The following is a 288,358-nucleotide window of genomic DNA, read 5'->3' as shown; positions in this document are numbered from 1 at the left end:
AAAAGAACAAGTTTACAGGTGGGAAAGGGCTGGGTTTTTGGTTATCTGTAAAAGCTGTGGTGGTGTTCTTGCTTTTTCCCTCTGGGTTGGGATTCAGGGTTGTAGAACCCCCTCCCCCCAATGTACACTAGGAGGCCTCAGGGGACCATTTCTAAGGTGATGTGGGGGGGGTCACCCATGCAGTAGGGGGAACTGCTCTGAAGCTGCCAGAAGACCTAGGATTATTCAGACACCAGGGAGGGGGACCTGCTTTAGGGAGGAGATGAGTGAGCATGAGTTGGGGATGATTTATATGTGCCCATGCTATCTAATTCAAAGGTAGAGAGGGATCTGAAGCACTTATGGCAAAGTGTTATTAGAATCGGGTGATGGCTTCTGTATTGTTCTCTCTGTTTTCTGCAACTTTGAAATATTTTAGCATAAAATACCCTAAAAGTGGAAAACACAAGAGAAGGGTGGCCTTTTGGAGCCCTTGCACCCCACATTTCCTCAGTGTGACTCAGAGCCAAATGCAGCAAGTCGAGGGGCCTGGTGGGCTCAGGAGTTTCCAAGGAACAAAACAGTTCCAATTAGGCCATGGTGGTATAGACTACAGGGGGCTGAACTCCTTTAGCAGAGTGTTAGCCAGGAGCAGAACAGTCCCAGAAAAGCCCAGGCTTTTCCCAGTTCCTGGAAGCACTCACCAGACTCAGTTCTTTCCCTGCTGCTATTTTAATGCAATACACACTAAGAACAGCTTACAAAGAGACATGGTGTCATAATATGAGATAAATTACCTGAGGTAAAGGACGAGGCCATGTACTGTAAGGGACTCTTTCCAAAGGTGGGGTGACTGTTGTTGTGGTGCTATTATAACTTAGTAGCTATCATGCTAAAGCCTTGAGTTCTGCAACATCTCCTCTTCTTCTGACCCAGCCTCCCTATCCCTCTACTCAGTACTCTCATCCCCCACCCTGATGACTGCCACTCAGTTGTGGCCCAACAGCCACCCTTTTTGAAATGTATGAAACCTGCACAATAATTACTCTCCATCAACACAGTCCTATCCCAAAAGTGGCTGAGAAACAAGCATTACTGTTCCAAGGCACAGGAGTACTACCTCCTATGGCTAAGTAATGTGGTAACCCCCCTCCCCAACACCACCTTCTCCCAACAACCCCACAAAAAAGAGGCAAACTGTAAACCACAGGAGATGCTGGTGTGGAAAAGGACAATAAATATTGTGAATCCAAAGGAATCAAGTGTGCTGCATTTATTTTAAACCTGGTGACTGAGAAACTGGGTAAATAGGGGCATGTGGCAGCAGAGGGGTCTTGATTACTGTTCATTGGTGTGTGTGGATCCTGTGGTCTCAGTTTCTGAGTTTCTGGTATTCTTCCCTACAGAGGTAAAGCAGAGTGACAATTGGGCCCTTGGGAGTTCTGTGGGAAGTGAGGCCTGGCTTGTGGTTCTCTGGGTCCAGCAGGAAGGGGAGGTTGTGCTGGCTTGGCTGTAAACACTGAGAGAGGCGGAGGCTGGCTCTGAGCTCTTACCCAAAGGACTTGGTGAAACATGCTCAGGCTCTCTGGATCTGGTTCTTCCAAGACCCTTGGGGGCCAGCAGGCTCTCTGGGCCAGCCTGTGTCATTGAATGCATTCTCCATGATGTTGGCAAAATACAGGAAGGGTACTGTGTCTTCAGCTGAGCCCGCCCTGTTATGGAAAATAGAGAAAAATCATTCTGGCCAGCACTGACACTCATTCTTCTTTCAAGTGTTTGTTGAAGGCCTACTATGTGCACACAAGTTTCAATTTTTGGCACTGGGGATACAACAGTGAACTCTAGAGACCTAGATCCTGGCCCTCCTGGAGCTGATGATCTGTGATGCTGGAGGGAAATCAGACTTACCAGGTCTGGACTCAGCAGTAGCAGGCTGCCAGGGAGGTTCATGTTTTCTGTGAGTGTGATGTGCATGTTGTGTGTGAAGGGCGTTGTTGTCAGAGGCCAGCAGAGCTCTTCATTTCTGCTTGGTGTAGGGAGGCTAAGGGCCTATGCCTTTCTTGAAACTCCATCCCACCTCCTTGGCCCGGATTCCCACCATCCCATCCTGTAGATGAGTACACTGTGTCCAAGCATTCTCTGACACTCCTTCAAGTACTGAGATGTCTCATTGACTAATATGATTGTTTCCCTCTCCTCTCCCTCACTCTCCCTTAAACCCACTCTAACCAGGCATCCAGCTTCCCCACTCTAACATAGATGGTTAAATGACTAATTGAAAGTGATGGTTCCCAATTTTCAAATTACTCTATTATGAATATGTAAGACTTAAGGGAAGTCTGATTTGTGCATTATTTTAAGTTCTAATGAAATTCAAACCCAGGTCACTGTCGATTATACTTTCTCCCCACCAGCTCCCTCCTGATATCCAGAAACTCAGTTTCTAGACAGGAAGGCTCTGCCAAATTTCTGAAACTGCCCCTGAATTCACAATGAGCAGAGCCCCAGCTTTGCTGGGGATGCATAGTCAAACTCGAGGTTTCTCTTCCACGTGTTAGTGAAAGCCAAGGTAGGATAATTGAAAGAAGCACAGATATAGAAATTTGTGTCTCACAGAAACCCAAGACCTTTGTCTGTAATTTTTGAGAGTCAGGCTTCTCCATCAAGGCTCAAGCTCAACTCTTGGAACCCCTCCCAAGGTCCTGACCTTGATGATGTGTCCAGGGCTCCAAACAGGTTTTCCAGAACACTGCAGTGGGTCTTAAGACTGTGACATCTGAGCCCCCATGGCGCTGTTCCAGGAAGCATCAGTTTCCCCAGCCTGCTTCTAGTTTTGGTCTGTGGAAGCAGGAAGGAGGAGACTTTGGAGCTGCACAGTAGGGTAAGTATATTATAGTTGGTTAATCCTAGGTAAATTGACTCTCCAAAGAATCTGCACCAATTCACCCAACATCAGTGTGTGATACCAACATGACATCATTAATTTTTTAAATGTTTGTCCATTTGCAATTTGAAAAATGTAATTTCGCTATTTTATCTCCATTGTTGCCTGTGCTGTTGAGCTCCTATTCCTTTATATTGGCCATTTGTAGTGCTGTAAATGGCCTGTTCAATTTGTTGCTAACCTTTCTATTGCTATTTTTTTTTTGTGGATGTATGTTTCTTGAGTTGTTTCATCAGAGTTCTCTTTATATCCTAAATATGATTCTTTAATCTGTTCTAACTGAAAAACATATTTGCTCCCAGCATCTCACTTCCCTTTTCATTTTATTTCTTCTGTCTTCTCATATGACTGCTTTTCATTTGGGGTGTATATACTGGCTGCTTTATTTAGTTCCCACCACAGCCTTGCAAGGTTGTAATATTTGCCCCAATTTTCAAACTGGGAATACAAGACTTTGAGAAGGTGCAATGATTTACCCCCAGATGCTAATTGGAGATCCTAACCTTTGCGTGTGCAAGAATCAGAAGCCAAGTAATGAGTTGGGCTCATGGTAGGCTGTTAGCTAACACTAAGGCCCCTTCACACCTGCCTCCTGCCAGGCATAAAGGGAATAAAGTATGTAGCAAAACTAGCTCCTGTTTACCCACCAAGGAGTGTGCCTACTTTAACCCCCACAACAAGGTCTTGCAGAAGAATGAGACATGATATTGGGTCTGCTGGACAGAACACTGTAATGAGGGTAAGGAGATCTGAAGGCCAGACCCAGACCCGTCACTGACTGTGACCTTGGCCAAGTAACTGACTCCCTCCTGGCCTCTTCTCTAAAATCAAAGCAATAGTTCTGATCCTCACTTCATGAGTTTGGGTGAAGGGGAATTCTTAGGCCCCAGCTGGGTTGTAAAAGAAGAAGATGTGCTATTCCTCCAGCAGTCATTTTGGCAGCCGATAGTCCTCCTCATTGCAAGCTCTCAGTTATTGCTAGTGTCTTCGTGATTTTCATGCAAATGGATGCTGGGCCAGGTCTGGAGGACAAATGACATCCAAAGCCCACCCCCAATGTGCCTGACCTCAAGGAAACAGCTGAGTGTTGGCTCTGGGCCCAGTTCAACACCTGTTGTTGTGGAAGGGGCATCCCACTTAATCCTCAAAGCCCTTCTGTGAGGCAGAAACTATTATTCCTATGAGCGTCTGTACTCATCCCCCCAAAAAGTGTAACAACATCAGTCCTCAACCCCTTGAGAATGCTTTGGAGAGTAATGAGGTAAATCTGACAGCACTGGGAGACATTAGGGAGCATGAAGCATGATACAAATCCAACTGATTAATGATCCAGTCAACTGCAGAAAGAACAACAACAACAACAGAGCTGTTTCTGGTCCATATGAGATAAATGGTAACTGTTATTACTATTCATTATTAAATGCCCACTGCTGATAATATGCCTGGCAGAGTTACAAATGCCAACTCCCAAAATCATGGCCCCTGTCCTCCAGGGAAATATGGCAAGTCACCGTTACTGGGCGCCAGGTTTTGCCTGGCACTCCTCTACATGTTTTATCCCATTTAGTTCTCATGGCAAATAGAGAACATAAGGATTATGATTTCTAGGTTTAGCTCCTGCCTCTAGGAAGAGATAGGTCATATTTCCCTCATCACCCCCAGAGGACACCTGTGAGTAAGTAACCCAAGGTCAACGCTTTGCAACCCATGCTCTGCGGTGTGTGCTGTGAATGGTTTATGGGTGTCCCTGAAACGTATATGGTCTTATCAGCTCTTGAGTGGCCAATGAGGGCCTAAGGCAGCCTCTTCTGTTCATATCAATGTTTCATACAAGTATTACTCCAATTTCCAATTGGTTAAGAATCACCAATATCAAGTTCCACCTTCACACACCATACACATCATCGTTATGTGCATTATCTTGTGTATAAAATAAACAAACAAACAAACAAACAAACAAATAAATAAAACAGAAGATGTATCCACTCCCCAAGTGGTGTAGAATTCATTTTTATTTCCGTTGTCATTGAGAGTATATTTAATGTAGCTGCTCACCAACCCATCTGCTCTATGAATTTCAGCAGAGTCCAAGTCCAGACCTGACGTCCTCAGCCTCCCATGAATCCTACTTCTCCATCTGTAATCCCTATCTTGGTGAATGGCAACCGCAGGCCACCAGTCACTCAAGCTGGAAACCTGAGTGTCATCCTTGGCTCCTCTTTGCCCTCCCCTGCCCTGGCCCACCTCCATAAGACCCATAGGACAGTGCTATCCTACCTTTCCTATGTGAAACATCCCTCAAACCATGCCCTTTGCCTCCACCACCTCTTCCACTAATTTTTAACACACATTTTAAAACCCACAAGTGAGAGGGCGTTCTGTCTGCCTGTCTTGTGTCTGTGACTGACACTAGGAGTGCCTGAAGATGGCCAGGGTTGAACAAAATTAGCTGACAGGGTCATGGATATAAGCAAAGCCCACGTTGGCCCCCACTGGTGAGATCTCAGTACATTTCCTCACACTGTAGTCACAGAAAAACCGAGTCCCTCTTTATAATTGGTGCAGGGAGGATGGTCTCCCAAGAGTGGAACTGGTCTTCACAAGTGTGCTCTCCCTTGAGATGGCTAAAATAGTGAGCTTCCCACCCTGGGAAGTGGAGGGCCCCATGCTGGAAGCCCTGGTGAGATACAGCTTTCCCCATACAGTAAGAAAACAGAAGATTAATGTGATTTGTTAAGGACCCCTATGACGTTTGCTCACTCATTATTCTGTGCCTGAAAGGCCCACCATTAGACTCCATCTTTTGCATGAGACCAGTGGTTTTCACACTGTGCTAGGAAGCTCCCCAGAGGTCTGCAGAATTGCCTCAGGAGATCATAAGGAGTAGTGGGTGAAGGGTACATCAGATGTAGTTCTTTTTTCCCACTGAGTTACCACCATCATTTTATTAGAGGAAATAATTCCCCTGTGGTGTGTGGTATTGGGTGAGATTGGACAGTGAGTAGTGGTGCAACTGTCTCTAGGCAACCGTGTCACCCAAGAATATTGACCCCCTTAATGTTTTAGCTCTTCTGGGTATGGGACTTCAAGTACAGAATCCCCATCCTTAAGGGAATGAGCTGACACACAGTAGGTCAGGATCCCATGGCTCCTAGCTTGGGACAGTGGTGCTTGGGCTGCACTGCTGTAGTGGAAGGGCTCTTGCCTTGCATTGACCAGGGATTGGGTCTTGGCTCTGGATCCCTTGCTGGTGATGTGACCTCAGAATTCAGCTCACACCACTCCCCTTGTTTGGGATGATTGGAGAATAAAACAAATAACGTGTAAAGCCCCTGTAACACAGCAGGGTGTGTAATGTTTGGCAGAGCTGAGGACAAACGTTGCCACCTTCCTAAGGCTGCTCAGAATTCACTGGGATAAAGCACTAGAGAGAATGAGGGTAGATGAGGCAAAAAACAGGCTTAATCTCTTGCTCACTTGCACACTCCAATGGCCATCTGTTCACCATAAGAGCCGGGAGATCCTGATGATCCCATCCCCTCTCCTGAGGAACTGTCCACTTTCCTCCCCTACCTGAGCCATCTGCTTGGGTTCAGGAATTGTGACATGGTATAGTTAGGGGCGGGGGTAAGGCAGGAGTACGCAATGAAGGAGAACTCAGAACTTGGGTTCAGTCATATTTTAGAAGCAAAGATGGAAAACTGATGACCCACACCTTCCTTTACTGCCGAACTCTCTGTCTCTTTCCACATGTAATTGCCTTTGTGTGCTCTGACTCTTCATCTGAATATTCAAGGGGTAATGGGGCCCCTCTTAAAATTTACAAGTTGACTTGTTCCTAGTCATAGCAGACAGGAGGCATATTTGAGGTTTTGCAGCTGATTCTGAGCCCTCCATAGCCAGAGCAGAATCAGAAGGCTTAAGGATGTGCACAGCTAGGAGAACATGACTTGCTGAAAACCCAGGTAATCACTTCTACAAGTGCCGAGCCCACAGAGGAGGAAGGACTTGCTCAAGGTCAGCCGGAGAGATCATGGTCCCCCAAACAGGAAGAATAGGGATGTTAATGGGGAGGCATAAGGAGAATATCTTGTGAGTCTGGGGATGGCAGAGGAAAGTACCTTTTGCTGTGAGGCTGTGGAACCCAAAAGCCTGTACAAAGTAGGAGACAGGGAAGGCCACGTGGCTCATCAAAACTAAGAGACGCTGAGGTGGGTGATGGTAACCGAGGTTATATCAACAGCAGAGGTACTTCTTTCAAGAGATGATGTGTCTGGGTGATGGTCAGTCAGCATCTGGTGGGTAGTGGGTAGGTGGCTCTGGACCTGGGGTGGGGCCTTGAAAAATAAAATTCTCAGATTTGGGAATCCGTAGACAAGGTGGGCTTGTGCTGAGGATGAGGAACAGAAGTGAGGGCTCCTTGTTGACAGGTCCTGCTTTGTTAAATGCTATCTCTGCTGCTTGGGCTTCGAGTGGCTGCCAAGTTGTGCCCTATGTTTATCCACCAGATTTTATAGTAATATTTCTTGTTTCCACAAATATTCATATCCTAAACACACACGCACATGCACGCGCACATGCAGAGGTGCATTGTGCACATGCATGCATAGACTCTCCCTGACAATCCCCGTCATGTCCGGTGACTGATGTGACAGCCGCTATGAAGGAATGAATGCCCAACAGTCTCTCCAGCCCTTAAGAGTTGGAGTTCCTCCCCCTTTTTGGAAAGGACAGATCCAGGATGTGGAGAAGCAGTGATATGGAGCTGAGCATCCGCACTGAATTAGGGGCCAGGTTAGGAGAACAGAGGCATTGTAGGAAGATGGGTGGTTCCTAGGCCATCAGGAATGGCTGCTGAGACACCAGACCTAAAGCAAACCTGTCACACTAAGTCAACATCTTCCTCTGTTCTGTACCTATGGGTCCCACCTTGGCTACCCATCAGGGATGTAGGAAAAGGGCTATGAAAGGGCTGTGGGACTCCCAAATGTTGTTTTGTACCTGAACCCTACCCCACCTGAGCTTCATTAATGTTTAAAGACATTGGACCTCTGATCAACTAAAGGACAATTAGTTCACACAGCACACCCTGTACAAGTACTTTTTTCTCTCCTGGATTTGTACAGGTGACTATGTGAGTCAGGGGAAAAGAATATTTTGGTGTTCCTGTGTGCTAGTTAGGTTTTTTGATATTAAAGAGCACATCCTATATCTTTGTCTGTTGGACTTGTGATTCTAGGTGTTGCAATATCTAACAGGGCTTCTACATGTTGTTGGGTTAGAGGGACAAATATGCTCCAATCACTCTGACAGACTTACTCTTCTGACATTATGTTGCAGTACATAACAAGGCCACCATGGGAAGGGGAAAAAAACACTCATCATGAACATGAACAATCCATAGTTAGGGAAGAGGTTGCCTGTTGAAGAGGCTCAGTCTTGTGCCTGAGTCAGGGGTCTTGGGAGTTGACTATATGTATACGGGTCTAAGAGTTTTTCTTAGGATACAAAGATTCTTTTTGCATGTGTCCCTCCCCCTCTCCTTTATATCAGCACTGCCCGGTTATTCTCAGATATGAAGAGTGTGTGTGGTGTTGGGTCATCCTTGCAGTCATTTCCCTCATCAGGGTCACTGCTTTCCACTGTGAAAAGTTCACTCTTTATTGGCTGAACTCTGTTGCAATGGTGACTGAGAAACTAGCAGAACTGCCCCAAGAAGGAGGGTGTATAGCCTATAGAGCCAAGTAAGATGCTAGCTCCCTCCCTCTGCCACCCTCCCACCACAACTGATAACCCCTAGTTCACCTGAGGCTGGCATCAGCATTGCAAGTTACATTGTTGAAAAGTTGAAGCAGAAACACTCAAGTGTTCCAGCATTTATTTCAGGGCCAGTGACCAAAAAACTGGGGAAAGCAAGGGCATGTGGCAGCTGAGGGGGCTCCATCACCATTCATGGGTCTGCCTGTGGCCCCTGTGAACTCAGTTTCCAAGTGTCTGGTATCCTCCCCTACAAAGGCAAAGAAGAATGGCAACTGGACCCTTGGTAACTCTGGGGAAGTGAGGCCAGGCCTGGGGGCTCTCTGGGTCAAGTAGAAGGGGTGGTGTGCTGGCTTGGCTGTGAGCAGTGAGAGGCAGAGGCTGGCTCTGAGCTCTCACCTGAAGGACCTGGTGAAATGTGCCAGGACTCTCTGGAACCAGCTCCTCCAAGATCCTTGGGGACCAGCAGGCTCTCTGGGTGAGCTTGTGCCATTGGGTGGGTTCTCTGCGGTGTCAAACAAAAAACCAAATTCCTTGGTGTCTTTCACATTCTGAAAAACAAACAGAGCAAGAGTAGATAGCCTCATCCTAGTGGTCCCCATGTTCCCTGACATTCATTAACTCATTTAGTAAGTATTGTGTGCATCCTTGGCCCTATTCCAGGTGTTAGGGATAGAGCTGGGACTGCTGTAGCCCACACTCCAGCCCCCTGGGGCTGACATCCCATGGTAAGAGGGAAAGCAGACTCACCAGGTCAGGAGGTGGAAGGAAAGGAGTGAAGATCATGCTTCCAGGAGAGTGTGATGTGCCAGAAGTGATGGACAGGACTTCCTTGAAGAGACCAGCTGAACTCCTCACTCTGCTTCATGCAAACAGGCTAAGGGCCTGGCCCCTCCACGCCCCTCTAGCCCCTCTGGCCCTGTCCTGTCCTTCCTCCCTCCCACAGCTGAGTGCACTGTGCTCAAGCAGTGGATACATTTCTGGCATGTGACATCCCCTCTGTTCCTGAGTCTTTACTCCCACCCCTCCTGAGTCTTTTTCTTTTTCTTATTTTCTCTGAACTTCCCAGCAGGCTCAAGCCAGGTTTCTACTTGCTGACCGAAAAATCAGAGGTGTTCAGGCAGATGGTGAGTTGTCATTTGGTGGGGATGCCATAGACAGGAGTGTTCATTTGGGCCTTCCCTACATGGGAGAGATTCATAAGATTACGTACATCAAAGCTCTGGGGAGGTGTATGGGTCCAAACGAGTTATCAAAGCAAGGAGGGTGAGCTAGGTGATGGCATCCATAGTCCAATCAACAGCAGAGCTTTTCCTCTCAGAGGGTTATGTGAGATGCCATGGCTGTGAATCAGCATCTGATGGGTAATGGACAGGTGGTTTGAGGCCTAGAGAGCTTGGAAAATGTGAGGGACGGGGGTGGGGGGGGCTGCTATGCTGGGCCAAGTTGAAAGCAGAATAATTAAGGTAAGAGCTCATCGTTGCCTACCTCTGCCATATGAAATTTCATCTTTGACACTTGGGTTACAAGTGAAGCTGTGTAGTTATGCCCCCTTTTTACCACTAAGAACTATGAGAGTCTGTGCCACTGAATTCAGGGGAACTCCCTTGCAAACAGTACCTGGATGGGAAAGAGGAATGAGGTGGGCTCAGAATCTTTTATTTGGTTTTTGAGAAATAGCATTGTTTAGGAAAGCATCTCTTACATAGCTGTGAGGATACAGGGCTAATCTTCTCTGGGAGCCTATCAATGGGCCATGACCTGGGGTCATAGAAATGAATGAAGCTGGGTTGCTACTTCAAGCCACTCTGTGGGAGAGAAGCCAAGAAAAGGATGATTACAGTAGAGAACAATGGAAGTAACTTTACATGGCTATGGGAGGAACAAGAAGTGACAACCATCCAGCCTTGGGAATTAGAATAGAGTCTTCGAGATTTCCCAGAGGAGGCATGCCTAAAATGAGTGAGGGAAAAAGTTGACCAGGAAATAGAGAAAGAGGAGTGCTTCGCAAGCAGGATCCCAGGGCAATAAAGTGAGTTTTTGTAACTGCAAAATCAGTAGACCCTGTTCTGGGGATTAAGTAGAAGTCAAGGTCAGTCATGAGGAGTATAAAATTGTGCCACACAGAGGTACTGAACCCTGGGGTTTCAGAAGCAAAAGGTGTGTGTGTGTGTGTGTGTGTGTGTGTGTGTGTGTGTGTGTGTGTGTATTTAGATTTGACAACAGTCCATTGATTATTTTTCCTTTGTGATTCATACTTTTTGAATGAATGTTCTACCTAAGATACCTTTGCCTAACTTCACGACACACAAAATTTTCTCTCATGTTGTCTTGCAGATCTTCAATTTTACAATTTGCACTTAGATCTATGATTTATTTTGAGTTAATTTCTTTTTTTTTTAATTTTCTTTAACGTTTATTTATTTTTGAGACAGAGAGAGACAGAGCATGAACTGGGGAGGGTCAGAGAGAGGGAGACACAGAATCTGAAACAGGCTCCAGGCTCTGAGCTGTCAGCACAGAGCCCGACGCGGGGCTTGAACTCATGGACCGCGAGATCATGACCTGAGCCGAAGTCGGCGGCTTAACCGACTGAGCCACCCAGGCGCCCCTGAGTTAATTTCTGCATATAGCATGAGGTACTGAAGTTTGCTTGTGCTTTCTTTTTCCATATGGAGATACACTTTTCCCAGCAGCATTACTTAATTATTTGATAAATTAATCATCCTAGAACCTTTGTCACACATCAACTTACCATATATAGTTAAGTCTATTTCTGGGCTTTCTATTTTATCCTTTCATCCATATGTCTATTTTTATGATGATACCACACTGTCATGGTTACCATGCCTTTATATTAAGTCAGGGAATTTGGTAGTGTAAGTCCTCCATCTCTGTTCTTTTCCAAATGGCCTTGGCTATTTTATGTCCTTTGCATTTCCATATGAGTTTTAGAAATTGCTTTTCATTTTGATTATGATTATGACAAATCCCTAGATGAATTACTAGAGAATTGTCATCTTAAAACTTTTTGAGTCTTCTGATCCATGAACATATCTCCATTTATTGAACACTTCTTTAATTTCTTTCAGCAATATTTTATAGGTATCTGTGTACCAGTCTTGCACAGGTTACACCAAAATTCTCAGTAGGTATTCTATTTATTTTACTGCTATCATAAGTGGCATTGAAGAAAATTTCTATCTCCAGGTATTTGTTTCTGGTATCTTGGAATAAAAAGGACTTTTTGTTATATTGACTTTCTGTCCTGCGACCTTATTAAATTGTTTCTTAGATCTGGGAGATGATTTCTGAGTTTCTTTCCCCCTAGATTACTATTTTCTCTATAGACAATCATGCTTTGTGAAAATAAAGACAGTTTTGACTTTCTTCCTTTTCTATCTGCTTGCCTTTTGTTTCTTTTTATCTCATCAAATAGAACCTCAAATGTAATGTCAAATTGACACAGTAAGAGTGGACATTCTGCAATATTTCTAAACTTATGGGAGAAGCATTCAGTCTTTCACCATCAAGTATGATGCCAACAGCAGGTTTTTTTGGTAGACTAACTTTATCAGGTTGAAGATGCTCCCTTATGCTCTTAAGTTACTAGATGTTTTTATTGTGATTGGATATTCTATATTATCAAATGATTGTTCTGTCATATTGTGATAATCATTAATTTTCTTTCATTCCCTTAGTATGGCAAAGCAGTGATGTAGTTTTTAAATGTTAAAATGACCTTGGGGGTGCCTGGGTGGCTCAGTCAGTTGAGCGTCCAACTCTTGATTTCTTTCAGCTCAGGTCATGATACCAAGGTCGTGGGATCAAGCCTCATTGGGCTTCACACACAGCATGGAGCCTACTTAAGATTCTCTCTCCCTTTGCCCCCTCCCCCACTTGGGTGCTTTCACTCTTTCTCAATAAAATAAAATAAAATAAAATAAAATAAAATAAAATAAAATAACCTTGTATTCCTAGGAAAAACTGTGCCTGGTCATGGATTATACCATTCAGATATCATTGGATTCAAATTTCTAAAATTTCATGAGTAAGTTTTACATCTATGTTCATCAGGGATACTGGTCTGTAGTGCTTTCTTTCCCTTGTAATGTCATTTTCCATTTTTATTTTTTATTTTTTTGTATAAAAGTAATGCTGCCCTCATGAAATGAACTGGCAAGTGTTCCTCCTGGATTTTCTGGAAAAGCTCTGTAGGACTGCTAGTATTTTTCTTTTCTTTTTTTTAAATGTGTGATACTGTTCACCAGCGAAGCTATCTAGGACTGAAGTTTTCTTTATGAAAAAAATCTTGAATTACAAATTCAATTTTCACATATTGGTGTATTTTCTAGTTTTTCTCCTGCTACTAATTTCTAGTTTCATTCCATTGTGATTGGGAAAAATGCTTTGCATGATTTCCATCTCTTGAAACTTATTAATACTTGTTTTGTTGACTAACATAAGGTTTCTGCTGGAGAATGTTCCAGATGTACTAGAGAAAAGTGTGTATGTTTTTGTTTGTTTTGGAATGGAGTTCTCTGTATGTTTGTTAGATACAATTGTTCTATAGGGTGGTCCAAGTCCTGCATTTCCTTTTTGATCTTCTGCGTGGTAGTTCTAACCATTACTAGAAGTGACTATTGAAGTCTCCTATCATTGTAGAGCTGACCATGTGTTCCTTCAATTCTGTGCATGTTTTCTTCATATATTTTGGAGTTCTGATATTTGGTGCAAATATGGTTATAATTATTATGTATTCCTGGTTCATTGACCCTTTTATCATTATAAAATGACCTTCCTTGTCTCTTTTGACAGTATAGCTCCTTTTATTTTAGTTACTATTTACAGGGAAAATCTTTACCCATCCTTTCACTTTCACCTTCTATGTGTCCTTGTACCTTAAGTGAGTTTCCAGTAGATAGCATTTAGTTGGATCATTTAAAAAAATCCATTCTGCCCATCTATGTCTTTTAGTTGGAGAGTTTAATGCATTTAATAACATTTAAAGTAAGTGCTAGTAGGGAAACACTTTTTTTCATTTCGTTATTTGTTTTCTGTATTCCTTATAGTTTGTCCCTTATTTCCTCCATTACTTTCTTCCTTATGTCTAGTTACTTTTTGTAGTTTCACATTTAGATTTCTTCTTGTTTTTCTGTGTGTACACTCAATAGATATTTTCTTTGTGCCTACTACAGGGATTGCATAAAACATCCTGAAGTATAACAATCTATCTTAAATTAATCCCAATTTAACTTCAATTGCACACAAACTCTAGCCCTTTACAGTTTAACCTCCATTTTTATATGATTGATTTTACAAATTTTATTTCATTTTTTTCAATATATGAAATTTATTGTCAAATTGGTTTCCATACAACATCCAGTGCTCATCCCAAAAGGTGCCCTCCTCAATACCCATCACCCACCCTCCCCTCCCTCCCACCCCCCATCAACCCTCAGCTTGTTCTCAGTTTTTAACAGTCTCTTATGCTTTGGTTCTCTCCCACTCTAACCTCTTTTTTTTTTTCCTTCCCCTCCTCATGGGTTTCTGTTAAGTTTCTCAGGATCCACATAAGAGTGAAAACATATGGTATCTGTCTTTCTCTGTATGGCTTATTTCACTTAGCATCATATTCTCCAGTTCCATCCATGTTGCTACAAAGGGCCATATTTCGTTCTTTCTCATTGCCATGTAGTACTCCATTGTGTATATAAACCACAATTTCTTTATCCATTCATCAGTTGATGGACATTTAGGCTCTTTCCATAATTTGGCTATTGTTGAGAGTGCTGCTATAAACATTGGGGTACAAGTGCCCCTATGCATCAGCACTCCTGTATCCCTTGGGTAAATTCCTAGCAGTGCTTTGCTGGGTCATAGGGTAGGTCTATTTTTAATTTTCTGAGGAACCTCCACACTGCTTTCCAGAGTGGCTGCACCAATTTGCATTCCCACCAACAGTGGAAGAGGGTTCCCATTTCTCCACATCCTCGCCAGCATCTATAGTCTCCTGATTTCCTCATTTTGGCCACTCTGACTGGCGTGAGGTGATATCTGAGTGTGGTTTTGATTTGTATTTCCCTGATGAGGAGCGACGTTGAGCATCTTTTCATGTGCCTGTTGGCCATCCGGATGTCTTCTTTAGAGAAGTGTCTATTCATGTTTTCTGCCCATTTCTTCACTGGGTTATTTGTTTTTCGGGTGTGGAGCTTGGTGAGCTCTTTATAGATTTTGGATACTAGCCCTTTGTCCGATATGGCATTTGCAAATATCTTTTCCCATTCCGTTGGTTGCCTTTTAGTTTTGTTGGTTGTTTCCTTTGCTGTGCAGAAGCTTTTTATCTTCATAAGGTCCCAGTAATTCATTTTTGCTTTTAATTCCCTTGCCTTTGGGGATGTGCCGAGTAAGAGATTGCTACGGCTGAGGTCAGGGAGGTCTTTTCCTGCTTTCTCCTCTAGGGTTTTGATGGTTTCCTGTCTCACATTCAGGTCCTTTATCCATTTTGAGTTTGTTTTTGTGAATGGTGTGAGAAAGTGGTCTAGTTTCAACCTTCTGCATGTTGCTGTCCAGTTCTCCCAGCACCATTTGTCAAAGAGACTGTCTTTTTTCCATTGGATGTTCTTTCCTGCTTTGTCAAAGATGAGTTGGCCATATGTTTGTGGGTCTAGTTCTGGGGTTTCTATTCTATTCCATTGGTCTATGTGTCTTTGTGCCAATACCATGTTGTCTTGATGATGACAGCTTTGTAGTAGAGGCTAAAGTCTGGGATTGTGACGCCTCCTGCTTTGGTCTTCTTCTTCAAAATTACTTTGGCTATTCGGGGCCTTTTGTGTTTCCATATGAATTCTAGGATTGCTTGTTCTAGTTTCTAGAAGAATGCTGGTGCAATTTTGATTGGGATTGCATTGAATGTGTAGATAGCTTTGGGTAGTATTGACATTTTGACAATATTTATTCTTCCAACCCACGAGCAGGGAATGTCTTTCCATTTCTTTATATCTTCTTCAATTACCTTCATAAGCTTTCTATAGTTTTCAGCATACAGATCTTTTACATCTTTGGTTAGATTTATTCCTAGGTATTTTATGCTTCTTGGTGCAATTGTGAATGGGATCAGTTTCTTTATTTGTCTTTCTGTTGCTTCATTGTTAGTGTATAAGAATGCAACTGATTTCTGTACATTGATTTTGTATCCTGCAACTTTGCTGAATTCATGTATCAGTTCTAGCAGACTTTTGGTGGAGTCTATCGGATTTTCCATGTATAATATCATGTCATCTGCAAAAAGCGAAAGCTTGACTTCATCCTTGCCAATTTTGATGCCTTTGATTTCCTTTTGTTGTCTGATTGCTGATGCTAGAACTTCCAGCACTATGTTAAACAACAGCGGTGAGAGTGGACATCCCTGTCGTGTTCCTGATCTCAGGGAAAAAGCTCTCAGTTTTTCTCCATTGAGGATGATGTTAGCTGTGGGCTTTTCATAAACGGCTTTGATGATGTTTAAGTATGTTCCTTCTTCCCGACTTTCTCAAGGGTTTTTATTAAGAAAGGGTGCTGGATTTTGTCAAAGGCCTTTTCTGGATCGATTGACAGGATCATATGGTTCCTCTCTTTTCTTTTATTAATGTGATGTATCACGTTGATTGATTTGCGAATGTTGAACCAGCCCTGCATCCCAGGAATGAATCCCACTTGATCATGGTGAATAATTCTTTTTATATGCTGTTGAATTCGATTTGCTAGTATCTTATTGAGAATTTTTGCATCCATATTCATCAGGGATATTGGCCTGTAGTTCTCTTTTTTTACTGGGTGTCTGTCTGGTTTAGGAATCAAAGGAATACTGGCTTCATAGAATGAGTCTGGAAGTTTTCCTTCCCTTTCTATTTCTTGGAATAGCTTGAGAAGGATAGGTATTATCTCTGCTTTAAACGTCTGGTAGAACTCCCCTGGGAAGCCATCTGGTCCTGGACTCTTATTTGTTGGGAGATTTTTGATAACCGATTCAATTTCTTCGCTGGTTATGGGTCTGTTCAAGCTTTCTATTTCCTCCTGATTGAGTTTTGGAAGCGTGTGGGTGTTTAGGAATTTGTCCATTTCTTCCAGGTTGTCCAATTTGTTGGCAAATAATTTTTCATAGTATTCACTGATAATTGTTTGTATCTCTGAGGGATTGGTTGTAATCATTCCATTTTCATTCATGATTTTATCTATTTGGGTCATCTCCCTTTTCTTTTTGAGAAGCCTGGCTAGAGGTTTGTCAATTTTGTTTATTTTTTCAAAAAACCAACTCTTGGTTTCGTTGATCTGCTCTACAGTTTTTTTAGATTCTATATTGTTTATTTCTGCTCTGATCTTTATTATTTCTCTTCTTCTGCTGGCTTTATGCTGTCTTTGCTCTTCTGCTTCTATTTCCTTTAGGTGTGGTGTTAGATTTTGTATTTGGGATTTTTCTTGTTTCTTGAGATAGGCCTGGATTGCAATGTATTTTCTTCTCAGTACTACCTTCACTGCATCCCAAAGCATTTGTGTTGTTGTATTTTCATTTTCATTTATTTCCATATATTTTTAAATTTCTTCTCTAATTGCCTGGTTGACACATTCATTCTTTTGTAGGGTGTTCTTTAACCTCCATGCTTTTGGAGGTTTTCCAGACTTTTTCCTGTGGTTGATTTCAAGCTTCATAGCATTGTGGTCTGAAAGTGTGCATGGTATGATCTCAATTCTTGTACACTTATGAAGGGCTGCTTGGTGACCCAGTATGTGATCTGTCTTGGAGAATGTTCCATGTGCACTCGAGAAGGTGCAATATTCTATTGCTTTGGGATGCAGAGTTAAATATATCTGTCAAGTCCATCTGATCCAATGTACCATTCACGGCCCTTGTTTCTTTATTGACCATGTGTCTAGATGATCTATCCATTTCTGTAAGTGGAGTATTAAAGTCCCCTGCAATTACCACATTCTTATCAATAAGGTTGCTTATGTTTATGAGTAATTGTTTTATATATTTGGGGGCTCCAGTATTCGGCGCATAGACATTTATAATTGTTAGCTCTTCCTGGTGTATAGACCCTGTAATTATTATATAATGCCCTTCTTCATCTCTTGTTACGGCCTTTAATTTAAAGTCTAGTTTGTCTGATATAAGTATGGCTACTCCAGCTTTCTTTTGGCTTCCAGTAGCGTGATAAATAGTTCTCCATCCCCTCACTCTCAATCTAAAGGTGTCCTCCGATCTAAAATGAGTCTCTTATAGACAGCAAATAGATGGGTCTTGTTTTTTTTTATCCATTCTGATACCCTATGTCTTTTGGTTGGTGCATTTAATCCATTTACGTTCAGTGTTATTATAGAAAGATACGGGTTTAGAGTCATTGTGATGTCTGTATGATTTATGCTTGTAGTGATGTCTCTGGTACTTTGTCTCACAGGATCCCCCTTAGGATCTCTTGTAGGGCTGGTTTAGTGGTGACAAATTCCTTCAGTTTTTGTTTGTTTGGGAAGACCTTTATCTCTCCTTCTATTCTAAATGACAGACTTGCTGGATAAAGGATTCTCGGCTGCATATTTTTCCTGTTCAGTACATTAAAGATCTCGTGCCAAGCCTTTCTGGCCTGCCAAGTTTCAAAAGAGAGATCAGTCACAAGTCTTATAGGTCTCCCTTTATATGTGAGGGCACGTTTATCCCTTGTTGCTTTCAGAATTTTCTCTTTATCCTTGTATTTTGTCAGTTTCACTATGATATGTCGTGCAGAAGATCGATTCAAATTACATCTGAAGGGAGTTCTCTGTGCCTCTTGGATTTCAATGTCTTTTTCCTTCCCCAGTTCAGGGAAGTTCTCAGCTATAATTTCTTCAAGTACCCCTTCAGCACCTTTCCCTCTCTCTTCCTCCTCTGGGATACCAATTATGCGTATATTATTTCTTTTTAGTGTATCACTTAGTTCTCTAATTTTCCCCTCATACTCCTGGATTTTTTTATCTCTCTTTTTCTCAGCTTCCTCTTTTTCCCTAACTTTATCTTCTAGTTCACCTATTCTCTCCTCTGTCTCTTTAATCCGAGCTGTCGTCGTTTCCATTTTGTTTTGCATTTCGTTTAAAGCGTTTTTCGGCTCCTCCTGACTACTCCTTAGTGCCTTGATCTCTGTAGCAAGAGATTCTCTGCTGTCCTCTATACTGTTTTCAAGCCCAGCGATTAATTTTATGACTATTATTCTAAATTCACTTTCTGTTATATTATTTAAATCCTTTTTGATCAGTTCATTAGCTGTTGTTATTTCCTGGAGATTCTTCTGAGGAGAATTCTTCCATTTGGTCATTTTGGATAGTCCCTGGAGTGGTGGGGACCTGCAGGGCACTTCCCCTGTGCTGTGGTGTATAACTGGAGTTGGTGGGCGGAGCCGCAGTCAGACCTGTTGTCTGCCCCCAGCCCACCCGCTGGGGCCACAGTCAGACTGGTGTGTGCCTTCTCTTCCCCTCTCCTAGGGGCGGGATTACTGTGGGGTGGCATGGCCCGTCTGGGCTACTTGCACACTGCCAGGCTTGTGGTGCTGGGGATCTGGCGTATTAGCTGGGGTGGGTAGGCAAGGTGCACGGGGGCAGGAGGGGCAGGCTTAGCTGGCTTCTCCTTAGGTGATCCACTTCAGGAGGGGCCCTGTGGCAGCGGGAGGGAGTCAGACCCGCTGCTGGAGGGGTGGCTCCACAGAAGCACAGAGTTGGGTGTTTGCGTGGAGCAAGCAATTTCCCTGGCAGGAACTGGTTCCCTTTGGGATTTTGGCTGGGGGATGGGGGAGGGAGATGGTGCTGGCGAGCGCCTTTGTTCCCCCGCCAAACTGAGCTCTGTTGTCCCGGGGCTCAGCAACTCTCCCTCCCTTTGTCCTCCAGCCTTCCCGCTTTCAGAGCAGAGCTGTTAACTTATGACCTCCCAGACGCTAAGTCGCGCTTGCTGTCGGAACACACTCCGTCCGGCCCCTCCGCTTTTGCAAGCCAGACTCGGGGGCTCTGCTTGGCCGGCGGGCCGCCCCTCTACCCCCGGCTCCCTCCCACCAGTCCGTGTAGCGCGCATCGCCTCGCCGCCCTTCCTACCCTCTTCCATGGGCCTCTCGTCTGCGCTTGGCTCCGGATACTCCGTTCTGCTAGTCTTCTGGTGGTTTTCTGGGTTAGTTAGGCAGGTGTAGGTGGAATCTAAGTGATCAGCAGGACACGCGGTGAGCCCAGCCTCACAAATTTTATATTTATATATTATGTACCTATTGACATGGGCTTATTATTTTTATGCATTTGTCGTTCATACTCTATAGAAAACAAAATAGAGTTACAAATGAAAATTACAATAACATACGTTTTTATGTGCCCATATATTTACCTTTACTGGATAATTTATATTATCATATGGCTTCAAATTACTGTCTAGAGTCCTTTAGTTTCCACTTGAAGGACTCCCTTTAACATATCTTGGATGGCAGGCCTAGTGGTAATGAACTCCATCAGCTTTTGTTTCTTTCAGAACGTCTTCTTTGTCATTTTGAGGAACAGTGTTACTGGATATAGTGTTCTTGGTTGACAGTGTTTTTCTTTCAGGACTTAAATATATCATCTCACTACCTTCTGGACTTCAAGGGTTCTGCTGAGAAATTTGCTAATAGTCTTCTTAGGGGTCCCTTATACATAATGAACCACTTTTCTCTTGCTCTTTTGAAGATTCTCTTTTTGTCCTTGGCTTTTGACAGGTTGATTACAATGTGTCTTGGGGTGGATGTCCTTGTGTTTATCTTGCTTGGATCCTTCAGTGTCTTGGATTTGAGTAGTTATGTCTTTCTTCAAATTTGGTATGTTTTCAGCCATTATCTCTGAATAATCTCTCTGCATGCTCCCTAACCCTTCTGGAACTTCTGTAATGCATATATTGTTCCACCTGGTGAAATACTAGAAGCCCCTTAGTCTTTCTTCAACTTGATTCATTCTTTTTCCCTTTTGCTCCTCAGACTCAGTAATTTCAAATCAACTCTGTTCAAGTTTATTGATTGTTTCTTCTGTCTATTTGAGTCTGCTGTTGAAAACCCTCTAGTGAATTTATCATTTTACCCATTGTATTTTCCATCCCTAGAATTTTTGTTTGGCACTTTAAAAACTAATTTATCTTTGTTGCTATTAGCCTTTCGTTCATATATCATCTTCATGATTTCCTTTAGTTCTTTATCTGTATTTTCCTTTAGCTCTTTGAACATATTTAAAAGAGTTCTTTTAAACTCTTGATCTAGTAGTTTTGATGCATGTGTTTCTTTAAGGACAGTACCTGGAGATTTCTATCTAACTATCTATCTGTCATCTATCTATCTATCTATCTATCCTCTTTTTAATGGACCTTATTTCCCTTCCATTTACCTTGCTCTTCTTCTATATTATATATATTGATTTGAGGCCTTTGTTCTTTTATAATATAAAAACTTAGTGCAATAAAATTTCCTCTAAGTGCCACTCTATATCTGCATCCCTCAAATTTTGTTTGTTATGCTGTGCTTTCATTTTCATTCCAATTAAAAATATTTTGTAATTTCCTTTGTGATATATTCTCCAGCCTATGGGTTATTAAAATATTTTCTGCTTAATTTACAAGTAATTTGGGATTTTTATACTATGTTTATGTTATTGCTTTCTCGTTTAATGCTGTTACAGCTCAGAAAACCTGCTCTGTATGATTTCAGCTCCTGTAAACTTCTTGAGACTTGTGTTAAGACCCAACACAGGCTCTGTCTTCATGGAATATACAACTTTGCCTCTGGTTATATCCTTTGGTATGATTTCTCTGATAATCATATACACACTCAGCTGTTTCTCAATTAGTATTTGTATGGTATACCCTTTTTTCACCTATTCATTTCTAATCTATTTGCATATTTGTATATAGTATACATCTAAATTTCTTCCAAACTGGAAACTGAACTCCTTCCAAACCGTTTTCTTCCAGTGTGTAGGTCCTTTAAATTTAGTGTAATTATCAATACATTTTTTTAAACCACAAACTTGATAGTAGCTTACTATTTGTCACATTTGTTCTCTGTTCTTTGTTCCTCGCATTTATGTTAGCTATAACTATTATATTTTACTACAGTGGCTACTCTTGGGCTTTCAGTATGCACCTTTAATGTATCATACTCTATCTTCAAATAATAGACACCATTTCACATACAATGAAATTTCCTCCTCCGGCATTTTGGAGCATCCTTTGCATATATTTTGCTTCTATGTAAGTTGTAAATGCCATTACCCTTTCATATTAATTTGTTATAAATAGACAATTATCTTTTATAATTTTTAATGACAAAATATTATATATATATATATATATATATATATATATATATGTGTGTGTGTGTGTGTGTGTTTTATTCCTTCATTCTTTTTGGCCAATCCAAGTTTCCATGTAGTATCATTTTACTTCTGACTGCAGAATTTCATTTAACTAACCTTTCTTTTCGTGAAGATGTGTTTATGATGATCCACTCAATATTATTTGGCTCTAAATAGCTTCAATTCCCCATTTTTAGAACAGTTTATCAAGATATAATTCACATACCATTCAATTAACTCATTTAAATTTTTCAATTCAATTTATTTGAGCATATTTAAGAGTTGTGCAGCCATCACTATAATAAACTTTAGAATATTAATAAATTTTAATAATGAACTTTAAAATGTAATAAGTTTTAATAATAAACTTTATAATATCTCACCAGTATGGCAAGAAGGGCACTTGCTGGGGCAGGAAGATTGAATGAGGTGGTCTGCAGGTGAATGCTGGGGCAGGACAAGTGGTACTAGCAAGATAGATGGAGAGTGTCAAACCCAGCTTTTGCAAGTGTATGGTTGTCTAGGCTGAAGGAGGGCAAGAAAAATGGTGCTCACCACCACTTCCATCCCAAAGAGAGCTCCTACAGATCCCTCTGCCTCCAGCACACATCCTAAAATTAGTCAATAAATCTCCTTCACATATAACCCAGGTATTTTTCAAACCGATGCTTCTGTGCTTTGTCTCATGCCAAGTGATATGGTATACTAACTCTTAAAGAGCACATACTTTGTTTCCCATAGCCATCCAGCTCTTCTCGAGGTAAGCCCCATTGATTTTTTATTTTTAAAGCCAGACTTTATGGGGAGTTGTCTTCTCAGGGCAGGTCCCAAGGGCCAGGGGTGCTCAATTTGGGGCTTGATCCCTTTACTCCTTTGCTCCTCCACTCTTCTGTACTTGTGATATCCTTCCCGTCTGGTGGTTTGGTTCCTGACTGCATCTCTGCCCTTCCTACTCTTTTCAATGTAAACTTCTCTTTATGACTTTAGTTGTGGAAGATCTGCTCTTCCAGTCTTCAGGTCATGTTCAGAGTGAGTTGCAATACATGTAGTTGTTGCCTCAGTGTGTCTGAAGGAGGTGGTGAACTCAGTTATCTTTCTGCTCCATCATCTTCCTGAGTGCTTTTCAGTACTTCATTTGTTTTTATGGCCAAATAACATTCCATTGTGTGGATATATCCCATTTTATGTATCCATTCATCAGTTGATGGGCATTTGGTTTGTTTCCACTTTGGGGGAATCTTATGCAAGCTTTTGTGTGGATATATATTTTAATTTTTCTCGGGTAAATACCCAGGACTGGAACTGCTTTGTTACATGATAACCCTGTGTTTAATATTTGAGGGAATGGCAGACACTTTTCCAAAGTGTATGCACCACTTTACATTCCAACCAGCAATGTTTGAGGGTTCACATTTTTCCACATCCTCAACAACAATGATTTTTCATCTTTTTTATTTTAGCTATTCTAGTGGGTGTAAAGTAGGTCCTCACTATGGTTTTAATTTGCATTTCCCTAAGGACGAATGTCATCAAGCCACTTTTCATGTGCTTATTGGCCACTTCTCTATCTTTTGGGGAAAATGACTATTCACATGTTTTCCTCATTTCTCAATGAGGTTATATATTTTATTATTGGTTTGTAAAACTAATTTATATCATCTGGATACAAATACTTTCCCCATTCTGCAAGTTCTCTTTTCACTTTCTTCATGGCATTATTTGCAGGAAATAGCGTTTTTAAAATCTGATGAACACTCTCCAGTTCCATCCACGTTGCTACAAAGGGTCATATTTCATTCTTTCTCATTGCCACATAGTACTCCATTGTGTATATAAACCACAATTTCTTTATACATTCATTAGGTGATGGACATTTAGGCTCTTTTCATAATTTGGCTATTGTTGAGAGTGCTGCTATAAACATTGGGTACAAGTGCCCCTATGCATCAGTACTCCTGTAATCCCTTGGGTCATAGGGTAGATATGCTAAGTGAAATAAGCCGTACAGAGAAAGACAGATACCATATGTTTTCACTCTTATGTGGATCCTGAGAAACTTAACAGAAACCCATGGGGGAGGGGAAGGAAAAAAAAAGAGGTTAAAGTAGGAGAGAACCAAAGCATAAGAGACTCTTAAAAACTGAGAACAAACTGAGGGTTGATGGGGGGTGGGAGGGAGGGGAGGGTGGGTGATGGGTATTGAGGAGGGTACCTTTTGGGATGAGCACTGGGTGTTGTATGGAAACCAATTTGACAATAAATTTCATATATTGAAAAAAAATAAAAAAATAAAGACTTCAAAAATAAATAAATAAATAAAATCTGATGAAGTTTATTATATCTCTTTTTAATGTGTACCTTGGCCTTTTGGTGTTGTGTATAAGAAAACGCTGCCTAAACCTATCATGAAAATTTACTGCTATGCTTTCTTCTTAGAGTTCTACACTTTTAGCTCGTATATTTAGGTCTGTGATCCATTTTGAATTAATTTTTGTATAGGGAGTAAAATAAGGATTGGGTCCAATTTCATTCTTTTGCTTGTGGATATCCAGTTCTCCTAGCAACATTTGTTGAAAACACTCCTTTTTACCCCATATAACTATCCTGCCACCTGTTTGAAAACCAACTGGCTGTAAGTGTGAAAATGTTTTGATGGACTTTCAATCCTATTCCATTAATCTATATAACAATCCTTATGCTAAACCCACACTGTCTTCATTGTTGGAGTTTCGTAGTAAGATTTGAAATTGGGAAGTGTGAGTCATCCAAGTTTAACCTTCTTTTTAAAGGTTTCTTTGGCTATTCTTGAATCCTTGAATTTCCATGAAAGTTTTGGGACCAGCTTACTTATTTTTGCAGAGAAGTCAGCTGGAATTTTGTTGGAGATTTCATTGAATCTGTAGATCAGTTTGGGGTGTGTGGCCAGGTTAAAATATTTACTTTCCCAGACAATGGGCAGGGCATGCCTTTTCTTTTCTTTTCTTTTCTTTTTTTCCTTTTTATAAATTGCAGTCAAATATGCATGGTGTAAAATTTAACATTTAACCATTTTTAGGCATACATCTTTGTTTCATTAAGCACAATCACATTGTTGTGCAACCATCAACATATTCATCTCCGGACCCTTTTCATTTCCCCCAGATGAAATTCTGTACCCATGAAACACTAACTCTCCATTCCCCTTCTCTTCCCACAATCCCTGTCAACCACCATTCTGCTTTTTATCTGCATGACATTCTGCCAATAACTGCTTTGTCTTTTCATGTTCATTCCACTTACATTTAATGTAATTAATGATATGGTATGATTTATGTCTGCCACTGTCATTTTTTTTCCTCATGTTTTCATGTTTCTCTCTCTCACCACTGAGGTACCACTTTGTGTTAAAAATATTTTCTCTCATACCGTTTTTATTGTTTACTACAATTTTGAATTATTTCTTAGTGGTTGCCTCACAAATTACAATTAAGATCTTAATTGAAAAAGAATCTAACTCAGATTAATACCAATTTAATTTCAATACTATGTAAAAACTTTGATCTTTATACCTCTGGACTCTCCAGCTCTTTTGTACTATTATTGTCATTTAAATTGCATCTTTATACCTTTAAAGTCCACCCAGATAGTTCCATAATTATTGCTCTATGCACTTGTGTTTTAAATCGGGTAAAGTCAGAAGAAAGTTACAAACAATAATATGTTTATGCTGTCTTTTATAAGTGCCAGCCTAGTTAACTTTAGTGATGCTCTCTATTTCTGCATGTGGATTTGAGTTACTCTCTAGTGTCTTTGGGGGATTTCCCCCTTAACATTTCTTGTAAGACAGGCCTGCTAGTGATAAATTCACTCAGTTTTTCCCTTACCTGAGAATGGCTTTATTTCACCATCATTTTTGAAGGCTAGTTTTGCTGGATAGAGAATTCTTGTCTGACAGTCTTTTTCTTTCAGCATTTTGACTTCCCACTATATTCTGTTCCCCATGGTTTCTGATGAGAAATCAGCTGTTAATCTTACTGGGGGTCCCTTGTATGTGATGAGCTGCTTTGTATGTCTGCTTTCAACCTTCTCTCATTGCTTTTGGTTTTCAGGAGTTTGATTAAGCTGTTTCTAGGTGCAGCTCTCCTTGAGTCTATCCTCCATGGAGTTTTCAATCATTTTGTTTCACTAGATTCATAATTTTAGTAAAATTTGGGAAGTATTGGGCCATTACTTACTTCTTTTTAAGTTTACTTTGAGAGAGAGAGAGAGAAAGAGAGGCAGAGAGAATCCCAAGAAGGCTCGTGCTGTCAGCGAAGGGCCCGATACTGCGCTCCATCTCACGAACTGTGAGATCATGACCTGAGCCGAAATCAAGAGTCAGACACTTAACCAACTGAGCCACCCATGTGCCCCATATTTTTCTAATAGTCTTTATTTCCCTTTATCTCCTCTTCTCTCCTCCAGGGACTCTCACTGTGCATAAGTGTTGTGCTTTATCACATCCTACAAGGTCTCTGAGGCTCTGTTCATTTTTCTTCATTACTTTTTCTTTCTTTTCCTCAGACTATACAATCTCAATTGGCTTTAACTTCCACGTTTGGTGATTCTTTTTAACCCCAAATGCAATTTCTGTTGAGCTGGTATCATGAATTTTTCATTGCAGTTATTATATTTTCAACTCCAGAATTTCTGTTTGATATTTTAAAAATGATTTCTATCTCTTTGTTGATATATCTGCTTAATAAATCATCATTCTCATACTTCCCTTTAATTCATAAGACACAGCTTCCATTAGATGTTTGAACATATTTACAATAACTGACTTAAAGTCTCTGTCTAGTAAATCCAATGTCTGGGTATCCCAGTGTATGTCCCATACTTTCCTGTTTCTTTGCACATCTGATAGGCTTTTATCAAAAGCTGGACATTTTAAGTAATATAACGTGGTGACTCTGGAATTCAGATTCTGCCTCTTCTCCAGGTTTCATTGTTGCTGTCTGTTGTTGGTATTTTTGTTGTCATTTGTTTTGTAACTTTTCTGAACTGCTTCTGTAAATTCTGTATCCTTTGTTGTACATGGCCACTGAATTCACTGCTCGGCTAGCTTAGTGGTTAACTAATGATTGGGCAGAGATTAAATGCTTGTAACTGTTAAAACACTCAGTCTTTTGGGGCGCCTGAGTGGCTCATTCAGTTAAGCATCCGACTTCATCTCAGGTCATGATCTCACGGCTTGTGAGTTTGAGCCCCACATTGGGCTCTGTGCTGACAGCTCAGAGCCTGGAACCTGCTTTGGATTCTGTGTCTCCCTCTCTCTCTGCCCCTCCCCTGCTCATGCTCTGAATTTTTCTGTCTCCAAAATAAATAAAAAACGTTAAAAATTTAAAAAAAGTCTTTGACATGTGAGTGACGTGTTTATGTTGGGCATGCCTTCCACACTCAGCCACGCAGGCTTTCATTTCTGCCTTCTCAGACCCTCAAATTAAACCTGAGTTGAGAGCTTAGAGACTTTTTGGATCTTTCTGGAGCATGCTGTGGTCTTAGGAATGTGTCTGGCCTTCCGGATTCATAGGGATAAGGTCACAGCTCTTTTTTTTTCAATTTGGGTTTAAATTCTAGTTAGTTAACATACAGTGCAACATTGGTTTCAGGAGTAGACTTCAGCGATTCGTCACTTACATCCAATACTCAGTGCTCATTATAACAAGTGCCCACCTTAATACCCATCACTCATCTAGCCCACCCCCACCCACCTCCCTCCATCAACGCTCAGTTTGTTCTCTAATTTAACAGTCTCTCATGGTTTGTTTCCCTCTGTCTTCCCCCCCCCCCCATGTTCATCTGTTTCATTTCTTAATTCCACATATGAGTGAAATCATATTATATTTGCCTTTATCTGAAAGGCACACCACATCTTCTTTATCCATTCATCAGTCGATGGACATTTGGGTTCTCTCCATAGCTTGGCTACTGTTGATAATGCTGCTATGAACATTGGGGTGCATATACCCCTTTGAATGTGGATTTTTGTATCCTTTGGGTAAATTCCTAGTAGTGCAATTGCTGGATTGTAGGATAGCTCTATTCTTAATTTTTTTTTTAATTTCTTAGTGTTTATTTATGTGTGTGTGTGTGTGTGTGTGTGTGAGAGAGAGAGAGAGAGAGAGAGCACGTGCAGGGGAGGGGCAGAGAGAGAGGGGGAAACACAGAACCTGAAGCAGGCTCCAGGCCCTGAGCTTTCAGCACAGAGCCCAACGTGGGACTTAAACTCACAAACCATGAGATCGTTGATCTGAGCCGAAGTTGGACGCTTAACCGACTGAACCACCCAAACGCCCCCTAATTTTAACTTTTTGAGGAAACTCCACACTGTTTTCCAGAGTGGTTGCACCAGATTGCATTCCCACCAACAGTGTAAGAGGGCTCCCCTTGTTTTGCATCCTCACCAACACCTGTTCTTTCCTGTGTGGTTAATTTTAGCCATTCTGACAGGTGTGAGGTGGTATCTTATCATGGTTTTGATATTTCCCTGATGATGAGTGATGTTGAGCATCTTTTCATGTGTCTGTTAGACATCAGGATGTTTTCTGTGGGAAAGTGGCTATTCATGTCTTCTCATTGCTTCACTGGATTATTTCTTGTTTGGGTGTTGAGTGTGCTAAGTTCTTCATAGATTTTGGATGCTAACCCTTTATCAGATATGTCATTTGCAAATATCTTCTCCCATTCTGTAGGCTGCCTTTTAGTTTTGTTGTTTCCTTCACTGTGCAGAAGCTTTTTATTTTGATGAAGTCCCAACCGTTCATTTTTGCTTTTGTTTCCCTTGCCTCTGGGAGATATGTCTAGTAGGAAGTTGCTGCAGCTGAGGTCAAAGAGGTTGCTGCCTGTGTTCTCCTCTAAGACTGATGGTTTTCTGTCTCACATTTAGGTTTTCCATCCATCTTGAGTTTATTTTTGTGTATGGTGTAAGAAAGTGGTCCAGTATCCTTGTTGAAGAAACTTTTTTTTCCATTGGATACTCTTTCCTGCTTTGTCAAAGATTAATTGAGATAATGTCACAACTTCTTAAAGTCCCTGTGAACATCTTACTGCTCAGTGTTTTTAAGGATTTGGTTTACCTATTGTATGCCCCCATGTGTTGTCTACTGCCTGAGGCAGCTGCAAGGTTAAACAATTGCCCCTACATGTTTTTGACAAGTGCCCCCAGGGAAAAGACATTTCAAATGGGCAAGCTCTGAATCAGTGCAAATACAGACAGCCATGCAAGTGGGGTCATCCAGAACCAACCATACAGGTCATATAATGACAATTCCCTGGAAGTGAAACTTTGCAGGAGGCCCATCTCCATTCTGCTCCCTGTGGCAGCTGCCAGGCTGCTGGTTTTCACTGAGACTGCAGGCCATCCATATTCAAGGCTACCATAGAAGCCTTGGATAGAGGAACATGGGAATAGGGCCAGTTGATATGCCACATAACTCACTCTTCCTACTGAGATTCATCTGTTTCTCTAGAATAAACATACCTGATGGTGTTGCATGCTTTTGGTGAATTTCCAGAGTTCTGAAAACATTGATTTTGAAAATTCTGCCAGTTTTCTCATGACTTTTAGGGAGGACAGAATTTTCAGAGGTTCTTCTGCCAGTTTTGGCTGGCTTCCAGTACAACCTTTCACTGTGCTTGTCTAACAGGGTGTTTGTGGCTGTGCTTGGCAGTTACATGTCTCTCAAGAGAGAACTTTTCTTGGTCACCGACCATGTGAAAAGGACCACAACAGGAGCTGTAGGAGCAAAGATGTATAAGACACCATCTTTCATCTCAAAGTTGTCACTCTTGAAAAACCATCAATTTAACTGGAACATTTCAAACACAATGATTGCCACACCTGCATCTGGTCACCAAATTATATCTTCAGTTCAATGGGAGTTATTTTTGGCCACCATGTCTTAAATAAAACCAGATTTTCACCTGGATATTTGGCAGCAAGCCTGGACTAATATCTCTGGTCACAGCTAACTTCATCCGTAATCCGTTCAGGAAGCTGAGAGACTCTAGTGAATGAAAATGTAGATGAGGGGCTGCAGAGATCTCCCATAGGAAGAGTTAGAAACAAAGATTTGTTTGAACAACTAATTATGGTTTTCATAATTCCATAGCACCAAGTTAGTATTTTCCACTGAAATAGCTTATGTTTATATTGATGCAGCCCACTGCCCTGCTGGTTATTGATAGGCTTCTGTTTAAAACGTAGAAGAGGCCCAAAAGACTACTCTTCACACCACAGTATGGAAATATAGCTCCACGTTTCTCCCTCTGAATCAGTCTCTGCATATTTAACAAATATCACTCAGTCATTGATCAAAGATTCCCAACAGTAACCTAAAATCTGAGTTTACATACAATGAATGTCTATTTATGTGAAACCCTTTGAACTGCAAGAGATGCCTGCTAACATACAGCCGGTGTGTTCAGGGCTTGATTACTCAAGGTATTCTGGGACCTTGGATAAAGATGCCTGTAAAGATGTCAAGAGCCCACAAATGACAATTGTATAAGATAGACAATTTTTATTTTTATTTTTTTAAATATGAAATTTATTGTCAAATTGGTTTCCATACAACACCCAGTGCTCATCCCAAAAGGTGCCCTCCTCAATACCCATCACCCACCCTCCCCCCCTCCCACCCCCCATCAACCCTCAGTTTGTTCTCAGTTATTAAGAGTCTCTTGACAGTTTTTAATTTGAAACTTGGTTCTAACCACTGCTTAGCTGGGCAAATTACTTAGTCTCTCTCAGCCTCAGATTTCCAATTTGCAAAACTGAGGGTAATAATGGGAGGAGGGCTTGTTAAATGTGACACTGTTTGTAGACATTTAGTGCACTGTCTGGCAAATAACTAATGCCCCCAAAATATTAGCTCTAATTACTATCGATAGGCCTCCGAAATGCCACAAATACACAAAAGCTATTATAGTAATCCAAATTAAGAGATTCAGAATCCACTTGCCTCATTTGGCCAACAATGAGTTCCTCCCTCCATGTGCTTGCACAGATGGATGATGGCCAGGAGAAGAGCCCCCTTTGTCCAGGATTCTCCCTGTTATGTTTTGTGATGCTGGGTAGCAACAAAATCAACTCGCCTAAAATTAATGAATTTACCAAGTGACAAATTTCCCACATCTACTGAATTTCCTAATTGTCATTTTAACAGCTTTTGTAGGAATACTCATATTTGGTTATTGAAGCTGAAATATGTTTCTGAATATTAACTCAATGAAGTGGATATACCTTAGAAATTGGGGAAAACATCCAAAGTTGAGGGACTGAGAAATTTCCCCATGAAACTATGATTCTGACCTAAAATTTGTGTTTTACCTACAATGGAACTGTTTTAATTATGCCTGATTTATCTGGGAGTCTTTTGAATGTTAATTCCTATCTCTTCAAAGCGCATGCAATTTGGGATATATTTTTCAAATACCTTATCAGGTAGATGTGTTTATTTTTTGCAAAACTTAGAGTTTCTGATCAAAGACAAACATATTGAATTCAAAAGCTATATTTAATTTTAATTTTCACTTAAAATTCAATTATTTTAAGTTGGATTAAAATTGAATTTAAATTTAATTTTAAATCCAAACACACGTGAAAAATCAGTACTTATAATTAAATTCATATAGATATTTATGCTTCTGGGAAGATAGAGTAGAGGTACATCTCCCTATTCTTACCACTACAATCTAAAAGCCTGGGCACCATGTATAAAATAAACATAGGACTCTGCAAAGTGGAGAAGAGAAGGCAGAACAATTAGGGATCTCAGAACCAAAGGAAGAACACAATGGTGAGTTCCCTTGGTTTTCTTTCTGTGCCATATATCCCAGACTTTGAGCTGAAGAAGGCAGCTACCCAGAAATGACAAAAGGCATAAGCAAACCAATGATGATGACAAGGATGACAATGAGAACAACAAAATGGCTGCAACAAAAGCCTGCTGTCTCCAGCATAAGGATCAGAAAAGTGGCAGCCTTGCAAGACAGAAAACCCTTTGACAATAACTGCTCCACTTCAGCCAAACACAACAGAACAAACTATGGCTTTGACCCCGCTCAAACCAGCAAAGGTCTAACGGGAAGCCTAGAATTCCATATTTGACTGGCAGAAACAGGGGCCACTCTGCCCCTCCTATGTTAGTGGAAATCAATCACGTGGAGATTCTGGAACTATACCTCCACCAGGCAGTAAGGAGACTTCCCTATCCCTGCTGAAATGATTTTAACACCCAGTGGTAAGGAGGCCACTCAATCCATGGACTAAAGAGAAAATGTTCCAGCACATCAAGAAATGAATTGAACTGAATAGAAATGATTACAAAACATATCAAAATATGTGGATGAGCTAAAGCATTGCTGAAATGGAAATTTACATCATTAAGCATTTACATTAAGTAAAAGGAAAAGCATCAAGTCAATAATCTAAGTTCTCACCTCAGGAAACTAGAAGAAGAGCAAAGCAAGCAGAAGGAAGGCAATGGTAAAGATTAAATCCAGTAGTCAATGAAATACAAAACAGAAAACAATAGAGAAAATCCATGAAACAAAAATCTGGTTCTTTGAAAAGATCCATAAAACTTACAAACCTCTAGCAAGAATGACAAAGTTAAGCTACAATGAAATCACTGCATTTGTACATATTTACTGAATGACATTAATAACTATATCCATGATGTTTTACATATAGTCTATTTTAGAAAGCTATGTATCCATGTTCTCAATATGTATCATACAGTGGAAAGAAGAATAAGAGAAACATCGGACTCTTGATTTAAAACAACAATGAGAATTGCTTTCCAGCATAATAGCTAGACTATGGTCCTTCATGACAGAAACTATTTTTTGTAATATCTCTTGTACTTAGCTCAAATTCTTTTCTAAGTGATAGAAAAGATTCCACAGCTCCGCACCATAAGTTCCATTCTTTAAGCTACAAATCATGTCCTTGCTAACTGGAAAGTCCTTGGAGATAAAATGTACCTAAGGTATTAATTGGCCAGGGTCTCGTGTCTCATGACTCAGGTAATGGTAAAAATAAGGTATTTGAAATTTTTTTTCAGATTTTGAATAAATTCCTCCTTCACATTGTTGGAAAGGTCTTGTATTATGTAGACTTGGTTGAAGATCTTCTTTTTGTAAATTCTAATATATGGTGTCACGATTTTCTAACATACATTCTGTAACTGAAATAAACAGTGTTTCTTATTTATATTTTTAAGCATGTGTCTACCTAAAAAGTTCGTGTGTGTGTGTGAGAGAGAGAGAGAGAGAGAAGGTGCACACAAAGGAGCCAAACTGTTTTATAGATGGCCAAATTTATAACTCAGCTTCTCTCAATTTTTAAAAAATCTTGTTCTTGTTGTTGTTAACTTCAGGCAATAAATTCTGTTGCTCTGTTTGGACTGTTAGAGAAATTTTTACCAAATTCATCTTAAATTTGTTTACATGTCTCTTAATATTTTCCACATTATTCTCCTTATATTTCTTTGAACACAACAGATGAGTGGCTTTTCATGTTCCTCTGCTGCTGCAAACACAACAGCAGCAACAGGGTGGGGGTGGGGAGATGGGATGTTCATCTTCACAGCAAAATGTACGTCAACAAAAGTAGAAAGGAATGACAGCAATAGAAAGTCATCATTTCTCAACCACAAAATAATAATCAAATCAGACAAGAACCAGGGACAAAAACTAAGGCCAAGAGGTGAAATTTTGTGGGGAAGGAACAGAATACCCACATGGTATCAAAATATCATGCTACAGACTTCTTATAAGTCACAGAAGAACAAAGGTACCTTTACGATGGAGTGATCTCTCCAACGATACCATAAGTGAGTGATCAAACTGAGTAATGCCAAGAGCAGCACCTATAGCTAGACAAACTGACCTTCATTCAGAGCGTTCAGATGTGACGTAAAGTGAACTACCCATCACCTATTTAATATTCTTGCCAAAAATGTTAAAAAGAAATCTAAATGAGTGGAAAATATCAAGCAAAACCGTATTGTGGACACATTTAAAGTAAACAGGTCTAGGCTCTTGGAAAATATTATCATGGAAGATCTAAGTTGAGGGACTGTTTGGGACCAGAAGATACTAAAGAGACATGACAACTGAATGCAGTGTATGATACTTGATTGAATTGTCGACCCTCAAAAGGATATATTTGAATACGGGCTGTGTATGGACTTAGATAATATTATCATGTCATTGTTAAATTTCTTCAACTTGACAACAGTAATATGGCTAGACAAGAGAATGTCCATTCTGAAGTAATTGGATGAAGCGTTTGGAACTTGAGTGGTTAAGCAAAAGAAAAAAAAAGGAGAGATAAAACAATGGGATAATATGAAATCTAGGTAAAAGAATGTTCACTCTTCAACTTTGTGCGTTTTGAAAATAGAAAGTTGAAGAAAATGGATTGTTCATATTTTAAAGCTATGTGGTGAAGTATTCTGCAATAAGGTAGGATGATTTCTGGTATTTTCTTGAAAATAATCTGGAAGAGAGGGAGGGGAGAAGGTCCATATGAAATGAAATTGGGTATGAGTTGTTAATGGTTGCAGTCCAGTAATGGTTTCCCTCACCATTCTGTCTTGTATATACAATGTTTCTCAAAGTGTGATTCCCCACCTGGCAGCATTTGCATAACCAGAGAACTTGTCAGAAAAGCAAACTCTGGGTTCCACCCCAGATATTTTAATATGAGACTATAGATGTAGAGCTGAGCATTCTGTTTTCACAAACCCTTTGGCTTGTTTGGAATCTGATGGTTGCAAGGTAGAGTTCCAGGAACACAGTTCTGCTGTAATGAACCTGGAGATTGTAAGTTTGTATACAAACCTGATTTGTGTATGTTTGAAATTCTCCACAGTACAATAGAAAAAAAAAGTAAAGAAAACAGGCATCACAGCTGTTTAGTGGCCAAGTTTTAAAAAGAATCAAGACAGATAACCCCAATGTTATACAGAAACTCCCAGAGGGTAGAAAAGAGAAACTATTCCCCAACTCAGTCTATGAGACTAGAAAACCCTGACCCTGATGGGGCACCTGGGTGGCTCCATTGGTTGAGTGTCGGACTATTAATTTCAGCTCAGGTTATGATCTCAGAGGTTCCTGAGTTCTAGCAGTGCTTTGGCCTACTCACTATTAGTGCGGAGCCAATTGGGGATTCTCTCTCTCTCTGTCACTCCCCCACTCACACATACACACATACACACACTCTCTCTCTCAATAAAAAAATAAGTAAAATTTAAAAAGAAAAAGAAAAACAGAAAACCTTGACGCTGGAACCAGCAAAGATCCTATGGGAAAGAGAAGCTTCAAGTTGATCTCACTCAGGAACAGAAGATGGAAAAATCCTAAGCAAAGCTTTAGCAAACTGAACCCACCAGTATCTACAAAAGATGATCCACCATAAAGAAGTTACATTTATCCTTGGAGAATGAAGCTGGATTCACATTTAAAAAATATAGGTCGAAGGGGGCATGAGAGAGGTTTTTGTATCGGTAATATATTCTGTTGCTTGCTCTAGGTGCTAACTGAATGTGTATGTTTAATTTTTCAAAACTTATTAAGATACACACTTATGGTTTTGTCCTCTTGTGATTATAAACTTCACTACAGATTTTGAAAAAAGCATCTGCAAATAACAGTCACTGTATTAACAGACTGTTAAACAGACTCTTGAACATTTCAATAGAGACAGAAAAGTAAAATTCGATATCGATTCATGTTTTAAGACAAACTTATGAAATTAGAAATATAAGGGAAGCTCCTTAAACCTATAAAGAGAAAGAAAGAAAGAAAGAAAGAAAGAAAGAAAGAGAAAGAAGGAAAGAGAAAAAAGAAAGAAGGAAGAGAAAAAGGAAGAATAAAAGAAAGGGAGAAAAAAAGAAGAAAGCAGGGAAGGAAGGAAGGAAAGAAGGGAGGACAGAAGAAAGGAGGTAGGGAGGAAGGAAGGAAAGAAAACAGTGGAACACAACGAATACATTTTAATATGGAAATGTTAACCCAAAGGGGTCCAATTTTGCCATGTCTGTTCCACTTGTAGTGGACGTCCTAGCCAGTCAGTAAGGGTTTAAGAAAACTGTAAATTGATTATTGTACTTCTCTTACTCAAAGATTCACAGAAACCTGCAGACGTCTAAAGACAAATTATTAGATATCACAGAGTTTAACACGGTGGCTGACCTTAAGGTCAATATAGTTTTTAAAAATCAAATGGATTTCTATAAATTAGATACAATTAGAAAATGTCATTTTAAACAGGTATCAAGTACAAGAGCAACAGTACTCTAGAGTATCTTGGGATATATGCCATAAAAGATGTACAAGATCTGAATGTAGAAAAGATAAACCTAAATAGTAAACTAAAATATTAAAACATTAAAGAAGACCCTCATAAATGGAGAGACATGCCGTGTTGGTGACTAGGAAGGCTGGGTGTCATAAATATAGGCAATTCTCCCCTAGCTGATCCATAGATTCAATGAAAATGCAACCCAAATGTGTTGCAAATGAATTTTCAAGGAACATGACATGTTGATTCTAATATTTATACTGGAAGGGCAAAAGGTGAAGAATACGAAAGATACGCCTGAAGATTATGAATAAGATGTGGGGACTTGCCCTACCACACATAGAGCAAGATGTCCTGTCAAGAGGTAAAAATTAAGATGGTGGAGTATTGGCACAGGAATAGACAAATTTATCTATGGAACAGACAGGGAGCTCAGAAGCCGAGACATGCAAAGGTGGACCAAAATGACTCCAGGCACATCCAAATGTTCCTCGGGGGTGCAGGATGCCCCCCTGATTGAGAATCCCTGACATAGGAATATGGATGAATCTTAAAAACACACGCTGGATTTTGTAAAAGTAAATTACAGAATACCAAGGACATGAGTTAAAACTGCACGCGCATGTAGTATGTCACATCCAAGGAGAGAAAAGTCTGGGAAACAAGGTTTGGGGGAACGCAAAGCTCCACCTCACTTCAGGAGTTACTCACTGGCGGGCTTGGTAAAGCCAGCACGCGGAGAGGTGGGAGGACGGTAAGGGGGCGGGGCTTTGGTGGGTGAGTTCCGGTAGAACTCGAAGCTCATTGGTCGCTGGCCACAGATGTGGGAGGAGCAAGGCAGCGCTGGAAGCTCATTGGCCTTTGTGCGAAGGGCGGGAAAGGGAGAGAGAAGTGGTCTTCCTTCCCACCTCCTGTCACTGCGGCTGGAGGCTGAGGTAACCACAGGCTGGCATCAGGAATACGACCCTCGTTCTCCACACATCTTCTTTCCTCCCTCCCTCCTGCTCTGGATCACCAACCCCTGCTCCTCTCCTCCACCTCAGTGGGGTCCCTCCGCCCGCTCCTGATGTCCAACTCAGTCACCCGCATCCCCACCCCCACCCCCAACCAACAACATCGGAACGCCTGGGGGAGGATCCCCTGCCTCAGACCCTTGACTCCTGGCCTCTGGAACCTGAGGCAGGGCATATGCCCCTGCCTTTGATTTTGATGTGGTAGTGGCAGCGAATGACTGGGCTGCCTTGAGACGAGGTAGTACACCCTGGGTTTGGGGGACAGGGAAGGTGTACCCAAGCATAACTGTTGAAGCGTGAAGAGGATCATGGGAGATTGTCAGGAGGTTGTGGAGGGAATACATGGGTTTGAATGAAAGCAGAGAGGGTGTGTTGGTGGAAGAAAACAATTAGTGCAGCGAGGAGTTGTCTGTTGACCAGATCAGGGTCTGGCATTCCATAGGGGGCCAACAAGGATCTAGTCAATGACTAATCGAAGGGATGAATAAAACATAATTATCGAAAGAGGGGCTTGGGATTCAGCAGCATAATATAATCTCATGGGGTGCAAAGGGGTGTCCGCTTAAAGGGGGAAAAAGAATAATTAAGATTACAGTGGGGTGCAGAAGAAGATCAGAATGGGGTGTGAGAGGAAATTCGAACATAGGATGTACATGAGACTAATAACAGAATTGAGTTCAGGAGCCATAGAGTCATGAGTAGGGAGTGAGTGAATGCGGGAGGTTAGGAAGACAACGGTGGAAGTGAATGCCAGGAAAAATAGGTATAGCAGAGTAGAGGATGACACATGAGAAGGGGAGGGCAGGAATTGTTGAAGGGGGCACAAGAGTGAATGTATATGCCTGAAAATGGGGTCTATGTAGAGTGAAGGTAGGCAAGGAGAATGATGATTGGATTGAAAGTTGACAGGAACCATGCCATGAGTTGCTTGGAACGAGGCTTTGCGTGAGTAGGGCCTCCTGGGCAGGAGGCTGTGTGAGCAAGAAGGGTGGGTGCGATCCAATTTCAGCGGTGAGCTGGATGAAGAAGAATCCAGGCACCTCAGGTGGGGATTTTGAAGGGCAGAGGAAGTATGCTGAGGGTAGGGGATCATGTGGCCATCCTGACATCCACTCCTGGCCCTAGAACCATGGATCCCAATGAAATGCCTGCTGTGCCCTGCTGCACCTCCGACTCCCCCACTGGCCTTGAGACCAGAGCCCCATGGGGGATCGAACTTGGCCCCAAAAGAACTGTAAGTTGCTGTGCCCGCTGCTACAACCATGGCCTCAATGACCAAACCAAGGACCAGGAGCACTCCTGCCCCTTCCAGGCTTGCGAATGTCACAAGTGTGCCTTCTTCTCGTGAGTATGGTGTCTGACAGTGGGGGTGGGGAGGGGGCCTCCTCTAAATGTGACTGACTGTAGACTGGCAATCCCCCACTTTAGGGATCCCTGCAGAGTCTTGCCTGCTGAGAGTGCCTTGAAGAGGGAGCAGGGGGCATGCCTAAAGAGGCACCTGACTCAAGGACTGATAACGAGTGGGGCCTCCCCTCCCAAAGCTCACAGCCATGTCCAGAAGTTGACCACTCAAGGAGGAGTCGTCAGTGAGTGTCTCTGGTCAGGGAGGGCGTCTTGGGTTTGGGTGTAGAGAGCACGAGCAGTTCTGCCACCAGTCCTACTACCCAGTTTCGATGTGGCCTTGGCAAGTTACTCCTCAGGGTTTTAGCTGCCCCACCTATAAGACTTTATCAATATGATCTACCAAGTGTTGGTGGGAAGGGGCAATCGGGGTGGGGGTGGAAATGGTTCTCGGTGAGGTGAGACCTCAGATTGGGGGTGAGGTAGAGTGGGGGTGAGGTAGAGTGGGGGTGGAGTGAGGTGGGATGGGTTCAGGGGGGAAAGGCTCATCTAAAGTGTCCCCAGCTTTCCACAGCTAGGAAGGAGAACATCATGTCCCAGCTTGAGGCCCACCCCTGTGCAACCCCCCCCCCCCGGGGAAGTTAGGAGAGTCTGAGGGCTGTGAGGAGGTTCCCATCTCAGCCACTGCCCAGACTCTTTTGTCTGTGTCCTGAAGACATGGGTTCCCTCTCTAACCCTATTGCAGCCTGCCATATGACTTTGGGGAAATAATACTCCTCCTTGGGTCTCAATTTCCCCAGTTGGAAAATAAAGAGCAGGAACTGGCTGGTCCTCAAGGTCTTCTCAGCTCTGACATTCTGGGCTACTATCCTCATCACACAACATACCCATGTCTCCTCTCCATGGGTGGCCTGGTGCTGACACTCCACCCTGTCCTCTCGGCTCCTGCAGGCGAGCACCCAAGGAGGTCTGCTGATTGGTCAGGTCCCAAAATCTTTGTCTCTGTCTTGGACTCCAGCAGCCTTGAAGATGCAACTCACAACTTCTCTTTCCAGGAAGACCCACAGGACCCCTGCCCTGTCCAGCATGTGCGTAGAGTGAGAAGGACCACGGAGCTAGTTGTATATTGTGTTATTGTATGCCTGGCCTTTGTGCTTGATGCCGTGGGTGATACAAGGAGGAAGTGGAGGTGGCGACCGATGAGGAGCCAGAAGGAGGGGGAGGGGAGGAGAAGGACAAGAAGTGGGAGGAGGAGGAGGTGGTGGTCCTGCTGAAAGGAGGGCCATGGTGGTCAGGGCCACAGAGCCCAGGGGAGAGTCCAGAGGCCCTTAGAGAAAGCTTCCTGGAGATGAGCCAGGCTGGTCCTTCAAGTTCCATGGGGACTGGGGAATATGGAGGTGAGAACCAGTCCCTGGACAGGACAGTAATCACACCTCTTCAGGTGCCTTGCAGATTAAAATGCAGACGCCTGTGATTTCCTACACCCGTCACTGTTGCCCCGAGAGTTTTGAAACTGCTGGCAGGAATGAGTGTCTTCAAGAAAGATATACAAGAAAGACATAGAAAGGAAAACAGGCCAAACAAGGGAAAGGACTTGCACAAGCCACAACGACTAATGGCCAGCAGGCACTCAGATTCCTACATCCAGATATTGCAAAATCCTGGCCCTGTTTGTCTACTGCCAGTATGTGTCTGCCAGAGGGTTTGATCCCCTGGCCTCTCCTTCCTTGTTTCTAGATGCTTAACTCTGGTCCTCCAGCCATGTGCCACCCTTGACCCTGTCCTCACTGCGGCCACAGATCCTGGAAAATAGTGGGGTCCAGGACCCTGGCAGGGGCCAAGCTTAGTGCATGGGAAGGGCAGATGGCCTCAGGGTGGGTGGGGCCTTCAGCGGAACCGGGGGCTGAAGGGACAATTGCAGGACGTAGGGAGGCGTGGGTTTTCAGTTCCCGTCCTCTCACACCCTTTCCATTGCAGGGTCCTGAGGCTTCTGACCAGGACTCAGTTTCTGCCTCCTCAGAGTGGCAGCGGAAGCTGGAAGCCGCTGAGGCTCTGCTGATGCTGAGAAACTCTTCTCAGGCATCTTCTGGCTCCATCTCCCTGCTCCAGCCCTGCGTGGCAGCAGGTAGCCTGGTCCTTGAAAGGAGAGCACAGCACGGGGTGGGGATGGTTGGGAAATGGGACGGCGCTGTGGTAAGTAGGGCCTATCTGGGAGTTCTGGTTTGGTGGGTTGAACCTCCTTGGGCCTGGGGAACCCAAGCTCCTCAGCCTGATGTCGGAGATGGCAGGTGATGGTTTCTCAGTGAATCGTCAGAACTCTGTGCTCATCAGGAAATGCCCAGTGCATTTGGTGTCAAGAAACAAGGAAACTGAGGCCCGGAGAGTGGCAGGGACTTGCCCTGGGGCATGCAGCATATCTCAAGTGGCACGCCCAGGTCTCCTCACTCCCATCCCAGAGCTTTCTAGTCTGACCCCTGCAATCTGTTGTGGTGGACAGGATATACACAGGTGATAAGAGCCTAGGCTGGAGGGAGATCTGCTCTCTGCCTCCAGTCTACATGTGGAGCCTGGATGCCTTCACTAGTTGTGTTTTGTGGCTAAATTTCAATGTTGAGCCTGGAGAGGAAGGATCAGAGGAGGTCTGAGGAGCGATAGAATCCTGGGAAGTTTGAGAGGGAAGGCTGGGCACTCCCAGACCAAAATGCTGGATGGGGTGTGGTGTGTGAGTGAAGCGGCAACCTTAGAGGAACTGCTGGAACAGAAAGGGATGAGGCTGGGGAGGCTACTGGCCACCCAGGTCTAGAATGCCAGGCCTAGGGGCTAGACCAGAAACTGTGGGTGGTGAGGAGCCTGGGAATGTCTGAGCTAGAGAGGAGTATATTCAATTATCCCGGGCTTACAAAAGAAAAAAAAAAAAAAGATATGTGGTGACTTTGATGGAGAGATTGGAGGAGGCAAGACCCAAGATGAACACATCAGCGAGGAAGAGTTCTGTGCTGTAGTCCAGGTGACAAAGCCTCGATTGGGTGGAACAAAAAAGAGGGGAGAGCCAGGAGGGGAAACGGATGTGACGTGGCTCTGATGCCTTCCTTTCTATCTGCAGCTCCTGCTGGAGATGGAGGACTCCAGCCTTCTAGCTCCTCTCTCCGACCCAGGCCAGCCAGCTCCATTTCTCTGCCTATTGGACATCTGGGGTGCATCTCCCTCTTGAGCTAGAAACCCAGAAGAGGAGGCCTCACCAGAGTACTTCCTATTCATGCATTTGCAAAATGTTTAAAGTCCAAAATGCTTAACATGTTTGTTTTTTTAACCTCTAGGTTCTTTCATAAGCTTTTCAGACTCTTTTTATGATACGGGACAATTCCTTGGCTGAGAGTGGATATTCTTGTACCACCATCCCTTAATGCCTAGATTCTGGGGCGTTTTTATGTCTCTTATGAAAACAGCGTCATGGGGTCTAAGCTGATCAGTCTCTAAATAGGGTTCTGTGGGAGGTCATATGTTTATATGCCAGAGTTTTCATTTGACTCGTGATTGCAAACATACCCATGCACTCATGCATGTATGCATGCTTGTCAAAATATAAGGGTGTTTTCATTTTGTGTCTAGGTTTGTGTGTGTGAACAAATAATAAATTCTCGTTGTTGTAAGGCACTGCGATATAGGAGTTGTTTGCTACCACAGTATAATGTAGACTCTCCTGACTCTAACAGACTTGTTCAGTTTACTTTTCTAAGTGAGAATCACCTTACTCGATAACTGGGCTTTCTTAGCATGACAAGACAAGAAAATGGTAGTGAAAAAAGGGGGAGATGGTGAGGGGGGTAAGCGTTTTACTCATTTAGCAAGGAAGTGCCTACCTTCTGCCTGGCATAGACTGCTTCCAGCTGTCCAGAGGGCCCCAAATTGGGTTGTCTTCAGGGTCAAGCAGGTCTTGCGAATGAGCAGAGCAGGACTGATAGGCTCTGGCCAACTGACAGCGCATGCTCTACCTTAGGGGCCAGCTGCCACCTGGCTCCAGCCAATTGTTGTCATGTAGGGATGTGGACTCTTCATTGCCACATCTCCTGATTTTTCAAGAGAACATGGAATTCTAGATTTCTATGTAAAATATCTCAATTTTAAAACATTGGCTCTGGTTTCCTGTACGTGGGCCAAAGAAAACATCCATTCAGGCCAACTATGGCCAAGTGAATGCCAGTTCGATTCTAGTCGAATGTGTATTTTACAGTGGGGGGCACTGAAGGCAACCAGGGCCAGAAGAATCAAAGAGGGGACATGAATTAGACCCAGAGCCTACTTTTGAAGGACCCATGAAATATGAGGAAGAATCATTATCATTGATTTTGTGCCCACTGTATGCTAAACACATAGAGCCTCACAGCAGCTCTCTGAGCTAAGCATTATTACCAGTCTTTTACCTATGAGGACACACACTATATGAGTACAAGTAACTTGCACAAGTGTTTTAGGGGAAATTTGTAGCCACAGATGGATGGAGGAAGACTCCCTTCTCTTTGCCAGGCCCTAAATTAGCTAATAATTTTATAAGTTTTAAAGACTAAATTCTATAAAGTAGCAATTACATTACCTGCATTATATTTAAAACAATCATAATACATACTCATCAATCTCTCATTACTTTTCCTACATCCTGATAGTATACCTATGTACATATACCATTGAGTGAAAGGTTCAAAACTTGAAGCAGCAGACATCCAGTGAGAAGAGTCTTCCAAAAATAGTTCTTTTGTTTCCTATTCAATGTAACAATATGTAGTAGTGGATCAGATCTTATGTGCGCTGAGATCATATCTCGGTCTTCTGCTGATGTTCCAAACAAAGAAGGACCTGGAGACCCCGCCCAGAAGACGGAAAGCTCCACTGGATATGCCCAGTCGCTGACTATTTCCCATTGTGTTTTCTCCCTCCTCCCATGCCTCCCTCATTTTTACCCAAGACGATTGATGGTGATGACTTCTGATAACTTATGCTTTCTTGTTTCAGGCCTTGAGAAGTCAGGCTTCTTATATTCCTTATCTCATGCCAGATAAACATGCAAGGCCACTCAGCACATAGGGCAAGACTGATGTCCATCTCATGCTTTCCTCCCTTCCCTGATTTGCTACTTAAATCAGTGATCCCGAGACCCCTTCTCGCCCAGTATTAGATAAACAAGGCCACACTGTCACAGAGGAAGGAAGCAGTGTTGCCTGGAAAAGGCCCAAAACCCTGCTATGCAGTTGTGTCCTAGGTGCACCACGGTCCCACAGCTGAGTTGGTAAAGGAGAAAGTGTATTTGGGGTCAAAGGTTGTAGCATGAGAAGAGGGAGGAAAAGAGAAATAAAGTGATGGAGATTGGGAGAAGGAGTCAGCCCCCCTTCCCTGTACCCTTTCACTTTTCTGAGTCCCACCTGCCCTTCTACACAGAGCCTCTTAGACCTGATATCCATGCATCCTCCCCCGCACCCCACAAATGCACGCGTGCAAGCACATGCGTGTACGTACACTGCCCTATGCCTTTTTTAAAAAGTCTCTTAACGGTGGCATATTATGGGCATCTTAGGGCTTTGTCACAAATATCAAATATCCAGCCTTTTTTTTTTTTTTTTTTTTTTTGTGAACCATCCTTAGTCATGTACTACTCCAGTTCACAGATTTAAAACATCACTTTGTAGGGTAGTGTACGTCAGATCTTGACTCTCATGTGTTTTACAACAGCACCAGTTGGATCTGAGGATATCCACCACATCTGCAGATCTGCAGCATCTGCAGAGTGCATCAGTTTCAACCAGTGGTATGCATGCAAATGTGTAACAACAGGCTCTCTGGGGAAGGGGGTGGGTTGGGGGAAATGCCCTGTGTTGTAGCATTTGCCAATTTCAAGCTACTGACCTCATGTCAATTAATGCAGAGTTGGGAAAGGATGCATTTCCACCATTCTGATGCAATAAATGTACATAACCTCAAGATGTAGGAAAAGTGATTAGAGACTGATGAGTTTTGAGTATGTATTATGATTGTTTGCAATATAATGCAGGTAATGTAATTGCTACCTTATAGAATTTAGTCTTTAAAACATCTGTGTTCAACAGCTGGCTCGCAAAATTCCCGAACAGTTAAGTTTGCTCTCATGTTCCAGTAAGAGCCCCCTCCAGCATTCCACTACTTTCAACCCTTGCCCAGAAAGACACCTCTCCCCAAAGCAGGTCACACAAACACTACAGGGCCATAAAGGCCTGATACCTCTGGTTTCTGAGCACGAACAGCTTAACGGGTAGGACAAGTATTAATTGATAATGAAAAAAATGGAATGATCTGGAGCAAATATTGAGCAATTTGTCAAAAGTGTTTGTGGGTGAACGTGCATTCCCAGAGACAGCCAACATTGGGTAGAAGTGAGAAGTGGGGACACCAGGGTAAGCAAAGCTCATGCAGGGAGTGTATTCAACAGATTCCTTAAAGGCTCAAGGAATGGGGCAACTGGTATTACCTGGCCATCAGATCTGTATCTCTCATCAGAGAGACAGACATTCAATACACTCCCTCCTCCTTAGATAAATGCTGTGTAATCTATACAAACTCCTCCACTTTGCCTTTTCTCATGTAGAAATATGGCCTTCATTGTTACGTATAGGACTATGTTATACAGCAGATCTCTAAAGCATACTCATCTTGAATAACTGTAATTTTATACCCATTAAACAACAGCTCTCCATGTCCCCCTTCCCCCCTCTCCAACCACCATTCTATTGTCTGTTTCCATAAGTTCGACTATATTAGACGCTTTGAATAAGAGGTGCTGTCCACGTAAAAATATGTCAAGAGGGTAAATCTCATGTTAAATTTTCTTTTTTTTTTTCATGTTAAATTTTCTTCTCACAAGAAAGCAAAATAAAAAACAAACCAAAACACAGTAATAAAAGGATACAGAAAAACTTCTGGAGGTGATGAATATGTTTATTACATTGATCGTGGAGACGGTTACACAGATGCCCAAACTCATGAGATTGTATACACTAATATGTAGTTTGGGCTTTTTTTTTTTTTTGGCATACAATTATATCCCAGTAAAGCTGAGACAACAATATCCTTGAGATCACTCCATAGTGCTCCATAGAGGCATCTCCCACTCCTTTCAACAGCTGCAGAGTATGCCATTGTGTGAACAGACCATGATTTAGTCAGCTAATCTATTGATGCACACCTTGGTTGTTGCTATTATGGCTATTACAAATACAGCCACAATGAATAGAATTGTAACATAATCTTTAGCAATGTTTCTCAATGTGTCTTTGAGGTTGATCCCCAGATGTACTACTATTGCTGAATAAAGGGTGAAAACACACGTAATCTTGCTCATTACTGTCACATTCCCTTTCATAAAGGCTGTGGCATAGCAACCAACAGCCAAAGCAATCCTCAATAAGGAGAGCAAAGCGGGAGATATCACACTTCCTTATTTCAAAGTAGATTGCAAAGCTATCGTAATCAAAACAATATGTTGCTGGCCCCAGAACAGACACATAGACCTATGGGACAGAATGGGGAGCCTGGATGTAAACTCACGCATATACAGTCAGCTAATATTTGACAAGGGAGTCAAGAATAGTCAAGGAGGAAAGACAGTCTCCTCAATAAATGGTGCTCCTCAATAAAGGAGACAGTCTCCTCAATAAAGTGAAACTTCACATGCAAAAGAATGAAATTGGACCCTTATCTTGCTCCATCTGCAAAAATTAACTCAAAACAGAACAAAAACTTTAGAGTATAAGACCTGAAATGGTAAAACTCCTGGAAGAGAACATAGGGAAAAATCTCCTTGACATTGGCCTTGACTATGATTTTATAGATGTGACACCCAAAGCACAAGCAACAAAAGCAACAATAAACAAGTGTATCTACATCGAACTAAAAAGCGTCTGCTCACAAACATCATTTGAGTGAAAAAAGCCAAGAAAGAAACAATATGTACTCTATAATTCCATTCATAAATTGTTAAAACTGTCAAAGTCAATATACAGTGATGGAAGTTGGCATAATGGCTCCTCAGGCAAGGGGCTGTACGATGTCCTACTTCTAAATATGTTTGTGGATGCATGGGTGCGTCATTTTGTGAATTCAGGTACACACTTTGATTTGTGTAATTTGTGTAGATAGGTTACACTTTACTAAGATGTACTTAAAATTTAGGAAAGAAACGTGTTGAAAAGGCTAAGTGGAAAAGACAAGAACAAAAGAGTAGTGGACAGTTAGGGTACACATGGGTATACAACATTTGGTATTTTAATGTGCAATATTCTAGTTGTTTCATATTGCATAATACACTAATAACTCCATGAGAACAAAAACTGTACCTCCTTCATTTTTACATCCCCTGAATGTCCATAATACTGTAAGTCAGAGTAGTTACCAAAAACTATATATTTAACAACAATTTTTGAATGTTCTATTCACAGCAAAATTCTCTGCAAGGAATATGATAAATGAACAAATAAATTTCTTCAATGAAAAGATAATAAAAAGTTTCAACACAACCACATGAATGATCAACAAAATGAAAAGGAAACCTACAGAATATTTGCTCAACCACATATCTGAGGAGTTAATGTCACAAATACTGAAGGAACTACTACAACTCAATATTAGAAATGCAAAAAATCCAAATAAAAAAAATGGTCAGATGGCCTGAATTTTTATCATTAGTTTCAACCATAATCTTATTGTGGTCAGAGGACTTCCTCTTTATGATTTAACTCCTGTTAAATTTGTGCATATTTTCTCTTGTGGCCCAATATCTGATCAATTTTTCTGTACGTTTTAACTCTGTGTGTGTGTGTGTACGTTTGTGTGTGTGTGTGAGTGTGGCATGGGTGCTACTATTAAAATTTCAAATGCATACTTCAGCTTTCAGCCTCTACCTCTCCATGCAAGGCCAAAGTCTTTCATCTCTGACTCTGTCTCACACAATACTGTGCTTTTATTCTTTAACTCCTTCATTTTACCAAGAAGTTCTTTAAAACTCTGAAGAATGCCAGGATAAACAAATTCTGCCATAGTCTCAGAAACTCCTCCAAGAAGGAAAAGGAAAGAAGGCTTATTGCTTAAGGGCTCCCAGTAAATAACTACCCCTAGTTTTTTTGCTCATTTGTTTTCAAAGTTGTCTTATTTACACAGATATACCTTGTGTACATTCTTACTGAAAATTTTAAAAAGATCAAATAATATTCCTACCCTGACCACCTTTTGCATGACAAGCCCTTTAGCTACGTTAGGCACAATTATCAGTTTGGTGTGTTTCCTTCAAGATTTTTGTCAACATATATTTAAAATTTTTTTTATTTACTATTTTTAATTCCAATATAGTTAACATGCAGTGTTATATTAGTTTCAGGTACACATTTCAACAATTCTGTACATTATTCAGTGCCCATTAAGAAAAATGTATGCTTATTCCCTATCACCTATTTCACCCATCACCCTATCCACCTCCCCTCTGGTAACTGTCTGTTTTCTCTCTCTCATTAAGAATCTAGTTTTACATGTGTCTGATTTATTTCCATTGCTCATTTGTTTTGTTTCTTAATTCCACATATGAACGAAATCATATGGCTTTTTTCCTTCTTTAACTGACTTATTTCACTTAGCATTATAGTCTTTAGCTCTATTCATGTCAATGCAAATGGCAAGATTTCATTCTTTTTATGGCTGAATAATATTCCATTACCTACACCCACACACACAATGGAATATTATATATATATATATGTACATATATGTGTGTGTGTGTGTATCACATCTTCTTTATCCTATTTCCCCTTTAATCTCACAGCTGGCATTCACCATTCTACTATGTCTATGAATTGAATCCAAGTAACTCATATAAGTGGATTTGGAAAATATTTGTCCTGTTTGACTGAATTATTCTACCTAATATCTTCAAGTTACAGTATGTATCAGGATTTCATTCTTTTGTTAAGGCCTAATAATATTCAATTGTATGTATATACCACATTTTGTTTATCCATTTCTTAGTCATCTGACACTTGAGTTGTTTCCACCTTCTCACGATTCCCACCTTCCAGCTTCTCACAATTATGAATAATGTTTCCTTGAACATGACTGTATAAATATCTCTTTGTGTCCTTGCATTTAGTTCTTTTAGGTATATATCCAGAAATAGAATTGCTGGATCATATGCTATATGTGTACTTTTTCAGCAACTGCCACACTGCTTTCCATGGTGGTTGTATCATTTTACATTCCCACCAACAATTCATAAGGTCCCAGTTTGTCTACATCCTCTCCAATGCTTATTTCTTTTTTGAATACCATAGCAATTCTAATGGGTGTGAAGTGGTGTCTTGCTGTGGTTTTCATTTGAATTTTCCTGATGATTACTGATTTTGTGCATCTTTCCATGTGCTTATTCGATATGTGTATATCTTCCTTAGAAAAATGTCTACTCAAATCTTTTGCCCATTTTTGCATTGGGTATTTATTTTTTGGTTGTTGATTTATAGGTGTTCTTTATATATTCTGGACATCAATCCCTTATCATATATGTGATTTCCAAATATTTTCCCCACAGCCCCCATGGGTAACTTTTTCACTGTATTGATAGTGTCCTTTGATGCATAAAAATAATATATTTTTTGTTTCAGTTAATGTCGTAGGATTTTTGTTTGCTTTTTTAAGTTATAATTTTTTATTTAGGATAATGTTAGGCAAGTAAAAATTTCAGGACACATCAAGAGATGGGCAGAGAGACAGAGAAAGAGAGGTCATGGTTAAAAAAGAAAAAGATTCATATTTTACTACCTTTAAAGGCTTTTTCCCCTAACATTTTGAACACAGGGCCAGCATTTTCATTTTACTGTGGACTCCACAAATTATATAAGCAGTCATTTTGGACAACCCTTCCAGGGACTCTGATGTTAAGGTCAGGACTGAGAGCCACAGGAGCAAATGACTTTTTTAAATGTTTTTTTTTTTTAGTGTAGTTAACACACAATGTTACATTATTTTCAGGTGTACAATGTAGTGATTCAGCTTCTCTATACAGTATATGCTGTGCTCCCCACAAGTGTAGTTACCTTCTGTCACCAGACAATGCTATTACAGTATCATTGGCTATATTCCCTATGCTGTGACTTTTTTCCCATGATTTATGCAGGCAAGTACTTCCTTTTAGACCCTTAACAATATTTACCCATTTTCTTTGATTTGTGTACTTCCTGTTAAGAAGTTACCTATAGGCCTAATTGTTGTCTCTTTGAAGTAGATGTACCTTTTCTCTTTCACCGCTTTTCAGATTTCTCTTTGTCTCTGATTTTATGTAGTACAATTATTGTATGTCTTAGCATGGCTTTCTTAGCCTATTGAGGCTTGCAGAGCTTCTTCAATCTATGGCTTGACCTCTTTGGTCAGTATTGGAAAATGCTCCTCCATTATTTTAAACACTACTTTTCTCTATTCTTTCCTTAAAGACACAGATAAATATGTTTGACCTTATACTTGAATCTTCTACCCTCTCTTCTCCATATGACATCATTTGTGTCTCCAAGCTTTATTCAAGGTACTGTATTTTACCTGTTGTTAATTTCACTGTTTGTATTTCTTTTTTAATGTTTATTTATTTTGAAAGAGAGAGAGAGAGAGAACAAGCAGGCAAGGGGAAGAGAGAGAGGGAGAAAGAATCTGAAGCAGGCTCCAGGCTCTTAGCTGTCTGCACAGAGCCCGGCACAGGGCTCAAACCCATGAACTGTGAGATCATAACCTGAGCTGAAGTCAATACTTAACTGATTGAGCCACCCTGGTGCCCCTCAATGTTTGTATTTCTAACATATTACATGTCATTCTGTTTTGTACATTTTAATCTGCTTTTCAATCAATCTTTTGATTTATGTGACATAATAAGAAATATATAGTTGGTCTTTATCCCTAGTTCCTGACACAGAGCACCTAAATCCCTTGGAATTTCCTGGGTGGTAGGTGTGCCTTTTGTTCTAATATGGCAACTCCTGGCAGGCCCCTAGACAGTAGCTTCAGAGTGGAAGCTGGTTTCCAGAAAGATCAAACCTTGGTAAGAAACCTGGAACTTTCATTTCCACACCCACCCCCCAACCTTGGAAGAAGGGAAAAGAGCTTGAGATTGAGTTACTAATTAATCATGCTTATGTGGTGAAACCTTCATAAAAACCCCTAGACAATGGAGTGCAGAAAGCTTCTGAGTTGGTGACCACATCCACATATTAGAAAGGTGGCATAGCCCAACTCCATGCGGAAAGAAGCTCCTGCATTTGGGACCCATCCAGATCATGTCCTATGTACCTCCTCATTCTGCTCTTCATTTGTATTTTTATATAATATCCTTTATAATAAATCAGGAAATGTAAGTGTAGTGTATTTCTGAGTTTGTGAGCCATTCTATAGAATTACCAGACCTGACACATAGCCAGTTGGTGAGAAGTTTGGGAGGCTTAAGACTTGTGACTGGCATCTGAAGTTGGAAACATTCTTGGGGGACTGAGGCATGAAGTCCGCACTGACTCAGGGTAGTAAGTATGAAAACTTAATTGAACTGTTGAAAACCCAATTTGTGTCTGCAGAAATCAGAGAACTGGTTGTTGGTGTTGTAAAACACCTCAGAATTACCTATGTTAATCCATTTCATGGTATCAGTTACTCCACTTCTGCATCATTTAATCCATTTCATGGTTCCAAAATTGTAACTAGCTCTTTTTCAAATTTTTGTGTCACTTTTATGTGTTTGTTTTCTGTCAATATTGTCATTCTTTCCTTTTATGTTCTTGGACATAGTAAGCATAACTCTTTGTGTGTGTGTGTGTGTGTGTGTGTGTGTGTGTGTGTGTTGTGTGTTGTGTGTTGTGTGTTTTAGGTGTGCATCCAAAAATTCCAACAGCAAGAACTTTTGTAGATCTATGGTCTGTTGTTTTCTCAATCTCATTCATTTTTTACTCTCTTCATATATTTCTTGGAGTGTATGTTTGATAGTTTCTTTGAAACATCATTCATAAATTTCACTCAACTTGTGGTTGATTTTAAATGCTTCCTCAGATGATTTTCTGTTGCTGCTTCCAGAAACTTACAGCATTAGCATTCTGCAGTTATATACACCTGATGTCAGAGAAAAGATTTTATGGACCACTGAGATTCCCTAATGCTGGTCCATAATCTTGAATGCACTGTTATTTCCTGTTCACTGTTAAACCTAGAGTGCAGCCTTTGTTAGTGTCCCTCACCAACACCATTACCCTTGGCAGGCTCTGGACTCTTATTTTGTCATACAAGCCTCATGAGGCTGTAAAGAGCACTGTTCAGCACTCAGCTTTTTATTCCCAATTTGTTAAATATCTAATATTTAATACCAGGCTCATAGCTGTCTGTTTAGATATCCTCAAGGATCGGGTTTGGTAATTTTTCACTATCTGGCTAGCTATTTGAGCCATCTAGAGACATGGTGGGTACCAATTTTCTATATTGTCTCTGTGGAAAAGATATTCTCAATTACCTAATCCACCATTTCTGGAGGAAAAAGGTCAACTCATTATTTTGACTTCATTTTGTTTGCTTGATTCCCCACCTGCAAAAACTGAGATCAAATTAAACAAACCCATGGGGATCATTGGGAAGATGGCAGTGTAGGAGGACGCTGGGCTCACTGTGTCCTGCTGATGACTTAGATTCCACCCACATCTGCCTAAATAGCCCAGAAAACCACCAGAAGACTAGCAGAACAGACTCTCCGGAACCAAGTGTAGACAAGAGGCCCACGGAAGAGGGTAGAAAGGGCAGAGAGGTGGTGTGCACTACACAGACTGGCGGGAGGGAGCTTGGGGGGGGCGGCTAGAGGGGCAGCCCACCCGGTGAGGCAGAGCCCCCGAGTCTTGCTTGAAAAGTGGAGGGGCCGGGTTGCATGAGTTCTGACATCCAGTGGGACCTAACATTTGTAATGTTATAAGTTAACAACTCTGCTCGGAGAGCAGGAGGGCGAGAGGACACTGGTAGGGGGAGGCATTGAGCCCTGGAAGACAGAGCTCAGCTCAGCGGGCAACAAAGGCGCTGGCCAGCGCCATCTCCCTCTCCCATTCCCCAGCCAAAATCCCAAAGGGAACCAGTTCCCGTCACCGAAACTGCTTGCACTGTGCAAACGCCCAAAGCTGTGCTTCTGTGGATCCAGCCCTTCGATGGCCCTGCCTCCCTCCCTCCCGGTGTTGCAGGGCCCCTCCCACAGGGGACCACTGACGGCAAAGCGAACTAAGCCTGCCCCTCTGGCGCCTGTGCACATTGCGAATCCACCCTGGGTAATACACCAGATCCCGTCGAAGCAGCACTACAAGCCTGGCAGTGTGCAAGTAGCCCAGACAGGTGCCAATTCTTCTCAAAAGAAACTCCAGGAAATAGCGACAGCTAACGAATTGATCAAAAATGATTTAAGCAATATAATGGAACAAGAATTTAGAATAATAGTCATAAAATTAATTGCTGGGCTTGAAAAAAACTATAGAGGACAGCAGAGACTCTATTGTTACAGAGATCAAGGGGCTAAGCAATAGTCAGGAGGAGCTAAAGAATGCTATAAATGAGGTACAAAATAAAATGGAGGCGACCACAGGTCTGCCTGAAGAGGCAGAGGAGACAATAGGTGAATTAGAAGATAAATTATGAAAAGAGGAAGCTGAGAAAAAGAGAGATAAAAAAAATCCAGGAGTATGAGGGGAGAATTAGAAAACTAAGTGATGCAATGAAACGGAACAATATCTGTATAATAGGAATTCCAGAAGAGGAAGAGAGAGAGAAAGGGGCTGAAGATGTACTTGGACAAATCATAGCTGAGAACTTCCCTGATCTGGGAAAGGAAAAGGCATTGGAATCCAAGAGGCACAGAGAACTCCCTTCAGATGTAACTTGAATCGATCTTCTGCACAACATAACATAGTGAAACTGGAAAAACACAAGGATAAAGAGAAAATTCTGAGAGCAGCTAGGAATAAACAAACTGTAACATATAAAGGGAGACTGATAAGACTTGTGCCAGACCTATCTACTGAAACTTGGCAGGCCAGAAAGGAATGGCAGGAAATCTTCAATGTGATGAACAGAAAAAAATATGCAGCTGAGAATCCTTTATCCAGTGGGCCTGTCATTCAGAATAGAAGGAGAGATAAAGGTTTTCCCAAACAAACAAAAAATGAAGGAATTAATCACCACTAAATCATCCCTACAAGAGTTCCTAAGGGGGATTCTGTGAGTGAAATGTTGCAAGGACCACAAAGTACTAGAGACATCACTACAAGCATGAAACTTACAGACATCACAATGACTCTAAACCCATATCTTTCAATAATATCACTGAATGTAATGGACTAAATGCTCCAACCAAAAGACATAAGGTATCAGAATGGATAAAAAAAGCAAGACCCATCTATTTGCTGTCTACAAAAGACTCATTTTAGACCTGAGGACACCTTCAGATTGAAAGTGAGGGGATGCAGAACTATGTATCATGCTACTGGAAGTCAAAAGAAAGCTGGAGTAGCCATACTTATATCAGACAAACTAGACTTTAAATTAAAGGCTTTAACAAGAGATGAAGAAGGGCATTGTATAATAATTACAGGGTCTATCCATCAGGAAGAGCTAACAATTATAAATGTCTATGTGCCGAATATGGGAGCCCCCAAAATACATAAAACAATCACAAACAAAAGTAACCTTGTTGATAAGAATGTGGTAATTTCAGGGGAATTTAATACCCCACTTACAACAATGGATAGATCATCTAGATACAGGATCAATAAAGAAACAAGGGCCATGAATGGTACATTGGATCAGATGGACTTGACAGATATATTTAACTCTGCATCCCAAAGCAATAGAATATTGCACCTTCTCGAGTGCACATGGAACATTCTCCAAGACAGATCACATACTGGGTCACCAAGCAGCCCTTCATAAGTGTACAAGAATTGAGATCATACCATGCACACTTTCAGACCACAATGTTATGAAGCTTGAAATCAACCACAGGAAAAAGTCTGGAAAACCTCCAAAAGCATGGAGGTTAAAGAACACCCTACAAAAGAATGAATGTGTCAACCAGGCAATTAGAGAAGAAATTTAAAAATATATGGAAATAAATGAAAATGAAAATACAACAACACAAACGCTTTGGGATGCAGTGAAGGTAGTACTGAGAAGAAAATACATTGCAATCCAGGCCTATCTCAAGAAACAAGAAAAATCCCAAATACAAAATCTAGCAGCACACCTAAAGGAAATAGAAGCAGAAGAGCAAAGACAGCCTAAACCCAGCAGAAGAAGAGAAATCATAAAGATCAGAGCAGAAATAAACAATATAGAATCTAAAAAAACTGTAGAGCAGATCAACGAAACCAAGAGTTGGTTTTTTGAAAAAATAAACAAAATTGATAAACCTCTAGCCAGGCTTCTCAAAAAGAAAAGGGAGATGACCCAAATAGATAAAATCATGAATGAAAATGGAATTATTACAACCAATCCCTCAGAAATACAAGCAATTATCAGGGAATACTATGAAAAATTATATGCCAACAAACTGGACAACCTGGACGAAATGGACAAATTCCTAAGCAACCATACACTTCCAAATCTCAAACAGGAAGAAATATAAAACTTTAACAGACCTATAACCAGCAAAGAATTTGAATCAGTTATCAAACATCTCTCAACAAATTAGATTCAAGGACCAGATTGCTTCCCTGGGGAATTCTACCAGACGTTTAAAACAGATATAATACCTATCCTTCTCAAGCTGTTCCAAAAAATAGAAAGGGAAGGAGAACTTCCAGACTCATTCTATGAAGCCAGCATTACTTTGATTCCTAAACCATTCAGAGATCCAGCAAAAAAAGAGAACTACAGGCCAATATCCCTGATGAATATGGATGCAAAATTTCTCAATAAGATACTAGCAAATCAAATTCAACAGCATATAAAAAGAATTATTCACCATGATCAAGTGGGATTCATTCCTGGGCTTCAGGGCTGGTTCAACATTCACAAATCAATCAATGTGATACATGACATTAATAAAAGAAAAGAACCATATGATCCTGTCAATGGATGCAGAAAAAGCATTTGACAAAATCAGCATACTTTCTTAATAAAAACACTCGAGAAAGTTGGGATAGAAGGAACACACTTAAACATCATAAAAGCCATTTATTAAAATACCACAGCTAACATCATCCTCAATCAGGAAAAACTGAGTTTTCCCCCTGAGATCAGGAACACGACAGGGATGTCCACTCTCACCGCTGTTGTTTAATATAGTGTTGCAAGTTCTAGCATCAGCAATCAGACAACAAAAGGAAATCAAAAAGCATCAAAATTGGCAAAGATGAAGTTAAGCTTTCACTTTTTGCAGATGACATGATATTATACATGGAAAACCCGACAGACTCCACCAAAAATCTGCTAGAACTGATACATGAATTCAGCAAAGTCGCAGGATTCAAAATCAATGTACAGAAATCAGTTGCATTCTTATACACTAATAATGAAGCAAGAGAAAGACAAATAAAGAAACTGATCCCATTCACAATTGCACCAAGAAGTATAAAATACCTAGGAATAAACCTAACCAAAGATGGAAAATATCTGTATGCTGAAAACTATAGAAAGCTTATGAAGGAAATTGAAGAAGATATAAAGAAATGGGAAAACATTCCCTGCTCATGGATTGGAAGAATAAATATTGTCAAAATGTCAATACTACCCAAAGCTATCTACACATTCAATGCAATCCCAATCAAAATTGTACCAGCATTCTTCTCAAAGCTAGAACAAGCAATCCTAAAATTTGTATGGAACCACAAAAGGCCCCAAATAACCAAAGTAATATTGAAGAAGAAGCCCAAACTGGGAGGCATCACAATCCCAGACTTTAGCCTCTACTACAAACTGTAATCATGAAGACAGCATGGTATTGGCACAAAAACAGACACATAGACCAATGGAATAGAATAAAAACCCCAGAATTAGACCCACAAAAGTATGGCCAAATAATCTTTGACAAAGCAGGAAAGAATATACAGTGGACAAGAAAACAGTCTCTTATCAAACGGTGCTGGGAGAATTGGACAGCAACATGCAGAAGGATGAAACGAGACCACTTTCTTACACCATTCACAAAAATAAACTCAAAATGGATAAAGGACCTGAATGTGAGACAGGAAACCATCAAAACCCTAGAGGAGAAAGCAGGCAAAAACCTCTCTGACCTCAGCCGCAGCAATTTCTTACTTGACACATCCTCAAAGGCAAGGGAATTAAAAGCAAAAATGAACTATTGGGACCTCATGAAGATAAAAATCTTCTGCACAGCAAAGGAAACAACCAACAAAACTAAAAGGCAAACAATGGAATGGGAAAAGATATTTGCAAATGACATATCGGACAAAGGGCTAGTATCCAAAATGTATAAAGAGCTCACCAAACTCCACACTCAAAAAACAAATAATCCAGTGAAGAAATGGGCAGAAAACATGAATAGACACACTTCTTTAAAGAAGATATCCAGATGGCCAAGAGGCACATGAAAAGATGCTCAACGTCGCTCCTCATCAGGGAAATACAAATCAAAACCACACTCAGATATCACCTCACGCCAGTCAGAGTGGCCAAAATGAACAAATCAGGAGACTATAGATGCTGGCGAGGATGTGGAGAAACGGGAACCCTCTTGCACTGTTGGTGGGAATGCAAACTGGTGCAGCCGCTCTGGAAAACAGTGTGGAGGTACCTCACGAAATTAAAAATAGATCTACCCTATGACCCAGCAATAACACTGCTGGGAATTTACCCAAGGGATACAGGAGTGCTGGTGCATAGGGGCACTTGTACCCCAATGTTTATAGCATCACTTTCAACAAGAGCCGAATTATGGAAAGAGCCTAATGTCCTTCAACTAATGAATGGATAAAGAAATTGTGGTTTACATACACAATGGAATACTACATGGCAATGAGAAAGAATGAACTATGGCCTTTTGTAGCAACGTGGATGGAACTAGAGAGTGTTATGCTAAGTGAAATAAGTCACACAGAGAAAGACAGATACCATGTATTTTCACTCTTATGTGGATCCTGAGAAACTTAACAGAAGACCATAGGGGAGGGGAAGGAAAAAAAAGTTAGAGAGGAAGGGAGCCAAACTAAAAGACTCTTAAGGACTGAGAATAAACTGAGGGTTGATGGGGTGTGGGAGGGAGGGGAAAGTGGGTGATGGGCATTGAGGAGGGCACCTGTTGGGATGAGCACTGGGTGTTGTATGGAAACTAATTTGACAATAAATTTCATATTAAAAAAATAAAAAATAAATAAACAACCCCCTGGGTTAGTAACACATTATTGCCTTTGATCTTCCAAGGTCTCTCCTTTATTTTATTCATTCAATGAGTCCCTTTTATTCATATTATCATGCTCCTATAACTGACGTGTAACAGTCTGAAAAGTTTCCTATTCAGTTTTCTTTGTATGTGTTGTCGTGAAATGTGCATTGTTGTTTGGAATGTGTATAGTTTAATCAATACAATGTTGTGTTACAAGACGAACCCAAGGTGGTCCACACCAAGATACATAATAATTAAAATGGTAAAAAGTATTGAGACAGAAAAAAAATTTAAAAGCAGCAAGAGGACACAGTTACATACAATGGAAATTCCATAGGGCTATAAGCTGATTTTTCAGCAGAACCTTTTCAAGCCACAAGGGAGTGGCATGATATACTCAAAGTGCTGAAGGAACAACACCTACAATGAAGAATGCCCTATCTGGCAAGGATATCATTCAGGATTGAAGAAGAGACGAAGAGTTTCCCAGACAAATGATAAAGGAGTTCATCATCATTAGACCAGCCTTACAAAAAAACATTTAAGAGACTTCTTTAAGTGGAGGGGCGCCTGGGTGGCTCAGTCGGTTAAGCGTCCGACTTCGGCTCAGGTCACGATCTCGCGGTCCGTGAGTTCGAGCCCCGCGTCAGGCTCTGTGCTGACAGCTCGGAGCCTGGAGCCTGTTTCCGATTCTGTGTCTCCCTCTCTCTCTGCCCCTCCCCTGTTCATGCTCTGTCTCTCTCTGGCTCAAAAACAAATCAACGTTAAAAATAAAAAATAAAAAAAAGAGGCTTCTTTAAGTGGAAAGACAAAGTAATAAGTAGATGTAAACAAATGATGAAAGGAAAAATTTTCAGGGGTAAAAGCAAACATATAGCAAAGATGGTAGAATAAACATTCAGAAAGTCAGTATGGAGGTTAAAACACAAAAGTAGTAAAATCAACTGTATCTCTAAAAATTAGCCAAGGGAGACACAAAATACAAAGATGCAAAACAATAAAATTTCCCAGCATCAGGACTGACCTTCAGCATTTCAAGTAGGGGATCCTGGTGTTAAAAAGGATAAAATAACCAGGGGTCATTACTGGACCTCTGACTCTACATTTTTCATAAGTGATGCCGTGACTACTTCCCAAACTGGTTACAAGTAAGATCAGGAGAGCTAGGTGCCCGGCCCAAGGTTACGAGGATAGTGAAGGGTTAAAGCTTTGACTTAAAAGTTGATCAGCTGACCCCTTTTCCAGTGGCCCTTCTCCTGGTGACTTTACCAGGATAGGACACCTCTGCTGGAATTGAAACTTTATTTGCTGAGTCTGAGAAGGAGTAAGTACCTGGAAGACAGAGGCTACATTTTCCTGTTGTAAAAAGCCAAAAGCAAAAACCTCTCCCCAGATAAGGACTAAGGGCTATCTATGCTTTCCAGATACCCTCTAGAAGTCATCTTTCTTAGGGGCTGGTTGGAGGTCTCCCTAAGGAGGTGGCAGGGTTAGGAGGGGTTGGGATGCCTGAGAAGCTTTTCCTAAAGAGCCCCTCTCCAGAGTCCTGTGAGGATGCCAAGGACGTCCCAGTGTAGAGACTCTATGTCCTGAGTGCCCCCTGCCCTTCAGGTCCGAGGGGAAGTCGTCCACAAAGATCACCATTTCTTCTGTCAAGCCCCTTAGTTCACAGGGTTCTCCATGCTTCAAACAAGACAGTGATATTTTTATTGTGCAGAAAACTGGGATTACCTTAACAGCAGCTGGATAAGAGGATAGGGGCTCAGAGAGATGGGATTCCAATTTCTTTGCTCTCCAGGTGTGGAAACTGAGGCCTGGAAGGGAAGAGGCTAAACACCTCTTCCTAGTGTGGGAGAACAAAGGTAATTGCAGTGAGACAACCAGTGAGGATTCTGTGGGACCAGGGCTGGCAAAGGGAGCACATCTCCCCTCTAAGCTGTAAAGATGCAGAAGCCAAGAGCCTATGCAAAGTGGAGAGGATGGTGGGTCCAAACTGTTCATCACAGCAAGGAGGGCCTGAGGTGGGTGATGGCAGCCAGAATCCAATGCAAAGGGCCTAGAAACAATGCCCATTCTGGTAGCAATGAACACAAGTACTGCCCATACTGTGATATCCCAATAATCATTTCCCAGTAAAAGTAGCCAAGGAAACTTGGAGAAATGATCGATTCCAGATTTGGAAGAAGAAAAGCACAAAATGAGCCTGGAACACTTTGTCATACCAGTAGGAAAAAAGCCACCAAAACTACCCGGACTGGGTCAAAAGGATATATCCACCTAACCAAAGATGAGATAATGTGAGCATCCGTCAAGATAATAACTCTAATGACCTGAAACACATTTATAGTCACACAATTACAAAAATAATTATGCACCAATGGGGAATGCTAGGAAATTAACCCATAATTTTGATAACTGACAAATAACATGGGAGACTGGGCATTTGTTTTACCAAAGTGTCCTTCAGGATGATCGAGATAGAATGATAGCAGAATATGAGAAATACACAACTTATAATGAATTTCATGGATCTAGTCAATGATCACCAACAACTGCTAATATCATAAAAGGAGTGACAGCCACACATTGTGGGCCTATGATGGGAGGAATCAATACCTTCCAATCATGGCAACTGGAAGGAGGCACACAAGTTCAGTCAGCCTAGTGACAGAATTTGCTCATCCAGGAAACTGAGTCAGCAGGCTCTGCTTCACCTATACATTGTTTCTCTCTTTTGTTGAGTGCCCCAATAGGCCAGAGGCACAGAGATAAGGAGTCTACCAGACAATTGACTGCCTTCTTCACTTGCCCCAACAGAGTCCACCATGCTGCCCTCATAGGCTCCCTCATCACTGTGCCTTCCATGTTACAGTTCCATCTTAGACCCCCTCATCTTGATCATGTGGCCGCATCATCACCATTTGGGACCCACAGGCCCGTGACCACCTGCCCACCCCCTTATCCCAGACCCACAGATCCCTAGATCTATACTCATTGCAGCTCAACCGCACTTGAAGGAAAGAGAACACAGTCCGGTTCCACAGCAATCTCAATATTCTCTGCTAATGTTTAAATTTACCCTTTCACACACCCATGTGCCTCAGTTTGGGTAAAGTATTTCAAAGAAGCAATTCATAGGAAATTCACAGATGAGGCAACATAAACAGCCAAAAAGTGTGAAAGCACATCCACCCCGACTGTTAATCAGGGAAATACCAAACAAAACAATAAAAAACCACCTTCACACTACAGAAAATTTGAAAGGGTAGAAGGAAAATGAAACCAAATGCAATTTCTGAGATATAAGAAGGAAAGAAGAGCAAATAAAATAATAAATATTATAGTCACTCTAAATAGATACAACTGTATAAAATAATAATAACAATGATAATATCTTAGGCTTTAAGTATAATTTAAATATACTATAAGATGCCATGAAATTAAGGAGGGAAATAAATAAAGATAAAATGTTTTAAGACCTTGTATTGTCCAAGAAGATGGTAAAAGTATGAAAGTCAGACTTTCATAAGTTGAGGAGGCACACGGTAATTTTTATGATAACCACTAAAAAATAGTGTTCATAATAACAAGCAAATACACAGGAAAAGTGGAATGTCAAAACAACACAATAATCAATCCAAAAGAAAGCAAGGATAGGATGGGGGGTGTGTGTGGTAGAAACAGGAAGAGGTGGAATAAATGGAAAATAGACAAATGAGACAGTACATACATGAAGTGTAAAAGGTAGTTAAAAAGAAAACGCAATCAGACTGGACAAGAAAAGGAAAATCAAATTATATGCGTGTCACAAGAGACACACTTCAAAACATAAGCATACACAGAAACTTTGCAATTAAAAGGATGTAAAATAACAGACACACCATGTTGGTTTAGCTCTATTGATACCAAGCAAAAAGAACTTTAAGCAAAATGCATTATTGTAGAAAAAAGACTTAGGAATGACACAATGTACCAGGAGGTTATAAAATTGGAACTGGTATATAAGGAGTAGCATAGTCAAAACTACATAAGGTAAAATCCTACAGAACTTCAATGAGAAATTCACAAATCTGCAATCATTGTGGCTGATGTTTTGACACTGCTCTCAGTAATTGATGAAAGACAAAAAAAGTCAATGAGGATATAGATGATTTGAGCAACTTGATTAGCAAACATGAAACAATGGGACTTTATAAGACATCACATCCACAAAATGTAGAATGTGCACCCATTACATATACGCACACACACACACAGATAACATTTAGAAAAATTGATCAGATATTGGGCCACAAAAGAAAATATGCACAAATTTCACAAGTTGAATCATATAGAGGAACTCCTTTGATGACAATACGATAATAGAGAAAAGTAATCATGAAAAATGCCTATTCAGGTACTTTGTTTCATTTTTTATTTGGATTGTTTGCTCTTTTACTTTTGAGTTGTAGTAGTTCCTAATTTTCTCATATTCTGTAGGTTTCCTTTTCATTTTGTTGATCATTCATGTGGTTGTGTGGAAACTTTTTATTATCTTTTCATTGAAGAAATTTATTTGTTCATTTATCATATTCCTTGCAGAGAATTTTGCTGTGAATAGAACATTCAAAAATTGTTGTTAAATATATAGTTTTTGGTAACTACTCTGACTTACAGTATTATGGACATTCAGGGGATGTAAAAATGAAGGAGGTACAGTTTTTGTTCTCATGGAGTTATTAGTGTATTATGCAATATGAAACAACTAGAATATTGCACATTAAAATACCAAATGTTGTATACCCATGTGTACCCTAACTGTCCACTACTCTTTTGTTCTTGTCTTTTCCACTTAGCCTTTTCAACACGTTTCTTTCCTAAATTTTAAGTACATCTTAGTAAAGTGTAACCTATCTACACAAATTACACAAATCAAAGTGTGTACCTGAATTCACAAAATGACGCACCCATGCATCCACAAACATATTTAGAAGTAGGACATCGTACAGCCCCTTGCCTGAGGAGCCATTATGCCAACTTCCATCACTGTATATTGACTTTGACAGTTTTAACAATTTATGAATGGAATTATAGAGTACATATTGTTTCTTTCTTGGCTTTTTTCACTCAAATGATGTTTGTGAGCAGACGCTTTTTAGTTCGATGTAGATACACTTGTTTATTGTTGCTTTTGTTGCTTGTGCTTTGGGTGTCACATCTATAAAATCATAGTCAAGGCCAATGTCAAGGAGATTTTTCCCTATGTTCTCTTCCAGGAGTTTTACCATTTCAGGTCTTATACTCTAAAGTTTTTGTTCTGTTTTGAGTTAATTTTTGCAGATGGAGCAAGATAAGGGTCCAATTTCATTCTTTTGCATGTGAAGTTTCACTTTATTGAGGAGACTGTCTCCTTTATTGAGGAGCACCATTTATTGAGGAGACTGTCTTTCCTCCTTGACTATTCTTGACTCCCTTGTCAAATATTAGCTGACTGTATATGCGTGAGTTTACATCCAGGCTCCCCATTCTGTCCCATAGGTCTATGTGTCTGTTCTGGGGCCAGCAACATATTGTTTTGATTACGATAGCTTTGCAATCTACTTTGAAATAAGGAAGTGTGATATCTCCCGCTTTGCTCTCCTTATTGAGGATTGCTTTGGCTGTTGGTTGCTATGCCACAGCCTTTATGAAAGGGAATGTGACAGTAATGAGCAAGATTACGTGTGTTTTCACCCTTTATTCAGCAATAGTAGTACATCTGGGGATCAACCTCAAAGACACATTGAGAAACATTGCTAAAGATTATGTTACAATTCTATTCATTGTGGCTGTATTTGTAATAGCCATAATAGCAACAACCAAGGTGTGCATCAATAGATTAGCTGACTAAATCATGGTCTGTTCACACAATGGCATACTCTGCAGCTGTTGAAAGGAGTGGGAGATGCCTCTATGGAGCACTATGGAGTGATCTCAAGGATATTGTTGTCTCAGCTTTACTGGGATATAATTGTATGCCAAAAAAAAAAAAAAAGCCCAAACTACATATTAGTGTATACAATCTCATGAGTTTGGGCATCTGTGTAACCGTCTCCACGATCAATGTAATAAACATATTCATCACCTCCAGAAGTTTTTCTGTATCCTTTTATTACTGTGTTTTGGTTTGTTTTTTATTTTGCTTTCTTGTGAGAAGAAAATTTAACATGAAAAAAAAAAAGAAAATTTAACATGAGATTTACCCTCTTGACATATTTTTACGTGGACAGCACCTCTTATTCAAAGCGTCTAATATAGTCGAACTTATGGAAACAGACAATAGAATGGTGGTTGGAGAGGGGGGAAGGGGGACATGGAGAGCTGTTGTTTAATGGGTATAAAATTACAGTTATTCAAGATGAGTATGCTTTAGAGATCTGCTGTATAACATAGTCCTATACGTAACAATGAAGGCCATATTTCTACATGAGAAAAGGCAAAGTGGAGGAGTTTGTATAGATTACACAGCATTTATCTAAGGAGGAGGGAGTGTATTGAATGTCTGTCTCTCTGATGAGAGATACAGATCTGATGGCCAGGTAATACCAGTTGCCCCATTCCTTGAGCCTTTAAGGAATCTGTTGAATACACTCCCTGCATGAGCTTTGCTTACCCTGGTGTCCCCACTTCTCACTTCTACCCAATGTTGGCTGTCTCTGGGAATGCACGTTCACCCACAAACACTTTTGACAAATTGCTCAATATTTGCTCCAGATCATTCCATTTTTTTCATTATCAATTAATACTTGTCCTACCCGTTAAGCTGTTCGTGCTCAGAAACCAGAGGTATCAGGCCTTTATGGCCCTGTAGTGTTTGTGTGACCTGCTTTGGGGAGAGGTGTCTTTCTGGGCAAGGGTTGAAAGTAGTGGAATGCTGGAGGGGGCTCTTACTGGAACATGAGAGCAAACTTAACTGTTCGGGAATTTTGCGAGCCAGCTGTTGAACACAGATGTTTTAAAGACTAAATTCTATAAGGTAGCAATTACATTACCTGCATTATATTGCAAACAATCATAATACATACTCAAAACTCATCAGTCTCTAATCACTTTTCCTACATCTTGAGGTTATGTACATTTATTGCATCAGAATGGTGGAAATGCATCCTTTCCCAACTCTGCATTAATTGACATGAGGTCAGTAGCTTGAAATTGGCAAATGCTACAACACAGGGCATTTCCCCCAACCCACCCCCTTCCCCAGAGAGCCTGTTGTTACACATTTGCATGCATACCACTGGTTGAAACTGATGCACTCTGCAGATGCTGCAGATCTGCAGATGTGGTGGATATCCTCAGATCCAACTGGTGCTGTTGTAAAACACATGAGAGTCAAGATCTGACGTACACTACCCTACAAAGTGATGTTTTAAATCTGTGAACTGGAGTAGTACATGACTAAGGATGGTTCACAAAAAAAAAAAAAAAAAAAAAAAGGCTGGATATTTGATATTTGTGACAAAGCCCTAAGATGCCCATAATATGCCACCGTTAAGAGACTTTTTAAAAAAGGCATAGGGCAGTGTACGTACACGCATGTGCTTGCACGCGTGCATTTGTGGGGTGCGGGGGAGGATGCATGGATATCAGGTCTAAGAGGCTCTGTGTAGAAGGGCAGGTGGGACTCAGAAAAGTGAAAGGGTACAGGGAAGGGGGGCTGACTCCTTCTCCCAATCTCCATCACTTTATTTCTCTTTTCCTCCCTCTTCTCATGCTACAACCTTTGACCCCAAATACACTTTCTCCTTTACCAACTCAGCTGTGGGACCGTGGTGCACCTAGGACACAACTGCATAGCAGGGTTTTGGGCCTTTTCCAGGCAACACTGCTTCCTTCCTCTGTGACAGTGTGGCCTTGTTTATCTAATACTGGGCGAGAAGGGGTCTCGGGATCACTGATTTAAGTAGCAAATCAGGGAAGGGAGGAAAGCATGAGATGGACATCAGTCTTGCCCTATGTGCTGAGTGGCCTTGCATGTTTATCTGGCATGAGATAAGGAATATAAGAAGCCTGACTTCTCAAGGCCTGAAACAAGAAAGCATAAGTTATCAGAAGTCATCACCATCAATCGTCTTGGGTAAAAATGAGGGAGGCATGGGAGGAGGGAGAAAACACAATGGGAAATAGTCAGCGACTGGGCATATCCAGTGGAGCTTTCCGTCTTCTGGGCGGGGTCTCCAGGTCCTTCTTTGTTTGGAACATCAGCAGAAGACCGAGATATGATCTCAGCGCACATAAGATCTGATCCACTACTACATATTGTTACATTGAATAGGAAACAAAAGAACTATTTTTGGAAGACTCTTCTCACTGGATGTCTGCTGCTTCAAGTTTTGAACCTTTCACTCAATGGTATATGTACATAGGTATACTATCAGGATGTAGGAAAAGTAATGAGAGATTGATGAGTATGTATTATGATTGTTTTAAATATAATGCAGGTAATGTAATTGCTACTTTATAGAATTTAGTCTTTAAAACTTATAAAATTATTAGCTAATTTAGGGCCTGGCAAAGAGAAGGGAGTCTTCCTCCATCCATCTGTGGCTACAAATTTCCCCTAAAACACTTGTGCAAGTTACTTGTACTCATATAGTGTGTGTCCTCATAGGTAAAAGACTGGTAATAATGCTTAGCTCAGAGAGCTGCTGTGAGGCTCTATGTGTTTAGCATACAGTGGGCACAAAATCAATGATAATGATTCTTCCTCATATTTCATGGGTCCTTCAAAAGTAGGCTCTGGGTCTAATTCATGTCCCCTCTTTGATTCTTCTGGCCCTGGTTGCCTTCAGTGCCCCCCACTGTAAAATACACATTCGACTAGAATCGAACTGGCATTCACTTGGCCATAGTTGGCCTGAATGGATGTTTTCTTTGGCCCACGTACAGGAAACCAGAGCCAATGTTTTAAAATTGAGATATTTTACATAGAAATCTAGAATTCCATGTTCTCTTGAAAAATCAGGAGATGTGGCAATGAAGAGTCCACATCCCTACATGACAACAATTGGCTGGAGCCAGGTGGCAGCTGGCCCCTAAGGTAGAGCATGCGCTGTCAGTTGGCCAGAGCCTATCAGTCCTGCTCTGCTCATTCGCAAGACCTGCTTGACCCTGAAGACAACCCAATTTGGGGCCCTCTGGACAGCTGGAAGCAGTCTATGCCAGGCAGAAGGTAGGCACTTCCTTGCTAAATGAGTAAAACGCTTACCCCCCTCACCATCTCCCCCTTTTTTCACTACCATTTTCTTGTCTTGTCATGCTAAGAAAGCCCAGTTATCGAGTAAGGTGATTCTCACTTAGAAAAGTAAACTGAACAAGTCTGTTAGAGTCAGGAGAGTCTACATTATACTGTGGTAGCAAACAACTCCTATATCGCAGTGCCTTACAACAACGAGAATTTATTATTTGTTCACACACACAAACCTAGACACAAAATGAAAACACCCTTATATTTTGACAAGCATGCATACATGCATGAGTGCATGGGTATGTTTGCAATCACGAGTCAAATGAAAACTCTGGCATATAAACATATGACCTCCCACAGAACCCTATTTAGAGACTGATCAGCTTAGACCCCATGACGCTGTTTTCATAAGAGACATAAAAACGCCCCAGAATCTAGGCATTAAGGGATGGTGGTACAAGAATATCCACTCTCAGCCAAGGAATTGTCCCGTATCATAAAAAGAGTCTGAAAAGCTTATGAAAGAACCTAGAGGTTAAAAAAACAAACATGTTAAGCATTTTGGACTTTAAACATTTTGCAAATGCATGAATAGGAAGTACTCTGGTGAGGCCTCCTCTTCTGGGTTTCTAGCTCAAGAGGGAGATGCACCCCAGATGTCCAATAGGCAGAGAAATGGAGCTGGCTGGCCTGGGTCGGAGAGAGGAGCTAGAAGGCTGGAGTCCTCCATCTCCAGCAGGAGCTGCAGATAGAAAGGAAGGCATCAGAGCCACGTCACATCCGTTTCCCCTCCTGGCTCTCCCCTCTTTTTTGTTCCACCCAATCGAGGCTTTGTCACCTGGACTACAGCACAGAACTCTTCCTCGCTGATGTGTTCATCTTGGGTCTTGCCTCCTCCAATCTCTCCATCAAAGTCACCACATATCTTTTTTTTTTTTTTCTTTTGTAAGCCCGGGATAATTGAATATACTCCTCTCTAGCTCAGACATTCCCAGGCTCCTCACCACCCACAGTTTCTGGTCTAGCCCCTAGGCCTGGCATTCTAGACCTGGGTGGCCAGTAGCCTCCCCAGCCTCATCCCTTTCTGTTCCAGCAGTTCCTCTAAGGTTGCCGCTTCACTCACACACCACACCCCATCCAGCATTTTGGTCTGGGAGTGCCCAGCCTTCCCTCTCAAACTTCCCAGGATTCTATCGCTCCTCAGACCTCCTCTGATCCTTCCTCTCCAGGCTCAACATTGAAATTTAGCCACAAAACACAACTAGTGAAGGCATCCAGGCTCCACATGTAGACTGGAGGCAGAGAGCAGATCTCCCTCCAGCCTAGGCTCTTATCACCTGTGTATATCCTGTCCACCACAACAGATTGCAGGGGTCAGACTAGAAAGCTCTGGGATGGGAGTGAGGAGACCTGGGCGTGCCACTTGAGATATGCTGCATGCCCCAGGGCAAGTCCCTGCCACTCTCCGGGCCTCAGTTTCCTTGTTTCTTGACACCAAATGCACTGGGCATTTCCTGATGAGCACAGAGTTCTGACGATTCACTGAGAAACCATCACCTGCCATCTCCGACATCAGGCTGAGGAGCTTGGGTTCCCCAGGCCCAAGGAGGTTCAACCCACCAAACCAGAACTCCCAGATAGGCCCTACTTACCACAGCGCCGTCCCATTTCCCAACCATCCCCACCCCGTGCTGTGCTCTCCTTTCAAGGACCAGGCTACCTGCTGCCACGCAGGGCTGGAGCAGGGAGATGGAGCCAGAAGATGCCTGAGAAGAGTTTCTCAGCATCAGCAGAGCCTCAGCGGCTTCCAGCTTCCGCTGCCACTCTGAGGAGGCAGAAACTGAGTCCTGGTCAGAAGCCTCAGGACCCTGCAATGGAAAGGGTGTGAGAGGACGGGAACTGAAAACCCACGCCTCCCTACGTCCTGCAATTGTCCCTTCAGCCCCCGGTTCCGCTGAAGGCCCCACCCACCCTGAGGCCATCTGCCCTTCCCATGCACTAAGCTTGGCCCCTGCCAGGGTCCTGGACCCCACTATTTTCCAGGATCTGTGGCCGCAGTGAGGACAGGGTCAAGGGTGGCACATGGCTGGAGGACCAGAGTTAAGCATCTAGAAACAAGGAAGGAGAGGCCAGGGGATCAAACCCTCTGGCAGACACATACTGGCAGTAGACAAACAGGGCCAGGATTTTGCAATATCTGGATGTAGGAATCTGAGTGCCTGCTGGCCATTAGTCGTTGTGGCTTGTGCAAGTCCTTTCCCTTGTTTGGCCTGTTTTCCTTTCTATGTCTTTCTTGTATATCTTTCTTGAAGACACTCATTCCTGCCAGCAGTTTCAAAACTCTCGGGGCAACAGTGACGGGTGTAGGAAATCACAGGCGTCTGCATTTTAATCTGCAAGGCACCTGAAGAGGTGTGATTACTGTCCTGTCCAGGGACTGGTTCTCACCTCCATATTCCCCAGTCCCCATGGAACTTGAAGGACCAGCCTGGCTCATCTCCAGGAAGCTTTCTCTAAGGGCCTCTGGACTCTCCCCTGGGCTCTGTGGCCCTGACCACCATGGCCCTCCTTTCAGCAGGACCACCACCTCCTCCTCCTCCCACTTCTTGTCCTTCTCCTCCCCTCCCCCTCCTTCTGGCTCCTCATCGGTCGCCACCTCCACTTCCTCCTTGTATCACCCACGGCATCAAGCACAAAGGCCAGGCATACAATAACACAATATACAACTAGCTCCGTGGTCCTTCTCACTCTACGCACATGCTGGACAGGGCAGGGGTCCTGTGGGTCTTCCTGGAAAGAGAAGTTGTGAGTTGCATCTTCAAGGCTGCTGGAGTCCAAGACAGAGACAAAGATTTTGGGACCTGACCAATCAGCAGACCTCCTTGGGTGCTCGCCTGCAGGAGCCGAGAGGACAGGGTGGAGTGTCAGCACCAGGCCACCCATGGAGAGGAGACATGGGTATGTTGTGTGATGAGGATAGTAGCCCAGAATGTCAGAGCTGAGAAGACCTTGAGGACCAGCCAGTTCCTGCTCTTTATTTTCCAACTGGGGAAATTGAGACCCAAGGAGGAGTATTATTTCCCCAAAGTCATATGGCAGGCTGCAATAGGGTTAGAGAGGGAACCCATGTCTTCAGGACACAGACAAAAGAGTCTGGGCAGTGGCTGAGATGGGAACCTCCTCACAGCCCTCAGACTCTCCTAACTTCCCCGGGGGGGGGGGGTTGCACAGGGGTGGGCCTCAAGCTGGGACATGATGTTCTCCTTCCTAGCTGTGGAAAGCTGGGGACACTTTAGATGAGCCTTTCCCCCTGAACCCATCCCACCTCACTCCACCCCCACTCTACCTCACCCCCACTCTACCTCACCCCCAATCTGAGGTCTCACCTCACCGAGAACCATTTCCACCCCCACCCCGATTGCCCCTTCCCACCAACACTTGGTAGATCATATTGATAAAGTCTTATAGGTGGGGCAGCTAAAACCCTGAGGAGTAACTTGCCAAGGCCACATCGAAACTGGGTAGTAGGACTGGTGGCAGAACTGCTCGTGCTCTCTACACCCAAACCCAAGACGCCCTCCCTGACCAGAGACACTCACTGACGACTCCTCCTTGAGTGGTCAACTTCTGGACATGGCTGTGAGCTTTGGGAGGGGAGGCCCCACTCGTTATCAGTCCTTGAGTCAGGTGCCTCTTTAGGCATGCCCCCTGCTCCCTCTTCAAGGCACTCTCAGCAGGCAAGACTCTGCAGGGATCCCTAAAGTGGGGGATTGCCAGTCTACAGTCAGTCACATTTAGAGGAGGCCCCCTCCCCACCCCCACTGTCAGACACCATACTCACGAGAAGAAGGCACACTTGTGACATTCGCAAGCCTGGAAGGGGCAGGAGTGCTCCTGGTCCTTGGTTTGGTCATTGAGGCCATGGTTGTAGCAGCGGGCACAGCAACTTACAGTTCTTTTGGGGCCAAGTTCGATCCCCCATGGGGCTCTGGTCTCAAGGCCAGTGGGGGAGTCGGAGGTGCAGCAGGGCACAGCAGGCATTTCATTGGGATCCATGGTTCTAGGGCCAGGAGTGGATGTCAGGATGGCCACATGATCCCCTACCCTCAGCATACTTCCTCTGCCCTTCAAAATCCCCACCTGAGGTGCCTGGATTCTTCTTCATCCAGCTCACCGCTGAAATTGGATCGCACCCACCCTTCTTGCTCACACAGCCTCCTGCCCAGGAGGCCCTACTCACGCAAAGCCTCGTTCCAAGCAACTCATGGCATGGTTCCTGTCAACTTTCAATCCAATCATCATTCTCCTTGCCTACCTTCACTCTACATAGACCCCATTTTCAGGCATATACATTCACTCTTGTGCCCCCTTCAACAATTCCTGCCCTCCCCTTCTCATGTGTCATCCTCTACTCTGCTATACCTATTTTTCCTGGCATTCACTTCCACCGTTGTCTTCCTAACCTCCCGCATTCACTCACTCCCTACTCATGACTCTATGGCTCCTGAACTCAATTCTGTTATTAGTCTCATGTACATCCTATGTTCGAATTTCCTCTCACACCCCATTCTGATCTTCTTCTGCACCCCACTGTAATCTTAATTATTCTTTTTCCCCCTTTAAGCGGACACCCCTTTGCACCCCATGAGATTATATTATGCTGCTGAATCCCAAGCCCCTCTTTCGATAATTATGTTTTATTCATCCCTTCGATTAGTCATTGACTAGATCCTTGTTGGCCCCCTATGGAATGCCAGACCCTGATCTGGTCAACAGACAACTCCTCGCTGCACTAATTGTTTTCTTCCACCAACACACCCTCTCTGCTTTCATTCAAACCCATGTATTCCCTCCACAACCTCCTGACAATCTCCCATGATCCTCTTCACGCTTCAACAGTTATGCTTGGGTACACCTTCCCTGTCCCCCAAACCCAGGGTGTACTACCTCGTCTCAAGGCAGCCCAGTCATTCGCTGCCACTACCACATCAAAATCAAAGGCAGGGGCATATGCCCTGCCTCAGGTTCCAGAGGCCAGGAGTCAAGGGTCTGAGGCAGGGGATCCTCCCCCAGGCGTTCCGATGTTGTTGGTTGGGGGTGGGGGTGGGGATGCGGGTGACTGAGTTGGACATCAGGAGCGGGCGGAGGGACCCCACTGAGGTGGAGGAGAGGAGCAGGGGTTGGTGATCCAGAGCAGGAGGGAGGGAGGAAAGAAGATGTGTGGAGAACGAGGGTCGTATTCCTGATGCCAGCCTGTGGTTACCTCAGCCTCCAGCCGCAGTGACAGGAGGTGGGAAGGAAGACCACTTCTCTCTCCCTTTCCCGCCCTTCGCACAAAGGCCAATGAGCTTCCAGCGCTGCCTTGCTCCTCCCACATCTGTGGCCAGCGACCAATGAGCTTCGAGTTCTACCGGAACTCACCCACCAAAGCCCCGCCCCCTTACCGTCCTCCCACCTCTCCGCGTGCTGGCTTTACCAAGCCCGCCAGTGAGTAACTCCTGAAGTGAGGTGGAGCTTTGCGTTCCCCCAAACCTTGTTTCCCAGACTTTTCTCTCCTTGGATGTGACATACTACATGCGCGTGCAGTTTTAACTCATGTCCTTGGTATTCTGTAATTTACTTTTACAAAATCCAGCGTGTGTTTTTAAGATTCATCCATATTCCTATGTCAGGGATTCTCAATCAGGGGGGCATCCTGCACCCCCGAGGAACATTTGGATGTGCCTGGAGTCATTTTGGTCCACCTTTGCATGTCTCGGCTTCTGAGCTCCCTGTCTGTTCCATAGATAAATTTGTCTATTCCTGTGCCAATACTCCACCATCTTAATTTTTACCTCTTGACAGGACATCTTGCTCTATGTGTGGTAGGGCAAGTCCCCACATCTTATTCATAATCTTCAGGCGTATCTTTCGTATTCTTCACCTTTTGCCCTTCCAGTATAAATATTAGAATCAACATGTCATGTTCCTTGAAAATTCATTTGCAACACATTTGGGTTGCATTTTCATTGAATCTATGGATCAGCTAGGGGAGAATTGCCTATATTTATGACACCCAGCCTTCCTAGTCACCAACACGGCATGTCTCTCCATTTATGAGGGTCTTCTTTAATGTTTTAATATTTTAGTTTACTATTTAGGTTTATCTTTTCTACATTCAGATCTTGTACATCTTTTATGGCATATATCCCAAGATACTCTAGAGTACTGTTGCTCTTGTACTTGATACCTGTTTAAAATGACATTTTCTAATTGTATCTAATTTATAGAAATCCATTTGATTTTTAAAAACTATATTGACCTTAAGGTCAGCCACCGTGTTAAACTCTGTGATATCTAATAATTTGTCTTTAGACGTCTGCAGGTTTCTGTGAATCTTTGAGTAAGAGAAGTACAATAATCAATTTACAGTTTTCTTAAACCCTTACTGACTGGCTAGGACGTCCACTACAAGTGGAACAGACATGGCAAAATTGGACCCCTTTGGGTTAACATTTCCATATTAAAATGTATTCGTTGTGTTCCACTGTTTTCTTTCCTTCCTTCCTCCCTACCTCCTTTCTTCTGTCCTCCCTTCTTTCCTTCCTTCCTTCCCTGCTTTCTTCTTTTTTTCTCCCTTTCTTTTATTCTTCCTTTTTCTCTTCCTTCTTTCTTTTTTCTCTTTCCTTCTTTCTCTTTCTTTCTTTCTTTCTTTCTTTCTTTCTTTCTTTCTCTTTATAGGTTTAAGGAGCTTCCCTTATATTTCTAATTTCATAAGTTTGTCTTAAAACATGAATCGATATCGAATTTTACTTTTCTGTCTCTATTGAAATGTTCAAGAGTCTGTTTAACAGTCTGTTAATACAGTGACTGTTATTTGCAGATGCTTTTTTCAAAATCTGTAGTGAAGTTTATAATCACAAGAGGACAAAACCATAAGTGTGTATCTTAATAAGTTTTGAAAAATTAAACATACACATTCAGTTAGCACCTAGAGCAAGCAACAGAATATATTACCGATACAAAAACCTCTCTCATGCCCCCTTCGACCTATATTTTTTTGAATGTGAATCCAGCTTCATTCTCCAAGGATAAATGTAACTTCTTTATGGTGGATCATCTTTTGTAGATACTGGTGGGTTCAGTTTGCTAAAGCTTTGCTTAGGATTTTTCCATCTTCTGTTCCTGAGTGAGATCAACTTGAAGCTTCTCTTTCCCATAGGATCTTTGCTGGTTCCAGCGTCAAGGTTTTCTAGTCTCAGACTCAGTTGGGGAATAGTTTCTCTTTTCTACCCTCTGGAAGTTTTTGTATAACATCGGGAGTATTTGCCTTGGGACTTTATTAAAACTTGGCTACTAGATAGCTGTGATGCCTGTTTCTCCATTTTTTCTTAAATTGTACTGTGAATATTTTCAAACATATACAAGTAGGGTTTGTATACAAACTTGCAATCTCTAGGTTCATTAGAACTGTGGTCCTGAACACTAGCTTGCAACTAAGTCAAAGGGCTTGTGAATACAGATTGCTGAATACTACACCTATAGTCTCAGATTTAAAATCAAGGATGGAACCCAGAGTTTGCTTTTTGACAAATTCCTTAGTGATGCAGAAACTGATGGTGGGGGAACCACACTTTGAGAAACACTGCTCAAGACAGAATAGTGAGGGAACTTCCAAATATCCATCACTGTACTGCAACCATTAACAAATCATTGCCAATTTCATTTCATATAGATCTTCTCCCTTCCCTCTCTTCTGGATTATTTTCAATACTACAAATCATCTTATTGCAGAATACACAACATAACTCAAAATATGAGCAATCCATTTTCATCAACTTTCTATTTTCAAAATGCACAACATTAAAAAGTGAACATTCTTTTACTTAGATTGCATATTATCCCATTGCTTTATCTCTCTTTTTTTTTCTTTTTGCATAAGCACTCAAATTCCAAACACTTCATCCAATTACTTCAGAATGGATCTCATAAAAATAGGATATTCTCCTGTCTAACCAGATTACTGTCATCATGTTGAAGAAACTTAACAATGACACAATATTATCTAAGTCCATATACAGTCTGTGTTCATATTTCCACCAATTATCCCAGGATATCCTTTTGAGGGTCACCAGTTCAATCAAGTATCATACAAATTACATTCGGTTGTCATGTCTCTTCTGTATCTTCTAGTCCCAAACAGTTCCTCAACTTAAATCTACCATGACAATGACATTTTCCAAGAGCCTAGGTACGTTTGCTTCCAATGTGTCCACAGTATGGTTTTGCCTGATATTTTCCTCTTATTTAGATTTCTGTTTAACATTTTTGGCAAGAATATTAAGTAGGTGATGAGTAGTTCACATCACATCACATCTGAAAGCTCCAAAGGTCAGTTTGTCGTGCTGTCGGTGCTACTTTTGGCATTACTCAGTTTGATCACTTATTTATGGTATCCTTGCACAGATCACTAAATTTAAAATGTACCTTTGTTCCTCTGTGACTTATAAGCAGTCCGTAGCATGATATTTTGATACCATGTGGGTATTCTGTTCCTTCCTCACAAAATTTCACCTCTGGGTTATTGTTCCTGGTTATTGTCTGATTTGATTACTATTTGGTGGTTGAAAAATGATGACTTTCTATTGCTGTCCTTTCTTTCTACTTTTATTGGCAGACATTTTGCTGTAAAGACGAATATCCCAATTCCTCACCACCCATCTGGTTGCTGGTGCTGCTGTTGTGTTTACAGCAGCAGAAAAAGATGAAAAGCAATTCATTGTGTTCAAATAAATATAAAGAGAATAACATGGACAACATTAAGAGATATATAAGCAAATTTAAGAGGAATTTGGTAAGAATTTCTCTAACAGTCCAAACAGAACGATAAAATCTATTGCCTGAAATTAACAGGAACAAAGTTTTTAACAATTATTAAGATAATCTGAGTTATAAATTTGGCCAGCTATAAAATGGCGTGGATCTCTTATGTTCTCTCTCTCTCTCTCTCTCTCTCTCTCTCTCTCACACACACACACACACACACACATTTCAGATAGACACATGCTTAAAATATATAAATAAAAAACACTTTATTTGTTACAGAACATATGAGAAAATTGTGACACCATATATTCCATTTTACAAAAAGCATATCTTCAACTCTCCATATGATACAAGACCTTTCCAACAATGTGAAAAAGGAATTGATTCAAACTCTGAACAATTTCAAATACCTTATTTTTACCATTACATGAGTCATGAGATATGAGACCCTGGCCAATTAATACTTTAGGTACATTTTGTCTCCATGGATTTTTCAATTTGCAAAAAAAAACTGATTTGTAGATGAAAAAATTGAACTAATGGCACAGATATCCTTGAATCCTTTCTATCACTTAGAAAAAAATTTGACCTAATTACAAGAGATAGTGCAAAAATAGTTTCTGTCATGAAGGACCACAATCTAGCTGTTATGCTGGAAAGCGAATCTCACCATTGTTTTAAATAAACTTCTCTTATTCTTCTTTCCACTGTATGATATATATTGAAAAAAATGGGTAATTAGGTTTCTAAAATAGACTATATGTAAAGTATCATGGATATAGATATTAATGTTTTCAGTAAATATGTGCAAATGCAGTGAATCACTGTAGGTTAATTTTGTCATTCTTGCTAGAGATTTGTAAGATTTATGGATCTTTTGAAAGAACTAGATTTTTGTTTCATTTTCTCTATTGTTTTCTGTTTTCAATTTTATTGATTACTGGACTTATTTATTTATGAGACATAATAAAACAAATATTTCTTATGTATGATATTGCTTATATGTGGAATATGAAAGCTGAACTTGTAGAAACATCAAATAGAATGGTGGTTACCAGTGCTGGGTGTTGGGGAAAATGGGGGATATTTGTCAAAGGATACAAACTTCCATTTTGAAAATGGATTCCTTCTGGGGATCTAATGCACAGCATTTGGATTATAGTTAACCATACTATATTATACACTTAAAAGTTGCCAAGTAAATCTTAAATATTCTCATTACAAAAAGGTATTTATAATTGTCTAAGGTGATGAAGGTGTTAGCTAACATGGTTGTAATAATATTGCAATATATAAATATATCAAATCAATATGTTGTACAACTTCAACTTATTCAATTTTCTATGTTAATTATATCTCAACAAAGCTTGGGGGGGAGAAATAAAATGTATCCAGATTGAAAAGAAATTAAAATGTCTTTATTCACAAACACAATGCTCATCTATGTAGAAAATCCAAAGGAGTCTAAAAAAAAAAAAGGCTAAAAGGGGAAATTAGCAAGATTGCAGAATACATGATCAAGATACAAAATATGGGGGGCCTGGGTGCCTAGGTCGGTTAAGCATCCGACTTTGGCTCAGGTCATGATCTCACAGATTTGAGCCCCTCATCGGGCTCTGTGCTAACACCTCAGAGCCTAGAGCCTGCTTTGGATTCTGTGTCTCCCTCTCTCTCTGCCTTTCCCCCTACTCATGCTCTATCTCTCCCTGTCTCAAAAATAAAACATTTATTTTTTTTTAAGATATAAAATATGAACTTTATGTCTATTAGCAATTAGAAACTGAATTTTTTTAGAAATGCTAAATACAGCTAAATCTCAAAAGATATGCAACATTTGTAGACCAAAAAGTATTCAAAAATGCACTGAGAAATTTAAGAAAATCTAAATAGAGAATGCACCTTGTTTGGAAGATTCAATATGTTAAAATGTCAATAATTTCTATATTGGTTTATAGATTTATCATAATCCCAATCAAATTCCAGGGGACTTTATTTTCATTGTGTTCAATACTTTAATTATTCTTAATTGTGACAAAAATATACATAACATAAATTTTAACATCTTAACCATTTCTAAAATTTATTGTTGTAAATACTGCACAAATATGTAAATATTCTAAAAATCATTGAGTCATATACTTTAAATGTGTGAATTTTGTGGTAAGTGAATTACAACGTGGCAAACCAGTTACATAAAAAATTTGAAATTAATTTTGTAGAAAATAAAATACATTAGAATGAATAAAATGAATGAATAAAATAAGCCATTTTTAATTACCAGTTCAAATAGATAGATGTCTCAAGAACTTGATTGAATAAAATAAGGCAAGAAAAATATACAGATTAGCAAGAAGAAAAGAGACAACCACAGATACTAGACATTAAAATAATTACGAGTATAGCATTTGTAACTCTTTCATGATCAATTTAAAAATCTAAGGAAATGGATGATTTCCTAAAAAAATAAATAGAATGACCAAAGTTGAAGTGGAGAACTTGAATAAATTACTATACAGATGATTGGAATATTAATTGGAGATCTATCACAAAAAAAGGCAGGAGGACCATAAGAATTCACAGTGGAATTTAACTTTCTTTTTTTTTTAATATATGAAATTTATTGTCAAATTGGTTTCCATACAACACCCAGTGCTCATCCAAAAAGGTGCCCTCCTCAATACCCATCACCCACCCTCCCCTCCCTCCCAACCCCCATCAACCCTCAGTTTGTTCTCAGTTTTTAACAGTCTCTTATGCTTTGCCTCTCTCCCAATCTAACCTCTTTTTTTTTTTACTTCCCCTCCCCCATGGGTTTCTGTTAAGTTTCTCAGGATCCACATAAGAGTGAAACCATATGGAATTTAACTTTCAAGAATAAGTAATCCTTATTGCGAACGACTGCAAATGGGTATGGAGTTACATTTGGGAATGATAGAAATGGAATGATGGGAATGATATTCTGGAATTAGATAGTGTTGATGGTTGCATAAAATTGTGAACACACTAACAATCACTTAATTTTACACTTTAAAGAATAGCTAAAATGTTGAATTTTATGTTATGTGAATTTTATCTTGATAAAAAAGAATAACAGGTAAACATCAATGTTATCTAAATTCTTCTAGCCATTAAAAACCATAGAAAGTCCTTCAATACCTTTCATAAAGCCACCATCATTTTATTACCTAATCCTGGTCAGGGGAGTATAAAACAGAAAACTAGAAACCAATCTCACTTATGAATAAAGATTTAAAATTCTGAAGACAATATTTGCAAATAGATTCAAGCAACGAATCCAAAGAAAAATACTCTTTAACCAAGTTGTGTTTATTCCAGAAGTGCAAGTGTAGGTCCATATCTGCTATTCTACCAACATAATCAACAATGTCCTATCAACATAAAAAATTTCAAGGAGAAAACCACAGTTTTATTAACAGGGACTAAAAATATACTTTATAAAATTTAGCAGCCATTACTAATAGGATTAAAAGAAAAGTATATATATAATGACTATTTGCACACAAATATCATTCAAAACACTAAAACTATTTAAATCAAAGTCAGGAAGTGGATAGGATGCATATTATCACCACTATTATTTAATATGATATTGGAAACCCCAGAAAATGCAGTAAGACAAGAAATTTAAATAAATGGTATAAATTTTGGAAAAAATAAAACTCACTTTTTTGAATATATGCTTATATACCTGGAAAGTTCATGGCCATATTAAAAATGTACTAGATTATGGGGATTGGCTACTAATAGATATGGAGTTTCTTTTGGGGGTGATAAAAATGTCCTAACATGGATTGTAGTGATGGCTGTACAACTTTGTTCAATGGTCGAAAAGCCACTCGATTTTGTATTTTAAATAGGTGTATTGCATGGTATGTGAATTTTTTTCTCAATAAAGCTGTTAAGACTTTACTATATTAAATGAAAAAATTTGATAAAGCATTTATTTTAAACTAAAAGGATAAAGATACAAAAATCAATAGCTTTCCTCTTCTAGCAACAAGCATTTAATAATAGAAATCAGAAAAAATATTTCATTCAAATAATGACAAAGCCTATAAAATGCTTAGGAATAAATTTAACAAGAAACACACATAACCTATATTAAGAAAACATAATCTAATTAAAGAATATAATCTCATTAAAGAAAGTAAAACCAGATATGATGTTGGGGCACACACACACACACACACACAAGCTATGGTTTAAAAGAGCAATTAGCATATAAAAGAGCTAGCACTAGAATTCTGCAAACAGTGGGGGAGCTGCTGGAACACCCTCTGCAGGGGGCAGGGAGGGACTGGCACCAGGGTTTAAGCTCCTGCTCCATCTTAACACTGTGGAGAGCAGAGCCCAGGTGCACCACCCCCCGCCCCCCCGCCCCCCCCCCCCCCCCCCCCGCCATCTTAACACTGTGGAGAGCAGAGCCCAGGTGCACCAGCTGGTCTATCATGTAAGTAAGTCCAGGTCTGTAGACCCACACCAGCCCCTGTTGCACAGCAGCACAGAAAAAAAAAAAAAAGCCATGGTTTAAAATAGCAATTATCATATAAAAGTCCCAGCCCAAGATTTCAGCCAAATAGCAGAGTTGTTGTAATGCTCATTGGGAGCAGACCAGTCTACACTACCCCCCCATCTTGAAGACATAGACCAATGCACAGTCCAAGCACCCTACCAACATGCTGACTTACTGAGGCTCAGGCCCCTAGGCTACATTATCCCCAGCCAGCCCAGCAGGGTGGCCACAGGGCAGCACACATGGGGACACCCCTGGTTAGTGCTCACTACATCTCTAACCTTTGTGCCAAAGTGACATAGGTGCAAAGCACTCTGGAACACTCTAGGCCTACTCTATTTTAGCTTCAGATAGATTGCTAGGGAACCCCCAGTGCAGAGTACCTTGGAACTTCTCAGCTGATGTCTTCTTCAGATCCAGGCACCCTGACATGGTGCCGCCTGAATGGAGCAACCCAGGAACCCAAGGCTCAGGTCTGCATTGGTTTTAGCTACCCTGCCAGGGCACCCCCTGCATGGTACAACCTAGAACAGATTCACCTGTACTTGCCTCAGCTCTAGCCAACTGGACAGGACCCCCCTTTTGCTGAGCACCTTGGAACACCCCAGCTTATACTCAATTCAGCTTCTGCTGCCCCACCAGGTTGCCCTCAATGTAGAGAGCCCCAAGACAACCCAGCCTGCAACCACTTCAGCTTCTGGTGTCTTGCCAGGGCACATTTTGTGCAGAGAGCCTAGAGAACACACTAGCCTATGTCCACCTTAGCTTTAGCTATTCTGCCAAAATGTTCCTTGAATGGAGTGCCCCAGGACCTCCTAACCTATACCCTACCCTACTAGGGTACCCTCTGTGTGAAGAGTCCTAGAACACCCTAGTTTACATTACTTCAGCTTTAGTGGTCTTGACAATGTACCTTCTCTGAGTAAAGCCCTGGGTCCTCAAGATTATACCCAGTTTAGTTTCAGCTATTCTGCCAGGGCACCCTCTGTGCAGAGAGCCCAGGGACATCATAGCCTGCACACTGCCACATGTCCAGCCACTCTGCCAGGGCACACCCCTCCCCTGCAAAGAACACACCAGGACATTCTGGCTTGCACACATTTCAGCTTCAGCTGTCTTGCCAAAGTGCCCTCTGCATGAAGAGCCCTGAGATGTCCCAGCCTGCACACTGTCTCAGCTCAACCCATGCTGCCAGGATACCCTCTGAGCAGAGAGCCCCAGGAAATCCCAGATAACACCCACTTCAGCTTCAGCTATCATGCCAAAGTCTCCTCTGCATGTAGAATCTTGGAACACCATGGCTTGCACACACTTTAGACTTACCTGTCTTGCCAGGGTACCCACTGCACGGAGAGCCCATGGAATACACTGGAATACACTGATATGCACCTACTTCAGCTATACCTATCCTGCCAGGATCTCTCACTGAATGGAGATCCCTGGGAACCCCACCTCACACCAACCACAGCTCCAGCAACCCGGCAAAAGCTACCAAGCACACATAATCTACATGGGGGACAACATTACAGAAGACCATTCCTTCAAGTTTAGGAAAAGCAGTTGTCCCACTAATTCATAAAAATAAACACAGAAAGTCAAGCAAAATTGGGAGACAGAGGAATATGGTCCAAAAGAAAGAACAACACAAAACCTCAGATAATGAACTAAATGAAGAGGTGAGGAGAGGAAGATGGCAGCACAGTAGGAGGATCCTAGGCTCACTGAGTCCCATGAACACAACTAAATGACTATCAAATCTTCCTAAACACCTTAGAAATCAACCTGAAGACTGACAACTTGAAGACAAACTCCACAACTAAAGGTACAGAAGAGGCCACATCAAAGAAGGTAGGAAGTATAGAGACATGATTGAGGGGAATAATGGATTGTGGATGCTGCAGAGGGGAGGGAGCCATGGTCATGGAATATGGCAAGAGAGAGTAGACCACACAGGGGATTGCACAAAGAGAACATTTCCCCCAAAGTCATTAGCTTGGAAAATGAGAGGGCTGAACTTTGTAAGTTCTTGCAACCAGCAGAGCTTAAAGCCTAGAGTTTAAAGGCCAGGAGGGTTGGCTGGGATGGAGCACTGAGGGTACTTCCCTGCTCCTGCAGAGAAGTTAGGTAAACAACCCAGGGGCACACAGGGTGGAAATAATGATTTGAAGAATGCCTGGGGCACACAGGTGGGAGATTCTTTCCTTTTCTCAGAGTGTTTCTCTGAGAGGCAGCAGTCATGGAGATACCTCACCTAGGACAAAGGAGCTGGCTGATGCCATCCACTCCCCCAACCCATTTGCATAAACACAGAGGCTGGAAACAGGACAGCTGGAAACAGGACAGCATTCACACTGGCTACCTAACTTGCTTACACCAAGCCCCACAGCTCTGTGCCCTGGTGGGACTGCCCTTCTCAATCAAGCTTGCATCAGTCTGAGTGTGACAGGCCCTTCACCCAGAAGACTGGCACAAATGCCTGCCCACACCATGTCTCTCCACCAGAATTCTGCAGGGCCTCAGTTCTCATGGAAGTATATCAGGTCACATTTAATAAGCAGACCAAAACACAATTAGTTAAAACTCATCACATTCTGGCCAAGCACCAAAGATTGCCAATAGCAGGCAAGGAGAGCCTCTGCAGATAACTGGCATGAAGGATAGCACAACCAAAACCCAACAGCAGAGTACATGCAGCACATACCAGAGACACTTCCTGAAGCACGAGGCCCTGGACACATGTCTTCTTCACAGAGCCATTATTCTCAGGAGAGGAAACATAACTGCTTTTTCTAGCACAAAAAAGAAGGCAGAGACTTAGACAAAATGCCAAGATGAAGGAATTTGTCCCAAATGAAAGAACAGATGAGGCCACAGCCAAAGATCTAACTGAAATACATATAAGTAACATGCCTCATCGAGGATGTAAAGTAACAATCATACACTCACTGGGCCTGAGAAAAGAATAAAAGACATCAGGGTGATCCTTAATACAAAGATAAAAACAGATAAAAAAGAATCAATCAGAAGTGAAGATTGCAATAAATGAGAATAGAAACAAGCTTGATGCAATAAGCACTAGGCTGGAAGAAGCAGAAGAACGAATTAGTGACCTAGAAGACAAAATAATGGAAATTAGTGAAGCTGAACAAAGGAGAGAAAGAATTATAGAAAACAAGAATAGACCTAGGGAACTCAGTGACTCCATCAAACGTAATAACATTCATATTATAGGAGTCCCAGAAGAAGAAGGGGGGGGAGGCAGAAATTTTATTTGAAGAAATAATAGCTAAAAACTTCCCTAATCTGAGGAAGGAAACAGAAATCCAAAACCAGGAAACACAGAGAAATCCCATCAAAATCACCAAAAGCAGGCCAACACCAAGACATATTATAGTTAAATTTGTACAATATAGTGATAAAGAAAAAATCTTAAAATCAGCAAGACAAAAGAAGCCCTTAACTTACAAGGGAAGACTCATGATAGTAACTGCATATCTGTCAAAAGAAACTTAGCAAGCCAGAAGAGATTGGTATGATATATTCAAAATGCTGCATGGGAAAAACCTGCAGTCAAGAATTCTGTACCCAGCAAAGCTGTCACTCAGAATAGAAGAAAACACAGTTTCCCAAACAAAAACTAAAAGAGTTCATAACCACTAAACCAGCCCTGCAAGAAATATTAAAGTGGACTCTGAGCTGAAAGGAAACACCAGAAGTGACAAAGAAAAAAAAGGAACAGAGAAAATCACCAGAAACAACAAAATAAGTGGCACTGAATATGTATCTATCAATAATTACTCTGAATATAAATGGACTGAATGCTCCAATCAAAACACATAAGGTGTCAGAATGGAGGGAATAAAAAACAAGATCCATCTATATTTTGCCTACAAGACACTCATTTTAGACCTAAAGAAACTACAGATTGAAAATGAGAGGATGGAGAAACATTTATCATGCAAATGGACATCGAATGAAAGCCAGAGTAGCCAGAGTTATATCAGACAAACTAGATTTGATTTTTTTATTTTTGTAAATGTTTGTTTATTTTTGAGAGTGTGTGAACAGGGGTTGGACAGAGAGAGGAGGACAGAGGATCCGAAGAGGGCTCTGCACTGACAACAGCAAGCCCAATGTGGGGCTCAAATTCATGAACCATGAGATCATGATCCTGACACAAAGTCAGAACCTCAACCAACTGAACCATTCAGGTACCCCCAGACCAACTAGATTTTAAACCAAAGACTGTAACAAGAGATGAAGAAGGACACTATATCATAATAAAGGGGACAATCCAGACAGAAGGTCTAACAATTGTAAATATTTATGCACCCAACATGAAATGCCCAAATATATAAAACAATTAATAACAAACATAAAGGAACTCATTGATAATAGTACAATAAAAGTAGGGGACTTTAACACTCCACTTACATTAATAGATCATCTAAACAGAAAATCAACAAGGAAACAATGGCTTTGAATAAAACACTGGATCAGATGGATTTAACATATATTCAGAACATTTCATCCTAAAACAACAAAATACACCATATTTCAAGTGTACATAGAACATTCTCCAGAATAGATCACTTATTAGGTCACAAATCAGGTCTCAACAAATACAAATATTGTCTGACCATAATGCTGTGAAACTTGAAATCAACCACAAGAAAAACATTTGGAAAGACCACCAATACATGGAGGTTCAACATCATGCTACTAAACAATGAATGCTACTAAACAGGAAATTAAAAAAGAAATAAAAAATAAACCATGGAAGCAAATTAAAAATGAGAACACAATGGTCCAAAGCCTTTGGGATGCAGAAAAAGCAGTCCTAAAAAGGGAAGTATATAGCAATACAGTCCTACATTAAGAAGCAAGAAAAGTCTCAAATAAACAACCAAATCTTACACCTAAAGGAGCTAAGAAAGAACAACAAGCAAAGCCTAATGCCAGCCAAAGGAGGGAAATAATAATAATGAGAACAAAAATAAATAATATAGAAACTAAACAAATAATAGAACATCAATGAAACCAGAGACTGGTTTCTTCAAAAAAATTAATAAAATTGATACCTCCCTAGCCAGACTTATCAAAAAGAAAAGGGAAAGGAACAAAATAAAATCACAAATGAGAGAGGAGAAATAACAATCAACACTACAGAAATGCAAACAATTATAAGAGAATATTATGAAAAAATATATTCCAAAAAATTAGACAATCTGAAAGAAATGGGTAAATTCCTAGAAACAAATAAACTATCAGAACTGAAACAGGAAGAAATAGAAAACTCGAACAGATAACCAGCAAAGAAATTGGATCAGTAACCAGAAAACTCCCAACAAACAAAAGTCCAGGGCCAGATGGCATCACAGGCAAATTCCACCAAACATTTAAAGAAGACTTAGTACTGGGGCACCTGGGTGGCTCAGTTGGTTGAGTGTCTGATTTCAGCTAAGCTCATGATCTTCTGGTTCATAAGTTCTAGCCCCACATCGAGCTCTCTGCTGTCAGTGCAGAGCCCACTTCAGATCCTCTGTCCCCCTTTATACACCTCCCCCGCTTGTACTCTCTCTCAAAAAAATAAATAAACATTTTTAAAAAGAAGAGTTAATACATATTCTTTTTAAACTATTCCAAAAAACAGAAAAGGAAAACTTCCAAACTCATTCTATGAGGCCAGCATTATCCTGATACCAAGACCAGATAAAGATGTCACTAACAAGGAAAACTATAGCCAATATCTCTGATGAACATGGATGCAAAACTTCTCAATAAAATACTAGCAAACTTAATCTAACAATACATTAAAAAAAATCAGTCATTACAATCAAGAGGGATTAATTCCTCAGTAGCAAGGGTGGTTCAAAATTCACAAATCAATCAATGTGATATACTAGATTAATAAAAGAAAGGATAAGAACCATATATGATCTTTGCAACAGATGCAGAGAAAGCACTGGATAAAGTATAACATCCATTCATCATAAAAACCCTCAACAAAGTAGGGTTGGAAGGAACAAAGCTCAACAAAGCTCAACATAATAAAGACCAAATATGAAAAACCCACAGCTAATATCATCCTGAAAGGGGCAAAACTAAGAGCTTTTCCTCTTTGATCAGGAAAAAGACAGGAATGTCCACTCTCGCCACTGTTTTTTTACTGTAGTGTTGGAAGTCCTAGCCACAGTAATCACACAACAAAAAGAATTAAAAGGCATCTAAATAAACTTTCACTATTTGCAGATGACCTGATACCCTATATAGAAAACCCAAAAGATTCCACCAAAAAATTGCTGAACTGATACATGAATTCAGTAAAGTTGCATTATGAAATATCAATGTATAGAAATCTGTTGCATTTCTGCAGACCAATGATGAAGAAGCAGAAAGAAAAATCAAGGAATAAATCCCATTTAAAGTTGCACCAAAAACAATAAGACATCTAGGAATAAACCTACCCAAAGAGGTAAGAGACCTGTACTCTGACAACTATAAAACTCTGATGAAAGAAATTGAAGATGACAGAAAGAAATGAAAATACATTCCATGATCATAGATTGGAAGATCAAATATTGTTAAAATTTCTATATTACTCAGGGTGCCTGGGTGGCTCAGCTGCCCATCTTTGGCTCAGGTCATGATCTCACAGTTTGTTAGTTTGAGCCCCTCATTGGGCTCTGTGCTGGCAGCTCAGAGCCTGGAGCCTGCTTCAGATTCTGTGTCTCCCTCTCTCTCTGCCCCTTCTCTGTTCACACTCTGTCTCTCTCTCTCAAAAATAAGATTAAAAATATTTTTTAAAAAAATTTTAAAAACTCTATATATCCCAAAACAACCTACACATTTCACGCAATCCCTATCAAAATACCAATAGTATTTTTCACAGAACTAGAACAAACAATCCTAAAATTTGTATGGAAACACAAAAGACCCTACCTGAATAGCCAAATCAACCTTGAAAAAGAAAAGAAAAGCTGCAGGCATCATCATTCCAGACATCAAGTTATAGTATGAAGTGGTAGTGATCAAAATAGTATGGTACTGGCACAAAAATAGACACATAGATCAATAGAACAGAATAGAAAACTCAGAAATAATTCCACAACTATATGGTCAATTAATTTTCCACAAAGGACAAAAAATATCCAATGGGAAAAACACATGGTGTTCAACAAATGGTGTCTTCACCATTTGTCTTCAAAAAATGGTGTTAGAAAAACTGGACAGCAACCTGCAAAAGAATGAAACTGGACCACTTTCTTACACCATACACAAAAACAAACCCCAAATGGATTAAAGACATAGATGTGAGACAGGAAACCATAAAAATCCTAGAAAAGAACACAGGCACTAACCCTATTGAGATGGGCCATAGCAACTTCTTCCTAGACATGTCTCCTGAGGCAAGGGAAACAAAAGGAAAGATAAACTATTGGTACTTCATCAAAATAAAAAGCTTCTGCACAGCAAAGGAAACAATTAGCAAAACTAAAAGGCAGCCTATGAAATGGGAGAAGGTATTTGCAATGGACATATCTCATAAAGGGCTAGTATCCAAAATATATAAAAGATCTTATCAAACTCAACACCCAAAAAACTAACAATCCAGTTAAGCAATGGGCAGAATACATGAATGGACATTTTCCCAAAGAAGACAGACAGATGGCCAACAGACACATGAAAAGATGCTCAACGTCACTCATCATCAAATCAAATCAAATCAAAACTACAATGAGATATCACCTCACACCTGTCAGAATGGCTAAAGTTAATAACACAAGAAGCAACAGGTGTTGGCAAGGATGTGGGGAAAGGGCAATCCTCTTACACTGTTGGTGGGAATGCCAATTGACGGGTGTAGCCACCCTGGAAAATAGTATGGAGCTTCCTCAAAAAGTTAAAACTAGAACTGCTCTATGACCCAGCAATTCCACTACTAGGTATTTACCCAAAGAACACAAGAATATAAATCAAAGGGACATGCATCCCCATGTTTGTAGCAGCATTATCTACAATAGCCAAGTTATGGAAAGAGCCCAAATATCCGTTGACTTATAAATGTATAAAGAAGATGTGGAAGAATATACATACAACGGAATATTACTCAGCCATGAAAAAGAATGGACTCTTACCATTTGTAACAATGTTGAGTTAAGGGCTAGAGAGTATTACGCTAAGTGAAATAAATCAGAGAAAGACAAATATCATATGATTTCACTCATATGTGGAATTTAAAAAAAAAACAAATGAGCAAAGTGAAGAAATAAGAGAGAGAGAGAGAGAGAGAAACCCAAAATAGACTCTTAACTATAGAGAACAAACTGATGGTTACTAGAGGGGAGGTGGGCCCAGGGTTGGAGTAAATAGGTGATGGGGATTAAAGAGTACACTTGGTGTGATGAGGACCAGGTATTGCATGGAAGTGTTGGCTCACTAATTTGTACACCTGAAACTAATATCACACTGTATGCTAACTAAAATTTAAATAAAATAATTTAAAAAGATAAATTAGTATTTTAGAAATTGTTTTTTGCAAAAATGCATGTGTATGTTGAATGTTCAGCATATGAAGTTTCCTCCTAGCTCTAATACTCCAATTCCAATTGTAAAGATAAACCAGGATATTTCTGCCTTGTAAAAACCAGAGCTTCAGAATACAGAAGGTAGCAAGGATTGAAAGTGGGAAATTCAGAACAGATACACCAAGGTGAGGTCAACATCAGTAGGAATTTCATGATTGTGGTATGTGACCTTGGGTAAATCACTTTTCCTTTCAGGGCTGATTTTGTTATCTTGATTTTTATTTATTTATTTATTTATTTATTTATTTATTTTTTAAATGTCTATTTTATTTTCAAGAAAGAGAGAGACTGTGGTTGATTTCAAGCTTCATAGCATTGTGGTCTGAAAGTGTGCATGGTATGATCTCAATTCTTGTACACTTATGAAGGGCTGCTTGGTGACCCAGTATATGATCTATCTTGGAGAATGTTCCATGTGCACTCGAGAAGAAAGTATATTCTGTTGCTTTGGGATGTAGAGTTCTAAATATATCTGTCAAGTCCATCTGATCCAATGTATCATTCAGGGCCCTTGTTTCTTTATTGACCATGTGTCTAGATGATCTATCCATTTCTGTAAGTGGGATGTTAAAGTCCCCTGCAATGACCACATTCTTATCAATAAGGTTGCTTATGTTTATGAGTAATTGTTTTATATATTTGGGGGCTCCAGTATTCGGCGCATAGACATTTATAATTGTTAGCTCTTCCTGATGGATAGACCCTGTAATTATTATATAATGCCCTTCTTCATCTCTTGTTACAGCCTTTAATTTAAAGTCTAGTTTGTCTGATATAAGTATGGCTACTCCAGCTTTCTTTTGACTTCCAGTAGCATGATAAAGAGTTCTCCATCCCCTCACTCTCAATCTAAAGGTGTCCTCAGATCTAAAATGAGTCTCTTGTAGACAGCAAATAGATGGGTCTTGTTTTTTTATCCATTCTGATACCCTATGTCTTTTGGTTGGCGCATTTAATCCATTTACATTCAGTGTTATTATAGAAAGATACGGGTTTAGAGTCATTGTGATGTCTGTATGTTTTATGCTTGTAGTGATGTCTCTGGTACTTTGTCTCACAGGATCCCCCTTAGGATCTCTTGTAGGGCTGGTTTCGTGGTGACAAATTCCTTCAGTTTTTGTTTGTTTGGGAAGACCTTTATCTCTCCTTCTATTCTAAATGACAGACTTGCTGGATAAAGGATTCTCGGCTGCATATTTTTTCTGTTTAGCACACTGAAGATATCGTGCCAAGCCTTTCTGGCCTGCCAAGTTTCAAAAGAGAGATCAGTCACGAGTCTTATAGGTCTCCCTTTATATGTGAGGGCACGTTTATCCCTTGCTGCTTTCAGAATTTTCTCTTTATCCTTGTATTTTGCCAGTTTCACTATGATATGTCATGCAGAAGATCGATTCAAGTTACGTCTGAAGGGAGTTCTCTGTGCCTCTTGGATTTCAATGCCTTTTTCCTTCCCCAGGTCAGGGAAGTTCTCAGCTATAATTTCTTCAAGTACCCCTTCAGCACCTTTCCCTCTCTCTTCCTCCTCTGGGATACCAATTATGCGTATATTATTTCTTTTTAGTGTATCACTTAGTTCTCTAATTTTCCCTCATACTCCTGGATTTTTTTATCTCTCTTTCTCTCAGCTTCCTCTCTTTCCATAACTTTATCTTCTAGTTCACCTATTCTCTCCTCTGCCTCTCCAATCCGAGCCATCGTCGTTTCCATTTTGTTTTGCATTTCGTTTAAAGCGTTTTTCAGCTCCTCGTGACTGTTCCTTAGTCCCTTGATCTCTGTGGCAAGAGATTCTCTGCTGTCCTCTATACTGTTTTCAAGCCCAGCGATTAATTTTATGACTATTATTCTGAATTCACTTTCTGTTATATTATTTAAATCCTTTTTGGTCAGTTCATTAGCTGTTGTTATTTCCTGGCGATTCTTCTGAGGGGAATTCTTCCGTTTGGTCATTTTGGATAGTCCCTGGAGTGGTGGGGACCTGCAGGGCACTTCCCCTGTGCTGTGGTGTATAACTGGAGTTGGTGGGCGGGCCGCAGTCCGACCTGATGTCTGCCCCCAGCCCACCGCTGGGGCCACAGTCAGACTGGTGTGTGCCTTCTCTTCCCCTCTCCTAGGGGCGGGATTCACTGTGGGGTGGCATGGCCCGTCTGGGCTACTTGCACACTGCCAGGCTTGTGTTGCTGGGGATCTGGCGTATTAGCTGGGGTGGGTAGGCAAGGTGCACGGGGGCAGGAGGGGCAGGCTTAGCTGGCTTCTCCTTAGGTGATCCACTTCAGGAGGGGCCCTGTGGCAGCGGGAGGGAGTCAGATCCGCTGCCGGAGGTTTGGCTCCGCAGAAGCACAGAGTTGGGTGTTTGCGCAGAGCGAGCAAGTTCCCTGGCAGGAACTGGTTCCCTTTGGGATTTTGGCTGGGGGATGGGCGGGGGAGATGGCGCTGGCGAGCGCCTTTGTTCCCCGCCACGCTGAGCTCTGCCGTCCGGGGGCTCAGCAACTCTCCCTCCCTTTGTCCTCCAGCCTTCCTGCTTTCCGAGCAGAGCTGTTAACTTCTGACCTCCCAGACGCTAAGTCGCGCTTGCTGTCGGAACACAGTCCCTCCGGCCCCTCCGCTTTTGCCTGCCAGACTCGGGGGCTCTGCTTGGCAGGCGAGCCGCCCCTCCGCCCCGGCTCCCTCCCGCCAGTCCGTGGAGCGCGCACCGCCTCGCCGCCCTTCCTACCCTCTTCCGTGGGCCTCTGGTCTGCGCTTGGCTCCGGAGACTCCGTTCTGCTAATCCTCTGGCGGTTTTCTGGGTTATTTAGGCAGGTGTAGGTGGAATCTAACTGATCATCAGGACGCGAGGTGAGCCCAGCGTCCTCCTACGCCGCCATCTTACCTCTCCAAGAAAGAGAGAGACTGAATAAGGAAGGGAGGAGCAGAGAGAGAGGGAGACAGATGAGTTGAAGCAGGCTCTGCACTGAGAGCACAGAGCCTGATGCAGGGCTTGAACCCACAAACCATAAGATAATGTCCTGAGCCAAAGTCGGACACTTAACCGACTGAGCCACTCAGATGCCCCAATTTTTGTATTTTGTTAAGTTTTCATTTCAATTGCAGTTATTTAAAATACAGCAATATTAGATTCAGCTGTACAATATAGTGATTCAATGCTTCCATACAACACTGGGTGCTCATCACAAGTGCACTCCCCAATCCCCAACACCTATTTAAACCATCCTCCCACCTATCTATTCTCTAGTGACAATTAGCTTCTTTTCTGTAGTTAAGAGGCTGTTTCATGGTTTGCCTCTCTCTGCTTTTTTATCCTTTATTCATTTGTTTTGTTTCTTAAATTCCATATATGAGTGAAATCATGTGGTATTTGTCTTTCTGTGACTGACTTATTTCACTTAGGATGATACTCTGTAGCCCCATTCATGTCATTGCAAATGGCAATATTTTGCACTTTTTTATTGCTGAATAATAATCCAGTGTGTGCGTGTGTGTGTGTGTGTGTGTGTGTGATCTTTTTTTTCTTGGATCTAGGGTTAGAGTTTGGCTTAGGGCCAGTGTTAGGGTTAGGGACAGGGTGAGGGTTAGGTTTAGGGTGAGAATGAGGGTATGTGCCTGGTACCCTGCAGTTCAGAGACCTCTCCAGAGAATAAAACGCTAGACTTCTGCTGAGGTGAGAATAGACATGGCAGCTATCTACTGAACTGAGGCAAGGAGGATATTTGGTCCTCTAAGTGCTCTTTAATTAGGTATCAATTGTTTCTTCTCACACCCATTTTTAGAAATGTCACCAATTCTTAAAGGTTTGGTATCTTCTCAAGAATGGAAACAGACTCTGAACTATAGAGAACAAAGTGATGGTTGCCAAGGGGGTGGTGGCTGGGGTATGGGTTGAATAGGTGATGGGAATTAAGGAGTGTACTTGCTATGATGAGCACCAGGTGTTGTGTAGGAGAGTTGAATCTCTACATTTTACACCTGAAACTACTATTACACTGTATGTTAACTAACTGGAATTCAAATAAAAAGTTAAAAAAAATAAATCAAATGGGGATAAGCAATATGCCTGATAAGGACTTTAAAGAAATTATGCTAAAAATGGGTTGGAGAAAACAATGGAACAACTCAGTGAAACCTTCAATAAAGAGACAGAAAATGTAATGAAGAACCAATCAGTGTTGAAGGATACAATAACTGAAATAAAAAATATACATTAGTGGGAATCAACAATAGATTATCAGATGCAGAAAAACAGAAATCTGGAAGACAGTGTAATGGAAAGCACATGAGCTGAACAACAACAAAATTTTTTTTAATGAGGATGGGTTAAGGGATCTCTTGCAAATGAAATGATACTATACATAGAAAACCCTAAAGACTTCACAAAACCATAAGAAATAATAAATTAATTCAGTAGAGTTGCAAGATGCAAAATTAATACCCCCAAATCAGTAGCATTTATATACACTAATAAGAAAGTAGCAGAAATGGGGCACCTGGGTGGCTCAGGTCGGTTAAGCATCCATCCAAATTCAGCTCAGGTCATGAACTCACCATTCATGAGTTTGAGCTTTGCTCTGAGCCTGGAGCCTGCTTCAGATTCTGTGTCTCCCTCTCTACCCTCCCCTCCCCTACTCACACTGTATCTCTCTCTCAAAAATAAATAAACATTAAAAAAATAAAAGAAAGTAGCAGAAAGAGAAATATAAACAATTAAAATTGCACCAAAAATAACAAAATACCTATGAATAAGCTTGAAAAACTATAAAAGACCAATACTATAAAAACAATGAAACATTGGTAAAAGAAATTTAACATGACACAGATGGAAAGATATTCCATGCTCATGAATTGGAAGAATAAAAAAATTCAAATGTCCACACTACCAAAACAATCTACAGATTCAAAGCAAGCCCTATCAAAATACCAACAACATTTTAACTGGAAAAAATAATACTAAAATGTGTATGACACCACAAAAGACCCCAAATAGCCAAATCAATCTTGAGAAAGAAAAAGCTGGAGGTATCACAATCCCAGATTTTAAGATATGCTACAAAGCTATAGTAATCAAAACAGTATGGTACTGGCACAAAAATAGACATATAGATCAGTACAACAGAATTGAGAGCCCGTAAATAAACCTATGCTCATATGGTCAATTAATTTCTGACAAAAAGCAAGAATATACAATTTGGGAAGAATAGTATCCTGTAGTGTTACCCTAGGGTTGTCCCCACTAACTATTGATGAGCACTGGAATGCTGCTGAATGGCCCATTCTCAAGTCAAGAGAGGGAGACAAGCACAATTATAATACAGGGTAATTATAAAATCTAGAAACAGATTTTTTTTAAATAAAGTCTTGGGGTGCCTGGGTGGCTCAGTCGGTTAGGCATCCAACTCTTGATTCCAGCTCAGGTCTTGATCTCACACTTCATGAGTGCACGACTTGCATCAGGCTCTACACTGACGGTGTGGAGCCTGCTGGGGATTCTCTCTCTCCCTCTCTCTCTCTTTCTCTGTTCCTCCCCCACTTGTGCACTCTCTCTCTTTCTCTCTCTCTCTCAAATAAATGAATAAACTAAATAAAATAAAATAAAAAGTATTTATTTGGGAATAATTTCAGGCTTACAGAAGAGTTGCAAAGTTAGTACAGAGAACTGTACTTCTCCATTTTCAGTTTCTTCTAATGTTGTCATTTTGCATCATAGTAGTATATTTATCATAACTAAGAATAGCAGCACTGGTACATTATTATTAACTAAATCCTATACTTTATTTGGATTTCACCAGTTTTTCTGTTAGTGAACTTTGTCCTAGGATCCAATCTGGTATTCACCCTTGTAGTTACTTGTCATGACTCCTTAGCCTCCTCTGATCTGTTGCAGTTTCTCTTTCCCTCTTATTTTTTCTGGAAACAGAATTTTTAAGGTATTGCAAATAATACATACAGTATGTTACATATTTGTATATTTTACAGATTTAACCACCTGATTTCCTTTGCTGAGAGAAGATAAAGGCACAGGTTTATTCAGTGAAAATCAGAAACACAATACATCTGAGGCAATGCATCAAACATGTATATGGATTGCTGCAGATGCTGCATTAATGCACTGTGTTCATAGCAATTTTGCACAGTGAATTGAACTATCCATTACCAATGGTGAATAAATATTAAACATATCATGCATTGTAATGTAAGTATTATGTGTAGTTGCCTATGTTTCTCTCTTTTTTTAAAGTTTTTATTTGGATTCCAGTTAGTTAACATACAGTGTAATACTACTTTCAGGTGTACAATATAGTGATTCAACACTTCCATACAACACCCAGAGCTCATCACAAGTGCACTCCTTTGTACCCATCACCTACTTAACCTATCCCCCCACTCACATCCCCTCTGGTAACCATCAGTTTGTTCTCTACCAAGAAGAGCCTGTTTCTTGGTTTGCTTCCTCTCTTTTCTCCCTTTGCTCATTGTTTTTTTTTCTAAAATTCCACATATGTGTGAAATCATATGTATATGTCTTTCTCTGATTGACTGACTTTGCTTAGCATAATACTCTCTAACTCCATCCACATCGAGGCAAATAGCAAGATTTCATTCTTTTTTATGGCTGAGTAATATTCCATTGTATGCATATACCATTGCTTCTTTATCCATTCATCAGTCAATGGATATTTGAGCTTTTCCATAATTTGACTATTGTTGATAATGCTGCTATAAACATCGGGGTGCATGGTTCCTTCAAATGAGTATTTTTGTATCCTTTGGGTATATACCTAGTAGCACAATTCCTGGAACATAGGGTAGATCTACTTTTAATTTTTTGAGGAAACCCCATACTCTTTTCCAGAGTGGTTGCACAAGTTTTGCAAGTTTTTCCTGTGTTGTTAATTTTAGTCATTTTGACAGGTATGAGGTGATATTTTATTGTAGTTTTGATTTGCATTTCCCTGATGATGAGTGATGTTGTCTATTGGCCATCTGTCTCTTTTTTCCCATATGAACATTTGTTTTTTTTCTTAAATTCCACATATGAGTGAAATCATATGATATTTGTCTTTCTCTGATTTATTTCACTTAGCATAATACTCTCTAGCCCTTAACTCAACATTGTTACAAATGGTAAGAGTCCATTCTTTTTCATGGCTGAGTAATATTCCGTTGTATGTATATTCTTCCACATCTTCTTTATACATTTATAAGTCAACGGATATTTGGGCTCTTTCCATAACTTGGCTATTGTAGATAATGCTGCTGCAAACATGGGGATGCATGTCCCTTTGATTTATTTTCTTGTGTTCTTTGGGTAAATACCTAGTAGTGGAATTGCTGGGTCATAGAGCAGTTCTAGTTTTAACTTTTTGAGGAAGCTCCATACTATTTTCCAGGGTGGCTACACCCGTCAATTGGCATTCCCACCAACAGTGTAAGAGGGTTGCCCTTTCCCCACATCCTTGCCAACACCTGTTGCTTCTTGTGTTATTAACTTTAGCCATTCTGACAGGTGTGAGGTGATATCTCATTGTAGTTTTGATTTGATTTGATTTGATGATGAGTGACGTTGAGCATCTTTTCATGTGTCTGTTGGCCATCTGTCTGTCTTCTTTGGGAAAATGTCCATTCATGTATTCTGCCCATTGCTTAACTGGATTGTTAGTTTTTTGGGTGTTGAGTTTGATAAGATCTTTTATATATTTTGGATACTAGCCCTTTATGAGATATGTCCATTGCAAATACCTTCTCCCATTTCATAGGCTGCCTTTTAGTTTTGCTAATTGTTTCCTTTGCTGTGCAGAAGCTTTTTATTTTGATGAAGTACCAATAGTTTATCTTTCCTTTTGTTTCCCTTGCCTCAGGAGACATGTCTAGGAAGAAGTTGCTATGGCCCATCTCAATAGGGTTAGTGCCTGTGTTCTTTTCTAGGATTTTTATGGTTTCCTGTCTCACATCTATGTCTTTAATCCATTTGGGGTTTGTTTTTGTGTATGGTGTAAGAAAGTGGTCCAGTTTCATTCTTTTGCAGGTTGCTGTCCAGTCTTTCTAGCACCATTTGTTGAAGAGACTGTGTTTTTCCCATTGGATATTCTTTCCTGCTTTGTCATATATTAATAGATCATACAGCCAAAAATTGGACAACAGAGAATAAAGGTAGTTGCCTATGTTTCTCAATTTTATTGCTACCCTGTACAAAGTAATAATTTGTAAGTTTAACATCATAATAATAAAAAATACAAAGTCTAGTTTTAAATTAAACAAGCTGAGTATAAGTTAATATGGACAAATAAATAAGCAAAAATAATCAGAAAATCCTGAAAAGAATAGTGGCAGGTAGCCTTACCAGATATTAAGACATTTTAAAGTTTCAATAATTTTTTAAAGGGTACTGGCACATAAATAGACATACATAAAAAGAATGAAAGCTTTATAAGTGGAAACAAACATTGAAATTTAGGATATGACAAAGATGGCATCTTAAATTGGTGAAAAAAGATGGACTATTCAACAAATAATTGGGACAATTGTATAGCCACCTGAAAAAAAACAGATCCATACTTCACACTGTTCATGAGGAAAAACTGCAAGTGAATCAATTATTTGAATGTAAAAAGTCAAATAATGAAAAAAACTAAAAAAACCACATGGAACTATGTCTTTATAACCTTGGACTTTTGGGGAAAGCCATTCTATGATTCAATATCCAAATGCCTTAGAAGATGCCTTAGCATTTGATAAAAGACCAACAACCCAACAAAAAAATGGGCAAAACTCATAAACAGACTGATAATAGAAAAGAAAATATAAATGACTAAAGATTTTTGTCCTCCCACATAATAATAAAAATACAAAATGTAACTATTACAATTTGTAACCACCCCAAAATTGATAACACATTCATTAGCAAGGCTGTGCGAAATTAGACACTCTCACACATTCCTGATGGTAATGCAAACTGATACCAACCCAATAAAGGGCATTTTTGCAACATCAGTTTAAATAAAAAATAAATTTTCCATTGAACCATCAATCCATATCCTGGGTATTTACTTTATGTATTTACCTGAACACATAAAATAATAAAATAAAATTAATTAAGTAAATAAAATAAAAGGGTACAAGGTTATTAATTTCAACTTTTTTACAATAGCAAAAGATTAAAAACAATCCATCTGTCAACAGGGTACTGATTAGATAAATTAAAGATACAATGGAATACTATGATATATAAAATGAGGAAGCTGTATTTGTGCTGATATGGAAAGATCTCCAAGATGTATTGCTAAGTGAAAACAAATCAAGGTGCCAAACAGAATGTATATAGTATGGGGGCGCCTGGGTGGCTCAGTCGGTTGAGCGGCCGACTTCGGCTCAGGTCATGATCTCGCGGTCCGTGAGTTCGAGCCCCGCGTCAGGCTCTGGGCTGACGGCTCAGAGCCTGGAGCCTGCTTCCGATTCTGTGTCTCCCTCTCTCTCTGCCCCTCCCCCGTTCATGCTCTGTCTCTCTCTGTCCCCAAAATAAATAAACGTTAAAAAAATTAAAAAAAAAAGAATGTATATAGTATGTTATACCTTGTAAGAAGTAAGTAAAATAATACCATATATTCATACTTACATACAGAAACTCTGGGAAAAAAATGCATTTGGGATTAACAGATTGGGGGGATAGGGTGAATGGGAAATATGGGAGAGGAATAGGAGCAAAACTTTCCACTATGCCTCTTTTATTGTTCTTTGGGTTTTCAACCACAAGAATGTATTACCTATTCAAAAAAAGTTAAACTAAAATTAAATATAAATCCAAGATTCCAAGCAACAATAAGAGAGGTTGTTCAATGAGTCAGCAAATCATGCTACAAAACTTGTCAAGTTTGGAAGAATAGAAATAATGAATTAACTTAGATATGTTAAAATATTTTAGAGTTAAGTGTACAAATTAAAAATTAAGGGCAACCAGCAAAAGAATATAAATAAATAATATAGTTTCTGAGACACCACAGGGAGCTAAAGGGAATATAGAAATCTTTATCAGTTGAAGAGAAAGAAAAAAAGGTTTTATAAAAAACATGGTAAGATGAAAATACAAAACAAATAGAAAACAAAATATGGCAATCATAATACATTTAAGTAGATTGACTTTATCAAACAAAAGGTAAATTTTCAGAATGAATAAGACATGCACAGCTATTTGTTGTTGCATTATTTATATAGGAAAAGACTGAAAATAACCCATATGTTCCATTAATAGAGGTCTGGTACATCTGCCAAATAAAGTACCATGCAACTTTGAAAAGGAATGAAGAATACCTCTATATACTCTAATGGAGTGATCTCCAGGACATATTGTTCATTTAAAGAAAAGCAAGGTGGAGAAAAGTGTTCATAATATGATACATAACCTACATAAGATGGGAAGTGATAGAAAAACATGTACATATTTGTTTATATAAGAGAGAAAGATAAACCATAAAATCTAAAAACTGGTTAGCTACAGGGAGTGAGAAAGAATAGTATAAAAAGGCAAGAATACAAACTAGTTTTTTTTTTAGTATACCTTTTTCTGTAGCTTTGACTTTGGAGCCATGTAACTGTATTCAACAGCTCTGAAATCATTTTTTAAAAAGGCATTCCCTAAAGATCAAAAGCAAAATCAAATAAATGAATCTGTATATCCAAAAGGTGACATAACACAGAAAGAGACTTTTAAAACATAGCAACATTTAATGTATATTCCTAACAGGATACATATTAAGGTAAAGGCAAAAATATCTGCAAAACCATCTTAAAATCATATTTTTGGTGGTATACTACCAAGCAAATGAGTGATTATGTTGTTAGTTTGAGAATCAGGATTTTTCTTATGGGAGAATGGAGATATAGATTGTTAAGTAAAAATCCTACAGTACTGAATTTGAACTGGGTTGATCACGATGCCCAGAGCCCAGATTTTGTTTTGAAATACAATTTCATACAAAAAGGAACCAAGATTCCTGGGACAAATGGCTGGTTTCTACGTGGGTCAGGAAACGTACAAGCAGAACTTCCAATACCTTGCATTCACAGGAAGCAAGAAGGATATCACAGGCTACTAGGGTTATATCAAAATGACACATGGGCAAGTGTGTAGAGACCAAAGATGGAACAATTTGAGCATGAGTAACAAGAATGTGTGACGGATTGAAATGCATCCAATGTTTACATCCAAATGTTTATAACAATACCTTAAAAGTGGCCACATATGAAGAAACAACTAGCGCTGGAAGGAGGTGGAGAAAAAGAAACCCTCTTGTATTGCTGGTAGGAATGCAAACTGGTACAGTCACTGTAGAAAACAGTATGGAGGTTTCTCAAAAAATTAAAAATAGAACTACCCTATGATCCAGTAATCACACTGCTGAGTATTTACCCAAAAAGTACAAAAACACCAACTGAAAGGGATATATGCAACCCTATGTTTATTGCAGCATTATTTACAATAGCCAAACTATGGAAGCAGCCCAAGTGTCCATCAATAGATGAATGGATAAAGAACAAGTGATACACACACACACACACACACACACACACACACACACATGAATATTATTCAGCCATAAAAAGAATTAAATCTTGCCATTTGCAAAAACATATATAGAGCTAGGGGTATAATGGTAAGTGAAATAAGTCAGAGAAAGACAAATGCCATATGACTCCCTCAAATGTGAAATTTAAGAAACAAAACAAATGAACAATGTAAAAAAAGAGAGAGAGAAACCAAGAAACAGACTTAACTATAGAGAACAAACTGATGATTACCAGAAGGGATGTGGGGGGAATGGATGAAATAGGGGGTGGGGATTAAAGAATAAACTTATCATGATGAAAAACTAAAATAAAATGATTTAAAATTTTTAAAAAAATTTATTGTTTATATGTAACCTAGTGTTTATTGCAGCATAATTTACAATAGCCAAGATATGGTAACAACCCAAGTGTCTTTGTTTTTAATTTTTAAATGGCCACATTTGAAAGATGATAGGGAACCAAAACATTATATTGAAAATCAGTAATTAAAGTCATGTATTCTGATTTTCCTATGCTAACTGTACCACTAGGTACCAAATAGTAGATGAAGAGAAATTTCTTTTTATAAAAAGAATTACAGAGATGGGAGCTAAGACGGCAGTGGAAGAGGACTTTGGGTTTATCTCATCCCTCGAACACAGCTAGATAATTATCAAATCATTCTGAATGCCCAAGAAATCAACATGAGGATTGACAGAACAAACCCCACAACTAGAGGAAGAGAAGAGGTCACATTGCGTAAGGTATGAAGTGTGGAGACATGGTTTGGGGGAGAAAGGGATCATGGGTGCTGCAGTAGGGAGGGATCCCTGTCATGGAGAAAGGTGAAAGAGAGAGGAGGTGGGGGGAGAGAGAGAGAGGAGAACACAGGGGAATGCACGAAGAGAACCCTTCCTGAAGGCCATTGGCTGGGAAAACAAGAGGGGCTGATTTTCTTGAGTTCTTGCAACCCACAGGATTTAAGGACTGGAAATTTTGGGGCACCTGGGTGGCTCACCCAGTTAAACATCTGACTTTGGCTCATGTCATGATCTCATGGTCCACGAGTTCAAGCCCCCTGCATCAGGCTCTGTGCTGACAGCTCAAAGCCTGGAGTCTGCCTCAGAATCTGTGTCTCCCTCTCTCTCCGTCCCTTCCTCACTAGTACTCTGTATCTCTTTCTTTCTCAAAAATAAATAAAAAATTTTTTAAATAAAAATAAAAAAATAAAGTTCAGTGGGCTTGGGTGAGATGGAGCCCTGAGGGCACTGCCCTGCTCCTAGAGAGAAGGCAGACACACAACCCAGGGGCAGCCAGCATGGAAACAGAGATCTGAGAGGTGTTTGGGGGCACACAGAAGGGAGATTATTCAACCTTCCCTTCCCGGAATGCATCACTGAAAGCCAGCATTCAGGTAGACCCCTCTCCCCTGGGGGTTTAGGGAGGAAGAAGCAGGCACCATTTCCCTCCCTTGCTCCTCAGCATAAACACAGAACCACCTGCAGAAGGAAGCTATCCCTGCCCAATCCCCTCATCGACACTTGCTGCCTAACCTGCTTGCTCCAAGTCCCACACCCCTGCTCTCTGGTACAACTGTGCTTCTCAGTCAATCTCGCCTCAATCCCAGTGCTGGTCGACAAGCACAGGCCACATCCCTAAAACCTGGAGGTTTAAAAATCAGAAGGCTTGGCTGGGATAGAGCCCAAAGAGCATATTGTTGCTCCTGGAGAGAAGGCAGGTAAACAACATGGAGGCAGACAGTGTGGAAACAGCAATCTGAAAAACACCTGGGGTATAGGGGGAAGAATATTTGCTCTTCCCAGAATGCTTCTCTGAGAGGCAGGGTGCATGGAGGTACCTCTCTGGGGACAAGGGAGCTGGCTGGCTGGACCCATTTCCCTTCCCTGACCCTCAGCATAAACACAGAGCCACCTGTAGTAAGCGGCACACCAACACTGGCTACCTGGCCTGCTTACACTAGGTCCCCACCCCTGCCTTTGGTGGGACTGCCCTTCTTGGTCAAGCTTGCATAAGTCCCAGCCCAGTGGGACCCTTCCCCAGAAGACCACCAGAAACCCATGCCCACACCACATCTCCCAACCATAGAGTTCTGCAAGGCTTCAATTCTACTGGAAGTAGTATCAGGTCTCATTTAACAAGCAAACCAGAGCACACATAGTTAAAACTCACCACATTCAGGCCAAGGACCAAAAACTGCCCACTGCAGGCAAGGAGAGCCTCAGTAGACAACTGGCCTGAGGGATACAGCAGCTAAAACACAATAGTAAAGCACATGCAGCACACAGCAGGGACACTGTCTGAACCACCAGGAACTAAACAGTATCTGTCCTCTTCTTCATAAAGCCATTAGTCTCAGGAGCAGAAACATAATGGGCTTTTCTAATACAGAGAAAAAGACAGAACTTAGGCAAAATATCAAGACAGCAGAATTCATCCCAAATGAAAGAACAAAATAAGGTTATGGCCAGAGGTCTAAGTGAAACAAATATAAATAACATGCCTGATGGAGAATTTAAAGCAACAATCATAAGGACACTAGCTGGGCTTGAGAAAAGAATGGAAGACTTCAGAGAATCCCTTGCTGCAGACACAAAAGAATTAAAAAAGAATCAGCCAGGAATAAAAAATAAAGTAACTGACATTGGAAACAGGCTTGATGCAATAAACATAAGGCTTGAAGACATCGAGGAAAGAATAAGCGATATAGAGGACAAAATAATTGAAAATAATGAACTGAACAAAAGAGAGAAAGAATTATGAACTCAAGAATAGACTTAGGGAACTCCATGACTCCATCAAACATAATAACATTCATATCATAAGAGTCCCAGAAGAAGAAAAGAGAAAAGGGAGCAGAATTTTTATTTGAGGAAATCATAGCTGAAAATTTTCCTAAACTGGGTAAATAAATAGACATTCAGATCCAGGAGGCACAGAGAACTCCCATCAAAAATCAACAAAAGAAGGCCAATACCACTATATATTGTAGTTAAATTTGTAAAATATACTGATAAAGAAAAAAATTTTAAAGCTGCAAGACAAAAGAAGTCCTTAACTTACAAGGGAGGACCCATAGGCTAGCTAGCAGCAGATCTCTCAAAAGCAGATCTATCAAAACCAGAATCGAGTGGCATAATGTATTCAATGTGGTGAGTTGGAAAAATCTGCAGCCAAAACTCTATCCAGCAAGGATATCATTCAGAATAGAGGAAGAGAAAGAATTTCCCAGGCAAACAAAAACAAAAGGAGCTCATGACCATTAAACCAGCCACACAAGAAATATTAAAGGAGACTCTGTGAGTGGAAAGAAAAGACCAAAAGTGACAAAGACATGAAAGGACGAGAGAAAATCTCCAGAAACAATGACAAAACAAGTAATAAAATGGCACTAAATACATATCTATCAATAATTACTCTGAATGTAAATAGACTAAATGCTCCAATCAAAAGACAAAAGGTGTCAGAATGGATAAAAAAAACAACAAAACCCATCTATATGCTGCCTATAAAAGACTCATTTTAGACCTAAAAACACCTACAGATTTAAACTAAGGGCATGGAGAACCATCTATCATGCTAATGGACATCAAAAGAAAACCAGAGTACCCAGATTTATATCAGACAAACTGGATTTTATTTTTTTATTTAAATTTTAGTTAGTTAACATACAGTGCAATATTAGTTTCAGGAATAGAATTCAGTGATTCACTACTTAACATTCAACAGCCAGTGCTAATCACAACTAGTGCCCTCCTTAATACCCATCACCCATCCCCTTCCATCAACCCTCATTTTGTTCTCTATCATTAAGAGTCTCTTGTGGTTTGTTTCCCTTCTCTTTCCCTCCTTCCCACATGTTCATCTGTTTAATTTTTTAAATTCCACATATGAGTGAAACCGTATGGTATTCGTCTTTCTGACTGACTCATTTCGCTTAGCATAATACATTCTAGCTCTATCCACATCATTGAAAATGTTAATATTTCATTCTTTATGATGGCTGAGTCAACGGACATTTGGGCTCTCTCCATACTTCAGCTATTGTTGATAATGTTGTTATAAACATTGGGGTGCATGTACCCTTTAATATTTGTATTTGTGTATCCTTTGGGCAAAAACCTAAGAGTTCAATTGCTGGATCATAGGGTAGTTCTATTTTAGTATTTTGAAGAACCTCCATACTGTTCTCCAGAGTGCACCAGTTTGTATTCCCACCAACAGTGCAAGAAGGTTCCCCTTTCTCCACCCTCACCAACACCTGATGTTTCTTGTGTTGTTAACTCTAGCCATTCTGGCAGGCGGAATAAGGTGGTATCTCTTCGTGGTTTTGATTTGTATTTCCCTGATGGTGAGTGATGTTGAACATCTTTTCATGTGTCTGTTAGCCATCTGTACGTTCTTTGGAAAAGTGTCTATTCATGTCTTTTGTCCATTTCTTAACTGGATTGTTTCTTGGGTGTTAAGTTTGATAGGTTCTTTATAGATTTTGAATATTAACCCTTTATCAGATATGTCATTTGTAAATATCTTCTCCCATTCTGTAGGTTGCCTTTTACTTTTGTTGATTGTTTCCTTTGCTGTGCAGAAGAGTTGTAGTGTTGGGAAAACTGGACAGCAGCACGTGGAAGAATGAAACCAGACCACATTCTTACACCATACACAAAAATAAATTCAAAATCGATGAAAGATCTAAATGTGAGACCAGAAACCATCAAAATCCTCAAGAAAACAGGCAGAAACCTCTGACCTCAGCCAGTGCAACTTCTTCCTAGACATGTCACTGAAGGCAAGGGAAACAAAAGCAAAGTGAGCTGTAGGGACTTCATCATACAAACTAGATTGTAAACCAAAGACTGTAAAAAGAGATGAAGAAGAGCATTATATCATATTTAAGGGGCCTATCCTTCAAGATGATTTAACAATTATAAATATTCATGCTCCCAAAGTGAAAGCACCCAAATACATAAATCAATTAAGAATAAACATAAAGAAACTCACTGATAATAATATAATAATAGTAGGGGACTTTAACACCCCACTTACATCAATGGACAGATCATCTAACCAGAAAATCAACAAGGAAACAATGGCTTTGAATGACACCCTGGACTGGATGGACTTGACAGATATATTCACAACATTTTTTCCTAAAGCAGAAGAATACACTTTCTTTTCAAGCACACATGGAAACTGAGAGCTTTTCCTCTATGGACATGAACAAAAGGGATGTCCCTTCTCACCATTACTATTTAACATAGTACTACAAGTTTTAGCTCAGCAATCACACAACAAAAAGAAAATAAATGGCGTCCAAATCAACAAGAATTCAAACTTTCAGTATTTGCAGATAACATGATACTCTATGTAGAAAACCTAAAAGACTACCAAAAAAAATGCTAGAACTAATACATGAATTCAGCAAAGTTTCAGGATATAAAATCAACATGCAGAAATCTATTGCATTTCTATACACCAATAATGAAGTAGTAGAAAAAGAAATCAAAGATTTAATCCCTTTTACAATTGCATGGAAAACAATAATATACCTAGGAATAAATCTAACCAAAGAGGTAAAAGATCTATATTCTGAAAATTATAGAAAACTTATGAAGGAATTTGAAGAAGACACAAAGAGATGGAAAATCATTCCATTCTCATGGATTGGAAGAACAAATATTGTGAAAATGCCTATATTACCAAAAGCAATCTACACATTTAATACAATCCCTACCAAAATACTATGAGCATTTTTCACAGAACTATAACAAACCATTCTAAAATTTGTATGGAACCACAAAAGACCCTGAATAGCCAAAGAAATCCTGAAAAACAAAAGCAAAGGTGAAGGCATCATGATTCTGGACATCAAGCTTTATTACAAAGCTGTAATCAAGACAGCATGGTATTGGCACAAAAACAGAAACATAGATCAATGAAACAGAATAGAAACCTCAGAAATTGACCCACAACTATTTTGTCAACTAATCTTCAACAAAGCAGGGAAGAATATCCAGTGGAAAAAAGACAGTGTCTTCAACAAATGGTGCTGGGGCAACTGGACAGTAACATGTAGAAGAATGAAAATGGACTACTTTCTTATACCATACAGAAAAAGAAATTCAATATGGATGAAAGACCTAAATTTAAGACAGGAAACCATCAAAGTCCTACAGGAGAACACAGACAGCAACATCTTTGACCTTGGCCACAGCAACTTCTTACTAGACATGTCACTGGAGGCAAGGGAAACAGAAGCTAACATAACTACTGGGATCTCATCAAGATAAAAAGCTTCTGCACAGCAAAGGAAACAATCAACAAACCTAAAAGGCAACCTACAGAATGGGAGAAGATATTTGCAAATGACATATCTAATAAAGGGTTAGTATCCAAAGTATTTAAAGAACTTATAAAATTCAACACCTAAGAAACAAATAACCTACTTAAGAAATGAGCAGAAGACATGAATAGACACTTTTCCAAAGAAGACATACAGATGGCTAACAGATGCATGAGAACATGCTCAATATCACTCATCATCAGGGAAATACAAATCAAAACTACCAGGAGATATCACCTCACACTTGTCGGAATGGCTAACATTAACAAAACAGGAAACAATAGGTGCTGGCGAGGATGCGGAGAAAGGAGAACTCTCTTACACTTTTGGTGGGAATGCCACTCTGGGAAATAGTGCAGAGCTTCCTCAAAAGTTAAAAATAGTTAGAAATATAACTACCCTATGATCCAGCAATTCTACTGCTAGGTATTTATTCAAAGAATACAAAATAACTCATTCACAGGGGAACATGCACCCTGATGTTCATAGCGTTATCTACAATAGCCAAATTATGAAAAGAGCCCAAATAACCATAGACTGATAAGTGGATAAAGATGTGGAATACATATATAATGGAATATTACTCAGCTATAAAAAATGAAATCTTGCCATTTGCAACAACGTGGATGGAGCTAGAATGTATTATGCTAAATGAAATGACTCGGTCAGAGAAGGACTAACAGCATATGATGTCACTCATATGTGGAATTTAAGAAACAAAACAAAAGATTATAGGGGGAAAAAGAGAGAGGCAAACCAAGAAACAGAGTCTTAACTATAGAGAACAAAAGAGGGGAGTGGTTTGGGGGATGGGTTAAACAGGATGGGGATTAAGTATTGCACTTGTTGTGATGAGCACTAGGTGTTGTATGGATGTGTTGCATCACTATCTTGTACACCTGAAACTAATATTACACTCTGATAACTAATTGGAATTTAAATAAAAACTAATGTAAAAATTAAACATAGGGCTATTCCTAAACACTTCTACAGATAACTGTGAAAAAGGATTTCAGCCAATAAATGGATATAGAATGATAGAATATCACTATTTTGCAACTTTAAATAAATTAATGGATCTAGCCATTGACAGACACCTAGACATCATATACCTCCTGGTGGGAGAACTCCATATGAGCTATCTAGCCAAGAAAATTGAACCTGAAACTGGTTAAGCCTCTAAAGGGAAGCAACAGTTTGTAGGAAATACAAAGTCAGAGAATATGTTATATAATGCCATGGCAGTGAAATCAGCAAAGTCAAACTTGGGTAACCCTACCAGGAAAACAACCAGATTTCCTCAATAAATTGCAAGGAAATAAAAGATAAGAGAGGAAACCTATGACTTAAAAGAGACAAGTTTTGTGAGTTATGTCAATCAAATGCAATGTATGGACCTTATTTGGATCTTGGTTCATTCTCTCTCTCTTTCTCTCTCTCTCTCTCTGTCACACACACACACACACACACACACACACATACACGAACACTTATGAAAGAGTTGGGAAATCTGAACAAAGAAGAAAATTTGATGATATAAAGGAATTGTGTTTTTAGGTGTGATAATGGTAATGTAATTGTATTTAATAAAACTTCCTTATTTTTTATAGGTACATACTACTTATGCACAAAACGTGCATAATATACATTGTTATTTTAACAAAATACTTTAAAAATGTGTCCATTTATTATGTTACAAAAGAATACAAAAATAAAATATAACCAATAAATAAAGCTAAGAGCTGGCTCTGGGAAAGACTAATAAAATAGACAAAGTTCTGAGCAGGTTCATCCTATAAAAAAAGAGAGAATGAACAAACAAAATACATCAGGCATTTAAAAAATGGCATAATTCAGATTAAGAGGAGACTTAAAAGTTATAAGCAGTTTTGCATAACTTTATACAAATAAATTTTGACCCCCAAGGGACATTTGGCAAGATCTGGAGCCTGGTTGTTACAACCTTAGGTGTAGGGAGGAGAGTACAACTAACATCTAGCTGGTAGAGGCCAAGAATTCTGCTAAACATCCTAGAATGCACAGCACACCCTCCACAACCAAGAATCATCAAAACCAAAATGTCAATAGTGCCAATATTGAGAAACCCTGACCTGGATTAAACTGGCAAGCTTGTAGGGAAACAATAATTATCAACACTGACCCAGGAAGAATTGAAAATCTGGGTAATGCAATAACCATAAGAGAAATTGAAATAGTTTTTGCAAATCTACCTATTCCCAAAAGACACCAGGTGAGAGAGTTCTACCAGGTGAGGTTCTACCAACATTTCAAGGAACACAACATTTTTATTTCATATAAAGAACTTTAGAGAACAAAGGAGTTAAGAAGGCAAAGCAGCATGAGACCCTGAGCTTATCTCCTCCCTGAAATGTGGCTAGATCAGCATCAAATCATTTTGAACACCTGGGAAATTGGTCTGAAGATTAATACAACAATCTGTATAATTTCATCTAGAGAACTTGGCAGGTACACGGTGTGGAGAGGTGAATTGGGGAATAGAAAAGATGTGAAGCCATGGAGGGTAGGGAGCTATTTGCCTCGAAAGAGGACAGAAGAGAAAGAGAAAGGGGGAGAGTGCAGAGCTTCAGGATCATGCAAGAAAAGCACTCCCTCTGAAAGTAGCTGGAGAGAAAGAGAGAGGGAAGGAGTGAAAATATTCAAAGGGGACTGGACAAAAAAATCTGTTCCCAAAACCACTGATGGGGAGAAAAAAGAAGGTTTCCATACCACCAGGATTCTATAAACAGTGGAGCTCAGTCTGAATGTTTGGAACTCAGTGTCTGGAAGTACTGTGGTGAGGAAGTAGGGCGAATCCCCGGGAGTAGGCAGCATAGTCTAAGGGGTCCGTGTGCCACACGGGAGAAGCATTTCCCCTGACTAGAATACATTTGGTACAAGCCATATGATGTCTCCAGGCAAAGTCCTGGTGGGCCCCAGAGAGCAGCCATGTTTAGTGATATTGGGAAAAAGACATCAGAGAGCAGCAAAGACTGGCACCAGCTGTGTGTTGTGATTTACCATAAACTCTGAACCTCTGCTGCTGTGCAATCACGTGAAACTTTTCTGGAACCAACCAGCACTAGACCATTGTTCAGAGAGACCCTCACCCCGAGAACTGGTGCAGATCCAAGCTGCAGGGGTCTCTGAAGTGTGGGGTTTTGAAATACAGGCCCATTTTAAATAAAACTCTCAGGGGTGGGGGGAGTGCCACCTGGCAGGCAGACAGCTTAGACATGGAAAGGGTAGAGGTGGGGAGCAGGCGGAGGCATAAGACAAAGGAGGGGTGTTTGATTGTGGGTTGGTGAGGGTGTGAAGTTCCTGTGATAGAGACTAGGGATCTGGGTGAAGTCATTTTCACCTTTAGGGGTGCACACACGCACTCAGATATAAGCTAAGCTAAGACCCTGTAAGCTAAGCATTGCTACCAAGTGGAGAATGGAGCAATTACACTGAGCCCTGCCCACCAAGCCCTCCAGGCACATCCCCCCAGAAGACCAGTACAAATCCCTTCCACCAGTGTATTAGTCTACAGACTATAGTGTGCTGCAAAGTTTCAGTTCTAGGGGAAACTGGATGTAACTTCATTTGGGTTTAATTCTGTTTCCTGGTTTATTTGTTTGTTCCCTTTGCTTTTGTTTTTGATTTGTTTTCTTTTTTTCTTTCCTGTTTTCTCTTTCTTGGATACATAAAGAGCATATTGTTCTTTTTTTGTTGTTTGTTTCTTTCTTTCCTTTATTATTTTTTAAATGCTTATTTTTGAAAGAGAGACAGACAGAGCATGAGCAGGGGAAGGACAGAGAGAGAGGGAGAAACAGATCCAAAGCAGGCTCCAGGCACTGAGCTGTCAGCACAGAGCCCGCCGCAGGGCTCAAACTCATGAACAGTGAAACCATGACCTGAACTGAAGTCAGACGCTTAACCGACTGAGCCACTCAGGTGCCCCTATTTATTTATCTTTTATGTTTAATTCTATTTTATACACTTTATTTTATTTTATTCTATTTTATTATTTAATTTTTTTATTTTTAAATTTTTTAAACTTGTTTTTTCCTTTCTCTTTCTTCTCTATCCTATCAATCTTCTCTCAACAAGCAGACTGAAACAAACCTAAGATCTAACTTCCTTTACTTGCTATTTTCTTTTGTTTTTAATTTTTTAATTTTAATTTTAATTTTATTAATTTTTTTCTTTCTCCAAAATGACAAGATGGAGAAATTCACCCCCAAAAGAAATAACAGGAAGAAATACTCGCCAGGGATTTAATCAACACAGATATAAGTAAGATGTCTGAACTAGAATTTATTTTTTTTTAATTTTTTTAAAGTTTATTTATTTTTGAGACAGAGAGAGACAGAGCATGAATGGGGGAAGGTCAGAGAGAGAAGGAGACACAGAATCTGAAACAGGCTTCAGGCTCTGAGCTGTCAGCACAGAGCTCGATGCGGGGCTCAAACTCATGGACCGTGAGACCATGACCTGAGCCGAAGTCAGATGTTCAACCAACTGAGCCACCCAAGTGCCTCAGATGTCTGAACTGGAATTTGAAACCATGATTATAAGACTACTAGCTGTGGTTGAAAAATGCATAAAAGACACCAGAGAATCCCTTTATGCAAATATAAAAGAACTAAAATCTAGTCAAGCTGAAATTAAAAATGCTATAACCAAGATGCAATCTCGAATGGATGCTGTGATGGTAAGGGTAGACAAAGCATACCTGTGAATCTGTATTCACTGACAAAGTGAATCTGTAATAAGGAAGATAAAATTATGGAAAATAATGAAGCAGAAAAAAGAGGGAAACAAAGGCAAAAGATCACAATACAAAACTTGGAGAATTCAGTGACATATTAAAAAGGAATAACATCCAAATCATAGGAGTCCCAGAATATGAAGAGAGAGAAAAGGGGGCAGAAGGCTGAGCAAATTATAGCAGAAAACTTTCCTAATATGGGGAAGGACAAAGACATAAAAATCCAAGAAGCAGAGAACTCCTATTAGAGTCAACAAAAACCATCAATGACCACTCTGGTTTCTCTTCAGATCGTATAAATCTTTCACCTTTTACAAAAACCATCAATCACCAAGGCATATGATAGTCAAATTCACAAAATACACAGACAAGGAAAGACTTATGAAAGCAGCAAGGGGGAAAAAAAAGTTTTTAACCTAAAAGGGAAAGCAGATCAGGTTCACAGCATATCTGTCCATAGAAACTTGGCAGGCCAGAAAGGAGTGGCAGGATATATTCAACTTGCTGAGTCAGAAAAATATGAAGCCAAGAATTCTTTATCCAGCAAGGCTGTCATTCAGAATAGGAGAGAAAAAGAGTTTCCCAGACAAACAAAAACTAGAGTTTGTGACCACTAAACCAGCTCTGCAATAAGTTCTAAGGGGGACTCTTTGAGAACAAAACAAAACAAAACAAAAACAACAAAGACTTAGAAAGAGCTGAAGAACATCACCAGAAACACCAACTCTACAGGCAATACAATGAGACTAAATTAATATCTTTCAATAATCAATCTAAATGTAAGTGGACTAAATGCTCCAATCAAAAGACATAGGGTATCAGGATGGATTAAAAAAAAAAAAACAAGACCCGTGTATATGCTGCCTAGAAGAGACTCATTTTAGACCTAATGACACCTGCTGATTGAAATTAAGAAGATGGAGAATCATCTTTCATGTTAAGGAACATCAAAAGAAATCTGGACTAGACATACTTATATCAGACAAACTAGATTTTAAAACAAAAAAATTAACAAGAGATAAAGAAGGGCATTATATCATAATTAAAAGGTCTATCCACCAAGAATATCTAGCAATTATAAATATTTATGCCCCCAAATTGAAACATCCAAATATATAAATCAATCATAAACGTAAAGAAACACGTTGATAACAATACCATAATAGTAGGGGACTTTAACATCCCACTTACCTCAATAGACAGATCATCTAAGCAGAACATCAACAAGGAAACAGTGGCTTTGAATGAAACCCTGGACCAGATGGACTTAACAGATATATGCAGAACATTAATCCTGAAGCAGCAGAACATACATTCTTCTCGAGTTCATATGGAACATTCTGCAGAATAGATCACATATCAGAATAGGTCACAAATCAGTCCTCAACAAGTACAAAAAGATCTATATCTTACCATGCATATTTTCAGACCACAACAGTATGAAACTTGAAATCAACCAGAAGAAAAAATTTGGAAAGACCATAAATACTTGAAGATTAAAGAACATACAACTAAAGAATGAATGGGTTAACCAAGAAATTAAAGGGAAAATTAAAAAGTACATGGAAGCCAGGGAAAATGAAAATGCGACAGTCCAAAATCTCTGGGATACAACAAAAGTAGTTATAAGAGGGAAGCATATAGCAATCCAGGCTTTTGTAAAGAAGGAAGAAATGTGTCAAATACACAACCCAACTTACACCTGAAGAATCTGGAAAAAATACCAAATAAATCACAAAAACAGCAGAAGAAGGGAACTAATAAAGATTAGAGCAGAAATCAATGATATCAAAATTTTAAAAAAAACAATGAAACTAGGAGTTGGTTCTCGGAAAGAATTAACAAAATTAATAAATCCCTAGCCAGATTGATCAAAAAGAGAAAGGAACAGACCCAAATAAATAAAATCAGAAATGAATCAGGAGATACCATAACTAACACCACAGAAATACAAACAAAAATAAGAAAATATTAAGAGCAATTATATGACAAAAATTCGGCAATCTAGAAGAAATGGACAAATTGCTAGAAACATATAAACTACCAAAACTAAAACAAGAAGAAATAGAAAATTTGAGCAGACCCATAACCAGTAAAGAAATTGAATCAGTAATCAAAAACCTCCCAAAAAACAATTCCAGGGCCAATAGCTTCCCAGGGGAACTCTACCAAACATTTAAAGAAGAGTTAAGGCCTATTCTTTTGAAGCTGTTCCAAAAAATAGAAATGGAAGGAAAACTTCCAAACTCATTCTAGATGCCAGCATTAACTTGATTCTAAAACCAGACAAAGACCCCACTAAAAAGGAGAACTACAGACCAATTCCCTGATGGACATGGATGCAAAAATTTTCAACAAGATACTAGCCAACCAGATCCAACAATACATTAAAAGAATTATTCACCACGACCAAGTAGGATTTATTCCTGGATGCAGAGGTGGTTCAATATCTGCAAATCCATCAATGTGAAACATCACATTAATATAAGAAAGGATAAGAACCAAATGATCCTCTCAATAGATGCAGAAAAATAAACATTTGACAAAATATAGCAACTTTCTTGATAAAAACCTTCAAGAAAGTAGGGATAGAAGTAACATACATCAATTAATTGCATTTTGGTACACCAATAATGAAGCAGAAGAAAGAGAAATCAAGGAATCGATCCCATTTATAATTGTACCAAAAACCATAAGTTATCTAGGAATAAACCTAAGCAAAGAGGTAAAAGATCTGCATGGTGTAAACTATAGAAAGCTTATTACAGAAATTAAAGAAGACACAAAGAAATGGAAAAACATTCCAGGCTCATGGATTGGAAGAGCAAATATTGTTAAAATTTCAATACTACTCAATGCAGTCTACACATTCAAAGTAATCCCTACCAAAATAACACCAGAATTCTTCATAGAGCTAGGTCAAACAATCCTAAAATTTGTACGGAACCAGAAAAGACCCCGAATAGCCAAAGTATTGTTGTAAATAAAAGGCATCACAATTCTGGACTTCAAGCTGTAATCATCAAGGCAGTATGGTAGTGGCACAAAACAGACACATAGATCAATGGAACAGAATAGAAAACCTAGAAATAGACCCACATATTTATGACCAACTAATCTTCAACAAAGCAGGAAAGAGTACCCAATGGAAAAAAGACAGTCTCTTCAGCAAATAGTTTTGGGAAAACTGGACAGCAACATGCAGAAGAATGAACCTGGACCACTTTCTTACACCAAACACAAAAATAAACTCAAAATGGATGAAAGACCTAAATGTAAGACAAGAAACCATCAAAATCCTAGAGGAGAAAACAGGCAACAACCTCTTTGACCTTGGCCACAGCAACTTCTTACTAGACACGTCTCCAGTGACAAGGGAAACAAAGGCGAACATCAACTATTGGGACCTCATAAAGGTAAAAACTCTGCACAGCAAAAGAAACAATCAAGAAAATTAAAAGGCAACCAATAGAATGGGAGAAGATATTTGCAAATGACATATCTGATAAATGGTTAGTATCCAAAATCTATAAAGAACTTATCAAACACCCAAAAAACAAATAATCCAGTGAAGAAATGGGCAAAAGACATGAACAGACATTTTTCCAAAGAAGATATCTAGATGGCTAACAGACACATGAAAAGATACTCAACATCACTCATCATCAGGGAAATACAAATCAAAATCACAATGAGATACTACTTCACACCTGTCAGAATGGCTAAAATCAACAACTCATGAAACAACATATGTTGGTGAGGATGCAGAAAAAGGGGAACACTTTAGCCCTGCTGGTGGGAATGCATACTGGCGTAGCCACTTGGAAAACAGTATGGAGGTTCCTCAAAAAATTAAAAATGGAGCTACCCTATGACTCAGCAATTGCACTACTAGGTATTTTTCCAAAGGGTAGAAAACTGCTGAATTCAAAGGGACACATGCACCCCAATGTTTATAATAGCACTATCAACAAAGCCAAATTGTGGAAAGAGCCCAAATGTCAATTAACTGATAAATGGATAAAGAAGATGTGGTATATATATATATATATATATATATATATATATATATATATACACACACACACACACACACCTTGGAATATTACTTGGCAATCAAAATGAATGAAATCTTGCCATTTGCAACAATATGGATGGACCTAGAGTATATTATGCTAAGTGAAATAAGTCAATCAAAGAGAGAAAAATATCATATGATTTCACTCATATGTGGAATTTAAGAAACAAAACAGATGAACACAGGGGAAGGGAAGGCAAAATAAGATAATAAGGGAGAGGCAAACCATAAGAGACCTTAAATATGAAGAACAAACTGAGGGTTGCTGGAGGGGTGTTGGGGGGGGATGGGCTAAATGGGTGATGAGCATTAAGGAGGGCACTTGTTGGGATGAGCATTGGGTGTTATACATAGGGGATGAATCACTGGAATCTACTCCTGCAATCATTATTACACTATATGTTAACTAACTTGGATTTAAATAAAATTTTTAAAAACTTCAGAGAATAGAAAAGAGCGGAAACTACCAAACTCATTTCACAAGCAAGCATAACCTTGGTACTGAAACCAAACAAGGACTCCATAAAAAATAATATTATAGGGGCACCTAGGTGGCTCAGTTGGTTAAGTGTCTGACTTCCACTCAGGTCATAATCTTGCCGTCTGTGAGTTCAAGCCCCATGTCAGGCTCTGGGCCAACAGCTCAGAGCTTGGAGCCTGCTTTGGATTCTGTGTCTCCCTCTCTCACTGCCCCTTCCCTGCTTGTGATCTGTCTCCCTCTCTCAAAAATAAAATAAAAACATAAAAAATATAAAAAAGAATACTATAGGCTAATATAATTTAAAATCAAAGATGCAAAAATCCTAAATAAAATATTAGTAAATTGAATGTAGTGCATATTAAAAGAATAGTCAATGGTGGGGCACCTGGGTGGCTCAGGCAGTTTAGTGTCCTACTCTTGATTTTGGCTCAGGTCATGATTTCACTGTGAGTTCAAGCCCCAACATGGGCTCTGCCCTGACACAGCAGAGCCTGCTTGGGGTTCTCTGTCTCCCTCTCCTTTCTCCTTGCCCATGCTGGCTCTCACTCACTCTCTCCCCCCTTCTCTGCCTCTCTCTTTCTCTCTCTCTCTCTCTCAAAAATAAATAAATAAACATGAAAAAGAATAGCCCATTCTGACCAAGTGTGCTTTATCTTAGCAATAAAAATATGGTTTGCCATAAGGAAACCTATTAATATAATTCACACACTAACAAAGTAAAGGAATAAACAAATGATTCTTTTCAAAACATGCAGGAATATCATTCAATAAATTCAACATTAATTCATAAAAATATTAATAATAAAGCATTAGGAAATCAACAAGAGAAAGAACTGAAGACATATTTAATGATGAAACATTAGAATTAGTGCATTAAAGTCAGGAACAAGAAATAATAACCAGTATCCCCACTGTAAGAGTTATAAAGATTTGAAAGGTAAAGACACAACTGTTACTACTTGCAAATGATATGCCTGTCCACTTAGAAAATCCAAAAACATCACCCTCAAACATCCAGTGAATTAACACAGTGGATAAAAGATAAATGTGCAAAAAAGTGGATGTCATAGACTCTAAGCCTAAAGTTATCTTTTGGCCAGCAAAAGAGTGGGACGCAGGATGCAAAGCGAGAGATGGCTAATGTCCAGGAAAAGACAAGAGCCCCAAATAAGGGTCCTTGCCCTGTATTTATTAAGATCAGAAGGCTTACAAACGTGATGGGTGTGCACAAAGAGACAAAGAAACTATGAACATTAACTTGGGGACATGAGGGAAAGGGGGGTTTTTGAAGATATACGGTGTTTGGGGTTTGGGTCAGTATAAAACAAAATCCTGGTGCCAGGCAGATGGGCATATGGTTGTTAACAGCAAACAGGAGGAGTCGTATCTGTTTAACTTAGCTAGCCTAGGGGATAAGGCAGGTAGGGGGAATAACCTCAGGGTTAACAAGGCACCTTTTCTTTTGTTAACCATTTCTGCTCTGGGATGCTTCACCTGCAGCGCAGTGGTCTATAACTCATTTTGCCTGTTTACCTAACTTGGTCCTTTCCTCCTGTGAAAGCAGCTTTTTGCTATAGTACTAAATTGAAGGGCATTTCTGCCCTGAACGCCTAATCTTGCTTACTTCATATACCTTTCTATTAGGTGCCTTTGTGCCCCTATGGTGCCTTTGCCCTTCCCTCTCTATTCTGTGGGCTCTGCAACCCTCACTATTCTGGGTTGCCTTTGCACCACCCTATTCTTGGGGTGCCAATTTTGTTTACCCAAACTTGGGTGTGAGCATCCTATGGCTTTTATTTCTTTATGCCTTGTTAACCCATTGGTGTAAGCCCAGGGAATTTCTAAGCTTACTCCCCACAAGTGGATAGAAGATAAACATTCAAAAAATATTTTCCTATACATAGTACTAATTAAAATATAATAGAGGGAAAAACTCTTATCTTAATAGCAACAAAAACTAGAAAGTACCAAGAAATAAACCTTACAAAAAAATTACAAGGCTTTCATGGAGAACACTGTAAAGGATATTAAAAGAAATAAAAGAAGTCCTGAATACATAAAAATACATTGTAGACAGGAAAGCTAAATATGATCAATATGTCCATTCTTCCCAAACAAATCTACAAATTCAATTTAGATATATTTATTGTGATTACAATAAAAATTGGGATTTTCATTAGAACCTGACTGGAAAATTCTAAAGTTCATACAAGATTAAAGCTTGATAATGGCCAAGGCACTGCAATATTATTTAAGGAATGGAAAAACAGATTAATGGAACAGACTAGTGATTCAGAAACAGAGCCATGGGTAGAGTCAAAGTAGTATTTCAGAATAATAGGAAAAGAATAACTCATTAGTGGTTAGTGCAATTGGCTAACCATTTAGGAATATATTAAGTTAAATTTCAGTCTAAGGCACCTGGGTGGCTCAGTCAGTTAAGCATCAGACTTAGGCTCAGGTCATGATCTCACGGCTCATGGGTTCAAGTCCCACATCAGGTTCTATGCTGACAGCTCAGAGCATAGAGTCTGCTTTGGATTCCGTGTCTCCCTCTCTCTCTACCCCTCTGGTGCTCACACTCTGTCTCTTGTTCTCTCTCAAAAATAAATAAACATTAAAAAATTATATATGCCAATAAATTGGGCAATAAGGAAGAAATGGACAAATTCCTAGAAACATATAAACTACCAAAACTAAAACAAGAAGAAATAGAAAATTTGAGCAGACCCATAACCAGTAAAGAAATTGAATCAGTCATCAAAAACCTCCCAAAAAACAATTCCAGGGCCAATGGCTCCCCAGGGGAATTCTACCAAACATTTAAAGAAGAGTTAAGGCCTATTCTTTTGAAGCTGTTCCAAAAAATAGAAATGGAAGGAAAACTTCCAAACTCATTCTAGATGCCAGCATTAACTTGATTCTAAAACCAGACAAAGACCCCACTAAAAAGGAGAACTACAGACCAATTCCCTGATGGACATGGATGCAAAAATTTTCAACAAGATACTAGCCAACCAGATCCAACAATACATTAAAAGAATTATTCACCACGACCAAGTGGGATTTATACCTGGGATGCAGGGTTGCTTCAATATCCACCAAACAATCAATGTGATAAATCACATCAATAAATGAAAGGACAAGAACCACATGATCCTTTCAATAGATGCAGAAAAAGCATTTGACAAAATATAGCAACTTTCTTGATAAAAACCTTCAAGAAAGTAGGGATAGAAGGAACGTACCTCAAGATCATGAAAGTATATATGAAAGACCCACTGCTAATATCACCCTCAATGGGAAAAAACTGAGAACTTTCCCTTAAGGTCAGGAACACAACAGGCATGTCCACTCTCACCACTGTTATTCAATATAGCATTGAAAGTCTTAGCCTCAGCAATCAGACAACACAAAGGAATAAAAGCATCCAAATCAGCCAGGAGGAAGTCAAACTTTCACTCTTTGCAGATAACATGATAGTCTATATGGAAAACCCAAAAGATTCCAACAAAAAGCTGCTAGAACTAATATACGAATTCAGCAAAGTCTTGGGATATTAAATCAATGCACAGAAGTCAGTTGCATTCCTATACACCAATAATGAAGCAACAGAAAGGGAAATCAAGGAATTGATCCCATTTACAATTGCACCAAAAACCATAAAATACCTAGGAATAAACCTAACCAAAGAGGTGAAAAATCTATAATCTGAAAACTATAGAAAGCTTATGAAAGAAATTGAATAAGACACAAAAAAGGAAAAATATTCCAATCTCATGGATTTGAAGAACAAATATTGTTAAAATGGTGATACTACCCAAAGCAACCTACACATTCAATGCAATCCCTATCAAAATAACACCAGCATTCTTCACAGGGCTAGAACAAACAATCCTAAAATTTGTGTGGAACAAGAAAAGACCCCAAATAGCCAAAGAAATCTTGAAAAAGAAAACCAAAGCTGGAGGCATCCCAATCTCGGACAGCAAGATATATTACAAAGCTGTAATCATCAAGAAAATATGGTACTGGCACAAAAACAGACGCTGAGATCAATGGAACAGAACAGAAAACCCAGAAATGGACCCACAAACATATGGCCAGCTAATCTTTGACAAAGCAGGATAGAGTATCCAATGGAATAGACAGTCTCTTCAGCAAACAGTGCTGGGAAACCTGGACAATGACATGCATAAAAATGAACCTAGACCACTTTCTTACACCATACACAAAAATAAACTCAAACTGGATGAAACATCTAAATGTAATACAAGACCCCTTCAAAATCCTAGAGGAGAAAGTAGGCCAAAAGGTCTTTGACTTCAGCCACATGTCTCTTACTCAACATGTCTCTGGAGGCAAGGGAAACAAAAGCAAAAATGAACTACTGGGACCTCATCAAAATAAGAAGCTTCTGCACAGCAAAGGAAACAATCAACAAAACTAAAAAGAAACCAACAGAATGGGAGAAGATATTTTTCAAATGACATATCAGATAAAGGATTAGTATCCAAAATCTATAAAGAACTTATCAAACTCAACACCCATAAAACAAATAATCCAGTGAAGAAATGGGCAAAAGACATGAATAGACACTTCTCCAAAGAAGACATCCAGATGGCTAACAGAAAAAATGCTCAACATAGCTCATCACCAGGGAAATACAAATCAAAACCATGATGAGATATCACCTCACACAGTCAGAATGGCTAAAGTGAACAACTCAGGGAACAACAGATGTCGGCAAAGATGCAGAGAAAGAGGATTTCTTTTGCCCTACTGGTGGGAATGCAAACTGATGCAGCCACTCTGGAAAATAGTATGGAGGTTCCTCAAAAAGTTAAAAATAGAACTACCCTATGACCCAGTAATTGCACTACTAGGTATTTGTCCAAGGGATACAAGTGTGCTGTTTCAAAGGGGCACATACACCCAATATTTACAGCAGCGCTATCAACAATAGCCAAAGTATGGAAAGAGCCCAAATGTCCATCAATGGATGAATGGACAAAGACGATGTGGTATATACATACAATGGAGTGTTACTCGGCAATCAAAATGAATGAAATCTTGCCACTTGCAACTACGTGGATAGAACTAGAGGGTGTTATGCTAACCAGAATTAGAGAAAGACAAATATCATATGACTTCACTCATATGAGGAATTTAAGATACAAAACAGATTAACATTTGGAAAGGGAAGCAAAAATAATATAAAAACAAGGGGGGGGATAAAACGTAAGAGACTCTTAAATACAGAGAACAAACTGAGAGTTGCTGGAGGGTTGTGGGTGGGGAGATAGGCTAAATGGGTAAGGGGCATTAAGGAAGACACTTGTTGGGATGAGCACTGGATGTTATACACAGGAGATGAATCACTGGAATTTATTCCTGAAATCATTGTTGCACTACATGCTAACTAACTTGGATATAAGTTAAAAAATAAAAAATTTTGTTAAATGTCTAGGGGCGCCTGGGGTGGCTCAGTCTCTTAAGCGTCTGACTTCAGCCTAGGTCATGTCTTGCCATTCCTGTGTTCGAGCCCCACATAGGGCTCTGTGCTGATGGCTTAGAGCCTGGAGCCTACTTCAGATTCTGTGTCTCCCTCTCTCTATGCCCCTCCCCCACTCAGACTCTGTCTGTCTCTCTCAAAAATAAACATTAAAAATTTTTTTTAAATTTTCTATGTAAACCCACTTATAAAAATAAATTATAGAGGAATTAAAAGAGGTATAGATAAAAAGCAAAACAATAAAAGTAATAGAAAAATTGATAAGATGTTAATGATCTTGGGGACAAGAAGGCTTTATTAGTTTTTTAGGGATGCCATTAGAAATTACCACAAACTGTGTGGTTCAAAACAAATTTATTCTCTCACATTCTGAAAGCCCAAAGCCCAATATCAAGGTATTAGTGGGGTTGGTTCTCCCCTAGCTTCTTGTGGTTGCTGGAAATCCTTGGCATTCCTTAGTTTTTAATACATCACCTCCATCTCTGGCTCTATCTTCACAGTGCCTTCTCCCTATGCATCTTCTCCTTTTCTTATAAGGACACTTGTCATTGGATTTAGGGGCTAGTAGGAAATCCAGCATGATCTCATCTCCAGAACATTAATTACATCTGTAAAGGCCCTTTTTCCAAATAAGGTCACATTAACAAGTTCTAGGTGGACATATCTTTAGGGAAGTCACCATTCAATCTACTATAAAGGCCTTGTAAAATGAGACAAAAATGAGAAAACTCATAAATTTGACTTCATTAAAAATAAAAACTATATTAAAAGAAAACACCATAAAAATGCAAACAGACAAACTACATATTGGAAACTCAGTACAATATCTCTTTTAGATTTTTTTAAAAGCTAAAATGCAGAATACATATATTTTTTAAATTGTTGTAAGTCAATAAGGAAAACAGCCCAATAGAGAAATGACTAAATACACCAACAGTTATTAACCAGAAGAAATAAACTAACTAAACATAATAAAATATAAATGAAATTAAACATAAAAAGATGTTCAATGACGTTAGTCTTCAGGTAAATGAAACAAAGTAAGATACCATTTTGTGCCCATTAGATTGCTTAGAATCAAAGTCTAATAATATCAAGTGTTGGTAAGAATGGAGGAAGTGGAGACTCCTATACTACAAATTGGTACAGATCATTTAAATCGCTTTTCAGGGGGCACCTGGCTGGCTCAGTTGGTCAAGCATCTGACTGTTGGTTTCAGTTCAGGTCATGATCTTGCGGTTTGTGGGTTCAAGCCCCGCATCAGGCTCTGTGCTGACAGCTTGGAGCCTAGAGCCTGCTTCAGATTCTCTCTCTCTCTCTCTCTCTCTCTCTCTCTCTCTGTCCCTCCCCTATTCACTCTCTCTCTCTCTCTCAAAAATAAACATTTAAAAAATAAATAAATAAAGTGGCTTTTTGGTTATCTCAACAATTTAAATGCCTATATCCAAAACACCTGTATGCATTCACAAGAAGACATATATGTATATTCCCTGAAGTACTGTTTTCAAGAATTCATACCTGAAAACAAACTATGTAAATGCTCATCAATATGCCTACATAAACCATGATGTATGATAACATGACTAGATCTCCATGACATAACTTTGGATGAATAGGGAAATCTGCACAACAGTAGGTAGAGTATAACATTGCTTATATTCAAAGAATACACAGAAAACAAGATCTTATATGCATTTCTACATGTTATACATGTTAATCCATAGGAAAAAATCTGAAAGTATACAACTTATCTTGTAACAGTGGTTACCTTTCAGAAAGGAGATAGAGGAACCTGTGATTATGGGTGATAAACACAAGGAACTTTAACCTTATCTGTAATGTTTTAACTCTTTAAATACAGAATGTGTTTATATATATTGCTTATGCAATATTTTTAAAAGTTTGAAGAGAGTGAATGGGAAATGATGGAAAGGAGATAGTGTGTGGGCTTTTTCTTTCAAGAAATTTAATAATAAAAGATTTATTATTAATTAAGAATAAGAGAATAGCTAAGCAAACTGGAGGGCATGTACTAGAGGGAAGATTAGTGCATACATTAACATAAAATGTAAACCATGGAAATATTTATAAAATGTGAAGGTTTAAAAATTTTGGATTTTTGAAGATTAGTACAATGAAAGCTTCCAGGTAATATAAGGGACCAACAGTAAAAAAATTTCTAGGAAGTCAGAAATAAAATTTTTTAAATGTATATTTATTTATTTTGAAAGAGAGAGAGGGAGAGTGGGGGAGAGCAAAAGCAGGGGAGGGGCAGAGAGAGAGGGAGACAGAATCCCAACCAAGCTCTGCACTGTCAGCACAAAGCCCAATGCGAGTCTCAATCTCATTAACCATGAGATCATGATCTGAGCCAAAATCAAGAGTCGGATGCTTAACCGGCTGATCCTTCAGGTGCCCCAGGAAATAAACTTTTATTTGAGAGTTAAACTATAAAATTAATATACATTGAATCAAATGGAAGAATCACCTTCAAGAAACATAATGGCTTCCAGACTGGTAAGTCTTGGTTATAACTTGATTGATAACTCTGACATATCTAAACAATGTGTCAGTGAGCCACAGAAGCATAGAAAAGGGAGAGTCAGTGAAGCCAACACAGAGCAGACCTGATAATTTCTTAATCCTCCCGTGCCCTAGTTTCTCCATCTCTATTATGGGGTTAATAATAGTATTTACTTCATACAGCTATTATGTAATACAAAGTAGCACTTGGTAAAGAGTAAGTTTTATACATTATTTAAGGGAAGGAATCTGGTAATAAGGCCAACATAAACTGTTACAGTTCCATTTCTCATTACCAACTAGCATTCCAGTTTTCATACATCAGTCTCCTAAGGTAATCAGCATGAGTCAGCCTCCTGAGTCTGACCAGTTCTAGGACACTGAGGAGATCAAGTTTCGAAGACTGAAGGACTGAATACCCAGCCTGGACTGAGGTTGAAAGCACCGAGGTAATGCCATTGAGCAAGACCTCTTGTTAGCCAGCCAGCCAGTTACCTTTCTTGGTGACACCCCACCTTTGGCATTCCTAATCTATTCATACTTCTAAATAATTTGGGGTGGGGTAGGCCCCATGCAGAAGGAATGAAAATACTAGAAAATTACACTAAACTATTAACAGGTGGTTGTGTGTGTGAAGGAATTATGGGTGATTTGCTTTACTTTTCTATACTTTTCAAGTTCTTTGGTGAGCACCTGTTATTTCAGTATTTTGAAAACATTTTTATTTATTTTTTTAACGTTTATTTATTTTTGAGACAGAGAGAGACAGAGCATGAACGGGGGAGGGGCAGAGAGAGAGGGAGACCCAGAACCGGAAGCAGGCTCCAGGCTCTGAGCCATCAGCCCAGAGCCCTACGGGGGCTCGAACTCACGGAAGGTGAGATCATGACCTGAGCTGAAGTCGGACGCTTAACCGACTGAGCCACCCAGGTGCCCCAAAAACATTTTTAAATGAAGAAAAAGAGAGGGCAGAAGCTCGAAGGGGAGAAGCATAGAGACAAGATTTCTGAGGACACAGGCGGAGAGGAAGATGTCAGGGATTAGGGGCAATGCAGGAAGGGTCAAGCACTCTTTCCACCAAAATGAAGTAGCTTTCCCTGGAAAGACTTTTTCTCCCCCTGAGCACTTGGGCCTTGAAGTGGCTTGTTATTTGCCAGTCCTGGCATTTGTGTAGCTAGTGACGACTACAATGGAAACTATTCACTTGAGAATAATTCTAAGTGTACCACTGCATCTAACTGGCCGTTGAAACTGAAAATTCCAGGTCTGAGTTCTTGAGCATTTTTTCATTCTTCATTATCATTAACAAATATTTGCTAATTACCTCCTTGATGCTGGGCTTGAGGTTAATTTGGGCAGGGGTGAGGGGGGTGTTGAAATGGAGGGAGCTTATGAGAGAAGAGACTAAATTTAGAGAAATAAAGAGATAAATGAAAATGCAAAACCACTTGGGTGGTTAGTTTGGGTGAGGTGGCTAGGGAAGGTTTCGAATCACAGATTCTCCAGATTGGATTTGAAAGGTCAGTCTAACTCTTTTACCCTGAGAGTTGGTACTTAAACCCAACTTTGAAAAGCATGTTCAGGGGCTCCTGAGTGGCTCAGTCTGTTAAGCACCCGACTTCAGCTCAGGTCAGGATCTCACTGTTGCTGGGTTCAAGCAGAGCCTGGAGCCTGCTTCAGGTTCCCTATCTCCCTCTCTCTCTCTGCCCCTCCCCCACTCGCACTCTGTCTCTCTTGAAAATAAATAAATGTTAAAAATTTTTTGAAAAGCATGTGCAGGCTTTGCATAAGCGGTGATCAAGCACTGGGGTCGAGGGCTGCAAACGGAGGGAGCAATGGCCCTATGGGGCCACCCAGAGGGGTGCGGGCCGATTACCCTGTGGCAAATGATCAGGGTTGCCTGCAGGCTTCTTTTCTAGCCTCCCTTTAGCCCCTTTATTTTCAGCTGAGTGAGTGGTGCCTCAGCCTCGTGATCTACGTGCGCACGTGGAAGCCTTCCAAGGCAGTTACACAATCTCCTCTAGCTCCTCTCTGGCCAAGGCGGTCTGGAGGTACTGCTCCCTCCCAGCCCGGTTCCCTACCCGAAAACTAGCTTCCTCAAAGCGCACCACTGCCCCCCTCCTTCCCGGGCCTGGCTCTTCACCAGTTGCTAAGGAGTAAAGTACCTTAGGGACTTCTTTCCTGTTTGGTTTGGGTCAAAGTGAGAAATTCAAGCTGTTCTTTTAGTGAAAAAGTATAAAATACAATAAAACCCCAGAGATTCCAATTCTTTAGACCCTTAACGCCAGTGTGAGTCTTGCCTCTTAGGTCTGAAGTTACCATTGGTTCCCAAAACCAGGCCGGCAGAAGAAACCAGGCCTCCTCAATATCCTGCATGCACAGCAAGTGTGGAAAACTTAAATCGTCATTAGAAATGTTTCGAAAATAAACCTCTGAAAGCATATTGCCTACGGTGACACATTCTCGACCGCGGAGTGGGCGGGGGTGCTGGGGCCCCCGCGTGGGCGGGGCGGACGAGGCGAACCCCTTGGACTTAGCGCGCAGCTGCCAGGACCCGCTGCGCCCGCCACGCCTCCAGCTCGCGTCTCCCGCAAGGTGGAAGCGGCGCAGCACCTAGTGACCTGCTGCCGCAGGCCACGCGGGAGGCTCTGGGCCACGGCCGCCTCCGGGGATTGAGTGGGGGATGCAGGAACCTCGCGGGGAGGCTCGACGGGAGTAAGGGTGGCAGGGAGCTGCGGCGGGGCCCTAGACCGTGAGCGTCTTGGGCACTTGCTGGCGTGGGCTGGAGTTCTAGAGGCCGCCGCAGGCTCATGGACGGCCGGCTCCAGGCCTGAGCTGTGGGAGGGCTCTGCCGGGGCCTGGCACTCGGGCTCTATCCCCCCCGCGAGGGTGGAGCTGCATTGGGGAGCCTCCTAACTTGGAGGACCCAGGGCCCCTGTAGCACGCAGGCTGTTTCTCTTGAGGGGATTGGAAACGTGGCGCGATGAGGAGCCGAAGTAACTCCGGGGTCCGACTGGATGGCTACGCTCGGCTGGTGCATCAGACCATCCTGTGCCATCAGGTAAGTGAAGGGGTGCCTGTAATCATCGAGGATGTGCAGTGTGATGGCCTAGACAGAGACTGCTGAGTGACACCCACCCCTGGTGTGTGTGTGTGTGTGTGTGTGTGTGTGTGTGTGTGTGTGTGTGTGTGTTTAGCAGGTCTTCCCGCCCCTTAGCTGGGGAAGGCGTAGAGGACCCTGAAGAAAAGATAGGTGTTGGGCCAAGAACAGAACTAGGGTCAAGTACCGTTAGCCTTGAGCCCTGAGCCTTGGCTTCAAAGCGTCCCCCCCCCCCACACACCACCCCGTCCCTGAAGCCACAGCGGGGTTCCAGGGGCACAGCTGAAAAATGTGTTGAAGCTTGTTTATTGACACTCCCCGTCCCCTCCCCCAGGTCTGGGGGTCATCTTCTTGCCCTCCAGCCAAAGAAAAGAAGTAGGAGAACATTTAGTCATCTTAAGACTAAACTGTTGAAGATTTGTGGTACCTTGTATACACTATTAATTATATATTTTTTCTAGTCCTATAATGCTGGGTTTTTGTTAATAGTTATTCCTTCTAACTGGAAAGTTAAAACACTACCTCTGTTTTAACAATACTCACATTTCAGACTTGGAAGTTTTCAGCCAGCGTTTCCCCCTTGTTCAAGATAGCATTTGCTTGCACTTGGTCAGAAGAAGAGGAGGTTATAAAACTAAACAGTGGTGAAGTAGAAGAAAAACCAAAGTCCCTCAGTAACCCATTTGATAGACTTGGTCTCCTCATATTAACACCTTATGTTTACCTGCCTGTCCTGTTTTTCTTGGTCTTACAGAATCCAGTGACTGGCTTGCTTCCAGCCAGCTATGATCAGAAAGATGCCTGGGTCCGAGATAATGTGTACAGTATCTTGGCTGTGTGGGGTTTGGGCCTGGCCTATCGGAAGAATGCAGACCGGGATGAGGATAAGGCAAAGGCCTATGAACTGGAGCAGGTACTCAGAATAAATATACAAAGAGATCTGGAGCTGTGTGTGGGCTGGGAGGTTGAATGGGAAGCAGGGTTTTAAAGAAATGTCGCTCAAAGGAGATAAAAGAACTATATTTTGCCTTTCTCGCTCTCTCTTCACCTTCTTGAAATTACATTCCAGAATGCTTTCCTGTATTGTACTGATTTTTTTTTTTGGTGTAGTGGAACTTGAAACTTGCTGATTCAGGGGGAGAGGGCAGTCTGTTCTGTTATAGTGGAAAAGCCTATCGTGGGATCTTTGCTGAAATTTATAATTGTCTAAGTAAAGGTATTTTGCAGTCTCCAGCATATTTATTCTCATTGAGAAGGATGTTGGAGGCAGGTATCTATCATTTTACTTCATTTTTGAAAATTATAGGTGGTATTTGTTGTTTCTTTTGCAAATGTTTATTTAAATTATGGTTAGTTAACATACAGTGCAATGTTGGTTTCAGGAATAGAATTCAGCGATTCATCACTTACATATAGCACCCAGCGTTCATTGATAGGTGGTATTCGTATGAGGGTAACTGACACAAATTAGGAGTCTTTCACAACTAGACACAAGTAAAGACTTTATTTGTTGAATTTATACCTATGACCACTGTTTCAGAGCCTGTCCCCCTCCCCAAGCAAAATAAGGTCAGAATCAGCAGATGCGTTTAAGCCAAATTTTAAGGCCTTCCCATCAGTAAAGTAGCATCCTTTATAGACAGAGAGTGCTCTGTTCTCTTGAATGACCAAGAAAATGATATTCTGAGCTACATGGGTCTCTTAATATTATGAAATTCCACCGTCAGTTGTAAGGTATGTGTGAATTATTTTCCATTAGTGGAGAAGATTCTACACCAGCCATCTGCTCAAGCGGTATCTCTCAGACTTAGGTAATCTGAATTCTAGTCTTTATCTGTAAATCAGAATATTGAGCCTTGGTTATTTTATTTTATTTTTTTGAGAGAGAGCACAAGTGGGAGAGGGGCAGAGAGAGCGGGACAGAGGATCCGAAGAGGGCTTTGCACTGACAACAGCAGCAAGCCCCATGTGGGACTTGAACTCAGGAACCGTGAGATCATGACCCGAGTGAAGTCAGACGCTCAACCAAGTGAGCCACCCAGGCACCCAAGACTTGGTTATTTTTTAAGGGCATCAACATGTTGCGGGGTTGCAGTCCTTGGCAATAGGGAAGTTTCACCATGTTGTCATCTGCAACAGCAGGCATTTGCCATTCCTTCAAGCCATTTATTGGGATGTACCTAGGTCCATCAAAAAAAATTTTTGGAGTTTTTGCTCTAACTTAAGAAGTACAGATCAATATTTTTATGGCTTATAAAAGTCATACATAACCATTGTAAGAATTTGGAAAATATAGAGGAGTTTTTTTAAAAATCCTGTAATCCTATTCCTCCCTCCACCTCTGAAATTCTGCTTCCTACTGTAATGTTTGGCTATTTTGAGCTCAGTATTTTATTTGTTTTGCTAGAGATTAATATTAGTGGAACAATATCCAAGATTCCATACCTAGTACAATTTGACCAATGTTTTTCAATACTATTGGAAGAAATCTGTTGTCTCTTTGTTGACTAATCATTATGCAAAGTTAAAATTTTTCCTTCTGTGGTCCAGGAAGAAAGAATTTAACAGAGGAGGGGGGGGAATTTAAGGAAACATTGAGTTTTTTACTTTTAAATTTTAATGTTTCATTAAATAATTTTTAGCAGAACCCAAAGATATTTTCCATACTACCTCAGTAATAACTTTGAAATATCTCAAAAACATTATAACAATAGAAAGCACCTTCAAAAAATAAACATTTCTCTGGGAATCCTAAAATTTCTATGAACTTCCATTATGAATTAAAACATATTTTATCATTAGGTCTCATTAACTTTTCTCAAACCTAACTCAGTTAATTCAGACCAGGGATCAGAAAATCATCTCTGTAAATGTCCAGATAGGAAATATCTTTGGCATTGTGGATCACGTGTGATCTCTGCCCAAATACTCAGCACTTCAGTTGCTGCACAAAAGCAGCCAGAGATAAGCTTTATTTACATAACAGGTGGTGAGCTACATTTGTCCCTAACCTATTCTGGCCATACATTGGAATCTTTTGGGAAGCTTTTAAGAAATACCTTTACTGAACCCCAGCCTAGAACAATTTATATAAATCTCTGGAAGTGGAGCCCTGGGACATTATTTTTTTTTAGATTCTTTTTATTTATTTATTTAAATTCAAGTTAGTTAACATACAGAGTAGTCTTGGTTTCAGGAGTAGAACCCAGTGATGACATATGACACCCAGTGCTCATCCCGAAAAGTGCCCTCCTTGATGCCTGTCACCCATTTAGCCCATCCCCCCACCAACCTCCCCTCCAGTAGCCCTCAGTTTTAAAAAAAACCTACTGATTCTAAAGTGAAACTAGGGATAATAACCATTGACTTATGGCCAGTAAATGAGTATAGATTAAATCCAGTAAATCGACAGATGAAATTCCCACCTACGGTCAACTTTCCATTACTGTGTGGATTTTCCTAAACCAATTGTTAATCATTTTTACTCTTCCTTCCAACTCTCACACTGGTTTCTCTCTGCGAAATAATGTCAAAGAACTAAAGAGAATTAGGAGACAAGGGTTTAGGTGACTATTCTGTCTTAGAGTGAGAATATAATTATGCACATATATGTTTTTACAAATGCCCTTTTCTCTTAGTCACACAGATAAAGATGCACACCCATAAAAATAAATAGGCACACAAATAGAGGTAGCTCTTTGGATGCCTCCAGTTCTGCTTCTTCCTCAGTTTTGTTCTCTTTGTGTAGTCTCTTACCTTTTCTCATGAGTTTAACTATTACCTTTATATGAATCACTTCCAAAACTTCATCTTTAGTTCTGGTCTCACTTCAGTTTCAAACCCTGATTTTCATTGTCTTCTGTTCAGTTGTACCTGCATATCCTATGTCTTCTCAAAATCAGGATGTCTGAAACCCCATGTTCCCTACTAAAAACAAACAAAAGAGATCACTGGGTCACCTGGGTGGCTCAGTCAGTTAAGCATCCCGACTCTTGGTTTCAGCTCAGGTCTTGATCTCACTGTTCCGTATGATCGAGCCCCACATCGGGGCACGACAGTGCAGAACCTACTTGGGATTCTCTCTCCTCTCTCTCTGCCTCTCCCCCTGCTTGCCCACTCTCTCTCTCTCTCAAATAAACAAATACTTTAAAAAAAGAGATAAGCTAACAATAGCAACTCAGCAGACATCCTTGTTCTCTTATTGGTGTCCTCATTCTACCAGTCACCTAAGCAACATTATTTACAGAATTTCCCAGAGTGTATTGCATGGAACATTAGGTCAACTAACCTTGGGGGTATGTTAAACAGTGGGTTTCTTTACTCCATTATTTCTCTGAGCCTTTGATGTACTTATGTGCGTTTCAAATGTAAGATGAGGGTGAGGTTTACACCCTTTTCAGAATTTCTTGGACTAGTGTTCTATAAAACAGCATTTGAAACGTGGTGCCATTAGGGTGATTTCTGACTTGCCCTTTTACCTTTTGATACATGCAGATCAAAGTCTGTTGATTCATGTAATTTTTTTTAATCCATCTCTTCCTTTCTGTTCCCTTCTGCCTCAACCATAGTCTAAACCTTGATCACAACACTGTTGTGAAAAACACATTTTAATTATATCATTTGCATTCTCAGCAATGTTTCTGTGGCTCATTTCCTGACAAGTAAAATCCATATGTTTTTGATTAATAGCCAAGACTCTAGGGCTTGGTCCTAGCCTGCTTTTTCAAAATTGTAAGATTTGGGGGCCCTGTATTACCTACTCCCAGTTCTAACCAGATTGGTATCTTCCTTATTCCTCTAAAAACAATCCCTTAATAAAAATACCTGACATTTGTGTAAATACTTTTTATTGTACTGTGTACTTCCCCATAATTATTAGTATTTTATTCTCACAACACCCTGTGAATTAGGTATTATCTTCCTCAATTTATGTGAAGGGATTGAAGCTTGGAGATGAAGCTGGAATTTGGTGGTGCTGTGAATACAACCTGGATCTTATGACTTCAGATTAAGTCTTTGAATTTTTCCTCCATGGAAGCCATGGACAGTCTCACCTCCAAATCTTTTTACAAATTGTTTCTTCCAAAAACAAAACAAAACAAAACAAAAACAAATTGTTTCTTCCACTCACAATACCCGTTCTCTTCCAATCTGAACTAATACTGTCCATTCAAGCCCAGCACCAGTCTCACTTTTTCTATGGTTTCTGTCCTCATAAGACCACTCAGTTGTACAGTGATCACTTCTTTCTCAGGGCGACTTTCTTGGAACTTCTAGATCACTTATGGTCTGTACTAAACATGTTCACTTTTTCATTTAGCAGACTTTGTGTAATTGTCATGTGCCAGGCCCTGTACTAGATATAAAAAAACAAAATGGGACAAAATGTTTATATTTAGCTCTCAACTTCTTATTTAAAAATTTTTTAATTTATAGAAAAGTTATAAGAAATAGTAAAATGAGCATATTTGCATATACTCTTTATCTAGATTCACTATATTGTTAACATTTTGTCTTATTTACATCCTCCCTTTCTCAAAATGCATGCGTGCATGCACACACATACACACACCCACAATTTTTTTGATGAGCCATTTGGGAATTACTTGCAAACATGGAATATATATTTTTAAAAATAAAGCCTACTCAATCCACTGACTTAAAGGTTTATTTCTAAACCTGGTCTCTGTCCCATTTTCTTAAAGAGTTTATAGTCTAATGAGGGATACAGATATATAAACAAATAAATAATACACTAGGACAGATACTGTAGGTACTATATAGGAGATACAGTACAAAGTTCTGTGGGACAGAGGTGGGAATGTCTTGTCTTTACCTTGAACAAAGCAAGGAAGGATTCACAGAAAATTTAGATTTTAAGGGATAACTAGGAGTTGTTAGGTAGACTATGTAGTTTAGGTTTTTTTTTTAACGTATGTGCTCTGTATCCCTTATCTTTATGTTCCACAAAGCCTGATAAAGTGTTTTACATATTTTACATGCCCAACAAACATCTGATTGTACATATACCTGAAGAGAAAGAGATTAATACTTAAAGTAGAAGTGGTTGTACATAGTTATATGTCCTTATATAGTCAGTTTACAAATACAGTAAAACCTTGGTTTGCAAGTATAATTTGTTCCAGAAACATGCTTTTAATCCAAAGCACTTGTGTATCAAAGCAAATTTTCCCCATAAGAAATAATGAAAACTCAGATGATTCATTCCACAACCCAAAAATATTTACATAAAAAAGATTACAATACTGTAATATAATACAAAATAATAAAGAAAATGCAAAATATAAAGAAAAATAAATAAATGAGGGGCGCCTGGGTGGCTCAGTCAGTTAAGCGTCCGATTTCGACTCAGGTCACAATCTCGTTGTTTGTGAATTTAGCCCCGCATCAGGTTCCACACTGACCTTGCAAAGCCTGCTTGGGATTCTTTCTCTCTCCCGCTCTCTCTCTCTCTCTCTCTGCCCCTCCCCAACTTGCACGTGTGTGCTCACTCTCGCTCTCTCATAAATAAATAAATAAATAAATAAATAAATAAACTAAAAGAAAAAGAAACAAATTAACCTGCACTTATCTTTGAAAACCTTTATGGCTGGTGTGAGGGAGACGAGAGAGGAGGGTTATTATGTAGGACGACTTCCACTATCACTAACAGAATCACTGCTATCTATTGGCTCAATGGAATCTTTTTCTTTTTGTGCAACTTCCAACAAGTAACCTATCCAATGACACTTGCTTTTGTCTCCTTTTTTTTTTTTAATTTTTTTTTTAACGTTTTATTTATTTTTGAGACAGGGAGAGACAGAGCATGAACAGAGGAGGGTCAGAGAGAGGGAGACACAGAATCTGAAACAGGCTCCAGGCTCTGAGCTGTCAGCACAGAGCCCGATGCGGGGCTCGAACTCACGGACCTCGATATCATGACCTGAGCCGAAGTCGGCCACTCAACCGACTGAGCCACCCAGGCGCCCCGCATTTGTCTCCTTTTGAGGATTTCACAGAAATGTGACATTGCATTGATGATCATCTACAATCCCAGAGCGAGCGAGAGAGAGAGGGAGAAAGAGAAGAACCATTGGCTCAGTTGTGATCATGTGACATTGGGCATCATGTACTACTCATATTGCAAGACATCACTTGTTTATCAAGATAAAATTTGTTAGGAATGTTTGTTCCTCTTTGCGGAACGCTCGCAGAACAAGTTACTCAGAATCCAAGGCTTTACTGTATGTAGATCCATGTCCTCAAAAAGAGTAGGTAAGAAGAGGGTGTCATTTGATGTGGTTAGAAGCTCTAGTGTATGAATAAACATGTCTAATTAATGCTAACTACAGCAATGAAACAGAAAATGGCCAGTTTGGAGGAATACAAAAGTACAAATACCTCCCCTCATTCCTACCTGCCCATACTTTCTATTAATTGTATCCTGGCTTGGAAGTTGGAATTTGAGGACAGAAATGGCAGACAATGGCCATTTCAGGAGGCCAAAAGTGGAATCAGGAATTCTCCACTGGGTCCATGATTCCCAGGTTTGCTGTTTAAGTTAAAGAAAATGTAGACAGCAGTAGCAAGGCTTGTTGATGGCCAAGAAAGTTGAAAGAATGTGATAGAAACCTGTGAGGATGTGGTGACATGTAGAAGATAGTTCAGATGCTTTCTGTAACAGGGTATATTAAAAGGATGGTCTCTTTCATTAGGGTCAAAGTAATGATAGAGATTTTCTTATAGGGGTTGCAGTCAGTTTCATTTTATATATATATATATATATATATATATATATATATATATATATATATATCTGTGCATGTGTGTGTATATATGTGTGTGTGTATACACATATATATGTATATACGCATGTATATGTATGTATGTATATGATTTCTTCCCTTGATGTGTAAGAGGAGGGCACCATTTATAGACAGCAATTAGTTAACAAAGGGAGCTCTCCCAAGGATACACTTTTTACTCTTTCTCAATAAAAGCCTGCATAAAGAGTTGGAGCATAACCGACTTAACATGTACTAAATCCTTATCATGCCTATTGCTCATAGTCCCACTTCAGTGTTTTGAAGGAATAACAGAGTGATGTGGCTCCTAAGTAGATTAATTTTCAGAGGTGTCCTGAAGCCACCTCTGAGCTAGCATATCCTGGAGTAACCTGGTTGTATTTCTTTTGGACCGTGAAACAGAAAGCTTAAATAAATGGAGAAGCTATATATTTGTGGGTCCATTTCTGGGTTCTCTAATCTATTCCATTGATCTGTGTGTCTGTTTTTGTGCCAGTACCATACTGCCTTGATGATTACAGCTTTGTAATACAGCTTGAAGTCCGGAATTTTGATGCCTGTAGCTTTGGTTTTCTTTTTCAACATGACTTTGGCTATTCAGGATATTTCTGGTTCCATACGCATTTTAGGATTGTTTGTTCTAGCTCTGTGAAGAATGCTGGTGGTATTTTGACAGGGATTGTATTAAATCTATAGATGGCTTTGACTTTGAGTGGATATAGACATTTTAACAACATTTGTTCTTCCAATCCATGAGCATGGAATGTTTTTCCATTTTTTGTGTGTCATCTTCATTGTCTTTCATAAGCTTTCTATAGTTTTCATTGTACAGATCTTTTACCTCTTTGGTTAGGTATGTTAACTAACTTGAATTTAAATTAAAAAAATAAAAATGGGAAAAGAAATGGAGAAGCCGTTTGATGCTATGTTTTCCAAAACATTGCCTACCCGTGCCACTGTTGATGGGCTCTTCTAGTGTCATGTAGTATAACTAGTATGGTATAGTATTACTCTACTATATTGTAATGTAATACAATTATTATTACTATATTATGTTATACCAACCAGTACAGTATATAGTTGGTGACCAGAATTTTGGAATGTTATGATTGGAAAGCTAACTAATTTAGAAACTGCCAAGCCCAGGGGCACCTGGGTGGCTCAGTCAGTTAAGCATCTGACCCTTGATGTCAGCTCAGGTTGTGATCTCACAGTTTGTGGGTTCAAGCCCCACATTGGGCTCCATGCTAACAGCATGGAGCCTGCTTGCAATTCTGTCTCCCTCTCTCTCTCTCTGTCCCTCCCCTGCTCACTATCTCTCTCCCAAAATAAATAAATAAACATTAAAAAAAGAAACTTTCCAAGCCCCAGTAAGAGAAAGAGTGATGACTTGAGACCTAAGAATACTGTGGCTTTTTTTTCCCTATGGAAAAGAGGTTGAGTTGCACTAACAGTTCCCCTTTATACTTATTCTGAGTTGAAGTTCATTTATTCTTTAGGGAAAATGTACAGATAAATATTTCTGTGAACTCCTGAAGGTAAGTCTGGGCTACTTTAGAAAAAATAAAAAGTGACACCATTGGCTTTTCCAGGCCCTAGGAACTATTCTAGAATACCCTTATAGCTTTAGGAGTTCAGAGCTGACTTGCCTCTTTTCTCGGGGTGGAATGTCCTCTAATAGGATGGTTGGCTTGGTTTTACATAAGCCTGTTGGAGCTTGGATTCTTTTTTTGACTTGAGGGAGGCAGCAACTGTAGCTTTTGATTCCACTTTTAGCTGCAATTTAGCTCTTCTGTGTACCTATAAAGTAAATGCCATGTAAATAGGAGCCCAGGATAGGGTTACTCATTCGCAAAAGGTCATGTACCAACTGCAGTTGCTGAGTAAGTGTTCCTGCATCTAGGGATGTTTATAACAGTCTTGTTTCCATTTATTTCTGCAGAGTGTAGTGAAGCTGATGAGGGGACTGCTCCACTGCATGATCCGACAGGTATGGCATTGGTACCAGCTCCCTCTCGAATAAAAGCTCATTGTAATAGTGTCTCTACCCTTTAGGGAATGTTTACAGCTTATGTTTTTTCAACTTCACCAACAGCGGACACTTAAGTTTAGAAAATTTGTAGAATCAAGGAAGGAACTGTCACCCATGATCTCACCACCCAGTTACCACTAGCATGTTTCCTTTCAGTCTTTTTTCGCCCCCTCTACAAATGGCTCTTTAATATACTTCATCACTACTGTACATGCAATTCCGGACATCGAGTAAAGAGGACACAGGCTCTAAGCCCTCATTTGAAACCCTTGGGACCAGATAAATTTTAGAATTCAAATTTTTTCAGATTTTTAAGTCCAGTGCATGTGCTATATATTATGTTATGCTCTCAGCAGGTCCAGAACAGCACTGGATTATCAAAAACAGTAATCTCTCTGTAGGGGAGCATGCATTTCCACACTGAGTGGAACAAATTAAAACTACAAATAGCCCCATGTCAATCTGAGTCAGGTTTTGCCACTAAATGCATTTTGGTACAAAATTTAGAGGAAAAACCTTTTGTCAGTGTTGTAGATTTTAGGATTGGAGATAAGTGTCTAGGATTTATATCTCCTTGCATTAATTTGCATTTTCTTGACCTTGAATGAAGTTGAGCGTCTTTCTGGTGTAAATTGAAAATTTTCATTTCCTCTTTTAATTACCTGTTAGATCCTTTGCCTATTTTTCTTTTGGGCAGTCTCTTTCTTGACTACTTGAGTTCCTGTATATCATGGATATTAATGTTTTGTCACATATGCTGCAAATATTTTTTAGCAGTCTGTGGTTTATCTTTTGCATTTATGATTTTTTTTCATTCGAAAGTATTTTACCAAAAAAAAAAGTGTTTTACATTTATCCTAGGAGATCTTTACACACCTTGCACACATTGAATTTAAACTGATTTTCTTGAGTCCAAGATTACATTTTATTAGAAGAAGCAAGCAAAGCCCAGATTAATAAAGTGACTATCCACAGGCACACAAGTCTAAAGTAGAAATAAAAGGAAATCAATTCCACACTTCTGAACTTCTTTATTCGTGCTTTCTCTCCTGGGGTCTCATAGTCATCATTTCTCTTTTCCCCTTCTTTGCTACTTTTTTTTGTATTTTAGGTATTTGTATGTTCTACCTTACCAAATAGGTTTAAATTCACTAACTTCATGAACCATATTTAAAAGTATAATAGTTACTGTCATATATCAGAAGCCCATATAATCAAATCTGAGTTTCAGGAGCTAAGTCTTTCAGTTGTCCCTTGCACAGTGTTTCCTTTCTCACTTCTGGTTTCAGCTTTCTTTCATATGTTTTCTCTGTCACTCCATGTATCTCTCTGCCACTCTTTTCATTACTCCTTCAACATATATCCCTTTGTCTGAATTTCCTTCAAAATTCCTACCTCTTGTTTTAGGAACTAATGCATCTTTTTATAATTTAATTATCTCTCATTAGGCTGTTTTCACTCAACCACTGGCATCTGAGTTTATGTCTACAATGTGGCAAAACAGCCATCTGAAAAGTAAAAGAGAGGTAATGAGCAGGAAATAGCTGGTTTTAACTGGTATTATTTTATAATTTAATTGCTTAAATTAAAAAAATGGCAACAGCAGACTTTCCTAGTTATGTCACTGTCAGGAAAAAGAGGTAACAGCATATTTTAAATATTCACAGTTGCCTGAAAACCAAATGCACTGATAAATGTGAGAGTATGACAGAAGTATGGCATATGGGACGACTTTTCTGCATAGCCTTCTTTCACTGTTTTTGTTTTCTTCAGGTGGATAAAGTAGAATCCTTCAAATATAGTCAGAGTACCAGGGATAGCCTCCATGCCAAATACAATACCAAAACCTGCGCCACCGTAGTGGGTGATGACCAGTGGGGACACCTGCAATTGGATGCTACCTCTGTGTACCTGCTCTTCTTAGCACAAATGACTGCCTCAGGTCAGTACCAGGACAGAATTACCGGGAGCCGCTTGAGGTGGAGCACTGGCTCTGGCGCACGTGGCTTCTCCAAAGGTGTTGACCAGAAAACAACATAGCTGTTCACATTGCTCAAAGGTACACAGTGGAAAAATACAATTTTGCAAATTTTATACAGAGAAACAACTCTTTGAGATCTAGTTAGTATTCTTTTCCATTGAAAAACAAGTCTGGGGAATTTTCTTAATTGAGAACCAGGAAATTTGGGGTAGATTTTTATTTTTATCCTCAGATACCGTGAGATGGGAAAAAAGAGCTAGAGTTTATTGCTTCTTCTCATGCTATTCACTGACTAGCCTATAGTTTACATTAAATAAATTGAATCACCTACTTTATACTACTGTGTGTGTGTGTGTGTGTGTGTATATATATATATATATATATATATATATATATGATAAACAAGGCATCTATCTAAAGGCATCTAAATTATATTAAGGGAATTAACTTAGGAATCAGAATTCCAGTATTTATTTTTATTATTGAGTAATATACCCTTTTCAGATGGTTTTGTTATTAGCTTTAGATACTTCACCTGAAAAAGGAAAATGTAAGAACCAACATAATTCCCTTTTATTTCTCCTAACTTGGTGAGGACAATGAATCTGATTATACTCCGTTTGTAAATTAAACAGGACCTTTCCCAGATTTCCTGAGTAAGTAAATGTACTCAGAATACCACATTTTGATATTCCAATTTCTTTATCTTCCTATCTAGGTATAGAACTCCTAAGAACGAAGGGCATTCAGGGTGAGAATTATCCCAGAATATACTTATTCTACTTTTCTTGCATAAATAAATATGTGGTGATGAAGCCTTCCTTTTCCCCCTCTAGAATGCACAGCCCAGAAGCTGAATTACCTTTTATTAGAATTATAACATGGCTACCCACATACTCCCATCTTTTGGAGAGGAGGTTCCTCCCTGAATAAATATACTTTTAGCTATTATTCATTTAAATAGAATGGCAGCTGTAACTTCATTTCTAATATTCTTTTAATACCAACTCTATTTTTCTACAAAGCAAACTGTCTCAATATTTCTTATGGTTTTCTTTTTTTAATATTTTTAATGTTTATTATTTTTGAGAAAGAGAGAGACAAAGAGAAAGCAGGGGAGGGGCAGAGAGAGAGGAAGACACAGAATCAGAAGCAGGCTCCAGGCTCTGAGCTGTCAGCACAAAACCTGACATGGGACTCGAACTCAAAGACTGCGAGATCATTACCTGAGCTGAAGTCAGCCACTCAACCTACTAAGCCACCCAGGCGCCCCATTTCTTATGTTTTTTAATTTGAGTCTAGAAAGGAAGGAGAAATATAGTAAAGAGGCTTATAAGACATACTCATTCAACAAATATTTGTTGATTTCTGATTTAACATGTGATTTTCAACTCAATAAACTGACTTTGATAGGTGCTTGGAAAAAGATGGATATTATTTTATCAGGCCTTTGCAGAACAAACAGGAGTAAGTAGAAATTTACAAGACAGAGAAGGAAAGGGAATAGCATGGCTCCAACACAAAAGTTTGAAAGATAGCCAACCACCATGGTAAGACTAGTTATCTTCTATGATTAGAATGTAAGATAGATCTGGAAAATTGCCAAAAGATGAGGCTAGAAAGTTGGAGCTAGCTGTTTAAGGGCCTGTGTACCATGCCAAGTAGTTGGGAGTTTAGTCTATAGTCATTACAGAACCACTCAAGGTAAATAATCAAGAAAGTTTCACATGATTCACTCCAGTAGCAGGAGGATAGATTGAATGGGGGAGAAAATTAAGATGGAGGACTAGTTAGGAGGTTAGTGAAGTACTTGAGGCAAGAAGTGATGCAGAATATATGCAAGGCAATAGCCTTGAGGGTGAAAAGTATAGATGTGAGAGATAATCAATAGATAACGTATGAAAGCTCTTCATGGAAAATTTCCACCTTTCATGAAAGCAATTCTCTGCACATTTTTGAGTATATGAAAATCTCCACCTTGGTTAAAAGAGAGGCTTAGGCAGAAGCCGACGCCTTTCTCCCCAGCAAAATAACTGTAAACTGTGAAAATAAATTTGAAAAAAAAAAGCCCAATCTTTTATCACTGGAAATTGTCCTAAGGGCATACAGCAAAGTGGAGAAACATTTATTCAAGGAAATCTAAGTCTTGGTAAGAGCAGTGAGAGTGTGGCATTTAGACCACAACCTACTCCCTCCCTCCCCCCGAGCTGACCATGACAGAAACACTATTCAGCTTGGATGTGGCCAAGAATATAAGCCTTCCTCTTCCCCTAGCTCCCAGGTTGAGGCAATATCTCCCCAAGAGAGGTTGCCAGCATTTCTCATCCTCCTCACCTCTGTGTTACAGAAGTTCTGGTCTAGCCAAGAATAACTAAGAGGTCTGAAACTGCATTCCTATTCCAGTCCCACTTATGGAGCAAAAGCTTAAACCCAGGCAGAGCAGTCCAAGAATAATAGGCCTGGCCCACCTTGCTAGTAGCATGGAGGCAAAGGCAGGCCACAAGGACAGAAAGCTCTGTAGTCCTTCCCAAGAAAACTGACTTTATTTGGAACTGAGTGTGGGAAAGTTCAAGTCTAAGGGCACTCTCAAAAACAGTGGAGATTTTTGTTCTAAGAAATGAAGAGGACGCTGATAGCTCAATAAGACCAACAAACTAGCCTATAGACTAACTAGAAGTTTTAGCAGAGAACCAGAGAGAAACAGCTGGAAAGAGTTATCCTAGGGTTAAAACAAATGTCAAAGGGTGGCCTCAAAATCATGAAATGGGGCTTGAATATAATTGGCTGAGACTGTGAAGAATTTATACCTCAAGGAATTATACGGTATAATAGAGCAGTTGGTGGAGGTTAACAGCTGGGTATGGAACCAACAGAGGCAGACACTTAATAGATCACAGAAGGCTAAAACGAAAACTGTGGTCTTCCTCGGATGACAGTGTGTATGCCCTAGGCTACATCCTCTGAGGAACAGCATCAGAGGCTGCATCTTGTTGGAAATATAGATTTCATTGACATTGTCCAGCCAAGTCACTAAACAAATAAAAAGGAAACATAAAGAAGCCCCATGCAGGAGGGCATCAATTAATCTATCGAGTTTCTATAACACATTATCTACAATATCCAGTTTTCCACAAAAAAATTATGATATATGGAAAGAAACAGGAAAGCCTAGTCAACACAGGGAAGAAAAGGTAACAGAAACTGCCTTTGAGAGGAAGCATATGCTGAATTTAGTAGACAAAGACTTCAAAGCAGTTACTATAAAAATGTCAAAAAATCTAAAGGACACCAGGCTTAAAGAGGTAAAGAAAAATATGATGAAAGTATTTCATCAAATAGAGAATATCAATATGGAGATAAAAATGAACCAAATGGAAATTTTAGAGTTGAAAAGTATAGTAACTTAAATGAAAATTTCACTTGAGAGGCTCAACATATTTGAGCTGGCAAGAGAAAGAATCACCATACTTGAAGATAGATTAACAGAGATTATGCAATCTGAAGAATAGAAGAAGTAATAAAGAAAATGAATAGTACCCAAGAGCAATGTAGGACATAATTTAGAACACCAACTCATGTGTAATGAGTATATTAGAAGGAGAGTAAGGGACAGAAAATATATTCAAAGACATAAAATAATGGCTGACTACATCGCAAATTCAATGAAAAACATTGATCTGTATAAATCAAAGAAGCTCAATGATAGGGTAAACAGAAATCCACACCAAGAAACATCATAGTAAAAATTTTAAAAAACCAAATTTTTAACAGAACATCTTGAGAGCAATCTGAGAAAAATGACTTGTCATATACAAAGGAACCCAAATAAGGTTATGAGCTGACTTTTCTTCAGTAAAAAAAAAAAAAAAAAAAAAAAAAAAAAAAAAAAAAAAATGGAGGCCCAGAGGAAGTGGAATGATGTAATCAAAGGACTGACTGTCAACCAAGAACCCTATATCCAGCAAAACTATCTTTCAGAAATGAAGTGAAATAAAGACATTCTTGGATAAACAAAAACTGAGATTTTGTTGCTGGTAGACCTACCTTACAAGAAATACAAAAAGAAGTTCTTCATGTTGGAATCAGGTGACCCCAGACAGTAATTGGAATCCACACAAAAAACCAAACCAGTTGTGAAAGACAAATACCATATAATTTCACTCATATGTGGAACTTAAGAAACAATTTAATGAGGAAACAAGAGACCAAAAAAAAGCAGATTTTCTTTAAAAAGATTTTTTAAATTTTATTTTATTTTATTTTATTTATTAGAGAAAGAGAGGGAAGAGCAGAGAGGAGAGAGAGAATTTCAAGGAGGCTCTATACTGTCAGTGTAGAGCCCAATGTGGGGCATAATCTAATGAACCATGAGATCATGACCTGAACCAAACTCAAGAGTCAAACATTCAACCAACTGAGTCACCCAAGCACCCCTAAACTGACTCTTAAATACAGAGAACAAACTGGTGGTTTCCAGAGGGGAGGTTGGTTGTGTGTGTGGCGGCGGGGGGGGGGGGCAGGATGAACGAACTAGGTAAAGGGGATTAAGAGTACACTTAACTTGGAGCACCTCCCTGGCTCAGTAAGTACAGCATGTGACTCTTAATGTCAGGGTCATGAGTTGAAGCCCCATGTTGGGACTAGAACTTACTTAAAAAAAATAAGTACAAAATTGGGGGCGCCTGGGTGGGTCAGTTGGTTGAGTGTCTACCTCTTGATCTTAGCTCAGGTCTTAATCTCAGGATCATGAGTTCAAGCTCTGCATTGGGCTCTGTGCTGGGCATGCAGCCTACTAAATTCATACATACATACATACATAACTTGATGAGCGAGCACTGAGAAATGTATAGGCTTGTTGAATCATGGTATTGTATACCTGAAACTAATATAATACTGTATGTTAATATACTTGAATTTTTTAATGGAAAAAATAAAAATAAATCAAGAAAATCCAACCACTGGTAAAATAATTATAAAATACAATAAAATTACATGTTTCTTCTTTCTTAAATGATCTAAAAATCAGTTGCATAAGACACTATAATTGTATTGTTGAGCCAATAGCATATAAAAGTGTAATATATTTGATAATAACAGAATTAAGGAGGTGGGTGGGAGCAAAGCAATATTAAGGAAATAATACCAAATGGTAACTCAAATCCACAGGAACAAATGAAGACCACCAGAAATGGTAAATTACAAGATTAATATTACAAAATATAAATATATAATTTCCTCTCAGCTTCCTTAAAAGATATATAATTATACGGAGAGAATAAAGAAAATGGGAGCTGAGTAGGAGGAAACTAGGCTTGTCTTTTCCCACAAACACAACTAGATAACTATCATATCATTCTAAATAGCCCAAAAATCGACCTGAAGACTGATAGAAAAAAAATCTACAACTAAAGGTAAGGAAGAAGCCACATTGAAGAAGGTAGGAAGTATAGAGACGTACTTTAGGGGAGAAATGTATCATGGGTACTGTGGAGGGGAAAGACCTGTGGTTGCAGAGAAAGGCGAGAGAGAGAGAGAGAGAGAGAAAGAAAGAGAGAGAAGGGCACATGAGAATGCACAAGGAGAACATTTCCCCAAAACCATCGGCTGGAAAAATAAGAAAGGCTGAATTTCCTGAGTTCTTGCAACCAGGGGGGCTTAAGGACTGGAGTTTTAAAGGTCAGTGGGTTTGGCTGGGATGGAACCCTGAGGGTGCTGCCCTACTCCTGGAGAGAGGCAGGAAAATAACAGGTGGGGGGAGGGCAGGTGGTGTAGAAACAGTGATCTAAGGGGCACTTGGGGCACTTATTATTAAGGTGGCAACATTCCCCAAATTGATCTATAGATTGAACATAATTCCTACCAAAAATCCCACTGTCTTTGCAGAAATTGACAAGCTTATCTTACAATGCATATGGAAATTCAAGGGACCCAGAATGGCTGAAACCATTTTGAGAAAGAAGAGCAAAGTTGGAGGTTTTGCACTTTCTAATTTCAAAACTTACTACAAAGCTCCAGTAATCAAAACCGTGTAGTACTGGCTTAAGGATAGATCTCTAGGGTAACAAAATACAATTGAGTCCAAAATATACCATCATATTATGGTCAGGTGATTTTTGACAAAGGTACCAAGATAATTCAATGGGTAAAGAATGGTCTTCCCAACAAATAGTGCTGGGAAAACTGGATATCCATATGCAAAAGAATGAAATTAGATAAAACTTAACTCAAAATGAATCATAGACCTAACTGTAAGAGTGAAAACTATAAAACACTATTAGTCTGCTAGGGCTGCCATAGCAGAATGTCACAGGATAGTTGACTTAAACAACAGAAATTTATTTTCTCACAGTTCTGGATGCTATAAGCGCAAAATCAGGGTGTCAGCAGGGCAGTGAACACTCTCTTGGCTTGAATGCAGCCACCTTCTCTGCTCTTTCTTCACATGACCTTTCCTCTGTGTGTGTGCACTCCTGATGTCTCTTATAAGGACGCCAGTCCCTATTCTGTTAGGACCCCACCCTGTGACCTCATTTAAACCTAATTGTTTCCTTAAAAGTCTTAACCCCCAAAACAGCCACACTGGAGTTCAAGGCTTCAACATAGGAGTTTCAGGGTGACACAACTGGGTTCATAACAAGCACTTAAGGAAAGTATGGGAGTAAGTCTTCCTGATCTTGGATTAGACAAAGCCCTGTTAGATATGACACCAAAAGCATAAGCAACTAAAGAAAACATAAATTGGAAGTTATCAAATTAGTAACATTTGTGCTTCAAAGGATCTCTTCAAGAAAGTGAAAAAACAACCCATGGGGCACCTGGGTGGCTCAGTTGGTTAAACATCCCACTTCAGGTCAGGTCATGATCTCACAGTCTGTGAGTTCAAGCCCCAGGTCGGGCTCTGTACTGACAGCTCAGAACTTGGAGCCTGTTTTGGATTCTGTGTCTCCCTCTCTCTTTGCCCCTCCCCCGCTCATGCTCTGTCTCTCTTGCTCTAAAAAATAAATAAAAAAATTTAAAACCACAATATGATAGAGAATATTTACAAATCACATATCTGATAAGGGACTTGTATTATATATAAAGAAATCTACAACTCAATAATAAAGAGATAACCTAATTTAAACTAGGCAAAAAATATGAATTGACATTACTCCAAAGAAAATATTTAAATGGCTAATAAGTACACAAAACAATGCTGAACATTATTAGTTCCTAGGCACTTGCAGATCCAAATAATGAGATAGCATGTCACACCCACTATGATGGCTATAATCAAAAGTACAGAAAATAACAAGTGTTCCTGAGGAACTAGAGAAATTGGAACCCTCATACATTGTCAGTGAGAATGTAAAATGATGCAGCCACTTTGGAAAACAATCTGACAGTTCTCAAAAGTTAAGCAGAATTACCATATGATCTAGCAATTTCACTCCTAGGTGTATGCCCAAAAGAAATGAAGACATGTGGGGCGCCTGGGTGGCTCAGTCAGTTAAGCGTCCAACTTCAGCTCAGGTCAGGATTTCATAGTTTGTGGGTTCGAGCCCGGTGTTGGGCTTTGTGCTGACAACTCGAAGCCTCAAGCCTGCTTCGGATTCTGTGTCTCCCTCTCTCTGCCCCTCCCCTGCTCCCTCTATCTCTCTCAAATAAATAAACATTTAAAAATTTTTTTACAAAAACTGGAAACAACCTAAATGTCCATCAACTGATAATTGGGTAAATGTGATACATCCACAGAATGGAATATTGTTTTAGCAACAAAAAGAAAGGAAACAGTGATACATGTTACAATACAGATGAACCTTGAAAACATTCTGCTAAGTGAAAGAACTCAGACATGAAAGGCCACATATTGTATGATTGCATGCATATGAACATTGGGTAAGGCAGTTCTGTGGAGACATAAAGTAGATTAGCAATTGCTTAGGTGGAGGTAGAGGGGGAACAAGTCTTGAAATGGGGAATGACTCTAATGGGTATAGGGTTTCTTTTGGGGGTGATGAAATATTCCAAAATTGATTGTGGCCACCGTTGCAGAACACTGCATACCCTAAAAACCATTGAATTATATACTTGAAATGGGTGAATTGCATGGTATGTGAATTATATCTCAATAACATTTTTAAAAATGAGGGAGAAAGGCTTATCGTTAAGTAAGTGCAAGTCAATCTAAGTGGAGTAGACCACTAAGGTGGCCTCATTTCCAGAATCCTGCATGTTTTAGTGGGTTTTTAATGTTTGTTTATTTTTGAAAGAGAGAGCACAAGTGGGAGAGTGGCAGAGAGAGAGGGAGAGACAGAATCTGAAGCAGGCTCTAGGGTCTGAGCCATCTGCACAGAGCCTGATGTGGGGCCCGAACCCACGACCAGTGAGATCATGACCTGAGTTGAAGTTGGACGCTTAATCGACTGAGCTACCCAGACTCCCCTTTAGTGTGTTCTATTTATTTTTTTATAAGTGTATTTGCTAATCACATGTTGATTTTTGATCATGTAGCTATTTTTGCTGAAATGTTTCTATCAGTGACATTTTATATATTTGTTTATTTAGTTTTAAATGTTTATTTATTTTTGAGAGAGAGACAGAGTGTGAACGGGGGAAGGGTAGAGAGAGAAGGAGACACAGAATCCAAAGCAGGCTCCAGGCTCTGAGCTGTCAGTGCAGAACCCTATGCAGTGAGATCATGACCTGAGCAGAAGTCAGATGCTTAACCAACTGAGCCACCCAGGTGCCCCTTCTTTAGTGTGTTTTAAATAGCACTGCCATCTTTGGCCTTACCCAACCATACCTCATTTCATCTCTGTGTACCCTCTCCTCTGTTCTGCAAGCAGTGTTTTGGCTCCACAGAGGGGACAGGATGCAGAGGTCCTGAAATGTATGGTCTTGCCTCAAAAGACAGGTCCCTCTCCTGTGGTTAACAGGATTGTTTAAGATCATTCAATAAATAATTATTGAATTATTATCTACTGTTAAATATTATTTAATACCATGCACAATACTATGTGAGACATTTTAGGGACTATAAATATAAATAATAAATGGCTCCTTCCTTCAAATTTAGGCACAGATTTATTTATAGTGCAAAGTAAAAAATTCATAAGCGCCAGGAAAATAAAATTCTTTGAAACATAGAAGAGAGAATCAATGGCAGCATCACAGAGGAGATAAAACTTGAGCTGGGCCTTGAAAGAACAGTTCAGATTTCAGGATGTGGAGAAGGCCATTTAAACAATATCATGAGCAAAGGGACAGGTGATAGAAATGGGGCAGTTCTATCAAATAGTTATTTGTTAGCTGTGTCACCAGTCTGAGAGATGGACAAAACCAGTTTCACACCCTCTACTTTCTCCCAATCTCTGCGCAAGCACTCTGGCACACATAGGAGACAAGATAAGGCTGTGAAGCTGATGTCCAATATTACTATCTCTTCTCTTTTTTTCCTTTCTACCCAAGAGGTTGAAGTCATTGCTGCTACAAGAAAGGCCTGGCTGCCGCTGCTGTCCAGTGCTGTGGTTGCTAGTTTTGACAGAGCCATGCATCAGGAAGAGTTTGGAGTCTGAGGATATGAATTATATAGTCCTTTTGAGCTCTAAAGCTACAGAGTTCTCACTTGAAACATCTGTCCATAGATCAAACATTTAAATGCGAAAAATGAAATTGTAGAAGTACCCAAAACATACTTTGAACATGTATCAAAAAGGATGGATTGATGGATGGATACATATATGATAGAAAAGTACAGTAAAATGTTAATGCATGAATCCAGATGATGTGCATATAGATGTCCACTGTAAAATTCTGTCCTTTTTTCTGTTTGAACTGTTCATAATACAATATTGGGAAAAATAATATGCATAAATCTGTGACTTAACAATCCTTCCAAGAATTTACCTTAGGAAAGAAAAGAATTTACCTTGACATACTGGTACATGTGACATACTGGTACATGTATATACATATATACACACACACACATATATATTCATTACAGCATTGATTATAGTGATGAAGGATTAGGTGCAACCTAAATGTTTTCAGTAGGGAACTGGTTATATGAATAGCCATTTAGTGGAATGCTGCATAACCATTAAAAAATAACTCAGATATACTTAAAATTATTTCCAACATATATGTGAAAAAAGCAAGGTACATTATAGCATACTACTCTTTGATAATTTTTATATATGTATAACATTTCTCTGAAAGTCTACAGGGGAAACTGCTAAGACTAGTTTCTTCCAGAGAGGAGATTTGGCAGGGTGGGAGTGATGTGATTCTGGGTAGGAGAAAGACTTTCGCTGTATGCCTATTGGTATTTCTTTATGGGGGTTGGGGGAGCAGGAGAAGGGAAAGGAATTAGTTTTTCAAGAAAAACAGATCATACTGTATATATCAAGAAGCAGCATAGCATCTTCGTTAGGAACTCAGACTGTGAAGTTGATAGTTGGGTCCTGGCCCCACTATTTATTAGTTAAATCATCTGAGGCAGGGGTGCCTGGGTGGCTCAGTCAGGTGTCTGACTTTGGCTCAGGTCATGTTCTTGCAGTTCATGGGTTCGAGCCCTGTGTCAGGTTCTGTGCTGACAGCTCAGAGCCTGGAACCTGCTTCAGATTCTGTGTCTCCCTCTCTCTCTGCTCCTCCCCCATTCATGCTCTGTCTCTCTCTGTCTCTCATAAATAAATAAAAGTTAAAAAAAAATTTAAAAATGGTCTGAGGAAAATAGTTAGTCTCTCTAAGCCTCATGGAGAAAATTGAGGTACCCACCTCTTAGGGTTGATGTGAAAATTAAAAGGATAATTCTTGCAAAACACTGCGATTTGTTAGCTATAACTATCTTTGTATTGTTTACACTTAGAATAATCATCATTTTGTACTCTAAAAAATATAGTTTTAAGGTTTCCTTGAGATCATAATCTTTGTCTACTTCTTGCTTAGTATTTATACTCCCTCTAACTCTTTTTGAAATATTTTTTTTCCTGATACCTTAAAGCACATTATAAATTAATGACCTATAGAATTAGGAATCTGAGACTTTATATCCCAACCTACAAATAACAGTTCAAATTCTTCCATGTTATAATACGCTGATATCTCAGTCAAAGACTAGCCTAGGTCTGATTTGTGGTGTTGTTTTTATGGTTTAGGAATTAAAGTGCCTCATTGTTCCAAAAGCAGGAATAAGATTACTTGAGAGTAATGGGATCAGTCACTGTGGCAGCCTATAAGCCTATAGTGATAATTAACCAGCTCTATATCCTTACTTTCTTTTTCCTCAGGACTTCATATCATCCACAGCCTAGATGAAGTCAATTTCATACAGAACCTTGTATTTTACATTGAAGCTGCATATAAAACTGCTGTAAGTACTCATTTTAGAATTAATTTTAAACATACGTTTTTGTTCAATTTTTTTATTAAATTTATTTGTTTTTGGAGAGAGAGCACACATGCAGGCGAGGGGCAGAGAGAGAGGAAAAGAGAGAGAATCCTAAGCAGGCTCCAAGCTGTCAGCGCAGAGCCCGATACCAGGCTTGAACTCACAAACCATGAGATCATGACCTAAGCCAAAACCAAGAGTTGATGCTTAGCCAACTGAGCCACCCAGGCGCCCCTAAACATATGATGTTTTTAAAAATACTATACAATCCATTCTTTCTCTTAATGCTGCACCTCATAGTGAACCAATCTGTAAGGCTTCCAGCAGAAATTGCCTTCAGCCTTTTTCTTTACTAAGCTCTGTTGTCCTGTTTGCCTCCTTTCCAAGGGAGTTACAGAAGTAAGAGGGTCAAGATACTATGCATCCGTTCCTTTCAATAATCCATATCCTTTCTGTAATATCTCACATTATATATTTGGGGACCTGGGACTAAATTGTAGTCTTATTTTAATGATCTGTAGTCTAAAAACCAGAAGCAAGATGGCTAGCGAATATAATGGGTCAGTTAGCTACTTAGAAATAAAATTTGGTCATATGTTTAATATTATCTGTAGACATTGCTTCTGTGTTTACTATACAAAAAATAGTTCCTTTTTCTTATGACTACCATGAGAGATAAGTTTATATTAAATCATGACATATTTAACATCTCCTCTCTCAGGGATCACTGTTCTTCACTGCATAATGTTCATTGTATTGAAAATGGCTGTCATAAGTAGTCCAGGTATTTTAGTCATCTAAAATGTTTAATTTGTTTAGTTGGTTTTTAGCTGTTTTAGGTGGGAGGGTAAATCTGTGACCTGTAACTCCATATTTGCCAGAAAGAGAAGTTTAACATAGACATATTTGATGCAAGCAGACATTATTTGTTGACTGATTCCTTTGCCTTCTGATACCATAGGTGTGCTATGGTCCAGGGTACAAGTTAGGGCTGTCTGGCCTCTCAATTGCAGCCAGGGGGTACAGCAGAATTAATGATATGTGTGCCTTCTCCTACTCTAATCTTTGCTGCACAAATTAGGGTAGAGCGGGGTTTCTGGACAAGTGAGGCTAGCCATGGGATAAATATGGCTCACCTATGGAAGCTTCACTTTAACTCAGAGATTTGATATAAAAATCATTTAAGGTAAATATAGAAACAAGTATAGGTGTGTGTGTGTGTGTGCGCACATGCATGTTTACACATGAGTATTTCCAAGTTCTATTCAATGAGAGGGCCTAGAAGCAGTGGCACCACAGTGACAATGAGCACCAGTGCCTTCTGTATTGTAACTGCTCATTCTGTAATAAAGCAAAGCAAGACTCCTTATAGAAGCAGTTGATTCCAGGGCTGGGGTGAGGAAAATACAGGATGAAACTGCAGTATCTTATAGTGACAAAAAGTGAGGAAATGTTCAAAAAGAACGGGACATGTCAAAAGGGCACAGGCGCCAACCCAAAAGAACTCCCAATGGGTAAAGCTGGAACAATTTGAACAACAAAACAAATAATGATAATATTTTATTATAACCCAGAGAATAACCTAAATATTTATAAATTCATACTAACATAAATAAATGAGAGAGAAAGGACAGCTCTTCCTTAGAGAAGAATTGCAGTTAATGACTGTAGAGGTAATAAAAGAACTAAGATACCACCATTGAAATACCACTGTAATAATTGTTGCAGACAAGTTTCACCAATGGATGCTAAATTAGTGGGTAGATATTTGAGGAGAAACAGGATATTTGCACAGTTGTAAAGTATCTTTCTCAAGATATTTATTAATCACAAGGGAGAGAATAGTAACAGCAGCATGGAGAAACCCTGCAGACACCACCTTAACCATGTGATGAAGGTAAACATGACCACAATAAGCCATAGCAACATCGTATACTCCTTGATGTGATGCAGTGAGAACACAGCATAACGTCTGTAGTATTCCTGACAAAAATGCAGTCTTAATATAATCAAGAGAAGGCATCAGGTGAACCTAAATTGAGGGAAATCTATAAAAATGTCTGACCACTGGTCTTCAGAATGTGTAACAGTCATGAAAGACAAGACTTGAGAAGTTGTAACTGATTAGAAGAGACCAAGGAGGCATGACAAATGCAGCATGGTATTCTGGATTGGATCTGGGAACATAAAATTCTATTAGTGGAAAAACTGGTGAAATCCTAACAAAGTCCATAATTTGGTTACTAGAATTGTACAAATGTTTATTTTTTAGCTTTGACCATTGTATTATGGTTATGTCAGGTGTTAACATTAGGGGAAGTTGAGTGAAAGGTCTATGAAAACTCACTGTACTGTTTTTGTAACTTCTCTGTAACTCTGAAGTTTTTTCAAATAAAAAAGTTTTTAAAAAGTAATTTTACATGTTATCTTTGCATTATCAAGGGGTCATATAAAGCTATGGTTAAGAATTTACACTTTGGACTGAGAGTACTTGGACTCTAATCCTAGCTCTGTCACTGTGTGACCTTGGGTGAGTCACTTAACTTCTCTTTGCACCTCAGTTTCATCATCTATAAAATATAAAGATTAAGTAAGGTAGCAGTGTAAAGTGCATAGGTTAGTGCATGGTACATTGTCAGTGACAATAGAGAGTAAAATTAGAATAGATAATAAAGATAGAACACTGGGGTACTGTTTAAGCTCCATCTTTTAGAACCCCTGTATCTGCTTTGATGAAAAGTTTTGAGAAGCACTTCTCTACATGAACTGAGTTATAGTTCTTGACCTGATCAACTGTTGAGGAGTCTTCCAACGTCTCGGAGATCCCAATAGAATTTAAAGCTACTAGGAAAATAGCTACGGGGCAGCCCAACTCATTGGTATCTCCTTAATAAGCATTGTGGGTACACACATGTATGGCAGATTAGCTACTATGTGTGCTTTTTATTCACGGGTTATGTGTCTAGTAAGCATTTAGTAGTAATGACTTGCTAATGGTATGTTGATTATTTTATGCTAGGACTTCGGGATATGGGAACGTGGAGACAAGACAAACCAAGGGATCTCAGAATTGAATGCCAGTTCAGTTGGAATGGCAAAGGTAATTTTTCTTGTTTTGTTTATACCAAGTGTGGAGAAAGGACATACACCTTTGCCGTAGATGAAGGCTTAACGTGAATTTGGACCATCATCAAATTGTTCTTTTTTTTAAAGTTTATTTATTTAGTTTGAAAGAGAGAAAGAGCATGAGTGGAGGAAGGGCAGAGAGAGAGAGGAAGAGAGAGAATCCCAAACAGACTCTGCACTGTCAGCACAGAGCCCTATGCAGGTCTTGAACTTACAAACCATGAGATCATGACCTGAGCTGAAATAAAGAGTTGGATGCTTAACTAAGCCATCTAGGTGCCTCCAAATTTTTCTTTTAAAACACAGGCAAATTCAGATTCTCCCATAGAACTATGGACATGTAGGTAAGATTTCTTTCATAATCTCCGGATTTATATATCCAACTGCTTTTGTAGCATATCTCTAATTATATATACCACAGAGACCTCAGAGAACATATCTTAAACTAAATTCATCTTCTCTATCATTACAAAAACAAAAAGAGGACTTGCCCTTCCATACACCAGTTGACACAACTCGATATCAAGGAACCATCTGTCAATCCTGAACCCTCCTCACTCTCCTGCATCCCACATATCATCATCATCATCATCATCATCATCATCATCATCATCATCATCACTGCCTTTCCAGTTGACTCCATCTTTTCCTTCCCTCTGCTCCTGCCTTAATTTCAGCTCTTATTATTGGAGACAGCAAGAAGGCATAAAATAGGATAGCAGGAATAGGATCACACATATTATAATGATAAATACACATGACCTAATTTAAGTTTCTCCTGCCAAAAGACACGGTTTGACTTTTAAAAGATATATGTATCTTTTTTCAGTGTTATTTACAATAGCCAGGATATGGAAACAACCTAAGTGTCCATCTATAGAGGAATGGATAAAGATGAGATACATATACACATGCGCACATACAAAATGCAATATTACTTAACCATAGGAAAAAGTGAAATCTTGCCATTCATGACAATATGGATGGATGTAGAGGGTATTATACTAAGTGAAATAAACCAGACAGAGAAAGACAAATAGCATATGACTTCACTTATATGTGGAACCTAAAAAATAAAACACAATTAAAAGCACACAATAAAGTCAACCTAAATTCCCAACAGTTGTTAAATGGTTAAATAAATATGAGAGAATATTATGTTGAAATAAAGAATTTTCATAATATGGAGAAACATTTACGCTGTAGTATCCTAACCAAATTTTATATGAAACATGATCTCAACTATAGAAAGATTTGCATAGAGAAAACTAATAGGGAACATACTGAAAATATTAGCATTATTTTGGGTAACTTTTTTGCCTTCTCCATACTTTTTATGTTTTCAAAATATTCTATAACAAGCATGGTATACCTTTATAATCAAGAAAAGCAAGAAATTAATAAGTAAATTCTATTTTTTAAAAAAACATGGAAACTCATCTTTGGCCTTGGTGACTAGTAACTTTCATCTTTAAGTCAATCAAAGTGTCTTTTTAGGCTATTCACTTCTCTGTGGAAACTCAGTGATGCGCCAATACCTAATGGCTATTGTATTTTAGTATCTTATATCCAGACAACTTGTGGTATTTCTTATGTACTGGTATCACACTAGTGGTTTACTACAAATACATCTGTGCCATGTTCAAATTATTTTTAAAGTGTGATGCTTGACTTGATAATCCTGTAACTTTATCTTATGTCATATCTTTTTAAAATGCATTTTTATTGAGATGTAATTGACGTATAACATTGTGCAAGTTTTAAGTACACAACATATTGATTTGATACGTTTTTATTATAATATGATTACCACCAAAGAGTTAGGTAACACCTCTATCACATCATATAATTATCACTTCTTTTTTGTGATAGGAACAATTAATATTTAATCTTCGATAATACAGTATTGTTGTCTATAATCACTATGCTGTGCATTAGATCTCCAGAACTTATTTATCTACTGGTTGCAAGTTTGTACCTTTAAACAACATCTCCTCAATTCTTCCATCCCCCAGCCCCTGGTAACCACCATTTTACTCTGTTTTTTGGAGTTTGGCTTTTAAAGTTCCACATATAAGTGATATAATACAGTATTTGTCTTTCTCTCTCTACCTTATCTCACTTAACATAATGCCCTCAAGGTCCATCTCTATTGTCACAAAAAGGCAGGATTTCCTTCATTCTCATAGCTGAATAATATTCCATTGCGTGTGTGTGTGTGTGTGTGTGTGTGTGTGTGAATGTGTATGTGTATCACGTCTTCTTTACCCATTCACCTGTTGACAGACACTTAGTGTTTCCATATATTGACTTCTGTGAATAATGTTGCAATAAACATGGGGGTACATATATCCCTTTGATATCCTCTTTTCATTTCTTTTGAATATATACCCAAGAGTGGAATTGCTGGGTTGATCATATGATAGTCCTATTTTAAGTTTTTGTGGGACCCCCATAGTGTTTTCTATAGTGACAGAACCAATTTGCATTCCATCCAAGAGTGTACAAGTTTTCCTGTCTCTCCACATTCTGGCGCCAAAAGTTGTTACCACTTGTCTTTTAGATAATAGCCATTCTTTTAAGTTTATTTATTTATTTTGAGAGAGGGTAGGGGGAGGAGAGAGAGAATTAATCCCAAACAGGCTCTGCACTGTCCTCATGAGCCTGATGCAGAGCTCAAACCCACGAACCACGAGATCATGACCAGAGCCGAAATCAAGAGTTGGTTGCTTAACCGAGTCACGCAGGCGCCCCGATAATAGCCATTCTTACAGGTGTGAAGTGATATTGTGTTGTGGTTTTGATTTGCATTTCCCTGTTAATTAATGACTTTGGACATTTTTTCTTGTATCCATTGGCCGTTCATATGTCTTCTTTGGAAAAAAATGTATATTCAATTCCTCTGCTCATTTTTTAATTGTTTATTATTGAATTGTATGAGTTCTTTACATAGTTTGGATATTAACCTCTTATCAGATATGCAGTGTGTAAATATTTTCTCCTATTCCATAGGTTGCCTGTTCATTGTTTTAATTGTATCTTTTTCTGTACAGAAACTTTTTAGTTTGATGTAATACCACTTGTTGATCTTTGCTTTTGTTGCTTGTGCTTTTGGTGTCATAGCCAAAAAAAATCATTGCCAAAGACAGTGTAAAGATGTTTTTCTCCTATGTTTTCTTCTAGAATTTTTATGGTATCAGGTCTTATGTTTAGTCCATTTTAAGTTAATTTTTGTGAGGGTATAAGGTAGGGATCCAATTTCATTCTTCTGCATGTAGTTATCTAGTTTTCCCAACACCATTTGTTGAAGAGACTATTCTTTCTGCATTGACTGTTCCTGGCTCCCTCGTCAAATATTAAGTGACTGTAAATGCAGGGTTATTTCTGGATTTTATTCTGTTCCATTGGTCTATTTGTCTATTTTAATGCCCACACCATAATATTTTAATTATTATAGCTTTGTAGTATGGTTTGAAATCAGGATGCATGAATGCCTCCAGCTTTGTTCTTCTTTCTCATGATTGCTTTGGCTATTTGGTGTCTTGTGGTTCCATACAAATTTTAGGATTGTTTTTGTATTTCTGTGACAAATGCCATTGGAATTTTGATAGGGATTGCATCATATCTATAGATGGCTTTTGGTAGTAAGGACATTTTAACGATATTATTCCTTCTAATCCATTGAACATGAAATATCTTTCCATTTGTTTGTGTCTTTAATTTCTTACATCAAAGTATTGTGGTTTTCATTGTACTTGGTTAAATTTATCCTTAAGTATTTTATTGCTTTTGATGCTATTGTGAGTGGGATAGTTTTCTTTATTTCTTTTTCCAGATGATTTTTTGTCATTAATGTACAGACAATTAATGTATGTTAATTTTATATCATGTAATTTTACTGAATTCACTGACTGGTTCCAACAGTTTGGGGTTAGGTTTACAATTTTCTATATATAAGATTATATCATCTTCATATAATGACAGTTTTGCCACTTCTTTCCAATTTGGATGTATTTTCTTTGTCTTGCCTAATTGCTCTAGCTAGGATTTTCCAATATTATGTTGAATAAGAGTGGTGAGAGTGGGCATCCTTGTCTTTCTCCTGATCTTAGAGGAAAAGCTTTCAATTTTTCACTGTTTTTTTTTGTTTTTATTTGAATTCCAGTTAGTTAACATACAGTGTAATATTAGTTTCTGGTGTACAAAATAGTGATTCAACACTTCCATACATCACCCAGTGCTCATCACAGCAAGTGTTAGCTGTGGGGTTTGTTGTTTATGGCCTTTATTATGTTCAGGTATGTTTCTTCCATATTGAATTTGTTGAGGGTTTTTATCATGAAAAGAAGTTTACAACCTCCATCTTAACTGTCTCTGGAACAATATGGGAGGTAAAGAAAAACTCAGAGGCCCCTGGGAATAAAAAATGCTACATTGTTTTTTCTGTTCTGCTGAGCATATTCAAAATGACTTCATATGCACTGATATGATACTGGGGTACAGGGAGAAGAATATATCTCTTGCTAAAAATGGTCTTTCTTTCTTTGCCCTTCACAGGCAGCCCTGGAAGCATTAGATGAACTGGACCTATTTGGTGTGAAAGGTGGGCCCCAATCAGTTATCCATGTCCTGGCTGATGAAGTACAACACTGCCAGGTAAGAGAATAATGGATCACATTATAGAAAATTTTATTCTTACCCAGACTCAGAATTAGCATGGCTTTTAGAATAAGAAGACCTGAGAGTACATAATCTGATTTATTATCATGGGCCAAAAATGTCTTATCCAAACTTCCTATACTAAGATAAGCCTGATATAGCATGAACTATAACATAGATCACAGTCCTGTTCTCTCGTCCATGGTTATAAAGGGATCCCACCATACTGTGCAGAATTCTCCACTGTTGTCATATCAAGGGTCTATGGGCTCTACTCGTGAATATCTCCTTTTCTAAATATGCCAAGAGAACAAGAGGTGAGTGATTTTGAGTGTTCTTCTTGATAGTGGCTTTGAAATATTCTTTTGTCCCCAGTTGGCTCTGGGCTGAGATGTTTGGAGATTAGACTGTTTAAGTGGCAAAAATATGTATCTTCAGTTTTGTTTAGGGTTACTCTCTGTATTGAAAGATTAACATTCTTCTCATTGGCAAGATGACCTTCTCCTTGCCTTCAAACTCTGATTGGATGCCCATAATAAATATAAACTCATCTTCTAATTTTAAAATGTGAAATTTTCCTTGGAAAAGATAAATGTCAGCAGTGGAGGAGCTGAGCCTTCCACATCTTGCTTCTCAGCAGCTACATTTTCTCTTATCTTTACCCTTAAATGGCCAATGGAGCAAGGGGACTATGGGCAAGATGATGTTAGTGTATTCTTCATCCATTAGTAGCTGCTTAAGATCCAGGATTGGGAAGCATTGAGAACAGTGATAAGACAATGGATAATTTACACAAATAACTAGTTTTCTAAGCTCTCACTTAGAAATTATTATTGAATTATCATTGAATTCAATATTGAATATAATTGAATCATTATTATTGAATAATCTTCGGGTTTTCTCCTGAATGATCCTCTTCCACATAAATCTTTTGAAATTAAAGCTGTTAGTTTTATAATCCCAACTTAACTACTAATGTGCCACATTTGACTTCTTTCTTTCTTTTTAGTCTATCCTTAATTCACTACTCCCCCGGGCTTCAACATCCAAAGAGGTAGATGCTAGTCTACTTTCAGTTATTTCGTTCCCAGCCTTTGCAGTAGAAGATAGCCGGTTGGTAGAGCTTACAAAGCAAGAAATCATCACCAAGCTTCAGGTATGTCCATATGTGCTCTTCTTTTCTTTAAGGCTTTGACTTTAAAGAGAAATTAATTCTCTTGGGAGCCTTGAGTCAGCGATTTAACCAAATGATCAGGGTTAACACCACCAGTAATAAAGCATATTGACATCATGTGGCCCCAGATACAGTGCACTGAGACGTGCACAGCGCCAGTGTGGTATCCATGCAAATAACGCGTAATCTCAGTCATGGGAAAACATCAGACAAAACCAAATTGAGGGCCATTCTACAAAATAACTGATGAGCTCTTTAAAACTGTCAAGGTGATGAAAGACAAGGAAAGACTGAGGAACTATCACAGACTGGAAGAGACTAATGAGACATGACAACTAAATGGAATGGGATCCTAAAATGGATATTGGAACAAGAAAAAACAAAGCCGTTAGTGGAAAAACTGGCAGGACGCCTGGGTGACTCAGTCAGTTAAGCGTCCGAGTTTGGCTCAGATCATGATCTTGCAGATCGTGGGTTCTGAGCTGTCAGCACAGAGCCTGGAGCCTGCTTCAGATTCTCTCTCTCTCTCTCTCTCTCTCTCTCTCTCTCTCTCTCTGCCCATTGCTGGCTTGTGCACTCACTCACTCTCTCTCTCTCTCTCAAAAACAAATATTTAAAAAGAAAGAAGGAAAAACTGGCAAAGTCTAAATAAGTTCTGTACTTTGGTTAATAGTCTTGTGCCAAGGTTAATTTTTTAGTTTTTATTCATGTTCTGTGGTTATGTAAGAAGTTAATATAAAGGGACAGTGATTGAAGGGTAGTGGTGACTCTCTGTACTGTTTTTGCAACTCTTGTCTAAGTCTCAAATTATCAAAATTTTAAAAATATGTTGTCTTTTATTTGAGCCTCACATCTCTTATGAGCTGTGTGAACAGCCCACATAGTAATTGGGCTATTACAGATTTATCCTATGGTGGTAAGTGATGAAAGAGTTATTAGAAACTCTGCTTTAGAGAAGAGCCTGTAACTTAGCCCTCACTTGAACACACATTGATTTCTGAAATCAGTTTCTGCTACTGGGCTAGTATCAAAGGTTTTTTTAGATTATATTTTATTATTTTTTAAATACTGTATCTGTATTGGTGATAGATTGGCACATGTAGCTCTTGCAAAGGCTGTATTTGATGGACTATATGGCTATACCAATGTGCATGCTTCCACTGTTTCTTTTCTTTGGGTTTCCAGGGTCGTTATGGTTGCTGTCGCTTTCTACGAGATGGATATAAAACTCCCAAAGAGGTGGGTTTCTTTTCCCCCAAAATGAGTCCAAGGTAGCATGGTCAGTACTGTTTGCAGTCTCATTCAGATAATATTTAACTCACTAGTGGTACTTAAAATAATCACTAAAGGGGCACCTGGGTAGCTCAGTTGCTTAAGCATCTGACTCTTGGTTTCAGCTGAGGTCATGATTTCACAGGTTCATGAATTTGAGCCCCACATCGCACTCTGCACTGGCAGCGCAGAGCCTGCTTGGGATTCTCTCTCTCCCTTACTCTCTTCCCCTCCCCCACTTGTCCTGTCTCTGCCTCTCAAAATAAATACACTTTAAAAACATATATAAAATAGGGGCGCCTGGGTGGCTCAGTCGGTTAAGCGGCCGACTTCAGCTCAGGTCACGATCTCGCCGTCCGTGAGTTCAAGCCCCACGTCGGGCTCTGGGCTGATGGCTCAGAGCCTGGAGCCTGCTTCCAATTCTGTGTCTCCCTCTCTCTCTGACCCTCCCCCGTTCATGCTCTGTCTCTCTCTGTCTCAAAAATAAATAAACGTTAAAAAAAAATTAAAAAAATATATATAAAATAAAATAATCACTAAATAGGTTACAGTAACTAATGTTTCTTACCTTTGTTGGGCTTAGTTGCCAAGTTCTATTTGTGAGCCCTTATGGATTAAATAAAATAGAGGAAGGTTGGGGCGCCTGGGTGGCTCAGTCGGTTGAGCGTCCGACTTCAGCTCAGGTGACAATCTCACGGTTCGTGAGTTCGAGCCCCGCGTCGGGCTCTGGGCTGATGGCTCAGAGCCTGTAGCCTAGTTCCGATTCTGTGTCTCCCTCTCTCTCTGCCCCTCCCCCATTCATGCTCTGTCTCTCTCTGTCTCAAAAATAAATAAACATTAAAAAAATTAAAAAAAAAATAGAGGAAGGTGTAGTTCTTCCACCTCTTGCAGCTGGTTAGTTTCAGGAAAGAGCTACTGACAGACGCTTAAATCAGTGGGTGAAAGTTTAAGCAGAAACAGAATATTTGAATAGTCTCAAAGTATCTTCCTCGCAAATATTTAATAGTTACAAAGGGAAAAATCTTTTCTTCAATAGCACTTTTTCCCCCTTCCACCTTTTTGTGGTTGGTTGGTTCTAAACAGTACGTGATCTTGAAAAGTTAACTTGCTTTTGCTCCACCTGTCAAAAATATCCTTGGAATTATCAATGGAGAAAGTTAAGTATTATTAAAGGGAATGAATGGTCAATAAGAAGCACTTCACTAGGAATGTAAACATTTTTTTAATCATCGAGCTCAAACTCTTCTGGTCTACTTTCCTTCTTCTACTTTATTCTTTAGTCATGTTGATTTCTATCTCTACTGATCTATTAAAATTATGCTCTGAAATACCATCAGAATGTCCCAAGTGATCAATCCAGTAGCCTTTTCCCACTCCTCATTATACTTGCCTTCTCTGTAGTACATTACTGTTACCTACCCCTCCATTTTCATGAAATTCTTTTCCTATTTAATTTATACAGTTCTACACTATCCTCATCTCTTTTTGTTTTTTCCTCACCAAACTATGAGAGCATAACCAAGATTCCATTCTCAGGTCATCTATTCACTATATGTAGCTACTACATTTGTAATTTGTGCTTCAAGTGTCACCTGTACGAGGATGACTCCCAAATCCTCCTCTCTCTTGCTGTCCTTTGAAACATTTCTATTTATACGTTCTGCTGCTACCTCAAACTTAACAAATACAAAACCAAACTCATGTTTATTAGGAATTAATATCACTTCTTCACATACTTGCCTATGGTGTCATTTTTATCCCAGTTCTACGGGTTACAAGTCATATCACAGAGTACTTGCTAAGGGAGGAGGGGTGTGTACACGCTCTGCAAGGCTGTATTGTGATACCTCTGAACTAAAAATATGTGTCTGAATTTGCAGTGATAAAATAGACTTTGTTTATTGTGTTTTTACCAGGATCCCAATCGTCTGTACTATGAACCATCTGAGCTGAAGTTATTTGAAAACATTGAGTGTGAATGGCCACTGTTCTGGACATACTTTATTCTTGATGGGGTCTTTAGTGGCAATGCAGAACAGGTAATATGCTGGGGAAAGAGCTTTTCAGCAGAATGTTTTTGTTATGTCTTCTTCTTTCAGTTAATGTTTGTGCTGACCCTGTGACCAAATGGAATTCTTCCCTAATAGGGAAGAGACAGAGTTGTCTTCTAGAGACTAGCAGTTGGGGACACTAGGTTAAGAGTTGAAAGACCTGAATATTGCCATTGCTCACACTTGACCTTTAATAAATACAGAGAGCACAATAACAAGCCCTGTCCACTTGCCTCAGTTATAAGAGGTACTTGGATTTGTATGTCTTTTTTTTAAATCTTGGAAATGATGTTCTGACTTTAGCACCCCCCCCAAAAAAAACCCAAAACAACAACCCGTTCATACCCTGTCCTTGCCCCAAAAAACATGGTCATCATCATTTTGGGGGCTACATGAATAAAGTAATTTAGAAACCATCATTGGAAAACAGTGAGACTGGGAAATTTAACCAAGTAAGTTTAGTGTTCGGCATTCTACAAATTGACCATGGTCTAAGCTTGGACATGAATCCAGCACATTTGTAAGTCCCTTATCCTTAGCTACATAAAACATAATTCTGTGTAATTTGAATGCTTTGGCCAATATTAATCTGTAACTGCCAGGGGTGCCTGGGTGGCTCAGTCAGTTAAACATAAGCTCAGATCATGATCTCCCAATTCATGGGTTCGAGTCCCGCATCAGGCTCATGCTGAGAGCTCAGAGACTGGAGTCTGTGTCAGATTCTGTGTCTCCCTCTCTCTCTGCCCCTCCCCTGCTCACTCTCTGTCTCTCTCAAAAATAAACATTAACTTTTTTTAAATCTGTAACTGCCAATATGAGTTTAAGTAATAGGGTTACACCAAAGTTTCAGAGGCCATAAAGTGTTTTACTCTAAATTTTAGTAAATTAAAGGATATCCCTTTTTGAGAAAGCAAATAAGATAAGCAATAATAGAAATAACCCACCCTATTTTGATTCTACCATTTTTCTCCCTCCTTCTCAAATTTCACAGAATTGTGGAAAATCCACAGAATTTCAAAAACCTTTCTTGCTCAAAGGAAGATTTATTTATTATACGTGCCTACCAACTACAAAGCACACAGGTTTTTTGGACTCTGTGGGGGAAAAAAGAGTTGAGAGACCTGGATTCTTTTTTATTCTTTTTTTTTGTCTGGCTTCCGTAGTAACTATTAAGTAGTCCAAGTATAGTCACTGACTTCTTCAGGTTCTCTGTATACAATGAAAATAGTTTTTTGTTCTTCTTAAAAGAAGAAAATATCCCTAAATTTTTTTTTAAATTTTACAGATGAAGATATGCCATAAGAACAAGGGAGGTCAGTTCGGCTATAATAAGACATATATGTTTCTTGAAGATCACCATGCTCTGCATATTTGAGAAATAAAAACTATAGGGCTCATGGGAAAATGAGGTTGGGACACAACACTTAAAAAGTTTGTCAGAAATATATACAAAGCAATAGGAACCTGGGGTGCCTGGCTGGCTCAGTCAGTTAAGTGTCTGACTTCGGCTCAGGTCATGATCTCACAGTTCATGGGTTTGAGCCCCACATCAAACTCTCTGCTGACAGCTCAGAGCCTGGAGCCTGCTTCAGCTTCTGTATCTCCCTTTCTCTCTGCCCCTCCCCCACTCACAGTCTGTCTTTCTTGCTTTCAAAAATAAATAAAACATTAAAAATAATAAAATAAACATTAAAATATTTTAAAACAATAGGAACCTAATAAACACAGTATTGTAACTTTGTGCATGGTGAATGGTTAAGAAATACATAAATATCACAATAAATATGACACTTGTACCTTGTAAAAGACCTAAGGTTTGCTAATGGACATATGCATCCATGTTCCTGCCAGCTGACCTGCTGGGCTCTCATACCCACTACTCTGTGTGCCGGAGGAGGAGAACAAGAAAGATAGCACGAGAGTGAGGAGAAAGAGAAAAAGAACATAGAACAGACAGAATAATTAAAAAATAAACTGTGAAGAAAGGGAAGGAAATTAAAGAAACAGGAAGGCACAGAGTCATGTACCTAGGGTGGGCATGAAAAGGGAGCAGCTCAGGAGTTACTATGCAGTGGTAGAAGGAATGTTGTCTGAAATTGGACAGAAAGTTGTAACATGAAACGTGGATGAGCGTGGTTCTATTTTCCTCCTGAAGTGTGTGCATGTGTATGTTTTGGGTATTCTTACACAGCTCAGTTCAGCTGAGTGTATACTCTTGCAATTGTGTGTAAGCAAATGTCAAATTTATGTTATGCTCAAATTGTTCCCTCATACATCAAATGCATCAGAATAAATTTGTGTTTGCAAAACAACCGTTAGAACTGTTTTTTCCCCACCATAAATTATCATGGGTTTTTTTTTTGTCTGTTTTGTCTTGTTTGCTTTTTAGGTATTACTAATCTACCACAAATTATTAAGCAAAAAAATGTGAACTTCACTATAATAGAAAATTTAGCAGGTAAAATACAGTTTTTAAATATTTTTTTAATGTTTATTTATTTTTGAGAGAAAGAGAGAGCATGAGCGGGGGAGGGACAGAGAGAGGAGATAGAGAATCTGAAGGAGGCTTTAGGCTCTGAGCTGTCTGCACAGAGCCCAATGCAGGGCTTGAACTCAAGAACCCTGAAATCATGACCTGAGCTGAAGTTGGACACTTAACTGACTGAGCGCCACCCAGGCGCCCCTTAAATACAGTTTTAAAAGCCAGTACATGTAAAGGCAAGAAGCTATGTTTAGAATAGTACATAGTGGATCAAAACAGGCCTGTGGAGACAGGCTGACTTGAGGTCAAATCCAGGCTCAACCTTACACTTTCTGCGTGATCTTCCACGAGTTCATAATGTCTTGAGCTTTCATTTTTCAGTAAAAAGGTTTTAACTGCATATATCTCCTAGGATGGTTGTAAAAATTATAAATGTGTTCAAGTACGCAAAACTGCTAGCATAGTATCTGGCCTGCAATAAGCATTTCTCAAATGCTACTTTCCTTTCTTCTCCATTTTACTAGGTGAATATGTTCCTTTGCAATAGGACTCTCTTTGGCTACAACACTCCCTGAGTTCCTGAGAGAACACTCTATAAACTTTTTTTCCCTTTATCTACAGGTTCAAGAATATAGAGAGGCTCTTGAAACTGTCCTCATCAAGGGCAAAAATGGAGTCCCACTTTTGCCAGAGCTATATAGTGTTCCTCCGGACAAGGTGAGCTGGACAAGTACCATTACATGGAGCTGGGAGAAGAGCAGTACCTCCACAGGACTGCCTCATTTGAGTCAAACCAGTTTTAACTTTCTGATCTTCATGTTCTAAAAATTTGTCTTTAGGTATAAGATGATAAAAATATGATTTAACTCCTTTGAAAATAATTTATTTTTTAAGTATAATTTATTGACAAATTGGTTTCCATACAACATCCAGTGCTCATCCCAACAGGTGCCCTCCTCAATGCCCATCACCCAACTCCATACCCAAAAAACAAATAATCCAGTGAAGATATGGGCAGAAGACATGAATAGAAACTTTTCCAAAGAAGACATCCAGATGGCCAACAGACACATGAAACGATGAAAATAATTTTTTAATGTTTATTTTCATTTTTGAGAGAGAGAGCATGATGGGGGAGGGACAGAGAGAGAGGGATACAGAGGATCCAAAGCAGGCTCTGCACTGAGAGCAGAGAGCCTGATATGAGGCTTGAGCTCACAAACTGGGAGATCATGACCTGAGCTGAAGCTGGACACTTAATCAAGTGAGCCAAACAGGCGCCCTGAAAATAAATTTTTAAAGCAGTCTCAGTTATGGCACTGTTGCATAATGAGACAAGGGCAAGAACAAACATTACAATGGTAGTTTCATGGGTGTATATTTATCCTCAAACTCATCAAGATGCATACATTAAATATGCATGGCCTTTTTATATGTCAACCATACCTCAATTTAAAAAAATTAATTGTTCAGAGACTGATTTTTTAAATGTTTTTAAAGCTTATTTATTTTGAGAGAGAGACAGAACAGGGGAGGGGTAGAGAGGGACGGAGAGAGAGAGAATCCCAAGCAGACTCCATGCTGTCAGCACAGAGCCCGATGTGGGGCTTGAACCCACAAACCGAGAGATCATGACCTGAGCCAGAATGAAGAGCCAGAAGCTTACCCAACTAAGCCAACCAGACACCCCCAGATATTGATTTATTTTTAAATACCAAACCTTAAGGTTAAGAATGATTGGAGATCAGTAGGCAGATGTACAGTGATGTTCTGTGTAAACTGTCAGGATTTGGTATTTTCTGTTTTGAGGCCAGTAATATGGGATTGTTTGAGTAGATCAGGTTTGAAAAATGTTGTAGGTCTCCGTTTTCCCACCATGCCAGTCGGGAGTACCATTGTTCCTCTTCTCCATTACGAAGAAGCATTAGCCATGGGAGGGTTGTAATCTTCCATCCTGGTGGGGATGGATGTAATAAGCTTCTAGAAACATCAGCACCATCTGAAAGTTTGTTAGAAATGCAGATCTCAGGCTTTCCTCCACACTCAGAATCTGCCTTTGGATAAGATCCTCAGGTGATTTGTATGTACCTACATTTAGAGGAGCACTTCCCGGGGTGCCTGTGTAGCTCAATAGGTTAAGTGTCCGACCTCAGCTCAGGTCGTGATTTCACGGCTCACAAGTTCAAGCCCCACATTGGGCTCTGTGCTGACAGCTCGGAGCCTGGAGCTGCTTTGGATTCTGTGTCTCCCTCTCTCTGCCCCTCCCTCACTCACACTCTGTCTCTCTCTGTCTCTCTCTCTCTCTTAAAAATAAATAAACATTTTTTAAAAAGGAGCACTACCCTAGGTTGTAGTCACAGTGCTTTTCGGTGCATTGCATATATAACTGTTTTACAGGGTATGATTCACGATCCAGATTCAGCCCTTTTGTTGTCCAGTATCTTTAACCTTCTATTATCTTTTGTGTGGCTTCTTTATCTTTTCTTTAGGTTGATGAAGAATATCAAAATCCTCACACTGTGGACCGAGTCCCCATGGGCAAGTTGCCCCATATGTGGGGTCAGTCTCTGTACATCTTAGGAAGCTTGATGGCAGAGGTAAGGGGAAGTATCAAGCCTCTTCCACTTTTTTTCTGCTTAAGTCACTGCAAGAATCATATTTGTGAGTAGCTCATTAAAAGGCAAAAGGCAAAAGGTATTTTTGCCTTTTATATTCTGCCTTAATTATATATTTTCCTCTAGGTCAGGTGCTTAGAGTGGGAATATGGCCAATCATTCACAAAAATCTTTCCCCCTGGCAACCATGTCTCTCATACTGCCTAGGGCTTCCTACCTTGGTACTATACTTAGAGCTGCTCTGAGATCAGGGCCTAGATCTTACTCTTTCAAAATACTCCCCTAGTGCCTTGCCTGGTGACTGATGAATGCACTTGTGCTTAGATAGTAATGTTGACTGATAATGGATTTAAGTACTAACTTTTACAAGCAATATGGTGTTTCATTATTTAATTGAGTAAGCTGATAAGATAATCTTAGGCACCATGACAAGTGTTTGGGAACATCATAGTTTTTTTTAAATTTTTATTTCTTTATTTTGAGAGAGAGAGGAAAAGCAAAGAGAGAGAGAGAGAGAGAGAGAGAGAGAGAGAGAGAGAGAGAGAGAGAGAGAGAGAGAGAATGAATGAGAATCCCAGACAGGCTCCTCACTGTCAGCACAGAGCCCAGTGTGGGGCTCAAACTCATGAACCCTGAGATCATGACCTAAGCCAAAATCAAGAGTCTAACGCTTAACCGACTGAGCTACCCAGGTGGCCCAGGAACATCATAGTTTTTAAAAATTTATTGTTTGTTTATTTTTGTTAAGGGGCCCTTTAAATGTTTTTTTTTTATGTTAAATTCTGTTGAAACAGCTCTTAAATGTAGCACTTGAGAATTTTGTACTTTATGTTCAGCTTATTTTTGATATTTTGAGCTATTGTAAGCATTCTCTTTCTCGAAGTTTTCCAGATTTACCGGCAAATCTATTTCCCCATTGTAGGTTATTATGGTAAGTTATAACTGAGGCTTCTAGAAGATCTAAGGTGGGACTTAGCTATCCTTTCTAAGCCAGTCTCTTTGACCTGTTTATACGTGACTATTTTTTGCAGCTGTTTTTGTTCTATTTTGTTTTTTTTCTCAGTTTCACTGAGCTATAATTGACATACATCCATGTGAGTTTCAGGTGTACAGCATAAAAGTTTGATTATCTTTAGTTGATATTATGAAGAATGTAGCAATAATGAGCAGAAAGATTTGTTTAAAATAATCCTTACCTGATGACTTTCTCATTCAGGGCTATAAATAAATTAAATGCTGTGAACAAGGAGGAAATGAATGGTGTTTTTAAGAGCAAATGGGTGAATTCATCCCATTTCAGCAAGGACAGAAATTCAAGTCAAAAGATATATGCTGAGCATAAAGCATAACAGTCACATGAATAAATGAGAAAACAAGACCTAAATTATTGATAATAAACACTGTGATTTGATTATCTAATTGTATGCATCCAGAGAAGGTGGAGTTGTAGCTAAAAAACTTTCTGCTTATCACTTACACCCCATCTATTTCCAGCAAAGAACTTGTGGCCACCATTAGAAGGTATTTGTTTTCTTTCCATACCTGCCTCTCACAGGTTATGATGTGAGGTTTTGGCACTGGTGTGTTGTTTCTCCTCAAACATTAGCTTTTTACTCCCCTGAAAGGCTCTGGTGGAAAAAGCATGAATTTAGGTACCTTGTACAAATAAATTACTTACATAAAATAATTAGCTTTTTGGTTGAGATGTAACAATCTTTTTATGGTTTTTCTTTAGGGATTTTTAGCTCCTGGAGAAATTGATCCCCTGAATCGAAGGTTTGCTACTGTACCAAAGCCAGATGTTGTGGTTCAAGGTATGGATTCTTATTCCCAGCATTAAAACTTTATATTAAAGATCTGTTTTGTACCAGTAAATGATGGCTTTATTGTTTATCATGTGTTTTGTTCAGCCTCAAAAAGTATACAATTAACTTGGTTCTGTTTGGTTTCAAGATTGCTATTAATCTTAATCATGAAAAAATGCTTAATAAATGATGTTATTTGATACTCTCAACCACTTCTTACTTCTGGAAAGTCTTTTCATTGTCATGATATTGTAGCCTCCTGATTGTTTCTGCTTTCTTTCCGAACATTACTTCTGTGCTTCTTCTGTTAGTACTCCTTTCTTCTCATACCCTTTTTTTAAAAATTTTTTTTAATATATGAAATTTATTGTCAGATTGGTTTCCATACAACACCCAGTGCTCATCCCAAAAGATGCCCTCTTCAATACCCATCAACCACCCTCCCCCTCCCTCCCACCCCCCATCAACCCTCCATTTGTTCTCAGTTTTTAAGAGTCTCTTATGCTTTGGCTCTCTCCCACTCTAACCTCTTTTTTTTTTCCCTTCCCCTCCCCCATGGGTTTCTATTAAGTTTCTCAGGATCCACATAAGAGTGAAAACATATGGTATCTGTCTTTCTCTGAATGGCTTATTTCACTTAGCATCACACTCTCCAGTTCCATCCACGTTGCTACAAAGGGCCATATTTCGTTCTTTCTCATTGCCATGTAGTACTCCATTGTGTATATAAACCACAATTTCTTTATCCATTCATCAGTTGATGGACGTTTAGGCTCTTTCCATAATTTGGCTATTGTTGAGAGTGCTGCTATAAACATTGGGGTACAAGTGCCCCTATGCATCAGTACTCCTGTATCCCTTGGGTACATTGCTAGCAGTGCTACTGCTGGGTCATAAGGTAGGTCTATTTTTAATTTTTTGAGGAACCTCCACACTGTTTTCCAGAGCAGCTGCACCAGTTTGCATTCCCACCAACAGTGCAGGAGGGTTCCCGTTTCTCCTCATCCTCTCCAGCATCTATAGTCTCCTGATTTGTTCATTTTGGCCACTCTGACTGGTGTGAGGTGGTATCTGAGTGTGGTTTTGATTTATATTTCCCTGATGAGGAGCGACGTTGAGCATCTTTTCATGTGACTGTTGGCCATCCAGATGTCTTCTTTAGAGAAGTGTCTATTCATGTTTTCTGCCCATTTCTTCACTGGGTTATTTGTTTTTCAGGTGTAGAGTTTGGTGAGCTCTTTATAGATTTTGGATACTAGCCCTTTGTCCGATATGTCATTTGCAAATATCTTTTCCTATTCCGTTGGTTGCCTTTTAGTTTTGTTGGTTGTTTCCTTTGCTGTGCAGAAGCTTTTATCTTCATGAGGTCCCAATAGTTCATTTTTGCTTTTAATTCCCTTGCCTTTGGGGATGTGTCAAGAAAGAAACTGCTGCGGCTGAGATCAGACAGGTCGTTTCCTGCTTTCTCCTCTAGTGTTTTGACGGTTTCCTGTCTCACATTCAGGTCCTTTATCCATTTTGAGTTTATTTTTGTGAATGGTGTGAGAAAGTGGTCTAGTTTCAACATTCTGCATGTTGCTGTCCAGTTCTCCCAGCACCATTTGTTAAAGAGACTGTCGTTTTTCCATTGGATGTTCTTTCCTGCTTTGTCAAAGATTACTTGGCCATGCATTTGTGGGTCTAGTTCTGGGGTTTCTATTCCATTGGTCTATGTGTCTGTTTTTGTGCCAATACCATGCTGTCTTGATGATTACAGCTTTGTAGTAGAGGCTAAAGTCTGGGATTGTGATGCCTCCTGCTTTGGTCTTCTTCTTCAGAATTACTTTGGCTATTCAGGGCCTTTTGTGGTTCCATATGAATTTTAGAATTGCTTGTTCTAGCCTCGAGAAGAATGCTGGTGCAATTTTGATTGGGATTGCATTGAATGTGTAGATAGCTTTGGGTAGTATTGACATTTTGACAGTATTTATTCTTCCAGTCCATGAGCACGGAATGTTTTTCCATTTCTTTATATCTTCTTCAATTTCCTTCATAAGCTTTCTATAGTTTTCAGCATACAGATCTTTTACATCTTTGGTTAGATTTATCCCTAGGTGTTTTATGCTTCTTGGTGCAATTGTGAATGGGATCAGTTTCTTTGTCTTTCTGTTGCTTCATTATTAGTGTATAAGAATGCAACTGATTTCTGTACATTGATTTTGTATCCTGCAACTTTGCTGAATTCATGTATCAGTTCTAGCAGACTTTTGGTGGAGTCTGTCGGATTTTCCATGTATAATATCATGTCATCTGCAAAAAGTGAAAGCTTGATTTCATCTCTGCCAATTTTGATGCCTTTGATTTCCTTTTGTTGTCTGATTGCCGATGCTACAACTTCCAACACTATGTTAAACAACAGCAGTGAGAGTGGACATCCCTGTCATGTTCCTGATCTCAGGGAAAAAGCTCTCAGTTTTTCCCCATTGAGGATGATGTTAGCTGTGGGCTTTTCATAAGTGGCTTTGATGATGTTTAAGTATGTTCCTTCTATCCAGACTTTCTCGAGGGTTTTTATTAAGAAAGGTTGCTGAATTTTGTCAAATGCCTTTTCTGCATCGATTGACAGGATCATATGGTTCTTATATTTTCTTTAATTAATGTGACGTATCACGTTGATTGATTTGAGAATGTAGAACCAGCCCTGCAGCCCAGGAATGAATCCCACTTGATCATGGTGAATAATTCTTTTTATATGCTGTTGAATTCGATTTGCTAGTATCTTATTGAGAATGTTTGCATCCATATTCATCAGGGATATTGGCCTGTAGTTCTCTTTTTTGGCTGGGTCTCTGTCTGGTTTGGGAATCGAAGTAACACTGCCTTCATAGAATGAGTCTGGAAGTTTTCCTTCCCTTTCTATTTCTTGGAACAGCTTGAGAAGGATAGGTATTATCTCTGCTTTAAACGTCTGGTAGAACTCCCCTGGGAAGCCATCTGGTCCTGGACTCTTATTTGTTGGGAGATTTTTGATAACCGATTCAATTTCTTCGCTGGTTATGGGTCTGTTCAAGCTTTCTATTTCCTCCTGACTGAGTTTTGGAAGCGTGTGGGTGTTTAGGAATTTGTCCATTTCTTCCAGGTTGTCCAGTTTGTTGGCAAATAATTTTTCATAGTATTCACTGATAATTGTTTGTATCTCTGAGGGATTGGTTGTAATCATTCCATTTTCATTCATGATTTTATCTATTTGGGTCATCTCCCTTTTCTTTTTGAGAAACCTGGCTAGAGGTTTGTCAATTTTGTTTATTTTTTCAAAAAACCAACTCTTGGTTTCGTTGATCTGCTCTACAGTTTTTTTAGATTCTATATTGTTTATTTCTGCTCTGATCTTTATGATTTCTCTTCTTCTGCTGGGTTTAGGCTGCCTTTGCTGTTCTGCTTCTATTTCCTTTAGGTGTGCTGTTAGATTTTGTATTTGGGATTTTTCTTGTTTCTTGAGATAGGCCTGGATTGCAATGTATTTTCCTCTCAGGACTGCCTTCGCTGCGTCCCAAAGTGTTTGGATTGTTGTATTTTCATTTTCGTTTGTTTCCATATATTTTTTAATTTCTTCTCTAATTGCCTGGTTGACCCGCTCATTCGTTAGTAGGGTGTTCTTTAACCTCCATGCTTTTGGAGGTTTTCCAGACTTTTTCCTGTGGTTGATTTCAAGCTTCATAGCATTGTGGTCTGAAAGTGTGCATGGTATGATCTCAATTCTTGTACACTTATGAAGGGCTGCTTGGTGACCCAGTATGTGATCTGTCTTGGAGAATGTTCCATGTGCACTCGAGAAGAAAGTATATTCTGTTGCTTTGGGATGCAGAGTTCTAAATATATCTGTCAAGTCCATCTGATCCAATGTATCATTCAGGGCCCTTGTTTCTTTATTGACTGTGTGTCTAGATGATCTATCCATTTCTGTAAGTGGGGTGTTAAAGTCCCCTGCAATGACCACATTCTTATCAATAAGGTTGCTTATGTTTATGAGTAATTGTTTTATATATCTGGGGGCTCGGGTATTTGGCGCATAGACATTTATAATAGTTAGCTCTTCCTGGTGGATAGACCCTGTGATTATTATATAATGCCCTTCTTCATCTCTTGTTACAGCCTTTAATTTAAAGTCTAGTTTGTCTGATATAAGTATGGCTACTCCAGCTTTCTTTTGGCTTCCAGGAGCATGATAAATAGTTCTCCATCCCCTCACTCTCAATCTAAAGGTGTCCTCAGATCTAAAATGAGTCTCTTGTAGACAGCAAATAGATGGGTCTTGTTTTTTTATCCATTCTGATACCCTATGTCTTTTGGTTGGCGCATTTAATCCATTTACATTCAGTGTTATTATAGAAAGATATGGGTTTAGAGTCATTGTGATGTCTGTATGTTTTATGCTTGTAGTGATGTCTCTGGTACTTTGTCTCACAGGATCCCCCTTAGGATCTCTTGTAGGGCTGGTTTAGTGGTGACAAATTCCTTCAGTTTTTGTTTGTTTGGGAAGACCTTTATCTCTCCTTCTATTCTAAATGACAGACTTGCTGGATAAAGGATTCTCGGCTGCATATTTTTTCTGTTTAGCACACTGAAGATATCGTGCCAAGCCTTTCTGGCCTGCCAAGTTTCAAAGGAGAGATCAGTCACGAGTCTTATAGGTCTCCCTTTATATGTGAGGGCACGTTTATCCCTTGCTGCTTTCAGAATTTTCTCTTTATCCTTGTATTTTGCCAGTTTCACTATGATATGTCGTGCAGAAGATCGATTCAAGTTACGTCTGAAGGGAGTTCTCTGTGCCTCTTGGATTTCAATGCCTTTTTCCTTCCCCAGTTCAGGGAAGTTCTCAGCTATAATTTCTTCAAGTACCCCTTCAGCACCTTTCCCTCTCTCTTCCTCCTCTGGGATACCAATTATGCGTATATTATTTCTTTTTAGTGTATCACTTAGTTCTCTAATTTTCCCCTCATATTCCTGGATGTTTTTATCTCTCTTTCTTTCAGCTTCCTCTTTCTCCATAACTTTATCTTCTAGTTCACCTATTCTCTCCTCTGCCTCTTCAATCCGAGCCGTCGTGGTTTCCATTTTGTTTTGCATTTCGTTTAAAGCGTTTTTCAGCTCCTCGTGACTGTTCCTTAGTCCCTTGATCTCTGTGGCAAGAGATTCTCTGCTGTCCTGTATACTGTTTTCAAGCCCAGCGATTATTTTTATGACTATTATTCTAAATTCACTTTCTGTTATATTATTGAAATCCTTTTTGATCAGTTCATTAGCTGTTGTTATTTCCTGGAGATTCTTCTGAGGGGAATTCTTCCGTTTGGTCATTTTGGATAGTCCCTGGAGTGGTGAGGACCTGCAGGGCACTTCCCCTGTGCTGTGGTGTATAACTGGAGTTGCTGGGCGGGGCCACAATCAGACCTGATGTCTGCCCCCAGCCCACCGCTGGGGCCACAGTCAGACTGGTGTGTGCCTTCTCTTCCCCTCTCCTAGGGGCGGGATTCACTGTGGGGTGGCTTGGCCCGTCTGGGCTACTTGCACACTGTCAGGCTTGTGGTGCTGGGGATCTGGCGTATTAGCTGGGGTGGGTAGGCAAGGTGCACGGGGGCAGGAGGGGCAGGCTTAGCTCGCTTCTCCTTAGGTGATCCACTTTAGGAGGGGCCCTGTGGCAGCGGGAGGGAGTCAGATCCGCTGCCGGAGGTTTGGCTCCGCAGAAGCACAGAGTTGGGTGTTTGCGCGGAGCGAGCAAGTTCCCTGGCAGGAACTGGTTCTCTTTGGGATTTTGGCTGGGGGATGGGCGGGGGAGATGGCGCTGGCGAGCGCCTTTGTTCCCCGCCAAGCTGAGCTCTGCCGTCCGGGGGCTCAGCAGCTCTCCCTCCCTTTGTCCTCCAGCCTTCCCGCTTTCTGAGCAGAGCTGTTAACTTATGACCTCCCAGACGCTAAGTCGTGCTTGCTGTCGGAACACAGTCCGTCCGGCCCCTCCGCTTTTGCCAGCCAGACTCGGGGGCTCCGCTTGGCCGGCGAGCCGCCCCTCCGCCCCGGCTCCCTCCCGCCAGTCCGTGGAGCGCGCACCGCCTCGCGACCCTTCCTACCCTCTTCCGTGGGCCTCTCGTCTGCGCTTGGCTCCAGAGACTCTGTTCTGCTAATCCTCTGGCGGTTTTCTGGGTTCTTTAGGCAGGTGTAGGTGGAATCTAAGTGATCAGCAGGACGCGCGGTGAGCCCAGCGTCCTCCTACGCCGCCATCTTCTGAAGGAATCTGCATGTATATTTTTGAGAGATTGGCTTGTAGTTCTCTTTTTTTGTGGTATTTTCATCTGGTTTTGGTATCATGGTGATAACTGGCCTTATAGAATGAATTTGGAAGCTTTCTTCCTCTTCTAAGTTCTGGAATAATTTGAGAAGAATAGGTGTTAATTCTGGTTAGAGGTTTATCAGTTTTGTTGATCTTTGCAAAGAACCACCTCTTGGTTTCATTGATCTGTACCATTGTTTTTTTTTAGTTTCTATACCATTTATTTCTGCTCTAATCTTTATTATTTATTTATTATTTCATTCCTTCTGCTGGTTTTGGGTTTTGTTTTTCCTTCTTTTTCTACCTTCTTTAAGTATAAAGTTAGGTTTTTATTTGAGATTTTTCTTGCTTCCTCAGATAGGCTTGTATTGCTGTAAATTTCCCTCTTAGAACCACTTTTGCAGCATCCCAAAAATTTTGGACCATTGTGTTTTCATTTCATTTGTTTTATGTACTTTTTTATTCTTTTATTTTCTGGTGAGCCCATTCATTGTTTATGTTGTTTAACCTCCAAGTATTTATGGTCTTTCCAGATTTTTTTCTTGTGGTTGATTTCTAGTTTCATAGCGTTGTGGTCAGAAAAGATGCAAGGTATGACTTTGACCTTTTTAAATTTGTTGAGACTTGTGGCCTAATTGTGATCTATAATGGAGAATGTTCCATGTGCACTTGAGAAGAATGTGTATTCTCCTGTTTGGGGATGAAATTTTCTGAAAATATCTGTTAAATCCATTTGGTACAGTGTGTCACTTACACTGTACACTGTACAGTGGGTTTCCTTGAAACCCAGTCTTCATTAACCACCCCCCAACACTTTAGGTATATGGTGTCATAGTCTACATCCTTTTATTTTATGAATCTGTTGACTGAGTTTTACAGAAATACTTATTTTTACTGCTTTTGTAAGTAAAATAATTATCTTACTACTTTTCATACTCTTACTTATGGTCTTTCCACTACTTTCTTGTAGAGCTGGTTTAGTGGTCATGAACTCCTTTAGTTTTTATCTGAGGAACTCTTTATCTCTCCTTCTATTATGATTTATAGCCTTGCTGATAGAGTATTCTTGGCTGAAGATTTTTCCCTTTTAGCATTTTGAATATATCATGCCACTCCCTTCTGGTCTGCAAAGATCTGCTGAAAAATCTACTGATAGCCTTATGGAGTTTCCCTTGCATATAATTGTCTTCTCTCTTGCTGCTTTTAAAATTATTCATCACTAATTTTGCCATTTTAATTACTATGCCACACTAATTACTCAGTGTGGACCTCCTAGGGTTGATTTTTTATGGGGATTTCTTTGCCTCCTGGATGTGGATATGTTTCCTTCTCCATATTAGGGAAATTTTCAGCTATTATTTCTTCAAATAAATTTTCTATCTCCTATTCTCTCTTTTCTTCTTCTGGGATCTCTATAATGTGAATGTTATTACCTTGATGGAGTCCCTGGGTTCCCTAAGGCTATTCTCAGTTTGCATAATATTTTTTTCCTCTCATTCTTTCAGCTTAATTATTTTCCATTACTCTGTCTTTCAGGTCAGTAATTTGTTTTTCTACTTCCTCTAGCATCCTATTTATTCCATCAAGTGTATTTTTTTTATTTTTTTTTAACGTTTATTTATTTTTGAGACAGAGAGAGACAGAGCATGAACGGGGTAGGGGCAGAGAGAGAGGGAGACACAGAATCGGAAGCAGGCTCCAGGCTCTGAGCCATCAGCCCAGAGCCCGACGTGGGGCTCAAACTCACAGACCGTGAGATCGTGACCTGAGCTGAAGTCAGACACTTAACTGACTGAGCCACCCAGGCGCCCCCCATCAAGTGTATTTTTAATTTCAGTTATTGTCTTCTTCATCTTTGATTGGTTCTTTTTTTATCTCTTTGTTAAAGGTCTCCCTGATGGCTTCCACTCTTTTCTCAAGTTCAACAAGTATCTTTAAAAGACCATTACTTCAAATTCTCTATCAGGAATTCTACTTACATTTATTTTACTTAAGTCTCTTGCTGTGATTTGGTCCTTTTATTTCTTTTGTAACATATTCCTCTGTCTCCTCATTTTGTCTAAGTCTCTGTGTCTTTTCTGTGTGAGGAAAGTCACTTACTTCTGTTGTTCCTAATGATAATAGCCTTATGAAGAAGAGGTCCCATAGTGTCTTGCTGTGTGGTGTCCCATTCCCTAGGACCTGGAACTTCAGGAAGGATTTCTTATGTGGGCTGTGTATGCCCTACTCTTGAGTTCTGGCCTCTTTTTCCTTTAGTCAAGTTGTCTGCAGGGGCTCTCTTTGCCTATTGTTGTCAGTGTTTGGTCCCTAGCTGGGTGGAGCATATTTTAACAAGGTATGTACCTGTCAGCGTGCAAAATGAGACCTGACACTGGCACTGGAACTTTAGTCCCACAGAACATGTGGATTGGGAGATAAGGTGTTGGTGGGGTTTCCACCTGTGTTCTGGGGGAGGGGACCTGCAACGCCATGACTCAGGCAAGCATGACTGGGAAGGGCAGATCCACCCAAATGTGGGAATGGCAGGATTTGGTGTAAACAAGTTAAGTAGCAAGTTTCAACACTGCTGGTTCCTGCCAGTGGCCATGTATTTATGCTGAGTGGTGAGGGACAGAAATGGTACCTTCCAGCTCCTTTATTCCTGGAAGGGTCTCACTGTGATCACTCAGGGACATGCTCTGAGATGAGTAAATAACTCTCCCTCTCATTTGTCCCCAGTGTGTTTCATGCTGCTGCTCCACACTATATCCTGCTGGTTGTTTGTCGTGGTCTCTTAAAGGGCAGGGATTCCACTTCCTAATGCCCTCTGGGTTCTCCCAGAGCTGAAACTGCTAATTTTTAAAATTCCAGGCTTTAAGTCCTGATGGTTGTAGGAATTCACAAAACTCATCCCCTCTTGCTTTCAAAGCCAAGTGTTATGGGGATTTTTCCTCCCCATTTGGGCTCCTCGGTGTAATAGTCTGTTTTTTGCTCTTCTCTGTGCCACCGGCTCCCTCCCCGCTACAGATGGCCACAGTCCATTTTGCTCCCAAACTGCATCTTTGCCCTTTCTACCTTCTTCATTGTGGCCTCTTCCCTACCTTAAGTTGTGGAGTTTGTTCTGCCAGTTTTCAAATTGTTTTCTGGGTTATTTACACTGATGTGAGTGTTATCTAGTTGTATCTGTGGGATGAGACAATCTTTAGGTCCCCCTAGTCTGTCATCTTCTCAGCCTCTTCCATTCTGCATTTTCTGATCCTATACCTGGTCTACTAAATTCTACTGGAAAGAAATCACACAAATCAGCAGATGGTAGCACTGTAATTCTGAAGTCTCCAACCCAGCTAGGCCCACAGTGCCTCCTGTTAGTCCTTGTTCTTACTGTTACTCAGCATTTTCATTCTTTTCAACCACTATTCTAAACCTTCTGTTTTCAAGCCCATCCCTTGTTTTCATCCTTTTTCTTGGCCTGCTACCAAGGTTAGATATCTTAATCTAGCTAGATAATGTTAATATTATGATCACTGTCTGTTTCCCAACCCTCCACCACAATCTTAACTTATATCTTCACTTATCCTTGTCCCCTTTTCTCCAGTCGCAAAAAAAGGTGTTTCTTCTCTTTAAGACCAACTCCTCCTTCTAATGCTTGATCCTATCCTCATCCCCAGCCTTCCTAGAAATCTGCTCTTTCCTCTAATCTTCAAACTCTTTTGGCTCTGTTTTTTAGTTCATTTACATACCTGTCACCCTTTAGTAATCCTGTCTTTCCTTTCTCATCCGAATTTCTGCTTCTTTATATTCCATGCATTCTGCAGTCCTTTCCAGTGTGGCTTATTACTCCTCTGAAAATGCTTTTGCTTAAGTTATTGAAAAACTTAGTAGATATTTTTCAATCCACACCATAGTAGATCTTTCTGTTTCATTTGTTGTTTATCTTTTCAGAAACTCTTAACTCACATGCCTTCTGTGATACCATCTCTTGGATCTTCTTCAACCTGGATTTTGCATTTTTCTGCCTCATTCTGGGCTTCCTCTTCTCTTTGACCCTTAATTGTTGGTATTCCTAGGACTTACATCCATAGACCTTCTTACTCAGAATATTTGTTCTGGTCTGTCAGGCTCCTATTCCAGACCTTCTCCCTTTCCCTACCTCCTCACTTCTTCCCTCTCAGAAGATGACTTCACTTCCTATATCATAGAGAAAATACAAGCCTTGAGACAAGAACTCCTCATTCCCACCCCAGGCTTTGTTATCTGCCCATTTCTTATATGTTGAACTTTCTCAAGGTTGTATTCTGGGTTCTCTTATCTTTTTCTCTAAGTATTCTCCTTGACCCATCTCATCTCTTTGTATGCTAATGACTCCTGAATCTTTATTGCTGTCCTTTAAGACAGCCCCACTTGGATGTCTCACATTCACTTCTAACTCAGCATGTCTACAGGTACATGTCTAGTGGCTCGGTCAGTTAAGAATCCAATTCTTTAAATTAGCTCAGGTCATGATCTCACAGTCATGAGGTCGAGCCCCGCATTGGGGCTGAGCATGGAGCCTGCTTGGAATTCTCTCTCTGCCCCTCCCCTGCTCATGCTCGCTCGCTCTCTCTCTTTCTCTCTCTCAAAATAAATAAATAAACTTAGAAAAACTCAACATGTCTTGGGGTGCCTGGGTGGCTCAGTCAGTTAAGCATCCAACTTCAGCTCAGGTCATGATCTCACAGCTCGTGAGTTCAAGCCCCACATCATGCCATGCCAGCTCAGAGCCTGGAGCCTTCTTCGGATTCTGTGTCTCCCTGTCTCTCTCTGCCCCTCCCCCACTCACACTCTGTGTGTGTCTCTCTCTCAAAAATAAATGAACATTAAAAAATTTTTTAAAAAAAGAAAAACCCGACATGTCTAAAATTATTCAGCTGCACCCTCCTACTACTATATCACCCATGCCTGCTTTTCTCCCTATATGCCTGTGTCATTAAAGGCACACACCATTCTCAGTTCCACATATAAATTCCTGGGGAATCATTCTCAATATCTCCCCCTCTCTCACCTCCTATATTCAATCACTTAAAAAATCCTGATTTCTTTACCTTCTAAATGACTCTGAAATCCATCTAGTCCTCTTCAGTGCCGATGCCATGATCCTAATCTAGGTAATCAACATCTCTCACTTGCATTACTGCAATGGATTTTTAAGTCTTCAGTCTAGGCCCACTACAGACTATCAGCTTATTCTTTAATCATCAACATTAATATGCTTTTTAAGGTACAGATATGGACATATTATTTTCCTGATTACAACTCTACAGTGGTTTCTGTTGCCAACCTCCTTCATATGGCTTATAAGGTCCTTTAGGATCTGGTGCCTGACCCTGTCTCCATTGTCATTTTTTACATGGCTCCTTCACACTTCATGCTCCTGCTGTAAAGAGCATTATATAATTCCCATATCTGCCTTGTTCTGTGCTGCCTTTGAGCCTTTGTTTCTGCTTTTTCTTCTGTCTGGAACAACTTCTCATATTTTTACCTTCACCTTTGCCAGATTAATTTCCATTCAGCCTTCTAGCAGAACTCAATGTCAATGTCATTTTCTCCAGGGATCGTGCCTATCTCTGTACACCTAGCATTTGGCAGTGCCTAGCACATTGGTGGCATTTTCTAAATGTTTTTATAAAATGTAAAGTAAAAAAAGAGCTCAACTGTTGGGGTTGAAACTATTCCTAGTGCCCCAGAGTGTTGCTCAGTTGCCTCTCTTTCAGTCCTCTCTACTCCTGCTACCAATTGCATTGCCCTCTGCAGGTCCCTGAAGCTTAGTAGAATGAAGTTTGGAAATCATTACCCAAGGATAAAATACAAAATCTTTAAAGTGTCACATATACCCTCCATAAAAATCTAACCTCTGTCTGCCTTTCCAGATTCTTTTTTTTTTTTTTACCATCATGCAAGGTATTTTATGCTACAGCAACATTGAAGTGTATGTAGTTTCCCCCTCCCCAATACATACACATTCTTTTTTCATTTCCATGTTTTATGACCATTGTGTACCTTCTACCTAAAATGGATTTCCCGGGGGCGCCTGGGTGGCTCAGTCAGTTAAGCGGCCGACTTCGGCCCAGGTCATGATCTCGCGGTCCGTGAGTTCGAGCCCCGCGTCGGGCTCTGTGCTGACAGCTCAGAGCCTGGAGCCTGTTTCGGATTCTGTGTCTCCCTCTCTCTGACCCTCCCCCGTTCATGCTTTGTCTCTCTCTGTCTCAAAAATAAATAAACACTAAAAAAAATTTTTTTTTAAATGGATTTCCCCATTCCTATTCCTTTCTTTCTCCTGGCTAACATTCATTCTTTCAAATTCAGCTTAGATATCAACTCTTCCAGAAAGCCTTTTCTGAAACCACTCCCTACAAGTCCCAGACATTACAGGTGTTGCATTTGGGTGGCTTATAATGTTTTGTGCATATCTTTATTTACATAGCAGCTTAGTTTATAATCAGTTTATGTGTAATTCCATTACACTGTAAGCTCCTTTAAGAGAGAGACTAATTTATCCATCTCTTTATCCCTAATGCCTAGCATAGTACCTCATCCACTTAGGTGCTTAATAAATGTTTGTTAATAAATGAATGGATAACCACATGTGTTTTCCTGGACTTTCCTTAGCTGCATTATCATTCTTCCTTTGTACATTTTCCCTGGAGAATCTGTCATTTTTGTGTTTTTAGTTCTAAGTAATCAAAATTGTGTTATGTCCAGGGGACCCTATGATCGGTGTATCCTGCATTTCCTGACCCAGACCACAGTAACACAATGCCATGAGGACCCCAAGATAGAAAGATACACACAAAAGATAATGGCAAAGATAAAGAAAGTGGCACTCTGTTAACTAGGTTTTTGCCCCTGATGCTCAACATAGAAAATGCTAGTCAACTTGAATGAACCAAATGGTACCTTCATTTTCCCATTATCCAATTCAACACATCTACCAGCACTGGAGGAACAAGAAGGTGCATGTTTGCCCCTGGTGCTTAGTGTCAAACTAGCTGAGGCCCCACTTGGATTATTAGCCCTCAACCAGGTATCTGTCCTCTAGAGGGAGAGTAAACAAAAGAGTCAGGGAACTGGCCTGGCCTCTTGCTTAGTGAGTATGATAACCACTTCACAGACATAAATATAAAAGGAAGAAAAGGGAAGGGCGCCTGGGTGGCTCAGTTGGTTGAGTGTCCGACTTCAGCTCAGGTCATGAACCCGCGGTTTGTGAGTTTGAGTCCCACATCAGGCTCTGTGCTGACAGCTCAGAGCCTGGAGCCTGCTTCGGATTCTGTGTCTCCCTCTCTCTCTGTCCTTCCCCTGATCATGCTGTGTCTCTCTATGTCTCTCAAAAATAAGTAAAGTGTTAAAAAAATTTTTGAAAAGGGAGCTGTCCAGGTTTGGCAGGCTCAGAATCTACAGAAGTGGTATCCCTGCCCCCCAACTCCCAAAAGAACCACACACAATTTTATCTATGGTACCCCAGTTCTATATTCCGAGTTTACCTTGTCTTCTACCATTCTCTAGCTATACAGTAATTCTTACTATTACCCTCAAAATCTGTCTGGTCTTAAGGGTATGGATAAGAAAGAGCCTTGGAGAAGCAACTATTACCAAAGCTATAACACACCTCACATTGGATTTTTTTTTCCTACTTACACATGGAATCTCAGACATAAAGAGAGTGTGGCAATCTCTAGGAGCACATAGGTACTTAGCCAAAAAAGCAGAACCTAATTCTCTAGTCAAGAGATCCTTTTAGCGTTTTCATTTAGGCAACAGTGTTATGTACCTAGCATGGTATGTGTTTCATAAAAGTTCCTCAATAACTATTGATTTCCTCCCATTTTCTTTCTCTTCCCTTCAGAAGAAATTATGTGGCTTGAGAGATTTTTAGGTTCCTATTAAAATAAAAGTTTCTATTGACCTCATCTTTCTTTCTTTCTTAGTTTCCATTCTAGCTGAGACAGAAGAAATCAAGGCCATTTTGAAGGACAAGGGAATTGATGTAGAGACCATTGCTGAGGTATACCCTATCAGAGTACAACCAGCCCGTATTCTCAGCCACATTTATTCCAGCCTAGGTAAGGAAACTGGCCTTAATAATCATTATAATAATCAAAGCATTATTCAATACAGGCTGATTTCTTTCCTTTTTATTTTTTCTTGGTTTTGTAACTGCTTTATTCAACTGGATCTGAAAAGGAATTTGAAGTCTCTGGAACCTAAGTTTCTGACCCAATATATCCTGAGCAGGCTTGATAATTTTAGATGTGTTTATGAAGTCTAGTACTTAGGGCATAACTGTTAGCAAACAATATTGTATCTTCATTCCAAGTGCATGCTTAACTAACATGTTCTCCCCTTTCTTGAGACCTATATTTCTGTTTTGAATACATGCTAATTTTAGGTAAAGTAATAGCCAAGGAACTTGTTTTTAGGTCTTTTTATACTTTGTCATGTAATGAATTGGTTGACAAAATTTTTAAATTTCATTTAATCTAAAACTTATTTTAATTAGTATGCAATTTTTATTTAATTTATGAAACTTTGTGATCGACACATTAAGCAAATTACTACAAATTACAGATTTATACAATTTGTTACAGATTTTACATTAAAGAAATTACTATGCTGTTAACTGAAAAAACAAAGAAAGGATCTGCAAAAGTTTCTAAACTACCCTTTTGGAAGACTGAATAATGGCCCCCAAAGGTATCTAAGTCCTAATTCCTGGAACCTGTGAATATTACCTTATATAGCAGAAGAGATTTTGCAGGTATGATTAGTTTAAGGAGCGTGAGATGAGAAGGATTATCCTGGATTTTCCAGGTGGACCCTAAATATAATCACAAGTGTCCTTATACAAGGAAAGCAGAAGGAGTTCATAGTATAGAAGGTAGGACATGTGAAAACAGAACAAGAGATTGGAGTGATGCAGCTATGAGCCAAAGATTTTTAAGGAATGCCCACAGCCTCTATTGGTTAGAATTGAAAAGGAACAGATTCTCTCCTGGAACTTTCAGAAGAAATCGGCCCTGTTAATACCTTGATTTTGTTTTTATTCTTGTAAGACTCATGTTGGGCTTCTGACCTCCAGAACTGTAAGAGAATGAATATGTGTTGTTTTAAGCCACTAAGTTTGTGGTAATTTATTAACAGCAGGAATGGGAAAGTAATACAGATTTTGGTACTGAGAAATGGGGTGATGCTGTAACAAATATATACAAATGCGGAAGTGGCTTTGGAATCAGGTAATGGATAGAGGCTGGAAGAATTTTGAGTCACATGGTAGAAAAGCCTATATTGCCTTAAACTGTTGGGATGCTAAAGGCATTGCTGGTAAGTGCTCAGAAAGAAATGAGGAACATGTTCTTGCAAACTGGAGGAAAAGGATCCTTGTCATATAGTCACAGCAGGAGATTGTTAGCTGAATTGTGTCCTATTATATGGAAAACACAACTACAAATTATGAACTTGGATATTTAGCTGAGGAGATTTTCTAGCAGAGTGTTGAAATCATGACCTGGCTTTTTCTGGCTGCTTATAGTAAAATGCAAGAGGAAAGAGGTAAATTGAAGGAAGAGCAGTTAAGCAAAAAGGAACTAGGACTTGATGAAATTCTCGGATTGGAAAAGATGATAAAATTAGGAGATTTACTGTTAGGAAAGCATGCTCTGGAAAAAAAGGTCAAGGGTATGGCTGGACAACCTTTTGCTAGTGCTTCAGAAAGATCAAAAGATCAGTGTATTCATTTACACAGTGGGCTCTTTAAAGAGAATAGGCTTGTGACTCGTGGATTCCCTCAACCATATCAGCAGAATCTAGGACTAGAGATATTATTATACAGGAAAGATCTTGGGAGAGGACCCTCTTGGCTAATGGCATGAACCGCCATGACATATATGTAATACAAAGTTTTTGAGAATGTTCTACATGCAGAAACAATGCCAAATTGGACTGAAAGGGACAGAGAGAGGACAAGATTAAAGGAGGATATTGGACTTCCCAAACTCTATAGCCAGAAAGCAGGCTGATAAAACTACTAAGCTTTAAACAAATGCTACTCTTCAAGAAAAAGGAAGTATGACTTCAAGGGAGGTGCCTTGGGCTCAGATGGCAGAGCCTAAAACCACAGAGGATTACTACCATGCCTTGAAACCTAATGGAGTTTGCCCAGTTAGATTTTAAAAGCCCCAAACAGGGCTGTTGACTCCTTCCTTCCATTTTCTCCATTTTGGAATGAGAATGTCTATAATTTGTATTCTATGCCTGTATTTTGAGAGAATATAACTTATTTTCTAGTTTCAAAGGTCCACAGGTAGGAATTTTGCTTCAGAATGTATCATACCCAGATCCTCACTCATACCTGATTTAGATGATGAGACGTGGGGCTTTATGAATAATGATATTTAGAAGGTATTTTGTACTTCAGTTGATGCTGTGATGTGTTGAGAGTTTGGGGAATGTTGGGGTGGAGTGAATGCACTTTGTAAATTGGAGGGATATGAATCTTTAGGGGCCAGAGTATGGACTGTGGAAGGCTGAAAAATGGTCCCCAAAGACATCCAGGCCCTAATCCCTGGCACCTGTGAATGTTACCGTATATAATAAAAGGGAGTTGACAATGTGATGAAACTAAAGAGATTGAAATAGGATTATTCTGGATTATCCATGTGAGCCCTAAATGTAATCATAGGTGTCCTATTTATAAGAGGGAGCCAAAGGGATATCTGCCTGTAGAAGCAGGACATGTGGGGACAGAAGCAAGAGATTGGAGTGATACGGCTGCTAGCCTTATCCTCTAGAAATTGGAAGAGGCAAGGAACAAATTCTCTAGAAGGAACCAGCCTGCTGACCTTTTAATTTTGATTTTACCTTATAATACCCATAAGGCTTATTTTGGACTTCTGACTTTAAGAGCTGTAAGAATTTAAATATGTGTTATTTTAAGCCACTATATTTGTGGTAATTTGTTATAGCACCAGTTAGAAATTAATACAATGTTAAATCAAGCCACAAAAGGGCAAATTTATAAATAAAGATTTATCCTAGATAATGGATTGCCACTTAGAGAACCAGAGCCTGGCTTTTGTATATATGTGTGTGTGTGTGTGTGTGCTTTGTGTATATATGTGTGTGTGTATACTTTTCTTCTTCACCAAGAATGGTCTGTTAGTAATTATAGCCAAGCAAAATCTCATACAGCTCAAAACCAGTTTCCTTACCTTTTTACTAACACCTATTTCAGAAACTCGATTTCTATGGCAGTTATGTAGATCTCAACTGAGATGGAATCAACCAAGGAGGAAAGGACCAACAGTCAGAGGTGACTTTTCTCTATCTCTCATAGGCACTCATAATTTATGCCAACAGGGCCTTAACTCTTAGAGCTTTTAATACTGAATATGACTCTTGGAATATACAGATTTCTCCCTTCTTCCATCCTAGCTATAAAGTACAAAGTCCCTTTTCTTTTTAATTCAAGTGCAAAGTTGAAATTTTGTAAAGAAACTTTACTTTAAAAGGGGGGAAACTAAAATGTAAACATAGAAATTAACAAGTTTATTGACTATAGATCTCAGATCCTAGTTAATTTCTGAGATGTAGCCACAGCATAGCTTGACTATTACAAAATACTGAGCCCTTTACTCAACCCTATCTGAGATAAATTCCAAGTCAAGTTTCTGAAACTTCTGAGATTAATTTGGGTTGATGCTTTACAAGCTGGGATGGATATCCCACTCCTTCCCAGAACCAGACTCCTGGTTTTTATCTTTTTGGCCATTCCCTCTAGCCTCAGACTATAATGTGCTCCTAGTTTCCAGGTCCCAGTCTACTAAATATTTTGACATAAGGAAGGTATTTCTCCATGTAGCCCAAATCTTATTCCAAGATCAAGTATTAGTTGATCTTGTAGTCACTTTCTTTGACCCTCTTAGAAAGTCCTTATGGTTTGGAGTTCATGCAAGTCCTGTTGTCGCCTTTGACCTGATTCTTTCTGGCTCTCACTCAGAAGATGATAGGTTACTTCTTCACATTTATTGCTCTAAATTCAGCATAATCTTACTAGGATATAGGTAACTTCCAAGCTCTGGGCCATCATTCTTGGAATCTACCTGCATCACATCACATCTCTCCAACAAACTGAAGCAAACTCCCTGCTGGTCACTTTTTCAAAGCCTATACTTTGTTTGGGGCCTCTTACTAAGCTATTATTTCCTAGTCACAGGAAATGCAGACTGATGGATCTTGAGTTTAATGAGTGATTAACCATTACAGGGACTCAAGTTAACAAGTTGCATTTATTTTCCAAATATGTTTTTGTGTTTGCTTCATTCATTCTTTCATAAGAATCTTGCTCACTTATGTACCAGGCACTGGGCTAGATGCTATAGGCAACACAGACACTTACCCAGTGAATTATAGTGCAGCCTTATAAATGTTATAGTAGTGGTGTTATGTACAAAGCACAGGAGAAAGAGGATAGATTTGTCTGGGAAAGTCAGGAAAGGCATGATACAATAACTTATCAAATGAGTGACTCTTCAAATTTTTAACATTGTAACAATTTCACAATTCCAAAATTGCTTGAAGCATACATCAAGTGAGAACTGTACTACCACCAAAAAAAAAAAAGAGAGATTTCTTTACCAGGCGTAATCATGTATATATGTTAACTAAATGGGAATGTCTGCCTCACCTCAAACACTGTACTTCATGTATTTCAGTTCTTTTTTTTTTTTTTTTTTTTTAATATATGAAATTTACTGTCAAATTGGTTTCCATACAACACCCAGTGCTCATCCCAAAAGGTGCCCTCCTCAATACCCATCACCCACCCTGCCCTCCCTCCCACCCCCCATCAACCCTCAGTTTGTTCTCAGTTTTTAACAGTCTCTAATGCTTTGGCTCTCTCCCACTCTAACCTCTTTTTTTTTTTTTTTTTTCCTTCCCCTCCCCCATGGGTTTCTGTTATGTTTCTCAGGATCCACATAAGAGTGAAACCATATGGTATCTGTCTTTCTCTGTATGGCTTATTTCACTTAGCATCACACTCTCCAGTTCCATCCATGTTGCTACAAAAGGCCATATTTCATTTTTTCTCATTGCCACGTAGTATTCCATTGTGTATATAAACCACAATTTCTTTATCCATTCATCAGTTGATGGACATTTAGGCTCTTTCCATAATTTGGCTATTGTTGAGAGTGCCGCTATAAACATTGGGGTACAGGTGCCCCTATGCATCAGTACTCCTGTATCCCTTGGATAAATTCCTAGCAGTGCTATTGCTGGGTCATAGGGTAGGTCTATTTTTAATTTTCTGAGGAACCTCCACACTGCTTTCCAGAGCGGCTGCACCAATTTGCATTCCCACCAACAGTGCAAGAGGGTTCCTGTTTCTCCACATCCTCTCCAGCATCTATAGTCTCCTGATTTCTTCATTTTGGCCACTCTGACTGGCGTGAGGTGGTATCTGAGTGTGGTTTTGATTTGTGTTTCCCTGATAAGGAGCGACGTTGAACATCTTTTCATGTGCCTGTTGGCCATCCGGATGTCTTCTTTAGAGAAGCGTCTATTCATGTTTTCTGCCCATTTCTTCACTGGGTTATTTGTTTTTCTGGTGTGGAGTTTGATGAGCTCTTTATAGATTTTGGATACTAGCCCTTTGTCCGATGTGTCATTTGCAAATATCTTTTCCCATTCCGTTGGTTGCCTTTTAGTTTTGTTGGTTGTTTCCTTTGCTGTGCAGAAGCTTTTTATCTTCATAAGGTCCCAGTAATTCACTTTTGCTTTTAATTCCCTTGCCTTTGGGGATGTGCCGAGTAAGAGATTGCTACGGCTGAGGTCAGAGAGGTCTTTTCCTGCTTTCTCCTCTAAGGTTTTGATGGTTTCCTGTCTCACATTCAGGTCCTTTATCCATTTTGAGTTTATTTTTGTGAATGGTGTGAGAAAGTGGTCTAGTTTCAACCTTCTGCATGTTGCTGTCCAGTTCTCCCAGCACCATTTGTTAAAGAGACTGTCTTTTTTCCATTGGATGTTCTTTCCTGCTTTGTCAAAGATGAGTTGGCCATACGTTTGTGGGTCTAGTTCTGGGGTTTCTATTCTAGTCCATTGGTCTATGTGTCTGTTTTTATGCCAATACCATGCTGTCTTGATGATGACAGCTTTGTAGTAGAGGCTAAAGTCTGGGATTGTGATGCCTCCTGCTTTGGTCTTCTTCTTCAAAATTACTTTGGCTATTCGGGGCCTTTTGTGGTTCCATATGAATTTTAGGATTGCTTGTTCTAGTTTCGAGAAGAATGCTGGTGCAATTTTGATTGGGATTGCATTGAATGTGTAGATAGCTTTGGGTAGTATTGACATTTTGACAATATTTATTCTTCCAATCCATGAGCAGGGAATGTCTTTCCATTTCTTTATATCTTCTTCAATTACCTGCATAAGCTTTCTATAGTTTTCAGCATACAGATCTTTTACATCTTTGGTTAGATTTATTCCTAGGTATTTTATGCTTCTTGGTGCAATTGTGAATGGGATCAGTTTCTTCATTTGTCTTTCTGTTGCTTCATTGTTAGTGTATAAGAATGCAACTGATTTCTGCACGTTGATTTTGTATCCTGCAACTTTGCTGAATTCATGTATCAGTTCTAGCAGACTTTTGGTGGAGTCTATCGGATTTTCCATGTATAATATCATGTCATCTGCAAAAAGCGAAAGCTTGACTTCATCTTTGCCAATTTTGATGCCTTTGATTTCCTTTTGTTGTCTGATTGCTGATGCTAGAACTTCCAGCACTATATTAAACAGCAGCGGTGACAGTGGGCATCCCTGTCGTGTTCCTGATCTCAGGGAAAAAGCTCTCAGTTTTTCCCCATTGAGGATGATGTTAGCTGTGGGCTTTTCATAAATGGCCTTTATGATCTTTAAGTATGTTCCTTCTATCCCGACTTTCTCAAGGGTTTTTATTAAGAAAGGGTGCTGGATTTTGTCAAAGGCCTTTTCTGCATCGATTGGCAGGATCATATGGTTCTTCTCTTTTTTTTTGTTAATGTGATGTATCACGTTGATCGATTTGTGAATGTTGAACCAGCCCTGCATCCCAGGAATGAATCCCACTTGATCATGGTGAATAATTCTTTTTATATGCTGTTGAATTCGATTTGCTAGTATCTTATTAAGAATTTTTGCATCCATATTCATCAGGGATATTGGCCTGTAGTTCTCTTTTTTTACTGGGTCTCTGTCTGGTTTAGGAATCAAAGTAATACTGGCTTCATAGAATGAGTCTGGAAGTTTTCCTTCCCTTTCTATTTCTTGGAATAGCTTGAGAAGGATAGGTGTTATCTCTGCTTTAAATGTCTGGTAGAACTCCCCTGGGAAGCCATCTGGTCCTGGACTCTTATTTGTTGGGAGATTTTTGATAACCGATTCAATTTCTTCGCTGGTTATGGGTCTGTTCAAGCTTTCTATTTCCTCCTGATTGAGTTTTGGAAGAGTGTGGGTGTTTAGAAATTTGTCCATTTCTTCCAGGTTGTCCAATTTGCTGGCATATAATTTCTCATAGTATTCCCTGATAATTGTTTGTATCTCTGAGGGATTGGTTGTAATCATTCCATTTTCATTCATGATTTTATCTATTTGGGTCATCTCCCTTTTCTTTTTGAGAAGCCTGGCTAGAGGTTTGTCAATTTTGTTTATTTTTTCAAAAAACCAACTCTTGGTTTCGTTGATCTGCTCTACAGTTTTTTTAGATTCTATATTGTTTATTTCTGCTCTGATCTTTATTATTTCTCTTCTTCTGCTGGGTTTAGGCTGCCTTTGCTGTTCTGCTTCTATTTCCTTTAGGTGTGCTGTTAGATTTTGTATTTGGGATTTTTCTTGTTTCTTGAGATAGGCCTGGATTGCAATGTATTTTCCTCTCAGGACTGCCTTCGCTGCATCCCAAAGCGTTTGGATTGTTGTATTTTCATTTTCGTTTGTTTCCATATATGTTTTAATTTCTTCTCTGATTGCCTGGTTGACCCACTCATTCGTTAGTAGGGTATTCTTTAACCTCCATGCTTTTGGAGGTTTTCCAGACTTTTTCCTGTGGTTGATTTCAAGCTTCATAGCATTGTGGTCTGAAAGTATGCATGGTATAATTTCAATTCTTGTAAACTTATGAAGGGCTGTTTTGTGACCCAGTATATGATCTATCTTGGAGAATGTTCCATGTGCACTCGAGAAGAAAGTATATTCTGTTGCTTTGGGATGCAGAGTTCTAAATATATCTGTCAAGTCCATCTGATCCAATGTATCATTCAGGGCCCTTGTTTCTTTATTGACTGTGTGTCTAGATGATCTATCCATTTCTGTAAGTGGGGTGTTAAAGTCCCCTGCAATGACCACATTCTTATCAATAAGGTTGCTTATGTTTATGAGTAATTGTTTTATATATCTGGGGGCTCGGGTATTTGGCTCATAGACATTTATAATAGTTAGCTCTTCCTGGTGGGTAGACCCTGTGATTATTATATAATGCCCTTCTTCATCTCTTGTTACAGCCTTTAATTTAAAGTCTAGTTTGTCTGATATAAGTATGGCTACTCCAGCTTTCTTTTGGCTTCCAGGAGCATGATAAATAGTTCTCCATCCCCTCACTCTCAATCTAAAGGTGTCCTCAGATCTAAAATGAGTCTCTTGTAGACAGCAAATAGATGGGTCTTGTTTTTTTATCCATTCTGATACCCTATGTCTTTTGGTTGGCGCATTTAATCCATTTACATTCAGTGTTATTATAGAAAGATATGGGTTTAGAGTCATTGTGATGTCTGTATGTTTTATGCTTGTAGTGATGTCTCTGGTACTTTGTCTCACAGGATCCCCCTTAGGATCTCTTGTAGGGCTGGTTTAGTGGTGACAAATTCCTTCAGTTTTTGTTTGTTTGGGAAGACCTTTATCTCTCCTTCTATTCTAAATGACAGACTTGCTGGATAAAGGATTCTCGGCTGCATATTTTTTCTGTTTAGCACACTGAAGATATCGTGCCAAGCCTTTCTGGCCTGCCAAGTTTCAAAGGAGAGATCAGTCACGAGTCTTATAGGTCTCCCTTTATATGTGAGGGCACGTTTATCCCTTGCTGCTTTCAGAATTTTCTCTTTATCCTTGTATTTTGCCAGTTTCACTATGATATGTCGTGCAGAAGATCGATTCAAGTTACGTCTGAAGGGAGTTCTCTGTGCCTCTTGGATTTCAATGCCTTTTTCCTTCCCCAGTTCAGGGAAGTTCTCAGCTATAATTTGTTCAAGTACCCCTTCAGCACCCTTCCCTCTCTCTTCCTCCTCTGGGATACCAATTATGCGTATATTATTTTTTTTTAGTGTATCACTTAGTTCTCTAATTTTCCCCTCATACTCCTGGATTTTTTTATCTCTCTTTCTTTCAGCTTCCTCTTTCTCCATAACTTTATCTTCTAGTTCACCTATTCTCTCCTCTGCCTCTTCAAGCCGAGCCATCGTGGATTCCATTTTGTTTTGCAATTCGTTTAAAGCGTTTTTCAACTCCTCGTGACTGTTCCTTAGTCCCTCGATCTTTGTGGCAAGAGATTCTCTGCTGTCCTGTATACTGTTTTCAAGCCCAGCGATTAATTTTATGACTATTATTCTAAATTCACTTTCTGTTATATTATTTAAATCCTTTTTGATCAGTTCATTAGCTGTTGTTATTTCCTGGAGATTCTTCTGAGGGGAATTCTTCCGTTTGGTCATTTTGGAGAGTCCCTGGTGTGGTGAGGACCTGCAGGGCACTTCCCCTGTGCTGTGGTGTATAACTGGAGTTAGTGGGCGGGGCCGCAGTCCGACCCGATGTCTGCCCCCAGCCCACTGCTGGGGCCACAGTCAGACTGGTGTGTGCCTTCTCTTCCCCTCTCCTAGGGGCGGGATTCACTGTGGGGTGGCGTGTCCCGTCTGGGCTACTTGCACACTGCCAGGCTTGTGTTGCTGGGGATCTGGCGTATTAGCTGGGGTGGGTAGGCAAGGTGCACGGGGGCTGGAGGGGCAGGCTTAGCTCGCTTCTCCTTAGGTGATCCACTTCAGGAGGGGCCCTGTGGCAGCGGGAGGGAGTCACATCCGCTGCCGGAGGTTTGGCTCCGCAGAAGCACAGAGTTGGGTGTTTGCGCGGAGCGAGCAAGTTCCCTGGCAGGAACTGGTTCCCTTTGGGATTTTGGCTGAGGGATGGGCGGGGGAGATGGCGCTGGCGCCTTTGTTCCCCGCCAAGCTGAGCTCTGCCGTCCGGGGGCTCAGCAGCTCTCCCTCCCTTTGTCCTCCAGCCTTCCCGCTTTCCGAGCAGAGCTGTTAACTTATGACCTCCCAGACGCTAAGTCGCGCTTGCTGTCGGAACACAGTCTGTCCGGCCCCTCCGCTTTTGCCAGCCCGACTCGGGGGCTCTGCTTGGCCGGCGAGCCGCCCCTCTGCCCCGGCTCCCTCCCGCCAGTCCGTGGAGCGCGCACCGCCTCGCCGCCCTTCCTACCCTCTTCCGTGGGCCTCTGGTCTGCGCTTGACTCCGGAGACTCCCTTCTGCTAATCCTCTGGCGGTTTTCTGGGTTCTTTAGGCAGGTGTAGGTGGAATCTAAGTGATCGGCAGGACGCGCTGTGAACCCCGCGTCCTCCTACGCCGCCATCTTCCGGATCTCCCATGTATTTCAGTTCTATAATATCTTTTTTTAAATTTTTTTAAAGTATGAGGTTAATCAACTTTAGGAACATAAGAACTTCATGAATATTAAACTTAATTCTTTATATAGTTCTAACTCTTTCCTAATCTGTTAGTGTGCATAGATACATTTATAGTTATATTTAATGTGTGCATATTAACTTTTTTTCACTTATTATTTCTTGTAAGTTTGTTTACATATTGAAAGAACTATGTATTACTCCATTAAATTAAAGTAATTATTGCCTTTTTATTAGGTACTTGAATTGTTTCCCAAGTTTTTATCCTTCTGTGAGTGCCTTTGTATAGGCTTTCATACATATACTCCTGCTTCTTTGGAGCATATTCTCAGAAAAAGGGATTCTGGATAAAAGAGTATGGACAACCTTGTGGCTCTTGTTTTGTGTTGCCAGAGTATTCTTTACAAAGACAAACCAATTTTTAGTGACATCAATAAATACAAAATATACCTTTTTATTTTTACTACCCCACTAACATTGAATTTTTATCATTTTTTGTTAGAGTAATAGTTTATCACACATGCTATTTTAATTGCCTTTCTTTAATTCCCAGTGAGGATATGCACTTTTTTCAATTTTGCTTTACTTTTTTTTTTTGAAATTGTGTCTCCTATTGCTTGTATATCTAGCAGGATCTGTACATTTTCATATCTATTTATCAGTTCTTTTAAGTATGCTTTATGGTAGGCTTTTATCAATGAAGTTTGTAATGTACATATATATTTTGTTTTGTAACTTTCTTTTAGATAATTATTTTCTTGCCTTTGTGCAAATTTTTGAACATCAAATGCATCCATTTTAGCATATATATATATGTTTCATTTCTTCAGGAATTGTAAATTTATCTCCTAGTTTGATTTGAATAGATGTACTATTCTCATTCTTCAATTTTCATAAGTAGTAAGCTATGATTACAAATTGATATGTACATACTGGATGCAGGGAACTGAAAAGTAGAGCAAAGCACAAAGGAAAAAGATAAAAGTCACCTATAATTCTATCACTCATAGGAAGCTATTGTTTTTGTTTTGGAGTATTTGCTTCCAATCATTTTTTATAAAATATATACATATATACACACTTGTTTTTAGAAAAATGGTGTCCAAAAGAATAGTCTTTGCAATTTGTACTTTGCAATTTGTACAATTTTTTTAATGTTTATTTATGTATTTTGAGAGAGGGAGAGAGAGTGAGCAGGGAAGGGGCAGAGAGAGAGAGGGAGAGAGAGAATCCCAAAGAGGCTCCACACTGTCAGCACAGAGCTCAATGAGGGACTTGATCTCACGAACCAACCTGACCCAAAATCAAGAGTCGGTTGCTTAACTGACTGAGCCATCTAGGTGCCCCACAATTTGTTCTTTGCAATATAATAATGTATAATGAACCCTATTATATATTCTTAAATAACCTCCTACAACACTATTTTAATATCTGTGTTAGCATAATTTCAGGTTTTTAGACATATAGGTAATAAATTGTTTTGATAAATTAAGTTGCCTTTTTTTCTATTTATTTTGTAAATTATTTATTGATATTCTTTTACCATTTTACTACTGGAAAATTGCCAGTTTCTTATTAGTTTAGACAATATTTTTTATATGAGAGATGCTAACACTTTGTCTTCCACATGTTATTGGAATGTTTTGCTATTTTATTATTTGCCTTTTAATTTTGTATTTGATTTTGACATACAAAATTTTTATATTTCTTCATAGTAAAATTGTTTCCTTTTTGGGTTCTTTGCTGTTATCCTTAGAAAGATAAACTCATTGCTAGGTCAGATACATTTTCACTGTATTTTATTTCTTTTTAGTCACAATTTTACATTTGACACTTAGTCTAGAATTTTAATTTTCATTTATCTTATGATGTAAGAATCATAACTTGTTTGCTAAATAGCTAGTCATTCCAGCACTATTGACTGAATAGTTCATATAAACACTGTTTTGAAATGTCACCTGGATCATTTACTGTACATACATAGATTAATTAACATGTGTGTGTGTGCACACACACATACATGTGCATGTGTGTATGTTTATGGCCTTACTTTTTGGCGCTGTTGGTCACAGTTTCTTCTTTCTTAGCACTACACTTTTTAAGTTATCAAGCTTCAGACTCTTTAATAATTGGGAAAATGTAAGATAAAACAGCAATGAAATAGAAACTTTTGCCCATCCATTTTACAAAAGTTAAGATTGATAATATCCAGTGCTGGTGAATATGTGGAGAAACGGATACTCTCAGCACTCCTGGTAGTAGTGTAAATCAGAGGCAATTTGGCATTACCCATAAAAAAACGTTAATGCACATATTTTTGACTAACAACCTTACTTATAGGAATCGATCCTATATAATACTCATACAAGTGCACAAAGATATATATATATATATATATATACAAAGCTGTTCATTACAACATAATTGGTAATGGCAAAACTACAGTTAGGAGCAACCTAATACGTATGAATAAGAATGGTTGAATTATGATATGTTGTGCCACAATTAAAAAGAATAAAGTAGACTTTGTGATTCCAGCTGTGAAATTGCTTATATTGGACTAATCTTCATACTAAGAACAACTGCAATGGCTATATTTTAAAAATAAAGGTGAGGAATGCCTGGGTGGCTCAGTTGGTTAAGTGTCCGACTCTTGGTTTCAGCTCAGGTCATGATTTCATGGTTCATGAGATCAAGCCCCATATTGGGCTCTGTGCTGACAGTGCAGAGCCTGCTTCAGATTCTCTCCTCCCTCTCTCCCTCACCTGATCATGCACACACTTTCTCTTTCAAAATAAATAAACATTTTAAAAGTAAATAAAAATAAAGGTGAATGAGGGCATTAGAAAATAATTAAGACAGCCATAACTTGAGCAGCCAAAAACCTGAAAAGAAGAGAACCTCAGAAAACTAAGCACTACTCTCTGTGCAGTTTCCCTTTGAGACATTTGCTGAGTTTTAAGTTGTGCTCGCATGGAATGAGAGGCCAAGAAACCAAGTATAAAGTCTCGCTGCTAGGAAAACAAAAAATTTATTTCAGGACCTTTCTTTGTGGAAGAGACTGTGATAAACACTTCAGGCTTTCAGTTACATCCCTGAAGGATAAGCTACACCCTAAAAGTAAAGGCAAATCACTAACAGACCTATTCTTGGAAAGCCTAAAACACAAAACCTAAAATACAATCTTCTCAATCCCCGATTGGACTCAGGTTGCCTGCTTGTAGTGTAACTGCCTTCCAAAATAAACTAAACCACTTCTGGAAGAAGATAATATCCAGAGCCACTACGATTCTTTGTACAATGTGTTCAGCACTGAAAATATGTAATATATGCTAGGAAACCAAGTAAACAGAAGGAAAAATAAAAAATACAATTAAAATAGATACACAGACTTCTTTTTAATGTAGTATTAAAACTTCTAGTCAGGGGTGCCTGAGTGGCTCAGTTGGTTAAGCATTCGACTCTTGACTTCAGCTCAGGTCATGATATTGTGGTTTGTGAGTTCGAGCCACACATTGTGCTCTGCATAGACAGCGCAGAGCCTGCTTGGGATTCTGTCTCCCTCTCTCTCTGCCCCTCCCCTATTTGCTCTCTATCTCTCTCAAAATAAAATAAACTTAAAAAAAGTATACTTCGAAAGTTCTAGCCAGAGCAAGTAGGCAAGAAAAAGAAATAAAAGGCATCCAACTCAGAAAGGAGTAAGTAAAAATGTTTGCAGGTTATATGGTTTACATGTAGAAAATCCTAAAGATTCTAGTTTTTAAAAAGTTAGAATTAATACAGCAAAATTGCATGATACAGAATCAACATGCAAAAACCAGTTGCATTTTTATACATTGACAATAAACAATACAAAAGGAAAATTAAGAGAAAAATTCCATTTACAATTGCATCAAAAAAATAAAATATTTTGGAATAAATGTAACCAGGGAGGTGAAAGATTTGTACACTGAGAATGATCAAATGTTGATGAAAGAAATTAAAGAAGACACAAATAAATGGAAAGATGGCCATGTTCATGGATTAGAACATGTCAATACTATCCAAAATGATTGACAGATTCAATGCAATTCCTATCCAAAACCTAATTATATTTTTAGCAAAACTAGAAAAATTCATCCTGAAATTTATATGGAATCTCAAGGAACCCTAATACATTCCTGAAAAAGAAAAACAAAGCTGGAAAACTTAATATTAACTGATTTTATAACTAACTACAAAGTGACTAATAAAATGAGTGCACTACTGGAATAAGGACAGATCTGTAGAAAAATGAACTAGAATAAAAATCCCAAAAAGAAAGCCTTGCAGATGCAGTCAAATGATTTTTGACAAAGATGCCAAGTCCATTCAATGGTGAAAGGGTAGTCCTCAAGAAACCATGCTGGGGAAACTGGATACCCATGTGCAAAAGAATGAAGTTGGACCCTTACTTTACACCACATACAAAGATTAACTCAAAAATGGATCAAAGACCTAAACCTAAAATTATACAACTCTTAGAATAAAGGAGAAAAGCCTCATAACATTGGATTTGGCAATCATTTCTTGGATATAACACAAAAAGCACAGACAACTAAAGAAAAATTAGATAAATTTGACTTCATTAAAATTAAAAAAAAATTATTTGTATCAAAGGCTGCCATCAACAGTGAAAGGCAACATGTAGAATGAGAGGAAATATTTTCAAATCTTATATCTGATAAAGGATTAATATCCAAACTACATTGAGAACTCCTACAACTCAATAACAATCAAACAATCCCCCACCAGTCGTCTATTGATTCATTGCAATCCCTATAAAAATTCCAATAGCAGGGCACCTGGGTGGCTCAGTCAGTTAAGCATCTGACTTCAGCTCAGGTCATGATCTCACAGTTAGTGGGTTTGGGCCCCGTGTCAGGCTCTGTGCTCGCACCTCAGAGCCTGGAGCCTGCTTGGGATTTATCTCCCTCTCTCTCTACCTCTCTCCTGCTCATGCTCTGTCTCTCTCTCTCAAAAATAAATAAATGTTAATATTTTTTTTTAATTCCAATAGCGTTTTTCACAGAAATAGAAAATATAATCCTAAAATTCACATGGAACCGAAAGACCCAAATAGCCAAAGCAATCCTGAGAAAGAACAAAGCTAGAAGAATCACACTTCCTGATTTCAAACGATATTACAAAGCTATAGTAATCTAAACAGTATAGCACTGCACAAAAATAAACACATAAGCAAATAGAACAGAATCAAGAGCCCAGGAATAAATCCATGCATATATGGTCAACTAATATGTGGCAAGGGAGTTAAGAATACTCAATAAGGAAAGGATAGCCTCTAAGAAATGTCACTGGGAAAACTGGATATCCACATGCAAAATATTGAAATTAGACCCCCATCTTACACCCTCACAAAAATTAACTCTTAATGGATTAAGAACTTAAATGTAAGACCTGAAACTGTAACTCTTGTAGAAGAAAACAAGGAAAAATCTACTTGACGTCAGTGTTGGACAAGATTTCTTGGATGTCACACAAAAAGCACAAGCAACAAGAGCAAAAAATCAACAAGTGAGACTACATCAAACTAAAAAGAACTAAAAAGCCTCTGCACAGAAAAAGAAACAATCAAAAAATGAGAAGGCAATATATGGAATGGGAGAAAATATTTCCAAAGCATATATGTGATATGGGATTAATATCCAAAATACATAAGGAAAAAAAACCCCAAAATGTATAAGGAGCTCTTACAGCTCAATAGCAAAAAAGCAAACAATCAGTTTAAAAGTGGGGAGAGGAATTGAATAGACATTTTTCCAAGGAAGACATCCAAATGGCCAGGGGGCACATGAAAAGATGTTCAGCATCATTATTCAACAGTGAAATGCAAATCAAAACCAGAATGAGATGTTACCTCACACCTGTTAGAATGGCTGTTATGAAAAAGAAAGAGAGAACAAATGCTGGCAAGGATGTGGAAGAAACAGAACCCTTGTACACTGTTGGTGGGAATGTAAATTGATATAGCCACTTTGGAAAACAGTATGGATGTTCCTCAAAAAAATAATGATAGAGTTACCATATGATCCAGCAGCCCTACACCTGGGTATATATACAAAGGAAATGAAATCACTGTCTCAAAGAGATATCTGCACTCACATGTTGATTGTAGCATTAGTCACAATGGTCAAGACATGGAAGCAATCTAAATGTCCATTAGCAGATGAATGGATAAAGAAAATGTCATATATATACCAAACTCCTAGAAACAGGGTAAAATGAGTACCAGGGGATGAAGAGTGGAGGAAATGGGGAAATGTTGGTCAGAAAGTACTAACTTTCAATTATAAAATAAGTAAGCTTTGGGATCTAATGTACCTTATGGTGACCATAGTTAACAATACCATACTGTATACTTGAAAGTTACTCTGAGAGTAGAGCTTAAGGTTCTCACAAAAACAATAACAGAATTGCAGTTATGTGAAGTGAAGGACTGTTCAGTAACCTTATTGTAGATGTTTAACAACACCTATGTGTATCAAACCATTACATTGTACACCTTAAACTTACACAGTGTTTTATGTCAATTATATCAATAAAGCTGGGGGAATTTTATTTAAAAACCCAAACCCAATTAAAAAGGGCAAGGGACTTGAATACTTATTGCTCCAAAGAAGATATACAAATGGTCAGTCAGCACATTAAAACAGCCTCAACGGAGCACCTGGGTGGCTCAGTCAGTTAAGCTTCCAACTTTGGCTCAGGTCATGATCTCGCAGCTTGTGAGTTTGAGTACCGCATTGGACTCTGTGCTGACAGCTCAGCCTGGAGCCTGCTTCGGATTCTCTGTCTCCCTTTCTCTCTGCCCCTCCCCCACTAGTGCTTTGTTTCTCTCAAAAATAAACACACACACACACACACACACACACACACACACACACACACACATACATACATAGAGCCTCAACAACACTAATCGTTAGGGCAATGCAAGTCAAAACCCCAATGAAATATCACTTCACACTCATTAGTATGGCTGTTATAAAATGAATGAATCCATCCATCCATCAAGAAAATAACAAGTGTTGGTGAGGGTGTGGAGAAATTTGAACCCTTATGCTCTGTTGGTGGGAATATAAAATAGTGTAGCTGTTATGGAAAACAGTATGACAGTTCCTTATAAAATTAAATATAGAGTTGATCCAGCAATTCCACTTGTGTATATATACCAAAAAGAAGGGAAAACAGGAACTGAAATAGATTATTCACCAGTATTCAAAATAGCATAAGTCACAATATCCAAGAAGTGAAAATAACCCACATGTCAATTTACTGAATGAATAGACAAAATTACATATATATGATATACATGCCACATATATATTATTATAATTTTACATATAATATATTAATATTTAATTTATAAATTTGTGTATATTTGTATGTATAAATGGAATATTATTCAGCTTTAAAAAGGATGGAAATTCTGAAATGCAAAAACAGGGATGAACCTTGAAGACATTATGCTAAGTGAAACAAGCCAGATGCAAAAGGATAAATATTGTATGATTACACGTGTATGAAGTCCTTAGAGCAGTCAAATTTATGGAAACAGAGTATACAATGGTGGTTGCCATTAAAGGATTAAAGGTTAGTTGCCAGAAGGAGAGGGTAATGGGGAGTTATTGTTTCATAGGTATGAAGTTTCTATTTGGGATAATGAAAAGTTCTGGAGCTGGGTGATAGTGATGGTTGCAGAATAGTGTGAATGTAATTAATGCCAGTGAACTGTGTATTTTAAATGGTACATTTTATGTTGTATATGTTATAGTACAATAAAAAAACAAAAATTTTAAATATTTTAAAAAAATACATAATTCACATTTCTGGAGTGGTCAGCCAAAACTTGTATAAACTATGATGTATGTTCAGAAATAGACTTAGAAGATGAATTTCACTATGAAAAAATTGAAGTTTAAAAAAGGATCAAATAGAATTCAAAAAATAAGAATACAATAATTGAAATTGGGAATGCAATAGATGGTATCAGCACCATATGAGAAATAGCAGAAGAGAGAATTGATGAACTGAAAAATAAATTAGTAGAAAATATTCAGATTAAAGCACAAAAGAGAGAGAAAACAATGGAAAATTGAAAGAGCATTAAGGGACAGATATAGTGGAATTTCTGGAGTCCAAGAACAAGAGGAAAGAATGGAACAGAAAGTGTATTTGAAAAAATAATGACAAAAAGTTTTTCAAAACTGACCAAAAGTATCAATTCACATATTCAAAAAGGCTAAAAATCTGTTAGCAAGATAAATACAAAGAAAAACAACTTACACATTTAATAATCAAACTTCTGGAAACCAAGACAAAGAGAAAATCTTAAAAATATCCAGAGTTAAGAAAAGATACATTGCTTTCAAATGAACAATGATCAAACTTCCAGCTTACTTCTCAACAAACTAATGAAATCCACAAGACAATGAATGACACCTGTAAATTACTGGGAGAAAATAACTGTCAGACTAGAAATTTATATCCAGTGAAAATATCCTTCAGAAATAAAAGTGATATAAAGGCATGTTCGGATAAGTAAAAACAGAATGTATCACTAGCGGACTCATACTAAAAGAAATACCAAAGGGAGTTCTTTAGGCAGGAAAAAAAAAATGACCCCAGGCAGAAGCATAGGGATGCAGGAAGGAATAAAGAGAAAAATAAAGTGTCAATAAAAACACTATTGACTGTTTAAGGAAACACTAATAACAATGCTTTGTGGATAAAATAACAAAAGTAGAAGTGAAATAAATGACCAAAATGCCTGCAAAAAAAGGCAGGCAGAATGTGAATGGAGTTAAAATGTTGTAAAATCTTGCATTATTCAGAAAGTAGTAAAAGTACAAATTTAAGGTACACTCTAACCAGTCAAATATTTTTTTAAAATATTTTTTAAAAATATTTAAAATTTTTGTTTTTTTATTGTACTATAACATATACAACATAAAATGTACCATTTAAAATACACAGTTCACTGGCATTAATTACATTCACACACCAGTTTTAATCTCTCAAGCAGGGTTCCATGACAGAATTAAACTACAGAAAATTTTTTTTTAAGTTCCCCCAAGGGTTGCACATACTAGTTCTATTTTAAATATAAAGAAAGTAAGTTAATATTTATAATGGATGTCTAAGAAATTAGGACATAATACTCTGGTGGGATCTAGTTGAGAAGAGCTGCTCTGGAGTAACCATTAAAGGAGTAATGAAAGAATGTTTAATAAGATGATGGAGGTGAAATGATATAATAAAATTATTGATTAATCCAAAAGAAGGTAAGTGAGGAAAAGAAAGGAATAAACACAGCAAATGCAAATCCTGTAGCAATTTGTAAGATTTAGGTTGGGTAGGAAGATGACAGCATTGGAGAACCCTAAGCTCACCTCGCCAAAGATACAATTAGATAACACTCATATCAGCATAAATAACCCAGAAAATTATCTGAAGACTGGCAGAACAGACTCCACATCTAAAGGTAGAGAAGAGGCCACATTGCAGAAGGTATGAAGGGGGAAGACACAGTTTGGGCAAAGATCACCATGGCCATCTAGAGTGGGGAGAGAGCTAGTGGCATGGAGAAGGGCAAAAAACAGACCTTCATACTGGGGAGCACACAGAAAGGACAAATCCCCATAACATTTGCCTTTGAAATGAGAGGGGCCAGAATTTCGTGAGTTTTTAAAACCAGTGGAACTTAAAGCCTAGAATTTTAAAAACTGGCAAATTTGGCTTAGTGACAGCCCAGAAGACATTAGGAAGCTGAGTCCCCACCCTTAAAGATATAGCACTACAAGCAGACTATGCTGATATAGCATAGAACCAGCAGTTTGAAAAACACCAGAGACAGACAGGATGGAGAATGATTTGCTCATCTCAGACTGTGGCCTGCAGAGACAGAGGTCATGGGGAGACCCCTCCAGGAGCACAGGAGCTGCCAGGTGCCATTTCCCTCCCCTACCCCCCAGCATAAACAATGGCCACTTGTGGGAACTAGCACAGCACCAACACTTATTGCCTCACCTGTTTGCACCAAGCCCCCCCCCCACCCCCAGTGCTTTGGTGAATCCACCTTCCAGTCATGCTGGCCTTGGTCCCCATAATTCAGGCCCTCTTGCTCAGAAGACCAACACAAACATTCCTAGAAGCACATAACATACCAAAAATGAAACAGGAAGGAATAGAAAATTTGAACAGACCAATTACCAACAATAAAATTGAATCCTCAATCAAAAAATAAAAGTCCAGGATCAGAGGGCTTCACAAACAAATTCTACCAAACATTTAAAGAAGAGTTAATACATGTTCTTCTCAAATTGTTCCCAAAATATGGAAAGGGAAGGAAAACTTCCAAATTCATTCCATGAGGCCAGTGTCATCCTGATACCAACACCAGATTAAGACACCACAAAAAAGAGAACTACAAGCCAATAACTCTCATAAATGTACATGCAAAAACCTCAACAAAGTATTAGCAGCTGAATCCAACAATACATTAAAAAATCATACAGAATGATCAAGTGGGATTTATTCCCAAAATGCAAGAGTGATTTAATATTCACAAAACAATCACATGATAGGTCACATCAATAAGAGAAAGGATAAAAATCATGACTATTTCAATAGATAGGGAAAATACATTTGACGAAGTACAACATCCATTCATGACACACACACAAAAAAAAAACCCTGCAAATTAGACTTAGAGGGAATATACCTTAACATAACAAAGGCCTTAAATGAAAAACTCACAGGCAATATCATATTCAATGGGGGAAAATTGAGAGCATTTCCCCTAGGGTTAGGAACAAGACAAGAAAATACACTCTTACCAGTTTATTCAACATAGTACTAGAAGTCCTAGCCATACCAATCAGACAACAAAAAGAAATAAAATGCATCCCAGTAGGTAAGGAAGAAGTAAAACTCTCAATATTTGCAGATGTCATGATACTGTGTATAGAAAACCCTAAAGACTCCACCAAAACCCTACTAGAACTCATAAATGAATTCTTTAAAGATGGAGGATACAAAAATCAATGTACAGGAATCTGTTCATTTCTATACACTAATAATGAAGCAGAAGAAAGTAAAAGAAGCAATCCCATTTGAAATTGCACCAAAACCAATAAAATATCTGTCTAAACTTAACCAAAGAGGTGAAAGACCTATACTCTGAAAACTATAATATGATGAAATAAATTCAAGACAACACAAATAAATGGAAATATATTCCATGTTCATGGGTTGTTAAAATGTTCATACTACCCAAAGAAATCTATAAATTTAATGCAGTCTTTATCAAAATACCAACAGAATTTTTCACAGAACTGGAACAAGCAATGGTAAAATTTGTGTGGAACCACAAAAGACCTCGAATACCAAAACAATCCTGAAAAAGAAAAACAAAACTGGAGGTATCACAATTCCAGACTTAAAGATATATTACAAAGTGGTAGTAATTAAAACAGTATGGTACTGGCATAAAAAAAATAGACTCATGGATCAATAGAAAAGAATAGAAAACTCAGAAATAAACCCACAATTATATGGTCAATTAATATTTGACAAAGAGATGAATGTACAATGGGGAAAAGTCTGTTCAACAAATGGTGTTGGGAAAACTGGACAACTACATGCAAAAGAATGAAACTGGACCATGTACTTACACCATACACGAAAATAAACTTAAAATGGATTAGAGACATAAATCTGAGACCTCAAACCACAAAACTCCTAGAAGAGAGTACAGGCAGTAATTTCTTTAACATCAACCATAGCAATATTTTTCTAGATATGTCTTCAGCTATAAAAAAGATGAAATCTTCCCATTTGTGACATGGATGGAGCTAGAGTATAATGCTAAACAAAACCAGTCAGAGAAAGACAAATATGACTTCACTCATTTGGAATTTAAGAAACAAAACAAATTAACAAGAAGAAAACAAGAGAGAGACAAACCAAGAAACAGACTCTACTATAGAGAACACACGGATGGTTACTATAGTGGAGGTCGGTGGGATGATGGGTGAAATAGGGAACGAGGATTATAGTGTACACTTATGAAAAAAAAGACAAAAAAGCAGTCTCCTGAGAAAAGGAAAATAAAAGCAAACATAAACTCTTGGGACTACATCAAAATAACAAGCTTCTACACAGCAAAGTAAACAATCAACAAAACTAAAAAAGCAACCAATGGAATGGGAGAAGATATTTGCAAATGACATAACTGATAAAGGGTTAGTATCCAAAATATATAAAGATAAAATTCAACATCCCAACAACAAATATTTGAATTAAAAATGGCAGAAAACATGAGTAGACATTTTTCCAAAGAAGACTTATGCATAGCCAATAGGCACATGGAAAGATGTTCATCATCACTTCCCATCAGGGAAATGCAAATCAAAACTACAGTGAGACATCACCTCACACCTGTCAGAATGGCTAAAATCAACAACAGAAGAAACAAGTGTTGGTGAGGATATGGAGAAAAGGGATTCCTCATGCACTGTTGGTGGGAATGTAAACAGTGCAACCACCAGTGGAAGGTACTATGGAAGTTCCTCAAAAAGTTAAAAATAGAACTACACTATGATCCAGTAATCACACTACTAAGTATATACCCAAAAACTAGGAAAACACTAATTCAAAGCAGTGCATGCACCCTTATGTTTATAGCAGCAGTATTTACAATAGCCAAATTATGGAAGCAGCCACATGTCCATTGATAGATGAATAGATAGAAAAGAAGATGGCAGTTGAGTAGGAAGACTCCAGGCTCGCCTTGTCCCACTAATACAACTAGATCACTATCAAATCATCCTACATACCCCCAAAAATCAACCTGAAGACTGACAGAACAAACTCCACAACTAAAAGAAGAGAAGAGGCCACACTGAAGAAGGTAGGAAGTGAGGAGACATGGTTTAGGAGAAAAACAGATCCTGCCTGCTTTGGAGGGGAGGGAGTCACAGTCATGGATAAGGGCAAGGAAGAGAGCACACAGGAGAATGCAAAAGGAGAATGTTTCCCTGTAGCCATTGTCTTGGAAAGCAAAGGGATTGAATTATGTGAGTCCTTAGAACCAGCAGGGCTTAAAGCCCAAAGTTTTAAAGGTCTGCAGTCTTGGCTGGGATAGACACCACAGAGCACTACACTGCTCCTGGAGAAAAGACAGGCAAACAACCCAGGGGCATAAGCATAGAAACAGAGATCTGGAGATCGCCTGGGGCACACAGTGAGGAGATTCTTTTCTTTTCTCATGTGTCCCTGAAAGGCAGCATTTGTGGAGACATCTCTCCAGGAACAAAGGATCTGGCTGGTTCCATTTCCCTCCTCTGCTCCTCAGCATAAACACAGAGCCACCTGCTGGAAGCAGTCCAGTGCAGACACCAGATGCCTTACTTGCTTACACTAAGCCCTGCCCCCTTGCACTACAGTGGAATTGCCTTCTCAGCCATGCTTGCCTCTGTCCTAGCAGTCTTGGCCCCAACCCCAGAATACCAGCACAAAACCCTGCCCATACCACATGTCCTGACCAGAGAGTTTTGCAGGGCCTCAGTTTTCATGGAAGTGGTATCAGGTCTCATTTCACAAGCAGACAAGAGTATATCTAGTTAAAACTCACCACATTCAGTCCAGGGAGCAAACACTGTCCACAGCAGGCAAGGAGAGCCTCTGCAGATGACAGGCCTGAATGATAGAGTAGCCAAAACAGCAACAGAGCACACCCAACACATTAGAGGAACTCCCTGAAGTGCCAGTCCCTGGGCACTACAGGACCTCTTCTTCATAAGACCATTACTTCCATGAGCAGGAGACATAACTCACTCTTCTAACATAGAGACTTAGCCAAAATGCAAAAATGGAGGAATTTATCCCAAATGAAAGAAATACATGAGGCCGCAGTCAGAGATCTAAGCAAAAACAGACAAAAGTATCATACCTGTTAGAGAATTTAATGCAACAATATTAAGGATACTCATGGGGCTTGAGAAAAGAATGGAAGACACCAGTGAGACCCTTAACACAGAGATAAAAGAGTTAAAAAAAGAGCCAGAGGTGAATAATGTAATAAACAAAAATTGGAAATAGGCCTGATGCAGTGAACAGCAGGCTAGAAGAAACAGAGGAACAAATTAGTAACACAGAACACAAAATAATGGGAAATAATGAAGCTGAACACAAGAGAGAATTAGGGAACATAAGAATAGGCTTAGGAAACTCAGTGACTCCACCAATGTAATAACATTCATATTAAAGGAGTCCCAGAAGAGAAGAGAGAGAAATGAGGGCAGAGAATTTACTTGAGATAATGACTGAAAACTTCCCTAATCTGGGGAAGGAAATAGACATTGAAATTCTAGGAGGGACAGAGAACTCCCAACAGAATCCACAAAAGCAGCCCAGCCTCAATACATATTTTAATTAAATTTGCAAAATATAGTGATAAAAAAATCTTAAAAGTAGCAAGGTAAAAGAAATCATTAACTTACAAGGGAAGACCCATAAAGCCAGCTGCAGATTTCTTAACAGAAACTTGGCAAGCCAAGTGGCATGGTGGATTCAAAGTTCTGCATGGGAATATAAAAAGAATTATTCACCATGATCAAGTGGGATTCATTCCTGGACTGCAGGGCTGGCTCAACATTCACAAATCAATCAATGTGATACATCACATTAATAAAAGAAAAGATAAGAACCATATGAATCTGTCAATCAATGCAGAACGAGCATTTGACAAAATTCAGCATCCTTTCTTAATAAAAACCCTCAAGAAAGTCAGGATTGAAGGAACATACTTAAACTTCATCAAAGCCATTTATGAAAAGCCCACAGCTAATATCATCCTCAATGAGGAAACACTGAGAGCTTTCCCCCTAAGATCAGGAACACAACAGGAATGTCCACTCTCACCGCTGTTGTTTAACATAGTGTTGGAAGTTCTAGCATGAGCAGTCACACAACAAAAGGAAATCAAAGGCATCCAAATTGGCAAAGATGAAGTCAAGCTTTCACTTTTTGCAGATGACATGATACTATACATGGAAAACCCGACAGACTCCACCAGAACTCTGCTAGAACTGATACATGAATTCAGCAAAGTTGCAGGATACAAAATCAATGTACAGAAATCAGTTGCATTCTTATACACTAATAATGAAGCAACAGAAAGACAAATAAAGAAACTGATCCCATTCACAATTGCACCAAGAAGCATAAAATACCTAGGAATAAACCTAACCAAAGATGTAAAAGATCTGTATGCTGAAACTATAGAAAGCTTATGAAGGAAATTGAAGAAGATACAAAGAAATGGGAAAACATTCCATGCTCATGGATTGGAAGAATAAATATTGTTAAAATGTCAATACTACCCAAAGCAATCTACACATTCAATGCAATCCGAATCAAAATTGCACCAACATTCTTCTCGAAGGTAGAACAAGCAATCCTAAAATTTGTATGGAACCACAAAAGACCCCGAATAGCCAAATACTGAAGAAGAACACCAAAGTGGGAAGCATCACAATCCCAGACTTTAGCCTCTACTACAAAGCTGTAATCAAGACAGCATGGTATTGGCACAAAACAGACACATAAACCAGTGGAATAGAATAGAGACTCCAGAATTGGACCCACAAAAGTATGGCCAACTAATCTTTGACAAAGCAGGAAAGAATATCCAATGGAAAAAAGACAGTCTCTTTAACAAATGGTGCTGGGAGAACTACACAGCAAGATGCAGAAGAATGAAACTAGACCACTTTCTCACACCATTCACAAAAATAAACTCAAAATGGATGAAGGACCTGAATGTGAGACAGGAAACCATCAAAACCCTAGAGGAGAAAGCAGGCAAAAACCTCTCTGACCTCAGCTGCAGCAATTTCTTACTTGACACATCCCCAAAGGCAAGGGAATTAAAAGCAAAAATGAACTATTGGGACCTCATAAAGATAAAAAGCTTCTGCGCAGCAAAGGAAACAATCAACAAAACTAAAAGGCAACCAACGGAATGGGAAAAGATATTTGCAAATGGCATCTCAGACAAAGGGCTAGTATCCAAAATCTATAAAGAACTCACCAAACTTCACACCTGAAAAACAAATAATCCAGTGAAGAAATGGGCAGAAGACATGAATAGACACTTCTCTAAAGAAGACATGCAGATGTCCAACAGGCACATGAAAAGATGCTCAACGTCACTCCTCATCAGGGAAATACAAATCAATACCACAATGAGATAGCACCTCACACCTGTCAGAATAGCTAACATAAAGAACTCAAGCAACAACAGATGGTGGCAAGAATGCGGAGAAGGAGGATCTCTTTTGCATTGTTGTTGGGAATGCAAGCTGGTGCAACCACTCTGGAAAACAGTATGGAGGCTCCTCAAAAAACTAAAAATAGAACTACCCTACAAGCCAGCAACTGCACTACTAGGCATTTATCCACGGGATACAAGTGTGCTGTTTCGAAGGGATACATGCACCCCCATGTTTATAGCAGCACTATCAACAATAGCCAAAGTATGGAAAGAGCCCAAATGTCCCTCAATGGATGAATGGATAAAGAAGATGTGGTATATATATACAATGGAGTATTACTATTACTTGGCAATCAAAAAGAATGAAATGTTGCCATTTGCAACTACATGGATGGGACTGGAGGGTATTAAGTGAAATTAGTCAGAGAAAGACAAAAATCATATGACTTCACTCATATGAGGACTTTATAACACAGAACAGATGAACATGAGGGAAGAGAAGCAAAAATAATATAAGAACATGGAAGGGGACAAAACATAAGAGACTCTTAAATATGGAGAACAAACAGAGGGTTGCTGGAGTGGTTGTGGGAGGGGGACTGGGCTAAATGGGTAGAGGGCATTAAGGAATCTACTCCTGAAATCATTATTGCACTATATGCTAACTAACTTGGATGTAAATTAAAAAATAAATAAATAAATTTTTAAAAATGACTATTTCTGTAAAACATAAGTTAAGGAATTCATTTTAAAAAGGATATATAATAACTTACACCTAAAACATGGAGAGGAGAGGAGAAAGAATGGGTTCACACTTAATGAACATCAACTTACTATAGAATGCTATTGTAGAAGAGGTTATATACAAACCTACTTGTAACTATGTATCAAAAATCACCAATAAATGCAAAGAATACAGAGAAATAAATCTAATATATTACTAAAGAAAATCAGCAACATAAGAAACACAAAGTATCACAGAAAATCTCCAGATACAACCACAAAACAAGTAATAAAATGGCAATAAATACATATCACTAATTACTGTGAATGTAGATGGACTAAATAATTAAATGATATAAGGTGTCAGAATGGATAAACCCATCTATATGCTGCCTATAAGAGACACATTTTAGACCTACAGACACCTGAAGATTGAACGTGAAGGGATGGGGAAACATTTATCATGTAAATGGGTGTCAAAAGAAAGCCAGAGTAGCAATACTTATATCAGAAAAACTAGACTTTAATACAAACATTAACAAGAGACAAAGAAGAGCACTATATAATCATAACGAGGCAATCCAACAATAAGATATAAATTGTAAATATTTATGTATCCAATGTGGGATCACCAAAACATATAAAACATTTAATAAACATAAAAGAACTCATTGGTAAAAATACAATAATAGTTGGGGACTTTTACACTCCACTTACATCAATGGACAGATCATCTAAACAGAAAATCTGCATGGAAAAATGGCTCTGAATGACACACTGCACCAGATGGACTTAATGTATATGTTCAGAGCATTACATCCTAGAACATCTAAATAAACACTGTTTCCAAGTACACATGAAACATTATCCAGAATAGATCACATATTAGGCCACAAACAGGCCTTAACAAATACAAAAAGATTGAAGTCATACTATGCACCTTTTGTGACCACATGCTATGAAACTAGAAGCCAAGCACAGGAAAAAATCTGGAAAGACCACAAATACATGCAGGTTAAATAACATTACTAAACAATGAAATAAAAATTTTCATCGTTAACCATGAAATGAAAGGAGAAATTTAAAAATTCATGGAAATAAATACAAATGAAGACACAGTGGTCCAAAACCTTTGAGATGCAACAAAATTGTTTCTAGGAGGGAAGTTTATAACAACACAGACCTATTTTAAGAAGAAAAATCTCAAATAACAACCTAACTTTACACCTAAAGGAACTAGAAAAAGAACAACAAATGAAGCCTAAAGCTAGAAGGAGGGAGGAAATAATGAAGATTAGAACAGAAATAAATGATATAGAAACTTAAAAAATAGATTAATGAAACCAGGAGCTGGTTATTTGAAAAAAATATAATAAAACTGATAAACCTGCATCCAGACTTATCTAAAAGAAAAGAGAAAGGACCCAAATAAAATCACAAGTGAGAAAGTAGAAATAACAACCAACATCACAGAAATATAATCATAAGAGAATATTATGAAAAATTAATATGCAAACAAATTGGAAAACCTAAAAGAAATGGATAAATTCCTAGAAACATATAAATTACCAAAACTGATGAAACCATAAGAAATAGAAAAGTTGAATAGACTAATAACCAGAAAAGAAATTGAATCTGTAATCAAAAAACTCCCAACAAACAACAGTCCAGGATTGGATGGCTTTACAGGCTAATTCTACCAAACACTTAAGGAAGAGTTAATTCATATACTTCTCAAAGTATTCGAAAAAATACAATAGGAGAGAAAACTTCCAAATTCATTCTGTGAGGCCAGCATTACCCTGATAGCATAACCAGTGTGTAAAGACACCACAAAGAGAGAGAGAGAACTACAGGCCAGTATCGTTGATGAACATAGATGCAAAATCCTCAGCAAAATACAAATGCAACACTACGTTAAGAAAATCATTCACCATAGTCAAGTGGGATTTATTCCTGGGTTGAAAGCCTGGTTCAACATTTGCAAATAGATCAACGTGATCATCACATTAAAAAAGAAGGGATAAGAACCATATGATCATTTCAGTAGATGCAGAAATATCATTTGACCAAGTACAACATCATTTCATGATTAAAAAAAACACTCAACAAAGTAGGTGTAGAGGGAACATACCTCAACATAATAAAAGCCATATATGAAAAACTATAACTAATATCCTAAATGGGGGAAAAATGAGAGCTTTTCCTCTATGGTCAGGAACAAAACAAGGATGTCCACTCTTAACCACTTTTCTTTAACACAGTACTGGAAGTCCTAGCCACACCAATCAGATATCAAAAAGAAATAAAAGGCATCCAAATCAGCAAGTAAGTAGTCAAATTTTCACTATTTGCAGATTACATGATACTATATATAGAAAACTTGAAAGATTGCACCAAAAATACTGCTAGAACTAATAAACTAATTCAATCAAGTCCCAGGATACAAAATCAATGTACAGAATTCTGTTGCATTTTTATACACCAGTTATGAAGAAGCAGAAATAGAAATTAAGGAATCCCATTTACAATTGCACCAAAAACAATAAGATACCTAGGAATAAACCTAACCGAAGAGGTGAAAGACCTGTGAAATACCAATGAAAGAAATTGAAAATGTCACAAAGAAATGGAAAGACACTCCATGCTCATGGATTGGAAGAACAAATATTGTTAAAATGTCTATACTGCCCAAAGCAATCTATGCATTTCATACAATCCCTATCAAACATCAACAAAATTTTTCACAGAGCTAGAACAAGCAACCCTAAAATTGGTATGGAACCACAAAGACTCCAAATAACCAAAGCAATCTTGAAAAAGAAAACAAAGTGGGAAACATTATAATTCCAGAGTTTAAGTTATATTACAAAGCTGTAGTGATCAAAACAGTATTGTGCTGACATAAAAATAGGTACACAGATCAATAGAACAGAACAGAAAACCGAGAAATATAGTCACAAATATATGGTCAGTTATTCTTCAACAAAGCAGGAAAGAATATGCAATGGGAAAAGTACAGTCTCTTCAACAAATGGTGTTGGGAAAACTGGACAGCAACATGCAGAAGAATGAAAATGGACCACTTTCTTAAACCATACACAAAAATAAACTAAAAATGGATTGAAGACCTAAATGGGAGACCTGAAACCATAAAAACCCTAGAAGAGAACATAGGCAGTAACTTCTTTTCATCAGATGTAGCAACTTCTTTCTAGATTTTTCTCCTGAAGCAAGGGAAACAAATGCAAAAATAAAATATTAGGACTAAAAATAAAAAGCTTCTTCACAGTGAAGGAAACAATCGACAAAACTAAAAGGCAACCTACAGAATGGGAGAAGTTATTTGCCAATGACATATCTGATAAAGAGTTAGTACCCAAAATATGTAAAAAAAAAAAAAAACCTATATAGCTTAACACCCCAAAAATGAATAATCCAATTAAAAATGTGCAGAGGGCATGGATAGACATTTTTCCAAAGAAGACATCCAGATGGCCAACAGACACATAAAAAGATGCTGAAATAACTCATCATCAAGGAAATACAAACCAACACTACATTGAGCTACCACCTCACACCAGATGCTAAAATCAACAACATAAGAAACAATAGGTGTTGGTCAGGATGTGTACAAAGGTGAACTCTCTTGCAAACTGGTACAGCCACTCTGGAAAACAGTATGGAGTTTCCTCAAAACGTTAAACAGAGAACTACCCTACAATCCAGCAATCTCACTACTAGGTATTTACCCAAAAAATACAAAAATACTAATTGAAAGGGATACATGCACCTGATGTTTATAGCAGCATTATCTACAAGAGCCAAATTATGGAAATATCCCCAATGTCCATTGACCAATGAATGGATAAAGAATGTGTGGTATATATATCCAATGGACTGTTATTCAGCTATAAATAAAAATGAAATCTTGCCAGTTGCAAGGACATGGGTGGAGCTAGAGACTATGATGCTAAACTAAATAAGTGAGAGAAAGACAAACACCATACGATTTCACCCAAATGTGGAATTTTAGAAACAAATAAACATGGGCGAGGGGAAAAGAGGAAAACCAAGAAACAGTCTCTTAATTATAGAGAACAAACTGATGATTACCATAAGGGAGGTGGGTGGAGAAATGTGTTAAATAGGTGATGGGGATTAAGGAATGCACTTGTGATGATCACTGGGTGATGTATGGAAGTGTTCAATCACTGTATTGTACACCTGAAACTATTATTTTAACTAACTGGAATTTAAATTAAAACTTTAAATAGATGTGAGATATGTGTGTGTGTAATATGTATATATATATATATATATATATATATAATGGAATATATATATATAATGGAATATATATATATAATGGAATATATATATATATATATATATAATGGAATATTAGCCATGAAAAAGAATGGAATCTTGCCATTCGTGACAACATGGATGGAGCTAAAGAGTATAATGGTAAGCAAAATAATTCAGTCAGAAAAGAAAGACAAATACCATATATTTGCACTCATATGTGGAATTTAAGAAACAAAACAAATGAGTAAAGGCAAAAAAAGAGAGAGACAAAGAACAGATTTTTAAGTACAGAGAACAAACTGATGGTTATCAGAGGAGAGGTGGATGAGAAAATGGGTTCAATAGGTGAGGGGATTAAGGAGTGCGATTGTCATGATGAGCACAAGCTGATGTATGGAATTGTTAAGTCACTATATTGTACACCTGAAACTTATATAACTTAGCTAACTGGAATTAAAAACTTTTCAAAAATGCAAATAAATCTGTAAGACACAGTAAAGAATTTAGGAAGGTCTTGCTTATCACTTGAACTTATACCATGGCTGACTGACCCTGCAGCATCCGAGCTTTGCTGCTGCCTAAGAAAAGCTACTAACTTTTTTGGCATCCTAATTTGGCATTCACAGATCCTAAATGCCTAGACCTGACTCTCAACTGAATCTTCATATGGTCTACCATATAGACTGTTCCCACCTCAGCACCAGATGTGCCAAACTGAAAGCAGGCACAGGCTAAACAAATTTCAAATTAACAAAATGAACTTTAAATGAACTCAGATAATTGCAGATTTGGGTCACCCTCCTGTGGAGCTCTAAATTTATGAAACTATCCTGGGTTCTGGCTGGACCATTTGGGACAGTTGCTGATGTCCACAGGGAAAGGCTTGTTCTCTGATCAGACCATCTGAAATTGATCTGCTGATTGGTTCTATATGTCTGGTACAGAAAGTGATTGTATTCTTCTGATTTCTGCAAAAGCTACAAATTGGGGGAGAGCACATCAGAGGAAATGTGACCCCTCCCCCACTCCTGACAAATTGGAATCTTGAACCCTCCTTGGGACTTGGTGGTTCTGTTTGGCTTTCCAGATTAGTGCCAGTTTACAAAAATGTATTGATAACTCCACTGCCCTTTCTCCTGATGCACAAGCCTTAGTAAGGCAATTTGCTTATTAAATGCAGCTGTCCCCAGAAAGAGAGTAATCTTTTCTAAGCTTCTCATTGGATAAATTATTGTGACAAAAGTGGTAAGAAGTACAAAAACCCATTTTTTAATTATTTGAAAATTCAGAATTTTGTCTTGACCAATTCCTGGACATGATATGTCTTTCTGGTTAAACTGTATAATAATGTTTGCCTATGAAAATACTCTTAAACTTCTTGTATACAACTCTTCCAGATAAAAGATTGGGATGGAAGGAAGAGAATATTATAAAATTCTGGTTGCTAATTCAGACACACAGGTTTTGTGACAGTGGAGAAAAAACAAAATCCTGACACCTGGGGAGGCATGGGTAAAGGAGAAGGGCATTAATCATCTTTGATTTTTAGGACTATACCTGGAAATATTCCTCTCCTTCCTAATAAAACCACATGTTTTCTTACCTGCTGCCAAGAGTGCTTTGAATTCAAACTGACTGCTGAGTCTAAGGTCACATCTGACTGAACTGACTAGGAGATAGCAGGATGTGGCCACAGCTCCCACACCTTCTATGCAGAACACCTCCCAATGTCATCCACACTCACAAAGCAGATTAGCTGATGTCATGAAGAAACAAAACTGTTTGGATCCAGTTTCCTTCAGGAGACACTCCCATTGAAATCAAAGAATGAACTGAACTTTTTGTACTGGACTGGAAACACTAGGATAGGAGGCCTGCACTGGGAGACCCCACTGGAGATCATGTTAACCTATACTGCCTGATTAATGTATGTGATGCCCTAACATTTGTAAACTCTTTTTGTCCAAGAGTACTGCGTATGCCCTCTGGAATTATACTTGTGTGTGACCCTGACTATCCTGGCACTGCCTCAGCCTTGGAAGGCATTTAGGTCAGCATCAATATACAGGCCAGGCTGGTGCTGTGCTTGGACTGATCCCTCAAGCCAGATAAAAAAAGGTTAATACAGAAACTTGAGGAAGTTACCTGGCTGTTGAAGAGACATAATTATAGTAATGTTAGGTTCTATCTGGCTAAATCTAAGACCCCTGAGGGCATAATTGAGGATTACACTACAGGTTGGGCTTACTTTACTGCATGGGAACCTACTGACAAAGACACCTTGGCCAAAAGCCAATGGGGTGGACTGTGCAGTAAAAGAGTTCGCGTGACAGGCCTGAGAATGCAATTCTTAGAAAAAACTGCTTGTGGGGTACCTGGGTGGCTCAGTCAGTTAAGTGTCTGACTTCAGCTCAGGTCATGATCTCACTGTTCGTGAGTTTGAGCCCTGCATCGGGCTTTGTGCTAACAGCTCAGAGCCTGGAGCCTGCTTCAGATTCTATGTCTCCCTCTCTCTGTGTTCCTCCCCCACTCTCAGTCTGTCTCTCTCTCAAAAATAAATAAAGATTACCCAAAAAAGTCTTAAAAAACAAAGAAAGAACTGCTTGTAAGTTTGGCCCTTGGATGGCATTTGAAGACCTGGATTTTAAGAGGGTCCACCATCCTCTTAAGGGTAACAGTGGTTTACTGCGTGTCTAAACTGTACAAACAGTATGGCTTATGCTGAATATCTGTTTTCCTTTTGAGAGACTGGAGTTTGGGTATGTACTGTGCAGAGAGTGCCTGTGTGACCAACCACTAATAAAAACATGAACATCCTTGGTAGACAACATTTCACATGTGTTGTCATATTTTGATGCTGGAGGAATTATGCATTTGCTATGTGACTGCTCTGGGAGAGGAATCTTAGAAGCTTGTTTCCTCTGGACTTTGCACCATGTGCCTTTTTTCTTTGCTGTTTTGCTTTGTGTCATTTTGATTTAATAAACCTTAGCCATTAATACAGCTATACAGTGAGTTCTAGGAATCCTAGTGAATCACCAAACCTGGAGATAATCTATGGGACCTCCAACACAACAAGAATATTCATAGGAGCTTTATTTATAATAACAAAAATCTGGATGGGGTGCGGGAAATCTCAAATGTCCATCAACAAGTGAATGGATAAACGATACATCCATACACTGGGCTATTATATAGCAATGAAAACAAATGAACTAATTCTACATACATCGTATGGATGAATCTCATAGACATATTGTTGAGTGAAAAAACAAGATGCCAAAAAATACATATTGTATGATTTTACTAATATAAAGCTAAAAAGTGGACTACTTATTTATGGTGATTGAAGTTTGAATGGTGGTTAATTTTGGGAGCTGGGGGATGTTAATAACCGGGAAGAGGCACAAGGGAGGCTTCTGCAGTGCTGATAATGTTCCATATCTTGATTTCGGTTGTGTGTTTACTATGTAAAACTGTATCAATTTTTACATTTAAGATTAGCATACTTACTTCATGTATATTATGTATATTATACTATAAGAAATTACCAATGAAAATAATGTCCATTGATGGATGAAAAGATAAACTAATGTGATGTGTATATACAATGGGAAATTTTTCAGCCTTGAAAAAGAATAAAATTCTGACACAGTACAAAATGGATGAACCTTGAAGACATTATTCCAAGTGGAATAAACCAGTCACAAAGCAACAAATATTGTATGATTCCACATATATGAGGTACCAAGAGTAAGCAAATTTATGGAGACAGAAATAGTGATGATTTCCAGGGACTGGCAAGAGGAGAACATGGGGAGTTATTGTTTAATGGGCACAGTTTCAGTTTGGGAAGATGGAAAAGTTGTGGAGATGGGCGGTGGTGATAGTTGCACAACATTGTGAATGTGCTTAATACCGCTGAACAATTAAAAATGGTTAAAATGGTAAATTTTAGGTTATGTATATTTTTTACTACAATAAAAAAGAAAAAAATGGAAGAAACAGTGGATAAACCTGGTTGTGATATCAATGTCAGTTAAATGTGTACTTTCCAGAATGAATCCTGGAATATGACCCAACGCATTGACAGCTCTCTAGTTCTGTCCCTAAAAGTGAAGCAACTCTAAAAAGGTGGCATATTTGATAAGTTTCATACTTAGGATAAAGCAGGAGCAAAAATAAAATCCCCAAGAAAAATGAGTTCCAATAAAAAAAAGGTAGTACTAGTTCTGTCAGTACTGACATGAAATGATATTTAATATAAATTTTGGAGAAAGAGAGGTTGAGAACAAGCTTTTTGTGTATAGTGCTATTGTTATAAAAGGGAAAAAAGTGTGTGAATAAATGAACTATTTCCTCATTGTAGGAGGTATTAATGTAATAATTGTCTTTTCAGAAACAAAAAAATTCAACTACATGTAACATAGATATAAATGATCAGATTCTAATTTCAAAATGCTAAACTATAAAAAAGAAGACATATCAGGGAAATAAAGCGGATGTGTGTATACATACATACACACACATATACATAATATTTATAGAGAGATGTGCAGATTCTATATAAATTTTCACTAAAACTACACCTTGGGGTGCCTGGGTGGCTCAGTCAGTTGAGCATCTAACTTCAGCTCAGGTCATGATCTCACAGTTCGTGAGTTTGAGCCCCACATCGGGCTCCGTGCTGTCAGCAATGGAGCCTGATTGAGATTCATTCTCTCTGTGTGTCTCTCTCTCTTTCTCTCTCTCAAAAATAAATAAACATTTTAAAAGTTAAAAAAATAAATAAAATTACACCTTTTGTAGCTTTCTGATAGTTCAAGTCTTCCCCTTTCTTAAGTTTTCAAAAATATTCCTCTGCCAAATGAATTTTACTCTATGTATAAATTTCCACAAAATTTCCTATCAGACACAATAATATTTTGACTTATTTGGATAAGTTGTGTTGTTCCATTGAATTTAAAATGTGTCAATTAAATTGAAGGAGTCCAAGTAAATTCATTTCAGTTTTTCAGTTTAGTATGCCATCTTTAAGCTGATGAGGGTTTGTTCAGCTTTATTGAGGCATAGTCTACATTGATAAGTTTGGTAGTCAATATAGTTTTTGCAGTTTTCATGGGATTTAAGGAAATTCAGCATATGAATATCGGTAATAGAATTCTATCATTCGTAGAACTATTAATTTTCATGTGCATTCTTTTCTCTCATGTAGATTATGTGACTTTTTTATAAGAGCATAAAGTTCTTTAAGAACAGAGATAAATGGGGGCGCCTGGGTGGCTCAGTTGATTAAGCGCCCGACTTTAGTTCGGGTCATAATCTCACAACTTGTGGGTTTGAGCCCTGTGTCAGGCTCTGTGCTGACAGCTCAGAACCTGGAGCCTGCCTCGGATGCTGTGTCTCCCTCTCTCTCTTCCCCTCCCCTGCTCATGCTCTGTCTCTCTGTCTCTCAAAAATAAATAAACATTTAAAAACATTTTTAAAAAACAGAGATAAATGCATACTCTCTTGGAGAGCCCTAAAGTACTTAGTATGAACTTGTACATGATACAGATAGTAACTTTGAGGTACAGAACTCAGTTTGTTGTATCAGGAAGTGTAAATCTAATACAAAAAAAATGTTTACTCATTGGATTTGTGCCCTAGAAAGATCTTGAGCATTTTTTAACTCTATCTTAGGATGCAACAGTAGAATGAAACTTAGTGGACGACCCTATAGGCACATGGGAGTCCTTGGAACTTCAAAACTCTATGACATTCGGAAAACTATCTTTACCTTCACTCCACAGGTAAGTGGAATAAGATTTAGATGCACTGAGATGAATGGAAGTAAGACGAACAGTACAGAAATAAAGCATTTACTAGAGTTAGGGCAGGTGTCAGAGTTCATGGGGCCTTGCACATATTAAGTTGCTCAATAAATATTTGTTGAGTTGGATTGAACTGAGCTTGCAGCACAGAGCTATGCCAAGTGATTGTGGCTACCAAGAGTAGTCCTATGTGTTGCAGAAACAGTGACTAGGGATTTTATAAATGTTGAAGTACTTTTAAAAAGTACTCCTTTTAAATGTTAAAAATAAGATTCTATTTATTCTTTATGAACAAAATATAACCTCTTTTACTTAGTTACTAAATTGTGTTCTCTTTGTTTTGGGCAGAGGCCATTTTTACATTGATATTCTCTTCTAAACAAAAATGTCAGTACTGTTTCAGCCATGATTATACATATTGTTAGCCTGTTATTGGCCACATTATAATAGTAAGCCCAATTATATGTGTGTATAGGAGGAGAAACTATTTTCCAGAAAGAAAGCTTAAGCTCCCCATTTGTTGTATTACATCTGAAATTGTGCATCTGAGGTAGAGACAAAAGAGTAATGTACCATAGATCCTATTTCTGACCTTGCCATTTGCTAGCCATATGACTTTGCTAATCCACTTAGTGTCTCTGCCTTATTTTTATCTATTAAAAGAAAAGCCATCACTCATTTGTTATATAATTAAATAAAATTATGTACTTGAAAACACTTTGTAAACTAGAGTACACTGTAAAAATGTCAAAAATTATATGTACCAATTGACTATCAGATTCTTTGGAAAGAATTAGGCATTATAGTTGCCTCTGTGATGTGTTATATACCTTTGTGAATATGTGAGTACTTTAAAATATTATTTGACAGTTATAAGAGTAAGTTATTCTAAGCTGTTATTTTTCTCCTTCTTTTTCTCAGTTTATAGACCAGCAACAGTTCTACCTGGCTCTGGACAACAAGATGATAGTAGAAATGCTTAGAACAGACCTCTCCTACCTCTGTAGCCGCTGGAGGATGACAGGCCAGCCCACCATCACCTTCCCCATTTCACACACCATGCTTGGTAAGGTTGTATAAGGCAAGGAACAAATGTATTTGGGGACTAAGTCATGTGGTTAGCCCTTCAAAGTCTTAGAGTCACTGGAAAGCTGCTCATTATCATTTATTCTTTCAGCAGTTATTTCTTAGCTCCTATTTTTGTGCCAGGCATTTATCTAAGCACTTGGGCTACATGGAGCAAATAAGGCAGATTAGTAGATAGAATTCTACTCTCATGGAGCTTATGTTTTAGAATAAATATGTAACAAATGAACCAATGTTCAAGAATATTTCAAATGGTTTGAGGGTTATAATTCTGAAAATGTAATAGAATAACTTGCAGGCTACTTGGGGACTAATTGGTTTTTAGGTCAATTGCAGAAACTTTATAATGTAATTCATTTTAAAGACAGTAATAATACATTCTGCATCTGTCTTACCCCAGTGGAGCACCAAGATTTTATAGATAAGTTCCCACACTTATCCTTCCAAGTCTTGCCTAACTGAAGCAGTAAAATCTAACAAGGAGAAGTGAAAAGGCTTTCAGTTTAGCTTTCCTTTACTGGCTGGGCTTCTTAACATTTCTTATTTGAAACTGGGTGAAAGGATTTATTATTCTCTCAGTTCCTGGAGGACTAGAGCCAATACTGAAGCACTGTTTCCTTTCTGTGTCTCTGCTATTGCTTCCAAAAGCCTGGTTATACTGCCAAAGGAAGTAGAATTCCTTTTCATTAGAGAAGAATCCTTTGTCATAAATCATTCAGTGTCCAGAAAGGCTGTTAGGAATTTTGATCACATCTCTAAAGTGCTTCAAAAGCAGAGGAGTTGAGGAAGTAGGGTAGTCTTTCTTCTTTTTTCCTTTCTTCTTTATTTAAGACAACAAGTTCCTGATTAATAAACATTATGTTCCCAGACTTGTCTTCAGAAACTATAAAGTCTAATTGGAGAGGCAAAGCTGGTACACAAAAATAATAGAAACAATCAAAGACAGTATATAAAGAAGAAACAAAGCATTGGATTAGTATTTTAAAGTGAAGGTAATCAAGTTGTTAAAGAAAATCTCTTGACTGAGATGGGAATTATCAAGACTTTTTGGGATGGGTAGAATTCATATAGGAGGATAGAAGAAGGAAAGGCAGTTTAGGTAAGGGGAAAATACCATGAATGAGACCTGGAGACAGGGATGAGCTTGACTTGTTGTTGTTTTTTTTTTTAATATGAAATTTATTGTCAGATTGGTTTCCATACAACACCCAGTGTTCATCCCAACAGGTGACCTCCTCAATGCCCATCACCCGCTTTCCCCTCCCCCGACCCCCCATCAACCCTCAGTTTATTCTCAGTTTTTAAGAGTCTCTTGTGGTTTGCCTCCTTCCCTCTCTGTAACTATTTTTCCCCCTTCTCCTCCCCCCTGGTCTTCTGTTAAGTATCTCAGGATCCACATTAGAGTGAAAACATATGGTATCTGTCTTTCTCTGTATGACTTATTTCACTTAGCATCACACTCTCCAGTTCCATCCATGTTGTGACAAAAGGCCATATTTCATTCTTTCTCATTGCCAAGTAGTATTCCATTGTATATATAAACCACAATTTCTTTATCCATTCATCAGTTGATGGACATTTAGGCTCTTTCCATAATTTGGCTATTGTTGAAAGTGCTGCTATAAACATAGGGGTACAAGTGTCCCTATGCATCAGCACTCCTGTATCCCTTGGCTAAATTCCTAGCAGTGCTATTGCTGGGTCATAGGGTAGTTCTATTTTTAATTTTTTGAGGAACCTCCATACTGTTTTCCAGAGTGGTTGCACCAGCTTGCATTCCCAACAACAATGCAAAAGAGATCCTCCTTCCCCGCATTCTTGCCACCATCTGTTGTTGCTTGAGTTCTTTATGTTAGCTATTCTGACAGGTGTGAGGTGCTATCTCATTGTGGTATTGATTTGTATTTCCCTGATGAGGAGCGACATTGAGCATCTTTTCATGTGCCTGTTAGACATCTGCATGTCTTCTTTAGAGAAGTGTCTATTCATGTCTTCTGCCCATTTCTTCACTAGATTATTTGTTTTTCGGGTGTGGAGTTTGGTGAGTTCTTTATAGATTTTGGATACTAGCCCTTTGTCTGAGATGTCATTTGCAAATATCTTTTCCCATTCCGTTGGTTGCCTTTTAGTTTTGTTGATTGTTTCCTTTGCTGTGCAGAAGCTTTTTATATTGATGAGGTCCCAATAGTTCATTTTTGCTTTTAATTCCCTTGCCTTTGGGGATGTGTCAAGTAAGAAATTGCTGCGGCTGAGGTCAGAGAGGTTTTTGCCTGCTTTCTCCTCTAGGGTTTTGATGGTTTCCCGTCTCACATTCAGGTCCTTCATCCATTTTGAGTTTATTTTTGTGAATGGTGTGAGAAAGTGGTCTAGTTTCATTCTTCTGCATCGTGCTGTGTAGTTCTCCCAGCACCATTTGTTAAAGAGACTGTCTTTTTTCCATTGGATATTCTTTCCTGCTTTGTCAAAGATTAGTTGGCCATACTTTTGTGGGTCCAATTCTGGAGTCTCTATTCTATTCCATTGGTCTATGTGTCTGTTTTTGTGCCAATACCATAACTGTCTTGATGATTATAGCTTTGTAGTAGAGGCTAAAGTCTGGGATTGTGATACCTCCTGCTTTGGTTTTCTACTTCAATAGTACTTTGGCTATTTAGGGCCTTTTGTGGTTCCATACAAATTTTAGGATTGCTTGTTCTACCTTCGAGAAGAATGCTGGTGCAATTTTGATTCGGATTGCATTGAATGTGTAGATTGCTTTGGGTAGTATTGACATTTTAACAATATTTATTCTTCCAATCCATGAGCATGGAATGTTTTCCCATTTCTTTGTATCTTCTTCAATTACCTTCATAAGCTCTCTATAGTTTTCAGCATACAGATCTTTTACATCTTCACTTAAGTTTATTCCTAGGTATTTTATGCTTCTTGGTGCAGTTGTAAATGGGATCAGTTTCCTTATTTGTCTTTCTGTTGCTTCATTATTAGTGTATAAGAAGGCAACTGATTTCTGTACATTGATTTTGTATGCTGCAACTTTGCTGAATTCATGTATCACTTCTAGCAGACTTTTGGTGCAGTCTATCCGGTTTTCCATGTATAATATCATGTCATCTGCAAAAAAAACGAAAGCTTGACTTCATCTTTGCCAATTTTGATGCCTTTGATTTCCTTTTGTTGTCTGATTGCTGATGCTAGAACTTCCAACACTATGTTAAGCAACAGCGGTGAGAGTGGACATCCCTGTCATGTTCCTGATATCAGGGGAAAGCTCTCAGTTTTTCCACATTGAGGATGATATTAGCTGTGGGCTTTCCATAAATGGCTTTTATGATGTTTAAGTATGTTCCTTCAGTCCCAACTTTATTGAGGGTTTTTATTAAGAGAGGATGCTAAATTTTATCAAATGCTTTTTCTGCATCAATTAGCAGGATCATATGGTTCTTTTCTTTTATTAATGTGATGTATCACATTGATTGATTTGCAAATGTTGAACCAGCCCTGCAGCCCAGGAATGAATCCCACTTGATCATGGTGAATAATTCTTTTTATATGCTGTTGAATTTGATATGCCAGTATCTTGTTGAGAATTTTTGCATCCATATTAATCAGAGATATTGGCCTGTAGTTCTTTTTTTTTTGTTTGGTTGGTTTTTTTTTGCTGGCTCTCTGGTTTGGGAACCAGAGGAATGCTGGCTTCATAGAATGAGTCTGGAAGTTTTCCTTCCCTTTCTATTTTTTGGAACAGCTTGAGAAGGATAGGTATTATCTCTGCTTTCAATGTCTGGTAGAATTTCCCAGGGAAGCAATCTGGTCCTGGACTCTTATCTGTTGGGAGATTTTTGATAACTGATTCAATTTCTTCGCTGCTTATGGGTCTGTTCCAGTTTTCTATTTCTTCCTGTTTGAGTTTTGGAAGTGTGTGGGTGTTTAGGAATTTGTCCATTTCTTCCAGGTTGTCCAGTTTGTTGGCATATAATTTTTCATAGTATTCACTGATAATTGCTTGTATCTCTGAGGGATTGGTTGTAATAAATCCATTTGCATTCATGATTTTATCTATTTGGGTCATCTCCCTTTTCTTTTTGAGAAGCCTGGCTAGAGGTTTATCAGTTTTGTTTATTTTTTCAAAAAACCAACTCTTGGTTTCATTGATCTGCTCTACCATTTTTTTAGATTCTATATTGTTTATTTCTTCTCTGATCTTTATTATTTCTCTTCTTCTGCTGGGTTTGGGGTGTCTTTGCTGTTATGCTTCTAGTTCCTTTAGGTGTGCTGTTAGATTTTGTATTTGGGATTTTTCTTGTTTCTTGAGATAGGCCTGGATTGCAATTTATTTTCCTCTCAGGACTGCCTTTGCTGCCTCCCAAAGTGTTTGCAATGTTCTTTTCATTTTCAATTATTTCCATATATTTTTTAATTTCTTCTCTAATTGCCTGGTTGACCCATTCATTCTTTAGTAGGGTGTTCTTTAACCTCCATGCTTTTGGAGGTTTTCCCGACTTTTTCCTGTGGTTGATTTCAAGCTTCATAGCATTGTGGTCTGAAAGTTTGCATGGTATGATCTCAATTCTTTTATATGAAAGGGCTATTTTGTGACCCCGTGTGTGATCTATCTTGGAGAATGTTCCATGTGCACTCAAGAAGAAAGTATATTCTGTTGCTTTGGGATGCAGAGTTCTAAATATATATGTCATGTCCATCTGATCTAATGTATCATTCAGGGCCCTTGTTTCCTTATTGATTCTCTGTCTAGATGATCTATCCATTGTTGTAAGAGGAGTATTAAAGTCCCCTGAAATTACCACATTCTTATCAATATGGCTGCTTATGTTTGTGATTAATTGTTTTATATATTTGGAGGCTCCCGTATTTGGCGCATAGACATTTATAATTCTTAGCTCTTCCTGATGGATAGACCTATAATTATTACATAATGCCCTTCTTCATCTCTTTTTATAGTCTTTAATTTAAAGTCTAGTTTGTCTGGTATAAGTATGGCTACTGCAGCTTTCTTTTGACTTCCAGTAGCATGATAGATAGTTCTCCATCCCCTCACTTTCAATCTGAAGATGTCCTCAAGTCTAAATGAGTCTCTTGTAGACAGAAAATAGATGGGTCTTGTTTTTTTATCCATTCTGATGCCCTATGTCTTTTGGTTGGAGCATTTAGTCCATTTACATTCAGTGTTATTATTGGAAGATATGGGTTTAGGATTATTGTGATGTCTGTAGGTTTCATGCTTGTAGTGGTGTCTCTGGTTCTTTGTGGTCCTTGCAACATTTCACTCACAGAATCCCCCTTAGGATCTCTTGTACGGATGGTTGAGTGGTGATAAATTCCTTCAGTATTTGTTTCCTTGGGAAAACCTTTATCTCTCTTTCTATTCTGAATGACAGACTTGCCTGATAAAGGATTCTTGGCTGCATATTTTTTTTTCTGTTCATCACATTGAAGATTTCCTGCCATTCCTTTCTGGACTGCCAAGTTTCAGTAGATAGGTCTGCCACTACCCTTATGGGTCTCCCTTTGTAAGCTAGAGCCTGTTTATCCCTAGCTGCTCTCAGAATTTTCTCTTTATACTTTTATTTTGCCAGTTTCACTATGATGTATCATGCAGAAGATCAATTCAAGTTACTTCTGAAGGGAGATCTCTGTGCCTTTTGGATTTCAATGCCTTTTTCCTTCCCCAGATCAGGGAAGTTCTCAGCTATGATTTGTTCAAGTACACCTTCAGCCCCTTTCTCTCTTATTTTTTTTAATTTTATTTTTTATTTGTTAAAATTTCCATCCAAATTAGTTAGCATATAGTGAAACAGTGATTTCAGTAGTTTCCTTAATGACCCTTACCCATTTAGCTGATCCCCCCACCCACAACCCCTCCAGCAATCCTCAGTTTGTTCTCCATATATGAGTCTCTTCTGTTTTGTCCCCCTCCCTGTTTTTATATTATTTTTGTTTCCCTTCCCTTATGTTCATCTGTTCTGTGTCTTAAAGTTCTCATATGAGTAAAGTCATTTGATTTTTGTCTTTCTCTATCTGACTAATTTCACTTAGCACAATACCCTCCAGTCCCATCCACAGAGTTGCAAATGGCAAGGTTTCATTGTTTTTGATTGCCGAGTAATACTCCATTGTATATATATACCACATCTTCTTTATCCATTCGTCTATCGATGGACATCTGGGCTCTTTCCATACTTTGGCTATTGTTGATAGTGCTACTGTAAACATGGGGATGCATGTGTCCCTTCAAAACAGCACACCTGTATCCCATGGATAAATGCCTAGTAGTGCAATTGCTGGGTCATAGGGTAGTTCTATTTTTAGTTTTTGAGAAACCTCCATACTGTTTTCCAGAGTGGCTGCACTAGCTTGCCTTCCCACCAACAATGCAAAAGAGATCCTCTTTCTCCGCATCCCCGCCACCATCTGTTGTTGCCTGAGGAGTTAAAGTTAGCCATTCTGACAGGTGTAAGGTGGTATCTCATTTTGGTTTTGATTTGTATTTCCCTGATGATGAGTGATGGTGAGCATTTTTTCATGTGTCAATTGGCCATCTTGATGTCTTCTTTGGAGAAGTGTCTATTCATGTCTTTTGCCTATTTCTTCACTGGATTATTTGTTTTTTGGGTGTTAAGTTTGATAAGTTCTTCATAGATTTTGGATACTAACCCTTTATCTGATATGTCATTTGCAAATATGTTCTCCCATTCTGTCGGTTGCCTTTTAGTTTTGCTGAGTGTGTCCTTCACTGTGCAGAAGCTTTTTATTTTGATGAGGTCCCAGTAGTTCATTTTTGTTTTTGTTTCCCTTGCCTCCAGAGACGTGTTGAGTAAGAAGTTGCTGCGGGCAAGATCAAAGAGGTTTTTGCCTGCTTTCTCCTTGAGGATTTTGATGACTTCCTATCTTACATTGAGGTCTTTCATCCATTTTGAGTTTGTTTTTGTGTATGGTGTAAGAAAGTGGTCAAATTCTTTCTTCTGCATGTCTCTGTCCAGCTTTCCCAGCACCACTTGCTGAAGGGACTGTCTTTATTCCAATGATATTCTTTTCTGCTTTGTCAGAGATTAGTTGGCCATACATTTGTGGGTTCTCTATTCTGTTCCATTGATCTGAGTGTCTGTTCTTGTGCCAGTGCCATACTGTCTTGATGATTACAGCTTTGTAGTATAGCTTGAAGTCTTGGATATGATGTGTCCTGCTTTGGTTTTCTTTTTCAAGATTGTTTTGGCTATTCGGGGTCTTTTCTCATTCCATACAAATTTTAGGATTATTTGTTCTAGCTCTGTGAAGAATGCTGGTGTTACTTTGATAGGGATTGCATTGAATATGTAGATTGCTTTGGGTAGCATCAACATTTTAACAATATTTGTTCTTCCTATCCAGGAGCATGGAATCTTTTTCCATTTTTTTGTGTGTGTCTTCTTCAATTATGTTCATAAGCTTTCTATCGTTTTCAGTGTATAGATTTTTCACCTCTTTGGTTAGATTTATTCCTAGGTATTTTATGGTTTTTTTTGCAACTGTAAATGGGATCAATTACTTGATTTTTCTTTCTGTCACTTCATTGTTGGTATATAGGAATACGACCGATTTCTGTGCATTGATTTTATATCCTGCAGCTTTGCTGAATTCATGAATCAATTCTAGCAGTTTTTTGGTGGAATCTTTTGGGTTTTCCATATAGAGTATCATGTCGTCTGCGAAGAGTGAAAGTTTGACCTCCTTCTGGCTGATTTGGATGTCTTTTATTTCTTTGTGTTGTCTGATTGCAGAGGCTAAGACTTCCAATACTATGTTGAATAACAGTGGTGAGAGTGGACATCCCTGTCTTATTCCTGACCTTAGGGGGAAAGCTCTCAGTTTTTCCCCATGGAGGATGATATTAGCGTTGGGTCATTCACATATGGCTTTTATTATCTCGAGGTATGCTCCTTCTATCCCTACTTTCTTGACGGTTTTTATCAAGAAAGGATGCTGGATTTTTTCAAATGCTTTCTCTGCATCTATTGAGAGGATCATACGGTTCTTGTCCTTTCTTTTATTGATGTGATGAATCACGTTAATTGTTTTTGCAGATATTGAACCAGCCCTGCATCCCAGGTATATATCCCGCTTAGTCATGGTGAATAATTTTTTTAATGTATTTTTGGATTCAGTTGGCCAATATCTTGTTGAGGATTTTTGCATCCATGTTCATCAGGGAAATTGGTCTATAGTTCTCCTTTTTAATGGGGTCTCTGTCTGGTTTTGGAATCAAGGTAATGCTGGCTTCATAGAAAGAGTTTGGAAGTTTTCCTTCCATTTCTATTTTTTGGAACAGTTTGAAGAGAATAGGTGTTAACTCTTCCTTGAATGTTTGGTAGAATTCCCCCTGGAAATCCATCTGGCACTGGACTCTTGTTTTTTGGGAGATTTTTGATTATTAATTTGATTTCCTTACTGATTATGGGTCTGATCAAATTTTCTATTTCTTCCTGTTTCAGTTTTGGTAGCATATATGTTTCTAGGAATTTGTCCATTTCTTCCAGATTACCCATTTTATTGGCATATAATTGCTCATAATATTCTCTTATTATTGTTGTTATTTCTGTTGTGTTGGTTGTGATCTCTCCTCTTTCATTCTTGATTTTATTTATTTGGGTCCTTTCCTTTTTCTTTTTGATCAAACTGGCTAGTGGTTTATTAATTTTGTTAATTCTTTCAAAGAACCAGCATCTGGTTTCATTGATCTTTTCTACTGTTTTTTTGGTTTTGATAGCATTAATTTCTGCTCTAATATTTATTATTTCCTGTCTTCTGCTGGTTTTGGGTTTTATTTGCTGTTCTTTTTACAGCTCCTTAAGGTGTAAGTTTAGGTTGTGTATCTGAGATCTTTCTTCCTTCTTTAGAAAGGCCTGGATTGCTATACAGTTTCCTCTTATGACTGCCTTTGCTGTGTCCCAGAATTTGGGTTGTGGTGTTATCATTTTGATTAGCTTCCATATACTTCTTAATTTCCTCTTTAACTGCTTGGTTAGCCCTTTCATTCTTTACTAGGATGTTCTTCAGTCTCCAGGTATTTGTTACCTTTCCACATTTTTTCTTGTGGTTGATTTAGAGTTTCGTAGTGTTGTGGTCTGAAAATATGCACGGTATGATCTCAATCTTTTTGTACTTAGGGCTGATTTGTGTCCCAGTATATGGTTTATTCTAGAGAATGTTCCATGTGCACTGGAGAAGAATGTATATTCTGCTGCTGTAGGATGAAATGTTCCGAATGTATCTGTTAAGTCCATCTGGTCCTGTGTATCATTCAAAGCCATTGTTTCCTTGTTGATTTTTTTATTAGATGGTCTGTCCATTGCTGTGAGTGGGGTGTTGAAGTCTCCTACTATTATGGTATTACTACCGATGAGTTTCTTGATGTTTGTGATTAATTGATGTGCATATTTGGGTGCTCCACATTTGGCGCATAAATGTTTACAATTGTTAGGTCTTCTTGGTGGATAGACCCCTTGATCATGGTATAATGCCCTTCTGCATGTCTTGATAGAGTCTTTATTTTAAAGTCTAGATTTTCTGATATATGTATGGCTACTCCGACTTTCTTTGGTTGACCATTAGCATGATAGATGGTTCTCCATCCCCTTATTTTCAATCCGAAGGTGTCTTTAGGTCTAAAGTGGGTCCCTTGTAAACAGCGTATAGATGGATCTTGTTTTCTTATCCATTCTGTTACCCTATGTCTTCTGATTGGAGCACTGAGTCCATTTACATTTAGAGTGTGTAGTGAAAGATATCAATTTATTGCCATTATGATGTTTGTAGAGTTGGAGTTTCTGGTGGTGTTCTCTGGTCCTTTGTAATATTTGTTGCTTTTGGTATTTATTTTTTTTCATCTTTTCTCCCCTTAGAAAGTCCCCCTTAAAATTTTTTGCAGGGCTGGTTTAGTGGTCACAAACTCCTTTAATTTTTCTTTCTCTGGGAAACTTTTTATCTCTCCTTCTATTTTGAATGACAGTCTTGCTGGATAAAGAATTCTTGGCTGCATATTTTTCTGATTCAGCACACTGAATATATCCTGCCACTCCTTTCTGGCCTGTCAGGTTTCTGTGGATAGGTCTGCTGAAAACCTGATCTGTCTTCCCTTGTATGTTAGGGACTTTTTTTCCCTTTTTTCTTTCATGATTCTCTCCTTGCCTGAGTATTTTGTGAATTTGACTATGATATGCCTTGTTGATGGTCGATTTTTGTTGAATCTAGTGGGGGTCTTCTTTGCTCCCTGGATTTTGATGTCTGTGTCTTTCCCCATGTTAGGAAAGTTTTCTGCCATGATTTGCTCACATAACCCTTCTAACCCTATTTCTCTCTCTTCCTGTTCTGGGACCCCTATGATTCTGATTTTGCTCCTTTTTAATGAGTCACTGATTTCTCTAATTCTTAAATCGTGCTGTTTTGCCATAATCTCCCTCTTTTTTCTGCTTTGTTATTCTCTATAAGTTTGTCCTCTGTACCACTGATTCTCTGTTCTCCCTCGTCCATCCTTGCCACTGCTGCACCCATCCATGCCGCCACTGCATCCATCCATGATTAAAGCTCAGTTATAGCATTTTTAATTTCATTCTGGTTGTTTTTTACCTCTTTTATCTCTGCATAAGGGATTCTAATCTATTTTTGACTCCAGCTAGTATTCTTATTATCATGATTCTAAATTCTGGTTCAGACATCTTGCTTGTATCTGTGTTGGTTAAATCCCTGGCTGTCGTTTCTTCGTGCTCTTTCTTTTGGGGTGAAGTCCTTCGTTTTGTCGTTTTGAAGGGAGGAAAGGAATTAATGAGATATAAAATTTGAAATTAAAAAAATTAAAATTAAAAAAATATTAAAATTAAAAATTAAGAACACACACACACAAATCGAATAGATAATGCTATATCCTAGGTGTGTTTTGGTCTGGGTGTTGAAAGTAGTTTGACAGATTAGAGAAAAAAAGGGGGGGAGAAAAAAAAGGAAATCATTTGAGAATTTGAAAAAATGAATACACTGAAGTAGACTGAAATGAGATGTTGGGGGTAAAATAGAATTTGAAAAAATATACACAAAAAGAATATAGTAGAAAGAATATAGTATAGTATACTATACTATACTTTACAGTATAGTATAAAGAATATAGTAGAAAAAAATTAAAGAAAAATATTTTTAATAAAAATTAAAAATAAATATGAATTTTTTCATTTTCTGTATTTAAGAAAAAAGAAACGAAAAAGAGAAAAAAGAGAAAAAAAGGAAAAAAAGAAATAATTTGAAAATTTGAAAAAGTGAATACACTGTAGTAGACTAAAATAAAATGATGGAAGTAAAATAAAATTTGAAAAAATTACATAGAAGCAAAAATGTAGTAATAAAAATTAAATAAAAATATTTTTGATAGAAATTGAAAGTACAAATGAAGTTTTTCTCTTTCTGCATTTAAGAAAAAGAAACAAAAAAGAGAAAAAAAGGAAATTATTTGAAAATTTGAAAAGGTGAATACACTGAAGTAGACTAAAATAAAATGATGGAAGTAAAGTAGAATTTGAAAAAAATTTACACAAAAGTAAAGAATATAGTAATAAAAATTAAAAAAGGTATTTTTAATAAAAATTGAGAGTAAAAATGAATTTTTTCTCTTTCTGTATTCAAGAAAAAGAAAAGAATTGTAAAAGAGAAAAAGGAAAAAAAGAAAGAAAATTGAATAGGTGAACCTGCTAACAGATTGAAGTAGGACTAAAATTGCTTCATTTTCCCCTACAAGTCAATCTATGTAGCTCTTTATTGTCCATAAACTAAGCCGGCGGTGAGACTTGTGTTCTTGAAGAGCGAAGTTGGCCCAGTTGGGCGGGGCTCAGTGTAACAGCTCCGCTCTCTACTAGATGGCGCTGCTAGCCTACTGGGGTGGATTGTTGTGGCGCTTGTAGGTGCCTATGTGCATGCACAGGAGCAGTGATAATGGCGCCACCAGCTACCCAGTCTGTTCTCCTGGATCAGCAATTGTGCATCCGTCCTCTGTCTTCAGCTCTTGTCCACTCCCTGCTTTTTCACTCTCCATGACCAGGCCCCAGGCAGTACCTCTCTCCCAAGTTTTGTCTCAGATGTGGCTGTTTTCCCTGGCCACTTACTTCTGAAGAACTGCAACTTTGACCCGTTATGCCCCTCTGGGTGAGGGTCTCACCGAGCAATGGCTGAATATCGGCTGTACCCAGGAATGCCCGCTGAACCCTGTTGTTGGCGGTGCCCCGAGACTGCAGCCAGGTGCCAGCCCACCCTAGAAAAAGTTCGCGAGACAATGTAGCAGCAGCGTTTCAGGGTTTATGGAAAATCACAACGCACGTCTGACACCAGGCTTCACCCTTAACGACCTTACCCCAGCACCAGTGAATGTGGCCGCCTTTTGGGGTCTGCTGGGACCAGGTGACTTCAACAGTCTCTACCAAATGTCCTTCCAGCAGTGGAACCGTTTTTCCCCGTGTGGCCCAAGAACCTCCCAGACCCCACTCTGTTCCTGGGGATTCGCCCTTCCCACCAGAGCACCGCCAGGTATCGAGCTGTGGACTTGCAGCCTTTGAGCTCCCCTTGTTTACAGTCTTAATGGAATTTAAACCGTCTTCTTTCTCCTTTCTCCCTTTTTAGTTTAGTCCCTGTGGCTGTTTCCAATTTTCCACTTTCTCTCCAGCTGCTTTTGGGGAGGGGTGCGTTTCCTGTATTCCCCCCCCCCCCCGAGTCTCCATCCTCTTTCTGCCCATAAAAGCAGTTTCCTACCTTTCACAGCTTCTTGCTCCCCAAATTTACCTCCCTGCACCGCATACCTGTTGAATTCTGTGGTTCAGGTTGTGCAGATTGTTGTGTTAATCCTCCAATCAGTTTTCTATGTGTGTAGGATGGTTTAGTGTTGGTCTGGCTGTATTTCATGGACACAAGACACACAAAAAGCTTCCATGCTGTTCTGCCATCTTGGCTCCTCTCTACTCTCTCTTCTTCTTCTGGAATTCCTATGATACGGATATTGTTCCGTTTGATTGCATCCCTTAGTTCTCTAATTCTCCCCTCATACTCCTAGATTGTTTTATCTCTCTTTTTTTCAGCTTCCTCTTTTTCCATAATTTTATCTTCTAATTCACCTATTCTCTCCTCTGCCTCTTCAATCCGTGCTATGGCCACCCCCATTTTATTTTGCATCTCACTTACAGCGTTTTTAAATTCCTCATGACTATTTTTTAGTCCTTTGTTCTCTATAACAATAGATTCTCTGCTGTCCTCTATACTTTTTTCAAGCCCTGCGATTAATTTTACGACAATTATTCTAAATTCTTCTTCCATTATATTGCTTAAATTGGTTTTGACCAATTCATTAGCTGTCACTACTTCCTGGAGTTTCTTTTGAGAAGAATTCTTCGTTTCATCATTTTGGTTAGTCTCTGCAGTAGCTACAAACTGCAGGGCACTTCCCCTGTGCTGTCCAGAGTAACTTGTGTTGGTGGGCAGGGTCGCAGTCAGACCTGATGTCTGACCCCAGCCCACCGCTGGGGCCACAGTCAGACTGGTGTGTACTTTATCTTCCCCTCTCCCAGGGGCAGGACTCACTGTGGAGTGGTGTGGCCCCTCTCTGGGCTGCTTGCATACTGCCAGGCTTGCAGTGCTGCTTCAATGGGATCTGGCCAATGGCTTATTAGCCAGGGCGGATCCGCAAGGTGCACAGGGATGGAAGGGGAAGGCTTAGCTCGCTTTGCCCTTGGTGGTCCCCTGCAGGAGGGGCCCTGCAGCACCGGGAGGGAGGCAGGCCCAACGGAGGGATGGGTCCACAGAAGTACAGTGTTGGGCATTTGCGTGGTGCAAGGAAGATCGGTGATGGGAACTGGTTCCATTTGGAATTTTGGCTGGGGTTGGGAGAGGGAAATGTCTCTTGCCAGTGCCTTTGTTCCCCTGCCAAGCTCTGTCCATCTGTGGCTCAACAACTCTCCCTCCTGGTGTCCTCTAGTCCTCCCTGCTCTTCGAGAGCAGAGCTGTTGACTTTTAACATTCCAGATGTTAAGTCCCGCTGGCTGTCAGAACTCACGCAGTCTGGCCCCTCCACTTTTGCAAGCCAGACTTCAGGGGCTCCTCCGCGCCTGGTGGGCTGCCCCTCCACTGCCCTGGCTCCCTCCCACTAGTCCGTGTAGCATGCACTGCCTCTCCACCCTTCGTACCCACTTCCGTGGGCCTCTTGTCTATGCTTGGCCCCGGAGAGTCTGTTCTACTAGTCTTCCGGCAGTTTTCTGGGTTATTTAGGCCAATGTGGGTGGAATCTAAGCAGTCAGCAGGACAAGGTGAACCCAGCGTCCTCCTACACCACCATTTTCTCTGAGCTTGACTTGTGAGTGGGTGATAGAGAGGCCAACATGCATAGAGTGGCTTTGTGTGTTAGAGTACAATTATCAACAAAACTGGATAAGTAATGTGGGGCCAGATTATGAAGACAATGAAAATAAGCAGAGATACTTAACTAGAGTTTCTCAGAAGTCTGAAATTATCAACAGTTTTTGAGCAAGAAGTGACACGATGAAAGTGATGTTTACAGAATATGGATTTGATGACAGTATATATTATAGCGAGGAGAATTTGATATCAAAGAAACTAATCAAGGTATGAGATGATGAGACGATACATTGGATTGGTGGTAATTACAATAGAGTGGGAGAGAATACAAGAGTCATTTTAAACAACACCTGTAAGTCAGATGTTGGCTAACTAGATATGAGATATGAATCAAGATGATGCCAAGATTTAGAGGCTAGGTAAATAATGCTACCATCGACAGAAGCAGAGGAATTCCATAGGAAGATGCCAGTTGTAAAGGGACATGTTGAATTTGTGGTGATAAAAGATTTCAAAAATGAAATATCCAATAGTTGGGGTGAGATACACAGCCATAGCTTGGGAAGAAGAATAACATTAAAGATCTGCATTTGAATCACAAAGTTTTGGTAGGTGGTACTTGGTCACAGAACAAAAACAGCAGTAACAATAGGAGTAATAACTGCAATGTTTATTGAACATTTTCTCTATGCTAGGCACAGAACTAAGTGCTTTCAATGCATTATTTTGAAATCTCTATAAGAATCCTATTCAGGTAGGTAATATTAATAGCCCCATTTTATAGATGAGGAAGGTGACTCATTTTCCATAGTCACAGTGCTTATGAGAGAGTCCAGCAGGTCTGTTAGTCCACAAAGCCTACATTACCAACAGCTGTGTGTTTTTGTCAGTGAAAATTCTGTGCTGGTGAAATGATAATGAATGTACTGGTGATCACATTAAAATGTGAATTAATTAAATTATAATGTTAAAGATAAAGATTTCCAGATTACATAAAAGAGCAAAATCCAGCTAGATGCTACTCACAAAAGATATCCCTAATATCAGATTATATAGAAAAATGGAAAATGAAGGAGTATATAAAGATAAATCATGTAAAGCTAACAAAAAGAAATCCATGGTGGCAACATTAATATCAAAAATAGTAAATATACTTCAAGGTACAAGTTAGTAAAAGGGACAGGAAGGATATTTATATTGATAAGAGTTACACAGACAAAAAGCAAAATCAGAAAATCACAAACACCCTCTCTATAATACAGAGAACAAACTAATGGTTGCCAGAGGGGAGGGGCTTGGGAGATTGGACAAAATAGGTAAAGGGGAGAGGGAGATGCAGGCTTCCAGTTATGGGGTGACTAAAAGGCATAGCATAAGGAATACAGTCAGTGACATTGTAATAGGGACATAATGGGACAGATGGTAGCTACACTTGTGGTGAACATAGCATAATGTATAAACTTGCCAAATCACTAAGTTGTACACATGACACTAATGTAACATTGTGTCAACTATACTCAAAAAGAGAGTTACAGTATAACAAGATCAGTATAACAAGATGATATAGCAGTTATAAACTTTTATCTACTGAATAGTATCAGTGAAATGTATAAAGCAGATATTTAGGAAAACTAAGGACAATATGATAAAACCATTGTATAATCATGGTGGGGCACTATAACATACCTCTATCAGAATGTCACAGATCGATTATAAAACAATAATTAAAGATATAGGAAGATTAACAAACCTGATTTTTGTATTTATGGGTACATATAAAACTATACCCAAAGAGAATACACAAAGAATGTTTATTTTTTAAAAAGTAGAAGTCATACAGATGATATTGTCAGAATATGACATAAAACTAATAATACAAGTGTAAAAAAAATTGACCATGAAAGAGTTAAATTTTACAAATAATTCTTAGATTAAACAGGACACCAACTCTGAAATTAGATTGTGCTCTAAAGTAAAAAGTGATACTACTACTTATCAAAACATAAGAGATTTGGCCAGAGTCCTATTTGGAAATTTTCATATCCTTAAATACTTTTATTTTGGAAAGAAAAAAAAGTTCTAGTTTCCAGACAAAATGGAGTAGATACACATCTCCCTATTCCTCCTGCTAAGTACAGTAAAAATGCCTGGACACTATCTATAAAACAAGCTTAAGAAAATTCTGAAAGTCAGAAAAAAGAAGGGAGACAGGCTATGGACTTTGCACCTGAGAAATGACACAGCAGTGAATATACTGGGTTTTCCTTCTGTCTTGTATATTCTCAACTGGATGCTGGAGAAGTTTTTATCCCAGAAACACAAATGGGTGCAGATTTTTAAAGCCCAAGAAAACCCTTTTCCTTCTATCCAGAGTAACAGGAGAGGGGCAGCCTAGCCAGACAGAACACTTCCAGACAGTAACTGTTCTACTCTAGCCAAACACCGCAGAAAAAACTGCAGCCCCATTCCCACTCCTATAAGCAAAAGCTGAGTGGGGACCCTAGACTTCTACCTTCACATAGCTGTAAAGAAGCACCTTTTTTCTTCCTTAGGGGTAGTATCTGAGAAGCACTAGTGGGGAGCTCAGACTTTCATCCCTGCCCAACAGTAGAGGAACTTCCTTCCATACCCACTAGCAGTAACAAGGCAGTGTTCCCTTCCCTGCCACACTGTCAGAAAAGGCCTGCTGAATCAGAAGATTCAGTAAGATCCAAAGCCTCCTAAGATGATACCCCATATTTCCAGAATACAATAGAAATCACTTATACCAATATCCAGGAAAACCTGAACTTCAATAAGAAAAATTGATCAGCAGGCACCAATCCCAAGATAACAAAGATGTTGGAATTGTGACAAAGATTTTAATTCAGTCATCATAAAAGTATTTTAACAAGAAATTATGACCACACTTGAAATTTGAAGGTGTGAAGACTCAGCAAAGAAATCAAAATATTCAGCAAGGAAATTGAAGATATAGGGGCACCTGGGTGGCTCAGTCAGGTAAGTGTCCAACTCTTGATTTTGGCTCAGGTCATGATCTCACAGTTTGTGGGATCGAGCCCCATGTCAGGCTCCATACTGACAGCATGGAGGCTGTTGGAGATTCTCTCTCTCTCCCTCTCTCTCTCTCTCTCTTCCACTCCCCACTTGCTCTCTCTCTCTCTTTCTCTCAAAATAAATAAACTTTTTCAGGGCACCTGGTGGCTCAGTCAGTTGAGCGTCCAACGTCAGCTCAGGTCATGATCTCACAGCCCACCATCTGTGGGTTCAAGCCCCGCATCAGGCTCCATGCTGACAGCTCGGAGCCTGGAGCCTGCTTTGGATTCTGTGACTCCCTCTCTCTGCCTCTCCCCTGCTCATGCTCTGTCTCTTTCCCTCTCTCAAAAATAAACATTAAAAAAATCCTCTAAATAAACTTCTCTCTCTCTCTCAAAATAAACTTTAAAAAAGAAAAGAAATTGAAGATATAAAGAACCAAATGAAAGGTTTAGAACTGAAAACTACAATAACTGAAGTCAAAAACTCACTAGATAGGCTCAATAGCAGAATAGAGATGATAGAGTGAACTTGGAGATAGAAGTATAGAAATGACCCATTGTGAACAAGAGTAAAAAATAGACTGAAAAGCTATGAGCAGAGCCTATGGGACCCGTGGGACTAATACCAAAAGATCTACCATTCACATAATAAGAGTCCTAGAAGTAGAGGAAAAAGTATGGGACTGAAAAAAAGAATATTCCAACTAATAATGGCTGAAAATTTTGCAAAAGGTATAAACCTATAGATTCAAACAGATGAGAAAGTCCCAAACAGGATAAACCCAAAGAAACCCATGCCAAAACACAGAGTAGTAATCAACTCCTGAAAATTAAAGAAAAAAAAAATCTAGAAAGCAATGAGAGAAATGATACCTTGCCTATGGGAAAAACAATTAGAATGACATCAAATTTCTCATTAAAAACTCTGGACAGAGGGAACTGGTGCAACATTTTTCAAGTGCTCAAAATTATAAACAGAATTCTGTATCCAGCAAAATTGTACTTCAATAATAAAGCAGGTAAAAGATATTCTCAGATGAAGGAAAGCTAAATGAAATTTGTCTGCTGGAGATCGGCCCTGAAAGAATGGCTTAAAGGAAGTTCTTGAAATGAAAAGGGAATACAAGATGGAATGTTGGAACATCAAAAAAGAAAAAACAGTGGAAAGATTAAGAATATGGGTAAATACAATAGATGTTAGAAAACTTTAGTTTTCTAAAGTTTGATGTGGTTCTCAAAGTGTGTAGAGGAAATCTTAAAATCTTATCTTACATGATAAATGGGGGAAAGGTAAATGGCTGAAAGAGAGGTAAGGTTTCTACTCATCACTCTAACTAGTAAAATGTTGACATTAATATCAGTGATATATGTATAATCCATTTTGTATGTGTAATGTAATAACTAGAGTAACCACTAAGAAATCTATACAAGGAGATACAGTCAAAAACAGTATATATAAATCAAAATGAAATTCTTGTTATATATTTTAGAAGCCAAGAAGAAGAGGGGCGCCTCTTCTTGGTTAAGCGTCTAACTTCAGTTCAGGTCATGATCTCACGGTTCATAGGTTTGAGCCCCGCATCGTGTTCTGTGATCACAGCTCAGAGTCTGGAGCCTGCTTCAGATTCTGTCTCTGTCTCTCTGCCCCTCCCCTGATCTCTCTCTTTCTCTTTCTCTCTCTCTCTCAAATATAAAATAAAAAAAAATTTTAAAGAAGCCAGGAAGAAGAAAATAAGGAAATGAAGAACAGAGGAACAAACAGAAAACAATAATGAAAATAGTAGGTTTAACCATATCATTAATTACATTAACTGTAAATAGCCTAAGTACACTAATTAAAAGACTGAGGTTGACAGAGTAGATTTTTTAAATAACCCACATGTATGCTGTCTTCATGAAATTCACTCATATAAAAATATAGGTAGATTGAAATGAAAATTTAAAACGGGAAAAGATACACTATGTAAAATTAATCTTAAAAAATCAGAAGTGGCTACATTAATATCTGGTAAAATAGACTTCAGAGTAAAGAGAGAAAACAGATAATAAGAACAACATTAGGAATGAGAAAGGGGATATAGCAAGAAAAATGGAGAAGACCTTTAAAATTATAAAAGAGACCTGTGTCATCTGACATCTTGTGCAAAGCAAGGTGGCTTCCACATTTCCTGAGTATCTTCTCTGCTTCCCCCTCAACTGCCCCTTGATCACAGACATTTCTTGTGATCAATTCCAGAACTATAGCAGTACCAGTTGCAGCTTCCACTGTTGTAGAGGAAGTGGTGGCCACGGTGGCCTCCACAACTTCCACTCTCCGCTGCATTGCCTGGGCCTCAGTCAGAACTGTAGATCTTTGGAGCCCAGCCTGGACCAGGGTGGCACCAAGCCCCCAATCCCACCATAGCAGTAGCAGCAGCCACCACTGAGGCCACTATCACTGCAGCAACTTCTGCTGCCACCAGAGGACTTGTCCAAGCCCACTGTGCCTCAGGGACCTGGCCCAGCTCTCAGAGTAGGCAATGCTCCACCAGCCTCCAGCTTAGCACTACTCACCACTTTCCCAACCTCTTGGGCCCCCACAGGGTTGGGCCCCACCCACACCCTCCTGCCACCTGTCACTTCAGTGCTCCCTTGGGTGCCCCCAACCATGTTGTCAAGCAGCAGGGTCATCACTATTCCCTCAGGCTGGGCATCCACCGCCTCCACCCACAAGCTGCCTCAAAGGTGGCGAAGTGCAGACAGGCCTAAGCCCTGTGGTAACATGGGCCTATGTACGGCCCACTGAGGTGGCAGAGAGCCCTGGAGAGGCTAGCAGCACTACTCATCCTACCAACAGCAGCACCACCAGGATCCCCCATCCAGTAGGCCTGGTGGCTGCAGCAAGGAGATATCCCACTTGGAGGAGTTTAAAGCCAACTTATCTCTCTTGAGGAGGCATGGAGAGAAAACTTACCCTCAGCATTGTTGGTTGTTTGCTGGGAATCTATCTACAGATATCATGGAGGATGAATTCAAAAGACTAAATAGGGAGAACCAGGAGAAAGAAAGGATTTAGACTTATTAAACTTGAATCTAGAGCATTGGCTAAAATTGCCAAAGCTGAATTTTATGATAAACCCATGAGAGTTTTCAACCCAGCTTTGAGTTCACTTTGCCATATGTGCTGCTTTTTCCATTCAGAATTTTAATCTTATGTTTCCAATGAACTGTTGGAAGAAGTCTTTTGCCAGTTTGGTCCTATTGAAAGGGCTGTTGTAATTGTGGATGATCACAGAAAACCTGCAGGGAAAGGCATTGTTGAATTTGCTTCTAAACCAGCAGCAAGAATAGCATATGAAAGATGCAGTGAGAGTGTTTTTCTTACTGACAACTCCTTGTCCAGTCATTGTGGAACCACCCAAACAATTAGATGATGAAGATGGTCTTCCTGAAGAACTCACACAGAAGAATTCAGTGTATTAAAATGAGAAAGAAACCCCTACTCATTTTGCCTAGTATGGCACATTTGAGTATGAATATTTTCAGCAATGGAAGCCCTTGAATAAAATGGAAAAACATCAAAGGAAACAAATCAATAAAAACATGAAAGATATGCAAGACAAATTGAAAAGTGAAATGGAAGAGCCTATCGTGAGTATCAAGCAAATATTTTGCATGAAAATCTGATGGGACACTAGGAGGAATTAAGACACATGGAAGAACTTCACAATCAAGAAATGAAGAAACAAAGAAATGCAAGTAAGGCAACAGAGAATGATGTAGAAGGGAAAAGAGATGAAGACTGGTCAATGTGAGATGGAAGAATAAATGAGACATCAAAGAGAGTAAAGTTATAGCAGATGGGTAGAGGGATCCAAGAGAAAGAGACATAAGAATGGATGGTAGAAGGGCAAAGAACATGGCAGAGCCCTATGGTTTTAGGAGGCCAGAAATTTCTACCTCTAGGTGGTGGTGGTGGCATAGGTTATGAAGCTAATTCTGGAGTTCCACCAGCAACCGTGAGTCATTCCATGGTGGGAAGTAACATATGTACTAAGCATTTTGGGCAGAGAGGTATGAGACCTGTGGGTGTGCAGGGTCCTCAAGGAATGAGGCCTGGAACTCCAGAAGAATGTGGTAGAGGGAGAGAAGTGTACGAAGGCCCAAACAAAAAGCCCTGATTTTAGATATGATATCTAGGTTTTCATTCCAGTTCATTTTTGTCTTTTCTTGTTTAGATACCAATCTTTCAAATTCTTGCATTTTAGTAATAAAGCTGCCTTTTAATGGATGTTAGCAGTTTATTGACCTAATATTTATAAATGGTCCATTTGGGCAGGTACAATTACATAATGCAGTGTTTGAAATGGGATTTTTTCCCCCTTATTTCCTTTGTTTTAGCCATGTAATGTCTCTCAAGCTATGGTAGTGTATCTTGTGCCACTGAATTTCCAAAGTGTACCAATAATTTTTAACCATGCTTCACATAAATAGAAAAATAGTTATAAAAATAATAAAATTATAAAAGAATACCAAGTTTAATTTTGTAAATCTAGATAAAATTAACAAATTTTCTAGAAAAGTAAATCATATAAGAATAAGCTGAATAAGAAACATGCATAGAATCATATGAGAAAATTATAAAACTAATGAAGAGCATAAAAAGATACTTTAATTACTAGAGAGATACCCTGTTGCTAGATAAAAATAGTTAATATTGAGAGTTAGTTGAGCCTCTGACTCTTGATTTCAGCTCAGGTCATGATCTCATGATTCCTAAGATCGAGCCCAGGCTCTGCACTGACAGCACAGAGTCTGCTAGGGATTTTCTTTCTCTCCCTCTCTCTCTGACCTTCCCCCAGTTGCTCACTCTCTCTCAAGATAAAAAACTAAAAAAAATAAATAAATTTCATATGGAATAGAAAATATACAATAATAACCAGGTTTTTTAAAAACTAAAAACAATAAGAGAAGACAGATCCATCATAATTAAAATAATGATAAAGATTACAATCCAAATAGAGGCAAAAGAACGTTATCAACAATAGCCAAATTATGAAAAGAGCCCAAATGTCCATCAGCTGCTGAATGGATAAGGAAGTGGTGTGTGTGTATATACATGCATGCAATGGACTATTACTCATCCATAAAAAAAAGAATGAAATCTTGCCATTTGCAATGACATGGTTGGGGCTAGAGAGTATTATGCTAAGAAAAATTAGAGAAAGACAAATACCATATGATCTCATGCATATGTGGAATTTTAGAAACAAATGAACATGGAAGGGTTGCAGGGAGAAAGGAAAACCAAGAAACACACTCTTAACTATACAAAATGAACCTATGGTTACCAGAAGGGAGGTGGGCAGGAGGATGGGTTAAACAGGTGATGGGGACTAAGGAAGGCACTTGTAGTGATGAGCACTAGGTGTTATATGTAAGTGATGAATCACTAAATTCTACACCTGAAACTAATATTACACTGTATGTTAACTAACTGGAATTAAAATAAAAACGTGAGAAAAAAGAATATAAATACATCTAGGAAAATCATTCATTTAGGCCTGCTACTTTCCACTTTATGCAAAACTGAATTCTAAATAGATTAAAAATCTAAGCAAAAATAAATAAACCTATAAAATATTAAAAGGAAACATGGGAGAATGTTTTTGTGATCTTGAGCTGAAGAAAACTGTCCTTTGCAAGACACAGAAAAGGAAAAATTGGCAAATTCAAAAACATGAAAATTTAAACAAATCTTTTATATAAAAATGAACTGTGTTTGAGGTTGAAAGACAAATAACAAAGTACGTAACGTATTTTTCATACATATGATAAAGGGTAATACTCATGAAACATAAAGAACCCTTGAAAGTCAATTAACAAAAAGATAAACTACTTAATAGAAACATGGAAAAAGGACATGAACAGGCAAATCATAAAAGAAATACAAATAGCCAGTATATACATGAAAACATGCCCAATATTACTAGTAATAAAACTGTTTCTTTAAAGTAGCAGATAAGCAAAGATTAAAAAGATGATTATTAAAGATGTGGGGAAACAGTCGCTTTCTATACTGATGGTGTAAATATAACTGGTACAACCTTTTTAGTGGGCAATTTGACAGTCTGTTAGCAAGTATTCCCTTTGTCCTAACAGTTTTACTTATTAGAATTAATCCTAAGGAAATCACAGAATAAGAGCATAAAGATGTAGGTACAAAGATCATCACAGTGTTGCTTATAATTAAACAGTTTAAATGTCTGCTATGGAATCTTATATAGCTTTTACAAGGGATATGTTAGAAAAAAGTAGATCACAAAAGAGTATGTGTAGTATGATCGATCCCCTTCACATAAAGTCGGATAATTATTAGCCTTCTTTATTTTCTATGCCTACACACACACACACACACACACAAGCTAAGGCTCCTTACATGAGATAACATATAAAATATTTTAGCACAGTGCATGGCACATAGCATTAAACAAATGGTTGCTGTTTTTATTGTCAGTTTTCAGTATCCATTAAGTAGTCTGCCATCAGGCACTGTGCTAAGTGCTTATGATAAATAAGGTACAGTCTTTGAGAAACTCTGTCTATTGGTAATCATCTACAGTGTTGTTCGCTGTCAGATCAATTGTTGAAATACAGGGTAGACAGTGAGGAATGTCTCATTTGTACCATTACCACCAGAATGTTGGTTTGAAATAATTGAAAGAGACCCCTTATTTCAAAGTTAACACTTTGATTGTTTTAAAATTCTAAGATTTTTTTAAAACTAAGATTGTTTTAAAATTCTCTTCATTTCAAGATGAAGATGGAACCAGCTTGAATTCAAGTATCCTAGCAGCACTCCGAAAAATGCAGGATGGCTATTTTGGTGGAGCAAGGTAAGTGACCTCTGCACACTCTTTAGTGAAATGAAATGAAATTTGGAAGCTGGCTATAGTTATGGTAGACTTGTGATGCATTTCTCTGTGTGTTTAACAATATAGTCCCATCCTATTTAGAGGAACTTATTTTTGATAGATCAAATCAAAGAGTCTAATGTTATAGAGAAGCGTTGGAAATTTGCCCAAACCTCATTAATTCAGTGGACCAGAAAACTTATTCTTTGAAAAGCAAAAAAGTTACTGAACTGTTTAATTATGGATGCTTTTCTTTTTTTCTTTTCCCTAAGTTTTTAGTTTGAAAACTTTCATGCTTATAGAAATGTATAAGAATACTATTGAACACCATATACCCTTCCTCAGGATTCCCTGTTGTTAACATATGTCTCATTCATACACACTCTCTCCCTCCTCTTCCTTCCCCTCCTCTAGCTCCTCCCTCCCTTCTTCTCTTCTTCCATATCCTCCTCCCTCTCTCACACATACATATATGTGTGCATACACACACACACACACACACACACACACACACACACACACATACTTGCTGAAGTATTAGAGTTAGCCAAAGACATCACAACTCTTCAACCCTAACTACTTCATTTTGTCTTATAAGAACAAGAGTATTCTCACACATAGCTGAGATATAATCATCACACTTACAAAATTTAATATTGATACAGTACTATTATCTAATATAGAGTCCATATTCAAAATTACCCAATTATCCTAATAATGTTTTTTCCCATAGCTTTTTTCCCACTCTAGGACCCAATCAAAGATCACATATTAGCATTTAGTTATTATATCTCCTTGATGTCTTTTAGTCTAGAATAATTCCCCAGCCTTTTGTGGATCTTTAGTGACAGTTTCAACACAGTTTTGAAGAAGGAAGGTCAGTTATATTGCAGAATGTCTTTCAATTTGGTTAAAGCAGTATCTGCTAAGTTTCTCCCTATCCTTTCTATGACAGTCTTTAACCCGTCTTATCTTCCACTGCTGAATTAGTCATTACTGGGGTTTTAAAGTGATAATTCTGTGTTTCTATCATTCTGTGCATATTAATTAGAATCCTTCTGTTTAAAAAAAATAGCTTTCTGGGGTGCCTGGATGATTCAGTAGGTTAAGCAGCCAACTCTTGATTTTGGCTCAGGTCATAATCCCAGAGTCATGGGATCGAGCCCCGTGTCAGGCTCCATGCTCAGTTCTCTCACTATCCCTCTGCCCCTCTTTTGCTCATGCATGTATGCACACACTCTCTCACTCTCTCAAAAAAATTTTAATGAAATTTTAAAAAGAGCTTCCCTTTATCCCCTTTTATTTTGTAGTATTAGTGTCAGCATAGATTCATTGATTTTTATTTTATTCAATATGCCATGCTCTATTCCTGTCATTGCTCATTTCAGTGTTCAAATTATCCAAGGTCTGGCCATTGGGAGCCCCTTCAAGCTGGCTTCTTTTTTTTTTTTTTTTAATCTATTTTGAGTAATGGCCTTTATTGAGCACTGTCCACCAATTCTGCTTTGAGTGGGTTTTTGGCTTGAGCAACAATATGTGACTCACTTCACTGAAGGCAGAAGGCCAGCCCCTCCAGTCTGTGAAGGGAAGTGGTAAGTGCATCACTGCTCCTCAGGGAGAGGAGGACAACATCCTTTCTCTGAGAAAACAACCAGACCCAGTACTCACACTAGCTTCCTCAGTTGATTTTGTCCTAGAATATGTACAGGTTGTTGGTGGCGGCCCCAGCAGGTGCCAAGTTGTGTTTTTTAAAAGATCAGTACTACTGACTTTCCCTTTGGGTTTTACAATTGGTTTTGTAGACAGGGGAGGATATGACCTACAATTCTCTATAATTCATAAAATTTTCAAATACCATCTCTGGTTTTTGATCTTTAGGAGTACCTGGGTGGCTCAGTCAGTTGAGCGTCCAACTCTTGGTTTCAGTTCAGGTCACATTCTCATGGTTCATGAGTTCTAGCCCTGCATTGGGCTCTGTACTGACAGTGCGGAGCCTGCTTGGGATTTATATCTCCCTCGCTCTCTGCCCCTTCCCAGCTTGCTCTCTCTCTCTCTCTTTCTCTCTCTCAAATAAATAAATAAACATTAAATTTTTTTAAAAATGATCTTTGATCTCTCTAGAGTGTATTATGATAAGCAAAATAAGTCAGTCAGAGAAAGACAGCTATCCTATGATTTCACTCATGTGGAATTTGGAAAACACGGCAGATGATCATAGGGGAAGGGAAAGAAAAATAAGATAAAAACGAAGAGGGAGGCAAACCATAAGAGAGACTTAAATATAGAGAACAAACTGAGAGTTGCTGGAGGGGAGGTGGGGAGGTGGGCTAAATGGGTGATGGGCGTTAAGGAGGGCACTTTTCGGGATGAGCACTGGGTGTCATATGTAAGAGATGAATCACTGGGTTCTACTCCTGAAGCCAAGACTACACAGTATATTAACTAACTTGAATTTAAATTAAAAAAAAACATGCTAAGGAAAAGAAAAAATTAAAATTAAATTTTAAAAAATGATCTTTGAGAATTTTTTTAAACAATGCAATAGATTTATGATGATTTATTTTCATTCTGACCCAGCTTCTCTGCAGCCAGTAGAAATTTTGGCCAGATATTTGACATCATTAGCCACATAGTATATGACAGTGAAAGAGAACAAACTGATCTGCTGATAGATTGTGAGCCCGTAACTGTAGTCTTTATTAACACAGTACCCTAACCTACACTACACCATGCCTAGGAGTGCTATGAAATTTCATATTTACAAAATGTACACTGTTATATAAACATTATGAGTCCCACAACCAACCAGTCTAGGTATCCTTTTTTTCACTGAAATGTGTTGTTTTTAAAGGATTTCCTCTGGTTTTCTGTTTTCTATTTGCCCTGTAATTGTCAGGATTCAAACAGGTAAATTGTCAGAGTTTTTGACAACATCTTGCTGCACACATTTGAGCTTCATGGATCCTGGACCTGAGGGTAAGCTGTACAGTGAAGATTACGATGATAACTATAATGAGCTGGAACCAGGTGACTGGATGAATGGCCACAGTTCAACCAGTAATGGTAAGGAAGCTTCATAAAGGCAGTGGCCTTGATGGGTAAGAATACAAAGTATTGTTGAGCATCCTCCTTAATATTTCTCACCACCAGCAGCCTCACTCCTATTTAATACACCTAGATTTCTACTTCTGTTTGGCTTCACTTTTTATCCTTCTACTTACCTTTGGTTCCTGGTCTAATATCCCTGTGGTGATTGTGAAGTGTGGAGTTTGACTGTCTCCTACTAAGGTTAGGGAAGACTTCTTTCCTGGGTATAGAAAATGGCTAGTTACTTCAAAATGAGAGGAAACAATGGTGAGTAAGAGGTATTTAATCAAGCATGTAGTAGGAGAACTATACATATACAGTACTGCTTTTTGACACTTAAAAGCATAAAACTAAGAATCTCAGAGTACTTTTTATGTATAATGTTATTGGGGCACAGAATCTCTGGGGAGGTCTGCATAGTTTGAAAAAGCCTATTCAGTGTACCTATTGCTTTCATACTACAAACTAGTCAAATAAAGCACAAGAAATCTGACTGGCTGCTAGGAATACAAAGATGATATAGTGAGAAAGCATCATGGGGGCATATATTAAAAACGGCTGAGAAACACCCTAATGTGTTAAAATACTAACCTAGGCAGGGCAAGAATTACATTGTGTGAATCCCAAAAAGAGAAGGGCCAATAAGAGTGAATTATTCTTCTAGCTATCTAAAATATGGTTTGCCTGCTTTCATTGTGTCTTTGACTGTTAGCCTGTTTCTTAAGGCAGCCAGTTTCTTTATCCTAAGAGTGGTGTGTTAGAGAAAAGAAAATAATTGGCTTTCCTTAGTGAAGTAGCAAGCATATGCAATAGACCAACACATCAGCATTCAGGATGATTTTCTTCTTTGGGCTCAGCATTTACTCACCTAAGTACCATTGAATTTATTCTGCATTTGTTTTTGTTAGATCTAAAATAGTGTGAATTTCTTTGTTGGAAAAATACATTAAATACAAGGTTATTTCCTGTTATTAATAATTACCGAAGTCATGATATCTATCTTGGCATAAACAAATACTTTGAAAACAAGACAAGAATAATCATATATTGAGGTTGTTTGCTATTCTATGGGTAGTTGGGATTTTCATCTGTAGCACTCATTCTTTTGGATTACTTTCTAAAACACAACTTTTTAATGATATATATGTGTATACACATATATACACATATATTACTAAATTTGATATTGTGCCTAAGTCACTTTCTCCTCTCTGGGTTTACTCATAGGTGGTCTCACAATGGCTGTTTATCGCTTGCCAGCTCTTCCATGCCAAGAACACTTCCCTCCATATTCTTCATAATCCTCCACTCAAGTATCTATATCATATTCAAGGTTATAATATTTGTCATTAGGATGTCACTGAGAATGATTTCCATTTTTACAGCTTTGCTAGTTTGCAGCTTTGCTAGCTTCCACTGATCACATCAGAACACAGAAAAACATCTGGAGAGATCACTGAAAATGATCAAAGACCAGATGATGTATAACTAACCTAGCAGACTTTAGTATGCATCCAAACACTGTGATTTTCCTACTATAAATGTTGTAAATGTTCATGTAAAGTCTGAAACGTTAGGATCCATGAGGTCTGTGTGTGTATTTTGTTTTCATTATCCATAGTCAGGGATAATGTTATAGGAGGTGAGTGGGAGAAGGAGAGCCCAAGAGGATATGGACCGTATCTGTCTCCTTCACCACTGAAACCTCAGCAGCTAGTACACCACCTAGTACTTAGTAGGCAAGAAATATTTGGTGAATAAATGAATGTGGTGACTTGAAAAGACCAATGTGTGGCCAGTAGTCATTTTGACACCAGTGCCACATGGAGATTGTTTTTCCCATAGCAATTGTAGCTGCCATTTATGGAATTTGTCTGTTTTCAGCTAAGCTTGGGTTTAGTGGAAGATTTTTGTCTTTTCTCACAAAAGTCTCCTTATACCAGTAAGACTCCAAGGGCCCCATTCTGCTCCTCCCCTACCACCGCTGCCACACCACTACCATCACATTCACAGATTATAAAATCCTTGCTCCACCTGTCCTTAAAAACACCTCATACTACTTTCAGGAGCCCTAATATTGTCTTAGCAAAGTTGAAGAACAGGTAGGTCCTGGTAAATGGCCATAGTTTCTAAATGGTAAAGCCAAGATGTTGTAAAATGATTACAAGCTCCCCCCCCCTCCACCTCCATGATCAAAAATAACCTACTTCTGGTGCTGTGTTATGGGCACAGGAGCTAATCATTCTGGTTGGTTGGGTAGATTGTAAACTAACTAAAATGTTCATTTTTTCTCTCCCCCCTACCCCCACTAACCTTGCAGCTCGCTGTGGTGATGAAGTTGCTCGCTATTTAGATCACCTTTTGGCGCACACTGCTCCCCATCCTAAACTAGCCCTCACCTCACAGAAGGGAGGGCTAGATCGGTTCCGAGCTGCTGTGCAAACAACCTGCGATTTAATGTCCTTGGTGACCAAGGCCAAGGAGCTGCATGTACAGAGTGAGTAATGCCATGACTCACTGGAGTCAGGCACAGGATTGATGTGAAGTCCAGGATGGGGGCAGGGCGTTTATTAGCAGTGCAAGCAGGAACTCTGTTTTGTTCACTGCTTTATCCCCAGCATCTCAGACAGATGGAACACATTAGACACTCAAATATTTGTAAATTTAATAAATTGCATATAGTTTTGCCGTCGATGGTGCTATATGGTCTCATAGGGAAAAGAAGCAGAACAGGAGACATGGAGAATTTTAACATCAGTATTAAAGTGACAGAAAGAGTTTTTTCTTTTGGAAAAGTTACTCCTTTGGAAGCACTTTTATTTAAAGAGAAAGCCCTGCAAGCAATTACAAGATAATCTGACAATGAAGAGGGAGATACTCGCCCTTAAGGAAGCTGCATCTGGTTACCTTATGTCAGCTGTGACATTTACAGTCAGTTGTTCTAGCAGCACAAGAGCTGTGTTTATTTCTCAACTGCAGTACTCCCTATACAACAGCATTGTCATTGTCCTCCCCATGACCACTACCCCCCTTCGGCAGTATGTGCACTGGAGGGTGTCACCTACTACCCATTGCTAGGAGGAGTCATCGTTCCTAAGAGTACTCAGTGCCACTGTGGTAGCTGCATCTGAAGGGACAGAAGGGCTCCTTGGCCACACCTAGGGGGCCTAAATGGTAACATTTTATAGATGATGAGAATGATTGGGATGCATGTTCTTGCTGTCTAAAACTTTATTGACCATTACTAACCAAAGATAATTAAACGTGAATCATTTAACATTTCAAAGAGGGAAAAGCTTAGCATACCCTTTGAATATGCTCCCTTGACCAAGGGCTCATGTGAAGAGATCGCCTTTCTTAAGTTCTACTTCTAGATTGCAAACCAGGAAACTTAAGCTTAATTCCCAGCTCAGCTACTTACTTGCTTGAACAGTTATTTGAGCTCTGTATCTCTCTTTCTATATCTGTAAAATGGTGAAAGTGACAAGACAGTCTCTCTGTTGAGGTTATGGTAAGTATTTGGACTATAAATGGACTATAAGTAAAAATATTAGGAATATCTCAAAGTAGGTCAGCCACTACATTTTTTTTTTATTCCCTACATAGGGATACACATCTGTTTATCTATTCTCAAGGAAATCCAACTGCTGACAGCCAGATATTTTCCCAGGGTAGTCCAGAAAATAGAAAACAGAACTGGGTTCTTTCTGTTACATATGGTATTCGATCAAAGTATCAGTGATGGCACCATTTTGGTATTGATTACATTCATAGAGTTTAATATCTTAAATGTCCATTTAATGCTACAATTCTAGGCATTCCGTGGAAAATATGGTTGATTTAACAGTCTTTAAATTATCTGATATTCATATTTTTTCTTTGATATTAGCAAGAAAGGATAAATTTCTCACTCTTGTTCTACATAATATAAAGAGCAACTCCTATACAACTTGATTTTGAGGGCAACTGTGAATTATTTGTTTTTTAGTCTCCTAAGTTATCTAACCTTTCCCATAAATGTCAACCTCTTGCAGATGTTCACATGTATCTTCCTACAAAGATATTTCAGGCTTCCCGGCCTTCATTGAACTTACTTGATTCTCCTCATTGCCCACGAGAGGACCAGGTAAACTTGCACATGACGTATTTGTAAGCTCTTTGCAAAACCACCATCTGTATGGCAAATAACAGAACTAGCCCTTATGGTTTCTGCTAATAACTGGTGGTAGGCAAAATGCTACCCTGGTGAAGATATACTCCTTTTTAGGTCACTTTTAAAATGAGCAAGTTTTGGGGTGCCTGGGTGGCTCAGTAGGTTAAGTGTCTGACTTTGGCTCAGGTCGTGATCTCGGGGTTCATGACTTCAAGCCTCACGTCTGGCTCTGTGCTGACAGCACAGAGCCTGGAGCCTGCTTCAGATTCTATGTCTCCCTCTCTCTCTGCCCCTCCCCCACTCACTCACACTCTCTCTCTGTGTCTCTCTCTCTCTCTCTCTCTCTCTCTCAAAAATAAATAAACATCAAAAAATAAAATAAAATGAATAAGATTTTCCTAGCCAGGCTCTAAGAAAATGAAATTGTTATGTCATTCATGTTGAAGATTTCATTGTTTTTGTTTTACTTTCCATCAAAATGTAGGGAATTCTTACAGAAAAGGTTTAGAGGTGAAAAGATCGACACTCTAGGGCACTATTTAAGTTGAGCATTTGTGGACTTAAGTTTTTCTGTCCTTTCTCAAACTAAAGGTTCCATCTGTTCGTGTAGAAATACATCTTCCTAGAGACCAATCTGGGGAGGTGGACTTCAAAGCACTCATTTTGCAGTTGAAGGAGACCTCCAGCTTACAGGAGCAAGCTGACATCCTTTACATGCTGTATACTATGAAGTAAGTGATAGATATTATCACTTTAATGTTCATGTAGAGGGGAAGTATAACATAGTAAATAAAACACAGTTTTGGAGTCTCATTGACCTGGATTTGAATTTTGCCCCTACCCACTGTGTAACTTCAAAGCCTCACGTGTCCTCATTTATAAAATTTGGATTACGCCTACCACATAAAACTGTTGTAAAGATTAAACAAGATACAATATCTGCAAAGTCTCTAATACAATGTCTGCTGCAGAGTAGGTGACCAATAACTGGTGACTATTATTATTATGGATATTTTAAGCCTCTGTAATTTGTTAAAAATCCACAGTTAAATAAATTCTAAACTCAAAAGAAGTAAGAAGATGGAGGCTTACAAAAAAAATAAACTAGCATTTCTGAGTGTTTGCTATGTGTCCAGAACCCTGCTAGGTACATTATATGTAGGAACTTCACACTCATCATGCCCAAGTGGAACTATCTCCTGTCCCTTACTTCCTCCCCACAAAACATAACCTGAACTTCCTCATTTATTCATGTAGTCATCAACCTGAAGAGGCAGATCCCCTCCCCTAAATTTGGTTTGGATGCTGAGACTGATGATGCCACACATGTACCAAAAGTCTGTAAAATGTTTATTACTCACATAATGAGACTTCTGGGGAGAGTGGAACAGATTCCAAAGTTGGTCAAACAAAAAAAAAAAGCTTAAGTGAGTAGGGAAAGGAGGCTGGATTGGGGTTTTATTACAATCAGGAGGTGAAGCTGGGGTAAATTTTGTCACCAGCACCAAGAGAGGAAATACTTGGATTTTTCTGGCACCTTGCCCAGATGTAGGCTGGAAGGGAAAGAGGACTTGAAAGTGGTCAGCCAGTCAAACATTAAAAATGGAGTTATATTCTGAAATTCTACATCCTTGTTGTTGGACCCAACACCTACCTACTCAGCACGCTTCTCCCCATATCCAGTTAATCACCAAGTTTACTCAGTTTTACCTCTAAATATTTACCTTCTGCATCTCTTGTACTGGGGCCTTCACTCAGGTCTTTGTCTCTCACCAGGACTATTGCTATAGCTTTGTAACAAGTCTTCCTATTTTCATCTTGTTCTCCTGAAGCCCAGCCTCCACAGAGGAGAGAGAGTAACTTTTCTGTTTTACTTTGTTTTTTACTCAATTTTTAAGAGAAGATTCTAGTTATTTTTTTATGTTTTTATTTATTTTTGAGAGAGAGAGAGAGAGTACATGCACACACAGTGGGGAGGGGCACCGAGAGATAAAGACAGAGGATCCAAAGTTGGCTCTGTGCTGACAGCAGAGCCTGATGTGGGGCTCGAACTTATGAACCATGAGATCATGACCTGGGCCGAAGTCAGACACCTAACCTACTGAGCCACCCAGGCACCCCCTGTTTTACTTTCAATGATAGAAATGTCCAAATTTATTTAAAAGTAGAGAGAATGGCATAATGAACACTTTGAGACCCATCATCCAGCCTGAACAATTATCAAGACATGGTTAACCTTGTCACATCTGTATTATCTCCCTCTCTTCTCCCAGATTGGTTTGACAAAGAAACCAGACATCTTATCATTTTATCCCTAAATATTACAGTATTATTTCTAAAAGTCAATGAATCTCGTAAAACAAGACCACAGTGGGACTTCTGGTTCCAGACAAGATAGACTACATGCATTCCTCTCTGTTCCTCCTGCTAAGTACAGGATGACATCATTTGTAAAACAAACATAACAAGGTGTTAAAAGCAGGACAGAAGAAGGTAGACTGGCTAAGGACCTCAGGATCTGAGGAATGACAAGGTGGTGACGTCCCTTGGGTTCCTTTGTTCCATGTTGCCTTTGGGTCCCGCATCAGATGACAGAGAAGCCAGCACCCCGAAAATGCCAATGGGCACAGACACCAAAAGCCCAATGAAAAACTTGTTCTTTCTAGACAAAGGACTAGGAAAGGGCAGACTAGCAAGACCAACAACATTGAGACAATGACCACTCTACTGGAGCCAAGCACCATAGAAGAATCTGTGGCCCCACCCCTGTCCAGAAGGGCTTAGCTTGAAGCCCAGACTTCCACTCCCACCCCAGTGTAACAAAGCAGGCACTACCTCACCTTCTGCACTGCCAGGGTAGTGTCAAAGAAGACCAAGTAGGTATCTAGGACTTTCATCCCCTCTAGGTGCTAATGAAGTCCCCTTGGTCTGTGTGACTCCCAAGCTCATGCTGCTTCCATTTGATTGTGGTGTTTAGTGAGTAAATGAAAATGACAGCTGAAAATCCCACCAACACCAAACGCATATTTTTACACATCCAACTGTTACCAAAGTAGCCCCAACATACTTTTAGCTATGTAGGGCCTGCCTGCCTTGTATACTCCTTGAAACCTACTCCATATCTGCTAACAAGAGGTAAGCCCAGGGCAATGAATAATACCCCAAACCACTGCTGATATTTAATGCTCTCTAACCTAGAGAATCCCCACAGTGCTACTGAAGCACATCACTTAGACATGTAACTTCCTCTTCCTCCTGTCCTCTGGGAGTTTTCTTGCCCTCCACACCTCCTGGATGGTAGAGCTGGTGCCTTAAATAAACCTCCAGGCAGTCTCATGCTGTGAGGGACTTCCCTTATCCTACAACCCTAAGAGCCACCCCATAAATCTTGTTATGTGCTACTGACAAAAAAAAGACATGGGGTCTTATTATTTTGATACCTTTGTTTCTTTCATTTTTCCTTTAGGGTAAGGCACTTTATTCAACAAATACCTGTTGAGTACTTATTATGTGCCAGGCACAATGCTAAATACAGCATAACGAAAAGATAGAGAAGGTAAAATGAAATAAGGGGTAAGCTTGAATGAAACCTGACGAGCCAGCTAGGTAGTTGATATGGGAAAACAAAGAGAGTTATACCTGAAAAGTTCATACTTTCCCACCAATTCAGATGATCAATGATTGGCTGCCAACTCTTTGGCTCCTAACACGAGTTTTCTTCATCTAATCCTGTATATTAACTTCACCATAACATCTGATCGAACCTACAGTCTCCCTAAAACTAGTATTCCAGGTGATGTCAAACCACTTGACTAGAGTGTGTATGATGTGCTGCATGGGTTTTAATACACTTGGAATTCTGCCCAATATCCCTTGTGGATTTAAGAGTAAAAGTTGAGGGGCACCTGGGTGACTCCGTCAGCTAAGTGTCTGACTCTTGATTTTGGCTTAGGTCATGATATCACGGTTCGTGAGTTTGAGACCTGCATCAGGCCTGTGCTGAGAGCTCTTTGCTGACAGCACAGAGCCTGCTTGAGATTCTCTCTCTTCCTCACTCTCTGCCCCTACCCTGCTCCCTCTCCCTCTCTCCCTCTGTCTGTCTCTCTCAAATAAATAAATAAACTTTAAAAAAAGTAAAAGTTGGGAGGTCAGGTTTCCTATGTGTGTTGACTAGCATTCCTTCTATGAATTGTTTATAACCTTTGTTTGTTCTCTGTTGGGTTTTTTTATATATTTCTCATTGATATTAGATGTCACTATTTTGTTAGTTACAGTTGTTGCAGATATTTTATCCAAATAATTTGCTAATTATATTCTTTTCTCTATGCAGAAGTTTAATTTTTATATCATAAAATCTGTCAGTCTTTCCTTTTTGGCTTTTGGGTTTCTTGTTATGCATCCCCTCCCAGAATTTTAAAAATATTTTAAATACCTTTAATAATTTTTTTAGATTGTATGTCTTTAATCTACTTAGAATATATATATGTCTTCTTACTCAGCATATCTAATACCCAGTTCACTGTCTTTATCGGAAAGCCACTGCTCCTGGCCATGTTCATGGTATCATCCTTCTTTTAGTCACCCAGGCTTGAAATTGTGTCATCATCTTCAGCTCCTCCTCATACCCTGCCTCTCCCTGCAACATCATCACTACCATTGGGAATCATGAGCCAAATATACATCCTCTATGATCTTTCAACCTTTGTCTACCATTGCTCCCCACTCATATTGTGAATTATTTCACCAAAACAGCCTGCTACTTACCATATCCAAAACACAGCCTATACATGACTACTTTCATACCTTGGCTCATGTTTTGCCCTCTGCCTGGACTACACTCGTTTACCACACCCCATCTCTCCTCATTGGAATTCTAGCTATCCATCAAGGCCTAGTTCACCTGTCATCTCCATAAAGCTTTCTCTGACCTATGGGAATAAAAAGGATCATCCCTGATTCTGAGCTCTCAAAGCATGTATTTTAATACTATTCATTTATATATTTTGATTTTGACCATTTCAAACTTAGAGAAAAGTTGTAAGAATAGCACAAAAAAATTTCTGGATATCCTTCACCTAAATTCCTCAGGTTTACCTTGAGCTTTGATCTCAGTCTCAATCTCTCTCTTTCTTTCTCTTTGTCTCTCTCTTACTCATTCTCTGTCATCATCACCATCATCATACATACATACACACATACATACATATATCTTTATGAATCATGTGAGAGTAAGTGGCAGACATGATCCACATGATCCCTTTCTATCCTAAGTGTTTGAGTATGCATTGTGTATTTCCTAAAGACTAGGAATTCTCTTACATAAGCACAGTACAATTGCCAAAATCAGAAAATTAATGTTAAAACAATAGTATTATTGAATCTACATACCAGACTTGTCAGTTGTCCTAATAATGTCTTTATAGCAAAAGAAAATCTAAATTACACATTTCGGGGCACCTTGGTGGCTCAGTCAGTTGAGTGCCTGACTCAATTTTGATTCAGTTCATGATCCCAGGGACAAGGGATAGAGCTCTGCATTGGGCTCTGTGCTGAGCGTGAAGCCTGCTTAAGATCCTCTCTCTCTCTGTCTCTGTCTCTCTGTCTCTCTGTCTCTCTCTCCCCATATATATATATATATATATATATATATATATATGTAGTATATTTAGAGTAGTATCTTCCACATTCTGCCACTATAAAGCTTTTATGTTGCACTTTATAAATAAAAAGTATCTTGTAGAGATATATTTTAAAACTGTAAATATCCTGTTACTCTTTAGACTTTCATTCACTGGTTTTTTTAATCCATTGTTGACTCTTCCTATGGTACTTTTTATTTCATAGTTTTAAAAATATATTTAATGGGGGCTTTTGGGATGAGCACTGGGTGTTGTATGGAAACTAATTTGACAATAAATTTCATATAATTAAAATAAAATAAAATAAAATAAAATAAAATAAAATAAAATAAAATAATAATGGGGGCACCTGAGTGGTTCAGTCAGTTAAGCATCCAACTCTTGGTTTCAGCTCAGGCCATAATCTTACAGTCTGTGAGATCAAGCCCCACATCAGGCTCCACGCTGACAGCATGAAGCCTACTTGAAATTCTCTCTCTCCTACTCTCTTTGCCCCTCCCTTGTTTGCTCGCTCTCTCTCAAAATAAATAAGCAAAACATGTGTATTTAATGTATTTATTATTTTTAATATATTTAGTATATTAAATACATCATGTTAGTATATACTTACTAAAATTTAATATACTGAATAATCCATTATCATATTTGAACTTTTTAAAGTACAAAAGGATACAGTGAAAAGATGAAAAGTCTTTTGCCCACCTCTGGTCTCTAGATACCTGGTTTATTTGTGTATCCATCTGGGGACAGTTTGTGCATATGTAGGTAAATGTTGGTAAATAAAGACATATATGTATGTAATTTTACACCTGTTTACCCAAATGGAAGCATGGCATATACACTGTTCTGTACCTTGCTTTTTTTCACTAAAACTATTTATCTTGAAAATCATTACATATATATTCCATTTATCTATGAGTGCTTAACAAATAACCCCAAAATTCGGTGGCTTAAAATAGTAAAAATAAAACATGTTTAGATTATCCGTCACAATTCTGGAGCTTGTCTAACTCAGCTAGACAGTTCTCACTTGGGATCTCATTCAGTTGTGGTCTGACAGTGTCTGGGTCTGAAGTCACCAAGAGGCTTGTCCATTTGAATATCTAGGAGTTGACACTGGTTGTTGGCTGGAACCTCGCCGGGAGCTGTCACCTGGAATGCCTACAGATGACCTCCCCCATGTCTCTCCACTTCTTCACAGCCTGATGTCTAGGTCCCAAGATTATGTGCCCCAGAAAAGGACCAAGTAGAAGCTGCGTGAATGTTTATGACCTAGCCTCAGAAATCATACAGCATCATTTCAAATTAGTCACAAGCATGCCTGGGTTGAAGGGGAGAGAACACAGACCCAACCTCTTCATGGGAGGACTGTACAAGTCACACTGTAAGAAAAGCGTGTTAGATGGAACATTATTGGAATCACTTTGAAACATACAGCCTGCCATGATCTAGATCTACATCATACTTTCTCAGTAGTTGTGTAGCATTCCCTTGTTTGAATATACCATAATTTGTTTAACAGTCTCCTGTTGATGGACATTTGGGTTGTCTCCCATCATTCACTGTCACAAACAACGCTATAGCAAATAACCTACCTCATAGTATATATCATTTCTCATGTGTGGAGTTTATCCTACAGATATACCAGAAATGTTAAGTCAAGGAATATAGAGATTTTGAAAATTAATATGTATTTCCAAATAGCTCTCCAGAGAAATTGTCCCAATTTTACTCCCACTAGCAATATATCAGGATCACCTATTTTCCCAAAGCCTCACCAATGCAGTGTTATCAAATTTGGGGATTTGGGACAACATGATAGATTAAAAAATGTTATCTTGGTGTAGTGTTAATTTTTCTTATTATGAGTGAGATCAGACACTTTATCCCATACCTAATATACATCAGTATTTGTATTTTCTTTTGTGTCTTTTTTTATTATCTATTTGTTAGAGTTCTTTATATATTAGGGAAATTGGCCTATGAACTGCATATATTTTTCTGTTTGTAATTTGTCGCATCACTTTACTTATGGTGGGTTTTGCAATAAGAATTTCGTTGTTTCTATGTATATAACAGTATTTCTTTTATGGCTTCTTGTGTATGGGTTATAGTTAAAAAGTCCTCTTGCCCCCAAAGTTATAAACCAGTTCTCCCATATTTTTTCTAGTACCTTTACATTGAAATCTGATATATTTAGAAATCTGATTTACAGTGTAAGGCATGAATACAACTTCTTTTTCATATGGTTACTTCATTGTCTTAATATTGTTTAATAAATAATCTACCTTTATTGTATATCAAATTCCCAGTTTCATAGAACATTATATAGATTTTATGGTACTTCACAGTTGACTCGTGTTATAGTAATCTTTACAACAATAATGTATATGTATCCTTTCAAAATAAGCACACATCTTTTTTATCTCTTCATTAGCTCCCTAAGTGTAGCATACTTTCTGAACTTTCAATAGTTAAATTAAACCTTTGACTTCATTTTCAGCTATGTTGAAGCCTGTGAAGAGGGTAAAAGAATGCATTTTGTCAAAGCACAGCTAGAAACTAAGACTTATTATTGTCTAGGTATTTGTGTTTCAGGGCTGATCACTAATCATAGGTTTACAAGGATTCTTGGTAAATAATATTTAGTAGTTCCTAATGAGACAGAACTTACAAAAACAGACACATCTGTTGTAACACTGAAACAAATGATTGTTGCCAGCAGCTTTACTTATAATTAATGTAGGTCTCTAACATTCCAGAGGACCTGACTGGGACACTGGATTATATGATGAAGGGAGTGCGACAGTCCGAGAGCTGCTTACTGAACTGTATGGCAAAGTTGGAGAAATTCGTCACTGGGGCCTGATCCGATACATCTCTGGAATCCTAAGAAAGAAGGTGGAAGCACTCGATGAGGTACTATAAATTATTGAATTTATACCAAATCTAAATGGAGGTGCTTTGTTTTAAGCATTTCAAAAAAAGTAAATTTATTCTTTAATTTATTTATTTAAATTCAAGTTAGTTAACATATAGTGTAGTATTGGTTTCAGAAGTAGAACCCAGTGATTCATCACTTACATATGACACCAGTGCTCACCCCAAAAAGTGCCCTCCTCAGTTCCCATCACACATTTAGTCCATCCCCTCACCCACCTCCCCTCAAGCAACCCTCAGTTTGTTCTCTGTATTTAAGAGTCTCTTATGGTCTGGCTCCCCCTTATTATCCTATTTTGCCTTCCCTTCCCCTGTGTTCATCTTTTTGTTTCTTAAATTCCACATATAAGTGAAATCATATGATATTTGTCTTTCTGACTGACTTATTTCACTTAGCATAATACATCCTACTTCCATCCATATTGTTGCCAACGTCAAGATTTCATTCTTTTTGATCACCAAGTAGTATTCCATTATGTATATATACCACATGCTCTTAATCCATTCATCAGTAGATGAACATTTGGGCTCTTTCCATAATTTGGCTATTGTTGACAGCACAGCTATAAACATTGGGTGTATGTGCCCCTTCAAATCAGCATTTTTGCATCCTTTGGATAAATGCTAGTAGTGCAATTGCTCTGTCATAGGGTAGTTCTATGTATAATTTTTTGAGGAACCTCCATACTGTTCTTCAGGGTGGCTGTACCAGTTTGCATTCCCACCAGGAATGCAAAGCATTCCCGTTGCCTTGCATCCTCGCCAACATCTGTTGTGTCCTGAGTTATTAATTTCACCCACCCTGACAGGTGTGAGGTGGTATCTCATTGTGGTTTTGATTTGTATTTCCCCGAAGGTGAGTGATATTGAGCATCTTTCCATGTGTCTGTTAGCCATCTGGATGTCTTGTTTTGAGAAGTGTCCATTCATGTCTTCTGCCCATTTCTTTATGGGATTATTTGTTTTTTCGGTATTGAGTTTGATAAGTTTTTTATAGATTTTAGATACTAACCCTTTATCAGATATGTCATTTTCAAATATCTTCTCCCATTCTGATGGTGCCTTTTGGTTTTGTTGATTGTTTCCTTCACTGTGCAGACGCTTTTTATCATGGTGAGGTCCCAATAGTTCATGTTTGCTTTTGTTTCCCTTGCCTCCAGAGACATGTCTAATAAAAAGTTGCTGCAGCCAAGGTCAAAGAGGTTGCTACCTGTTTTCTTCTGTAGGATTTTCATGGTTTCCTGTCTCATATTTAGGTCTTTAATCTATTTTGATTTTTTTTAATTTTTTTTAATTTTATTTTTTATTTGTTAAAATTTACATCCAAATTATTTAGCATATAGTGAAACAATGATTTCAGGAGTAGATTCCTTAATGACCCTTACCCTTTTAGCCCATCCCCCCTCCCACAATCCCTCCAGCAACCCTCAGTTTGTTCTCCATATTTATGAGTCTCTTCTGTTTTGTCCCCCTCCCTGTTTTTATATTATTTTTGTTTCCCTTCCCTTATGTTCATCTGTTTTGTCTCTTAAAGTCCTCATATGAGTAAAGTCATATGATTTTTGTCTTTCTCTATCTGACTAATTTCACTTAGCACAGTACCCTCCAGTTCCATCCACATAGTTGCAAATGGCAAGATTTCATTCTTTTTGATTGCAGAGTAATAATCCATTGTATATATACACCACATTTTCTTTATCCATTCATCTATCGATGGACATTTGGGCTCTTTCCATACTTTGGCTATTGTTGATAGTGCTGCTATAAACATGGGGGTGCATGTGTCCCTTTGAAATAGCACACCTGTATCCCATGGATAAATGCCTAGTAGTACAATTGCTGGGTCATAGGGTAGTTCTATTTTTAGTTTTTTGAGGGACCTCCATACTGTTTTCCAGAGTGGCTGCACCAACTTGCATTCCCACCAACAATGCAAAAGAGATCCTCTTTCTCCGCATTCTCACCACCATCTGTTGTTGCTTGAGTTGTTAATGTTAGCCATTCTGACAGGTGTAAGGTGGTATCTCATTTTGGTTTTGATTTGTATTTCCCTGATGATGAGTGATGGTGAGCATTTTTTCATGTGTCAATTGGCCATCTTGATGTCTTCTTTGGAGAAGTGTCTATTCATGTCTTTTGCCCATTTCTTCACTGGATTATTTGTGTTTTGGGTGTTGAGTTTGATAAGTTCTTTATAGATTTTGGATACTAACCCTTTATCTGATATGTCATTTGCAAATATGTTCTCCCATTCTGTCGGTTGCCTTTTAGTTTTGCTGATTGTTTCCTTCGCTGTGCAGAAGCTTTTTATTTTGATGAGGTCCCAGTAGTTCATTTTTGCTTTTGTTTCCCTTGCCTCCGGAGACCTGTTGAGTAAGAAGTTGCTGCGGGCAAGATCAAAGAGGTTTTTGCCTGCTTTCTCCTCGAGGATTTTGATGGCTTCCTATCTTACATTGAGATCTTTCATCCATTTTGAGTTTATTTTTGTGTATGGTTGTAAGAAAGTGGTCCAGGTTAATTCTTCTACATGTCACGATCCAGTTCTCCTGGAAATGTTTGCTGAAGAGACTTTTTTCCATTGGATACTCTTTCTTGCTTCATTGAATATTAATTGGCCATATATTTTTAGGTCCATTACCAGGTTCTCTATTCTGTTCCATTGATCTATGTGTCTGTTTTTGTGCCAGTACCACACTGTCTTGATGATTACAGCTTTGTAATACAGCTTGAAGTCCAGAATTGTGATGCATCCAGATTTGGTTTTCTTTTTCAACATTTCTTTGGCTATTCAGGGTCTTTAATGGTCCCATACAAATTTTAGGATTGATTGTTCTAGCTCTGTGAAGAATGCTGGTGTTATTTTGATAGGGATTGCATTGAATGTGTAGATTGCTTTGGGTAGTATCGACATTTTAACAATATTTGTTCTTCCAATCCATAAGCATGGAATGTTTTTCCATTTCTTTGTGTCTTCTAATATTCTTTTCAGAAGCTTTCTATAGCTTTCAGTGCACAGATCTTTTACCTCTTTAGTTAGGTTTATTGCTAGGTATCTTATGGTAGGTGCAGTTGTAAGTGGGATCGATTCCTTGATTTCTCTTTCTGCTGCTTCATTATTGGTATATAGAAATGCAACCAATTTCTGTACATTGATTTTATATCTTGTTACTTTGTTAAATGGAGGTCCTTTTTTTTAATTGGTTTCCATAATGGATTTTTAAGGCAACCGCAGCATCTTAATCATTTGAGATGTTGTCTTCCTCACATAAAGTTCCTGATACTCAATTAGCTTTTCGCTTGTGAATGTCAAATATAAGATGTTATAAACTATAAGAATTCTACATCTTAAGAATGAATTTACAGTAGACTAAAAATTCCTACCTCTTAGGAGATAAAAATCCTTCATTGTTTCTTCCTAAAAAAATCTCTCTTTTGCTATTTTCATGGGATTTCCTGAGAAAGAGGGTTTGGCGTATCAATAAATTAAGAGGGAACAAAGGTTTGTAGGCTGAAAAAAGTAATTGTCTTGGAAATCTGGCATGTTATGGGAGGGATAATGCTGTTATGCCATCTCTTCTTAGGCCTGCACAGACCTTCTCTCCCACCAGAAACATTTGACAGTGGGACTCCCTCCAGAACCTCGAGAGAAGACCATCTCTGCGTGAGTATGGTTTTTGGTTGGGTTTGCTCAAGCTTCTCTGAGCCTTTAAGGAGCTGTGTGGACTGACTACAATTCTCTTGCCCTAATCTATCAGTTGATAATAATGTCCTACATGTGTGGGCTTCTTTCAGAGACACTTGGCATGAGAATGTTGATAATGACAGAACATGAGTAAATGAAAGAGAAAATTCACAGGAAGTAGTACTCAAATGTAATTTGCTTTTTAGGGTTTTTTGTTGGTAGTGGTGGTGGTGGTGATGGTTTTTGTTTTTGTGCTTGTTTTTTACTTATTGTCTTTCCCAAACCTCACATTGGAAAACAGTCTGAAATAGGACAGGCAACTACAATGAGCACCCACAAAAAATCAGCTGTACTCTAGACTTTCTTCCAGGCCTCTCTCTTTGGCATGTAGATAGCTATTTTCTCCCTATATCTCTTCACATTTCTTCCCTCTATGTATATTTTTGTGTCCAAATTTCCCAAATTTTCATATAAGGATACTAGTGATACTGGATGAAGGCCCACCCAATGACCTCACTCTAACTTAATTACCTCTGGAAAGACCTCATCTCCAAATAAGGTCACACTCTGAGGTACTAGGGGTTAGGATTTCAACATATGAACTTTGACAGGACACAATTCAACCCATAATACCTTACTCTCAGCAAACAGAGGGTTTTTTTAATCATAAATCTGATCAATTTTTGACTACTGTGACAATCCAAAAGAAGATGGCATGGTCCATATCCCATTCCCCCAGAGTACTTAAATATCAACAGAAGAGTCAGAATTGTGGGAAGAGGTATGCATACGTGTGTGTGTGTGTGTGTGTGTGTGTGTGTGTGTGTGTAAACTGATGAAACTAGAAAATAAGTATAACTAAGGTGTGATCATAAAGTAATGAAATGGTTTCCAAAAGGTACAGCTTAAATTTAGTTCATTACTTTCTAGCCATAATAGTTACTTGTCATATGTTAAGAATTAACCCTGAAATACTGATCTGGAAGGACCTCATCGGGTAAATTTTACATAAAATTTTGAAGGAGAAGGGCAATCCAGGTTTAAAGAGGAGAGAGGAGAGCTTTCCTGAGTTGATATAGGCCAAAGTGGTTTGGGGTGGCAATGAACTTTGAACACTAAATGAACCAGATGCTACCAGTAATGAGACATTAAAGAGGTGACTTGGACTTGGGAGGAGCTTTTTTATTTTCTCCATGTATTTAAGCTTAAATAGTCACAGAGTTTTCTCTTTCTTCACTGTCTTCTCCCTCAGACCTCTGCCCTATGAAGTGCTCACTCAGCTGATAGATGAAGCCAGTGAAGGGGACATGAGCATTTCCATTCTTACACAGGTGAGCAGAATTATGAAGTTTAGTATGGTGATTGATATTTTTGTTTTCAATTGATTTGGCAGTTTCTGAAGACTACAAAATAGGCCTTGTGAGACCTGGGCCATAATTTTTGTCTATATTCATTCCATGCATAGGAAATAATGGTGTATCTAGCCATGTATATGCGAACTCAGCCTGGCCTCTTTGCCGAAATGTTTCGACTTCGAATTGGTCTAATCATACAAGTTATGGCAACAGAACTGGCCCATTCCCTTCGATGCTCAGGTATTTGTTTTAGTAACTATTTTTGACAGAATTCACTTTTTTCGGTTTATTTTGAGAGAGAGAGAGAGACAGAGAGAGAGAGGCAGAGGCAGAATTCACTCTTGATGTAGGTCTACTGGGGCACCTGGGTGGCTCAGTTGGTTGGGCGACTGACTTCGGCTCAGGTCATGATCTTGCAGTTTGTGAGTTCAAGCCCCACATCGGGCTCTGTGCTGACAGCTCAGAGCCTGGAGCCTGCTTCGGATTCTGTGTCTCCCCCTCTCTCTGCCCCTCCCCTGCTCATGCTCTGTGTGTGTGTCTCTCTCTCAATAATAAATAAACATTTAAAAAAATTTTTTAATGTCAGTCTATTGAGTTTTGGATCAAGAGGGAAAGAAAGCTAAAACATTTTATCGGTAGCTCAGAAGCTGCATATAGCAATCTTGTTCCCATGTTAGTCAATCTGTATTTATATAAATCAAGAGACTGATAATTATGACAAACTTATGTATTAGTTCTGCAATTTCAAAATTCCACCTCTTGGGGGCTCTGCACTCCAAATTACATTCCTTCTAACTCCTAGAGTGAGCCTAAGTGTGCTTCGAATTTGAGCATGACAGACTGGTTTTGATTCTGACTCAGGCAGTGCAACTTCTCGAACCAGACTGAGTCACCACATCAGTTTGATCATAATGTTAGTATTCTGTCTAGTCAACAACAGGATTGAATAAAGGAAAGCTGTATTTCTATGAAAATTTTCTGACAGGAGTCTCTTTGAAATTAACTATAGCTGTATTTGGCAAAATAACAGTTTTAGTTAGAAGAAAACCTGGGGCCTGTAGAAGCTGTAGCACAGAATTGTATACAGTGTGAGAGAGGGAAAGGGACCCACATGGCATGACTATTTTTCCATTGATATTTGTTTGATTTCTAAGAATGATAAAATAATAGAGATAGGGACTGCATACAAAAATGAAAATAGAGTTGTAAAACTCAATGTTAGCCATTGTTTCTGTTACATTTCCCCAAAAGGCTTTTAATTGAGCTATTAATAAATAGCTAAATTTTTTTGCATGAGCCTAACCTAAATTACATAAGATAATTATATTAAAATAACCCTTTAAAGGAAAATAATGATTATTTTATACCTACCATATGCCAGACTGTGTGCTTTTTGCTTTATATTTATATACATTATCTCATTTGATCCTTACAACAACCCTCTGCAAAAGGTATTTCTGTTCCACTTTTACCAATAAGTCATCTGAATTTCAGAGAGGTTAAATAACTTGCCTAAAGTTACACATCTAGTAAATAGTACAGTTTGAGTCCAAGTCTTTCTGATTCCATATGATTTCCAATTTAGCACACTGTTATGGATTATATGTATTACATTATACACATACATATATCCTCTAGCCATGTATCAAGGGATATTTTATTAAGGTCTAATTATTTAATAATAAACCTCAAGAAGGGAAAAATCCTCAAACATTCTTCATTTTTCTTTGCCTCTTACGTATTTTTTTTCCTATGGCTTCATCAAAACCATGGCTCTTTATTTCTTACAAGGATAAAGTCAAGATCCCTGGGTGTGATATTCAAGACCCCCAACAGTCTGACCCCTACCTCCTACTTCAACAGTATTTCCCAATAATTTTATCAGTCACCATCCTTGGAGATTGATGTCTTGTCTGATTTCCAAAGCATTTATTGTCTGTACCTCTCATTTGGCACTTAATATAGTCATGTTTATTGTTGTTTATTTTGTTTACGTATGTGATCTCTCCCAAATAGTTGCTTAGCTTCTCAAGGTCAAGTGCCATGTCCTACCTGTTTGTTACTAACATTGTGTAAAGTCATGACCGACATGTAGTAAGGTCTCACTAACTGTCTGATTTTTTATCTTTTTCAAGTTTTTCTTTAAATTCCAGTTAGTTAACATGTAATGTCATATTAGTTTCAGGTGTACAAGCTAGTGATTCAACACTTCTATACAACACCAGGTGCTCTTCACTACAAGTGCCCTCCTTAATGGCCATCATCCATTTAACCCATTCCCCCCACCCATCTCCCCTCCAGCAACCTCAGTTTGTTCTCTATAGTTAAGAGTCTGTTTTCTGGTTTTCCTCTCTTGCTTCCCCTGTGTTCATCTGTTTTTTTTCTTAAGTTCCACATATGAGTGAAATCATATTGTATTTGTCTTTCTCTGACTGACTTATTTCACCTAGCATAATACACTCCAGCTCCATCCATGTCATTGCAAATGGCAAGATTCAAAGATTTCATTCTTTTCTTTGTCTGAGTAATATTCCATTGTATATATACGTCACATCTTTATCCATTCATCAGTCGGTGGACATTTGGGCTTTTTCCATAATTTGACTATTGTTGATAATGCTGCTGAAAACAATGGGGTGCATGTGCCCCTTCCAATCAGCATTTTTGTAGCCTTTAATTTTTTTTATATTTATTTATTTTTGAGACAGAAACAGAGCACGAGTTGGGGTAGGAGCAGAGCGAGAGGGAGACACAGAATCTGAAGCAGGTTCCAGGCTCCACGCTGTCAGCACAGAGCCTGATGTGGGGCTCAAACCCACAAACCGTGAGATCATGACCTGAGCCAAAGTCAGATGCTTAACCGACTGAGCCACCCAGGCACCCCTGTATCCTTTAGATAAATACCTAATAGCACAATTTCTGAATCGTAGGGAATTCTTTTTTTTTTTTTTAATGTTTATTTAGTTTTGGGAGACAGAGAGACAGAATGGGGGAGGGGCAGAGAGAGAGAGGGAGACACAGAATCTGAAGCAGGATCCAGGCTCTGAGCTGTCAGCACAGAGCCCGATGTGGGGCTTGAACCCACAAAGCGTGGGATCATGACCTGGGTTGAAGTTGGACGCTCAACCGACTGAGCCACCCAGATCCTGCAGGGAATTCTACTTTTAACTTTTTGAGGGACCTCCATACTGTTTTCCACAGTGGCTGCACCAGTTTGCATTCCCACCAAAAGTGTTAGAGGGTTCCCCTTTATCTGCATCCTCACCAACACCTGTTGTTTCCTGTGTTGTTAATTTTAACTATTCTGACTGATGTGAGGCAATATCTCATTGTAGTTTTGATTTGTATTTGTCTGATGAGGAGTGATATTGAGCCTCTTTTCATGTGTCTGTTAGCCATCTATCTGTATGTCTTCTTTGGAAAAATCTCCATTCATGTTTTCTGCCCATTTCTTAACTGGATTATTTGTTTTTTGGGTGATGAGTTTACAACTTCTTATATTTTGGATACTAACCCTTTATCAGATATGTTATTTGCAAATATCTTCTCCCATTCCATCGGTTGCCTTTTAGGTTTGTTGATTGTTTCTTTGCTGTGCAGAACATTTTCATTTGGATATAATCTCAATAGTTCATTTTTGCTTTTGTTTCCCTTGCCTCAGGAGACACAGCTAGAAGGAAGTTGCTACAGCCAGTTTCAAAGAGACTACTGCCTATACTATCTTGTAGGATTTTTATGGTTTCAGGTCTCACACTTAGGTCTTTCATCCATTTTGAATTTATTTTTGTGTCTGGTATAAGAAAGTGGTTCAGCTTCATTCTTCTGCATGTCGCTGTCCAATATTCCTAACACCATCTGTTGAAGACACTTATCTTATTCCCATTGAATATTCTTTCCTGCTTTGTCGAAGATTAGTTGACCATATAGTTGAAGGTTCATTTCTGGGTTTTCTATTCCATTCCATTGATCTATGTGCCTGTTTTTATGCCAGTATCATACTGTCTTGATTACTTCAGCTTTGTGATATACCTTGGCCCCTAGAATTGTAATGCTTTCCTTTTCTTTTTCACGATTGCTTTGGCTGTTTGGAGTCCTTGTGGCTCCATACAAATTTTAGGATTGTTTGTTCTAGATCTGTGAAAAATGCTGGTGGTATTTTGATAAGGATTGCATTGAATGTGTAGATTGCCTTGGGTAGTATAGACATTTTGACAATATTTGTTCTTCCAATCCATGAGTATGGAATGTCTTTCCATTTCTTTGTGTGCTCTTCAATTTATTTCATAAGTGTCTTATAGTTTTCAAAGTGCAATTCTTTTACCAAAATGTGGAACGCTTCACAAATTTGCATGTCATCCTTGCACGGGAGCCATACTAATCTTCTCTGTATTGTTCCAATTTTAGTATATGTGCTGTCAAAGTGAGCACTAACTGATATTGATAAAGTCCAGTCTTCTCATTATTCTTCATGATTTCATGGATTCATATCTATTCTCTTTTTAGTCTCTAGATTTCCAGACTGAGAAGTGTTTATTGTTTTAGTCCCTCTGTATGTATACATCCATTGCTTTTCTCTGACTAGCTTTCAGTTCCATATTTCTCTTTACATTCTTCCCACCTTCAAATAAAGATTCTACTAAGTTCCCTAATGGTGTGGAAGGAGGATGAAGAAGAAATCAAGAATCTGATTAGCCCATAAACTGGATAATCAGTCTTTAAATTATTAAGAATCTATTGCAGGGGCGCCTGTGTGGCTCAGTCAGTTAAGCTTCTGACTTCAGTTCAAGTCATGATCTCGCATCTGTGAGTTCAAACCCCATGTTGGTCTGTATGCTAACAGCTTGGAGCCTGGAGCCTGCTTCAGATTCTCTCTCTCTCTCTCTCTCTCTCTCTCTCTCTCTCTCCCTCTCCCTGCCCCACCCCACCTTCATGCTTGCGCTCGCTCGCGCTCTCTCTCTCTCTCAAAATAAATAAATAAATTTAAAAAAAAAAAGAATCTATTGCAGTATGCAGGGTGCCTGGGTGGCTCAATCAGTCAAGCATCTGACTCCTGATTTCACCTCAGGTCAGGATCTCATGGTCCTGAGATCAAGCCCCTCATTGAGCTCCACACTGAGCTTGGAGCCTACTTAAAATTAAGATTCTCTTTCTCTCTCCCCCTACTCTAAAAAAGAAATCTATTGCACTATGAATACCCGGACAGTGTGGTGCTAAGAATTTATTTGTAATTCTATTTTTCCAATCAATCAAATAACTCAGAAATTCTAAGAAAGAAAGGAAATAGAGAACAAAATAGGGTGGGTATGTCAGGCAAATTGTGGTCCTCTGTACTAACATTTCTGATAACTAGCTGAGGAAGCCACAGACGGCCTGATGAATCTCAGTCCTTCAGCCATGAAGAATCTCCTGCATCACATTCTCAGTGGCAAGGAGTTCGGAGTGGAACGAAGTGGTAAGATTGAATAACCGCATTTCCATTTTAGAGTGTTAGTTTGGTCTCGTTTGACTTTAAAATGTTTTTCTTTTATCAGAGGAAACTTTCCCCCAACTAAATAGAACCCCAGTATATGAAACAGTTAAAAGCAAAGCTGTCTTCTGGAACAAGATTTGGAAACTACTGTATATGTCTCTTTTTTTCTCCTTAAATGATAAATCAACTAAGTGGATTGCCATCATCTTTTGTTTTTGCACTGTTCTATCGATTCCTTTACATTATCCTGAATTTCTACTTTAGGAAAACTGACAACCCGTATCATTTGAAACTTTCTTGTATTCCATTTGGCAATAATTTAATAGCATTTGCAGTGGTGTGTCTGGGTGTATCAGATATATCAGATATATCCTTTCACCTGTGAATTCACATACATCTTAAGGTCTATTGCAAATTAATCCTCCACTTGGCACTTGGTGGTTTGGCAGTGGTGTTTGGTGCCAAGTACCTAAAACAGAGCAAATGAAAAAGGTTATCTTTCCTGCTCCACTTTTAGGCTTAGGATAAATAAACATGTAATTTCAGTTGGATGGGTCCTAGGCCTTTGAATGGTAAAAGAAAGTCATAAAGCACTGCTTCTCAAGCCTTACTGTGCATAAGGATCATGTGGGGAACTTGCAAAAGTACAGACTGATTCAGTAGGCTTGAAGTTGTACCCAAGATTCTACTAACAAGCTCCTAGGTGACGCTGATGCTGCTGGTGTATGGACCACACTTTGAATAGCAAGGTTATATAGTGGGTTATTTTCATTATTATTATTAACATAAAAGGAGGACATATATCTAAGTCTTCTAAGCATGGTGGACAAAATTATTTGAACCTGATTATCCTCTCTCTTTCTGTTTAATCTGTCATGCTATGTAGTTCGTCCCACTGATTCAAATGTCAGCCCTGCTATTTCCATCCATGAGATTGGTGCTGTCGGGGCAACCAAAACAGAACGAACTGGGATAATGCAGTTAAAAAGTGAGATAAAGCAGGTAAGACATCTTGGGATATCTCAGGAGATTAGCTGGGATATTGTCATGTTAAAGAACATTCTTTTGGAATTGATCTTTGTTGGGATTGTGTATTTTGTTTCATATCCTGTGTTTAATTGGAGCCATTTATTTTTCAGGCGGAATTTCGTAGACTATCTATCTCAACTGAGAGTCAGGTGAAACAACTAGGGATCCTTTAACATAATTTAACCTGCCTTTAGTTCTATATAACATGCATGAGCTCATGGCCTTTTTACAAGTAAGATAACAAACCACAGAGTAGCTTGATTCTCCTTTGTAGCATTCATTTTATAGATAGCTTTCCTTTTCTGGACCAAACTGTTTTGCTAATTTTAGGAGGAAAGTAATTTGTTTCTGTTAGCAAGAAATTGAAACCCTGAGTTCCTCTTATTAGAATTAACATGTAATTTTGGAATTAATTTTCTCTATGCAACTAGACTCCATTTCCTTACGTTTAAGAACAGGTACTAGAGAGAACACCAGATTGGATGAGGGCCTTTTTAAAAATCTAGTTTCTTGGGGCTCCTGGGTGGCTCAGTCACTTGAGCGTCCAACTCTTGGTTTCTGCTCAGGTCAAGGGATCAAGCCCCATGTCAGGCTCCATGCTCAGCATGGAGCCTGCTTAAGATTCTCTCTCTCCCCCTCTGCCCCTCTCTCCTGCTCACTCTCTTTCTCTCCCTCTCTCCCTAAAATTTAAAAAAAAAAATCTAGTTTCAGGTATTTCCCCCAAATTAGATTTTTATCATTGTCATGAGAGAGGTATACAAAAGGTGTTGTGGATACATAGAGGTAAAACATTGAAATCATTCGGGGAGCTGATGGGAATTATCAGACATCATACTGTAGCCTCTTACTCATTTTCCTTGCAGCTGAGAATAGATGAATTATTATGCTCTACAAAGAAATACTTAACACAAACTTCCATAGCTTTATTCAAAACTCTGGGAAATCATGTGATTTTCAGAGTCTCCAAATTGAGAAGGTACTGATTTGGTCTCCCCTAGTAGCACTTTTTATGAAAATCTTAAAACTACTCCTCCTGACTTATGGTAGCTTGCAGTACTAAAGCACATCCAGAAGAGGAGAGACAAAATGGAAATTTTTTGTTGGAGGTTTTATGGGAGTCAGAACCATTTAGGACAAGAATGAGCCAATGCTTGAAGTTTAATTTGAAGGAAACTTTTCAGATTCATATTATGCAAGGGTAAGAACTGAATGGACTAATAGGAAACTGTTAACTACTACAGGTTTTTTCACAGATAATTTGGATAACCTGAACATTTTCCTATCTGAAAGGTGAAAGAACTATGTTTCATACTGAGGAGTTAAACTGATGTTGTTGGTAAACAGTCCTTGTTTTGGCTGAGAGTGATTGGCTAAATATTTTTTTATAGTTGTTTATAGGCACACAGTATTACTTACAAGTTCATTATATATTTAGAACTTGAAGCCCGTGTTCCCAGCTAGATTAGTATGATATTAAGGACTTGACCTATCCAGCTATATCATTTAATTCCTTTTTACACATCCACTACCTATAGGAATTCAAGAAAGGCAAAATCATTAGGACTATAATGTCAAGGATTGAGAGACCTAAATTTTCATTACTTTCTAATTTCTAATTATTGATTTCCATCCTTACTTGCCTGTCTGGTATTTTGTATTGTTCTAAACCCTTTTCTCTACCACTCACCAATGCCCTTTTTTCTGATCATGGGAAAAAATATTTTTAAAGGCAGTTTTTCTTTACCTTTTACCATAGCTTCTGGAGTAAGGCTATTTCATCAGCTTTTTAAATAATAACATGCTGGCTAGTTACTTGAATAGTCTGTAATTTTACTCTACTAATATGTTTTTAAACACAAATAATGTTTGCCTTGCCTCATCTCTTCTAAAATCTTATCTTCTAATTTTTTTTATAGTCCAATGGTGGTCATCCCTTGGGTATAGATTTGACATCACCATCTTTTCTGGTAACTGCTGTTATATACCATTCACAAGTACTTTGAATATGCTGTTATATAAGTCATGACATATACTGACTGAAAAGAAAACCAAAATGAATCAAGAACTAAAATAACTATAAATCAACTTCATGTATGGGGGTAAAATCTTTCCATTCGTTTTCCTACAAGGGGTATCAAAGGGGGTTCAGCTCTAGCCTCTTTTCCATTTCAGAGAAAACAAAATTCAATTTAATAAGTACTTAAGTGTCTGTTTATGCATTTATTCTTTCAACTAATATAATTAATTGCATGTATACTAGGTGCCAGGCACTGTACTAGATGGTATCAGCATCCCCTGGGAGCTTCTTAGAAATGTAAAATCTTGGTCCCCACCCTAGGCCTACTGAATCAGAGAGGCTTGGGTAAGGCCCAGCAATCTGTGTTTTAATAAGCTTTCCAGGTGATTCTGATGTACTTTTAAGTTTGAAAGCCACTGGATTGGCTGTTATTCTGATTAGTAATGTACTTAGTAAATATTTATTGAGTGCCAATTTTGTACCAGGCACTGGAAATACAATAAACAACAGAACGGATATGGTCCTTGCCATCATGAAGTTTACATTTTAGGAAGACTGATTTCCGATTAGATTTCCTTGGTTTAAACCAATGTAATGGCCTCTGACTTCAGATTTCTTAAACTGAAGACATTAAGGCAACTCCAACTTTTTTGTTGTTTGTTTGTTGTTTGTTGTTTTTTGTTTTTTTGTTTTTTAAGGTTGTATTAGCTATCATGGGTCCCTTTAATTTCCATGTGAGTGTTAGGATAAACTTGTCAATTTCTGCAAAGAACCTAGTTAGGATTATGATGAAGACTATAGATAAATTTCAATCTGTAGATAAATTTAAAGGGTATTGCCACCTTAACAATGTTAAGTCTTCTGATCGATGAACATGGGATTTCTTTCCATTTATTTAGGTTTTTAATTTCTTTCAAAATGTATGGTAGTTTTCAGAGTATATGTTTTATACTTCTTTTGTTAAATTTATTCCTAAGTATTTTATTCTTTCAGATGCTATTTTAAATGAAAGTTTTTTCTTAATTTCATTTGCAGATTGTTGATTGCTAGTGTTTAGAAATTACAAGTGATTTTTATATTGATCTTATATTGTACAATTTTTATATTGATCTTATATTGTACAAATTTTATATTGATCTTATATTGTACAAATTTACAATTCCTTATATATAAGATTATGTCATTTGCAGATGTAGTTTTACTTTTTCCTTTCACTCTGGATGTCTTTTATTTCTTTTCTTGCTTAATAGCACTGACTAGAACCTCTAGTGCAATGCTGATTAGAAGTAGCAAGAGTAAAAACATCTTTGTGTTATTCTAAACTATCCTCTAAACTTAAGAGGAAAAACATTCAGTCTTTGACCATTTGTTATGATGCCAGCTGTGGGGTTTTGTAGATGTACTTTATTAGATTGATGAAGTTCCCATCTGTCTCTAGTTTGTTGAGTGTCTTTATCATGAAGGAGTGTTAGATTTTATTGAATGCTTTTTCTGCATCTATTAGGATGATGTGGTGTTTATCCTTTATTCTCCTGATGTGGTGTATTACATTAATTGATGTCTAGATGTGAAACCTTGAATTTCTGTAGTAAATTCTATTTCATCATGGTGCATAATTCTTTTCTATGTTGCTGAATTTGGTTTGCTAGTATTTTGTTGATTTTTGTATCTATATTCAGAAGGGATATTGATCTGTAGTTTTCCTGTGATGTCTTTGATTTTGGAATAAGGGTAATACTGGCCTCAAAATGAGTTGGAAAGTTCCTTCTCTTTTTTGGGGAGAGTTTGTTAGGAACTGATAATTAATCTTTAAATGTTTGATAGAATTAACCAGTGAAGCCATCTGTGCCTGAGTTTTTCTTTGTGGGAAGTTTTATAATTACTAATTTGATCTCTATTATAGATCTATTCAGACTTTCTGTTTCTTCTTGAGTCAGGTTGGATAGTTTATGTCTTTCTAGGAATTTGTCCATTTCATCTAAGTTATGTAATTTGTTGACATATGGCTGCTGATGGTACATCCTTAGAGTCCTTTTTGTTTCTTTAAAGTCAGAGGTGATGTTCCCTCTTTCTGTCCTGATTTTAATACATTCAGTCTTAACTTTTTGAGGGGGAGCTAAAGATTTGTCAATTTAGTTTATATTTACTGTCAAAGAAACAAATTTTAGTTTCATTGCTTTTCTCTGTTGCTTTTCTATTCTCTATTTTATTTCTTTCTCCTGCACTGTTTATTATTTTCTTCCTTCTTGCTTTTGGCTTAGCTTGCTCTTGTTTTTTTCATTGTCTGAAGGTTTTTTTCATTGTTTGGCTATCAATTTGAGATATTTCTTCTTTTTTAATATGAGCATCTATGACATAAATTTCTCTTTAAAGCACTTTCAGCTGCGTCCCATAAGTTTTGGCATGTTGTATTTTCATTTTCCTTTATCTCAGAGTGTTTTCTAATTTTCCTTGTGATCTCTTTCTTAAACCACCAGTTATTTAGAGGCATATTGTTTAATTTCCACATATTTGTAAATTTCCTAAATTTCCTTCTGTTTTTTATTTCTAATTTAATTTCATTGTAGTCAGAGAACATGCTTTATCTGATTTCAATTCTTTTAATTTGATTGAGGCTTGTATTATAGGCCATGAAAGCAACAAACTAAGCCATAGACCAGCTGGAATTTTAACAGAGATAACCAAGGAAAGAGACAGCTAAGAAACTCCCAGGTCATCAGTATTTGTATGGCACTATTTAAGTATCACTAGAGTGCTTTCTAAAAGGATCTAGATTTACAAAGGTTTACATTGTTGCTAGCTACTCATAAGTCTACTAGCTTCACTGTAACCTCTTTATCTTGGGTGTTACACTTAATATGTGGTTTCTAATTCTACTGACAGTGTTTATTATTCACTATGCTATAATACTTTATCAGAAGAACAGAGATAACTTTTGATTTATGTTCTTTCCTCTCCTCTTCTCCCAAGTCACCTGGAACATCTGTGACTCCAAGTAGTGGGTCCTTTCCTAGAGGTCAACAGACATCTAAAGATAATCGTCAAGGTCAGTGGCAACGCCGAAGAAGGCTAGATGGAGCACTGAACAGAGTGCCAATTGGATTTTATCAAAAAGTATGGAAAGTTTTACAGAAGGTAAGCATAACACATTGTAGATGTATCTTTATTTTCCCACTTGATATCCTCAGTCTCCTTGGCTGAGATATGACTTGACTGTGACATCACTACAACTATATAAATGTCATATGCTCATATGGACAAAACCTAGAAGACCTAATCAAAGAAGTTGATTTATTATTTTGGTATTATTTATGATTTAGTCTCTTTCTATTATTGACACTAAGGTATTTTTTATAAATTAGATTTCAAAAATCATCACTTCTCTACTTTTGCTCATACTTGAACATTGTTGGACTTTGTGATACATTTGCTGCTTATAAAATCTGGTGATAAAGAGCCTGCTTTCTTTGTAGCTATTGTAGAGTGGAAATGTTATTTGTAGTAATGTGCTGACAATAGAGTAAAACTGCTGCGGTGTCTGAGGAGTTAGTGTAAGAAGCTGTTCTATTTTTTCTTGGATGAAAACTACTAAATAGATGCAAGATTATAATGATTTTAATGACCCAAAGCCTTTGTTGGTGTGACCAATTTTTGTTTTTCTTTCAAAGGCCTAGCTTGCCAAAGACATTTAAGAGGACATCACACCAGTATGATTGTGACAGATTTAGAGGGCCAGGAAGACCATGGTACTCATTCATAGGTCTCATTTATAGTCTCTTAGGTGGTACTTTCTGCTTCATTGCTCTTAGCAAGGACCTGAAGAAGATTTCATTCAGGGCTTCAAAACCTTAGTTATGTTTCTCCCCTTAGCACAATGATGTTCTTCCAGGGACCAAAACAGGTGATCTTTTGGAAAGGTAAAAGTTGTTTCCTCAGACTAGTAGCTCTGGCAATCTTCTTTTCAGAGAATATTATTAAAACTCTCCATCTAACTTCTCTAGCACCCTGGTCACAGACAGATATTTTATCTCTACAGCTATGCCTGGGTTATGGAAATTTGATTTCACAGACATGTAGTGGGTGCTGTTCTACCCCAGATACCATGGAATGTATCTGTTTTTATCATCAAGAAGTTTAATCCATAGTTATCTTCTTAAATTGCAGCTATAATGTAAAGCTGAAATGTATTATGATAAAGGTATAGAACCACAAGGTCTTGCAAATACAAGAACAGGAACATTTAAATATGACCAGGAAGATTGAGTATTTTATGGCAGAATCAAAACATGGACTTGGAATCCTAATATAAGAGGACAAACAAATGCCCTCTTTTTTAATTCCATTCCTTTTAGAATGAATGTAACATACTCATCACATTGGCACATATGTTTGCAGGCTGGTAATTCTCCGTACTAAGACTGTTATTTGGCATAGGAAACATGGGATGGAAGTGTCAGGTACCAGAGCCAGTAAACCTGCTGGATTGGAATCTTTGTCTGTGGCTTAATATATGTTGTTTTAATTTGTTTAACATCTAAAATGGCAAGTCCTTAATGCCCATTGCTTTTTAATAATTGAGTTGATTGTAAGAGAGAAGATAAAATATCATTCATTTATATTTTCTGAGCATCTGCTGTACGCTAGGCAGTGTCCTAAGTGCTCATGGTGATACAGCAAAGAACAAAATAGACAACAGTCTATCCTTATGGGAGCTTAGATTCTGCTATTCAATAAATAATAAACATAATAAGTAAATTATATAGAATTAAAAGAAGACAAGTATTGTAGTAAAAGTACAGCAGAGTGAGGGCATCAAGAGCACTGATGTTCAGGGGCGGGGGATGCTTAACTAGAAAATGTAGTAACTGCTGGGTGCCTGGGTGGCTCAGTCAGTTAAGCGTCCAACTGCAGCTGAGGTCATGATCTCACGGTTCGTTCGTGAGTTTGAGCCCCACGTCGGGCTCTGTGCTGACAGCCCAGAGCCTGGAGCTTGCTTCTGATTCTGTGTCTCCCTCTCTCTGCTCCTCCCCTGCTTATGCCCTGTCTCTCTCTGTCTCTCAAAAATAAATAAACATTAAAAAAAATTTAAAATGTAGTAACTATACAAGTCTGAAAAGTATGTATTTTGAGGGTTTTTATTCTTCAGCCTAAAAGTCTTTCTGAAAGCCTATTTGTGATGGGTCTGGGACCTAGCATGATATCTTTTCTGATAGTCTCTGAATCTTTGGGACTAGTCTATCCCAGAAGGTAGACCTTCTCTATCACTTCCACTCCTTTAAATTGAGGGTAAATCTTGCATCTACTGTAGCCCAGCCCTGCTTCTTGCCACATAATAATCATAAGCCCTTGGCAAGGACACTTGGGTTGCAGGGCCTTTCACTGGCCTGTGATTGTTCAGCATCTACCCCATGAAGCGCACTTAGAAATACTAAGTGTCGGGGTGCCTGGGTGGCTCAGTCGGTTAAGCGGCCGACTTCAGCTCGGGTCATGATCTCGCGGTCCGTGAGTTCGAGCCCCGTGTCGGGCTCTGTGCTGACAGCTCAGAGCCTGGAGCCTGTTTCGGATTCTGTGTCTCCCTCTCTCTGACCCTCCCCCGTTCATGCTCTGTCTCTCTCTGTCTCAAAAATAAATAAACGTTAAAAAATAAAAATAAAAAAAAAAAGAAATACTAAGTGTCTCCTTACAGGCTCCCATTTATCAGCATATCCTTGGTGACAACATGTTTTTGCTCTTTTGCAGTGTCATGGACTCTCTGTAGAAGGTTTTGTTCTTCCTTCTTCAACCACTAGAGAGGTGAGATTCTGTGTCTTTCACATTTATGTGATTGATGGTTTATGTCACTAAAGTATTTCAGTGATCATTTTTCAACATAACAGTTCTATGACTCTAGATCAACTAAACATGAAGTGCAGTTGAGGAAAGGAGAGAATATTTTTTAAAAACAGAATAGGAAAAGAAATAGAATGGGAACATTAGAGAGTAATTATGTATTACATTAATTATATAAGGACAGCCCCCTTTTGATGGTTAAGTTAGGCTGGTTTATGTGAGTATTGCCAGTTAGAGAGGGCAGACAAGATAGAAATCTAGAAATGGATGACCTCTCATGTCCCCATCCTTTTCATCCCCACCTTTCTCTTGTAGGATGCTTGTAGACTATTATATTATGAACTAGTGGTCCTCAGCTCTAACCATATGTCATAGCAACCTGAGCTCCCATCTCCAATTTAGTGAATTAAAATCTCCAGGGATGGAACCTGAGCATCTGTACTCTAAAAAAAAATCCTTGGGGCACCTGAGTGGCTCAGTCAGTTGAGCGTCCAACTCTTGATTTTGGTTCAGGTCATCATCAGGTTGTGGGATTGAGCCCTGCATCTGACTCCAACATGGAGAGATTCTCTCTCCTTCTCTGCCCTTCTCTCTCTCTCTCTCTCTCTCTCTCTCTCTCTCTCAAATAAACAAACAAGCAAACAATCCTTAGAATGAGTCTGATATATAACCATGGTTGGAAAATAATGCCATGAACCACAGACATGTATTATTGGGTGCTTTTATATTTCCCTTTTTGCCCAATCACATAGGTATTCTAAAGAAATAACTTTTATACAAAGCCAACAAAGGAACTAGAATTAGCAAATTAGGAATAGTAAGATTGGATGGTAGAGCATTCTCAAAAACACTGGAGTTGTTGTAGGCAATGGCTGGAGGGGCGAGTGCAGAAAGCTAATGCTATGCCTCAGAGCTTCACTCTTGCCTCTAGGCCTCTTCTCTAATAAAGAACACTGTGCCCTCTCTGTCCTTTCTCTGCTTTTAAGCAAGATTGAAATGTTAATATAATTAATAATAATACATGGTACCTTTAAGAATCTTCAGAGTACCTTTACACATTCTTTAATTTGATCTTTAAAACAGGTATGTGAGGAGCACCTGGGTGGCTCAGTCGGTTGAGCGTCTGACTTCAGCTCGGGTCATGATCTCGCAGTGGACGAGTTCAAGCCCATGTTGGGCTCTGTGCTGACAGCTCAGAGCCTGGAGCCTGCTTCTGATTCTGTGTCTCCCTCTCTCTCTGCCTCTCCCCCGCTCATGCTCTGTCTCTCTCTGTCTCAAAAATAAAGATAAACATTTTTTAAAAATTTTTAAAAAACAGGTATGTGAGACAGCTAAGGAAGGGATTGTAGTTTCCGATTGACAAATAAGGAAACAAATTTAGGGAAATGAATTGTTCAGGGTCCTAGAACTAGTAACTAACAAAGACAGGACTTGAACCCTGGTCTTTAGGGTCCAAATATATATATTTGGGTCCATTATATACAAGGTCCATTATATACTCAATACAATTTTGCCAAAAATTATTCCTCACTGCTCTTCACCCTAAAATAACTTTGTATTTCTTCATGCCCATTTTAATCTAACAGTATATAAATGTTTTACATAATTCTAGTCATCCTGTACATACAGTTTTAAGTTCTACTTAGATTTTTCCTGTATATACAGTCATCATATTTATTCTTTTAAATGACTCTATAAAAACCCATGAAGTTGCTGTACCATAATATGCCATTTATTTACATGACCATTCCCATGTTTAGATTACTTTTAGTTTTACATTTGTGACTAATGCTGTAAACACTCTTGCACATAGGGCTTTTTCCCTCACTTGAATTATTAACTTCGGATAAACTCTCAAAAATAGGATTGTGAGTTAGGGGGCATTGACACTTTTATCACTCTTGTTATGCAATGCTAGACTGCATTCCAAAAAGATCGGACCAATTTACTCACTCAGGTACTTTGAAGGAGACTGAGCTGCACTTTGGCTATAGTGCTTTTCCTGCCTTTCAGAATAGGTGATTGATAACTCCTGGATGACGGGCTCTTAGGAATTGATTTTCTTTTTCTCTATTACAGATGACTCCAGGCGAGATTAAATTCTCTGTTCATGTGGAATCTGTCCTGAACCGTGTACCTCAGCCAGAGTACCGCCAGCTTCTGGTTGAAGCTATCCTTGTCCTCACCATGATGGCAGATATTGAAATTCATAGTATTGGAAGCATCATTGCTGTGGAAAAGATAGTGCATATTGCTAATGACTTGTTCCTTCAAGAACAGGTAGGCAAGTGGCAAGCCTGTTGTTTTCTCAAAGGGGAATGTCTGACACTAACCTAACTGCATTCAGAGCTCTTAGTGAAGCCAAGGTCACTTTCTTGTGCCCTCTTCCTCATAGCTCTTTTCTGGGCCCCTCTGTAATGGCTCTGAGCTCTGTTTGCAGAAGTAGGCTGCGGGACGGCCTCTGTCTTTCACCAAGTGTTTTTGTGATTGTGTGAGATAGTAAAGTTGCCTGGAATTCAGGAGGCTTTTATGCTTTTCATCATATTTCAGTCTTCTTATCACATGGCTTTTTATAGCAATAAGGACTTAAGAAGAGACAACTGGATAGCATATCCTTTTTGGACTATTAAGGAAAAGAGAAGATTCAATTTTGGCTTGGTTTTGTTTTGTTTTTGCGTTAGCTACTTACCTATAGGAAAATATTAAAGTGAAACTTTTAATTCTACATTTAAAAACTTTTTCTTAATGTATCTTCTTCCAGGACATTAACCATGTTTACAAAATGCAGACTATTGAAAGCTTTCCAAATGTTTCCTAGATTAAGAGTAGAAACACTAAGGTGAAGTACATGCCCTGTCATCAATAGGAAAATCTCCAAAATATGTAATAGGTGTTTCATTCTATTACTAGGCACTGTGGAAAAATGCAAAAAAAAATCAGAAGTACCCAGGACAGTCCTAATTTTAAATATTCTGGATTGCTGTTAGTCTGTGTATCAGACAATATGATCCCTTTTAGGCGTAGACTCTAGCTTGGAAAGTGTACAGTCTATTTGAACTAAGTCTACTTAGAAAGAAATAATCATCAAAAGCAAGATAAAATAATATGTGCTGAAATCAGTAGTACTGGAAAGATTAGGACCCAAGTCCCTCTGGGGTGATTTGTAAGTATTAACATTTGACTCTTAACAGGTACAACTTGTTTAATTAACTGTTATATTTAACTTTCAAAATTCTGAACAATTAATATTTTAAAAGTAATGTCATCATGAGGGCACCTGGGTGGCTCAGTCGGTTCAGCTCAGGTCATGATCTCATGGTTTGTGGGTTTGAGTCTCGCACCGGGCTGTGCTGTCAGCTCAGAGCCTGGGGCCTGCTTTGGATCCTCTGCCCCCACTCTCTCTCTGCCTCTCTCTCTCCCTCTCTTTCTCTGTCTCTCTCTCTCTCAAAAATAAACATTAAAAATGTTTTAATTAAAAAAATAATGTCGTAGGATGTGGGTATCTAGGGAAAAATGTACATATAGAAACTCACATTCAACATTTTGTGCATAACCGATCCCTTCCTACCAAAACAGCCTAAGATTCAACTAGCTGGTGATGGGGAGGAGGCTCTGAGTAATCCCAATAAGGACTTTAACTAGTAGGATTAGTAATTTTTCCTTTCCCCTGTGTTCTCCTACCCTTAAAAACCAAACAGAAAACCCTCGGGGCAGATGATACCATGTTGGCCAAGGATCCTGCGTCTGGCATCTGTACTCTTCTGTATGACAGTGCGCCCAGTGGCAGGTTTGGCACCATGACCTACCTCTCCAAGGCAGCTGCCACCTACGTACAGGAGTTCCTGCCTCACAGCATCTGTGCCATGCAGTGAGGCCTCTGGGCCCTGGCTGCAGGGAGCCTTTTGACAGCTGGTTCCTGCCTCGGTTGATCATGCATGGGACTGAAATGTGTTGGCCTGATCACTCCTACCCTGCCCCTTTCCATCCCATCCCACCCAAGAAGAATGAACTTTTCTGATCCACTAACTGCTTTCGAAGTGAACCTCTGCCTGGAGGAATATGCCCGCCCAGGCACTCTGTAGTAGGCCTTAATTCTTTCATGGTTCATGGAAGTTTGCATGTGTTTTTATCCTCCAGATCTGTTACAAATTTAGTTTCCTAACTACTGTTTGCAGAGTACGTATTAATAATAACTTATGACTGAAGTTTGGAAATTTTTCTTATGTGTAGTTTCATTGTGTGAATGAGTGGTGGGTGCTTTGGGACATTGTTTCAAGTGGGGAAACCCTAAAGTGTTGGATTTTATACTGCCACAAATTGGAAATATCTATTCTAAGTGCCTTTTCTTGGGAAAGGAGAGTACCAGATCATGGTTTTCTTCATTACTCACATGTTGCCTCACACTGAGTGACAAACACCTTTCTGTATAGAATTACTGTCCCTGTTCTTGCCTTCTCTGTATCTGCATACATAATTTCTACTCTCCCTTTGGTGAAATATCAAAAAATGCAAGTGCAGTGTCTGTATTTAAGAATTTTGATATTAGCAATTGAAATCACCTTTTCTGAAGATTGCTGGTGCTCAGAGATGTATCTGTAGCAGAAAATGCAGAAAAACCCAGGAGCCAGGATCCCAGTTCCAAAAAGGAAGGGAAAAGAGATGCCTGCAATAGTGTCTTACACCTAGGGAACAGAGAGGGAATCAGAGGTAAGTTAGTACCCTGAAGAGAGCCTTGTGCACCAACTTTTGCCTCAGAAGAGTGGGCCAACACACAACATGCAGAATAATTGAAGTCTCTGTCTTTGGCAAACAGGAATCCAGCAGTCAAGTCTATAGCTGCCTTCACAAGCAGTCCTTCCTTGGTGATCCTTACCTGTCTGTCTCACTCGCCTACTGACTTTTTACAGCATCCAACCCCCCATCCACCACCAACTCCCTGTCCTCCCATCGGTTCTTAAACTCTTTCACTTACATCTTCACTCCCTGATTCTAGTGTTCATATCTATGTGTATTTTGATATCTGTTGGCATATATCTGTTTCTTATAAATAACTGCATTCGTGTGTGTGTCTAAACATACACGGGAATTTTTCTGAATGTAAGTAGTTTCAATGTGTCTGTATATCTAGCTGTATCTACATTTGGCAGCCTATGTAAATATGTGTTATATGGATGGTGGTGACCGTAGCCCCCAGGCTGACACACCAAGAGTAATGGAGGAATCCTTAAGTCCTTTTCCCTAGTCCCATGTTTAGGTAACCTCATTTGAAGAATGTTTCTCCTAACTTTCTTAATTGAGACTGCTGTAACAAAATACTGTAGACTGGGCGGCTTAAATAACAAACATTTATTTCTCACATTTCTGGAAGCTTAGAGGCCCAAGATTGGGGTTCCTGCAGACTCAGTGTCCAGGGAGGACCCTCTTCCTGGTTTGCAGATGGCCACCTTCTTGCTGTGTCTTCAGATGGCAGAGAAAAGGGGGACGGAGGGTACTCTAGACTCTTCATAAGGATACTAATTTTGTTATGGGAATTCTTCCGTTATGACTTCATCTAATCCTGATTACTTTCCAAAGGCCCCCACCTCCAAATCCCATCACCTTGGGGATTCAGGCTGA

At 39.0% G+C, this 288,358-nt stretch overlaps 3 protein-coding genes, 1 non-coding gene and 1 pseudogene across 11 annotated transcripts; 3 read left to right on the top strand and 2 right to left on the bottom strand.

The window, feature by feature from the left end:
* Positions 1-9,738: 9,738 nt before the first annotated feature.
* On the top strand, positions 9,739-43,239 carry LOC122230420 (doublesex- and mab-3-related transcription factor C1-like). Of its 3 annotated transcripts, none has more exons than XM_042975169.1 (6): positions 9,739-9,807; positions 38,507-38,725; positions 38,810-38,967; positions 39,674-39,810; positions 40,700-40,847; positions 41,826-43,239. In XM_042975169.1, exons 2-6 carry the CDS (start codon positions 38,511-38,513, stop codon positions 41,936-41,938), a joined length of 771 nt encoding a protein of 256 aa, XP_042831103.1. In that variant the 5' UTR covers positions 9,739-9,807; positions 38,507-38,510; the 3' UTR covers positions 41,939-43,239. The 3 variants fall into 3 exon arrangements, with proteins under 3 accessions (XP_042831103.1, XP_042831105.1, XP_042831104.1); XM_042975171.1 differs by lacking the exon at positions 9,739-9,807 and adding an exon at positions 37,034-37,303; XM_042975170.1 differs by lacking the exon at positions 9,739-9,807 and adding an exon at positions 37,034-37,619.
* Positions 43,240-66,648: 23,409 nt separating this feature from the next.
* On the bottom strand, positions 66,649-72,823 carry DMRTC1B (DMRT like family C1B). Of its 3 annotated transcripts, none has more exons than XM_042975199.1 (6): positions 72,268-72,823; positions 71,162-71,380; positions 70,920-71,077; positions 70,078-70,214; positions 69,041-69,188; positions 66,649-68,062 (listed from the first exon to the last, which is right to left on the bottom strand). In XM_042975199.1, exons 2-6 carry the CDS (start codon positions 71,374-71,376, stop codon positions 67,950-67,952), a joined length of 771 nt encoding a protein of 256 aa, XP_042831133.1. In that variant the 5' UTR covers positions 71,377-71,380; positions 72,268-72,823; the 3' UTR covers positions 66,649-67,949. The 3 variants fall into 3 exon arrangements, with proteins under 3 accessions (XP_042831133.1, XP_042831134.1, XP_042831132.1); XM_042975200.1 differs by having other exon boundaries at positions 72,584-72,823; XM_042975198.1 differs by having other exon boundaries at positions 71,162-72,823.
* Positions 72,824-127,113: 54,290 nt separating this feature from the next.
* On the top strand, positions 127,114-286,956 carry PHKA1 (phosphorylase kinase regulatory subunit alpha 1). Of its 4 annotated transcripts, XM_042974362.1 has the most exons (33): positions 127,114-127,569; positions 128,363-128,521; positions 137,356-137,403; positions 139,219-139,387; positions 150,700-150,782; positions 153,820-153,900; positions 158,484-158,582; positions 159,595-159,741; positions 160,945-160,998; positions 162,948-163,070; positions 166,186-166,281; positions 168,054-168,161; positions 169,915-169,993; positions 184,223-184,357; positions 222,024-222,133; positions 223,076-223,220; positions 247,445-247,523; positions 250,438-250,604; positions 252,949-253,125; positions 254,663-254,754; positions 255,373-255,512; positions 263,183-263,339; positions 266,942-267,021; positions 268,295-268,373; positions 268,508-268,637; positions 273,748-273,849; positions 274,754-274,869; positions 275,007-275,045; positions 276,813-276,863; positions 279,884-280,048; positions 282,653-282,706; positions 284,822-285,022; positions 286,441-286,956. In XM_042974362.1, the coding sequence occupies exons 1-33, from the start codon at positions 127,492-127,494 to the stop codon at positions 286,612-286,614; spliced, it is 3,717 nt and encodes a 1,238-aa protein (XP_042830296.1). In that variant the 5' UTR covers positions 127,114-127,491; the 3' UTR covers positions 286,615-286,956. The 4 variants fall into 4 exon arrangements, with proteins under 4 accessions (XP_042830296.1, XP_042830298.1, XP_042830297.1 ...); XM_042974364.1 differs by lacking the exon at positions 252,949-253,125; XM_042974363.1 differs by lacking the exons at positions 275,007-275,045; positions 276,813-276,863.
* On the top strand, positions 237,794-244,808 carry LOC102959974 (annotated as a pseudogene).
* LOC122235669 lies at positions 272,719-272,825 on the bottom strand. The gene has a single exon (XR_006213695.1). It is a non-coding gene; the product is annotated as a U6 spliceosomal RNA (small nuclear RNA).
* Positions 286,957-288,358: the final 1,402 nt, after the last annotated feature.

Source organism: Panthera tigris, chromosome X, assembly GCF_018350195.1.
Source record: "Panthera tigris isolate Pti1 chromosome X, P.tigris_Pti1_mat1.1, whole genome shotgun sequence".
Classification (NCBI taxonomy): domain Eukaryota; kingdom Metazoa; phylum Chordata; class Mammalia; order Carnivora; family Felidae; genus Panthera; species Panthera tigris.
This window is presented reverse-complemented; position numbering and strand designations above follow the sequence as displayed.

Excerpts from the sequence above, each read along its gene's own strand:
- LOC122230420 (XM_042975169.1), top strand. The coding sequence starts at position 38,511 with ATGGATCCCAATGAAATGCCTGCTGTGCCCTGCTGCACCTCCGACTCC. Across the intron at positions 38,968-39,673 it reads CACTCAAGGAGGAGTCGTCA|GCGAGCACCCAAGGAGGTCT; the intron begins GTGAGTGTCTCT and ends CGGCTCCTGCAG. Across the intron at positions 40,848-41,825 it reads CCAGCCCTGCGTGGCAGCAG|CTCCTGCTGGAGATGGAGGA; the intron begins GTAGCCTGGTCC and ends TTCTATCTGCAG.
- DMRTC1B (XM_042975198.1), bottom strand. The coding sequence starts at position 71,433 with ATGCTGAGGGTAGGGGATCATGTGGCCATCCTGACATCCACTCCTGGC. Across the intron at positions 71,078-71,161 it reads CACAAGTGTGCCTTCTTCTC|GGATCCCTGCAGAGTCTTGC; the intron begins GTGAGTATGGTG and ends CCCCCACTTTAG. Across the intron at positions 68,063-69,040 it reads CCAGCCCTGCGTGGCAGCAG|CTCCTGCTGGAGATGGAGGA; the intron begins GTAGCCTGGTCC and ends TTCTATCTGCAG.
- PHKA1 (XM_042974362.1), top strand. The coding sequence starts at position 127,492 with ATGAGGAGCCGAAGTAACTCCGGGGTCCGACTGGATGGCTACGCTCGG. Across the intron at positions 267,022-268,294 it reads CGAGAGAAGACCATCTCTGC|ACCTCTGCCCTATGAAGTGC; the intron begins GTGAGTATGGTT and ends CTTCTCCCTCAG. Across the intron at positions 285,023-286,440 it reads ACTTGTTCCTTCAAGAACAG|AAAACCCTCGGGGCAGATGA; the intron begins GTAGGCAAGTGG and ends AAAACCAAACAG.